We start from the raw sequence: 288,358 nt of genomic DNA, 5'->3' as shown, positions 1-288,358 counted from the left end.
CTTGCTATAAGACCCCTATTCTATTATACTTGCTTAACCCTTCCTCACATTCCATTCTTACTCCACCCTTATTCAACCCATCATAATTCATTCCTATTTAGCCCTTCCCTTGCTTGACTTCCCATATTCCATTATCCCTTCACCCCATCCTAATTCATTCCTATTTAGCACTTGCTTGACTTCCCATATTCCATTATCTCTCACACTTCCAAATCGATTCTTCTCCCTTGCCCCTTGCTGCTGCTATCACTAGCACTGGTTTTGCTGTGTTTGGGAGCCATGATAGATAGAAAGAACAGTTACCTACATACACAGGCCTTTGCTTCATCCATTACCCTGAATATTTGCTCCCTCCACAGCTGGCTTACAGTGACAATGATCTATACCATGCACAAAAGGCATAGCAGTAACCTGGCCTCTCCAAAGCTCTTGGCCTCTGCTATAGGAACGACAATGGCAGCAGACACAAGGTGCCCCTCCATCTCCCGTCACGTGCCATCCTCTCTTCAGTTAAACAAGAAAGTTTGCAGATACTGGGGCTGAGAAATTCAGCAGGTCATGTAGCATCCATGGGAAGGAAAGATCAACCAATGTTTCGGGCCTGGACCCTTCACCTCCTCACTATATTACCTCTAAATCCTGAAACTCCCTTCCCAGGAACACTATTGCAGCACACTCAACAGGTGAACTGCAGTGCTCTCCACCCTCTATTGAAGGGCACCCAGGAAATGGCAAATATATTTGGCAAATTGCCTGACCTGGTTTAAGTTTTTGTTCCCTGGACAAATTAACCTCACATTAAGCTGTGCTTTCAGTGCAAACTCTCTTTTTTGGCTATACTTTGGAGTGTTTACTGTGCGTTCAGTAATACGACCCACCCTGACTCCAGGCTGACGTAATGCTCTCAGGAAATATTCTGCTTCTGAGAGAACCACGTTGTTCACAATATTGACCTAAGTTCCATCTTTGGAAATGTACATCCACCAAGCTTAATCCCTGTAGAGATTCAAAAAGACATCCAGAGATTCACCGAGAGCATCCCTGAAGAGTTTTAACATTGACACGCACCTACTGGGAACAGCAAGCATCAAGCGCTGCATCGGGTGCCACCGCACAGAGAATGGTGCTCATTCATGTGAGCAGCTCGAATGGAGGATGCCCAGAGGAATAGAGTCTCAAAAATCAAGTACGATGATGCTACCCCTCTGGGTGAAAGGAACCTTCAGGCCCAGGTGGCCCCTAAACTAATGTCATGGTCTTATTCGAGAGCAACAACAGTCCCCTGTGGACAGTATGAGCTGCCAGTAAGTGTTTGAACAACCTCCTATTTCTGTGGCACTAACTTCATCCTATTTGAGGCACCCAAAGTGTTAAAGTTGGACCTTTTTGTTCTTTTGAAAACAAATTTGAGTTCAGCTGCACATATTTTTCAACACTTTGCAAAACATGAAAACTCCTTTACAGCAAGAAACACTGCCACGAGCAGCTAGTCTTGCTCCCCCCCAACACAGAATGCCTCATGGATTATAAATTATATATTATACATTCCAACCACTAGGTCTCTAGAATTTTCGAACAGACCACTCCGTAAAAGTACATATCCCTTAGAATTCTCATGGGATTCATTAATTAGGGTCATGACCCTTACCCAATGGTTAATAGTCTTTTACTATCTTACCAAATAATAAGAAAGAACCGAATGCAACCATCTCCTCTCCCAGTCAACATTTTAAAGCTTACATTCTCACAAGGAGTGTATGGGAAATATAGGAAAACCAGAAAGCCATTAACTCCTGCAACATTGACTGTATAATCCAATTTTTTAAGCTTGTGAGTTCACTATTTCTCAGGATACTCCACTTAGAAATGGGATCTTTGGCTTTCATCAGAAAATGGTGTGCCTTGGTTTCAACACTTATCTGCTAGCTGGCAGCTGCACCTCCTCATCAGACCACAGCAGTGCCAGTGGAGATCCATGCTCTCAGCTCTCTGGAACTGAGCTTGAAGCTTTCGGCTTACAGACAACAGAGCTGCCCATGGAGCCACGGCAATACTCGTCAGGGAAGGAGATTACCAATCAGCTCTGTTTTTTTTCATTTGGGTTAACTACACAAATGAAAAATATAAATGAATTTCTGATCACACCTCTCGCCAAGCATGGCCCAACGTTGCCTGGGTTCATCCGCCACTGAAGTCCAGACAATTCCAACAGTCACATCCCCACCATCTGCCCATCCTGCATAAACTTAAATTCATCAAACACTATTTTTAACTGGCACCACATCCTCTTCACCCATCACCCAGTTCAGCAATGCCACAATGTTAAAATTCTTATCTTACTTTCAAATCAAAGTGCACCTGATCCGATGTGTCTCCAATACCGTCTCCCATCTCTTTAGCCTCTTTCAGTCCTGTCATTCGCAATATGTTCCCACACTAACCTCCAACACTGGCATTTCCTCCCTCTCTGTCCTCCTTGAACTCAATCCTTAAATCCTGCCTTACTTGACAGAGATCATTAATGAAAAACTTCCGAATATGATAGTATGTCAACGTTTTTTTAGTTAACTCTTTGACCATATCACGTTTTAATTTAAATGCAACATGGTCTGCCACTTCTGATTATCTAACTATTCTTCCCCTCTCAGAGTTGTGCCTGGATAAGGCAACATTTGAGAATCTGTGTAGAAAACCAATTTCAAATAAAATGCTAAGTGTGTCCGCACATGACACCCAATTGGGTTAATGTCGCTTGGCCAATTGGCCCTAGTTTCCTAGTAGCTGATCTAGGCTGCTGTGGCACTGGTCAGTCACAGCCACATGGTCAGGGTTGGAAATCAATAAATCCCATAAAAACCATAAGATGCGGGACAAAATGAGGCAGTTCGACTCATCGAGTCTGCTCCACCAGACTCGTGTTTTACTCACAGCCTCTTGCCTTCTCCTTGTAACTTTTGACACCCTTACTAATCAAGAACCTATCAACCTCTGCTTTAAATATACCCAAAGACAGCCATCCATGGCAATTAATTCCATAGATTTACCACCTTCTGGCTGAAGAAACCTCATCTCTGTTCTCAAGTGACATCCTTTTATCCCTGAGGTTGTCCTCAACTCTTCCACCTCTGGAAACACCTTCTCCACGTCCACCCCTGTGTAACACACTCACCCCTGAGGGTTACCCAGTGCCTCCTGCTGAATTTTCATAGGTAGAGCATCAGGGAAACCTTGGCAAGCATCATTCACAGCAGTGAAGGCCCCAAGACAGGTTTCATGGGATCAGTTAAAGCAGGAGGGAGAGGTTTAGAGTGCAGGCAGCTGCTACTGATGGAGTGATGACCTGGATGTGTGCAGGGCAGCAGCGAGATAACCTTCTAGAGCTTCCTTGTGAACTACCTGACACCTCTGCTGAGAAATGGATTACGGCAGCTGCTCTGAGAATTGAGCCCCAGCTTCATTAGGAAAGCAGAGAAAAAAGTAAGAAATAAGAAAATGGATCAGTCAGGCTAACTTCAGAATCAGAATTTATTGTCATGAACATGTCACAAAATTTGTTGTTTTGTGGCAGCGTCACAGTGCAAACATTTCTATAAACCACATTTAAAAATAAATAAAACAGGGCAAGAAAAAATAGACAAAGTGAGGCAGTGTCTTTGGTTCATTGTCCGTTCAGGAACCTGATGGCAGCAGGGAAGAAGCTGTCCTTGTGTGGCTGAGTGCTCGACTTTAGGCTCCTGAACCTTTTTACCGATGGTAGCAGAGTGAAGAGGGCATGGCCTGGGTGGTGGGGGTCTGTGAGGATAGAGGCTGCTTTTTTAAGATACCGCCTCAAGTCGATGTCCTCGATGGAGTGAAGTCTGGTCCCCATGATGTCGCAGGCCGAGTTAACAACCCTCTAGATTTGTTTCCTGCCCTGATGCAACCAACCAGTATGCTCTCCACAATACACCTATAGACATTTTCAAGAGTGTTTAGTGACATACTGAATCTCCTCCAACTCCTCACAAAGTATAGCCGCTGGCAAGCCTCCTTCGTGATTGCATCGACATGAAGGCTTAAGTTTAAAGTGTATATTCCCAATCCTCCCCCCAAGCAATGAAACCTGCTAATGTAACTTCATCCCAGGAGAAGTATAACCCCATGAGAATCTGTCATTAAGCTCAAGCACTTTGAAAGAAGCCAGAGCCATCTGATGTAAACACATGCACACTGTCTTTGGGGGAGGAGTCAGCATTGCCTGCTACATAATTCCCAGATGAAAGATGCTAAAAATACCTCAGCATCAAAACTCTTTGCAGCAAAACAGTTATTTAGCAATTAAAAAACAACTCCAATAATAAATGTTAAATGACCCTGGATAATAAATGTAAGAGAAAGTTAATAAATATTCACAGTGACAGTTCAAGAAAAAGGTGATGCTTCAATGGTGTAGGCAGGTCTATATTGGAGTCATTTATGATTTGTGTTACAAGGGGAGTCATCCCTATGCCACAGGTGCTCTGGGATTAGTAAGGGATTGCTTAAGGTGAAGATGTGGGTGGAAAGAAAACCACTGTTTTAATCATCCCTCATGGACTCGTTATGTGCACAGTTTCAGAACTCCAAAGGAAATGGGCCAACAATAATTTTTCTCAAGCAAAATATTTCTGTAACAATTGGGTCTAGAGCAGTGATTCTCAACCTTCCCTTCCCACTCACATCCCACCTTAAGCAATCACTTATAAATCACAGAGCACTTATGGCGTAGGGATTACTTAAAGCGGTTTGTGAGTGGAAAGAAAAAGTTGGAACACCACTGTGTTAGATGTCTTACACAGATGTGGTGAGGAGGTCAGAGGCCGTGATGGACTTGGCTAACATTTGCTGCTTTCTTCTGTGTTCCTGGCCACTTGAATGACCAAACCAGGCTGTGATGCAGCCATTCAGTAAACTTTCCACCTGTCAAAGTTTGATGGCGTATTCAACGAAGTGTCAAGTCTTTCAGACTTCTTAGAAAGTAGAGATGTTGGTGTGTCCCCTTCATAGTTGCTCCAATAGATTCTGACAAATCCCTATGATTTGTAGCTACAGGACAGAGCAATAGATATGTGTGAGAATGTGACCAGACACTAGGGGAATCTGTTCAAACAGGCTGTATATGTACCATATCCTAAATGCAAAAAGTAGTACTGAAGATTTCGGTAAATGTTAGTTTGACCTGTACAGTAAAAGTCCTAAAATCAGGACTGCTTGGGGATTGGGTCAGTTTGGATTTTCCAGATTTTCGAGCAGTACTTCTATAATTCAAATTTAAGCAGGAATAAATAAAGAAGAGATGAAGAGTAAATTTTGATAATTTATCCATGAGCAAATACAGCATTGCCTAGTTTATCAAAACGAGTAGTTTAAAGAAAAATAAAGTCAACTCTTGACAAAAATGTAATCATGTTTTCACTACAAAAAGGGCATGTAATGGTTTATGTTTAAAAATGAACATTGTAAAATAAAAATACAGTTTAAAAATTTATTTCTTTGTGATAAGATTACCTGTATTAAGTGTAGTCACCTTTTGCACTGTGAGTCTGTGGCACTTATGCACACATACACACACACACCCACACACACACACACACTCACACACCAACAAACACACAACTACACACACACACACCCACACACCCACACACTCACACACCAACAAACACACAACTACACACACACACCCACACACACACACACTCACACACCAACAAACACACAACTACACACACACACCCACACACACATACACTCACACACCAACAAACACACAACTACACACACACCCACACACACACACACCAACAAACAACCCCCTCACCACACACACACACACACACACACACACACACACACACACACACACACACACACACATCTGCTAAATTTAAAAAGGTTGAGAGTTGGGATCCTCGGGGGAATGGGATTTCTGTCCATCTATTGTAATGCAGGCAGCCTGTAAGGAAGAGTGTCAGAGTTGTACCCCAACGCTGGTGTTAGATTAAGATTGCATTCTTTATGGGCCCTTTCATAAAGCAAAAAAATCCGAATGTAAAGGTGGAGATTCTCTGCCCTGACGTGGTAAAACTTAATTTAATGAATGCTCCCCGTCTGGCTCCAAGGTGCCGACTCCAATCACTCTCCGAGGTAGTGTCAGTGGTGGAGCGCAGCGCTCCGCCATGCACCATGAATGTACTGCTGCAAGCGGCTGGCTAGGGCGGGGATGATGATGTGGCAATGGCACCGTCAGCCCACAACCTATCTCACCTCTCTCTCCCACACCCCTTTCCCCCCAAGACCCCCCTCCTGGCAGGGGTGGCCAACGGAGGTTGTTAGGTCAGGGGAGCGGCCAGAGGGTGGCCAGGGTGGGCTGTGACAACCCCACCCACTGCTCCTGCATCTCATTGGGCTGCTTCGGCCTTTGGGGCTGCTCGTTGGTGGCAGAGCAATGGCCATCTTCTCTACCCATAATCTTTAATGCAGCTGGAATTGTTCTGGGAAACGCGGTGTGGTTCCAGCTCCATGGGGGATTATGGGTAGGGAAGATGACCATTGCTTTGCTCGTTTTTATGATGGGCGGTGCCATGGTAACAGTCGCCCCGCTTCCATTGGACGACGCACCGAGGCACCGCTCTGCATAAAAGCAGCCCTGGAGCTGCCTTTTAGCACTGTTCCATGAGCAGATAAGTTTAAAATTTTTATTCACCTCTGCAGTCGGCCCTGAAGCAAAGGCCCAGCATGAAAACACCTTAGGTGTCTTCCCAGGGAAGGAGGCTGAAACTACAAGCATGGCTCCAGGTGCAGTTTCATCAAGGCCCTGTATAATGGTAGCAAGATTGGAGTCACTATTGGAAATGTTAGCAGTCAATTCTCATAACGCTTCAGGGAGAAGAATTGGCCAGGCACCAGAAATAACTCCCCTGCTCTTATTTAAAATAGTGTCATGAAATTCTAGTGAGAACTGAACATCCTTCTCAATATAACATCTTACTAACAGAGTGGTACAAACAAGGGGGCTTACAGCTACCAAACTTTAAGAATTATTATGGAGCAGCACAATTAAGATACCTATCAGATTTTTATCAAACAAGGGAAAAACCAGATTGGACCAGATTAGATCTAGATAAAATAGGGGAGAACACCAGAACATACACTATATAAATGGGATGAAAAGCAGGTGCAATATAGAAGTTCACCAGTACTGCACCATCTGCTCAACATTTGGAAGGAGATTCACGAAGAAAGGAAAAAAAAAAATTACCAACTACCAAAATTATTATTGACACAAAATCAACTAATCCCTTTCACAATAGATAACCTTTCCTTTAGAGAATGGGAGAGAAAAGGGATCAAAAGAATAGAAAATTCTTTTTCGGGAAATAAATTATCATCTTTTGAACAAATGAAGTACAAATATGGTATAACTCCCTGTACAATGTTTGCATACCACCAACTGAAAACCTACTTGAAGGACAAATTGGGAAACAGGCTGAGGTAACCAGAAGGAAGCAGCTTTGAATATGTGATTACAGACACAATGATAATTAAAAGATTTATAACAAATGTGTACATCAAACTGCAAGAGAAAGAAAATGATGAAATAAGCTGTAAACCTAAACAAACGTGGGAACAAGATCTAAACATAAAGATAAAAATTGAAATATGGGAAAAGCTATGCTCTGAAACTATGTGAAATACAATAAAAGAGGTTACGCATGATACAATATAATTGGTTACACAGGCTATACACCATGCCCCAAAAGTTAAATAAATGGGACCCAACAGTATCAGATAGATGTTTTCGCTGGAAGAAGGAAACGGAAATAACAGTACATGCAATTTGGGCATGTGAGAAAGTGGAAAAGTTTTGGGAAGATCTAAATCAGGTATTAAATAAAATCACAAAAAGCAACATACCAAAAAATCCAGAGATCTTTCTTCTAAGTAATATAAGAAGTATTGAATTAGGCCTCAAACTGGATGAAGCGCAAAAAAGATTTATTATGATAGCCTTAGCTGTAGCAAAAAAATGTATAATATCCACTTGGAAATCAGAAGAGAGTCTGAGAATACAGCAATGGTACATAGAAATGAATAAATGTATTCCACTTGAAAAAATAACATACAAGTTAAAAAAATAAAGTCATATTATTTTAACAAATTTGGGAACTGTACATGGAACATAACAGAGAGGACCTACCGCGGACCTCCACCCCCTAAAATGACAGAATGAGAAGAAGATGAAGTGAACTGACCCAGTGTGTAAAAGTAGATGACACAATTTTCTTGTTTATTTTTATTGTGTATGACATTGTTTAATGGTTTTATTGTATTGTATATGTTGAATGTTTAATGTGTTTGGAGGGTTGGAGGGGGGTGGGAAGGAGGGAGGGAAGAAAATGCCACTGTGTATATTCAAGGGGGAAATGTTTGTGTGTATTTTGGTTAATATGGTTCATCGTGTGAAAAATAAAAAATTTAAAAAATATATATAACATCTTACTGAAAGATAGATTTAAGGTAAAAGGGGAAAGATTTAAAAGGGACCTGAGGGGTTCTTTTTTCACACAGAGAGTGGTGGGTACACGGAATGAGCAGCCACAGAAAGTGCTAGAGGCAGATACAACTGTAACATTTAAAAGACAGTTAGACATGGATAGGAAAGGTTTAGAAGGATATGATCAAACACAGGCAAATGAGACTAGCTCGGGTAGTCGACTGTGCAGAAGGGCCTGTTTCCATGCTGTAAACCTATGACTTTCTAACACCACCAGCAGTGCATCATTCTCAGAAATCTCAGGGTTGTATGTGATGTCATGTGTGCACTCTGACAATAAGTCTGAATTCCCTCAGTATTACACCAGAGGTTGGTTTGGAATTTTTGCCCCACTGCCTTCTATGCCAGGGGCGCCTGGGCCACAGTTGACACACGTTCTGCAATATCACATCGTTGGGAGTAATAATCCTTCTACATTGGGAATGATATTTCTCCTGAGTGCAACGGGAAAAGCAAAAGGAGTTGCTTCAGTCTGTTGAAGAGGGTGAGCAGCCGATGCTAATTAGATTGAAGAGCCAGTATTAACTCACATGAGAAGGCAGAGAATGAACCAACTCCAAATAATCTGGCCAAACTAGTGACACAAGAGATGCAGATGCTGGATATATCAGAAGCAAAAAACGATCCGCAGGAGGAACTCGGTGGCTCCGAACAGCAGCAGTTGAGGGGGTGGGGGGATTGTGATGCCTAGTCAAACTGGTCAGAGGAGCCTGCAGTGACCAGGTGAAGTAGTCAACACTGAGGACACCAAACAGACTGAATAGCTAATATGAAGCAGGGGAATCATCATTAATTGGATGGAGGAATCACATGGACAGGTGGAGGAACCAGCACTCATTTTCTGCCGTGATTAATTCTGCACCATTCCTGTCTCTTCTCTCCTATAGAACTCGTCTGCAGCACTGATGCATTAAGTGAAACACAAAGGTAGTAAAAACACCAAAATGCTGGAGGAACTCAGCTGGTCTCTTCATTGTTTATAAAAAGCAAGGACATTTCACTGACGTTTCATGCCTGAGCCCTTCTTCAAGGAATAAGCAAGAATATTCCAGCATTTTGGTGTGTTTTTACTCATGATTCAAGTAACTTGCTCACCAGACTTTCTTCTCTGGTTAATCAGCTCAGCAATGCTTCAAGTGGATTCCATTATCACATAAAAGGTCTTGTGAAAGAATAAGTTTTATGAAAAAGCTTAATAAAGAGTTAATGAATTAGGTCAGGCTTTCAGTTACTGCAGACGTGGGATTAGAATTGCTTCTTAACATCTGTGCCAAAGTGAGATAGTATTATCCACAAGAATGTCAATATGTCTCAGGATAAGGAACTCTGATCTTCTCAGACAATTCTAGACATTACAGGGTAACATGTAATGGTAAACACAAAATGCAGCTGGTGTGAAATGTGTGAGGGTCTCATACAGACCCCTGCCCAGCTTATCTACAAATGTACGGTGAACACTTTCTACTTTGAGTGTGGGGTCAGAGTCGAGAAGAGTCATTGAACTCTTTCTTGAATCTCTCCCTCTCCCTCTCGCACAACAAAGGGTTAATAAAGAAGCTGTTGTTTGTTTACTTAGTGCTGTAGCATTTGCTTGCAGGGCGGGCTGACTTTAACAGACTGGAACCCCTCATCTTGTCTCCTCATTAGGAGTGGCTGTTGACACTGCCAATGAGGTGGAGGCAGAGCAGGATTCATCTGGAATCACAGCATCCGGTCTACTCTACCACCACCAAAGTCCATCCACTAAGAACACAGAATCTATTTTACAAAGCAATTTGTTTGGAGAAAAAGAATACTGGGAGGCAGAGTTACACAGCTGGTTGAGCTGTGTTGTTTGTGCAGTGTTTGCACGTTCTCTCTGTGACATGGGCTTCCCCTGGGTGCTCCAGTGTCTTCTCATAGCCCAAAGACATGCGGGGTTGGCAATTTAATTGACCGGAGAAAAATTTCTCCTGGTGTGTAGGTGGGTGGTAGAATGTCAGAGAAATTGATGAGAATGTGAGGAGAATAAAATCGTTCAGGGTTTAAGAATGGGAGTTTGCGCATCATGAAGTTGATGGCCTGAATCTGTTGGCCAGGAAAGAGTTAAACCTGCAAGACAGTTAACTGGATCATATCAAAAGCATTGTGTGTGCTAAACTCTGCAAGACAGATAGATGAGTTAGTCACGACCATAGGAAAGAACAAGGTGTGGTGATGACACAGTAATATTATTTGTTCCATCTGTATTGTCTCTGTGTGTAGAGCTGGCCCACTTCCCTGCTGACTAACCCTGTGACTCCTCCCCCTTGAAATTCCCTAATAAAGACAGTTATGTCCATGTCCCTCCGCCAGTTTGAACCCTGGAATCAGGCCAACCACACGAGTGTATGTGCAGTCTCGTGGGAATAAAAGTCTGTCCGTTTGGTAACTTCCAGTCTTTTGGAGTTATTGATAATGTATCAATTTTATTCCCATAAATGTTTTTATCGCAATAAACAAGTTGCTGAGGCCAGACAAGCTAGACATCAGAGGGAGATGGACCAAATAGTGGACCAACATGGGCTCAAGGCCATGTTTCCCTATTTGGAACATCTGTGGCCATGACACAAACCAAGGCATTCAACCTCACCTATAATAAAAACAAATAAAAACATCACATCTGGCCATCTTTGGCGGCATCATGGAGCATGGAGTCATTGGCCCTGACCCTGACTACGTGTGTCCCCTATTGGAACTCCCATTTCCCCACAGCCCTGAAAAGGTGCCTGGGGTTCTTTTCATTTTCCTGAACCTGGTGGTGTGAGTCTTATGGCACCTACACCTCTTTCCTGATGGCAGCAGCGAGAATAGAGTGTGTGCTGGGTGGTGTGGATCCTTGATGCTTGCTGCTGCTCTCCTACTGCAGTGTTCTCTGTAGATACACTCAGTAGAGGGGAGGGCTTTGCCTGTGATGTCCTGGGCTGTATCAACTACGTTTTGGAGGGCTTTATGCTCAGAGGTATTGATGTTTTCATATCAGACTATGATGTAGCCAGTCAGCACACTCTCCACCACACATCTGTAGAAATTTGCCAGGATTTCTGATGTCATACTAAACCTCCGCAAACTCTTGAGGAAATTGAGGAGCTGACGTGCTTTTTTCATGACATCATTGGTGTGTTCGGTTCAGGAAAATCCTCTGAAATAGTGACTCCAAAGAATCTAAATGTGCTCACCCTCTCCACCTCTGATTCCCAATGATCACTGGATTGTAATTGGTTTTCCTTTCCTGAAGTCAACAATCAGCTCTTTAGTTTTGGTGACATCGAGTGCAAGGTTGTTGGTGACCATTCAGCTAAGTTTTCAACCTCCATGCTATATGGTGACTCATCCCCTTTGTGAGAGATGAGAAAAATTGACATTGCAATATGAACATGAAGAAATGAAGAAAATAAAATTGATACACAAGTAAATGAATGAAGCCAGTGCAAACAACATGAGACATGGATATTAGAAGGCAGGAAGCTGACACTGTCTGAGTAAGATAAGAATCTCCTACAGCAGCAAGTTCACTGAATGAAGGAGAGAAGGACAGACAATTGAGAATAGAAGTAGAGTTAGTCTGAACGAGATAAGGGTCGCCAAGCCCCAGATAGAATTAGCAAGGCTTATATAAATAATTAGAAGACTTTAGACAGTATTAGCAAGTTATACATATATAATTAGTAAGCCATACACAGATTTTTCAAGTATGCATATTTAACTAGTAAACCCTAGACAAGATTAACGAACCCTGCAGATGAAGGGACTGTAGCCCTGAGAGTCGGGAAAGTGTGAATGGGGACAAGGGCTAGGATGTGAATAAGGACAATGGGAATAATGGCATAAGAAGACACCGACAGGATACCCCCTGGTCCTCCAAGTCCACTGAAACTGCACGTAGGCAGGAAGGATTGCCTCTGCCAAACCCATCCAGGGGGCAGAAGAATGTAAGGGGGAGGGTATTCCGATACTGAAATTCACTGTATAAAAGTTGGGTGAGCCCCAGTGTATGTGTGTATTCCCAGGGTAAGGGGAAGCACCCAACTTTGCATTGTTGTATAATAAATGTTCTTTGTTCTCAATATTTGTCTCGAGCAATTTCTTTAGAGGTAAATTCTATTTCTAACCCCTTCCTTTGAACAACCCTCTACCGTAGCATCATCAACAAATTTGTAGATGGTGTTAATGTTGTACCGAGACACACAGTCGTAGGTGTAAAGTGAGTAGAGCAGGGGGCTAAGATCACAGCCCTGTGGAGGAGACATTCTTGCCAATCCTCATTGATTGTGGTCTGGAGGTGAGGAAAGCCATGATCCAATTACACAGCGGGGTGTTAACTCCCAGGTCTTGGAGTTTGTGGATCAGTTTTGAGGGGATGATGGTGTTGAATGCTGAACTTCAGTCGATAAAGACCATCCTGATGTAGACATCTTTGCTGTCCAGCTGAAGAATCCCCACCCTTTGGAGACAACTGTGAAGGAAAAGAGTTACAACTCTGGAGAAGGACAGCCTGAAGCCTGGGTCTGAGAGAAGCAGAATCAATCATCTGGCCAACAGGAGATCCCCTCTGATAAACAGACCTTTTTAAACCAAAAAATAGACTATTTACAATAAATTAGTTATAAAGGGAAAAGTCTCTCCCCACTTTAGTTTCGTATCCATGCATTTCCATCATTGCACATTGTTACAGTGATTTCTATTTTCACCATTTCCACTCCTGTGGCACCTCGTTATTACTTCCCCTCCTTGATCTCAGCCCGTCAATGCCTGTCAATGTAAGGAAAGAGAGAGAGAAATGAGAGGGAAAGAGAGAGAGAGAGAGAGAGAGAGAGAGAGAGAGAGAGAGAGAGAGAGAGAGAGAGAGTTTATCCATCTGGGTCAACAAAAGGCCTGTTTCCCAGCAGTATCTCTTCATGACAGGCCATGCCAGATGCATGATTTTGATTGGATGCCTGATCATCTAATTTCTAACAGTGAGGGGAGACTGTACATTGTATTTGTGCATGTTTTAAGAATGGAATTGATAAGTAGCCATACTTCAACTACTGTAGGTTTTGAAATAAATTGATAAAGGGTTCAGACCTGTGAGGGTGATTTACCATTTCTACCCATGAATGATGTCTGACCTATAGAGTTCTTCCAGCAGATCCTTGTCTGCTAGAAGTTCCAGCACCTACAGCTTTTGTGTTTCTCTTCAAGATAAATTGCACTGCCAAGCAAATTCTGTGTTCTGAGTATATTTTTCTTTCTCATCAACATTCACCCCAATTTCCTTGGTTGAGTAACATTCTATAGGATAGCTGGCCATTCTATGTCAGTGCGTAAGAGTCAGGGAGCCAGTCAGTTGCAGGGTTTTTATCTTCCACAACACCTTCACAGCCCCAGTGATCGGGACCAGGGTTCGAATCCCACACTTTCTGTAAGGAGTTTGTACATTCTCCCTGTGTCTGCGTGGGTTTCCCCCAAGGGCTCCAGTTTCCTCCCACCCTTCAAAACCTTCCAGGGGTGTAGGTTAATGGGGTGTAAATTGGGTGGCATGGACTCGTGGGTCAAAATGGCCTGTTATCGTGCGGATTGCCTAAAAAAAAATTTTAAATTAACTTAGTGCACTCAACTGAGTCAACACACTTCCAATCATTCATTCACACACAATCACTTGCAAATATTGTACAGATGAGGTTTTAGACATGTATCAATATCTTCTTTTCTTTGGCTTGGCTTCGCGGACGAAGATTTATGGAGGGGTATGTCCACGTCAGCTGCAGGCTCCTTTGTGGCTGACAAGTCCGATGCGGGACAGGCAGACACGGTTGCAGCGGCTGCAGGGGAAAATTGGTTGGTTGGGGTTGGGTGTTGGGTTTTTCCTCCTTTGCCTTTTGTCAGTGAGGTGGGCTCTGCGGTCTTCTTCAAAGGAGGTTGCCGCCCGCCGAACTGTGAGGCGCCAAGATGCACGGTTTGAGGCGAGATCAGCCCACTGGCGGTGGTCAATGTGGCAGGCACCAAGAGATTTCTTTAGGCAGTCCTTGTACCTTTTCTTTGGTGCACTTCTGTCACGGTGGCCAGTGGAGAGCTCGCCATATAACACGATCTTGGGAAGGCGATGGTCCTCCATTCTGGAGACGTGACCTACCCAGCGCAGCTGGATCTTCAGCAGCGTGGACTCGATGCTGTCGACCTCTGCCATCTATACCTACAAGGCTAAAACTCAGTGCTTTTTGAACCTTCAGTCAGAACTGGCATTATTACCCAGTTTACAATCGAATCACGTGGTTTCATCTGCACGTGCCTCAAGGCCACATTGTTATTTTTGATGCTGCTGTGCGTATGATATTGTAATTTAAAGGTGCAAGTTTAGTTTTGCTAGTTGTTTATCTCACCACTATTGTCGTTACATTCAGTGATGTACAGAAATTAATTTATGAGTGACATTAGGTACAAAAAACATTACTAAGGATTCTGTATGGTCTGGTACAGGAGGAGGAAGGAGGTCCATGAAGTGTCACAGAAGTGACACTGTGAGTTATTGTACTGGGTAACACCAGCCCTAGTGACACCACTGAGTGTAACCACGGTGTAGTGTTTGGGAACACTACGATCTATTAGTTCAGTACATATTGGTACTGCAGACTCACCCCAGGCTGCCCTGCTAATGAACAGCATCATATTGTACCTCCTCACTAGAATAGCATCACCAAATATTTGGAGAGCTGCAGCCATTCAAGGAAAAATGACACAGCGGACAGAGGATGCCAGAAACCCCACAACACAGCACAAAGTGAGAAGAAGGAGAGGAGACGACCCACAGGACAGTGACCATGGTAGCGGACCAGTGAGGGGTTCTGAGACTGAAGAACACACAGGTGGTGAGCTGCTGGTGACTTGAGGCAAGCTGTGGGCTGCTGGCAACTGCAGTCAAGGGACTCACAGCAGGGTGCTGACTGCTGGAGACTGGTTGAAGGGATCGGAACTGGGATGTGAGAGGGCGCTGAGGGTTTCCTGATCATGTTGGATCTGGAGCTCAGGCTGCTGATGCTTTAGACTGAGGCCGAGTGGATGCAGGAGCACTGGAGGCGAAGCCATCCATTCAGTGACTCGGGGGGGTGGGGGGAATTCTCCATTATTTCTCTTCCTCTGGCTGTAAGGGGCGCTGGGCAATTTTTGCTGATGGTGAACATTTGTTGCCTTACGGTCGACTAAAGGAAATTTCGTGTAATATCACTTTTTCTATTTTATTATATGACCATAAAATAACCTTGAATCTTGAGATTGTGCCAGGGTTTTCTCAAAACAGCACAGGTAGTCAAGCCCCTCACAAGGAGTGTGGAGGATGTGACTCACAGACAACATCATTGGAGTCAGCATGAACACTCGGGCGACTGAACAGCTTCCTACAGGGACCAGAGGAGAAGTGACCACTTGGAAAGCCCCACACACTTTCATGTTGGCCCGTGACTGTGATAAGAGGTTCAACACCTTCTGGTCTACTGCTGACAGTTCAAGGACAGTCTATGTAAGGTATGGGGTTTCTTTGAAGCCTACCCACTAATGGAATGACATAACACTGGTGGAAGTACGAGAAGATTTTGTTTGCGATTATTTACAAGTTCTGTCCATGAGGATTTGATGATCCCTGGACAAACAATTTTGGAATAAAGGTAATTTACTTGGAACATTAGGCACTTGTACACAGCTGCTGAATTTCAAGACATTTTCTGCTCCAGTGGCAGTGTAAAAATATCGAGAAAGAATTTAATATGTAAATTCCATCCCGTAATTTTTCCACTCGTACCCCTAGACATTTTAACGCAGCAGCTGCAGTCTAAGTTGACCATAGCCACTCTGTAAGAAACAGGCCTAATGTATACAACGTCCCCCCTCCGACAAACTCCACAACACAGGAAGGCTGTGTGAAACTGTCCTAAAAGTGTCCTGTGTAAACGACCACCGGGACACACCAGAGGTAAGTGTGCTGATTTGTTGGGGAATAATTCCGAAGTTTCTGTGTAAAAATGCCAATTGCCCCTCACTGGTCGATTACCATGGTCACCACCCTGTGGGTCATCTCCTCTCCTTCTTCTCATTTTGTGCTGTGGCATGAATACTTGGGGGTTTCTCTGTCCACAGATAATGTTTAGCCTACAGAGTATTTCCAACATTTTCTGTGTCTTCTGGGCTATTATTTCATTATTTATCTCAGACCCAAACTTTTAGCTTCAGGATAAACTCCTATTCATTACGAGTACCATGTTCGTTATGTGAATGGCCAGGTTTACTGAATGCAAAATGCAAGCAGAATCAGCAGGTTGGAAGATTGCAAAACATTCTGCTGAGCTCTGCCAGAAGACTAACCAATTCATCAATTCTTTTAGATTTAATTAATTTCATAGTTCCTGAGAAATTCTGTTTGAGCCAATGAGAATATCTTGGAGCACCTTCTCGAGGGGTAATGTTGGATGGTTTCCCATTCAGAGGCAGGGTTTCGCAAATTAACCCATGCTGTTGCCATAGTTCCCACACAGAATGAGGAGTGGGGAATGGGGTGGACGTCCATTTTGAGATAGGGCATGTACTGATAGAGTGCTTGTGCTAATCCTGACCACTGGGTGGATTCAAAGTGGATGCCTCCACGAGGTTTTGTCTGTGTATGCTCTAGCTAATAAATATAGTTATTTTAAAAGAAACATCACAGGGCGGAGGTGGCTGTTAAACATTGAAACTTTGATTTACAGGTCAGCAATCCAAAGTTTGTAGTATGTTGCAGGCTTTAATCAGCAGGGTGGAAATCTTTAACCTTCTAAGGTCAGGTTTGGAACTCTGAAAAAGACAGAAAATCAGCTGCAGTAGGTCACTCAGGATTGGGCAGGACGATGCACTTCACTGTGGGTTCCAAGAGGTATGAGGCTGATCTGGACTCCCATTGTGAGAGGATACATTCCCTTCCCCCCCCCCACCCTTACACTGGGATTCTGGTGAAACACCAGAAAGAACCGCAAAAGTTGAAATCTTGAACAAACAGAATCAGAATCAGAATTTATCATCACGAGCAAGTCACGAAATTCAGTGTTTTGTGGCAGCATCAAAGAGCAAACATTCATATTATAACCATCTTATAACAATAATATATAAAAATAAAAATAATAGTAGGGCAGGAAAAGTCAGGCAGTGTTTTTGGTTCATTGATCCTTCAGGAATCTGATGGCAGCGGGGAAGAAGCTGTCCTTGTCCCTGCTGAGATTCTCTCGGTCACCGGCGCTTCCACCGCCCTGACCGGGCGGGATTTCTTTTTTGCAGTGGATGCTGTTTGTACTTTCTTCCAGCGGAGCGATGATACTGGCGTCGTTTGCTGTCATGAACGCGTCAGTGTTTTGCAGCGGCATCATGGGGCAAACATTCATATGACCACTTTTACAACAATAAAAGAAAATAATGCATGAAAAGTAAGGCAGAGTCTTCATCATTCATCCAGGAATAGCGGGGAAGAAGCTGTCCTTGTGCCACTGAATGCTGGTGTTTAGGCTTCTGTACCTCCTTCCCAATGGTAGCAGAGTGAAGAGGGCATGGCCTGGGGGTTGGGGGTCTTTGAGGACAGAGGCTGCTTTTATAAGACACCACCTCATGTAGATGTCCTCGATGGGGTGACGTCTGGTGCCTGTGATGTCGCAGGCCGAGTTAACAATCCTCTGGAGTTAATTCTTGTCCTGCGAGTTGGTGCCTCCATATCAGCCAGTAGTACAACCAGTCAGAATGCTCTCCATGGTATATCTGTAGAAATTGTCTTTGATGACATACCGAATCTTCTCAGACACCTCTGAGAACCCGCTGGTGAACCTTCTTTGTGATTGCATCAACATGGAGGCTCCAGGAGAGATCCTCGGAGATGTTAACACCCAGGAATTTGAAGCTCTTGACCCTCTCCACTACTGAGCCCTCGATGAGGACTGGGTTGTGTTCCCCTGACTTCCTTCTGAAGTCCACAATCCTCTCCTTGGTTTTGCTAATATTGAGTGCAAGGTTCTTGGCGTCACACCATTCAACGAGCTGATCTCTCTCCTTCCTGTCTGCTTCCTCTTTGCTGTTTATGATTCTGCCAATAACTGTGGTGTCATCGGCAAATTTGTAGGTAGCATTGGAATTGTGCCTGGACACACAGTGTATAGTGAGTAGAGCAGTGGGCTAAGCCTGGATCCTTGAGGTGCGCCTGTTTGATAGTAAGAAGGAGATACTTTTACTGATTCATACTGACTATGGACCTGATGAGTAAGTCAAGGATCCTGTTGCAGAGGTGGGGAGGTGGGGGGTAAGGAGGCCCAGGGTTTGGAGCTTCGACCAGCACTGAGGGAATAATGAATTAGAACGGCGAGCTGTAGTCAATGAAGAGCAACAGCCGTATGTATGAGTTGCTGTTTTCGAGGTGATCCAGACCTGAGCGGAGAACCAGCGATATTGCATCTGCTGTGGAGCAATTGTGACGATAGACAAATTGCAGTGAGTCCAGATCTTTGCTTAGGTACATGTTAATTCTGACCATGACCAATCTAAAATGGGTTTTTGTTAATACTAATCTTTAAAGTTAAGTTAAAATATTGTAGGAAGATTGGTTGTGGGCTGGTACAGGGTCACACACAGGTCACACACATTTACAGAGAGATGCACACAGTTGCACCCAGAGAGAACGAGAGGTCATTTCGGAGTCACAGAGTCTGGAAGAACAATACCATTATGGAACTGAAGTGGTCTTAATTGAAACTCAAGTACTATGTGTGGTCCTTAAAAACATTTTTGTGTGCATTCAGCATTATGCTGGCAGCTGTTTCAAAACTCAAGTACCATTGGAATGACCTGTGTAGACTTTATGGAGTCACATAACCACTTAAACAGAGATGAGGTCAGATGTTTGTGGATGTTTACCTCTTGAGAAGATTACATATAATTTGAGGAACGTGATGCTTTTTTTGAAAATTTGGTGCCCGTATCTACGTATTGTAGATATAAATTTATAAATGGTTTTCCCTAAACCTCGTGAAACCTTGGAATAAGTAAAACTGAAAAGGCTAGAATTGAGTGGATGGTGGTGATACCTTGGCAGCCAGGTTTGCTCCTTTCATTTTATTTTCTTTCCTTCTTTTTTTTCCTGTTTTTCAGAAGGTTATAATTTTGGGGGGAGGGGGTTGGTGGAGTTTTGGGGGGGGAATATATAAACCCATCATGTATAATGGATTAGATATGGTCATACGATTATTCCACTTTGTATTTGGACATAAATACATGTATGGAAAACTTAAATAAAATATTTTAAAAAAGGAAGTTTATGGATATGAAGTAACAAGTGTGTTTTGGACAGAAATGAAATTAAAACAGTCGTAATGTGTGTCACATGATGTCAGAGGAACATAAATGAAGAGAAAAAGACATTTTAAAATCAGAATGAAGAAATTGACCCACCTGTGAAAGTCACAGGGGTAAAACATTTGTCTCTGGAGCAAGAAGGAAATACCGTCCTGTATTTTATTATCCTTATCATAGGAGAGACTGGAAATCGGTGGCCATAAAGAAGAGTCACTTCACTGTCTCTTTGAATAAGGAAGACAGTTTTGGGATTGAAGATACAAAGATACAGTAACCAGAAAAGGAATTGTGTGTTACTCCTGGAAAAGGGGGAGTGCAAAGCAAGTGGCTCTAAAGTAATCAGTGGAAAACAGGCTCCATAACTCTTAGGCAAAATAAGAGGGAGTTTGTGAAAACATTTGTATGAACAATAGCTCTCTGAAAGACAGCTCATCAAAAGCCTTGCGAGTTTAAAGAGATCAGAAGACCTGATGTTTGAAAGAGCTTCATAATTTCTTCTGAACTGCGATTTAAAAAGCTTCAGGCAACACAAGATGTTTGATGTTGGTTTAAAATGGACTTTTCAGACTCAAGCTCAAACTATAATGATTTGAATTTCAGCACACACTCACACATGCACACACACACAGACACACTCACACACAGACACACTCACACACAGACACACTCACACACAGACACACACACACAGACACACACACACAGACACACACACACACACTCACACACACACACACTCACACACACACATCCACACCCACCCACACACCCACACTCACACATACACATACACTCACACACACACACTCACACACACACATCCACACCCACACCCACCCACACACACACCCACACTCAAACACATCCACACCCACACCCACTCACACACAGACACACACACACACTCACACACACAAACACACTCACACACACTCACACACACACAGACACACACACAGACACACTCACACACACACTCACACACACACACACTCACACACACACATCCACACCCACCCACACACCCACACTCACACATACACATACACTCACACACACACACTCACGCACACACATCCACACCCACACCCACCCACACACACACCCACACTCAAACACATCCACACCCACACCCACACACACCCACACAGACTCACACACAGACACACTCACACGCACACACCCACACACATCCACACACACCCACACACACACACCAAAACCCCACACACACACACCAAACCCCTGCACACACACACCAAACCCCACACACACATACATCCATACACCAAACCCCTCCCCCCCCCACACACACACACACACACATGCACACACACACACCCATACACACACAAATATACATACACATACACCAGACATATTCTCTTCCTTTGGCTTGGCTTCGCGGATGAAGATTTATGGAGGGGGTAAAAAGTCCACGTCAGCTGCAGGCTCGTTTGTGGCTGACAAGTCCGATGCGGGACAGGCAGACACGGTTGCAGCGGTTGCAGGGGAAAATTGGTTGGTTGGGGTTGGGTGTTGGGTTTTTCCTCCTTTGCCTTTTGTCAGTGAGGTGGGCTCTGCGGTATTCTTCAAAGGAGCCAGCTGCGCTGGATGGGTCACGTCTCCAGAATGGAGGACCATCGCCTTCCCAAGATCGTGTTATATAGTGAGCTCTCCACTGGCCACCGTGACAGAGGTGCACCAAAGAAAAGGTACAAGGACTGCCTAAAGAAATCTCTTGGTGCCTGCCACATTGACCACCGCCAGTGGGCTGATAACGCCTCAAACCGTGCATCTTGGCGCCTCACAGTTAGACATATTCACACACACACCAAAACCCCCAACCAATCTCTTGGTGCCTGCCACATTGACCACCGCCAGTGGGCTGATATCGCCTCAAACCGTGCATCTTGGCGCCTCACAGTTTGGCGGGCAGCAACCTCCTTTGAAGAAGACCGCAGAGCCCACCTCACTGACGAAAGGCAAAGGAGGAAAAACCCAACACCCAACCCCAACCAACCAATTTTCCCCTGCAACCGCTGCAACCGTGTCTGCCTGTCCCACATCGGACTTGTCAGCCACCAACGAGCCTGCAGCTGACCTGGACATTTACCCCCTCCATAAATCTTCTTCCGCGAAGCCAAGCCAAAGACAAAGAAAGGACATTGTTTGATCTGCTGAGTTTCTCCTGAATTTTGTTTTTATTCCCATCACTTCCTCCCAGATTCTATCACTCACCTGTGTATGAGACGTCATTTACAGTTGCCCACTAACCTTCCAACCTGGATTTCTGTGGGAAACCTGAACACAGGGAAGAAAGCCACACAGTCACAGGGAGAACATGCAAACTCACTGCTGAAGTTTGGACTGAACACAGGCTGCTGTGGTGGTGTGACAAATGTTCCAACCCATAACACTTTCCAATAAGAGGGAATCTACCCACTTATCCTTGACATTTATGGACAAACATTGCTTTAAAAGTCAAATTCATCGTCATCTGATTTGTACAAGTACAATCTGACAAAACAGCGTTCTCCGGTCCTCAGTGCAAAACACAGTCACACAACCAGACATAACACACATACAGACATTTGATACATATGCTGCATTCATATATACAGAAAAATAGATCAATATTGTTTCGTGAATATGAGAGTCTCAGACGGTTAATGTGGGCAGTTCCTTTGGTTGTTCACCATTCGCACCGCCGGTGGGAAGAAGCTGTTCCTCAGCCTGGTGGTGCTGGCTCTGATCCTCCTGGATCTCTTCCCTGATGAGAGCAGCTGAAAGATGTTGTGTGTGAGATTGAAGGGGTCCTCAATGATTTTGTGCACCCTCTTCATCAACATCCCACCTTTGTCTACTCTGCCATCACAGTATTAAATCATGTCAATGAGATAACATTCAATAGACACAAGGCACTGGTTCCAAACTAGTCATAAATCACATTAACCCTGTAATTGTGACTTCAGTAGCTTCTCATTATTGCTTCCTAATCTTTCATAACATCAATCTCTATGGAACAGTTACTATATTTCTACTCATGGACATTCAACCCTGGGCCGCTAAGTGTCAAGTAAGTGAACTCAGATGGTGATAGTTGCATGTAAAAACCTGAGGACCCCTTGTGAGAAAACAGATTCGATGGGTCTCAAAAGTAAGAACTCTGAACACAGTCTGGCAGTAAGTGATTTTATTACATGGGAAGATCGCAACGGGGGATAAAACACACATGTGCACAATTTATAGAAGACGAGAGTGGGAAAATTGTAATGGGAATAAAACATACATACGCATGCACGCGCGCGCACACACACACACACACACACACACACACACACACACACACACACACACACACACACACACACACACACACACAAAAACATAACCACACACACACACACAAAAACATAACCACACACACACACACACACACACACACACACACACACACCACATACTAGTTACATACTATCAAGGATAAGCAATACAGTAGCTGCCCACCCCTTGACTCAGTCCAGGAATGCCTCTACACTATGAGGGACACTAACTAAGACGCTTCCAACCCTTTAACAGAGCATAACAGAGCACACCTCACCAAACGATTTCGCCAGCGCCGTTCCACGATACTCAGCCTGGAGTGAAGCAGGATGGTCCCTCAAAGATGGCAAGGAAGAGCTGAGCACATGTGGCACCTTTTATAGTACTGGAGGGCTGGGGAGGGGATCCTACTAAGGTAATTTACAGGGATCCAATGGCTCGGTGCCAGCATGGTCTAATTGATTACAATGGCCAATGCCCCACGGATAAGTACAGAAGGGCTGGGGAGGGGATCCTACTAAGGTAATTTACAGGTCCCAATGACTCGGTGCAAGAAAGGTTAAGCTGATTACAAAGGCCAGTAGCCCAAGGCCAAGTACAAAGGTCAAGTGTCAACTGATTGGTGGCATAGGGCCAAACCTTGATTGACGCCATTGCCGTCACATGACAGCCACAACCCTTCACAATACAGGACAATCAATGCACACCATGGTTTGAGTACATTTTTCTTTTGAGTGCATGGTCCTCAGATTGTAGACTTTGCTAATTAGAGGAGGCGAGTTAATTTTCTCACGAAACAACAAACTGCAGATGCTGGAATCTTGAACAAAAAAGAGATAATGGAAAAAGAAAATTTACATGAAGCCGCTGGAGAAACTCAGCAGGCCACGCTACATCCATAGGAAGGAAAAGACAACTGGCATTTCGGACCCAAGTCCTTCACAGGGAATCGGGAAAAGAAGATCAGTGCCTGATTGGCCATCTGCATCCACATTGCAGGGGACAGCACTGAGCAAAGAGGAAAACCAAGGTTGAGCCACCTCCACCTTCCCCATTAATGATGCCTCAACAAAACTTTCCACATTGACTGGAAATATAAGAACCTCCTCTCAACGTGGTGGCACTGGGTCCAATCTAACGGTAGCACTGCTGCTGGTGCGGACCCAGGAGGAGCAGGGAGGCAGCTTTCATAAAACATAGAACATACAAGCTCTTTGGCTCAGAGTGTTTTGCCGACCTAATAACCTACTCTAACAACTGGCCAGAATAAACCTATTGCATTACACTCCATTTTTCTCAGTCTCTTAAAAGATCCTGATGTACCTATCTCCACCACCATGCCAGCAGCACATTCCCTGACCCACCACTCTCAGGGTAGAGAACCTCAGGTCTGTAGCTGGTTCACATGGAAACTCACTGCCTCTCAAACTACCCACCATTCTGCCCATCTGGAACCTCCTGCCCCATCTGTGGAAGATTCTGTGGTTCCTAACGTGGCCTCATCATGTGGAAGAGTAGGTTTTATGAATATTCTTAATGAAGGGTTGATGGATTAGGTCAGGCTTTCAGTTACTGCTAGTTATGTAGACATGGGAACATAATTGCTTCTTAACATCTGTGCCAATGTGAGATAGTATTATCCACAAGAATGTCAATATGTTTTGGGATAGGAACACTCTGACCTTCCTAGATAATTCTAGACATTACAGAGTAGCATGTAAGGGTAAACACAAAATGCAGGTGTGTAAGGCTTGTGTGAAATCTGTGAGGGGCCCATGAAGACCCCTGCTCAAAAGGTGTATAAATGTAGGACGAATATTCCGATTCTTTGAATGTTGGGCTCAGAGTAGAGAGCGAATCATTGAACTCTTTTTTGAATCCCCTGAACTTCCGCTCGTGTAACAAAGGATTAATAAAGAAGTTGTTGTATGTTTACTTGGTTCTGTGGTGTTTTCTGCTGTCTGTTTACTTGTAGCGAGGGCTGACCTTAACATTGGCTTAGTCGGGAGGATATCGCCAGGACAGAAGTCACTTCAGACTGATAAGTGGCTATCAACATTTGGGATGCCTCCCACCCCAGTTTCTGGGAACACTGTGGTTCTGTGTTTCCCTGACAAGATACAGAAAAGAACCAAGCATACAGATCTGTGGAATATATGGTATAAGGTTTATGGTTACACACGACTGCAGTGATTATATGAATAAACGGATACAGCATTGCTTGAGGTTAAATATTAATTTGACCAGTTGGCCAGAGAGGCCTGGTTAAAAGATTAATTTGTAAGAAAGGCAGGAGATTATGGATAAGACTGATGGAAGAATTGAATTTTTACTTGTTGTCACATAGATTTATTAGTCAAGATAAATTTGAATTGTGAGAATAATTTCAGAAATCAGGCTAGGGAAACGGGACAGACTATGGGAAAAAGTGATGGGGGTGCCCCGGGACTATAAATGTGTTACAGTATTTGTATCTGAAGTATGATAGAGAATTTTGACAGCGTTAACAAATAGACTATGGGATAAACATGGCCCATATGGAATATAGAAAAAGCATAGCAACTATTTTGGGGGAAAAGTATAGGAAAGAAATGGAGAAAGTGTACACCGGGACACAAAGAATGGCAAACATTTAAGGGACGAAGCTGGAGGAAAAAAATGCAAGCCATAGAGGGATAGTGTTATGTACCAAGGAGGGTGCATCCAAAGACTGGGAGATCCTACAGGCTGAGTGAAAGGGATGACAATCAGGAGAAAAATTGGAGAAATACTGACAGCAAAGCCAGGCACAAGATGGTTAACAAACAGGTGATAAAAGAAGACCCCGGGAACCTGATGTCAGGCATGGCGATCTTATTCTTGCAGAATGATGAGGATGAGGGATCAAAAGATTCCTTGTGGGCAAGACCACCCGCACATGTGTCCCAGCAGCCACAGCCCCCGTTGTTTCCCTAGTTACAGTGAAGGAGTGAGGAAGCTATTATTACAATGAAGTTGCAGGGTGTCTCTTTTCCATTTTTGATTGATACAAGAGCAACTTTATAAGGTTTCTCGCAGGGCGCATTGACATATACTAGAGGTCCAGGCATCTTAAAACACCATCGTCCACAAAATACTGGAAAAGTATTAGAGGAGGGATGGTCAGCATCACCTTGAGGTAGGATAAACCTACTCAACTACCTTCCATACCACCTTACATCAGTCAGTACAAGTTTACATCCAGCTCTCCTGGCGTCCAATCAAACAGGCCACATGACTCAAGCATGTTTGAACCACTAGGAACTCTCTCTATCTCTCTTTTAGCGAACTGTATCTGACCTTCCACAACTGCACTACTGTTAATCTGGCAGCCTTTTTAATGCCTCCTGCAGAGGATTATGATTGTTTGCAGCGTAATCATCTTTTGACTTCTGGCACAACAAGATTTCATAGACAGTCTTATTGGTGAAGCTACAACTCGTTTCATTGATGGGTCAACCTTTGTTGATGATACAGGTCAACACCGATCAGGTTATGCCATTGTCCAAAATACAGATGCAGTAATAAAGGCGGCTGCCTTCCACATCCATTCTTTTGCAGCAATCGGAATTGTTCACCTTTAGTAGAGTCTACATATTAGGGAAGGGAATGTCATTTAATGTTTGTGCCCATACCAGGACCCTGTATCCCTTGGGAATGCTTACACAGAGGCCACTGCAAAAGCTGCTGCTAGAAACAGTCCCTTCACCATTTATTCAGAAAGCGATAAATCTTGCCTGATATGGGGGATGTAGTGTAACTTCAGGGGGACGTCCCAGCTAATTTGATGAAGCTCTAGAAACAGCAGGGGTGAGCCAGAGATCCAGAAACTGAATTATGAACTGCCCCTGCTGGACAATTTATGTACCTAATGCAATGTTTTACCTGAACTGCTTAAATGTAGACATGCAATGCTACATTTGAGTAAGGAGGGAATGATGGGAGTGGCACATTCATTTGAGAAAAGAGGCACAAATAAAGGCACAGGAATGTATTAACTGTCGGCAAAATAATCCTGGTAAAGCAGTAAGTGCCCTCCGGGTAGGACATGAATACCTTCTGTTTGGGTGCATATAGATAGATTTTATAGAATTGCTTGGAGTACAGAGCTATATATATTGTTTTGGGCTTATTGATCTACCTCATGTCTCGGGAAAAAGTTGAGGCAAATTTATATTCTTATTTATAACCACTTTATGAATGTACAAACTTGGATAAAGTGTTTTTATTTCCTTACATCAGTAGTACTATGTGTTCTTCCAGAGAACTTACAAGAATAATGCAATTTAGAACATTTTATCCTCAGAACAGTTTAAGTAAACATGGCAGATGCTTTGGCAATGAAGAATATGCTCACTATACTCCCAAATCCAAAACTAGCTCTAACTCACAAATTAACATAAACAAATCATTTATAAAGGAGGCAAGGCTGCGGAGTCCAGCAAACAGGCTTCTATTTTACAAGCTTGCTGCTCTTTGGTCACATCGCGAGTCTAAATACAACAATTACATTTACAGTCATTTACTTCCTCTGTGCTTAAACATTATAATTTTTAAACTGAATTTAACATCTGCTGATTATCTTAACAACGGCTAAAGAAGGAGGCCGGGCTCATCGGCAGTGATCCCCCCGCTGGTGCTGATGCAGCCTTGAAAAAATTGGCAGAAAAATTGTTTTGTTTTTCAAATTCAAGTTAAGAAATCAATATTGAAACGTCATTTTTTTAATGGCATTCAGTCGATCATTATTCTGCAATGTTGATTGACGGAGTATCTTCATTAAATTTTAAATTCATCTTCTGGCTTTATTTTTAACATCCCACCCTGCTCCAGATAGGTTTTGAGTTCCTCTTACATTTTTCATACAAATATTCTTAATGAAGCGTTGATGGATTAGGTCAGGCTTTCAGTTACTGCTGGTTGTACAGATGTGGGAATAGAATTGCTTCTTAACATCTGTGTCAATGTGAGATAGTATTATCCACAAGAATGTCAATATGTCTTGGGATAGGAACACTTTGACCTTCTCAGATAATTCTAAACATTACAGAGAAACATGTAAGGGTAAACACAAAATGCTGGTGTGTGAGACTTGTGTGAAATCTGTGAGGGTCCTATGAAGACCCCTGCCCAAAAGGTGTATAAATGTAGGATGAACACTCCGATTCTTTGTGTGTGGGGCTCAGAGTAAAGAGCGAGTCACTGAACTCTTTCTTGAGTCCCCCGCACTCCCGCTCATGTAACAAAGGATTAATATAGAAGCTGTTGTATGTTTACTTGGTGCTGTGGTGTTTTCTGCTGTCTGTTTTCTTGCAGTGAGGGCTGACTTTAACAATCAATAACCCAAGGACCTGCAAATTCTCGGGGGAATCGGATCATCCTCAATACTGAAAATGATGAGGAATGTCTGCATAAAACATGCTGCAGTTGCTCACAGAGGAAACTCCAATGGCAGCTCCAAACCCATGCTTCTACCACCACAAAGTACACCACGAGCTGACGTGTGGAACACCAATTGCAAAATGTTCACCATAAATTATCCTTCTTTCATTCTCATTGGATTGTTGGGTCTAAATTCAGGAACTTCGTCTCCAACAGCTTTAAGGAAATATCTTCAACAGAAGGACTGCAGTGATTCCAGAAAGCTGCTCATTGCCTTCTCAAGGACAATTAAGGACAAGAGATAATTTCTACTTTCAGATTCAGATTTCAAATTTACTGTCAGAGTGCAGACATGACATCATATACAACCCCTAAGATTCCTTTCTCCTGCGGGCACAGCAGAATTACCCCTAATTGGTAGTTTAGAAATAAACTGAACACAGTATAAACATATAAACAAATAAAAGAGCTGTAATCAGATAAGAATGTAAACAAACTGATTGTGCAATACAGAGAGAACAAAAAAATCAATCAATAAAGTGCACAAGTAAGAGACCTTAAATAAGTCCCTGATTGAGTTTGTCATTGAGGAGTCTGATGGTGGAGGCATAGCAGCTGTTCCTGAATCTGGTGGCGTGAGTCTTGTAGCACCTATACCTTTTTCCTGATGGGAGCAATGAGAACAGAGAGTGTGCTGGGAGGTGAGGGTCTTTGACGAATGCTGCTGCCCACTGATGGCAGTGTTCCTTGTAGATGTACTTCATTACTTCATAGTGGGAAGGGTTTTGCCTGTAATATCCTGGGCTGTGTCCACTACCCTTTGGAGGGCTTTATGCTCAGGGGTATTGGTGTCCCCATACCAGACCGTGATGCAGCCGGTCAGCACACTTTCCACCACACCTCAATAGAAATTTGCTCGGATTTCTGATGTCATACCAAACCTCCACAAACTCCTGAGGAATTAGAGGCGCTGTCGTGCTTTCTTCACAATGCCATTAGTGTGTTGGGTCCAGGAAAGATCCTCTGAGATAGTGACTCCCAAGAACATAAATGTGCTCACCCTTTCCACCTCTGATCACCCAATGATCACTGGATTGTAAACCTCTGGCTTTCCTTTCCAGAAGTCAACAATCAGCTCCTTGGTTTTGGTGACATTAAGTGCAGGTTGTTGTTGGTTTCCTCCTTATAAGCTAACTCATCCCCTTCTTTTATACAACCCACTACCGAGGTATCGTCAGCAAATTTGTAGATGGTGTTATTGTCGTACTGTCATAATCAATTCTCACCTCTCCCCTTATCATATCCAATTAACACCTTTTGTTGATCTCAACCCCAGTCTGTTTTCCGAGATTTCCTGTTTTTGCTTATTCTTCAGTTATACTTTGAAGAAGGGCTCAAGCCCGAAACATCAGCAATATATCTTTATCTCCTATAGACGCTGCCAGACTGGCTGAGTTCCTCCAGCATTTTGGTGTGCTTTAACTACAATCACAGTGTCTTATGACAGATTATGTTATATTTTATAATGTATACTGCTAAGTTTTAAGGAGATAAATTGTGGCAGGTTTTTAGTATAGGTCACATACAACCATTTCAAAACAGATCTCATTTAAAATTCCAGAGCTCTGCTTAAGCCAGACAGTCCAGGCACCGGGTGCCTTTGCACAAGCTTTGAAGAATGCCCATAAGGACTTCACAAATAGGTGTTAATTGGACATGCTGTGGAGTAATGGATTGTTGGTTTGGAAAGCAACAGATGAATGGACTCAGAAGATTGGGTCCAGAGCCTCAGTCTTTCTGAGTACAGCTGGCTGTTCTAAGAGGGTCATGTGATTTTTCTCTGAATGAGAGAGAATTCAATTCTACAGTTCAGCAGCAGCAGCTGGGACTGGAACAGGACAATCTGACAAGTTTGTGGAAAACCCATTTTGAAGATGGGTTGTGAGTTCTTAGTTCAGCCCTTGTGGTCCATACAAGAGGAGATGGCTGGCTGTATAATGTTTCACTTGAAAGAAGGGAAACAAAAAGGAACTCTGTGGTGACCTGAAAGAAAGATTTATCATCTGGAAAACCCTGATGGAGCAAGTTTCTTCAGCAGGACACTGACGTGGTCGATCAGAAGGAATCAGTTGTGGGTGTCCAACGAGCAACAAATCTCTCTCTGAAACCCGATAAGAACATTCCTGAGCAGTAATCATTTACCATTTACTTTTCAAGCACCAAAGCCTGGTGAACTTCATAAATTTTTAATTATGTGCACAGTATAAGAATTGCCTGCAACTAGTGAACTTGGAGGAATGAGAAGTGAGATTGGAGTGTGAATCAAAGAACTTTTCTGAACTCACACACACACATTACATACACATGCACTAAGAATTAGAAGGAGGTTAAGTTAGGTTAAGTTAAATTAATAGTAATAAGTTTGATCCTGTTTTCATTTTAAAGATAATTAAAAGCAACTTTTGTTTAAGTAACCATTTGTCTTAGTGAATTTCCATTGCTGCTGAGTTTTGGGGTCCTCTGGGCACATAACAGTCTGCAAACTTCTATGTTTCACACAATAAGGACTAAGTTCAGGCAATAGCAAATGCTGGAAGTATTCATCATTGTAGAGTGCGTTGAAAGAACCAAAGACGTTGATCCAAACCAAGGTTTTTATTAACTAAAAGACTGGAGCATATCACATGTAGGTCGACCAGTCCAGAATGACCTGGTCTGGCTAGGAGCAATCCTTTAAAATCTGCCAGTAGGTGTGGCTAAACTCTCAGCCAATCACAGTCATCCTACACTACCATATGTACATATACACATTGGTAATAGAATCTGTACTATCACATTCACCCCTTCTTTGAGAACTGACCCCAGGGTGGATGGAGGTTAGTAGCTATACCAGTCAGGGAGTCTGACCATCCAGCGTGACCGCCATGGTGCCGGGATTGGGGTCGCCGGAGTTGTGTCACTGGCAGGCTCATAGGGGGTGGCCACTGCTTCGCTCAATTCCCCAATGGCATTGCTGACAGTCCGGCCTGAGCTGGTGGGGTGGTGCTGGTCCCTCTGTTCAAGAACATGACCTGGGGGAGAAGGAATTGGGGGAGGTTGGGTTAAAGGCAATGCTGTGCCTGATCCGGCTTGGGCTAGGTCCCTTACCGAGACTGTGTCCTCCCACCCGTCCAGGTACTCAACATTAGCATAATGCGGGTTTGCATGGGACAGAGTCACTCGGTCAACCAAGGGGTCATTCTTTGAATACCAGATGTGGCGTCCTAGGAGGACCGGCCTGAGAACCGTGAGCCATGCCGGTATGGTTGTTCCCAATTCGGATTTCCTTGGGAAAGAGAACATCCTTTCATGGGGGGTAGCATTGGTCATGGTGCATAGGAGGGAACGGATGGAGTGTAGAGCACGTCTTGCCAGCGAGAGGTGGGGAGACCTTTGGACTGGAGGGCAAGCGTAACCACTTTCCAGACGGTGGCATTCTCTCTTTCGACTTGCCCATTACCACGTGGGTTATAGCTGGTGGCCCTGCTTGAAGCAATACCACGCTCCAGAAGGTACTGCCGCAGCACTGCGCTCATAAATGAGGACTTGCTGTCACTGCGGATGTAATTGGGGTATCTGAAGATGGCGAAGATGCTGTGCAGGGCCTCTATGGCTGAGGAGGCAGTCATGTCCAAGCAGGGCACAGCGAACGGGAAGTGGGAGTACTTGTCGATGGCCGTAATGATGTAGATATTACGCTGAGTCCACGCTGAGATGCTCAAAGGGGCGGGTGGCTTTGATGACGTGGGTGTTCTCCAGACAGAAGAAGTGGGGCTTGCACTCAGCGCACACCGGGCAAGCTCGGGTCATGGAGCGAATCTCCTCAACCGTGTAGGGCAGGTTGCGAGCTTTGACAAAGTGTGTGAACCTAGTGACCCCTGGATGACAGAGCTCCTTGTGGCATCACTGCAGCCTGTCCAGTTGTACGTTGGTGCAAGTCCCCCTGGAGAGCGCATCTGGCAGGTCGTTGAGTTTACCAGCCCAACACAGTATGTCATAATTAAAGGTGGAGAGTTCGATTCTCCACCTGGCGATTTTGTCATTCTTGATCTTACCTTGCTGGGTATTGCTAAACTTGAAGGAAACCGCGCATTGGTCGGTCAGCAGTATAAAACACCTGCCAGTGAGGTAGTGTCTCCAACGACATACTGATACGACTATGGCCTGGGCCTCCTTCTCGACAGAGGAGTGTTGACAGAAGGCTACCGGCCGGCCAGCCTGGTTCAAAGTGGCTGCCAGTGCAATGTCGGACGCATTGCTCTCGACTTGGAATGGGATGGACTCATCGATGGAGTGTAGTGTTGCAGCAGTGATGTCCAATTTGATGCAGTCGAAGGCCGCTCTGGCTTCGGTTGACGGGGGAAGGAGGTGGTCTTGATGAGTGGCCGTGCCTTGTCAGCATAGTGTGGAACCCATTGGGCATAGTAGGAGAAAAGCCCAGGCAGCGTCTGAGTGCCTTCTGGGTGTGGGGGAGGGGGGGCATCTATGAGGCGACACATGCGGTCAGGGTCCGGCATGACCACCCCGTTCTCCACCACACAACCCAGAATTGCAAGCTGAGTGGTCCGGAAGACACACTTGTCAAAATTGTTGGTCAAGTGCAGCCGAATTGCAGTCTGAAAAAATTTCTCAAGGTTGGCATCATGATCCTCCGTGTCATGGCTGCAGATGGTGACATTATCCAGATACGGGAAAGTAGCAGTCAGCCCATTCTGGTCCACCATCCGGTCCATTTCCTGCTGGAAGACCGCAACACCATTTATGACCCCAAAGGCTACCCTGAGGAACTGATACAGCCGCCCATTCGCTTCGAAGGCCGTGAAAGGTCGGTCTTCTCGGCGGATCGGGAGCTGAAGATAGGCTGAACGTACGTAAATGGTGAAAAATACGTGGTATTGGGTGATCTGATTCACCACATCCGTGATCCGTGGAAGTGGGTACGCATCCAGAAATGTGAGGCGGTTGATTGTCCGGCTGTAGTCAACCACCATCCGCGGCTTCTCCCCGTTTTTAAGAACCATCACCTGGGCCCTCCAGGGACTCGAGCTAGGTTTGATAATGCCCTTGCGGGCAATCTGTGCACCTTGCTTGTGATAAATTTCCTGTGTTCAGAACTATAGAATGAGGTTTGTGAAGAGCGCTGGCGGAGCAACTCAGATAGTGGAGAGGCTACAGGTGAGGCCCCAGGGCATGGGGGCGGGTGGCTCGGGCTGCCGCTGGCAGGAGGCTTCCAGTTAAAGCAATTACAGACAGAGAGTGGAGCCTGAGGCCCCCAAAAGTGCAGGAAAATGGTTTGAAACTGGCACTGAAAATCCAGTCCCAGCAGTGCAGGAGTGCACAATTGGGGAAGGACTAGTAGTTTGAACTCTGTGAATGTGATGCCTTGGACTTTCATGGTCGCCATGCAGTACCCCTTTACCCCAGTCGAGTGCAATCTGGTCGCCAATGAAATCCTCTGGGCAGTGGGGAGAATAGCCAGTCCACAACGGTGGGCCAGGTCTGGGTGGATAAAACTGTCAGTTGACCCTGAGTCAAATAAGCAATTGGTATAGTGTCCATGCACTTTAATCAGTTCCATTGCTTTTGTGAGGGGTTGGGGGAAGTCGTGGTCTAGGGTTACTGATGCAGAGACTTGTAATTGGAACAGTGGAGTCCTCCGTGGTGATGTCACGCAATGTGTGCGTGATGATGTCACACAAATAGTTGGGCCTGAAGAGAGAGCGTTGAGGAGTTGGTCTTGCGGCCTGCAGCCTGCTGGGGGTGACGGCCAGCCATCGGTAAGTGTTGGGGGTCGCTGCTTGCTGTCGGCGGTGGGGCGGTCAGTTGGGCGGTCGTCGGCGGTGGGTACCAGGTCGGTAGCATCGGGTCCCCGGTCGGCAGCATCAGTGGGTACCGGGTTGGTAGCGTCGGTCGCGGCAGCCTATCCCCGGTCAGCTGTGGTGGGTTCCGGGTCAGTAGCGTTGGTCACAGCTGTGGGTACCTGGTCAGCTGCCTCGGTGGTGGTGGGTCCCCAGTTGATAGCGGCAGCAGGTGTGGCATGTCCCTGGTCGGCAGCAGCGGCGGGACCCTGGTCAGCAGTGGGAGTGGTGGCAGTCATTGAGGTCGGAGCTGGGGTCTGGTCGGACGTTGCTTTGTGAGGGAGGGTGAACGTCATTGTGGCGAGGGTGGGTTGTACCTTCTACGCTCGGCGTCTGCCCTGTGATGTCAGGCGCTGCCACGCGGTGGAGCCCTTGCTCTCATTGGACGAAAGCTCTGAGGAAGAAGTGTTTGAATGGGAGGGTGGCAATTGGGCTTCACGTGAGGCACTGTGCTTGATGGTGGCCATTTTGGAGTGACAGACTACAGCAAAGTGGCTGTTTTCAAGGTACCTGGCTTTTCTTGCCGGGCACTGGAACCTGCTGTACTTGTTCTTCCCACAGAAATAACACTTAGGGGTTGCATCGGGCAGCATAGCGGCAGCCGACAGGCTGTCGGTGAGTTGGGGGGTAGTGGGGTAGAGGGAGGGCATCCTACTCACATCATAGTGTGGGGTCCAGCCCCAAGAGTACACGTCCATATTTAAGACCACAGCCTCCATTGTCTCTGCGATCTGGATGACATCCTCTAGGCTTTCTCCCCCATGCTCTAGCAGGCACTGCCTTACCTCATTCGATCAAACCCCAGCCACATAGGCATCCCGAATGAGATCGTCTGTGGTCTCCACAGCATTTCTGTCTATGCAGGCACAGTCCCTGCCCATTGCCCTTAGTGCCTGAATATAAGCTCTACAGGACTCACCAGGCTGTTGCCTCCTTGTTGCAAGTTTGTACTGAGCATAGACCCTGTTCACCAGTCACTCGAAGAGCCCTTTCAGCCCCTTTATGGCTGTGTCATGGATGCTCTGGTAGACTCTCGGGGACACCATAGTCATCAATATTAGTAGTCAATGGCTGTCCTCTATCACGGCAGGGTCAGAGAGCTGTAAGTATGTTTCGAAGCATTTCACCCAGTGCTTAAAGTCATTCAAGGCTGTAGCTGACTGTGGGTCAATGTTGAGGTGTTCCAGCCGTAGCATACGCTCCATTCCTTCAAAACCTTTTAGTTAATAAAATTGTAGAGCGCGTCAAAAGAACCAAAGACTTGTTGATCCAAACTAAGGGTTTTATTAACTAAAAGACTGGAGCATATCACGAGTAGGTCGACCAGTCCAGAATGACCTGGTCTGGCTAAGAGCAATCCTTTAAGACCTGCCAGTAGGCGTAGCTACGCTCTCAGCCAATCACAGTCATCCTACACTACCATCTGTACATAGACACATTGGTGATAGAATCTGTACTATCACAATCTTAAAAACTACTTGAAGCAAAGTAAATGTGGCATAAAGGTGTTTAGCTGGCCCTCAGGATTGATTGGGACAGGCTGATGCCAGTATAGGACAAGGTGGCCATGGGTATTGAACACAAAATGTCTAGTCGTTGCTTTGAATGGTTCAATACTCGACTCACTCATATTTTGCTGTCTCTTTTCAACCCCTTTGCACAGGTTATGTACTAGAATGAAGATCAGTAGATAATGGAAAAGGGAACAAGACCCATTTCATTATAGCATGGAATTAAATGCAAGACGACCAACTAACATTGAATACTGGTGGCCCTGGCAATTTCATTGGCTGCAAGCAGGAAATCGTGACAGTCATGTTCCCCCGACTGGGAACATCAAACAATCAAGTATCATCCATCCTATCTGCTGAGGGAATTCACCACCATCATCCTGGTCATTCTGCCCCAGGCAGCACCTGCCATCAGGCTGGTACTGGAGGAATTCAGTATTGTGATTAGCAGACATGAGAGAGCACCCACTAATCCATTCCCGATTATTGTAGCAGACTTCAACCAGGCCAACCTGGGGGAGTCACGGGATGGAGTAGTGGTTGATAGGAGAATACCAGCCCTCTCCAGAAAAGAAGAAATAAAGTGAAGAAAACACAAAGCCCAACAGATAACTAGCCCAGAAGAAGAGGACCAACAGCAAGAAGCCATGCAAAAAAACACCCAGCAAACTGAGCAAGCAGCTCAACAAGAAAGTCAAAAGAGACATAGATACAAGGAAGAGAAGAAGAAGATACAAACCCAAGAGCAGACACAGAAGAAGACCAAGCTCTGCACAGAGGAATAGAAGGTAAAATAGATTGACAGAATATAGATAAAAATAATTTTCAAGAACAAATTAAAGTATTAAAAGAATGGTTGACATTAGAATTTAGTGAAATGAAAAGAAAAATGAAAAGTACAGAAGAAAAAGTGAGTAGAATAGAGCTGGTCATGACAGAAATAGGGAGAAGATTAGAAAATGTGGAAGAACGAGAAATGGCTGTAGAAATGGAAGTGAATGACTTAAGAATAAAATTGGAAAACAGTGACAAAAGAGTTAAAGCGTCACAAGAGTTGTTGGCTCAGAAGATGGATATAATGGAAAACTATAGTAGGCGAAACAAAATCAAAATAGTGGGCCTAAAGGAAGATGAAGAAGACACAAAGATGAAAGAATTTATATAAGAATGGATCCCAAATGTCTTGGGAATGCCAGAAATACAGGAAGGAATGGAAATAGAAAGGGCACACAGAACACTAGCCCCGAAACCACAGACACAACAAAAACCAAGATCCATTTTAGTAAAATTTCTGAGATAAACGACAAGAGAAAATATACTGGAGGGCAAGGAAGAAAATTAGAGAAGACAAAAAAACCATTGGAATATAAGGGTCAAAAAATATTTTTTACCCAGACATAACTTTTGAACTCCTAAAGAAGAGGAAGGAGTTTAATACAGCAAAATCGATTCTATGGAAAAAAGGCTATAAATTTATGTAAAGATATCCAGCTGTGCTTAAAATATTTATCCCTGGGGAGCAAAACAGACTGTTCTCAGATCCAGAGAAAGCACGAGAATTTGCAGAATGCCTGCAGGACAGAAAGAGAGATGAAGAGTTGCAACAAGAACAAAGAATATTGACAAACTACATATAAAGATGTAAAAATAATGTATAAGTAAGAACTAAAGAAGGGAAAGAAAAGGGAAGAAAGAAAGTAAGGGGGAAAAAAGAGGGTGAGCTTTGTTAAATGTGAAGATAAAAGTCTTTTCTGTGGGGGGTTGGGTGGGAGAGAATAACAGTCACTACGAAATCAGTTGACGCTTCTGAGTGGGTTCGCAATCCAAATGGAGAGGGGTGTTGTGGTTGCCCGGCAAGGGACAAGAGGCAACTCAGAGAGGGAGGGGGGGACATTTGGGGTTAAGGGAATTTTAGATGTGGGAGTTGTTGAAATATTTTATGTTTTAGAAGTGTTGTCATACATTGAGTTCAAAAAGGGAAAACTGAGAGATGATGAAAATGAGGAAAAGGGGGATGGTGGTGGTGAGGAAGCAGAAATGAGGTGTAAACAGAATATGGGATGGCCATGTTGAACTATATGAATATAAATATTAATGGAATACATAACCAAATTTAACGAAAAAGGCTATTACATTTCCTGAACAAAGAAAAAATAGATATAGCATTTGTGCAGGAAATGCATCTAACTGAAGTGGAACATAATAAATTAAGGAGAGACTGGGTAGGGCACGTAATGGCAGCATCATATAATTCAAAAGCTAGAGGTGAAGCTATATTAATCAATAAAAATGTTCCAATCAAAGTAGAGGAGGAAATAATAGATCCAGCAGGGAGGTATGTATGATAAAGTGTCAAATATATTCAGAATTCTGGAATTTCATCAATATATATGCACCTAATGAAGAGGATTAAATGCTTACGCAAGATTTTTTTGAAGATTGTAAATACGCAGGGGAATATATTGATAGGAGGAAATTTTAACCTTAATTTGGATCTAAAGTTGGATAAAAGTGGACAAAAGACAAGTAAAAAGAATAAAGTGGCCATATTTATGGTTAAATCAATGCACAAAATGAAACTTATGGATATATGGAGAAGGCAGCACCCGAGAGAAGGAACACTCATATTATTCGAGTAGGCATAAAACATACTGTAGTGCACGTCGAAAGAACCAAAGACGTTGATCCAAACCAAGGTTTTTATTAACTAAAAGACTGGAGCATATCACAAGTAGGTCGACCAGTCCAGAATGACCTGGTCTGACTAGGAGCAATCCTTTAAGACCTGCCAGTAGGTGTGGCTACGCTCTCAGACAATCACAGTCATCCTACACTACCATATGTACATATACACATTGGTGATAGAATTTGTACTATTTCACATACTCAAGGATTGATATGTTTTTGTTTTCAGCTCATATTCAAGGGAGAGTTAGGGAAACTGAATATAAAGCTAGATTGCTATCTGATCATTCACCCCTGTTATTAGCAATAGAACTGGAGGACATCCCACCAAGAACATATAGATGGAGGTTAAACTCCATGCTACTTAAAAGACAGGAATTTAGAGAATTTATTGAATGCCAAATTAAAATGTACTTTGAAATAAATACGGAATCAGTGAAAGACAAATTTATATTATAGGATGCAATGAAAGCTTTCATTAGATGGCAGATAATAAGTTATGTAACTAAGATGAAAAAGAACTACAATCAGGAAATAGAACAGTTGGAAAGGGAGATAGTAAGTACAGAAAAAGAACTATAAACAAGGGAAGATATAACAAAATGAAGAGAATTGGCAGACTAAAAAATAAAATATGAAACATTACAAACGTATAAGGTGGAGAAGAACATAATGAAAATAAAGCAAAAGTATTACGAGCTGGGTGAAAAAACGCACAAAATATTAGCCTGGCAACTTAAAACAGAACAAGCTAAAAGAACTGTATTGGCATCAAGGAAAATGGACAAACAAATTACATATAATCCAATAGAGATTAATGAGAACTTTCAGGAATTTTACGAACAATTATACCAAACTGAGAACGAGGGGAAAGAAAGCAAAATAGAAGAGTTTTTAGCTATGAACTGCCGAAATTGCAAGAAGAGGAACAAAACAAGTTGATAAAACCATTTGAAATACAGCATATATTAAAAAAGCTGCCGAAAAATAAAATGCCTGGAGAGGATGGATTCCCAATAGAATTCTATAAAGCATTTAAAGAGTTATTAATTCCTGCTCTCCTGGAAGTAATGAACCAGATAGAAGAAACACAAAAGTTGCCAGATTCATGTAAGACAGCAATAATTACTGTAATACCAAAGACAGGGAAGGATCCACTAACACCAGCATCATATAGACCAATATCTCTACTTAATTCAGATTATAAGATAATAGCAAAACTATTAGCAAACAGATTGGCCGACTGTGTACCAAAAATAGTAAAACAAGATCAAACTGGATTTATTAAGAAAAGACGAACAGCAGATAATGTCTCTAAGTTCATTAATTTAATTCATGCAGTTCAAGGAAATAAGATGCCAACAGTGGCTCTTGCTTTAGACACAGAAAAACCCATTGAGAGGGTAGAATGGAACTATTTATTCAAAGTATTACAGAGGTTCAACCTACCAGAAAAATACATTAATTGGATTAAAGCATTATATAAGGTACCATTGGCGAAGGTGACAGTAAATGGATATGTATCAAACCAATTTAAATTAAGTAGGTCAGCTAGGCAGGGATGTCCACTATCTTCCTCACTGTTCACTTTAGCGATAGAACCATTGGCAGAACTAATAAGAACAGAAAACAAAATAAAAGGGATAAAAATAAAGGAGAAGGAGTATAAAATCAGTTTATTTGCAGATGACATCATAGTATACTTAACAGAACCAGAAATATCAATAAAAGAACTACATAAGAAATTGAAGGAATATGGAGAAATATCGGGGTACAAGATCAACGCAAATAAAATTGAAGCGATGCAAATGGGTAATGCAAATTACACAGAATTTAAAAAAGAATCACCATTTAAATGGCATACACAAGCAATCTGATACCTAGGTATTAGATTAGATAATAATTTAAGCCACCTACTACAGGATAATTTAATTACAAATTAAATTATCAGTCATTAATGAAGAAATTACAGGAAGACTTAGAACATTGGAAAATAATGCCACTAACATTGATAGGGAGGGTAAATTGCATTAAAATGAATGTCTTCCCAAGGATACAATACTTATTTCAATCATTACCTATTCCCTTACAAAGAAATTCTTCAATGAACTAAAGAGAATAATAAGAAAATTCTTATGGAAAGGGGTGAAACCGAGGATAGCTTTACATAAATTAACAAGGTGGTTTGCAGTTAGCAAACTTTAAAAATTATTATAGAGCAGCACAATTAAGGTATTTATCAGATTTTTATCAGATAAGGGAAAAACAGAATAAGATAGAGCTAGATAAAATAGGGGAGAAGGTACCAGAACATATACTTTATAAGTGTGATGAAAAGCTGGTACAGTATAAATTCACCAGAATTGCATCATTTACTCAATATATGGAAGAAGATTCACTTAGAAAGGAAAAAATACAAATTACCAAATACCAAAATCATTATTGACGCAAAATCAGTTAATCCCTTTTACAATAAATAACCTTTCCTTTAGAAAATGGGAGAGAAAAGGAATTAAAATAATAGAAAATTGGTTTTAGGGAAATAATTTAATAACATTTGAACCAATGAAGTACAAATATGGAATAACTCATGGTACAATGTTTGCATACCATCAACTGAAAACCTACTTAAAGGACAAATTGGGAAGCAGACTGAGATTACCAGAAGGAAGCAGCTTTGAATTTATTTTTACAGAAACAACGATTATAAAAAGATTTATAACAAACATGTACATCAAGCTGCAAGAGAAAGAAAATGATGAAATAAGCTATAAACCCAAACAAAAGTTGGAAAAAGATTTAAACATAAAGATAAAAAATGAAACATGGGAAAAGTTATGTTCTGGAACTATGAAGAATATAATAAACACAAGGTTACACATGATACAGTATAATTGGTTACACAGGTTATATATCATGCCCCAATAGTTAAAAAAATGGTATCCAACATTATCGGATAGATAATGTTTTCGCTGTAAGAAGGAAATGGGAACAACAGTACATGCAATTTGGGCATGTGAGAAATTGAAAAAGTTTTGGGAAGATCTAAATCAGATATTAAATAAAATCACATAAAGCAACATACCAAAAAATCCAAAGATCTTTCTTCTAAGTAATATAAGAGGTAAAGAATTAGGCTTCAAACTGGATGAAGCGCAAAAAAGATTTATTAGGATAGCCTTAGCTGTAGCAAAAAAATGTATAATGTCAACTTGGAAATCAGAAGATAGCCTGAGAATACAGCAATGGTACATGGAAATTAATAAATGTATTCCATTGGAAAAAATAACATATAATTTAAAAAATAAAGTCACATTATTTGAACAAATTTTGGAACCGTACATGGAACACAACAGAGAAGGGTTGCCTCGGACCTCCACCCCCTAAAATGATAAAATGATCAGAAGACAAAATTATGACACAAGTTTCTTGTTTATTTTTCATTGTGTGATGACATTCTTTAATGGTTTTATTGTATTGTAGATGTTGAACTTTAAATGAGTTTGGAGGGGGGTGGGAAGGGGTAAGGGAAGGTTGGGGGGAAAAAACGGGAGAAAATGCCACTGTGTATATTGAAGAGGGAAAGGTTTGTATGTATTTTGATTGATATGGTTCACAGTGTGAAAATTTTTTTTAAAAATTTTTAAAAACCAGGCCAACCTGAAGAATTCTCGAACAAACTATCACCAGCACATTAAATGTGAAACCAGGAGAACTAACACACTTAACCACTGCTAGACCACCATGAAGCACAACTCCACTTCAGAAAGTCTGATCACCTGGCTGTACTTCTACTCCCAGCGTCTAAGCAGAGACTGAGGACCACAGCACCAGTGGTGAAGACGGTGAAAGCATGGACAAGGTGAGGACTGGTTTGAATCGGTGGATTGGAGCATATTCAAGTTCTGAATGAATATGCCATGACTGTCACTGACTTCATCAGGACCATGCACATATACAATGAGTACCCCAACCAAAAACCGCGGATGAATCAAAAGGTTCACAACCTGCTGATATGATTTAAGGAAGGCCATCTCAGCAGCAAAGAAGCAATTCCAAGGGAAGCTAGAGACAGAGCCAGGTACTCGCCAACTTTGGCAGGGCTTACCGCCCATTGCATCGGACAAGGTGAAACCCAACACCATAAATGGCCATGATGCATCGTTACCCAATGAGCTGGACACCTTTCATGCTCGCTTTGAAAAGGAGAATTCAATGGGATCAACGAGAATCCCTGCGGAAGCTGATGATCCTGTGATATCTGTCTCTGAGGTTCAAGAGGGTGAACCCTCGCATGGCATCAGGTCTTAACGGTATAGCGGGCAAGGTACTGAAAACCTCTGCCAACAACTAGCATGGATATTTTCAATCTCTCATTGCTGCAGCCAAAGATTTCCTCCTGCTTCAAAAGGCTTTCAAGCATATCAGTGCCCAGGACGAGCAGAGTGAGCCTGCCTCAATGATTATCTCTGATAAGCTTTGAGAGGTTTGTCATGGCCAGAATGAACTTGTCCCTCAGTAAAGATCTGGACCCATTGCAATAATCACAGCAGATGAATTTCAGTGGCTCTCCGCTCAGCTCGGGGTCACCTAGACCCCACAGCAGCATGAACATCAGGCTGCTCTTCATTGACAACAGCTCAGCTTTCAACACCATCATCCCCTCAGTGCTGGTCAACAAGCTCCAAAGCCTGGGCTTCTGCACCTCCCTCTGAAACTGGCTCCTTGACTTCTGCATTGGGAGTCCACAGTCAGTACGAATTGGATGCAACACCTCCTCCTCACTGACAACCAAAACAGGTTCTCCTCCAGGATATGTGCTTAGCCCACTGCTCTACTCACTCTAGACACATGACTGTGTGGCCAGGCACAATTCCAATGCTGTCTGCTAATACGCTGATGACCCCACAGAATCATAGACAGCATGAGGAAGCGCACAAGAGGGAGAGAGATCAGCTCGTTAAGTGGTGTCACAACAATAACCTTGCGCTCAACATTAGCAAAACTAAGGAACTGACTGTGGGCTTCAAGGGGGGGAAATCAGGACACAAACAAATCCTCATCAAGAGGTCAGCAGTGGAACTTCCTGGGTGTCAACATCCCTGAAGATCTATCCTGGGCCCTCCTTGTCAATGCAATCACAAAGAAGGCTTGCCAGCAGCTGTACTTTTTGAGGAGAACTGCAATGTCGCCAGACTGGCAAATTTCTACAGGTTATTGTGGAGAACCTTCTGAGTGGCTGCATCACAATACACAGGGACAGGTAAAGACTGCAGAGGGTTGAGAACTCAGCCAGCGTCATCACGGGCACCACCCCATCAAGGCCATCTACCAGAGGCGTTGTCTCAAGAAAGCAGCCTTTATCCTTAAGGACCCTCACCACCCAGACCACACCCTCTTCAAACTGCTACCAAGGGTTTGCCTGAAGACAAACATCCAATGGCAAAAAAAATCACCGTCTTCCCCTCTGCCATCAGGTTTCTGAATGAACAATGAACCACAGACATGACTTCGCTTTCTCTTCTTTTGCACTAATTGATTTATTTCAAAATGTAATTTATAACAATATTTGACCTTGTGATGCTGCCACTAAACAACAAATTTCATGACACACTCATGTCAATAAATTTTGATTCTGATTCTGATCCTCTAAACTCACAGGGTCCTGTTTCCTGCACCTCCCATTTCTGGAAAATTGATTGTCCTGCTGTATAAAAATGGAATTAAAACTGTTGAGGTGTCAATAGGAAAAATATCCAATATTTGGAAAAACAGCCAGTCCAGTACACCAGAGTTCCAAGTTCAGGATTACTCAGTTTTACGGTGTTAATGACAAGTGTCAAAGGATCAAATGTAGAAAGCAAAATGGGTTAACAAGGTGTGAAGGGACAACAATGAGTCTTCAAAGGTAACTGGGCCAGTTAAGAGAGTAGACAACTAGCTGGCGGGTGAGGGGTATAGATGGGCTGTTTCCACTGAGGTTAGGTGAGGCAGGAACTGGAGGACATGGGTTAAGGGTGAAAGGTGAGCTTTAGGGGGAATGTCTTCATTCAGAGAGTGGTGGGGTGTAGAGCTCGTCGAAAAAACCAAAGACTTGTTGATCCAAACCAAGGCTTTTATTAGCAAAACACAGGAGCTCTTCACAGGTGGCCGACCAGTCCGGAATGATCCGACCTGGCTAGGGACACAACCCTTTAAGGCCCAGACAATAGGTGTGGCTTAGCTCTCAGCCAATCGCTGTAAGCACAGTCTAGATACAGTAACTATATACACTATGTACATTGGTGATAGATCTGTACTATCACATGGGGTTGTGGAAGAACTGCCAGCTGAAGCAGGTTCAATTTTGACATTTAAGAAAAATTTGGATAGGCACATGGATGGGAGGGATATGGAGGGCTGGGGTCCAGGTGCAGGTCAATGGGACTAGGCAGAATAATAGGTCACCATAGATTAGATGGGCCAAATGGCCTGTTTCTGTGCTGCAGTGTTCTATGGTTCCATGATTAGTGTGGGACAATGTAGGTGGGCCACCTTGGAAGGAAAAATGAAAGGGCAAATTATTTTTTTGGTTGGAGCGAGACCACAAAATGTACTACAGGGAACCTAGGGATGGTAGAGCAAGAAATATTGCAAATCAATATGCAGGTACAGCCAGTAACTCGGAGGGCAACTGCAACGTTGGTCTTCATTGCAAAATGCATGATGGATGAAAGCAGGTGAAGTTTAGATGTGCTGGTGAGACCACACCTCAAAGAATACACACATTCATTCTTTGCTCTTTTGGACATATAAACTTGCATTGGAGGGCTCAAGCCTGAAACATTGATTATGTATCGTTATCTTTGCTTTATACAGGACGCTGTTTGACCTCCTGAGTTTCCTCAGCTTTGAGTTTTTATTTCAGTCACAGTGTCTGCAGACTTTTGTGTTTTCCTCCCCCTACATTTTTCTTCACAAGTCCAGCTTTCCAGGGCATAATAAGTTATTCAAATTACTTCAGGAATCACTATTTTATTCTTAATTTCCTTTAAAACTCTGTGATGACATTTTCATGGAGCCATGCATTCTATTCAATGCAATGATTCTCCCCATACAACATTGCCACTGGTTTTTGTTGTAAAGTCGCAGGACACTTTGTCTGCCCCAGGTCCTGGCATTTTCCCTCTGCACAAATTATCTTCTTAGACACAGGTTGGACAGAAGGGATAACTTCAGCAATGTTTTCTAGCTCAGAAATAAAATTTACACATTGTTTACTGACCAATTTGGCAAGTGGGTGTAATGACAGGGCACACGACTCAACTTCAACACAGCCTTTTAAAGCACAGCATAAGCATGAAATGAAACTGAAAATGCAGGAAAACATTCAGCAAGTCAGGCAGGATCTGTGGGAACAGAAACAGAGTTAATGTTCCATTCAAGATCCATGATCCTTTTATGGTCACATAATAAAGCAGATGTAATATTACACGAAACTGCATTTAGTTTATTGTAGGGCAGACAAAGATTCGTCATCAGCAGAAATTGCCTGGTGCTCCTTGCGGTCAGAGAAAGAGAAGCAAAAGATTGACCCTTCAGATTCACTCCAGCCACACAGACTGGCCAGGCCACTATTCAGAAATCTCAACCTTTCTCATTTGCTGATCTGCCTTTCCCTTATTGCTAACCCACGAGGTGACTTCAAAAGTGATTCTCATACATTAAAGAATCAGATTAAGGAAAATAGAGTTTGGAAAAGTTGAAATAATGTCTCTTTAACTGCAATGGCAATTATTAGTTATGATCTCATTAAAAATAATGGTGCGCATTGGTCCTTCATTCATAATGGAATTTTTCTAATTCATTGTTTCTGGGCTCTTCACTTACATCTCAACTAAGTTAATAGATAATCCAATTGTTCAATATTATGTGAGAATTTGGACACAATTTAGAAAACATTTTGTATTTCATAATTTTTCTCTTTTAAGTCCTATCGTATCCAATCACTTTTTTCTTTATGTGACAATATTTCTCAGAGATGGTTATAGAGAGACTATTCGAAGCTTTAAGGATCTGCATTAATGGATATCTTGCATCATTTGAACAGATCACTGCTAAATTTAACTTCTCCAAATCTCAATTCTTTAGATATTTGCAAGTCTGGCATTTTCTTGAATCACAAGTTTCTAATTTCCAAGAGAGTCTGAATCAAATTTTATAGGAGGTTTTTTTTAGCTTCTTTAATATCTATTATTTATGAGAAATTGCGAGGTTTAAATCAGACTTTGTTAGTTAAAATAAAAAATGCTTGGGAACAGGATTTAAATTTAACTACTGTATTTTGGATGTGGATTGGGACACAATTCTTAAGTTAGTTGATAGCTCTTCATTATGTGCTCAACATTGTCTATTACAATTCAAAGTGGTACATAGAGCACATTTGTCTAAGGCTAAGTTGCCTTGCTTTTATTCCAATATGACTCCCTAGTGGGACAGGTGTAAGAGCAGAGAAGCATCATTAATTCATATGTTCTGTACATCCTAGCCTAGAAAAATACTTTATCAAAAAATTTCAATCTAGATTTAACACCACGTCCTTTGGTGGCCCACATCGGCACAATGGGAGGGAGTGATTCTTTTTTATCTCTGGTTTTCTTTTGCCTCCTTTCTGGTGAGGTACGTGATGTCACTTAAACGAAAGGATGCTGCCCCACCTACTCACGATCAGTGTCTGCGGGATATCATATCCTGTTTGAACATGGAAAAGATTCATTATTCAATTAATAATTCAGATATAGGATTCCAGGAGTTATGGGGATCATTTATGACTCTCTATCTTACTTTATAATTTTACTCCAATTTAATTAAGTAGTCTGACTTGCGTCTTTTCCATGTTCCTTATATATTTTTTTAACTTTCTTTTTTCTTTTAATACCAGTAATCTTTAAAATCTGGCAATGCGGTTAGGTCAGGGGGTTGAGTTTTTCTCCTCTACTATTTTCTTTTTTCCACTTTTTTTAATATTATTAGAGGTCTTCTTCCCAAAAAAAAATATATACTATTTTGAATCTGAATTATGGATATGATTTAGTAGGTTAGTGATTTACAGAATATCTTATTTAGTTTATGTAACTATTGAATTGAACCTTTCTGCTTTTCTTTATTAAAATCAATAAAAATATTTTAAAAAGAAAGGAAAATAATGGTCTGACATTTAAAATGGTCCGTGGCAATTGTAACGAGCTGCTGAAGGCTGAATCTTATCATCTTTATTTTGAATAAACTCACAACTGCACTAGGAAACCAGTCAAAATAAATTCAAACCAGTGTTGTTAATTAAAACGATGCAGTCAACATTCATAGATAGTTTTGTAAACATTAACATATTTATCTTTGTAATTGATCATTAAATCAAAGGGCCAAATTTTACAGGTGGTACACAAAGTGCTGGAGAAACACAGCAGGTCACGCAGCAGCCTTGGAAAGCGATAGACAGTTGGCTTTTCAGGCCTGAGCCCTTTATCGGAACTGTGGAAAATTACACAGATGCCCAAATACGAAGGTGGGAGGGAGAGGGGAAATGAGAGAAGCACAGGCTAGCAACTGATACGTAGATACACAGTAGGTGGGAGAGGGAAGTAGAGAAAGGAGCTGAGTGGTGATGGGGAGGAGGCAGAAGGTGGAGAGGATAGAAGGGAGGAAGGGGACTAGGAGTTGAAAGAAGGAAGGCAGAGAGATGAGCAAAGCGAAAGAAATTGGGGGGGGGGATTACTGGAATTTGGAGTCTGATATTGACTGTCAAGAAGGAATCTAGGGTGTAGCCCCTGCAATTTCCATGGGAATCTCACATTGCCAGTGTGAGGCTATGGACTGGAAAATCAGTGCGGCATTGGACTTGAAGTTGAATTGAAGGTGGAAATAAAGTGTCATTTTACATAATCTTCTCAAGCTTTTACATGATCTTTTCATGTCAGGATCTCTTGGAACTTGCCCATATAGTCTAAAACAATTCAAAACCAGGAAGAATGATGCCAACTAATTAAAAAATAGTACATATCTGTACATACGTATATTAAAAATATGGTAGCATTGCTGATACAGCTACTGGTGTGGACCCAGGGAAACTGGGAAGCGGAGACGCAGCACTGCTCCACAGTGTCCTACTGCTTAGTCCGACTGCCGACCACTCTATTCAGGCCAGTTCAAGGAGATGACGGTGTTTAAATTAAAATTCTCTGACCGTGAGGTCTGGGTTCAAGATGGCAGCACCTGTGTACAGCAGCAACCTTGAGGAATTGCAAACATCAGGGTGGGGGGCAGCAGAGTGTTGCAGGGGTCCAGTAATGGGGAGAACACCCCCTGTTTGAGGAGATTACCTCAAGGGCGGTGATTACGGTGGTGGACCAGCGAGGGGGTCTGCGGCTGAAGGGCACACACACAGAGGCAGCGAGCTATTGGTGACTTGCGAGCGAGCAACCCAAGCAGGCTGCGGGATGTTGGGGACAAGGACAAGGGACTCACACCCACCTACATGCTACTGGAAACTGGCTCATGAATACTAGGTATCGGAACTGGGATTTAAGAAGGTGCGAAGGGCCCTGGGTGATGATCGTGTCAGAAGTTTGGATCTGTACTCAGTCCGACGATGGTTGGAACTGAACCATCTTGTGCATCTGCAGAGGTGAATCCATAGGCACGCAATGTCTCTGAATGTCTCTCTCTGACTGTATCGGGTGCCAGGCAATGCTAATGGTGAATCTTTACCTACCTTATTGCAGACTAAAGACAATTTTGTGTAATATTACATGTTCTGTTTTATTACATGACTATAAATGGTATCTGATTTGATAACTAGTTTAATTATGTTCAATAGCAAAAACAAGATTATAGCTGGGTCAAGTGCCTTGGCTGTTCTAAATATACATTGGCTCGGAAACTTCCACGCATTCAGACTATTCTTACCCAGGGAATCTGCAAAGAAACATAAAACTCCATACAAAGAACCATAGATTGGGATTGAAAATATGTTTGTTACAAGGCAAGGCAACGTTCTACTAGTTGTGGTCCATTGCGATCACAGGGTGGGAACAATTTACCCTCTAATTTTTGGTCATCAGTGGGCGCAAAAGTCTGTTGTGCAATTTTCTTTCCCTGTGACTAATGTTCTGTGCTTGTGCAAATGTAAATTTGAAATAGTTTCAAGATCATTTTGGCACAGCCTATTTCTCATGGTTAATAAAACTGTATTGGCATGTTTCAATATAATACAGGTATGATTACATACTACAAAGTAAAGTATTTAGTTAAGATTTTATTCTATATTTTTAACTAGGTAACTAACCTTTTGTGTGTGCACCAATTTCCTTTGTGAGCAGATTGCAAAACAGGTGTGCGCACGAACATGCGCACAGGTTAGAGGGAACAGGTGGTTAAGAAGGCGTATGGTGCGCTGGCTTTCAATAGTCAGGGTATTGAGTTCAAGAGCCGTGTCATAATGTTGCGGCTCTATAAAACTCTGGATTCAGTTCTGGTTGCCTCATTGCAGGAAGGATGAGAGAGGGTGCAAAGGAGATTTACCAGGACATTGCCTGGATTGGAGAACATGTCTTATGAACCAAAGTCTACAGAGCTGTGTTTTTCCTTTTGGAGTGACAGCAAATGAGAGGTGACAATAGAGATAAATGAAGTAATGAGGGGAATAGATAAAGTGAGCAGCCAGATGGAGCGACATGGCAGATACCATATGATATTTGTTTAAGATGAGTGGATGCAATTTTGGGGAAGATGTCAGAGTTAAGTTTATTTTTTAAACAGAGTGGTGGGTGCATTGCCAGGGGTGGTGGTGGAGGCTGGTACAGGAGCAACATTTAAAAGACTCTTAGATAGGTACATGGATTTAAGAAAAATAGAATATTGTGGGTGTGAGGTAAGGAAGGATTAGATTGTTGTGAGAAAATGACACTTTGTATATTCAAGAGGGAAATGTTTATGTGTATTTTGGTCAATATGGTTCATAGTGTGAAAAATAAAAAAAATGTTTTTAAAAAGTAGGTTGACATCGGTTGGCACAACATTGTGTGCCAAAGGACCTGTTCTGTGCAGTAATGTTCTATGTTCTCTGACGGAATGACAATATATTCCCATCCAGGTAGCTATGATCCTATTGGATGGCCAGAGCAAACATGAAGAATTATTCTTGCCTCTATTAATTATGTTCTTCAGTTAGTGTGCAACCCTCAGGGGAACTGTAACTCATAACATTTCAATATTCATGGTATCCTTGGGCTTCTGGGTTCACAGGTTTGGGGAGATCTGCTGAAGAAACTTCAGCAAAATGCTGCAGGCATGTTGTAGATGGCACAGCCTGTTCTCACTGTGTATGGATGGTGTAGAATCAAATGCAGCTGGTACCATAAACAACCCTGTTGGAGAGACTCCCTAGGTCCAATACACCCCCTCCACCTTCTCTGCAATTTAAAATGATCCTTGTTTTTTATTTTTCACACTGTGAACCATATCAATCAAAATGCATTCAAACATTTCCCTCTTAAATATACAATTTGCAATTTTGGCAGTTCAATTTTAGCTAAAAACTCTTCTATTTTATCATCTTTCCCCTATTCTCAGTTTGGTATAATTGTTCATAAAATTCCTTAAAGTTCTCATTAATCTCTATTGGATTATATGTAATTTGTTTGTCCATTTTCCTTGATGCCAAGTCCACTATTTCTTTTAGCTTGTTCTGTTTTAAGTTGCCAGTCTAATATTTTGTGTGTTTTTTCTCCTAGCTCACAAAAAGCAACATACCAAAAAATCCAGAGATCTTTCTTCTAAGTAATATAAGAAGTAAAGAATTAGGCCTCAAACTGGATGAAGCGCAAAAAAAGATTTATTATGATAGCCTTAGCTGTAGCAAAAAAATGTATAATGTCCACTTGGAAATCAGAAGAGAGCCTGAGAATACAGCAATGGTACATGGAAATTAATAAATGTATTCCATTGGAAAAAAATAACATATAACTTAAAAAATAAAGTCACATTATTTGAACAAATTTGGGAACCTTACATGGAACATAACAGAGAGGGCTTGACTCGGACCTCCACCCCCTAAAATGATAAAATGATAAGACAAAATTACTTGATCCAGTGTGTAAAAGTAGATGGCACAATTCTCTTGTTTATTTTCATTGTGTGATGACATTGTTTAATGTTTTTATTGTATTGTATATGTTGAACATTTAATGGGTTTGGAAGGGGGTGGGAAGGTTGGAGGGAAGGTAATGGGGAAAAAAGGGGAGAAAATGCCACTGTGTATATTTAAGAAGGAAAGGTTTGCATTTTGATTGTTATGTTTCACAGTGTGAAAAAAAAGAACTGCCCATTAATGCTGTAAGGTTTACACCTGCAGCATTCACACACAGCCTGAATTGGTGGGTATTTCCAACATTCCCCATTTGGTTTCAGGTTCAGCAACAGCTCAGACCCACATTACACAGCTTCGACATATCTCTTTGTTTTCTCTCTTCCTCATTGTCCTCATTAATCTATTCAGCAGATACTTCCATAAACTGTGGGATCTTTCCTTCATTCATCCTATTCCCTATTCCCTCCCTCCCAACCCTCTCAGTATCATAAAATTAATTTAGATTTGCACTATTCCTGAATGTCAACTGTTTCTCGTTCCATAGATGATGAGTGTTTCTAACAACAAAAACTATATTGTAATGGATAAATATTGGGGGGGGATTTTGATAACATTAGTGGGTTACATACATACACAGATTTTAAAGCAGACCTTAATTGAAAGACTGAAGAATTCATATTCAATAATATTGCAGGATCTCTGGAGAATGTGATGCATATTTCACAAGTAAGTGCTAATTGAAATGACATCATGAAATGAAAGACCATTGTAGTAGACAAACTGGCTGTTAAAAAGTACTTAGTGTGCTCACAGAAAGGTCACTCCTGGTTTTGTTTATCTAAGACAACATCTTGACCAAGGAGAAGAACTCCTGTTGTTTGCTGAAGAAGGTGGGGGATTTTGCAAGTGAGAGAGTCACATGGGCTTTCTGGCAGTTGGCAGAGAAAGGAAGAGAAAACAAGCCCTCTCAGCTAGTGTGCAGCTGAACAGTGCAAGCCAGGAAGAGCTGGTTGAAACTGATGAAAAGCTCCAGAGCAGTGGACGGCTGGAAGTGCTATCTGTCTGATGTTCCTTTTGGAATAAGTGGAACAGAAAGGAACTCTGTGATAGTCTGAAAGAAAGATTTACCAGGACATTGCCTGGATTGGAGAACATGTTTACCTGAGCGGTAAACATTTACCTTTTGAGCACCAAAGCCTGGTGAACTTTATACATGTCAAATTCTGTGCACAGTATAAGAATTGCCAGCATCCAGAGAAATTGGAAGAAGGAGAAGTGAGATTGAACTGTGAACCAAAGAACTTTTCTTAATTTTACACACACATTTCATACACGTGTGCTTAGAATTAGAAGGGGATTAATTTAGGTTAGTTAAGTAAAGAGATAAGTTAAGGTTTGATTCTGTTTTCATGTTTAAAGTTGATTAAAAATAACTTTTGTTTAAAAAAAAACCACTTGTCTTGGTGAATGTCTATTGCTGCTGGGTTTTGATATCATTTGGGCTCGTAACAATATCATCTGACCATCTGAACTTGTCTTATCCCACTGTTCAGTGCAGAAGCTTCCAGAAGTATCTGGTGTGTGGTGCTACCTCTGTATGTAGGTGCTGTATGGTCTGGCCCACCCCCTGAACCTGTGACTCCTCCCTCCCAGATATCCCTATAAAGGCTGTTACGCCCAAACCCCTCCCTCAATACCTGCCTTGGAACCAGGCCAGCAATGTGCAAGCTGTGCTGACATTTAAAGGTGATTAAAGCCTATTAATCACGATTCTCTGTCTGATTGTGGTTGATTGGTGGTACAATTTAATCACCTTAATTTCAGATGATGGACAAAGTAATACGGGTGGATAGATTAGACACCAACCCCAAGGATCCAGAGGCCTTGACTAAATTTGACCAGTGGGTGCAGTACCTCAATGCATTCATGAGGCGCAATGACGTGTGAAGGAAAGAAGACAAGAGGGAGGAGCTCTTTGTTCAAGTTGGTCACTGGGTTTTCCAAGCGATAAGTGACTTTGCTACTTGCTCTGAAATGATGGAGTTCCTGCAGAAACAGGACTGGACCCCAACGAACATCATATATGCACGATTCCTGCTGGGCAGCTGGAAACAAGTGGCAGGTGAGTCAACTGATGAGTATGTGTGGGCACTGTCGCAGCCGGGGCGAGCCTGCGACTGCCGAGAAGTCTCTGCAGCTGCCCATCCTGAAGGCTTAATACTGGACGCATGCGTAGCTGGGATCAGCTCTGGCTACATCAGACAGAGGCTCCTGGAAAGGGCGATCAGAGCCTGCAAGAAGTAGTGGACTTGGCTAAATCACTGGAGACAGTGCAACAAAGCGCCGAAGCATTCTCTTTAGGCAACACTGCCATTGCGTGGGGGACACAGGCACTGCCATCTTGGGATGAGGGGGTCCCACGTCACTGCCGCCGCCATCGAGTGCCAGAAGTGCTACTTCTGTGGGCATGGGAAGCATCCCCGGAAGAGCTGCCCAGCCAAAGTGCCACATGCTCTGCTTGCGGGAAGAAAGGGCACTACGTGAAAGTGTGTCAGCCCTAACCTTCCCCCAGCAGCACCGTGTCCGGCTGACCGCTGTCACCATCTTGGACTAGCCCACGGTTCCACCACAGACGTCATATCCGGTGGCCAGGGACAGATCAATGAGGTCCTAAGGACAACAGGCCGGGGCAGCACCACTTCCAGCTCCACTTCCAGCGGCATGAGACAGCACCACATGCAGGACATAGGTTAGCCATCTTAGCGAGCACCCCTGAACCAACACAGTAGCAACTTGTACAGCTACCACATACTCACTTCCATCATCCTTGACCAAGACAGTCCACACCAACTGGCCAAACCTATGATGAGCGTCAAGGTAAACGGCCACCCTACGAACAGTTTATCTGATACTGGAAGCACCGAGAGCTTCATCCACCCGGGGACTGTACAGCAATACTCCCTCGTGGTGATGCTGATGCAATGTAAAGTCTCCCTGGCTTCCCAATCCCACTTGACCGAGATCAGTGGCTGCTGCCCCGTGACGCTGACTGTACAGGGCACGGACAGGAACTTTAAACTCCTGATCAGGCCACAGCTCTGCGCACTGGTCATACTGGGACTGGACTTCTAGTGCCAGCTATAGAGTAACTGGGAGTGTTTGTCAGCGGCCCCCACCCACCCCTCACGGTCAGCACACCAACCAGCCAACCCCCCTGCAGATGACCTGCTACCTCTCTACTATCCGGGTCCCACCACCACTCCTGTTCAAGAACCTCACCCCCAACAGTAAGCCGGTAGCCACTAGGAGTAGACAGTATAGCCCCAGAGACGGAGACTTAATTAAAGCAGAGGTCAAATGGATCCTAGCGTAAGGGGTCATAGAGCCCAGCACCAGCCCACGGAGAGCCCAAATAGTGGTGGTAAAAAGCAGTATTTACTAAAAAAAAGGGTACAGAGTCGTGGGAAGTAAATAAAACAAGCAGTGAAGTCATGGAATCTGTACAGATTAGGAGGAATGCTTGCTGTCTTAAAGCAAATAAAGGTGGATTAATCCGCAAGGCCTGACAAGATATTCCCTTGGACTGAAGGAGGCGAGTGTAGAAATTGCAGGGGCCCTGGCAGAAATATTTAAAACATCCTTACCCGTGGGTGAGGTGCCGGACACCCGTGGGTGTTGTTCCGTTATTTAAAAAAGGCTCCAAAAGTAACCCTGGAAATTATAGGCCGATGAGCTTGAGGTCAATAGTAGGTAAATTATTAGAAAGTGTTCTAAGAGATCAGATATACAATTATTTAGATAGTCAGAAACTGATTCGGGATAGTCAACATAGCTTTGTGCGTGGTAAGCCGTGTTTAACCAATCCTGTTTTTCGAGGAGGTTACCAGGAAAGTTGATGAAGGAAAAACTGTGAATGTTGTCTACATGGACTTTAGTAAGACCTTTGACAAGGTCCCACATGGGAGGTTAGTCAGGAAGTTTCAGACACTAGGTATTCATGGTGAAGTAGTGAACTGGATTCAACAACGGCTGGACGGGAAAAGTTACAGGGTAGATTCTCAGACTGGAGGCCTGTGATTAGCGGTGTGCCTCAGGGATCGATGCTGGGACCATTGTTGTTTATTGTCTACATCAATGATCTGTATGATAATGTGGTAAATTGGATCAGCAGTTTTTCAGATGACTCTAAGATTGGAGGCATTGTGGACAGTGAAGAAGGTTTTCAAAGCTTGCAGAGGGATCTGGACCAGCTGGAATAAAGGCGGATGGAATTGATGCAAGTGTGCAGAGGACATGGGTTAAGGGTGAAAGGAGAAAAGTTTAGGTGGAACATAAGGGGGAACTGGGGGTAGTGTGGAATGAGCTGCCAGCTGAAGTCGTGAATGCAGGCTCAATTTTAACATTTAAGAAGAATTTGGATGTACATGGATGGGAGGGGTATGGGGGGGACAATGGACTGGGTGCAGGTCAGTGGGTTAGACAAAAAAATGGTTCAGCACAGACTAGGAGGGTTGAAGGGGGTTGTTTCTGTGCTGTAATCCTCTATGGTTCAAAGCTAGGCTTAAAATGTTAAAAGGCCAAAGGAAGGAAGTGCATATGGTGAAACATTAGATAGAAGGCAGAACAAAAATAGTATAGCCTTGGCTTAACTGTCACCAACATCATGGACAGCAAACAAACGGGCATGCCTTTTGGAAAAGAGTGTCCACAAAATGGATTGGAAAATCATTTCTAAACATAATGCACAAAGAGGCATCAACAACTCGAGAGGATAAGATGAATTGTGCAGGGACAGAGACGAGGTCAGATTCTGAGTCTCTGGTGCTAAAAATATTGATTTATAGAGGGAAAGAATGCTTTGATAAATCATTGCCAAGATATTGGTGCTAGGCAACCAGTGATATTTCAACTGGACACAGAGGAGTCCTTTCTTCCTGAAACAATCTGTCAACCTCGAGACGATGTAATTGAAACCAACAAGTTGTGTGCTATTGATCAACATGAAGACAACCATCTTGGCGGAAGATGAAGAAAATTATGGAGGGCGATCTGGTCAAAACGTTTTCCAAAACACACTAAAAATCACTCTGCACTTTTGTATAAATCTTGTTATTATCATACCAATCTTTGTGAAGAACTTTGCTGTTCCCCATGTCACATTTCTACAATTTCCATGTACATTTCCTCCTTTATATCCTTCCCATTATCTCAAGGTTTCTTTTATTGCCATGTAATAATACAAAAAATGTAATATACACAGTATATGCCAACTTTCACCTGTGTAAAGGCAAACAAATGCATCTGACATCTTGTAGAATCTGTGGAATGACTATTTTCAGATTTATTGTCAGAGTACACGCATGACATCACCTACAACCCTGAGATTCCTTTTTTTCTGTAGGCACAGAAGAATTACCATTTATTGGTAGTGCAAAAAAAACTGTACAAAGTGTGAACATGTAAGGAAATAAATAACTAAACAGATAACAAATGTAATTAAAATGACGATGTTATACAGATAGAATTTGAAAAAAGCAATAAAGTGCACGAGTGAGTCCTAATTGAGTTTGTTGCAGCTCCTTTGTTTTGGGGACATTGAGTGCGAGGTTGTTGTTGGTGCACCATTCAGGCAACTTTTCAGTCACCCTCCTGTATACAATGACATGAGATTTCATTGTCATATACACACCAAAATTCTCATTTACCGCAGCCACACTGAATTGTGAGATACACCGATAACAATAGTAAAAATTAAATCATCGTGAAGCATCAGGAGAGAGAAAAAGAGCTAATATATATAAAGGATAGATAAATATTTCTAAATGCAGGTCATGCAGAAAAATGTGACTTTCCAATAACACAGACAGATCTTTTGGAAGGTTCCAGAGTAGTTTAAGGTGAGGGTAGTTCAAGGAGCCTCAAGACTGTGATAGTTACTGAGAAAAAAGACTGACATGAAATACAAAGACGCGATTTTAATGTCCTTCCGAGGCTGATCATCCTTCTTTCACTTACTCCGCCTCTTGTAGCCTTGATCATCCACTCGCTGTATCCTAAAGCACTCATCACCCATCACCCAATGCATATTATTTCCTGATTGAATAATTTAAATTTGTGAAAAATATCTTATTTAATTTTCATAGTCTTGTAAAATTCAAACCATATAATCATTTTAACATTCATGTAATATACAGAGTCTGTATTTACCCCCCTCCACCCCCACCCTAGTACAACCGAAAGTAAAATCAATTAAATGACATTGATGCAATTAAATTAAAAACTCAAAACAAAACTGTAAGAAAATGGGAGCTCAGAAAGGCCTTTGTGGGTAAACTGTACGTAGATGCTCAACAAAACAGTCCCTACCTCTGTGTTTGGTCTCACCCATGTAGAGGAGGTTACACCTGGAGCACTAAATGCACCACTGGTGGTTAGACGAGGTGCCCATGGATCTTTGCCTCGTATGGAAGGCCTAGTTTAGGCCTCCGAGCAAGTGTTACACTTCCTGCACTTGCAGGGGAAAGTACCAGGGGTCAGGGAGAGATGGGTGGGGAGGAATGAGCAGACAAAGAAATCACGGAGAAACTGTAGGAGGTGGAAATGGGTGGCGAGGGGTTGACGTGCCTGTAGGAGGTGGAAATGGGTGGCGAGGGGTTGACGTGCCTGGTGGTGGCATCTCGTTTGAAGCTGCAGCAAATGATGGGAGGATGACGCACTGAATGGCATCTGCAGGTGGCATCTGCAGTCTCCTGTGTGTCATCTATCACTTGGCAAACTGGAGCAGTTTTCACTGAAGAAAGGATCAGTTAATAACATTCAAAATCATTCACTACCACTGAAATTTCACACATTCACACGGTTTCCAAGACTGAAAAGAATTTCCAAAAACCTCTGTTGTTTCAAAAATATAAAAGCTGAAGCTTAATCTAGTTTACTTTGTCATAGCAAAGTCACCATTTACCATGAATATTTTGGGCAACGTGTCCAGTCCAGTTTTATTTATAGGATTCTTTTGCAAGGGTTGCCTGCTGTGAAAGGCTTGCTATTAACCATTGTCTTCCCATCCCAAACATTTATTTAAATCCTCACAGGCAAGTATGACTTCTGACAACCTCTGACCTGTAGGATTGTTACCAGGCACCAGACAAACTCCTTTGCCAATGAGAATGTTCTGTAACAGTAACAGGTCCTCTCGGCTGATGAGCCCATGCTGCCCAATTACATCCCCGATACGCTTTGAAGGGTGGGAGGAAATGGAGCCCTCAGGGAAAACACACGCAGGCACAGGGAGAACGAACAAACTCCTTACAGAAGTTTGAACACTGGTCCCGGTTGCTGGCGCTGTAACAGCGTTGCGCTAACCATACCACACAGCATGGTAACTTTCCCTTTTGGCCCATGATCCCATCCAAATCAATTGCACCCAAATGACCTACAACTTGGGTACGCTTTTGAAGGGTGGGAGAAAATCGATGCACCCGGAGGAAACCCATGCAAGCACGGGGAGAACGTTCAAACTCATAACGGTCAGGATTCGAACTCAGGCCGCTACCTCTGTAACAGCGTGGCGTCAACCACTACACTAACTGTGCTGCCGGACATTGATGAAGGTGCTCCAGCGCAACGAGTGATGCTTTCTCCATTGAAGAATTGCTCTCTGCCAAACTGTATGTACAGTGTGTTCCTTCATCAAATATCTAGTCAACTCTTTTCATTAAAGGCGGCTGTCTTCTTTGGCTTGGCTTCGCGGATGAAGATTTATGGAGGGGTATGTCCACGTCTGCTGCAGGCTCGTTGGTGACTGACAAGTCCGATGCGGGACAGGCAGGCACGGTTGAAGCGGTTGCAGGGGAAAATTGGTTGGTTGGGGTTGGGTGTTGGGTTTTTCCTCCTTTGTCTTTTGTCAGTGAGGTGGGCTCTGCGGTCCTCTTCAAAGGAGGTTGCTGCCCGCCAAACTGTGAGGCGCCAAGATGCACGGTTGGAGGCGATATCAGCCCACCGGAGGTGGTCAATGTGGCAGGCATCAAGAGATTTCTTTAAGCAGTCCTTGTACCTCTTCTTTAGTGCACCTCTGTCTCGGTGGCCAGTGGAGACCTCGCCATAGAACACAATCTTTGGAAGGCAATGGTCCTCCATTCTGGAGACGTGACCCATCCAGCGCACTTGGGTCTTCAGCAGCGTGGATTCGATTCTCGCGAACTCTGCCAGCTCGAGTACTTCGACGTTGGTGATGAAGTCACTCCAATGAATGTTGAGGATGGAGCGGAGACAGCGCTGATGGAAGCGTTCTAGGAGCCATAGGTGATGCTGGTAGAGGACCCATGATTCGGAGCCGAACAGGAGCGTGGGTAATGACAACGGCTCTGTACACGCTGATCTTTGTGTGTTTCTTCAGGTGGTTGTTTTTCCAGACTCTTTTGTGTAGTCTTCCAAAGGCGCTATTTACCTTGGCGAGTCTGTTGTCTATCTCTTTGTCGATCCTTGCATCAAATGAAATGGTGCAGCCGAGGTAGGTAAACTGGTTGACCATTTTGAGTTCTGTGTGCCCGATGGAGATGTGGGGGGGGGGGGGGGGGCTGGTAGTCATGGTGGGGAGCTGGCTCAGTTTTCTTCAGGCTGACTTCCAGGCCAAACATTTTGGCAGTTTCCACAAAACAGGACGTCATGCACTGGAGAGCTGGCTCTGAGTGGGCAACTAAAGCGGCATCGTCTTCAAAGAGTAACTCTTTTCATTAAAGGCGGCTGTAGTGCTGCTGTAACTAGCAAGGGCCTAGGATGAGCAGAAGCACCATGACCCCTCCCTAGGGTCCAAGCTCCCCGCTGACCTGCTAAAAACCCTGCATGCAGATTTAATCACCTGTACGGAAAAGGGCCTTATCCAGCTTACACTTCCTCGACCTCTGGGCATGATTCGCTGAAGATTAGGAAGCTATTGGCACCGTGAGCCTCTCGGGAGCCCTACACCTGCCTGAATCCTGATTATCAGAAACGGACATAATTATGAGGCACAGATAGGGTGGACGGTCAGAATCTTTTTCCCATGAGGGGGCATCGAGATAAGAAAGAGTTTTAAAAGAGATTTGAGGAGAAAGGTTGAAATTTGGATCAGGCTGCAGAGGAGGTGTTGGAATCTTGCCTTGGACAGACAAAGCAGAGAAAGAACTTGTCTTGATATGAGCAAAAGGGAAATAGGTGGCTGAAGGGCCCATTTTGTTGCTGTACAATTTTATGACTATTATCCTCCTTTTCAACCCTGGTTCAGGGCAAAGTGCAAAATGACAGCAGACACACCTAAAATAGACAAGGTGTGAGCCTAATGCTCAACAGCTCTGAAGAAACTCAGCAGGTCATGCATTATCCAGATTCCTGACAAAGGGTTCAGGCCCGAAATGTTGGTTCTCTCTTACTTCCTAAGATACTGCGTGACCAGCACTTTCATGTATAGCTCTTGACCCCAGCAGCGGCAGATTTTCTTGTTTAACCCGAGGTGTGAGCCAAGTGAAGATGTAGTACTTGTGTCCAAAATAGCAAATCCAGCAGGCAACTGTATATATAGATGGCTGCAATCTTTCATTGCCTGATGAGCTGAACACCTTCTTTGCCCGCTTTGAGAAGAAGAACCAAGCGGTGCCGACTAGAATCCCTGAAAAGACTGAGGACCCTGTGACATCCGTTTCTGAGGTTGATGTCAGAACATCATTCAAGGGGGTGAACCCTTGCAAGGCATTAGACCATAACTGTGTACCTGGCAAGGGACTGAAAATCTGCACCAACCAACTAGCTGGAGTGTTCACAGACATTCAATCTCTCATTGCTGCAGACAGATGTTTCCACCTGGTTCAATCATCCACCGGTACCCAAGGAGAGTAGTGTGAGCTGCCTCAACGACTACTGCCCAGTAGCACTAATTGCTACTGTGATTAAATGCTTTGAGAGGCTGGTCATGGCCAGAATTAACACGTACCTAAGGAAAGATCTGGACCCGCCTATCTTCACAATCGCTCCATAGCAGATGGAATATCAGCTCTGGATCACCTAGAAAACAGCAATTCATACTTAGAGCTGCTCTTCACCAACTACAGCTTAGCCTCAACACCATTAATCCCTCAGTGCTGGCCAAGAAGCTACAAACTCTCGGCCTCTGTACCCACCTCTGCAACTGGATCCTTGACTTTCTCATTGGAAGACCACAGTCAGTATGGATTGGAAATAACCTCTCTTCTTCACTAATTATCAACACAAGCACACCCCAAGGATGTGTGCCCACTGCTTACCCAATATACACCCATGACTGGGTGGCCAGGCACAATTCCAATGTTATCTACAAGTTTGCCGATGACACCACGGTTGTCGGCAAAATAACAAACAGCAAAGCGGAAGTGAACAGGAGGGAGATAGATCAGCTCGTTGGATGGTGCAACTGTTGTGACTGTGCCCAAAATGTTTAGGCTACATGTGTCGCTGAGGAATCTAATTCCCACTTTGAGTTTACTCAGAGAATTAACGACAGGCACAGAGAATGTGGACTTCAGAAGATTTGGAATGTGGACTTGAGAAGATTTGGAATGTCACCAAAGACTCTCGAAAACTTCTACAGGTGTACCGTGGAGAGTATTCTGGGTGGTTGCACTACTGGCTGGTATGGAGGCACCAACTCTCAGGACAAGAATAAACTCCAGAGGGTTGTTAACTCGGCCTGCGACATCACAGGCACCAGACTTCACTCCATCGAGGACATCTACTTGAGGTGGTGTCCTAAAAAAAGCAGCCTCTATCCTCAAAGACCCCCCCACCACCCAGTCCATGCCCTCTTCACTCTGCTACCATCGAGAAAAAGGTAAAGATAAGATAAGCACTCAGTGGCACAAGGACAGCTTCTTCCCCGCTCCCATCAGATTCCTGAATAATTAATAAACCAAAGATGCTGCCATACTTTTCGTGCTCTATTATTTTTTATTAATACTAATTTCGTAAGATGGTTATAATATGAATGCTTACACTATGATGTTGAAGCAAAACACCGAATTTCATAACTTGTTCATGACAATAAATAACTACAGAATCTGATTTCTAGAGCAAATAACGAGCCACCAGAGGAACTCAGCCAGTTAGGCAGCATCTCTGGGTAGAATTGGTTTCTTAACCATTACAAATTAGACTTTATTAATAATAAAAATTATACAGTGCAAGGTCTCTTCACGTTCATAGTCTCATATTCATATATACACAATGTGAAGGTTTTATCATTCTTAGTGTCATATTTTAAAATTAATTTTACAATTATAAACAATAAATTATTCACAAAAGAGAAAATCTCTTTTCACATCAATAGTCAATCATATTTATGCATTCCTGTTAAAATCAGACTGCACTCTAAGAAAGTACAGCAGAACCAATTAAACATCCAACAGCTTCTTTATTTAACCCTTTGTAACGCTAGTGGGAGTGAGAGGATTCAAGACAGAGTACAGTGAGTCATTCTCTAAACTGAACCCCACACTCAAAGCATCGGTCGGTGTTCATCGTGCTTTTATACACATTTTTGGGCAGGGGTCTCCATGAGACTCTTACAAGTTTCACACGCCCGTATTTTGCATTTATCATGTTACCCTGTAATGTCTACAAATGTCTGAAAAAGTCAGTGTCTTGAACCCAAGGTTTATTGATATTCTTGTGAAGTTAGCTACTATCTCACTATGGTGCAGATGTTAAGAAGGCAATTATATTCCCACTATTGCACAAGCAGCTACTGTATTTTTTACCTAATCCATTAACCCTTTATTAAGCATATTCATAAACCTTAATTCTTTCACATTCCCATCAATGTTCATTGTGACATTTGTTCTCTAAATACATCATCACCACCTCTGTGGTACATTGTCACTTCTCCACCCCTCTGTTGTTTGAAGGACTTCCCCTTGGATTTATCCCCTCAGTGGCCGGTAATGGGAGAACTCTAGACTGCGATCCTTCCCACAGCACCCTCATGTTGGCTGCACCAAGCCTCAGTGCGTCCCTCATCACGTACTCATGCAGCCTGGAATGCCAGTTGAAGGCATTCCCTCACCACCATCTCCGTGTGCTGAAAAGCCAAAGGGCATCTTTCACCAAGTCGATGGTCTTCCAGCAGTTCTGAGTGTCAGACTCTGTGTGCGTCCCCAAGAACAGCCCGTAGATCGGAGAGCAGATCGAATGACTGTGACAAGGACCCTTGTATTTTTCTCCACACACTACATTTCATTAAAGGTATGAAATGTTAGCCTACATGAACTAACTGTTAACTGTTTATGGTTAACTGTGGTTAATAGATTGCATGGTTAGTGTAGAGATTAGCGCAACACTATTACAGCATAAGTGACCTGTGTCCAATCGGAACTGTCAGTAAGGAGTTTGCTGTTCTCTCAGTGTTCTCATGGGCTTCATCTGTGTGCTCTGCTTTCCTCCCACTCTTAAAAATCATACAGTGTTTGTAGGTTAATTCGGTGGGGTTAGGCTCGTGGGTCGGGAGGGGTTTTTAACCATGCTGTGAGACTGTACGTCATAACACCATTGCCACTAATATGGAATGAGCAGTCAACTTCCGGTTGGGACCTATCACCAAGGCTAAAGTGGGAAGGGGATATATCAAGGGGTGGAAGCATCTGGGAAGGGATGAGGAGGTGATAGGGCATTAGACAGAAGGTGAAAGTGGAGGGAGAGACCATTGGAAGGGTGAGAAAGTCCAGGTGGAAAGTAAGCAAAGTGAGTACCCAATCAACAAAGTGTCATTAACAAGAAAATTTACAGATCTGGGGTCAAGTGTGTGGTGATATGTAATTACATCACTAGGTCACCAGGGTTCATCCTGGTGACCTTATCTATAAAGCAGTCCAGAGCTACAGTCTAGCCTTCCAGGTTTGTCTTGAAGAGAGACAAGACCTCTTAGTGTACATATTAGTTTATTAGAGTTGTCTTGTACTCACACTGCTGGTTTGATTATTGTCAGTACAAAGTACAGCACACAGAGGTGCTGGAGAAACTCAGCAGTCAGTCCAAGCAGAGAACAATTAACCAGTTAATGGTACAGGGAGACTCCAAGAACATCCATATCTTCAATAATGTTGTAGTGAACTGGAATTGGCTGTGTGTTGTTCAGATGGTTGTCTCCTCCCCTGGCTCCACCGTCACCTACCCCAATATAAACCCTGGTTTTCCCACCTCACCTTAGATTCACCTGAGGACCATTGATTGTAAGCTATTAAAAGCATGTTTGAACTCCTCACTTGTCGCTGAGCATATTCAGTCGCGTTACAAACGTCAAGGCCCTTGATATGAATGCTGAAGTAAAGCCTGAAGCAGGCACAGCCTTGTTCAGTCAGAACCTTGACTCAGGGGAAGGGCAGGGGAGGGGCTACGAGGTGGTAAGATACAGAGCAGAAGGTGAAAGATGGGAGGGGAGATCACTGGGGGCAGGGGTGTTGATAAAATTCTAATGGAAGCAAGTAAAGGACAAATGGAAGCAGAGGAACTGGATCAGGATTTAGGGCAGGGGTGAGGGGAAGAAGGGTGGTGGGAAGTTGACTAAAATTGGAAATTTAATGCTGATGTTCTTCTTTCCCACCCCTCCCAAATTTAATGCTCGCTATCTCCCCCTCCCACTTTAGTCTAAAAAAAAAGTACCCGGTCTAAAACATTGCGTGTCCTTTTGTTTCTACAGATGCTGCCTAGTCTGTTAAGGAACACCCCCCACCCCACCCCCCCCCCCCAGCTTCTCGGTTTGCTCAAAGTTCCAGACTCCGCAGATCTCATGCTTCCGTACACTGGAAACCTCTTTGTACTGACAATAACCACACCAGCAGTGCGAGTATAGGACAGCTTTAATAAATTAATATGTACACTAAGAGGTTTTGTCTCCTTGCAAGATGAACATGGAAGGCTAGACTGTAGCTCTGGACTACTTTATAGACAAGGTCACTGGGATGACCCCTGGTGACCTAGTGATGTAATTACATATCACCACACACTTGAGTGTTACAGGCAGACAAAAACCACATCCACTGTGCTGAAAGCATGCAGCCTTGCAAGGTGCAGTCATTTAAATAGTATACTTAAGCTCCATCCCGTGGCGACAGCAAAGATTGTTTACTTAAAAATCAGTCTGAAGGTTCAGCTGCAGCTTTGTACCAGTGGGCTACTCTGTAAAAAAAATCAAACAAGTTGCAAATCTGAAATAAATACAGAAAATACTGGAAACTGGGCCATCCAGGAAGCAGGGGTGAACAGAGGAAGGAGAGATCACCCTTTCTGCTATTACAGGAGGGCACATTGTGAATCCCAATGCGGTATACCGGATCAGAGGTTCCGTGGCATTTGATGAAGGGCTCAAACCCAAAAAGTCGGTTATGTATTTTTATATATATAGGACAGTTTGTCCTGCTGAGTTTCTCCAGCATTGTGTTTTTAACTTTAACCACAGTGTCTGCAGACTTTTGTGTTTACTTCAGAGCTTTCTTTTCTAGCCCTTCTTCCAAGCTGGCAGTGCATCGGAGAAACCAAGTGCACATTGTGTGATTGCTCGGGGAGCACTTTGGTTCAGTCCTGCTATTCCTCTACAGCAGACGGAGAATTTCTGGGGGAACTCGGCAGGTCAGATAGGGTAGAAATGGTCAGTCAACGCTTTGGGTCTGAATCCTCTATGAAGTCTAAACTTCTTTCCCCCTTTAACTTAGACAAACAGCATGGTAACAAGGCCTACCAGCCATGAGACTGTGCTGCCCAATTATACCCAATTGATCTGATAATCCTAGTATGGGTGTACACAACAGCACCCGGAGGAAACCTTTTGCAGACACTGGGAGAATTCACAAACTCCTTACAGACAGCGCTGTAATAGAGTTGCACTAACCGCTAAGTGGGCCACCTCTTTATATCTGCATATTACCTATTTTATCTTAATCTTGATAAAGTACCAGTTGCAGCAAGGAAGAATTCAGTGCATGTGTACATTGCACAATGTATATAACAATAAATTCATTATTTTGACCATCTTCTCCAGCTCTCCCAGGAGAAGGCAATGGGTAAGCCATCTGTAATGTTAACTCAGTCTTTCTCTCTCCACAGACACTGCTGATCTAATGGGGCATTTCCGACATACTCTTTGTAGCGTAGATAAAAGCTCACACTCGACTGGAGGGAGAAAAGCTTTTATAGCTTAGAGAACTGATAGGGGTTCATGAACAGGCTTCACAGGGTTTAGGCGGGAAACCAGGGTTCTATACGGGCCCCAGGGCGAGGAGCCAGGAGGCAGGACCAGTCGTCAGTATAGCACCCCTACTGAATCCCAGTTCACTACACTCCTTTCGACTTCAGTTCTCTATAATAGGGTGGTGCTGTCCTAGCAGCTTTAACGTGTACCTTGATTTCCCCCTCTCCCTCTCTCTCTCCCTCCCTCTCATTTAATCTTCAACCAGGACAGCTTTGCCAACAGGCCATCTCCATGGCAACCATGGCCTCACCCTATCAGAGGGAGTTCCTTTGTTCTATCCGACCCTCCCCCACACTCTCTGCAACTTAAAACAGAAAACTTGTTTTCCTGCTTTTCCAGTTCTGATGAAGGGCCTTTGACCTGAACAATTGTTTCTCTTTCCACAGATGCTTTCTGCTGGAGGAACTCAGCAGGTCGAGCAACATCAGCAGGACAGGGACCACGAGTTTACTGTCGTATTTTAAAATTTACACACGCAGCTCAGTAACAGGTCCATTTGTGCTGTCCAATTTATGTAATGTTAAACTTACATAAAAAAGACTCCCTGGTACGTCTTTTTGAAGAGTGGGAGGAAACCAGAGCCCCAGGGGAAACCCACGCAGAGAACGTACAAACTCCTTACACCACACATGTCAAACTCAGGCCCGCGGGCCAAATTTGGCCCGTGATATAATTATATTTGGCCTGCAAGATCATATCAAATATGTATTAGAGCTGGCCCGCTGGCCGCCGCACCAGTATAGCGCATGCATAGCTAATACTACAAATCCCAGAATGCTTTGCAAATGAGTTGGCGCCGAATCGTCAGCCCGCTAATCGCCCACACCTCCTCTCTTTACTTTCATTAGCATCTGTGACCTGTCGCCCAACTCACATGTAATAAACCCCTTATGAAAAATGGCCAAACGAAAGACAGAAAACAGGACCTTTCAACACAGGTGGGAGGCAAACTCTGACTCCAGAGTTTGATGAACTTGCATCTAAGAAGAGATGCCAAGTATCTGGTTTAGACCCAGGTGCATCAGAGTAAATCACAGTGTAGCAAGCTAAGCTTGGATTAATATTTTCTTTGGTTAACTTTGGACTGCTCATAGTTGAAAGATTAGATTTTCATTGAAGCAAGTTGTTATTTTTTTTTACTTGTTGGCGTGAAAAAAAATACATTTAAAAGGAGCTTAAAGGCGATAGAGAAATATTATTTATTGAATATTTTATTTCTCATTTGTTAATGCTTCTTCTGGAAAGAGTTTAACCAAAACTATTATTAAACATTTATTTTAATAAGAAAAAGTTTAACATTACATATGTTGAAAGAAGAGAAAACATGCAGATGTTGTTGAAAATTTTCAATAAATTTTTAGTTTGGCCCACGACTTAGTCCAAGTTTTTAATTTTGGCCCTCTGTGAATTTGAGTTTGACATCCCTGCCTTACAGTGTTGGATTCGAACCCCGGTCCCGATCGTTGGCTCTGTAAACACGTTGCACCAAACATGTATTATATTCTTACTTGCTGCAGCCAAACACATACTTCTGGAAAAAAAACACAACAATAAAGTAAAATGAGACAATAAATACAGAAAATAGGTAATAGTGGTATTGGAGCAGTCCCATGATTAATGTAACAAGAAGAGGTTCAAGACCCTGAGAACCATTGGAAAAGGAGTGCTCTTGAGCTGAGAGGTGCTGATTTTCAGGCATCTATACTTCGAACTCAGAGGTGGGCAACCTTTTACCCTGCGTGGTTGAATGGCAGGCCGCACTGATACGACCATGAATGAAATAAATAAATAGACATAATGAATGAATAAATGGAATGAATACGATGATGCATTTCAGGTCAGGGAAAGCATCTTCAAATCTGGATATGCACCAAAAATCACAAGTTAGTCACTAAAATGACAAAATAAAAGTCAAAAAGGAGAAAAATTAATCACAAAGGAAAAAAAAATAACTAACCCCCAAAACAGAAAGTAGTGAGAGGGGGAGAATGTCACAGTGGAGAGGGAGAATGCAACACAAAGAGAGGGGGCTCTCACGCAGAGCGAGGGGCGCGTCACAGAGAGAGGGATTTGCATACAGACAGGGGGAGTCCACACAAAGGAGAGGGATTCACATACAGAGAGAGGTAGTCCACACACAAGGAGAGGGATTTACCTACAGAGAGAGGGAGTCCAACCCAGCGACATGATGTCACATATTTTCTTTTCTTTTCTTTGGCTTGGCTTTGCAGAAAAAGATTCATGGAGGGGTAATGTCCACGTCAGCTGCAGGCTCGTTTGTGGCTGACAAGTCCGATGCGGGACAGGCAGACATGGTTGCAGCAGTTGCAAGGGAAAATTGGTTGGTTGGGGTTGGGTGTTGGGTTTTTCCTCCTTTGTCTTTTGTCAGTGAAGTGGGCTCTGCGGTCTTCTTCAAAAGAGGTTGCTGCCCGCCAAACTGTGAGGCGCCAAGATGCACGGTTTGAGGCGATATCAGCCCACTGGCAGTGGTCAATGTGGCAGGCACCAAGAGATTTCTTTAGGCAGTCCTTGTACCTCTTCTTTGGTGCACCTCTGTCACGGTGGCCAGTGGAGAGCTCGCCATATAACACGATCTTGGGAAGGCGATGGTCCTCCATTCTGGAGACGTGACCTACCCAGTGCAGTTGAATCTTCAGCAGTGTGGATTCGATGCTGTCGGCCTCTGCCATCTCGAGTACTTCGATGTTGGAGATGAAGTCGCTCCAATGAATGCTGAGGATGGAGCGGAGACAACGCTGGTGGAAGCGTTCTAGGAGCTGTAGGTGATGCCGGTAGAGGACCCATGATTTGGAGCCGAACAGGAGTGTGGGTATGACAATGGCTCTGTATTCGCTAATCTTTGTGAGGTTTTTCAGTTGGTTGTTTTTCCAGACTCTTTTGTGTAGTCTTCCAAAGGCGCTGTTTGACTTGGTGAGTCTGTTGTCTATCTCGTTGTGATCCTTGCATCCGATGAAATGGTGCAGCCGAGATAGGTAAACTGGTTGACCGTTTTGAGTTTTGTATGCCCGATGGAGATGTGGGGGGCTGGTAGTCATGATGGGGAGCTGGCTGATGGAGGACCTCAGTTTTCTTCAGGCTGACTTCCAGGCCAAACATTTTGGCAGTTTCCGCAAAACAGGACGTCAAGCACCGAAGAGCTGGCTCTGAATGGGCAACTAAAGTGGCATCGTCTGCAAAGAGTAGTTCACGGACAAGTTGCTCTTGTGTCTTGGTGTGAGCTTGCAGGCGCCTCAGATTGAAGAGACTGCCATCCATGCCGGACCGGGCCTCCCCCTGCCTCGCTCTACCGAGGCCGGGACCACCGCCTCCCCCTCGCTTTTGCCCGGATCGGGGCCGCCGCCGCCTACCCTCTGCCCGGACCGGGGCCGGGGCCATTGCTGCTTTCCCTGTGCCCAGACCGGGGCCGCCGCCTCCTTCTTTCTGCCTGAACCGGGGCCTCCGCCTGCTTCGCTCTACCGAGGCCGGGGCCGCCGCCTCCCCCTCACTTTTGCTTGGATCGGGGCCACTGCCGCCTACCCTCTGCCTCAGCCTGACTCACTCTACCGAGGCCCGGCCTCGGTAGCAAAGTTAAAGATACATAACCAAAGTATCAGGCTTGAACCCATCAAGATATTGAAAAGTAGGCGGGCGGCTAGGAGCCTTTAAAAGACTATTAGATAGGCACATGTCACATATACACAAAGAAAAAGTCTCATACAGAAACAGGAAGTGAGAGAAGTGAGAGTGAGAGGAGTACCACTCGCAGATAAGTTGAAAGAGCGTTACAGAGAGAGAGAGGGGTGGATTCTCTCAGACACAAGTCTCTCACAGAAGCAATAGGTTTCACGCAGAGAAGTCTCTCGGACAGAGGGATAATGTCACTGTGAGAGAAGGAGAATGACGGGGGGTGGCAGGAGGGGGCCTCATGTGGGGGACAGGGGACCTCGCCTGGTAAGCAGGGGGGTCTTGCCTGCAGGGTGGGCTTTGTCTGTGGGGCACAGGAGGGGGCCATGCCCGGGGGGTCCATGCCCAGGGGGCCACGTCTGGGGTGGTGGGGGGCCACACTCGCGGGGTGAGGGGTCCACGCGTGGGAGGCAGGAGGGGGAGGACTCTAGCACAGAGGGTGAGGGGGAATATCCACAACAGTGGGTGACAGTGGTGAGAGGGTGGTCACTGCACAGAGAGTAGGAACCTCCAATGCAGAGAGCAGGAGAGTCACACACAGAGAGTGGGAGCGTGCACTGAGGAGGAGCTTGCACTGAGATGGAGGCGGAGGTGTGGGCAATTGCACACTGATGGGAGCAGTCGTTCACCTGGCCGAATGCAGCCCAAGGGCCGTAGGTTTCCCACCCCTGTTCTAACTGAATGTAGCAGTGAGAAGAGGTTGTGCCAAGGTTTTAGAAAGAAGGGTCAATGTTTCGAGCCAAGACCCTTTAATGAGACAAGAACATTGTCCATTCTGTCTTTCCTACTAATGCTGTGAAACACAAAATTCTGCAGACACTGTGATTGTAGTAAATCGTTAGTTATGTATAATTAGTTGCTATGGGATGCTGCGCAACCTGCTGAGTTCCTCCAGTGTTTCAGTGATTTTACTTCCCCTGATCGTCTTCCATCCATAGAGTTCTCAAGCAGATTGTAAGGTTTTAAAAATAATAGTCAATTTTTTGAGCCAAAACGCTTTGGTGAACACAAAATATTGGCCATTCTGTTTATCCAACTGATGCTGTTCGACCCACAGAGATCCTCAAGCAGATTGTGTTTAGCTTCAGATTCCAATATTTGCTCCTGTGGGTCTCCCGCTTTCAGAGCCTGCTGAGTGTTTCCTGTTTTCACCCTCCCTTATGAAAAACCCTGGGTCATAGCTTGAATTTAACAGATGTGTTCGAGGTAGATAGCTCTCTACAGCAACAAATATGAATTCAGCTATGAATGGTCAGAGCAGATTCAAAATATTTGCCAAGGTGTCCTGTGGACAAGAAAGAGCAGGCATAGGAGTGAATAGAATTGTAAAGTGGAGACAGGTAATGATGGCACATCAAGATGCAGGAATTATGGTTTTGCTAGATATAGGTGCAAGATTTAAAAGCTGCAGATGGTTGACTCTTCAGCAAATAAAGATTTGCTGAAGGAAATCAGCAGGTCACAAATGGGTAGAAATGATCAATCAAAAATTTTGCATTGGGACCTTTCATTAAGGACAAGATTAAAAAAAAAGGTGAAATTACATATTTAAGGGGGTGGGGTGATGTAACCTCTGGTGTAAGAGGAACAGATCAATAAGAACAGGAGAAGTTGAAACAGTGGATCCAGATGGGGTGGGGGCTGTTTAAAATTAGAACAATCATTGTTCATGCAGTGGAATTTAAGGCTGTCCAGGAGGAATACAAAGTGTTGTTCCTCAAGTTTAGATTTGACCTTATCTGACAATGGATGAGGCTGAGAACAGATATATCTGTGAAGGAATGGTTGGGAGAGTTGAAAGGGTTGGCTACAGGAAGCTCAAGACTCGACCCACAAACGGAGCATAGGTTTTTGAGGAAGCAGTCACCCAGTCTGCATTTTGACACCAATGTAGAGGGGTCACATCACATACACCAAATGTAGCCTTCAGGAGAGCAGTCCTGTTTGACATTCCTCCCCTGAGATTCCCAATGCATTACATCAGAAAATTTGATGGTCTGACTAAATAGTTAGCATGACCCTTCCCTGTCTTCAGCAAAACCCCTGAGGAAAGTCTGTTCTGTGGAGGTGATAACCTTTTCTTACAGGAAATCAGAAAGGAGAAAATGTTTCCATTGGTGGGAATGTCAGTAATGAAAAAAAACACAAATATTTCAGATTATTGGGGAAAAAAAACAAGGCAAATGAGGGGATTGTTACGGTGAGCTGTGACCTCGAATGTCTGCTGGAAGTCGTTTCAGTTAGAACAGAGGAATGGGACTAACTTTTAAAGAAGCCCAATCAAATTCATGGATCAAACAGCCTCTTTCTTTCAACGTTCCCCCAACCCAACTTTGAAGCCTGTTGTGGTTGCTGGTAAACATCATTCTTCACTGGATGGTGTTTGGTGTCTGCCAGTTGTGGTGCTATGTAATTACACCACTAGGGCACCAGGGGTCATCCCGGTGACCTTGTATATAAAGCAGTCCAGAGCTACAGTCTAGCCTTCCAGGTTTGTCTTGAGGAGAGACATGATCTCTTAGTGTACATATTAGTTTATTATACTCGCACTGCTGGTGTGGTTATTGTCAGTACATCAATTAGTTGGCCCAGAACCTTTACAGTCAGCAGAAGCAGAAATATATGCACAGAAATTTCATTGTTACATTTAACAATTTCATTCCTTTTCATGCTATTGTTTCTCCATATGTTTTGTTGATTCTTTTTTCCCCCTGAAGGTATTAATTTCATTTTGGCAGCAACTTCAGAGACAAGAATCACTATCTGAAGGTTCAAGATAATTATCACATAATAATACATTAAAAATGTAACATAGATTATATACAAAGTTGCCATTAGTGTTGCCTGGTGCCCTTTATAGTATTTGAGAAAGAGAAGCAAAAGAGAGACCCTTCAGAGTCACCGAGTGTCCGCGGATTTGCCTCCAGTGCCCCCCCCCCCCCAACCCGGCTTCTGCAGCCATACAGACTCTTGTTCAATCCATCAGTAAACTGAGCTCCAGATCCAAACCTCCGATACAATCAGGAAGCCTCCAGCACCTGACGCCCTTCAGCTTTTCTTGCCCTCAGCACCCTCTCTGATACCTGGCTCCTATCAGCCTGTTTCCAGCAGCCCATGTGTGATTCCTTCAGCTGCTGAACCCCTCGATGGTCTGCTGCCACCCTGTAGAATTGTCTCTCATTCTTCTCCATTTCAACAGAGGTGGCTGGGGATGTTCTCCCCATTTCTGGTGTCCGGTGGCTCCCTGGAAAGTCTGCAACCCCTTATGGCCACTGACGAGCACAGGTGCCGGCATCTTGGGCACAGACCCTTGCGGTTGCACGATTTTACTTACTGGCTCCTTTCACAGGCGGGGGGGGGGGGGGGGGCACTAGGAGCTGCTAACATGGATGAAATCTTTGAAGTAGAGCACTATGTCTCTTCTCTTCACTCTCCTGGGTCCACTGCCATCACAGCAGCTACAGTTTTTTTTAACCCTCCCTATAATCTCATGTATTAGCCAATGCACATTTTCACCATTGACATTTATAGACTAACACAGCATCCAATTACATCAGTGGTTTTCAAACTGCCCCCCTCAACTCACATTCCACTTTGAGTCATCCCGACACCATCGGTGCCTTGTGATGAGTAAGGGATTGCTTAAGCTGGGATGTAAGTGGGAAGGGAAGGTTGAGAATCTCTGCTCTAGACCCAATGGTTAAATAATTGTCATTGGCCCATTTCCTTTGGAGTTATGAAACCATGCATACAACAAGTCAATTAGGTATAATTAAAACAGTGGTTTTCAAACCTTTTCTTCCCACTCACATCCCAGTTTAAGCAATCCCTGACTAATCACAGAGCACTGATGGCATAAGGATTGCTTAGCTGGAATGTGAATTGAGAGAGGCAGTTTGAGTGAGATCCTTCAGCCACTGAATCCACTTGCACTAATCTGACACTAATCCCTTTCTATTCTCTACACATTGGGAGGAAACCAAAATATACTGGGTTACAGGGAGAAAGTCCCGATTCTACACAGGCAGTACCTGACGTTATGATTGAACCCTGTGCATTAAATCATGCAAAACACAATCTGCTGGGACAATTGGGAGAAAAAAGAATTGTCAGTGCCTCAGGCCACAAGCAGTCCAAATCCAATTCCTTATCTCACGCTGATGCAGCTTAACTTATCGAATTCATCCAACAGATTGTGCTTTGCTCCAGATTCTAGCGCGTTTCCCTACCTTAAATCTTGACCTACCTAGGTCCTAAAGGGACCATGACTTATTGATCACATCTGCAGAGGACATTGGTTCTTAGTGGCTGTGGTGGTATACCGCCGGCCTACTGCAGGGGGCAACCTCTGTACCTGCAGGAGCGTACCGCCGGCCTACTGCAGAGGGCAACCTCTGTACCTGCAGGAGCGTACCGCCGGCCTACTGCAGGGGGCGACCTCTGTACCTGCAGGAGCGTACCGCCGGCCTACTGCAGGGGGCAACCTCTGTACCTGCAGGAGCGTACCGCCGGCCTACTGCAGGGGGTGACCTCTGTACCTGCAGGAGCGTACCGCCGGCCTACTGCAGGGGGCAACCTCTGTACCTGCAGGAGCGTACCGCCGGCCTACTGCAGAGGGCAACCTCTGTACCTGCAGGAGCGTACCGCCGGCCTACTGCAGGGGGCGACCTCTGTACCTGCAGGAGCGTACCGCCGGCCTACTGCAGGGGGCAACCTCTGTACCTGCAGGAGTGTACCGCCGGCCTACTGCAGGGGGCAACCTCTGTACCTGCAGGAGTGTAAGGGGACAGGACAACACCTGACCGGCTGTCAATCAGTCGGCCTAAAGGGATCAAGCCCCACCCGGTTGGGTGTCAATCACCCACCTGTCTCTTTCAGAGTTGCTGCAGCCACAGTCAGCCTGGCTCTGTAGAAGCCTTTGTGGATTAAAGCCCGCTGTACAGTCTTTATCTTTGTGTGTATCTGATTCTGGCTAACAGTGCACCATAGAGGTGTCTGGTCAGCTGCCACTCACTCAGGCCAGTGAAGGTGTGGATTGAGCAGCAAGGAACTCTGAGAGTGATATTGGACTGTGATGCACGAAGAGTGGAGTTGTCAAAACTGAAGACTTTTATTTGCAAGAGAGGTCAGCGTCCCAGGGTCATTCGCTCACCCTGACCGGGATTCGAACTGGGGGACAGGCTTGTGGCATGACAGCCTTTATGGGGGGGGGGGGGGTGGAGCCGCGAGTCGGCCAGTGGGAGCAGGGTCAACCAGGAAAGGTCGTGTAATTTATATATAACGAATATGTACTATGGTGGTTCCACCACAGGCTGCTGGAGAATGAAGATAATGGTTCATGGGAGAACCCAATGGAAAACTCTCATGACATCACATGTTCAGTCACCTTGACAACACTATCTACAGTGGCGTATCTGGGGAAAGTGCCCCCCTAGTTAGAAAAGCCACAACCTATCAACCCGACCCGGCTCGAACCCTTCTCAAAAACCAAGGATGAAACTTTCTCCGCTTGGCAAATACTTCTTAATTAAAAATCAAAACCTGAAAAGTTGTTGCCATGTGAGTCTTTATCTCTGTGCACAGAAAATACAGCCCGGGGAGCGACTTCGGAGACCCCTGTCCCCCGCCGCCGAAGTTGGTCGGCAAAGTTTGAATGGATGGTGGGAACGAAGCTGCCGGGGAGGGAGTCGGGTGACTGCACAGGACGTGGCATCATCAGCCGGCCGGCTCCGACCAGTGATACGACAGCCTGTTCTCCTATTCCATGCCGCTGCTGCAGTAAGTGATGAGGAAGGGATTGCTTTAGCTGGAATGTGAGTGGGCAGAAAAGGTGTCTGTCTGAGCTAATGTCCCCCACCTCGAGTGTGTACCTCCACACACATTTGGTGTTGGCAGAGGCGCCTGAGCTTTGTGAATAGGAATTAAATAAGTGCTCAGCACTGACGCCGCCGCGTCCTCATTATGGGGGCGGGGGGTGGCTGGTCCAGAGCCGGGGGTTTGTGCCTCCTCTCTGCCTTTAACTGGAGGGCAGCGCTCTGCTCAGCCTGGGGTCCAAACCGACAAAGGGGAGAAGAGCGGCGGCGGCCCCTGTCACTCTGCAGCCGGCGAGTTACTGGCAGAGCTTGTTTGGGGAGACCGGCCTTCACAACCACGCTGCTTGCCCAGAACCGATTCCCTTTGGTGTACCCATTTATTCTCTCTCTCTTCCTCCCTGTCCTCGTCCTCCTCCCCCCCATCCTCATCCTCCCCTTCTCCCCTCCCCGTCCTCCCCCCCTCCCCTCCCCTCCCCTCCCTCCCCTCCCTCCCCTCCACCCCTCCCCTCCCCCCTCCCTTCCCCTCCCCTCCCCTCCCCCTCCCCTCCCTCTCCCTCCCCCTCCCTCCCCCTCCCCTCCTCCCCCCCTCCTCCCCCCTCCCTCCCTCGTCCGCTGACCCACACAGTGGGTGTCGTCTACAGTAAAAGTCTTAAAATCCGGACTGTCGGGGATTGGGTCAGTCCGGATTTTACGGATTCTCGGGCAGTAGATCTGTGGTGCTTATGCAATGCACGTAAGCACCAATGCATTGGCATGCACGCCTATTTGCAAGCACAAAAGCCCAAAGTTGTCAAGCTCGGGATTCTCGGGTAGTCTCATTTTCTGCCAAAAGTTTTCGAGAGGTCCGGCTAATCAGGTGGTCCAGATTTCTGGCATCTGGATTTTTGGACTTTTAAGATTTTCAGAAGACACGATAAGTTTATTTCAGAAAGTGAAACGTGTGGCACAGTTTGTAACATGTTAACATGGCGTGTCACAAGGATCACTGCTCACAATTTCTCACAATTTCTATAAATGAAGGCAGCCACTGAGGTATGTTTGCCAAATTTGTTAAAAAGTATATTGGGAAGAGGCTATTGACAGTCTACACAGGGAGGCTGATAGATTGATTGAGTGAGTGCCTATCTGCCAAATGGGAAAAATATGGGAAAATGTCACATTGCTCATTCTGGCTGGAAAAATGAAGCCATAGAATTTCATCTAAGAGTTGAAAAGCTCTGAGAAGAAGAGGATTCTAGATGTTCTATTGCCTCAGTTAAACAAAGAGATTGCACAGATGAAGCAAGTAATTTGGAAAGCTAACTGAATGTTATTGTTTATTGCTGTGGGATTTGCATTCGAAGATTATACTTTATTTATATTGGACATTGGTGAGAGGACATCTGGACGACTGATCGGGAGTTTGCTGTACTTATTTCAGAAAAGATGTTCGGGCATTGTAGTTCCAAAGTTTACTCGATTAAAATCTGGAAGAGATGAGTTATCTTACAAGAAAAGATTGAATAGGTTGCTGGAGATTTGAAGGATGAGAGGATTTGATTGAAATATAAAAGCTTGAGGGTTAGTGCTGCAGGGGCTTGATTCCTCTTGAAGGGGCATCAAAAAGATCAGTGTTTAAGAACAGGTCATTCAATATATATGGGCATTTATTTTCTCTTTAAGGAATGAGAGTCTTTGGATCTCTCTATGGGAAAATGGAAGCAAAATCTTTTCACTACTTTTAAGGCAGAATTGATGAGCAAGAGGACGAAGGGTTACTTGGGGTAGAAAGGAATGTGGTTGCAGATATAATCTGATTGGCCACAATAATTTTCAATGGCAGAACAGATCATTATTCCTCAGCGATATGAAGGAGGGGGGGGTCTTCTCATGAGTTGATAGTGCATTTGAGGCACCGAGCAAATTAGTTCCTCAGTTCAATTTTCCAACAAGCAGTCTGAAAACTTTGTGAGGCATCTGCGCCATCTCCTGTGAGTTTTGGGATTGCATTGTGAAGTGTCCAGATATCAGCTGGTAGGCCCTTAAATGATGCCTATTCAACTTGCTTAAAAGGACTCAATCCCGAAATGTTGATGATGTATCTTCACCGTTGTTATATAAAGGCCCTGTTTGACCCGAGTTTCTCCAGCATTTGTGTGTTTTTTTCAACTCAAAGGGTATATTCCAACAGGTTCTTCACCATAATTACTCACAGTCATGTCAACCAAACATCTATATTACCAACTCCAATCTGTTTGCAGGTAATAAATGAATGATTTTAAATAAAAGAATGAAAAATGAAACCCATACGATTCCCCACATTGTCACAGACCACTAGCACCTTTTGCTCATTGTGAATAACCAGAAGGTCATGTGTAATGGATTTGTGTTGATCTTTAGTTATAAAATGTCAAGATGGCAGCGCTGCTGAGCCACTGTAGTGGGAGCGCTGCCACTGGTGAGGACCCATAGGGAGCGAGGGAGCGGAGATGCTGCGCTCCCACGGGGTTCAGCCACCTAGTCGACTGCCGTCAACTCCCATGGGCTTTGAACAGCCATTGAGGGAGCCAACAGTGGTTTTAGTTGAAATCGTCTGTGCCTAAGATGGAGGTGCCTATTTAATCGGTAGCAGTCACAAGGGGCTGCAGATTCTGGGGAAGTGGACAACTGGAGCAGGGCACTAGAGGACGGGAAGATCACCCTCTGTCAGAGAGGGAGAAGTGGAGGAGATGACCCACAGGGATGGTGGTGAACAGGTGAGGGGGGCTCTGTGGCTGAGGGACCAGTGAATACAGCGGGCTGATGGCGACTCAGGCGAGGAACCCGTGGAATCTGTGGGCTGCTGGAGACTGAGTCAAACTGGCAGGAGGGGTACCAGGTATTGGAACTGAGATGGGAAGGGGTGCTGGAGGGCCTTTGACCGTGTTGGATGTTCGGATCTGGAGCTCGAATTGCCAGTGGTTTGGACTGGACTCTGTGTGGCTATGGGTGTTGTGGAAGTGCTGGAGGCCAATCTACGGACACTCGGTGACCCTGGTGGGGGGGTGGGGGGGAGCGGGAGACTCTTCTTTGCTTCTCCCTCTCTCAGACTGTAAGTCTGATTGTAAGACTCAAAGAGGCATTTAGGGAATTCCTGCCTTACAGCATACAAAAATAAATTTCATGTAATATTACAGTGTTTTATTACTATGACAATAAATTGAATCTTGAATCTTAAAATATATTTCTTAGTAATATTTTATAATATATATTTTAGTAATAAAGTTTGTGGGCTGGTTACAGGGTCACACACAGGTCACTTCACATTTACAGAGACTCAGAGAGAGAGAGAGTTTATTTCAGAATTGCCGAATCTAGAAAGCCAGATCCTAACAAACTGAAATGGGTCTTAATTGATTCAAGAACTGCTGGTTGCTCAAACGGGCCATCTGGCATGATTTATGCTTTTAGAGATAATGAAACTGAAACAGTAGTGATGTCATGTCACATGATTTCAGAGAACCATAACTGAAGATAGAGAGACTTTTTTTGTAACCAGAATGAAGAAGTTGACCCTCCTGTGAAAGGAAGTGGTAAAACAGTAGTCTTTGGAGAGAGGAGATGTCTACATTTGCGCATAGTGGGAATTAAGTTTAGAGATGAGCAATGTTATGTTATTATTAGTTTAATAAAATTTTGATTTTCCATAGCTGTTCATTTGTTAGTACTAGTAAGATTTTATTAGTTCATAACACTGAAACACAGTTATCATAGCTCAGAGTCCCCAGGCTAAATTCAAAGTTCAGTTTTATTGTCAGAGTAATCTAGAAAAGGTATGTATACAAAAGAGAGAAATGAAAACAAAGAAGAAATATAAACAAGCTAACTGCAATACAGAAGAAAGTTCAGTAATAAATAATGTGCAAAGTAAGTCCCTGATTGAGTTTGTTGTTGAGGTGTCTAATGGTGGAGGGGGAGCAGCTATACTTCTTTCCTGATGGCAACAGTGAGAACAGAGCATGCCCTGGATGGTGTGAATCCTTGATGATTGTTGCTGTTCTCCAATGGCAGCATTCTCTTTAGATGTTCTTGATAGTGGAGAGAGTTTTAGCTGATGTCCTGAGCTGTATCCACTACCTTTTGCAGGGCTTTCCACTCTGAGGTTTTGGTGCCCCAATATCAGGCCGTGATGCAGTCATCAGCACACTTTCCACTATACATTTGTAGAAGTTTGCCAAGCTTTCTGATGTCATACCAAACCTCCACAAAGTCCTGAAAAAGTAGGGGCGCTGATGAGCTTTCTTCACGATGTCATTCGTAAGTTGAATTCAGGAAAGCTCCTCTGAGATAATGACTCTCAGGAATTTACTCACCCTTTCCACCTCTGATCTCCCAATGAACACCCTAACATCTACAACAGCTTCTTGGTTTTGGTGACATTGCGCGTGAGGTTGTTGTTCGTACACCATTCAGCCAAGTTTTCAATCTCCCTCCTGTATGCTGACTCATCATCTCCTTTTATGCAACCCACTAGCAAATTTGTAGATGGTGTTATTGTCATAGTTAAAGGTGTAAAGTGAGTCGAACAGGGGGCTAAGAATGCAGGCCTGTGATACTCTGGTACTGATGGAGATTGTGGAGGAAATGTTCTCATCAATCCTCACTGATTGTGGTCTTGTTGTGAGGAAATCTAGGATCGAATGACACAGTGGGGTGTTGAGGCCCAGGTCTTGGAGTTTACTAATCAGTTTAGAGATTATGAGTGTGTTGAATGCCAAACTGTAGTCGATAAAGAGTATCCTGATGTATTAGTCTTTGCTGCACAGGTGTTCCAGGGCTTTGAGTAGAGCCAGTGAGATGACATCTGCTGTAAACCTGTTGCTGTGGTAGGCAAATTGGAATGAATCTATGTCGCTGCTTAGACAGGAGCTGATATGCTTCAACTCCAGCCTCTCAGAGCATTTAATCACTGTGGATGTGAGTACCACGGGTTACTGGTCATTTAGGCAGGTTATCACACTGCTACCCATCCATCATTAGACTCCTCCACAACAAACTCAATCAGAGACTAATTTATGAACACTTATTTTTGCACTTTTGTTAATTTATTTTTCTCTCTGTATTGGAGTCAGTTTGCTAACGCTTCATTATTTGTTTACATTTATATGTATCTTCTTAGTATAGTTTTTTGCACTACCAATAAATGGTTATTTTGCCTTGCCCACAGGAAAAAGGATCTCAGGATTATATGTGATGCCATGTATGTACTCTGAAAATAAATCTAAACTTTGGACTTGAACTCTTGGGCACCAGTACGATTGAGGCCTGTTTGAAACAGGTGAGTACCATGCCCTACCAGAGGGTAAAATGCTGAAGATATCTGTGAATACAATGGTAAGTTGGTCAGCACAGGTTTTCATTTCTCAGCTGGGTACTCCATTTGGACCCAATGCCTTCCTTGGACTCGCTCTCCTGAAGGCAGCCCAGACATCATCCTCGGATACTGAGAGAAGAACACCATCAAGGGACATGGTGGTGCACTAATGAACTGCTATTTGCATGGTCACTACTCTTACTAACACACTCTAATCATCCGAATATAGTTCTAAATATCAATCTTCTCCAGTATGAGCATTGATTAAAACAAAAATATGAAGGATAAGCATCTGAAGTCCAGTGGGGAGTGATTTGCCCCATCACTTCTCCTGGGATTGAGGGTAGCCCTTTTCCACTCTAGCATAGTGAGTTTTGAGGCCAATGTGAGCCTTTCAGACTCTAACTCAGGAAGAATAATAGATGCTCGATGGAAAAGCTGAATAGATTGTTTGGGAGGTGGATCACCCCTCCTCTTATTCTTGCTAGACTTCCATGTGCTCCTGATAAATTTATTTAAGTGACACAAAAAATGCAGATGCCAAATTCATGAGCAAAAAAAAACCGAGAAGCTCAAGGACCTCAGCAGATCAGACATGGGTAGAAATAGTCAGTCAACATTCCAGGTGTGGACCCTTTATCGACACTAAAATGGGAAAGGGAGATTTCACATCTAAGAGGTGAAAAGGATGGAATGTGGGAGAGGTAGAGAGGCAAGTAGAAGGAGAGACCACTGTTAGGGGGGTAGATTAGAGAGCAAAGTAAGAATGGGAACAAGTAAAGATTTTTTTTAATGGAGTAAGATAGAAGTGGGGGTTATCTAAAATTGGAAAAATTGATGTTCATGCTGGTGGGTTTAAACCTGTCCAGAAGGAATACTGTGTGTTGTTCCACAAGTTCATGCTTGGCCTCAGTCTGGCAATGAATGAAGTAATGGACAGACATGTATGTGTAGGAGTGGCAAGGGGAATTTGTGAGCACCCATAAACAGAATTTGGCGAAGCAGTCACCTAATCTATGTTTCTTCTCAATTATGCGGAGGAGGCCATTCCAAACGCTTCTTCTCCATGGTCATGAGCCAGGGAGTTTTGGGAATTAGCGGAAAGTGTGGTTTCAGATCACATTTCAGACTTTGTTTTCTTAGGCTCACACTTTGAGAGAATTGGAAAGCTCAAAACTGTTGTCATGTTATTTCTGTTCAATGTTTCTTTTGTTGATTTAAAGCTGTAAATGTGGACAAAATCATTTTTACACGGAATTGCCTGTGAGTTGATCACGCATCCTATCTAATTCAAATCTTATTTATCAATGGTATTGCAACCCTTTGTTTGGGTGTTCTCATTTGAGGTAAAAGATACATTGCTGATGTAAATTTCTTTATATTCCCTTTCGATCCAGAGTCTCCACATCATTACAGTTTGGATAAAAATATTGCTGGTCCCAGTTTATCTCTTAGATACGCTCTCATTTGAAAATAGCAGAAGATTGTGTTGTTAAGAATTCTGTACTTATTTTAAAATTATTCAAATGATATCAATTGTTCCCGCTCATAACCATTTTCGATGCATCTTTTTTTTTAACGAGACCAGATTTTAAAAATTTGGTTACCCGTTGTACAAGGCTATGAGTCCGAGGAATTTTGAGAGATGAGCCTTCCCTTGTTCTAGTATCACTATTTATTTTATATCAAATATTAATTAAGTGTTTGAACAAAGGGGTTTCTCTCTCACCAGTTATTAATTTCACATCCCATTTATATATAAAATCCTCTGCTATTCTCTCTCCTATTGTATTCAATTCTATTTTCACCCATGCAGGGTTCCTTCCTCAAAAAAGAAGGTAGGAAATCTAATCTGAGCCACTCCATAATAATTTTTAAAATTAGCGAGTTGTAAATCTCCAGGTTTGTTTTTCTATGAAGACCCTTGACATATAACAATAAAGCACGGAAGCAGGCCAATTTGGCCCTTCTAGTCCACACTGATCCAAGTACCCTCCTCTAATCCCACTTACCAGCACTCTGTCCATATCCCTCCATCCCCCATCCATCTATCCATATACTTATCCAATTCTTTCTTAAATGACAAAATTGACCCTGCCTCCACCACCTTTCCCGGAAGCCCATTCCACACAGTGACCACTCTCTGAGTAAAGAACTTCCCCCCTCATGTTACTCCTAAACCTTTGCCCATCAACTCTCAACCCATGATCTCTTGTATCCTACTCCTACTCTCAATGAGAAAAGCCTTTCCACATCAACTCTATCTATCCCTTTCATTATCTTAAACACCTCTATCCAAATCTCCTCTCAGCCTTCTATGTTCCAAGCAATAAAGACCTAATTTGCTCAATCTTTCCTTGTATTTCAGATGCTGAAACCCAGGCAACATTTTTGAAATTTTCTAATGTATTTATTTAACTTCTGAAAAAAAAACTGAGATAATGGTATCAGCAGTGATTGAAAGAAATATTGTACTCTTGGAAATGTATTCCTTTTAATACAATTAATTCTTCCCAATAGTGTTATAGGTAAAAGATTGTCCATCTGCTTAGATCCTTTTCAATCTTTTTGAGTCATGATAAATAATTCAATTTGTATACATCAAATCTGCAAGCTAGATCTTCTGAATTTGACTGTTCCTGCAGTGTCTCTTGCATTTTCAGCAGGCTCTTTTGATTCTTCCTCAGTATTTGACCCTCCTCTGTTCTGACAGTGTAGGATCTTGGATTTATTTCCTCCAGAACAGTGGCCTTTTTGTCCCAAGTCCTGGAATCTCAGTCTCACTGTGTCATGTTGTGCCAGTGGCCCTAAGCTTCTTGCTGACTTGTAATAGTTTGCTTTTTGTCTCCATTGCAGATGCTTTTGTTGCCATTTAACATCTTCAAAATATTTTCTTTTTTTGGGTCTGCAGAGTAGGGAAGTGTGGTGCATAGTCTACGTCCCATCAGAAGCTCATGCCATGTTCAAGTTCTATAACTCAATAGAGCTAGATACAGATCTCAGCCACTGTCTTGTGCTTTCTTGAGCAACTGTTTAACTATGTGAACTCCTTTTCTGCTTTACTGTTTGACTCTGGATGCAGAGGACTTAAAGTCACATGTTGTAAAATTATACTCTTCTGCAAAGTTCTGAAATTCTCTACAAATGTAGCCATGGACAATTTGAGGAATCCCATGTCTTGCAAAAATCAATTTCATGTATTTGATCACACAAACAGCAGACATATTAGGAAGGAGTGTAATCTCTGGATAGTTCGATAATCAATAACCAGTAAGTAATTATTTCCATCCTTGTGAAACAAATCTGTCTCAACTTTCTGCCATGGTTCCACGGATAAGTCAGTTATGATCATGGGTTCCTTTGCTTTGCATGATGTTTCAACCAGGTCTTGTTTGGTTGTATTCTTCTTCTTTGTAAATTAATAGGGTATTGTTTTTGATTGGAATATGATTTAGTAAGTCTGTGTTTGCTTTATTTTTTTTCTATTTTAGTTTGTTTTTTTGGCATGAAAGATTTAAATGGAATATATTCATTTTACCTTATTAATGTTGAATTTAATTTCCTACTTTTGTTACTCATTTAATGTTTTGCGCTTAGTTTAATATATGACCATGGGAAAGTAGGGTTAACATTGTAGCATTTGCGCTATGGAGTGAATAATGAGACCAGAAGTTGACAGGCTCATTCCAAAACTCGCTGCTTGCTTTATTCTTTGTTCACTGAGCATTTTTAAAGGTGCTCCCTGTTCCCACTGCTGGGAACCAGAAGTTGCATTGCTGATTGGGAACTATTCATACTTCACTTATGCGGGCCCTTTCTTTGAAGAGAAGGGGAAGATGTCCGGTGCCATCTTGGGTACGCTGCTCTGACCGCATGCCCGTTACAATTGGAGCTGGTTCGCCTCAACACCAAATGCATTGGTCGTCACAACATTAAAATAATGTATATGCACATATTCTATTATACATGTGGGAAATCTTAATCTAACCACGAATAGGTTCTAGATACCTGCTTTACTGAGCCTGCAAAGTTCTGGTGGTCTCTATTTTTTTTAACTATTAATTGTCTGGTATTATTTGAATGCTTGTTTAGAAGTATTTGTGAATTTAATGCGGTGGCGTATTTTTTTTATTGCTGACCGTGGGAAATGGAGACATGAATTTAATATGCATGCACATGCATTGTGCATTTTTACCGTTGTATGGTTTTGTGCAGTTTGCATTATCTGAAAAAAAATTATTAATAATCTATATTTAAAATCTTCAGCAGAAGCATCAGGGTTTAAAATGTGTTTTTTGAGCCTGTTGCTGTTTTGTTTTGGCAACTTTCGGAGCTGGAGTGTTTGGGAGGGAGGGTGGTTATTTGATTAATGAGCTGGGTTTGCAAGGTTGTTATGACTTTTATGTAAGTTTTATAATTTTTATGTAAGCCGTGCTATCACACAAATTCAAGATGGCAGCTTGGAGATTGGTGATGGACTATGCCTGATATTGTTCATAACATTAATTAAAAGTTACGGTTAATCTTATCAGAGTTATCTCTTGGAATATTAAAGGTTTAAACAGACAAATTAAATATAAGAGAATGTTTGCCTATGTCAATCTTCTAAAAGCTGAGATAGTGTTTTTACAATTTGTATCTAAAACTGTGATAACTCACGACTTATGTCAAAGTGGAAAGGGCAAAGTTTCCATTCTTCTTCTAATGCTAAAGTTAAGGGTGTCTCTATTTTAATAAATCATGATGTACAACCTTTTGGACATCATAATATATCAGATAAATATGGTCGATACATTATTGTTACAGGGAAACTACATAATAAAATGGTAGCTTTTGCTATGTATACATCCCTAACATTGATGGAGTACTTTCTCAGACCTACCAGATTTAAGTCTTTACTCACTGGTGTTGGATGGAGACTTTAATTGTTGGTTAATAAATGAAATGTGAACTTGTAATAGTGGCAACATTTTGTTGAGATTTTTCTTGATTATCGCTATTTATGGTGTGCGGTCTATCTCTGCCATGAATGTTAGTAGCAATTTTTCGAATTCCATTCCTCAGACAGGAGTATCAGCCAAACAGTGCATCTTTTGTGTTATCTTCGTGCAGCTTTACTTGCCAGAGGTCCTCGGATGCATCCAATTACGTGAAAAAATGTGCACTGCCCAACTCGCTTGTAATTTCATCCCTGGTTGTAATCTAATAATGTTCTCTCTCTAATATTGGCATTCAGGTCTTTGCTGAAGATCCAACTGCGTTGGGTAGGTCACATCTCCAGAATGGAGGACCATTGCCTTCCCAAGATCGTGTTATATGGTGGCCACCGAGACAGAGGTGCACCAAAGAAGAGGTACAAGTACTGCCTAAAGAAATCTCTTGGTGCCTGCCACATTGACCACCGCCAGTGGGCTGATATCGCCTCAAACCGTGCATCTTGGCGCCTCACAGTTCGGCGGGCAGCAACCTCCTTTGAAGAAGACCGTAGAGCCCACCTCACTGACAAAAGGCAAAGGAGGAAAAACCCAACACCCAACCCCAACCAACCAATTTTCCCTTGCAACCGCTGCAACCGTGTCTGCCTGTCCCGCATTGGACTTGTCAGCCACAAACGAGCCTGCAGCTGACGTGGACATTACCCCTCCTTTAATCTTTGTCTGCGAAGCCAAGCCAAAGATACATAGGTTACCATTCTTCTTTTTGACACACACCATTGACCTAGTCCTCATTGAGAGCTCAGTGGTGGAGAGGGTCAAGAACTTCAAATTCCTAGGAGTCAACATCTTTGAGGATCTGTCCTGGAGCCTCCACATTAATACAATCACAAAGAAGGCTCGCCAGCAGCTATACTTTGTGAATTGTCCAAGGAGGTTCGACATGTCACTGAAGATTCTCATGAACTTCTATAAGTTGCATCACTACCTGGTATAGAGGCACCAAGTCTCATGGCAAGAATAAACTCCAGAGGGTTGTTAACTTGGCCTGTGACATCCTAGGCATCACACTTCACTCCATCAAGGACATTACATGAGGCGGAGTCTTAAAAATAGCAACTTCTATCCTCAAAGACCCCCACCACCCAGACCACGCCCTCTTTACTCTGCTACATTCGAGAATAAGTTACAGGAGCCTAAAGATAAGCATTCAATGGCACAAGGACGGCTTCTTCCCTGCTGCCATCAGATTCCTGAATAATCAATGAACCAAAGACACTGCCTTACTTTTTGTGGACTATTATATATGTTTGTACTAAGCTGCTGCCACAAAACACCAAATTTCATGACTTGTTCATGACAATAAATTCTGATTCTGAATTCACCCATTCTGTGGGCTCCTCCACTTATGAGCCCAGTGCCATCATTCAGTCATGATCCTGATTGTGCTTTTCTTTTAGTGGCGCTGGAACCTGCTTCGCGGCAAGCGCTACTGGCTGTGTGTCTTTTAACTGTACCTTATTGGTGAATGGTGCACCTCTGTCACGGTGGCCAGTGGAGAGCTCGCCATATAACACAATCTTGGGAAGGCGATGGTCCTCCATTCTGGAGACGTGACCCACCCAGCGCAGCTGGATCTTCAGCAGCGTGGACTCGATGCTGTCGACCTCTGCCATCTCGAGTACTTCGACGTTAGGGATGAAAGCGCTCCAATGGACAACCGTGTCTGCCTGTCCCGCATCGGACTTGTCAGCCACAAACGAGCCTGCAGCTGACGTGGACTTTTACCCCCTCCATAAATCTTCGTCCGCGAAGCCAAGCCAAAGAAGAAGGATGGGTGAATGGTAGAACTCCAATCCCTTTGAAGATGTCTGGAAATTCACCCGGTATTTCCTCTATGCTGTTCTGTGTATTGTCGCTGTTAATGTGGTACACCCTCTTGACTACGTTTAAATTTTCACATGCTTTGACACCAAGTAATGATTCATGTCCATCTGGGACCACTGCAAACTTGAGGTGGTGCTCTAAATCTTTATCTTTCACCTTGAGTTTGCATGTACCTTTTGTGTCCATGCTTTGTCTATTGTTGGCTTTGAACTGTACAGGTTTTGCATGGACATCGCACTCACTGATCAAATTGACCTTTGCCCCTGTGTCCAGCTTGAAAGGAATATTTGTTCCATTTGTATGCAATGACACAATCCACTTCCTTTGCTCAACTCTGCTCACACTTGGGTATTCAGTGTCTTTTGTTTTTAGACTTTCTGCAATACCATGCCAACGAAGAATGCATCACTGAGAGCATTTCCTTCTACAGTGTGTAATGTGCACGCTTTCACTTCTGTTTTACTTCCCTCTGGAAAAACATTGTTTTGCATATAATGATTCTGCCCTTTGCACTTATTCCAGACTTTTCCATAGGCTGGTATTGTCTAGTGCATGTTGAGTGCCTTATTGTTTACAATTGAATGCCTCTCCACTTTTTTTGTTGTTTCTTATATCTTGTTTATGTGTGTCGAGACACTGTGGCTATGACTCTAACTTAATTTTCACTGTCTTTTGCACTATCACCAAACTTTATTGTGTGCTGCAGAGTTATTTCACTGGCGTGGCATATCATCATAGCTCCAGCTAAGGTAAGCTCTGTCTCTCGTAGCACTTTCTTATCGATAATCCCAAACATAATTTGATCACAGATCATTGAATCTTACAGCGGTCCAAAATTGCACTTATTTGCTTTTAATTTCAAGTCCATTAAAAAAGTATCAAAGCTCTCTCCCTGCAGCTGTGTGCATGAGGAAAACATGTACCTTACAAATGTTTCATTTTTCTCTGGTGAACAGTGTTCATCATACATCTCGGTTAACATGCCGAACTTGCCCTAGTCAGCTACCTCGGCAAAAACAAATGTGTTGTAAACGTCTAGTACTTGAGGTCCCACCATGGTAAGTAGCCATACAATCTTCTGTGCATCAAGTATGCTATTGAATCCACAGCATAAATTGTTGTTTGAACAACCTCCATTCATGGTCAAAATTTCCAACATAATTTGAGTCTCACTCCTACTATGTGATGTTTCTTTTATTGTAATAAAGAAACTTGGGTTCTTTTATAACAACTATGACCTTGTGGAGGCATCCATTTTGAATCTAATCCTAGCTGCAACAACTAGTCTCCCACTCCCTCTAGTGGTCAGGATTATCACTAGCATTCTATCATTACAGTATAAAGACTGGTTCTCCTCATTTGTATTAATTACAATGTTGTGGCCACTGGAATCAACGTGGACACAATGAAATAACCACACAAGACATTTCTTCAGTGAATCAAATGGATTTACTTTCCGAACATGTGCAACCTTTTAAAAGCCTGAATCACGAGCCCGACATATGTTGACGTCATCATGCACAGATGTCACATAGCCAGTTTGATGCCTTCTGGGAGTTGTAGTGCTGCCATAGAGCTGCTACAATGTCTTGCATAATTCCATAACTCCAGTATAATCTCCAACATGGAATGAATGAAGAACTCTTTCATATTATATGAATGGTAAGAATTCAGCTGGGACAGATTATTAAGAAAATATTATGGTGCAAATGAACCAGTCCCTGCAAGTTGGACATGAAGAATGTAACCCCAAACTTTAGGGTACATTTCTAGAGATATAGGTTTAAAACATGGGGAACATATACTAAACCTTTATGAAATCTCTCATGTACAGTTCTTGTTGCTGTTTGATATGAAGGATAAAGAGGAACGGCAGTAAAATCCCCGTTATCTGGAATTTGATCAATCGGAAACCAACAACTGGCAGAAAAATTGAGGAAATAAATGAATAATTTGAATTAATAAGACTGGGTGGATGGACCCTGTGGGGAGCACTGAGACTTTGTTGGACACGTGCAGGTTTACTCCGCTGAATGGCAATCCCCCTCAATGCTCATGCATTCTATTTGCTGTCACCAGTTGCGTGGAGATGAGTCAGGTTCTCAGTGCAAGGAAGGTGCCCTGGGTCCTGACTGGGACACTTGGGTGGAGGTGAGTCATTGCCTTGGAAACATTCAGCTATCAGAGCACCCTGAAAATGCCCTGCCCACAGCAGCTGTTTGAATAAGGTTGAGTTTCAATAAAATGGCGGTACCCTGGATGAAGAACCACCTGATGCCAGTCACCACTGGGCAACTCTCCCAATCTGTCTCCCTATCCCCGGCCCAGTAAGATTCTTTATCATTGTTAGTATTCAGTATATTAGTAAGGTTTTATCTGTAAACTTGGGGTAGGGGGTTAACTATGATAGCGGCATGTTTAGCTGAGATGCCAGCGCAACACTGTTAAGCGCCAGTGACTGGGGTTTGAATTTAAGTTTTAAATACCTGATTAAAGTAAACTTTACAATTAAGGACTGCAAAAATACTGATTTTTTTTCAAATTACTTTACATTTTGAATTGTCTTTTGTCTTTTAAATGGTGTATTCTTAATGCAGGTGTATTACAACAGACTCTCCAAGGCAAATAGCGCCTTTGGAAGACTACACAAAAGAGTCTGGAAAAACGACCAACTGAAAAATCTCACAAAGATTAGCGTATACAGAGCCGTTGTCATACCCACACTCCTGTTCGGCACCGAATCATGAGTCCTCTACCGGCATCACCTACGGCTCCTAGAACGCTTCCACCAGTGTTGTCTCCGCTCCATCCTCAAAATTCATTGGAGCGACTTCATCCCTAACATCGAAGTACTCGAGATGGCAGAGGCCGACAGCATCGAGTCCACACTGCTGAAGATCCAGCTGCGCTGGGTGGGTCACGTCTCCAGAATGGAGGACCATCACCTTCCCAAGATCATGTTATATGGCGAGCTCTCCACTGGCCACCGTGACAGAGGAGCACCAAAGAAGAGGTACAAGGACTGCCTAAAGAAATCTCTTGGTGCCTGCCACATTGACCACCGCCAGTGGGCTGATATCGCCTCAAACCGTGCATCTTGGCGCCTCACAGTTTGGCGGGCAGCAACCTCCTTTGAAGAAGACCGCAGAGCCCACCTCACTGACAAAAGACAAAGGAGGAAAAACCCAACATCCAACCCCAACCAACCAATTTTCCCCTGCAACTGCTGCAACCGTGTCTGCCTGTCCCGCATCGGACTTGTCAGCCACAATCGAGCTTGCAGCTGACGTGGACTTTTACCCCCTCCATAAATCTTCGTCCGCGAAGCCAAGCCAAAGAAAAGAAGAGTGTATCTCAGTCAATTGGAAAATTTCCCCATAGTTAAAGGATAATGGGCATTTTACTGTAGAAGGAATCCAGAGATTACTTTCAAGGATGACAGCAGAAATGCAAGAGTACACTTATTAGCAAAGGATGAACGAACTGGATCTCTGTTCTCCCAAGGATTGATTTAATAGAAATCTATAAAATAACATAGGGTTCTGATGGAATAGTTGTCTCTACTTGTGGGAAAGACTATTACTGGAGGTCATGAATATGCCAAATGGCCCAATTCCCATGCCATGAATAAGTATTAGCATAGAGAAATTGACCACCGGCGGAAACTCACACAAATATAGAGAAAACATGCACACAATTATCTCTGGAGGTCAGGATTAAACAGATCTGTGACATTGTAAGACAGCATTACTAATGGCACCATTATGCCCTGAGCTTAACTACCTTTAGTTCTATAGTCCAGTTCCATGGTACCTATAATGCCTTTGGAAGACTACACAAAAGAGTCTGGAAAAACAACCAACTGAAAAACCTCACAAAGATAAGCGTATACAGAGCCGTTGTCATACCCACACTCCTGTTCGGCTCCGAATCATGGGTCCTCTACCGGCACCACCTACGGCTCCTAGAACGCTTCCACCAGCGTTGTCTCCGCTCCATCCTCAACATCCATTGGAGCGCTTACATCCCTAACGTTGAAGTACTCGAGATGGCAGAGGTCGACAGCATCGAGTCCACGCTGCTGAAGATCCAACTGCGCTGGATGGGTCACGTCTCCAGAATGGAGGACCATCGCCTTCCCAAGATCGTGTTATATGGCGAGCTCTCCACTGGCCACCGTGACAGAGGTGCACCAAAGAAAAGAGTCAAGACTGCCTAAAGAAATCTCTTGGTGCCTGCCACATTGACCACCACCAGTGGGCTGATAACGCCTCAAACCGTGCATCTTGGCGCCTCACAGTTTGGCGGGCAGCAACCTCCTTTGAAGAAGACCGCAGAGCCCACCTCACTGACAAAAGGCAAAGGAGGAAAAACCCAACACCCAACCCCAACCAACCAATTATCCCCTGCAACCGCTGCAATCGTGTCTGCCTGTCCTGCATCGGACTTGTCAGCCACAAACGAGCCTGCAGCTGACGTGGACTTTTTACCCCCTCCATAAATCTTCGTCCGCGAAGCCAAGCCAAAGAAGATAATGAATCCAATGATGAGGGAGAAAACTGCAGAAAGACTAAATGAGTCTATAACTTTACAGATAGAAACAGAATGTATTTGTCAAAATTAAACTAAGACTTAAATATACAAGAATACAAGCTGAAGGGAGAAATCGAGTGAATAGGATCCATTAGAAAACTCAGGAAACATGGGAAAGTTTCTTCGAGAGAAATTTATTGGAGAGTTTCAGCAAGTTTTTTTCAGGCTAACAACACTGGGCAGACTACAAATGACAATGTTAAAAAGCCTACTGATCCACAAGTGGAAAAAAGATGGGCTCTGACACATACAGAACAATTGCCAACCATCTGGCATAACTGAATGCAATAGGCATTCCCTTTGATAAGATTTTCAGGAAGTAAAACAACACATTTCAACCCAACACTCTCCAAGTATTTTGCAGACAATTGTGGATTGCATTGTTAGTCTAAAACATTCTGAGTCAGGTCATTATTTTCTGTCACTGTCATTCTGCCAGCTCTGTTACTGAGACAGAAACACCTCATATGTTGTTGCTTATTGAGTTTCTGGTTTGAGAATTGCCTCCTGATCATCCTGGGTCTCCTGCAAGATCCAATTTCCCCTTCTAACAGAAATGCATTCCCATCTGGAAGCCATGGAACAATTTGTGCAGATGCCTTGAAGTCCACACAAATCCTTTTACCACCTGTCACAATACTCACTGAAAAAACTTTGCAACTTAAACCATATATAGAAAGCATCAAACACTTGAAGAATAATAGCCAGCGCTAGAAGAAATCGAGCCAAAATGACAAGATGATCCCTTTAGAAAGTGTTGAAGGATCCTGCTTGTTTTTCACGTGCATTGTATCCACTCGCATTTTGGCTAGAGCTCCACCACAGACTTCAATGCTGAATTTTCACCTTTATAATTTATTTATCCCTGCCAAACCCTCCTCTTGTCGTGGGCATCTTCAAATATGCTGCCTTTTCAAATCCTTACCTCTTTATTCCATGCCTTTTCCATTTTCTTCTCATTATTATCTCTAATTTGACTTCCTCAGACATAGGAACATAGGAAGTAGGAACAGGAGTAGGCCAAAAATGGCCCATCGAGCCTGCTCCGCCATTCAATACGATCATGGCTGGTATCATTTATGACCTAACTCCACCTACCTGCCTTCTCCCCATATCCCCTAATTCCTCTATCATGTAAAAATTTATCTAACCGAATTTTAAATATGTTTAATGAAGCAGCCTCAACCACTTCCCTGGTTAGAGAATTCCAAACATTCACTACTCTCTGGGAAAAACTATTTTTCCTCATCTCTGTCCTAAATCTACTCCCCCGAATCTTGAGACTCGTTTTAGTTTCCCCAGCCAGCTCAAAAAACCTTCCTACATCTATCCTATCCATACCCTTCATAATCCTATATGTTTCTATAAGATCTCCTCTCATTCTTCTGAACTCGAGCGAATACAATCCTAGATGATTTAATCTTTCATCATAAGTCAACCCCTTCATCCCAGGGATCAACCTAGTAAACCTCCTCTGGACCGTCTCCAAAGCCAGTATATCCTTCCTCAAATATGGAGACCAGAACTGGACACACTACTCCAGGTGCGGTCTCACCAGTACCTTATACAGTTGCAACATTACCTCCCTACTCCTGAATTCAATTACTCTAACGATGAAGGCCAACATTCCATTTGCCTTCTTAATAACCTGCTGCACCTGCAACCTAACTTTTTGCGATTCATGCACAAGCACTCCCAAGTCCCTCTGCACAACAGCATGCTGTAGTTTTTCACCCTTTATTCAGCTCTTTTATTTTTCTTGCCAAAGTGGATAACCTCACACTTACTAACATTGTACTCCATCTGCCAGACCTTTGCCCACTCATCCAGCTTAACTATATCCCTCTGCAGTCTCTCCACATCCTCATTACAATTTGCTCTTCCACGCAATTTGGTGTCATCCGCAAACTTGGCTACACCACATTTTGTCCCCTCCTCCAAGTCATCAATGTACATGATGAACAGTTGTGGGCCTATCACTGACCCCTGCGGCACCCCACTTACCACTCTCTGCCAACCTGAAGAACTCCCATTTATCCTGACTCTCTGCCTCCTGTCAGACAACCAATTTTCAATCCAGGCCAATATTCTTCCCCAGACTCCACTTTCCTGTAACTTACTGATAAGTCTCTTGTGCGGCACCTTATCAAATGCTTTCTGGAAATCCAAATATACAACATCAACCTGTTCCCCTCTATCCACCGCACCCATTATATCCTCAAAGAATCCTAACAAGTTGTCAAACAAGATCTTCCCTTTCTAAAACCATGCTGCGTCTGCCTGATTGAACCTTTATGTTCCAAAAGTTTCACTATTTCATCTTTAATGACGGCTTCAAGCATTTTTCCAACTACAGACATCAAGCTAATTGGCTGATAATTTCCAGTCTTCTGCCTACATCCCTTCTTAAAAAGTGGCGTGACATTTACTGTCTTCCATTCTGCCGGGACCTGCCCAGAATCCAAGGAATTTTGGTATATGACCACCAATGCATCAACTATAACTTCTGCCATTTCCTTCAGAACCCTTGGATGCATATCATCAGGACCAGGTGATTTGTCTGGCTTTAGTCCCATTAGTTTCTCCATCACTACTTCTTTTGTAACAACTATTTTATCAAGGCCCTCCCCAACATTCGCATCCTTAACTCCACATGTCTTCCACCGTGAAGACTGACACAAAATATTTGTTTTAATGCCTCGGCCATTTCCTCATTATTTGCTACCAGTTTTCCTTTCTCATCCTCCAAGGATCCTGTGTTAACTCTGGCCACCCTCTTCCGTTTTATATATTTATAAAATTTTTTGCTTTCTGTTTTTATATTTTGTGCCAATTTACTTTCATAATCCTTTTTCCCATTTCTTATTACCCGCTTTGTAGCCCCTTGTTGTCTCTTAAAGTTTTCCCAATCTTCCAGTTTCCCACTGCTCTTTACAGCTTTGTACACCTGCGCCTTCAACTTCACAAGTCCACACTTCTGACAGTACCTTACTGTACACCCACACAGGTGCTTGTAAAATGTTTCCTCATGAACAGCAACCTTAAATGTCCCATCATTCCTCTCCAACCTTATGACTTAACACACCAGTCAAACCAATCTTACAATGACCAATTCCAGCCTTTTGACAGTGGTTAATTTAACATTGGGCCACTTCTACCTTTTCCTCCCAAGTGTCTATGTGCTGAAGACAAGTTTCTTGATATCTTAGATCTTGCTGAAGATTATCCCTTGAATATTATAGCAATTTTTATTATCAGATATAATAATGAATCCTTTCTAAGTGGTCATATATCTAACTGGTACAGGAACACAAAAGGCTGCAGAAGGCTCTAATATCCTATCCATTGAAGTCATTTATATGAGGTGCTGACTTAAGAAGGCAGCCAACATAACAAAGGACCCTGGTCATGATCTCTTCTTACTGTTACCTTCAGGCAGGTACAGAGGCCCGAAGACCAGAACCTTTAGGTTCAAGAAGTTTCTTTCCAATAGCTGTCAGGCTTTTGTATCTCCCCTTGTTGCACTAATCATGGACTGCACTGACATCACTAAAGGATTGTCTGCACTATTGCAAAGTCATTTTACTTTCTAGCACTAGGATAACTGAATATTATATATAATACGTGCACGTGTGTGTAAATATTTATGTCTGTTTTTAATTTAAATTCTGTATACTATTGCAGTCTTTTTTTAAATTCGACTGCAGCAAGTAATAATTTTGGAGCATTTGTACATTGTACAATGTATACAACAATAAACATCGTATCAATATTACTTCCCTTGCAAGCATTGCTGAGGTGATGGTGTACTACTATATCACACTTTGGCCCATATAGAACAATTGAACACTACAGCACAGAAATGGGCCCCTTAGGCCCTTCTAGTCTGTGCCAAACCATGTACTGGAAGTGTAAAATTCTCACCTAAGTTTTAAATATGATTGGAGCTGAGAATATGAAAAAAAAATCATTACTATTTGGTATACTATATTTCTTTCATTTGCTCAAAGGTCAGAAAAAAACCTTAAAAAATTAATTTTTGCTCCTCTTTATCCCATGAGTATGCTAGATATCACAAAAAGATTTTTAATGTAAAAGGAATAAGTGGGTTCTGCTTTAATATTATTTTGGCTATTTGATAATTCTTTATTCCTCTTTCCATATGATTCCATTCCATATCTTATTCAAAGGCTTTAAAATTAGTACTTCTATTTTCCCTTTCAAAAGTTCTTCATGCCATTTGTATGAAATATGCTCTGGATCTATTTCTCCTATTTTACTCATTTCAATCTATACCCATGGTCTCTTTTCCCTAGTTTGATAACAGGAGGACAAAACTCTTAATTGAGCTGCTTTATAATAATTTTTAAAATTCAGCAATCTTAGTCCTCCCTGATCAAATGTCCAAGTTAGTTTTCCAAAACTATCCTTGGCATTTTATCTCACCAAATACATTTTCTTACATTTTTATTTAATTCTTGAAAAAAATTCTTTATCTTGCTCTTGTTCGGTTTCTTGTGTTACTCTAGCAGTTTGGTCTTTCTCTGGTGGCATGTTGATCTGTTCAATATATCTCTAAACACTTCTTTCTATTTTCCATAACTTTTATAACCTTTTAACTACTTCTTTTTTCAACTTTATTGAGAGTAGAGATTTGCAGTCTAACCCCCATGTCATCACATGGCACACCCCCCAAATCTCCCCTCATTCGTCTATGCTCCATGGAATGAAGTCCGAACCTGTTTTACCTTTCCCTGGAACTCAGTTCCTGAAGTTTGGGCAACATCTTAGTAAATCTTCTCTGCACTCTTTCTATCTTATTGATATCTTTCCTGCAGTTAGGTGACCAAAAATAAACACAATGCTCCAAATTTGGCCTTACCAATGTCTTATACAACATTAACATAACATCCCATCTCCTGTACTCAATAATTTGATTTATGAAGGCCTATAATGCAAAAGCTCTCTTTACAATCCTATCCACTTACGATGCCACTTTCAGGAATTGTGTATCTGTTTTCCTAGATCCCTCTCTTCTACCACACTCCTCAGTGTCCTACTGTTTACCGTGTATGTCCTTTCTTGGTTTGTCCTTCACCTAACACTTAAATTCCATCTGCCATTTTTCAGCCCATTTTTCCAGCTGGTTCAGATCCCTATGCAATCTTTGAAAACTTTATTTGCTTTGCTGTCCACGTCTCCAATCTTAGTGTCATCTGTTAACTTGCTGATCCAATTTACCACATTATCATCCAGATCATTGATATAGATGACAAACAACAATGGTCCCAGCATAGATCCCCCTGAGGCAACCAGGCGTCCAGTCTGAAAAGCAATCATCCACCACTACTCTCTGGCTTCTCCCATCCAGCCATTGTCGAATCCAGTTCACTACTTCACTATCAACCTTCCTGGTTAACCTTATCAAAGGCCTCACTAAAATCCATGTTTCAGTCTATAGTTAGGAGTTGTGAAACTATCAGGATTTTAATATCTTTTGTGATTATTAATGGTGCGTCAAATGAAGTTGAAACTCTGCTGCAAAAACTGGGACCTCCCAGTAGCCAACCATTTCACTTCCACACCCCATTCCCACATTAACATGCCTGTCTATGGCCTCGTGCACTTCCAAATCGAGGCCACCCGCAAATTGAAAGAATACCACCAAATATACTGTCTGGGCACTCTCCAACTGGCATTAACTTTGACTTCTCCAGTTTCGATTTGGCCCCTTCCCTGTCCCTCTCCTTTCCTTCAGTTCCCCACCCCTTTCCTCTCTAGAGAGCTAACCCCTCCCCCATCACCTCAGTATTTTTCTCTTCTGCCCTCCACCGAAATCCACCTCAACCTCTTGGCTGTTGGCCTGAGCTCCTTCCCCGTCCCTTCTTCCTTTTTCCGCATACCTTTTTATTCTGCCCATATCACAACGAAGGCTCTGGCTTGAAACATTGTTTATATGCTTCCTATGGACACTGCATGTCCTGTTGAATTTTCCACATTTTTGTGTATTGGACTGCAAGGAATCTTGATTTTTCTCTGGCAACAGCTTTGATTGTTCTCCTTAGAACAGGCTGAATATGCTATTTCCTCCAGTTTCCCTCTCCAGTCACGTCCATGATTATCCCTCTCCAGTCATGGCCACGATTATCCCTCTCCAGTCACAGACATGATTATCCCTCTCCAGTCACAGCCACGATTATCCCTCTCCAGTCATGGCCACGATTATCCTTCTCCAGTCACGGCCACAATGATCTCTCTCCATTCACGGCCACGATTAAACTCTCTCCAGTCACGGCCACGATTATCCCTCTCCAGTCACGGCCACGATTATCCCTCTCCAGTCACGGCCACGATTATCCCTCTCCAGTCACGGCCACGATTATCCCTCTCCAGTCATGGCCACGATTAAACCCTCTCCAGTCACGGCCACGATTATCCCTCTCCAGTCATGGCCACGATTATCCCTCTCCAGTCACGGCCACGATTATCCCTCTCCAGTCACGGCCACGATTATCCTTCTCCAGTCACGGCCACAACGATCTCTCTCCAGTCACGGCCACGATTATCCCTCTCCAGTAATGGTGGATTATCAGTGGGCCGTTTCTTCGTAGTGGACACGTTTTTCAGGAACTTAAGGCCAAAGAAAATACTCCTGACAATTTCAGCGCTTTGTGATGAATTTGAGAGGTGGTTGAGTTATCTGCATGCAATTCTAGTTCTCTCTCTTGAAGCCAACAGTGCATCCTTTCAAATAGAGAGACAATGATGAGCTTCTGCACTAAGATTATTCTGAAATGGTGGAAAGTTACAGCTTTAAACTTCAATTCATACATGGAAGAATGGGAATGGGTGTTTAGCTCATGGTGATATAATTAAGGGTATGGTTGATGTCTTCAAACTCTTGGCTGGCTAATACATCAAACTCTATGGCCCCGATTTCACAATGGTGCTAATGAATGTTTGTGTAAAGTACTCTCATTAAAAGTTACTGTACTTGTTTGCAGAATTGGTGCATAGAAAAATGAATTTTTTGATCCAATTTCAAATTTTGTTGAAGATACTCATTATCTTGCACTGTTGTGGCACAAATGTCACTTGCCACTTAGTTCGTGTCAGAATGTCATCCCAGACTCTCATATTTATGAAACAATATTTATATATTTGTTTACATGAATACTTGTCCTGCACTGTTTGTCCTGTACTGTTTGTCTTTGTGTGTGTTATGTCTGGTTGTGTGTCTGCATGTTTGGCACTGAGGACTGAAGTATGTTGTTTTATTGGGTTGCACTTGTGCAATCAGATGACGATAAACTTGATTTGATTTGAACATTAATAACTTGTTGCTTGGGTTCGTGTGGGTCCCACAGGTTAAGAACTAGATCAAAGTTGAGGTAAAAAGCACACATTTGATTGGTATGGACACGGCTCTTGTTACCTAACCTCGGGACTCACCCCAACCCAGTGTGAAAGGTGCTACTTACGGGCCACGAGGAGTCCAAAGAGGCAAAACAAAGGGGCACAGGATCCTTTATAGTTCTGCAGGCAGTACTGGAGGGCCAATCACTCGGAGCAGGCTGAGCCCCGTTGGCTGCTGTGGCCAATGGCTTGAAGCCAAGTGCAGGGGCTCAGCAGGGGTCAGCCAAGGTGATTCACCTGGGCCAATTGGGTGAAGGTCAGGGCTGAGTCTGGGCAGGCTGCCTGGACTGCAGCACCTGGTGATTTAGGTGGGCCAATCGCAAGGGTCACCTTGATGGCTTGGGGTGAGTCTTTGACCTTGAATTACAAGCAGTGTGTCCTCCGAACAGGAGTACAGCAATGCCACCAGGTGGTGGACGCTGGCTGCGCCTTACATGACTTGATGTGTTGTCGCTACTGTGGACCAGTGAGGAGAGGAGACACAGTGCTCCTCTGTTGGGTTTACCACCTAGTCCACCACCAACAAGCTCTGTACAGGCTTTCAACAGCCTGTTAAAGGAACCGACAGTGGTTTATTTTAAAATTACGTGAATATGGGATCTGGGCCCAAGTTGGCAGCGCCTGAGTTCAGCAGCAGCCTCGAGGGGTTGCAGACTCCGGGGAAGCAGAGAATTGGCCCAAGGCATCACAAATTGGGAAGACCACCCCTCGTTTGAAAAGCAGAAGCAGAGGAGGTGATCCTTAAGAACGGTGACTACTGCGGCGGACTAGTGAGAGGTATGCGGTTGAAGAACACCAATGGCAGACTATTGGTGACTGAAGACGAGAAACCCATGTAGGCTGTGGGAGACTGTGGTCAAAGGATTCAGAACAGGCTGTGGACTGCTGGAGTCTGGCTGAAGGGGTACCAGGTATTGGAAATGGGATGCAAGAAGGCGTCGAGGACACTTAAGTTATGTTGGAGTTGTGTTGGAGGTTTAGATCTGGGGCTCAGGTTGCCAATGGTTGGACTGGTTTATGGAGTTGCAGAGGCTGCTGGAGCACTGGAGGAAAATCCATGAACAAAGACACTCTGGAGGACGCTGTTTTGCTTCTTTTTCTCTGACTGTAAGGGACGGTGGACAATTCTACTGATGATGAATCTATGTCTGCCTTATGGCAGACTAAATTTAATTTTGTGTAATATTACACCTGTTTTATTGCGTGACAATAAAGGAATCTTGTATTAACTTCAGCTTTACTGGGCTCATTTAAACAAAAATGACAGCAATATCAATTTACACATCAACGCTTCGAATGTTAATCAACATCTTTTTTGAAACCTGTCTGATTGCTATTATTATTCACATAGGGCAGATACTGTATCACATCAGATCCTCATTGTCTTCATGAATTTCCAAATAATTAATTCCACCTGCAAACAATAAGAAGCTGGAAGAACTCTGTGGGTTAGGGAAAATCCATGGAAAGAAATTTATGGTCGAGACTTTATTGAGACTAAAACTTTTTCATCTCAAGAAAAGATCTTGATCCAAAAATTGACCGACCATTTCTCTTCATGACCTGCTGAGTTCCTCCAGCTTCTCATTGTTTGCTTAAGATTCCAGCATCTGCAGTCCTCCTTTCTGTTGTCATTTCCATTTGCCACTGAAACTGGTTTTGATGCTCGAAATGTTACCTTTCTTTTGGCAATTGAAACTCTTGGTTCTTCTAAACCAGTGGCTTTCAAACTTTTTCTTTCCACTCGCATTCTACTTTAAGTCATTCTGATGCCATAGGTGCTCCGTGATTCAACCACAGTGTTTTGCAGATTTATGTTTCAGCATCAAACAGTTCTCTGACTGGGCGGAGCTATTTTTGTCACTTGTTCTCCAATGTAATTTGATTGACACAGCAAATTTACATACAAATAGAATGTTATGTTATATGTGCTTAATAACTTTGATTGAATTCATGAGTCTAAATCAGTGGTTCTCAATCTTTTTTTTCCCCCACTCACATACCACCTTGAGTAATCCCTTACGAACCACAAATTATCTCTGGCATGTGACTGGAAAGCAAAAGGTTGAAAACTACTGGTCTAAATCTATCCCAAAAGGTAGGATTTGAAATTGCAGCACAAAGCTAAGTTCTTAAATAAAATAATACTCTCAATAATTGATTCCCTTTGCATCTGGCTCTTTCTTTCAAAAGTGTAACTTTGAATTGAAAATAATATTCCAGTTTCTGCACACTCTTTGAATATCATTTATCTTGCATGGAAGATTGGGCCAGAAGCATAAGGTCTTTACATCAGTCTCCACTGGTATTCTTTTTCTTAATTGTTCCAATCCTCTTCAATGGTGACACACCAAAATTTGGTGCATGATGCAAATGAGAGCCCACGTGAGTGGCTACTGGAATAGTCTGCAAACTTATCTGGATCTGATCAAGGTACAGAATTATAATTGTCCTCGACCAATCTTGGAAGAAAAAATATGTAGTAAATTTTTGTGCATCAGAGATAGTAGTTTTCTTAATTGCAAAAGACCACGTAAAATGAGCTATTTACATATGTACTCTTCAAGTTCCTATTACAGACTGTTCACAACAATCAGTATCAGTGTTGCATTATTATAAAACAGGCATAGTTCTCCTTTCCAGCAGGATTGGGGTAGCAGATTTTCCAGTATGTTAATACCCAAAGACACATTGACTGACCATTTTGATATGTTAGGCAGTTATTCCAGTAAGTTTAAAGGGAGAGGGAAATGCACAAGCATTACAGACCTCAGCTTCCAACAAACCTCTCCACTTTGCTGACCCCGGACCTTGGCTCTACCTTGAACTCTAGCCAACCCAGTTCACCACAGTCCTTGGGAGTCCAGATCCTTATCCCATATTCTGCACTATTGAGTGAGCCAGATGCCAATTGATCAGAAATTCCAAGCAAAAGAGGTCAGATTACTGACCTACCTGCAATTAAATATTATAAAAATGATTGAAAGTGATGCAAGAGAAAGTGAAATCATTATATTAAGAACTTTCAGTCTGCCTTAAAAAGGATAATTATAGCATCATTAGTTATGATCGAAATAAGTTGGTACATGATCCTTTCCCCCTGCATTTTGCAGCAAGAGCTGCCGTTTTTAATCCAGGGCACCAAGCGGCTGCACAAACTAAACAGAAACCTTTCTTATCTTTTTTCCCCAATCAACTACAAGGTATTAACAGCCTAAAATGTTAACCGCATGGCATTCTGGGGATTGGAGTTCGCGGCCCTCGTTTTGGAAGAAGGCCGGGAGGCCACGAAGGCCGCGCAGGACTCCATGACCCGGCATGCACAGGACGCAGCACGCATGCGTTCTACCTTCGCACAGGCTGAAGGGAACAATAGGGACAAGGTTCCGTCAGCTGAGCTGGAGTTCGCCTGGGGTGCGCGATTTTGGCTTTTATTTGGGGTTTATTGCAAAGCCCGAATTTTGTCTGGAGTTGAGGTAACCGATGGCCGTGCAATAACATTGTGACAGATGATTCGATCGCTGTTCCCCCCGACTCGAATTCCTTTCCTTTCTAGAATTTTCCACCGGCGGCTGCTGGGAAATTTTCCGAGTGTGTGCGCGTCGCCACTTTCGCGGGGACTGGTCTTGTGCGCCTTTCTTCACCAACCTGCCAGCTCGGGGGTGGGGGAGGGGGCGAATACCAGCGGCAACCTCGCCGTCCTCTCCCTCCGTTGCAATGGGCGAACCGGGCAGCGTCGACGAGGTGAAGCGACGCGGGTCGAGCGGCCGCTTGCCCTCGTTTCGCTGCCGGCGGGCGCGCGGGCCGGCTGTGGGGCGGAGGGATACACGGCTCCCTTCACTCGCGGTCCCCGCGGAGATTCACTCGGTCACAGGCGCTTCCGCCGCCCCAACCGGGCGGGATTTCTTTTTTGCAGTGGATGCTGTTTGTATTTTCTTCCAGAACACGTCAGGAATTTGCATCAGCATCACAGGGCAAATATTCATATGAACACATTTACAACAATAAAAGAAAATAGTGCACGAAAAGTAAGGCAAAGTCTTTAGCCACTTTCAGGTGTACAGAATACCCCAACGTAAAGCCACCTAAAATACCCCAATGCGGCTGTGGAGAGGTCACCTGAAAGTGGAGAACCCTGACCCGAGGAGCATTTACCCAACCCTCCTCGGGTAGGTGTATTCTCCGTTTCCGAGTGCTTCCCCAAGGCACCTGAAAGCAGGTGGGTCCATGGCCACAGTCGACAGGAGCCTACATTCGCTCTGCGGTGCCTCGCCCTGCTGTGGACCTTTCAGGTGCCAGAAAAGCACCTTCAGCAGCTTCCATCTGAATGTCGCTTTCTGCAAATCCGCATCCAGCTCCAGAACCACATTCTCCTAGCTATTCCATCTGAAAGCGGCTTTTATCATTCATCCAGGAATAGCGGGAAGGATCTGTCCTTGTGCTGCTGAGTGTTGGCCTTTAGGCTCGTGTACCTTTTCCCCGATGGTAGTAGAGTGGCCTGGATAGTGTGGTCTTTGAGGACAGAGGTTGCTTTTTTTTTTAAAGACACTGCCTCATAGATGTCCTCAGTGGAGTGAAATCTGGTGTCTGTGATGTCGTGGCTGAATGAACAACCCTCTGGAGTTTATCCTTGATAGTTGGTGCCTCCAAACCAGGCAGTGATGCAACCAGCCAAAATGCTCTCCACGGTCCACCTGTGGATGTTCTTGAGTCTTCAATGACATATCAAATCTCCTCTACACACCTCACAAAGTATAGCCACTGGCAAGCCACCTTTGTGATTGCATTGATATGGAGGCTCCAGGACAGACCTCAGGGAATTTGAATGTCTTGACCCTCTCCATTATTGAGTCCTTGAAGAAGACTTAGTAGTGTACCCCTGACTTCCTCCTGAAGTCCACAATAATCTACTTGGTTTTGCTGATGTTGAGCTCAAGATTGTTGTTAAGGCACCACTCAATGAGCTGATCTATCTCCCTCCTGAATGCATCCTCATTGAAGTTTATGATTCTCCAAGTCTGGCTTGGAGTTCATCAAGTTTGTTCTCCAAGGATTGTATATTGGCCAGGAGCATGGTCAGGAGTGGAAGCTTCAGGGCTTTGTGTCATGAACCAACTGGGCTTTTTTTTTGGGGGGGGGGGTGTAATAATTATTGATAGCATAATTTCAATGACAAATTTTCTTAGCATTTTTTTTACCATATAACCGTTTACAGTGCGGAAATAGGCAATGCCGGCCCTTCGAGTCCGCGCCGGTTCACTTGAACAACTCCACTAGCTCCCTCCCTCCTGCTCTCTGCCCATAACCCTCCAACCCCCTCACATCCATGTACACATCCAACCTTCTCTTAAATGACAGAAGGGACCCTGCTGCAACTCTCTTCTGGAAGATCATTCCATTCTGCCACCACTCTGAGTGAAAAACCATCCTCTATAATATTTCTCCTAAAGTTTTGCCCCCTTACTCTTAACTTATGCTCTCTTTTTCCAACCTCCCCTGTCTTCAGGGAAAGAGTCCATTTACATCTAATTATCTATTCCCATCATAATTTTAAACACCTCTATCAAATACAGGTGAATTGTTTGTAGCCTTCAAGGTTTGGTGAGGGGGGGGGGGTGTGTTTGGTTTAAAACCTGCATGGCAGTGAACCCAGGGTGGCGATTTTCGCATAAATTGTTTCTGTTCTTGATGATCAGTTGGTTTGCCAAACAGAGTGTTTGATGGCTCTGACAGAAACCCTGACATAGCCAATCAGGTGGGGCATTAATTAGCAAAGTTGGGCTGAAGGGAAAATTCTTGCAAAAGGGCACGTAAAGTCTCTGGTTAATTACAAAAATAGAAGAATTAATCATTGTAATGTGAACAAATTTTTACCCCCTTGTTTTTCCACATCAGGTTTTAGTACTTGGTTTTTTTAAAATCATATTTTAAGCTCCTGGCACATTGTTTAAATACTGCATTAATTCTGTATTGTATTAACAATTTCATTTTGGTAACATCTCAGAAGTAAATAATATAGTATTTTAAGAATTTGATTGTAGTATAGAAAGAATGCCAACCTTGGTTATTCATAAATTATAATGGTTGTGTATGTAACAACGAAGATGTGAGTCACCAGGTGTTGTAATCTGGAGTGAAAGTGAACTGCTGGAGGAACTCAGTGAATTGAGCAGCATCTGAGCAGATGTTGTTTCTGGGCTAAAATGTTGAATGTCCCTTTGATAAAAATTTAAATTGTTTAAACATTAAACCCTGCCATTCCTGTTTGGACATTAATTTTTGGAAAGTGGAGTGAAAATACAATTAAATTGAACTACAAACTTAGCAATGAAAATATTCTTGGATATTTGTTGCCAGGCTCCAATGTTCCATAATCATGTTTCATCCACTTTCTGTGTTCATTGTATGTACAAGAGTGACAGTACATTTGTATCACTTTTGTAAATTTGTCTTCTGCTGCAGAGATCAATTAAAATAGTCAGTGAAGAGCACAAGATTGCATTTTTTTTCCAGAGAAATATTTATTGGACGAACTATAGAAATTTTGGGAATGAGAAAGATAATGAAATATTTACCAACAGGCAAAGTAAAAAAAATAGCTTCTTCTTTCTTTGGCTTGGCTTCGCGGACGAAGATTTATGAAGGGGTAATGTCCACGTCAGCTGCAGGCTCGTTTGTGGCTGACAAGTCCGATGTGGGACAGGTTGCAAGGGAAAATTGGTTGGTTGTGTTAAATATTAGACAGCTTTTAGTATTTGTTTTTGAACAACTTCCATGCATCATTTGAAGAAGTAACAGGGTAGACAAGGGTTTGCTTGCTTGCCTAAAATTTTATTATAAGGCGAAAGTGGCTTATAATAAATTATTTTGTAGAAATGTTGATCTAGCAATCTAGACAAACTCATAATTTGGAGATGAGTTTGTTTTGTAGTAGTTTCTATTGCTACTGATCCGGAAATACTGAATATTCTTGGATGCGACTTCAGACTGGATCTGTCTTTGAACTTTTAAAATGGCCTACCTGGTCCTTAATTCGAGGGTGGTTGACAAAGCCTGATCTTGTCAGGACCACTCACGTCTTGACATAAAACAGTATAACATGGTATAGGCATTTCACCCCATGATGTTATGTTGACCCATATAAACTATTGCGTGATCAATCTACCTCTTCCCAACCTGACAGCCCACAAACCTCTATTTTTGTTGAATCCATGTGGCTATCTAAAGGCTTTTTCAGGTGTATTCTCTGCCAAGAATGTACCTGCCGAAGCAGAAGTGGCCACCTGAAGGGACAGCTGCACCAGATGCGCCTCTGAGCACACACCGGCTCCTGGCCCTTCGGGCTGTCAGGTTTGGGATGACTGGCTGTCAGAGCTGGGACAGCCAGCATGGGCTATCAGCGCAGGGACGTCCTCACACTGATACCACTGCCCCACTCTCCCAACAGCCCGACATGAGTCCCCAGACTGTGGGGCGGCCGGCACGGGCTATCAGTGTAGGGACGTCCCAATACTGCTGCCCAGTTCTCCCAACAGCCTGACATGTGGGAACTCATGTCGGAATGTTGAAAGAGCAGGTGTGGGGACTCACGTCGGGCTGTTAGGAGAGCTGGGCAGTGGTTTCAGTGTTGGGATGTTCCACGCAGGACATCCCTGCGCTGACGGCCCACGCCGGCTGCCCCGACATCCTGTGCCAGGGGGCAGGGGGAGCTGGGATGGGAGCTGTCATGTGCTCGCTAGCTGACTGTCATCCCCTTAGCAGCCACTTTCATGCGGTTGCATTCATGTGCAGGGGTGGACCTCAGTGCTCCAGCGGTTACAAAGTCGCCTTGCACGCGCCTCCTGCGCTTTCAAGTGGCCTCCCGACAGCCACATATTTACATAATATGCGGCTTTACAATCAGGGATTTTGACCACCTGAAAGTGCCTTAAGCCTTGTGACTGAATTAAATTACAATTTAAAATGAGACATGCAAAAGAAGGCCAGGTTGTGCAACATCGATAGAAAGTGATACTGAAAATCAGGCAGATGCCTGTGCTAGACCTCAGTATCAACAGATTTTTTGTTTACTTTCAGTGGTGTTAGTTGCATTTTTGATTTGCGTATTTGTGGTAAATCTTTTGGAGGCAAGTCAACGTATTGTAATTATTTATTAGATTTTTTTTCATTATTTTAAGCTTGTAGGCTATGACCTGTTTGATTTTGTTCGCAGATCTGAAAAGGAGCGAGACTCTAATTAACAAGGATCCAAAGCATTAGGAAGAAAAAGAGTAAGTTTTTGGAGAAAATGTTGCTTATCCAAGTTTTGTTTTCATTGTTGTTTGAATATGTAAAACAAGAAATAAACGTGTACAACATATTGGTTACTCTCAGGTGGAGATGGGGGTGGGAAAATGTTTATCTTTAGTTCTGCCGGTGCCTGTGCCTACACATGTATGTTCTTTGACCTTCGTGAATATTTACAGCAGATGGTATACTGATATTTTCTAACTGCATTCCATCTAAAGATACGTTGTAGTAAATTGTCTCTTGATCCAAATTGTCCTTTTTCTTGATAATTAGTTTGAATATTGGACAGCTATAAAATACCTTTCATATACAGGTGAGTACCCCTTATCCGAAAATCCAAAATCTGAAACATTTTGAGCACCAACAAATGGAAAATTCCACACCTGATCTCACTTGCCCATGTGGGGCTCCGACATTCTGTTGGTGCCTATTTGTTACCAACCACGGTTGACATAGTGCAACATCTTTACAGCACCAGCGATCGAATCCTGTGCTGTCTGTAAGGAGTTGGTACGTTCTCCCCATGTCTGCGTGGGTGTTCCCTGGGGGTTCCTCAGACCTCCCACCGTTCGAAACGTAGCAGGGGTGTAGATTAGTTGGGTGTAAATTAGGCAGCATGGACTCGTGGGATGAAATGGCCTGTTACAGTGCTGTATGTCTAAATTTAAAATGTAAACCATCATCACTGCAGACCTATGTGCATTACTCACTGTTTTTTGCCTATTTTCTTCTCTGTGGTACAGATATTGTAGAAAATGTCAAAAAGGCCCTCAGATACCTCTATGGGTAACAGTGATATGAAAAAGAGGAAACGTTTAAGTTTATCGATAGCACAAAAAGTCAAGCTGTTGGAGAAACTGGACAGCGGTGTAAGTGTGAAACGTCTTACAGAAGAGTATGGTGTTGGAACGACCACCATTTATGACTTGAAGAAACAGAAGGATAAACTGTTGAAGTTCTATTCTGAAAGTGACGAACAGAAGTTAATGAAAAATAGAAAAACACTGCATAAAGGAAAAAATGAAGAACTTGAACGTGTATTGATGAAGTGGATCAGACAACGTCGCAGTGAACGTATACCACTTAATGGTATGGTGATCATGAAACAAGCAAAGATCTATCACGATGAACTGAAAATTGAAGGGAACTGTGAATATTCAGCAGGCTGGTTGACTAAGTTTAAGAAAAGACATGGCATTAAATCTTTTGGTAAGTACAAAGCAATATTTTCATGTGAAATCTGAAATTCAACTCCACCTAAAATGCCATATCTGAGTGTAACATGACGAGTAACATGACTGCATTGAAAAAAATAAATTGCAGTGTACTGTAACCTTTTGATCTTTTTTAACAAGTATTTTTGCACTTTATTAATTATTTTTCTATCTCTGTTACAGCCAGTTTGTTTATATTTTTTTTGTTTACATGTGTACATTTTTGAATATTTTTAAAAATTTCCATACATAAATTAACATCTAGATACAGAAAATATTCCTCATGCATCTCAAAGTATTTTATACCCCCAACCCCTTCCATCCAAATAATGTAGCCCCAAAGAATGTAAACAAAAAGGAAAAAAAAAAGAGAGAAAAAGATATGAGAAAAATAAAAGAATGAAAGAAACATATCTGGTTACTAAAGTTTCAATATATTCAATCAAATTTTGCCTTTACGATATTAAACATATATTAATTCCAAGGACGCTACTTCAATATAAATTGCTCCTCATTATCTTCAGCACATTTCCTGAGAGCAAAATTTGCACAACTTGGTGATGAAGTTGCTCCAAATAAATGAATTGTCATTCTCTATTCAATCATATCTTTTCTGTAATTGCTATTAGGCCACCATAGCAATCGAAGAAAAACATGATCTTCTGATGGCACTTTCACTTGATGAAACATCGCTTCAATATCTGCAGCAATTACGATAGGCTCTACAAAATTTTTATCAGAATGCTTATTAAAGTACTAGTTAAGTCTGGACCTTATAAAAGTTGAGAATTCAATGAAACATCTTGAAGTGATGCTCCACAATCAAATACTACTCGTACGTAGATTCTCCTTTTGTGGATGTATAACTCCATGATGAAGTAAATACCATTTTCTACCATCTTTACATTCCAAGATATCTTCTGATACCTTTTCTACATAACCCTCGGTTATCATATCTGACATGATGCTGGTATATTCCAAATGAAAAGAAAAATTTTCTTTGAATTTTCTCTTCAAATTCAGCATACATTGTTCTGCAATTATTACCTGGCCTACAGTTTACTTCGAAGATGATGCTGTACAGTAATGACCATCAGCATGATTAACTGAATTTGAAACTAAATCCAGAAACTGCTTATCCTCCTTCGAAGGTTCTTGAATATCTGTGAGACATTCAGGAAAATCAATTTTAAGCTGTTGTTTCCACAGATCATTAAGTTTGACAACTAAAATTCTGTTGACATTTGCATTCGATGACTCCTGATCATTATTCATTTTTTCCTCCTTTTCTCTTTCTTTCTTTGGCTTGGCTTCGCGGATGTAGATTTATGGAGGGGGTAAATGTCCACGTCAGCTGCAGGCTCGTTTGTGGCTGACAAGTCCGATGCGGGACAGGCAGACACGGTTGCAGCGGTTGCAGGGGAAAATTGGTTGGTTGGGGTTGGGTGTTGGGTTTTTCCTCCTTTGCCTTTTGTCAGTGAGGTGTGCTCTGCGGTCTTCTTCAAAGGAGGTTGCTGCCCGCTGAACTGTGAGGCGCCAAGATGCACAATTTGAGGCGATATCAGCCCACTGGCGGTGGTCAGTGTGGCAGGCACCAAGAGATTTCTTTAGGCAGTCCTTGTACCTTTTCTTTGGTGCACCTCTGTCACGGTGGCCAGTAAAGAGCTCGCCATATAACACGATCTTGGGAAGGCTATGGTCCTCAATTCTGGAGACGTGACCCACCCAGCGCAGCTGGATCTTCAGCAGCGTGGACTCGATGCTGTCGACCTCTGCCATCTCGAGTACTTCGACGTTAGGGATGAAAGCGCTCCAATGAATGTTGAGGATGGAGCGGAGACAACGCTGGTGGAAGCGTTCTAGGAGCCGTAGGTGATGCCGATAGAGGACCTATGATTCGGAGCCGAACAGGAGTGTGGGTATGACAACGGCTCTGTATACGCTTATCTTTATGAGGTTTTTCAGTTGGTTGTTTTTCCAGACTCTTTTGTGTAGTCTTCCAAATGCGCTATTTGCCTTGGCGAGTCTGTTGTCTATCTCGTTGTCGATCCTTGCATCTGATGAAATGGTGCAGCCGAGATAGGTAAACTGGTTGACCGTTTTGAGTTTTGTGTGCCCGATGGAGATGTGGGGGGGCTGGTAGTCATGGTGGGAAGCTGGCTGATGGAGGACCTCAGTTTTCTTCAGGCTGACTTCCAGGCCAAACATTTTGGCAGTTTCTGCAAAACAGGACGTCAAGCGCTGAAGAGCTGGCTCTGAATGGGCAACTAAAGCGGCATCGTCTGCAAAGAGTAGTTCACGGACAAGTTTCTCTTGTGTCTTGGTGTGAGCTTGCAGGCGCCTCAGATTGAAGAGACTGCCATCCTCCTAACGGTCCGTTAATTGTCCATCCAAACAACGTTCTCACAGCATAAAGCCTGTTATTTTGACTTCTTATTACTTCAAGGTTCGAGAGCTTTTGCTACATCTAATCTAATTAACATCTTGATTTTGGCATCAATCTTGCAAACGTTTGATATCATCCTGATGTGGAATATTCTCCTTATTCACAGGCATAGTCTTCTGAGTGTATACATTTGGAAGATCACAAAATTCATTGTTATTCAATCCAGCAATCTGTAAATCTCAAACTATATTAGTTTCAATGTTCCTTTCATCACTCATTGTCTTCAACAAGATTGTGATTTTTCTTTTTACCATGAAGATTAAATTTATTCATTAATTCAACAGTACAAAATGTGCTACTTCCTGAATCAAGAAATGCATAAGTTTTCAATATAAAGCTTCCTTTTTTAGCTTTAACCTGTACAGGAACTATTGAGAGAGCTTTGTCATGTGGCCCAGTAAGACTGTCTAACCTGAAACTAAAATATTCTTGACTCTGTCTTTAGTCTTGGATTCAGATTGTTTGACAACTCAACTTTACTTTGTTGAGTATGCAGTAACTTGGGATGTTTTAAACTGCATGTATCACAACTGAGACACTGGTTACAAGTTTTGCTAATGTGTCCTTTACACAAGCAACCGAAACATATTCCATTCTTTTAAAAAGGTTAATTTCTAGTCATGTGACTTTTTCTCCAATTGTGAACATTTTTCTAAAGCATGTTTATCTTTGCAATACAAATAGCTTTCTTGTGCTTCCCTTTGTTTTTTGTTGAGACGATGATTTAGACTTCTTTACATCCTTAGGAATTATTGAAGTATCCTTAATGTTTCCAAATACTAGTATGGTGTTAACATGCACATGCCATTCCAAAAATTGTATAACATTCTCAAAGTAGCGTACCTTCCAGGAATCATTTTAAGCTCTCCAACTTTGTTTCTCAATAAGTCCTTCAGCTTGTAAGGTCATTTGTTTATAATAATTGGCAAATTAGCAAACAAATTCAGCTCTTGCAAATGTACACTACTTCCCATTGCATTGCAACATCCTCTCAGGAAGAGTGCATATGCTTGTAAAGCCTTTACGTCCTCTGATTTTATTGCTGGTCAATGAAGAATCTTGTCTGTGGGCCCTTGCGATTTGATGTTAATCGTCTTAATGATGATGCAGTCATCCTTTTGCCCTTTTAAAACCTTGATCTAGATCCATATATTGTAAACTTCTGACTAGTCCCTTCACATGTCTTCCAGTATATTGCTCCAGCTAATACAGACGATCTTTGGCGTTTTTAGTATTATTCAATGTGATGTTCAAAGGAATTTATGAACTTGAGATATTGTCATGGATCACCATTAAAAATTGGAATTTTTTTCTTAGGTAAACCATATGAACCTTGTTGCTGCGCTAACATAGACATTTCATTTTGTTTTGCTATGAGTGATAATAAATTGTCTTGTCCACCATGGCTTGAGACTTGTTTTGTTGTCAGTGGAGCATACGGAACTTGAACTGGTGCCATAGGTGTTGGAGCATGATATGTAAGTGATGGCATTAGTGAAGTTCTTCAGCAACAAGAAGAGACATCAGTTGTTGAGTATGATCAACTCGCATTGTTGCACCTGGTTGAAATGCTCTCCTTTTGGGAAGATTCATAAATTGTGCTGTCAGAAAAGATTGACTATCGCTAGCCATTTCCACAAGATTAATCATTAACATTCGAGCGCCACCCACGACTCCTTGCTCAAGTATGCTTGTTTCTTGTGGCTGTGGTACCCCTTGACCTACTGGTGGCTCCTCGGGTATTTCACTTTGAGTGATCTTGCGTAAGCCTGAGTTAATGTTTTTACTCTGGTCATCTTCATACAATGTTGTTCCTCAAGATCTAGTTCTTCCTTCTCTCTATTCAATAATCTTTTTTGTTCTTCTTGCTGGAATTGTTGTTTCTTCATTTCTTCTTCTTGCCTTAATTGCTGATTCCTCATTTCAGCTTATTAATTTTCTAAAGCATAGATAGCAGCCAAATCTGCTTGTGTGTTAGCATGCATAACTGATATGCTTGAAGCACACGAAGCTGTACTTGCCCTAGATGCCTTTGAATATCTTCCTACACTCATAACTATCATCAGGATTCATGTCGGAGCGCTTAGATATTGCTGATTGAGCCTCTATCTTCAGCATTTCATTCAGTACAGCACCAGTGGGGCCTTGCAATAGATGTTTGTCTGTTCCAGTTCTTCTAATCTTTAAGTCAGCGAATGAGGCCCTCTTCTTGCTTGGTAGTTGAACCCACTTCTTCTGCTTCCTAGTTCAACCTGGGAACTATAAGCAAATTTGTATCTTGTGTGGTCCCTTTAAGAGAATTTCTCTAGTTGTTAGCTCTGTCCCTGTGTTCCACACAAACTGGCTTTCTTATCTCTGGTTGTTTTTAAAACATTTATTTCTTTTGTAAAAATTTTTTGAATTTTATTTTTTAATTTTCCATTAATACATTCATATAATATTTAAACTTTTATACATGTCAAATATATTAAATATCTACAAAATTCCACCTTTCCCTCCCTCCCGCCCCTTCCCCCCACAAATACAAAAATATAACTTCACATACTGTCAGAGCTCTCATTTTTCAGTTCTTTTTCTGGGATATCACATCTTTACATACATCGAAGGGTCAAATTTATAATTGGACCCCTACATAATCTAAGTACTGATGCCATAACTTAATAAATGTTCATATTTATTCTTCAAATTGCAAATAATTTTCTCCATGGGTATATAACTATGAAATTCCAAGGCCCATCGAGCAATAAGAAGGGGAGAGTGAGATTTCCAGGTGATTGCTATATACTTAGCCACAGCCAGAGCTACTTTAATAAAGCAAATTTGAAATTTTAGTCAGCTTGTAGCTCACATGCATAAGATTGCCCAGAAGGTTTTGCTCTGGATTGCATGGGAAAGGCACTCCTGTTACTCTTTTGTTAGTATTTCAGCGATATCATACCTTTTGCACACGACCAGGTAGAATGTGAATGGATTCCAGTTTCAATAGATGTTTATATCTTCATTTTTATAGATCACCTATCTTTCCAAACATAGGGAGATAATTAAGTCAGTATAAATTTTGTAAATTATTATCTACCATTATTCATAAATATTTAATTCCTTCCAATTTTCATTTAAATCAACTTCCTTTTTTTGTATTGTATCTTTTATAATCAAAATTTGCTAATGGTATAGTGTGCGCGCTAAGTGAAGTGTGGAGTAAGAACAACACACACAGTCGAGTCATGGTCGAAGACTGATTTATTGCTCTGCCAGCTCTGTTTATATTCGCTCCCTACCTCTGATGATAGGAGTGACATCATCGTAGCACTGGCCTCCTATTGGCAGGCGTTCCCGCAGTTCCTCACTGTTTCCTGCCATGTGGGAGGTCATGAGGGATGATTGCCATTGGTCCTTGCGGGGCCTTCGGGATCGATGGGCCACGACTCTTGTGAGCTGGGCCACGACTTGGTGTGCGGGCTGCTACACGATCCACTTTGAATCCCTTTATGTCTGATCCTTCCTTATAGCCTCTGCAAATGGTTCAGTTGCCAAAACAAAGAGACCTGGTGATGGTGGGCACCTTGCCTGTTGGATCTACTCAAAGGAAGGATGATCAACATCTGACCATTAGTTATAATTTTGGCCCTTGGCTTATGATAAAGGGATTTTATCCAATTAATAAATATTTGGCCCATTCCAAACTTTTCTAATACTTCGAATAGAAACGGCCATTCTAACCATTCAAATGCCTTTTCTGCATCTAAAGATACAGTTATACTCGGATTCACTTTAGACTTAGCCAGATGAATTATACTGAATAATACGCCCAAATTGTCTGCGGAGTGACATTTTTTAACAAAGCCTACCTGATCAGGATTTATTAATTTTGGTCAATATGGCCCTATTTATTAGCTAGGGCTTTAGCCAGGATCTTATAATCTGCATTTAATAGAGATGGTTTTAGTGGATCTCTTTCTTTGGTACCATCATGATAATAACTGTTGAGAAGGATTCCGGGAGAGTCTGAATCTCTGCTGTCTGGTTTACCCTGTCCATAATAAGAGGCATCAAAAAATCTTTGAATTGTCTATAAAACTTGAGCAGAAAACTATCCTTTCCTGGTAATTTATTTACCTGTAATGTAAGGCTTTTTCAGTCTCTTCTCTGGTAAAGGGGGCATCTAATTCCATCTGACCTTTGTTTTCCAATATTGGCAATTCAATCAATGAGAGAAATTAATCTATCTCCCTAGAGTCACCTAGCAATTCTGACTTGTACAGTTTTGTATAATATTGTTCAAAAGTATCATTGATTTCTTTCAGATTATATGTTAATTTATCAGGCTCTGTTTGGATTGCATTAATCATCTTTGATGTCTCTTCTGCCTTTAATTGCCATGACAGAACTTTATGTCCTCCATCTTCCAATTCATAATAATAAAATCATTCTATTTTATATGTTTGTAATGTATTTCAATTTTTTATTTTCCTAGATCTTTTCCAAGTACCAGAGAACCCGATCTCTGGTACTCTTTTTCTGGCGCTGTTATTTCTTTCTCCAGACCATTAACCTCTGCCATGTGTTCCATTTTTTTTAGTATATGAAATTATCTGTCCCCTTAAATAAGCCTTGAGTGTAACCCATATTTAAAAAAAAAAAAATCATTAGTAGAGGGGTAATCGATTTCACAAAACAATGCTATTTTTCCCCTAATAAAATTACAGAAATCCATCGTTATCAACAGCGTAGAATTAAGATGCCATTTATAAATACTCTTGTTTTTCTGGCATCACTATTGTTAAGGTCAGTGGTGCATGATCAGATACCAATCTAGTCAGATACTCTGTTTCAACCACTATTTTCCAAGTGTGTAGAAATTTAAAATAAATCAATTTTCGCACAAGAGTCATGAACTTTTGAGTAGAATGAATAATCTCTTGCCCTGGGGTGTGAATGTCTCCATATTTCTATCAAATTTAAATCCTTCATAGAAGATAAAGTAACTTTCACAGTTTTTGCTTTTGTCACCATCTTTGCTGATTTATCAAGAATGAGGTTCAAGCAAAAATTAAAATCTCCCCCAACCATTATATTTTTTCTTCATTCCATTGCTTTTAAGAGGACATTCTGAATAAAGGATTCATCATCAAAATTCAGAGCAGAAATATTCAGAAACATCCAGGATTCTGACAATGTGCAATTATAAATCTTCCCGCTGAATCAATGGATGTCCTCAACCAACACTGGTATACTTTTGTTAATTTGTCACACCCCTTGTTTTGGAGTTGAAAGATGATGACCCACCCAGTACCTTTTTAATTTATTATGTTCCAATTTTGTAAGGTGCATTTCTGGTAGGAAAAGTATGTCTGCCTTTAATTCTCTTTATGTTTCCTTTTAACATTATAACTAATAAATTTTAATGTTTTACTCGTATTTATATTTACAGATATCCACCTCTGTTTATTCATACAGTACAATGATTTTTTTTTCCTTTTAAAATATACGTGCAATGCTACACTGACAGTGACATAATCAAGAAACCCCAGAGCTTGCAAGGAAAGCCTACGGTACAATCTAAATTCTAAAAGAAACCCCTCCCCTTAACTTCTGCACCATTTTGTAAAATCTCCTTCTCTGACACTATTAACTCTCTTAAATCGGGGTATCTGCTTTGCTATTATTTTACTAAGTATTCACCCTCTCTTGAGTTCTCCTTATACATTTCAATACTACTTTAATTAATCAATAAAAGAGGGAGGGTTCAGAATATTTTTATATGTAATGTATCGGTTGGCACAATTCTATTCTTTGTTCTATCCCATGGTTGTACAAAGTGCAATGATGACATTTAAAAATGCTTTAAGAATTTAAATGAACTTTATTTCATATTTTTAATTTAAATGATAAACATTGTTTTGTATTTGTTAGATTCAACTCAGCAAGTACATTCTGAAACTAGTGAAGACTCAGAAGTAGAAGTTACTATTGAAGGTGAGCGTTATTTCTAACTTGTTTGGTAGACTCCACAGAAATAACAATATCTATTGTAGTTGACTGTTTCTCTTGTAATAATCGAAAACAATTGTGTGTCTCTGTGGGTGAGTATAGCCTGGTGGGTGATGAACTCAAGTTTGGAGCCTTTGATACATTTGGCAGATCTTTTCCTTATTTTTCGTTTGTTCCTACATTCCTGATTTGATTCTTTTTAACTAAAAAATTAGGAAAATTGTATTGAGAATGTAAAATGATTTTAATTCATAATCTAAAATCTTGAAATTAACAAATTAAAAAAATTTCTTCTTATGGGAGATGGCATGAAGTAGTACAGGTGAACGCTTTTAAGCTGTATTACGGTTTGCTTTGTGACAAGGATGCTTTGTAGGGAAAAAAATGTTGAATATTTAGATCTGTCCATCTTGTGTCAAAAAGAAGACAGAATGGAGAATTAATTAATATGCATACCTGGTCTTGTTAAATTTTCTTATCCAGTCAAAATAATTTGCAGGTCCAGTAATTGATCCGTCTTAGTTGCTCTTAACGGAGAAACAGAAAAACTGCTGAAGCTAAAATCTTGAACAAACAATGAGATGGTGGAGCATAGATAGTATCCATAGGTAGATATCATAGATTAGAAAAAGGTAATATCAAGATTATCAAAGGAGGAAAGAAGCTGGAGGAAGGCTGAGGATATTGGATAGAAGGTGGAAGAGGGTGAGACCACATGGTTGAAGGAGGGGAAATTACAGAGAAGAGCAAGGACAGGAATAGGTAAAGAGTTGGAAACAGTGAATCCAGAGGTGGGGGTTACCTAAAATTGATTTTAAAAAAACCAAAATGATGCTGTTGGGTTTCCAGGAGGAATATGATATTCCTCGTTTACCTCACTTTGGCAATGGATGAGGCAGAAGACAGACCTATCTATGTGGAAATGGTGAAAGCAACTGAAATGGTTGGGCTCCTGAGGATTAACAGAATACAGGAATTCAGCAAAGTGATAACTAATATGTGTTTGGCTTCACTACTATAAATGTGATCACACAGAGAACAGAATGCAATAGATCAGGTTGGACAATGTTCACGTAAAGCTCTGCCTCACCTCTGAGGTCTGTTTGTTGCCTTGGATGGAGGTGAGGGGAGAGATTATAGGGACAACTTTTACTTTTTCATAATTATGACAGGAACTGCCTAAGGGGTAGAAGAATGGATGGGAACAGAAAACTGAAGCTGTTTCTTGGGAAGACTAAGTTAATGAAGTTTTGATTCTTAATGGAATGTTGGTTTAGAAAGTGGAGTACATCAGAAGTCAGGGAGAAACAGAATACAAGGATGACTAGAATTGTAGAGAATGAAATATAATGGAAAAGGGGAGGAAATGCTGAGTTTATTATCAGAAATAATAAAATAATTTTGTGGAACTTGTGTGATCTGGGAACTCGAGTCTTTAACAGTTCATTAAGCATTTTGTAATTTGTCACATACTGAGTATAGTGAGAAGAGTTCTTCTGCAAGCGGACCAACGGGTTATCCCCATCGTTATTTATGTGTAGAGAGCACAATTTACAGATAATATAATTACAATGAAATCGAGGCTCAATTACCACCAAGCAAGGATGGATAGCATGAGAGGACTGTTATAGATTCATTCAGGAACTGGATGGCTGCAGGGAAGAAACAGTCTTTAAGCCTATTGGGCCATGCTTTCATATTTTTAAGTCTTCACATTGGTTTAAAGCTTATTAAATGAAAATCACTATTTAGCAAGTCCCTATTAATAATTATGTGATAATGACCAGATAATATCTGTAATAGAAGGCGAGGTTGTGTAAGTGAAGGAAAATAACTTCAAAAACTATCAGTTTTAGCAAAATGCTGTTAAATATAATTTGGATGGAAATCATAGTTGAAAATTGCCTGAAGAAAATCTTAGAAATTTCAACTGAGTAATAACTATTGTTAAAAGCCATTCCAGATGGTTGAACTCTTTCCATAAACAGTATCTATCTCTGAACTGTGAAAAAGAAAAGGTTAGTTTCAAGTTGCAGAGATTTGGGGAGGGAAGAATGCTGTAGTGTTCTATGAAATAGAATTTCAGGTTATATGTGATACATACAGTATGTATTCTGACAATAAATTTGAACTTGTATCAGATCTCTACAATTTGGTCATAAATGGTAGTGAACAATGAAACAACTTAATTAACAAGTTGTGAATGGTTTGAAAATTGCAATCTTTGTTAAAGTCTCCACTTTTGATCTTTTATGACGGAAGAAGGTCAAGAGGACCAGGGGCTGAGATGATGGACTTCCAACAATTGCTATTTTTACAATGATTTGCTGATCTCACATTTGGTCCTGGTAAGAGCAATAACCCTTGGCATCATGCCTCAGGAATCTGTAGTTAGATGTAGAGCATGTGGATTTGGGGATAGTAGGCTGGTGTCCATTGAGAGTTGATGAGCAAATAGAAAACTGTAGAAATAATGGTTCTTGGATTTGCAAGCAGTGTCTTGGAGAGTAAGTGCCAGGATTGGTGCTCTGGCCCCACCTATTCATCAATTTGAATGATACACCAAATGTAACATTTCCAAATTTGCCATGACAGAACCTCCTAAGTGGCAGTGTGTAGTGAGGAAGTTTGCAAACAGACTTGGAGAAAAGATTAGTGCGGATATGATAAGGGAATAGGTTTCATTCCTAGGAAATGGTCCATACTGCATTTTTTTTTTGTAAGGCCAAGTCTCATAATCTGTTCATGTGAATTGGAGAAAAGGGCAAGATCAAGTGAGTTTAAGGCCTGTGATCCAGGTCTCTGCAAGAAGTCCAGGTATGACCTGCAGAAAGCTATCTCACCAACAATGTCAGTTTCTGAGGAAGATAGAGACAGGCAGATACTCACCAACTATGGCAGGAATTGAAGGCCATTACATCTAACAAAGGGAGGTCAGACACCATTAATGGCTATGATGTTTCACTACCTGATGATCTGAACTCCTTTAATGCTCGCTTTGAGAAGGAGAGCTCAACAGTGCCTACGACAATCCCTGCAAAGGTTGAGGGTCCTGTGATATCTGTCTGAGATTGACATCAGGACATCATTCAAAAGGGTGAACCCTCACAAGGTGTCAAGCCCTGGTGATGCACCTGGCAAGGTATTGAAATCTATGCCAACCAACTAGCTGGGATGTACACAGACATTTTCAATCTCTCATTGCTTCAGTTGGAGATGCCCACCTGTTTCAAAAGGGCACCCAAGAAGAGCAGAGTGAGTGGCCTTATTGACTATGACCCAGTAACTCTCACATCTACTGTGATGAAGTGCTTTGAGAGGTTGATCATGGTCAGAATTAACATGTACCCAATTCAAGGACTGTATCCACTGCAATTCGCCACCTGTCACAATTGCTTCACAGCAGACACAATATCACTGGCTGTGATAGAAAATATACTTTTAAGGATTTGGTGGATTTCATTGAAAGGCAAGTGGACATTGTCACAGATCCAGTGTATGGAAATATCAAAAACTCAGACAGTGAGCAAAGATGTTGAGAGGTCCAAATCACACCCTCATCCAAAATTGAAAATAAGTATATTTGCTATCACTGTTACAGTTGCAGATAAGAAAATTGATAAGGAAACAAAGGAAAAGGAGAGTTTGTCTGCTGTGAAAAATGTTTGGTCTGTAAAGATACTCATTCAGGTGCCTTGCCATTTGGCATGGGCGATCATGTCTCTCTGTCCGTCATGATCTTTGCCCCTCCGAATTGTAGTTGTTGCCTCTCTTGTTCTCCTTTCTGAAGGCTCCATCTTTGAGCTGAGATTGTAGTCGATGTTGAGTTAATGATTATACAAGGGAAAAATTCTAAAGTGGTTTCCTGTTCCATTCTTCAGTTGCAGTGTCTAATGGACAGGTAACTCCGGCCATTGATCAGCAGATTCATCTGCCCAGCGTTTTTAGATTTACAACCATAAATTCCAATTTGTAGAATCTGTTTGAAAAAACCATCCACCATCTGCAATGCATGGCTTCACATGACCCTGATTGGGAGGCTAAACAGGTACTACACGTCACCCTTGGGCAGGCTATTGGATGGAAGGAGTGCCTAACATCTCCTTTTGCTGAGCATATAAACATATTCTTGCTGTGGAAAAGTGTGCACAGTTGGGAAAGAAGACGCTTAGTGAGAAAATTGCTTTTCTGAATGAAAATGGAGTATGTTTTGGCTGATTGCGGAAAGGACACATCAGCAAAAACTGCAGAAAGTGACTCCGCTATGACATTTACATTCTAAAGATCCCCTTTTTTCAACCTTTTATTGAAGAAAAGGGAACGAAACTGAAGAGTACAATATCATGTGTGTGTATGTGCAGGTACACGATACTTTATCCGGACATCTAAAATCCAGAAAGCTCCAAAATTCGGCAAGTGGGGAGAGAGGCAACAGTGCGAGTCGGGCAGCCTGGAGACCGGCAGCTTTAGTCAGGCGGGCGAGAGACTGGCAGCACGAGTCGGGCGAGGGGGAAACCGGCAGCACGAGTCGGGCGAGGGGGGAGACCGGCAGCGCGAGTCGGGCGAGGGGGGAGACCGGCAGCGCGAGTCGGGCGAGGGGGAGACCGGCAGCGCGAGTCGGGCGAGGGGGGAGACCGGCAGCGCGAGTCGGGCGAGGGGGGAGACCGGCAGCGCGAGTCGGGCGAGGGGGGAGACCGGCAGCGCGAGTCGGGCGAGGGGGGGAGACCGGCAGCGCGAGTCGGGCGAGGGGGGGAGACCGGCAGCGCGAGTCGGGCGAGGGGGGGAGACCGGCAGCGCGAGTCGGGCGAGGGGGGGAGACCGGCAGCGCGAGTCGGGCGAGGGGGGGAGACCGGCAGCGCGAGTCGGGCGAGGGGGGGAGACCGGCAGCGCGAGTCGGGCGAGGGGGGGAGACCGGCAGCGCGAGTCGGGCGAGGGGGGAGACCGGCAGCGCGAGTCGGGCGAGGGGGGGAGACCGGCAGCGCGAGTCGGGCGAGGGGGGAGACCGGCAGCGCGAGTCGGGCGTGGGGGGAGACCGGCAGCGCGAGTCGGGCAGCGAGGGGGGTGGGGGGGAGACGGCAGAGCGACTGGAAGGGGGTGGGGGTGGAGACGGCAGCACAATTCGGGTGGGCTTAAATCTGGCTTTCCGAAATCCGGAAAAATCTGAAATTCGGAACACACTGCCCCCCAAGGGTTCCAGATAAAGTATCGTGTATCTGTGTATTTGTATAAAATTTTTAAAAATCTGTGTGTATTGTGGAGGCTTGCCCAGGCAACAGGCGAGCTTTCCACTCTGCATGGTTCTTTCGCTCACTGCGTGCCTAGTGTGACGACTATACATATCATGATAAAACTTCAAACAGTATAAACTCAATCCCCCCTCCACTGCACTGGGTGAAGACAGAAAAGACATCAAAAATATTGTATATATACACCACCTAACCTACTCTATTTAAAAAAAAATCTAACCAAATAAAACCATCTGAGCAGCTTATCCTGAGGGTTACATATATTTTGTTGCTTTTGATTCACAATGTGAATCAAAAAACAAAGGTAAGACTGTCTCTCATCTGGAAGAGTGAGTACATTAAAAACTTTTACATCAAATTAAAATAAGACATAAAAGGTTTCCAAGTATCTTCAAATTTCACTGATGAATCAAAGGGTGTTAAGTGTACAATGGTGTGTTCAGTGTTACGTTTTTAAGTTGAAAATCGTTTTGAAGGACCGACCTCTCACGAGATGGGGGATTCTTTCAATGGTTTGATATATGATCCCCTAAGAATATTGGCACCAGCAGTTCTGATTGCCAAGAAGATCCTGTAAGATTTGTGTAGGAAAAAGGATTGATTGGGATGAGATGGTAACAGTATCCATGGCAGGAATGAACGTGTTGGATTCTGGATTTTTGTAAGCTGGAAGACTTCAAGATTGATAGATGCTTCAAACCCACAAATTTTAGAACTGTGACATTGCTCAAATGCAGCATTAATTTTCTGATGCATGTGAAGATGGTTACAGATTTGTAGTTACTTGTTACTGCATGATAACCAGGATCAAGTACATTGTGGATTTGCAATGGGAAAGGCCAGAGTGGTTCCATTAAAGCTACCCTCTATCCCTCAAATGGAGTTGATCGCTGCTACCATAGCAAGCAAAATGGACACAATGTTGAGAGAATTGCAGCCTCATCCTGATAACATCCATCAAAGAGATTTATCACAAAAGGAGACAGAAAATCTTGAGACTCAAGAAAACAGTGGTTGCATAGTTGAAGAACCTGTTAATTCTGAGAAGGCGATTATCTGTTTTTGCCAGAGAAAGAGAATTGCAGATGAAATTTCAAGTCTGAGAAAGGAAATGAATATTAAAAGGACAACCCACATTCGTAAACTCAACCCCATTCTGGAGAATGGCGAATTAAGAGTTGGTTGTGGACTTAGCAGAGCAGCAAAGCCAGAGAGATTAAACATTCTGTCATACTGGCCAAGGATTTTTACATCTGATTTGATTATTCGGTATATTCATGAAGAGGTAGGCTATGGTGACTATGCCAAAAATACTCGATTCCTGATGCCTCTGGGTCACTCAGAAAAATTATTTTGAAATATGTTGTTTGTTGGTGTGTAAGTACTCCTCCTGGACAACAGCAGATGGCAGATTTGCCCCTGGACAGAGTTTCCCAATGAACCTTCCTTCACATATGTTGGAGTTGATTACTTTGGACCCTTTGAATTGAACCGTACAAGGAATGTTGTGAAGTGATATGGTGTTATTTTCATGTTTAGCTGCAAAAGCAATTCATCACTTGACACAGACTCTTTCATCAATGCCCTTCAGCATTTTATAGCCAGGTGTGGTCAAGTGAAGGAACTATGATCTGACAATGGCACCAATTTTGTGGGAACTCCGTGCAAGTTGAGAGAGGCAATTGAAAGCTGGAATCAGGTTCAAATACACTGATCCAGAATCAATTGGATATTCCACCCCTTGATGGCTCACACCATGGAGGTGTATGGGAAAGATTAATTAGATCAGTACGAAAGGTTCTTAACTCCACCATAAAGGTGCAAAGTCTCAAAGAGGAGGGTCTTCAAACAGTATTATGCGAAGTTGAAGCTATCCTCAACAGTCATCCAATCACTAAGGCTTCTACAGATCCAAATAATCTTGAGGCATTTACCCTGAATTGCCTTTTGCTTCTTAAGACTAAGCCTTCAATGGCACCAGGGCAGTTTCAGAAGAAAGACCTATATGCTCGTTGCAGGTGGAAATGAGCAATTTATATCAGATTTGTTCTTGAAAAGATGGGATGCAACTCCCCCCTGTTGCAGGAGTGACAGAAATGGTCTAAGATCATGTGCATTTTCTCATCTGGGGAATGTTGTGGACAATTCAGCACCTCGAAATTCTGGTTAAGGGAAGATTGTTGATACCATTCAGGACAAAATGGGAGTTGTATGTCAAGTTCAGATCAAGACTAAAAATGGCTTTCTGAACAGACTGATTACCAAAATCTGTCTTTTACAAGAGACAGAAAGTTTTGATAGTTGATTTTTATTTTTCGTTTGGATTTTACCCGATATATACTACTATGTACAGTGTTTAATTTTTTTTCTTTATGATGGTAATTATTTTTAAACATAATAATTAGGCACCAGTATTGTAGGGGTTAAAATGTGTTTTATGCTCACCACATGTCTGTGGTTTTTGTTTAACATTTTCATGCTGTCTCTGAGGAATATCTTAACTAGTTTGCTTGCTTGGGAGATGAGATTTTGGGTTTTTTTTTGTTCTGCAGAATGGAGAGTAAAAGGTTCTTCCGACATTTTCCATTGACCATTTAACAACTTGTAATAACGTTTAACAACTTATAATAAAGTTCACAATGTTTAATATCATTTTATAAACTTTGGAAAATTCATCTTAACTCTAATACGAATCTGTTTGAGTGAGTCCTAAACAAGATTCTTTTAGCATCCAAGCAACTGTAATGGAAAATAGTCGCTACACTGGCTCTCCACTCAGCTCTGGGTTACCTAGACAATAGCAACACATACATACAGCTGTTCTTCATCGACTAGAGCTCAGGTTCAGCACCATTATTCCCTCAGTGCTGGTCAACAAACTCCAAACCCTGGGCCTCTGCACCCCACCCTCCCCCCCCGCCCACCCCCCAACTACTGAATCCTTGACTTCCACATTAGAAAAAACATTTCCTCCTTATTGACTGTCCACACAGGTGCACCTCAAGGATATGCACTTAGCCCACTGCTCTCACTACACCCATGGGCTGTGTGGCTAGGGTCATTTCAAACGCTGTCTACAAATTTGCTGATGACACCATAGTTGTCGACAGAATCATGGACAGCAACAAGGAAGCGTACAGGAGGGAGATAGATCAGCGAGTTGAGTGATGTCACAACAACAACAACCTTACACTCAATGTTAGGAAAACCAAGGAGATGATTCTGGACTTCAGGGAAAATCAGGAGAATACAAAACAGTCCTCATTGAGGGGTCAGCAGTGGAGAGGGTCAAGAACTTCAAATTCTTGGGTGTCAGCATCTGTGAAGATCAATCCTGGAGCATCCACGTCGATGCAATCATGAAGAAGGCTTGCCAGTGGTTATACTTTGTGCTTAGATTCGGAATGTCACTGAAGACACTCAAACTTCAACAGGTACACCATGGAGATCATTCTGGCTAGTTGCATCTCTGCCTGGTATGGAGGTGCCTGTGCAAAGGACAAGAAAAATCTCGAGAGGGTTGTTAACTTGGCCTGTGACATCACGGACACCAGTCTTCACTCCTTCAAGGGCATTTACATGAGGAATTGTCTTAAGAAAGCAACATCTATCCCAGGCCATGCCCTCTTCACTCTTATACCATGGGGGAAAAAGCTACAGGAGCCTAAAGACGAGCACTCAGTGGCACAAGGACATCTTCATCTCCGCTGCCATCAGATTTCTGAATGAACAATGAAGCATAGACACTACATTACTTTATCTTTTCCGTGCACCATTTTAATTTATGTTGTCATGTGGTTTATATTAATGTTTGCAGTGTGATGCCACCACACAATAATGCATTTCATGACATTTTCATTAGAATAAATTCTGATTCAGATTCTGTTTGTTTATTTGTTTACTTTATTCCACATGAAATACTGAGAGCAAATTTTATACAAAGTGAAAGATTGCAGAAATCTGCAGCCCAAAGTGATTTGAGGGTAGTTCTGCATGAAACAAAGCTTGTGCTTCAGGTAATAAGGATGGCTCTTGGAATTTATTGTTATTATCTTTTGATTTGTACATTACAATATTATATAACTACTGTTTAACTTTGCATAATATAAACATCAATAAAAATATTTTTTGAAAAAAGGAATGTTATTTCAAGCAGGTTAGGGAAGTCTGCATAAGGCATTAATGAGTTCATCTAGAGTAATGTGAACAATTTTGGTTCCTCTCTCCGTAAAGAAAGTTATTTCATTTAATATGATCCTGGAAATGGGTTGTCACATGAGGAAGGGTTACATTTTACTGATGTAGGGAAAAAAATGAGTTTCTTACAGAGTAAATTCCCAGCACAGAAAGGATTCTTATTCTCGCTGGAGAGTCCTGAACCAGCAGACGTGGCCTTAGAATAAGGAAATTCTCATTTAAATGTGGAAGAATTTCTCTTGGCACAGTAGAGGCAAAGCACTTGAGTATGTTTATGGATGAGCTAGATTTCTAATCATTAAGGAAATCAAGGGTTGGGGGGAAGGCAGAAAAGTGAACATGAGGAATGTGAGTTTAGCTGTGATTGCATGGCAGAGCTGACTTGAGCTTTACAAACTACCATGTCTGTTTCTTCTGGTATAATGAATGATGCATCTCAGAAACCACATTAGTGTCAAGAATAAAGTCCATCAGGGCCTAGATTTCTGGACTTGTCAGATTGCTCAAACAATTTGCTCAGTGCCAATCGCCTGGTGAAATGTAATTTTTCTGGGTTCAGTTTCAGAAACAAACTTTATATTAGTGATGTCAAATAGCAGCTTAATTCACCTGCCAAGTTCCTCATAATTAAATTCCCAGACTCTATAATCAACCCTTGTTTTAATATTTTTTCAGCATCCAAATTTGTTTGTACTTGTAACTCGCTTTATTTAGTGTTCATTCGTTATTAATAATTTCCTCTGTTAAATCTTTTAGTCATTTTTATTCATGTTCTCCAATGATCTCATGTGTCACCTGTCTGTGCGGTTAATTTTTTTTATTGGATGAATATTTAACTTTGGGGATGCAGTGCCAAACATTTGTTAACTCATCCCTTAAACTAATTTTTAAGGGTTTTTTAATATTATTTGGCTAAAACAAAAAAGAAAAGGAAAACAGAATTCTTACGAGAATGATAAATTACCTCATTAATTAACATTTTTACCTTTGTAACAAATCAAAGATTATAAAAGTAATTCAAAAAGAGTCCCCACGGTGTTTGAAAATTTACATTCAAATCAGAAATTGAGATCTAATCTTTTATTTTAAACATGTAGCCATTGAGCATGAATAGGTGAGGTAACGTCCCTCCATCTGAGCAACACCGCCTGTCTGGCCATAAGAGAAATAAAAGCTAATACATGCAGATCAGATGCCATTAACGTTATGTCACTTCAACGATACCAAATAAAGCAGTTTTCAGATAATTATACGATAATATTTATTGTTATTGCATAAGTACATTGAAATTGAGTGCACGTTCTGACGATGCATATATAGATCAAACAAATAAAATATAAAAATAACAACACAATAAATCAATACAATATTCAATGTTTGGCGATATTCAGTTCATGTACAGCTCTGGGGTAAAAACTGTTTTAAGATCTGTTTGTCCGTGATTTAATGCTACCGGAGGGCAGCAGGTCAAACAGATGATGAGCAGGGTGGTTAGGGTCCTTCAGGATTTTGGCTGCCCCACTGAGGCAGTGTGATCTGTACAACTCCTCCAAAGTGGGCAGTGCACAGCTGATAATGTTCTGGGCTGTACTAATGACCCTCTGAAGATACCTCTTGACTGTGGCCGAGCAGCTGGCCAGCACACTCTTGATGGAGCAGCAATAAAAGTGATTTGCTTTCATGCCCTAATAATTGCTATTTAAGTTTAAGATGTTGGTCTTAGACCCTGAATGTGAAATGATCGCTGCTACCTAATCTTGTCTTGCTGTACAATAACTTGCCCATGTTGACAGGTATAATTTAGAAATATGTACATTTCACGATTTTAACTAAAACATGATGTAAAGGCAATTGGTTCTGATTGAACTTTGATCAAAGTTAAAATTGCATCAAATTGTATTTAATGCACAAGAGAGCAAAACTAAGAGTTAACATTGATCGTTAATGTAGATTGGAGAGTAACCTGTTATTTCATGCATTGTGTTCTATTGTGGGTATGCCACTAAAATTTCGTTATGAGACTGTAATCTTATACTGTGGAGATATTTGATTCTTTGCATCACAAATAACTATCATGGAGTATTGGGCAATTTATAGAATGCTTCTTGTTCAAATTTGGGTTGCAGAAATTATCAAAAGCATTCAGAATGTGGTTGTCAGTGAGCTGGTTCATTTCCAAGCCTCAAAACTCAGACTTTTGGATAACTTGCTATTGCACAAGGGTCTCTGGTTTAAATGTTTATGAAGTTTGTTTTGTGCACGTAAATGATGAAGCATATTTGGTTTTGTTGACCATCTACCTAATTGTGCAACTTGAATATTTTAGTTCCTGAGGAATATGTCGAGCCATGTTGAACCCTGGAGTTGAGCAACACGAGGAATTTGATGCTTTGAAAGGTCATTACTGTTAATTGACACCAATTGCGAAAGGATTTGAAGCTGCTCAGAAGGTATCTGTAGAATGTTGTCGAGTTTGAGTTGGACATAATTAGAATGGTATTTATATGAATTGTCACCTTGGGACAAATCGCAGCACAATGGAAGAAATGGAAAAAAAAATTTGGGGAATTGAATCTTGAACTGATGAAATGGAGAATGTTCCTGATTCTAGTAATAGCATTCCATTTGTCTTTATGGTCTTCACCTGGCATTTGTGTGCATTGTGGGATTGATTGTTTATGTTGTTGTGGGGTAACTGGCTAGATTTTTTCTGATTATATGCGAGGTATGAATCTTCTTCTTTGATAAGTGCCAGTGGTAGTCTATGTGACCACCTTCGCTAGAGATTATGCCATTAGGACATTTGAGGTGGACTCATGACCCTGGGACTTTTTTCTCTCTGTATCATTTTAGTATTGCACTTTGTCTTCATGTATACTGCTGGAGTTTCCTGACTTCCTAAAGGACTGTTAGGAATAAAAGTATGAAGAAGGATTTGTGAAGGGTCATCAACCTGAATGTTAACTCTGCATCTTTCTTCACTGAAGTTTCCTGGTGTGAGCATTTCCAAAACTTTAGGCTTTGATTTCAGATTTTCAATGTGCAATTTTTTTTTTGCTTTACATGACCTCACAGAAAACTTTTCAATATAATGCCTACACTCAATGTCATACTGGCATGAGTATTAGAATTGCAAATTGTGTAGGTGCACATTTCAGTGGCTGACCACTGAAGCAAAGGCAATGATGGACCTTGCACTCTGTTTGCAAAGCAATGGTCCTCTATCAACCTGACCCCACTCCTGAACAACTCTGCTTGGACAAAAACGCAAAAGAATACTCCAGTACATATCTGCTTATTCAAAAACGCAAAAGAGCATTTCACTTAAACCTGCTCTGTTAAGTCTCTAATTGAGGTGTTACAGAATGTGCAAGTCCAACGTCTGTAAACTTGGAACCCACTGGACTGGAAGTTAATCATCCTTGATTTGTATGGACACCAAAAGATGACAATCACATTCACAGAACACTTAACATGTGAGGTTGCTGATGCAGCCCCCTAGCGATGCTGATACTAGATTTCATGTGGTGGCAAGGAATATTTTATATTCAAGTTACTGAAGTAACTTAAATTCACTTTTTTTTAATCAGTGTACAGCTATGATATGCTCAGCCTCCATAGAAGGCAGTTAAAATTTGACTGCTCTTAATTTCATAATGGGGAAAAGTGGGCTTTTACATTTGATAAAATCTAATGAAAATATAAGAACAGTAGCAGAATTTATCTTATAAGAACAATACATTGAGATACTGAGCCAATTACATTTTCTCATCCCAATTTCAGGAACAAAACAATGTTTACTTCTAAAATTGGGTAATGTTTCTTGTTTATTTGAAATTAGAAAATACTTGAAATTTTCAGAATTCAGGTAACATTTAAGCTACACAATCAAAATTCTCTGGAAGGTCTTCAGAATAAAACATTAGTTGTACTTCACTTTCCAAACGTGTTACTTAGTTCCGACATTTGATCTACAGTATTTTTCAGATTTTCATTATCTCCAGGCTTTTGCTTTTTGATTACTTATTTCATTAGTGATTCTCTTAACAACAATCCAAATAGTTCAGAATAATAAAATTTTACACTGTCTTAATTTTGCAAATAACAAGCCATCTTAAAATGTGCACATAAGTTACAGAACAATAATGTGGGAGATGCCAACTTAATCCATTGAGTTCGCACCTGTTCGATGTTCCCCAAAATCCTGATATATCCAGCTAGCTTTTTGTTTAATCAGACACTGCAATTGAATTTACTCCCACTCCTACTCTGATGGAGAATTTTGGGTCCTAACCACTTGTGTAAATAAAATAAAAATTTCATATGATATTTTTCCATTCAACTTTATTATGTTCCCAGGTCCTAGTGCCATAAATTAAATTTAAAAAGCTGGAATATTCTAGAAATTGGAAATAAAAACAAAGATGTTGGAAAAACTCAATTGATGAAGCAGCAAGTGTGGAAAGAAAAACAGTTAATATTTCACGTCTGATCCTTTAGAGCTGGAGAAGAAAAAATGTAAGTTTTGGGGAGGGAAGGGCAGAACAAGGCGAATATCTAATTATGATGTTGCCCTAACATACTGAATGTTTACAGCATTTTCTTGACCCTTTAAGGGGAAAATATTTTTTGCTATCTGCTCTGACTATATAATTTTTAATATTCCATATATAATTTTGTGTCTATATTTGTTGTAAAAACAGCCCCAGTTCTTTAGTTAGTCCACATAACTGTCCATTGTTTTCTGCACCTTTTAAAACTTAACGTCTTTCCTCGGCCCCTCTGTTCTGATGATCAATCTTTGACCTGAAATGTTTGTTGTTTCTCTTTCCACTGATAACTGGCCTATTGAATTTTTCCAGCATTTTTTTTTGTTTTGATTTTTTTTATATATCAGTGTAGGAATGGGATTGGAAATGTATGGCTCTTTGGCTACGGATATACTAGTAATAAATCCAGGCAAGGTTGGTAGACAAAGGAGGCACCTTGGAGGAAATAGCCATTTGAAGTGAGGAAATCAAACTTCTTTGCTTTAGTGCTCTGGTCTCTGAACAATCTTGACAACTTGTTGATTGCTTATGCGTTTTTAATTCTTTGTACATTTTCAAAGATTATTTGTCATATTTCTGTTCTTGTCTTTCAAATTAAAATTATATTTTCCCATTTTATTTACTGGGGCTATTCAATGTTAAATTTAATTTGTCTATTTCATTAATGTTTTTGTCATTCTCTAGTTCATTACTTCCATGTCATGTACATGTCTAAGAATGTCTTCTGCAAACATTTAAATTGCACTTGGAAGTCTCTAATTTATGTCAATGGTCCCAATGTTGGAGATGCTGCTTGCATATTTCCAAGATATTCAAAATCTTCTGTTTCCCACTCTGTCCGGATTCCTTTATCTTGCAGCCATATTTGGATTGGCATTGATGACTACGGACTTTCCTGGCCCTTTTTAATACTTGTTCAGGTTTCCATAATTGAACACAAGCTATAAAGACGAAGTTGTGTAGCTGGGCACAGCATGATCACTAGGTATTGAATGAGGTAGGAAGCCAATCATATGGAAACACTGGAAATTCTTGGAAACACTGCCAGAAGCAGAACCAAAATATAAGATCAGTTTGCTTTTCAAATTTGAGGGACTTGCTTCACATAAGGTTTTAGTTACAGTTTTGAAGATGCCTTTAATATACAAATTTAACTCACTAATTTCTATTCATGCTTACCTTTTGCATTAATCTTATCCGGCACCTTGATTAAGTATATCTTCTGTTTTGGTTTTGTGCGTTCTAAGGTGGCTGATGTCTATGACAACAAGTGCTTCCCCACAGATGGGGCAAAAAGTATTTGACAGGGTGGATGAATTGTTTGAGGTAATATGCTCCATCCATTACTAACCATCCATCCATTCTATATGTCCCGTATACATGGACCTGAGCGTCTTGATATTGGCCTGAATACTGCAGGACTTTGGTCTTGGACCAGAGATATCAGTAGATATTTGGTGTTGCAATTTTTTACAAAGCTGCTTTGAGAACTTTTTTGAATCTTTTAATTTAATTTAGACATACAGCCCTTTCGACCCATGAGCTTGTGCTGCTCAGTTACACCCAATTGGCCTACAGCCTTGGTACATTTTGAACAGTGGGAGGAAACTGGAGCACCTGGAGGAAATCCATGCTGACACGAGGAGAACGTACAAACACCTTACAGATAGTGCTGGATTTGAACTTGGGTCGCTGGCGCTGTAACAGCGTCATACTAATGCCCTGCCCTATTCTAACTAGTAACATTTTCCACCACAGAATTCAGTGTTTGTTTTGAGACTTTGAGATTGAACAATGTGGTCTGTGCAATGTAGCCAGCTGTGTGCAAATAGGGACTTGATTAGAAGCATAGAACACTACACAGAAAACAGGCCTTTCAGCCCTTCTGGTCTGTGCTAAAAACTTCATACTTCTAGTCCCACTGACCTTCAACCATTCCATAACCCTCCAAACTTCTATCCATGTATCTTTCCTGTTTATTTTTAAAACTTATTAGAGTGATCCACATCAGATGGCAACTCTTTTCACATTCCCACCACTCTCTGAGTGAAAAAGTTACCCCTAATGGTCCCCCTAAACCTTTCCCCTTTCACCCTAAAACCATGTCCTCTTGTATTTATCTTTCCTAATTTAAGTGGAAAAAGACTGCTTGCATTTACTCTGTCTGTACCTCTCATAATATTGCTTTATCAAATCTCCCCTTATTCTTCTACGCTCCAAGGAATAAAGCCTTAACCTGTTTAATCTTTCCAAGTAGCACTCTTTCAACCTTACTGATATCCGTCTTGTAGTTTGGTGACCAGAACTGCACACAGTACTCCAAATTTGACCTCACCAGTGTCTTATTCAGTCTCACCATAATATCCCAACTCCTGTACTCAATACATTGATTTATGAAGACCAAGATGCCAAAATCTTCCTTCATAAACCTGTCCTCCTGTGATGCCACTTTCAGGGAATTATGTACCTGAATTCCCAGATTCCTTTGTTCCTTTGCACTCTTCAGTGCCCTACCATTTACTGTGTATGTCCTTCCTTGGTTTGTCCTTCCAAAATGCAACACCTCACACTTTTCTGCATTAAATTCCATCACTTCTTGGCCCATTTTCCAGTTGGTCCTGTTCCCTCTGTAAGCTTTGAAAACCTTCCTCACTGTCCACAACGCCTCCAATCTTAGTGTCATCAGCAAACTTGCAGATGCAATTTTCTACATTATCAACCAGATGATTGATAGAGGAAACAAACAAAAGTGGTCCCAACGCTGATCCCTGAGGCACACCATTAATCAAATCTGAAAAGCAATTTTCCACTACCACTCTCTGTCTTCTCCCAATTAGGTACTTTCAAATCCAGTTTACAATCTATCCATGGATACCTAGTGTGTAAATCTTCTGTACTAGTCTCCCATGTGGGACCTTGTCAAAGTCCATGTAGACAACATCCACAGCCTTTCCTTCATCTACTTTCTTGGTAATCTCCTCAAAAAACTAAGATTTGTTAAGCACAGTCTACCATGCACAAAGCCATGCTGACTATCCTTAATCAGCTCTTGGCTGTCCAAATTCTGTATACCCAATCCCTCAGAATACCCTCTCAATAATTTACCTATCAGGCTCACTGGCGTAATTTCCTGGTTTACTTTTGGAGCCTTTTTTAAACAATGGAACAATATGAGCTATCCTCCAATCGTCTGGTACCTCACCCGTGGATAAGGATTTTTAAAATATTTCTGCCAGGGCCCCTGCAATTTCTACACTTCTCCTTCAAGGACTGAGGGAATATCATGTCAGGCCTTGGGGATTTATCTACCTTTATTTGCTGTAAGACAGCAAGAACCTCCTCCTCTTCCATTTCTATATGTTCCATGCCACTACTTCTTGTTTCTCTTATGCACTATGCCAGTTTCCTGATAAATGCTGATGCTAAAAAACTATCCCATCTTCCCCATCTTGTGAGGCTCCTCACATAGACGACCACTCTGATATTCTAAGGGGAATTACTATCCTTACTGTCCTTTTACTCTTAACATACTTGCAGAAACCTTCGGGTTTCCCTTCACATTATCTGGCAAAGCAATCTCGTGTCTTTTTGCTCTCCTAATTTCCTTGTATTTTCTTACATTTTTCTATACTCTTCTAGTACTTCATTTGCTCCTGTTGCCTATACCTGCTATACATCTTCTTAACCAGATCGCTAATATCTCTTGAAAGCCATGTTTCCCAGTGCCTGTTAACTTTGCCTTTAATCCTGACAGGAACATGCAAACTCTGCACTTTCACAATTTTGCCTATGAAGGCTTTCCACTTATTGAACACATTCTTGCCAGAAAACAATTTATCCTAATCCTCCACTCCTAGATTATTTCTCATTTCCACAAAATTGGCCTTTCTCCAGTTTAGAATCTCAACTCGAGTATCAGACCTATCCTTATCCGTAATTAACTTGAAACTAATGGTCACTGGACCCAAAATGTTTGCCTACACATACAGGTTTCCTAATAGGAGATCAAGTACTGCATCATCCCTCATTGGTACCTCTATGTATTGATTTAGAAAACTTTCCTGAATACAATTGACAAATTTCAAGCCATCCAGCCCTTTTAGTGTGGGAGTCCAGACAATATGTGGAAAATTAAAATCCTTTATTTTATCACAACTTTTTTCTAACATTGATCTGCTATCTTTTTACAGATATGCTCCTCCAATTCTGTCTGACTATTGGGTGTTCTATAATAAAACCCTATCAGTGAGGTCACACCCTTCCCGTTCCTCAACTTCACCCATATGGCCTCTGTAGCCCAGCCCTCTGGCCTGTCCTGTTTAAGTAGAGCTGTGATATCTTCCCTGACTAGCAATGCTACTCCTCCCCCTTTCATTCCTCCCCCTCTATCACGCCTGAAACACCCGAACTCCAGAGCATTGAGCTGCCAATCCAGATAATGACCAAAGAGAGAGCAAGCGTTGTTATTGATTTTGTGAGTTTTTGGGGGTTTAATGGAGAAAATAAATTGTGATATCTTTGAAGTTCCTTTTGATATCTCCTGTTATGGGTAGTCCAGTTCTGAAGCATACAAGAAGACAGTGATCACTGTTACCCAATGGATTGAGGTTTGTGCCTTAATCTTAAAATGTAATTTTCCACAGTTGACCAAAGGCTGTGTGATGACATTCAAGGCAATGACTAATTTCAGCCATGTTTTCCTTCAAGGAGTGACTCTTGAGATTGATAAGGTTTTCCAGGGTCTCACCATGAACTTTATTGTTGGAAGGTTGTATTGAACTGTGAGGCAGTTTGATGGGAGTTTGTAATGTTGAATATGAAGCTCTTTCTATTGTTTGTTTCATTGTCTGTTTTGACAATGATTGTCCATGTCGTATGGGATACCACTGACGTCATTGGTTCTGGGAAAATTTATGGAAACAGTGCATTGATTAGTACCTGCCAAACATTTTTGAATGTTTGTTAAAGGGAAAGCAAATATTCAGTTTCATTGATAGATTTGACAATTATAAGCCAAAGGCAGTAGTTCACTTGCTTGCAAAAGCCATTGTGTAGTCAACAAGTTTTACAGGGAGATCCTATACGCGACCTACCCTCCTTGCAGAAGGTTGGAGTCAGAACCATGTGGGAATAAATAATTGTAGTATATGAATGACCTATTCTTCTGTTTCATGGACTACACAAAAGCCTTTGACACTGAAATACCAGGTCATCATGAAAATGCTTAAAAATATTAATATCGATGGAAAATATCTAAGAATATTAAGGAATCTCTACTGGCAACAAAGTGCAGCCATACAGATAGACAACGAGATTGATGAACATCAGCCAATAAAGTAAGGAGTCAGACAGGGTAATGTTCTCTCTGTATAGTGAAAACATGAGAACCATACAAGACCTACCTGAAAGTATAGGAGGACACAATATCAACAACCTCTGCTATGCAGATGATACAGTACTGATAGCAAACAGTGAAGTAAATTTACAGAAATTAATATCTGCCATCAACACAGAGAGCGAAAGACTTGGCCTAACTTTAAACAAAAAGAAAGCTGAAGTAATGGTAATATCAAAGAAACCTGATATTCCAAATTGTAGGATTGTATTGGGAAATGAAATCCTGAAACAAGTTCACAACTTGGATCATGGGTAACATCTGATGGCAAATGTGAAATAGACATAAAAGCAAGAATAGTTATGGGCAGCATTTAAAGAAATGAGAAACATCCTAATGAACAAGAAAATAGCAATCGACATCCACCTTTGAACTCTCAGCTGCTACATTCTTCCTATATTGATGTATGGCTGCGAATCATAGACCATCAGAAATGCAATGGAAAAAAAATCAATGCAGCACAGATGTGGTTTTCAGAAGAATGCTATGCATATCACATATGGACAGGATAACAATGAAGTTCTACAGAGAACAAAAACAAAATGTACATTACTTAAAAGAATCAGAAAACAATCAAAGTTCTTTGGACACATCATGTGAAGAGATGCATTAGAACATTTAGTTACAACTAGAAAGCTGGAAGGAAAAAGAAGCAGAGGTGGATGGAAAATGAAAATGAGAGATGGATTAACATCATGGTTAGGAACAGGGGAGGAAACAACTACAATTTGGAGGGTCAGAGACTGTGATGGATGGAGAGACATGATCACCATGGGAAAAAAGTGAATTAAATTTGCATAAAGCAAATTTGTCTCACTAGCTCTTTGTGCACTGATTGCAGCATAGAATTTATCCACAATGGGTTTCAAGGATAATGTCCCTGAACCCATTCACGTTAGCAAGAAAACCACCAGGATAATTAACCCATTGGTTGAGTTAATTAAGAATGTAGAATTAATTGGGTTTGTCAATGTAAATATTAGCACAAAAATCATCAACATTTCATCAACACAAGATAGGTTACTTAATCTCACTTCCTCACCTCCACATTTTGGGAGACTGCAGCTTTAACAAAACAAAATACATATTGGCTATATTTCTGTATGGATGCTGTTTGATTTTTCTGAGCATTTCCAATATTTATTTTTAATTTTGGATTGAAATTAATAAAATATTGACATTTTTCATGGGTTCATAGAACTAACTGGTTGGGAACCGTTTGAAAGTTGTTAAACTTGGGGCAAACTACTTGGGATTTCAAAGGCTCAAAGAAAAACAAGTAGAGAAAGTTGACTAATTTTATCATTGAATAATTGGAATTATTTTGGAATTTTTTTATGGCACAGTGAGTGAAGTGGTTAGCGTGACCTATTTCAGTGACCTGGGTTTGAATCCGGGGCTATCTGTAAGGAGTTTGTGTGTTCTCCCCACAACTGCGTAGTTTTCCTCCCATATTCAAAAGATGTACAGGGTTAGAAGGTTAATTAGTCATATGAGTGTATTTGGGCAGCATGGGGTCGTGGGCCGTGCTTCCATCATATACTACATGACCATGCTGTATCTCTAAATTGAAAAAAAATTGTGCAAAGTCTTTCTGTAGCCTTATTTTTTTCTGTTTACTATCTGATCTCTCTACCTTGTCCTCAGGAAATGTGGCACAAGTTAGAACTACACCAGTCATACAAGAAGAACCCTCTAGAGCTGAAAACCTTTTGGCTGTAAAATTCCTCATGTCAGCACTGGAGTCCATGGTAAGGTATTAATTTGTTAAGCTACCACTTGAGCTGCTAGATAATGTAATAAACAATTTTTTAAATGTTTAAGGCTGTGAAGTCAATGAATCAGTAATGACTATAGTTGTTAAAAAGCCACCTGCATTGTTGTTTCTTTGAAAAAAAAGATGTTTGGAGGCTTGGCAAAATGGAGGTTATAATTTTTGGAGTGTTTTAGATGGTTGAGGAAATGCTACTGGTTTTGGAAATAGAAGTGAATGCTTTTTATGTGAAGTACTTTACTAATTAATATAGATGTAGTTGCTGATAAGCATCATTTTGGATGGAATAAAGCTAAGACTGAAATGGTTTGCAAATATTGAGATACTGGTTCCTGTTGTACTGCTATAATGCTATATTCATCTTTATTTTAAAGTGTCTGTTAAATTTACTAGAAATTTAGTAATGGGGGTTCTTTTTGAGGTTCATTAAAAATGGCACGAATTTTAATTAGATTACTGTTTTGAGGTGATTGAAATAGTACAAAAGGAAATGTTCTTCCACTTGAAAGTTTAGCATGAGAGTGAAAGAATAAGGAGGTTGAAGAAGGTAAAATATAATTAGTTTAAAATGTGTTTTGATTATATTAATGATCTCAAGAAAAGACAATTTTTTAAAACAAAAGTTATGCAGTTTACCAATGAGGTTTTGTATGTTCAAGAAATTTTGCTAAAATGCTTCGGGAATATACGCAAGTGTAGATGTATTTGGGCAGACAAAGAATTGCTTGGGGAACTCAGCAGATTAGCCAGCTTTCATGGCTAGAAATGATCAGTCAACATTTCTGGTTTGAACCGTTTATTAAGACTGATTTTAAAAAAAAATGTATACAAATCGCCCAGAGGCCCCTCCGTCAGCTTCCCTTTTTCCCCCCTCCTTTGTATATATAATTTGCAATTCTTTGCTCACAACTCCAGTATCTGCAGTTTTTGTTTCTCTGGGTGTATTAGGGTTAGATTCTGATAGTGAGTAGTATGTATGCACTCACACAGTTAAGACTCAGAGACGTGATGCTTTCTCATCCTTTATTTCTATTCAACTACATGGCTACTGACACACAGGGTTAATATATATGGAAGGGTGACATCATGATGTGGGTATCATGATGTCCAGCAGAAGGTGGGCTTATACCCAACAGTCCTCCCCCCCCCCCCCCCCCCCCCGGTGCAGTAAATACTGACTGGGCCCCTTCTAACTAACAAGATTACATTGGGCCCAGGACTACGTGAGAATTAGAATGCATCTCATGAGTATTTATAATTATAAAGGGAAAGTATTTAATAATAATCAGGGAACATCGTCCTTAAAGTGTTTGGATGGTCTTCTTTCTCTTTTGGACTGCCTCGGCGAGGTTTTCTGGGCAGTCATTGCTCAGGACCCATAGATAGTTGGGTGGGCAGTCGAGTCGGTGGCAACTGCCCGGCTTGGCTGACCTTCGGCAGCAACTGCCCATGTTCGCTGCCTCCTGGCTACACGTCTCAGCTACTGGACCCCTCATTGGACTCCTCAGCTACGTGAATGCCCGACCCCCCCCCCACCTCACTCAGCCTGAGGAGTGGGATGGTCAGGGCAGGCCACATCAGGACTGGTTCCACCTCCTCTAGTTCATGAGGCAGTTCATGGACTTTAGTGTCTGTCAGTGCTCGTAATTGGTCAATGTGTTGCTTCCACAATTTGTGTCCCACTAGAACAGAATATGAGCAGGGGCTCAAGTTTTGTCAAATTACTGCTACCGCCCATTATATTGTCTATAATCTTGTACCAGAACTCTCTTGTCCACTTTTAATGTTCTAGGAGATGTTTGTCCGCAGGTTGCAGCTTCTGTTCCTGCTGGATTCATTCATACCCCCTCGACTATTGTAAATCCAAGATAAGTTACTGAGGGGTGCATGAAGACACATTTGTCCTTTCGTAATTGTATATTAGCCTGTTGTAGTCTGGTTGAAACCTTTTCAAGGTTTTGTAAGTGTTCACTGTCATTTCAGCCCATCCGGAATTGGTTTTGGGCTTCTATCTGTGGAGTGGGGTTGACGTCAGTATCATGCACTGTTCGAGTCATTCATGACCTCTTTCAAATTCTCAAATTACTGTTAACCTAATACCATCATTGAATTGTCCTTCTACAATGTATTTTCAATCAAATATAACTCAAGTCACTTTTATTTATTGTTCATGCCATGCTCGCACTGTAAAGACGAGATGACATTTCTCCAGGACCACAGAGCATATTTACATAAATACAAGTTAGAATAGTTAAACATATTAAAATATATATACAGTAAAAGTCCATGGTACACTATCCACATATGTTCTGGGAATTCAGGAGTCTGATGGCTTGGGGAAAAAAACTGTTGCCCAATCTGGACAAAAGGGCCCAAGTGCTACTGTACCTCCTACCAGATAGGAGAAGAGAGAACAGTTTACATGAGGGGTGTGTGGAGTCCTTTACAATGTTTATTGCCTTTCGCCTGCATCAAGTGTTGAAGATATCCTTCATGGTAGGAAGAGAGCTCCCAATGATCTTTTCCACTGACTTCAATATCCTCTTCAGGGTCTTTTGGTCCAAGGTGGTACAGCTTCCAAACCAGGCGGCGATGCAGTTGCACAGGTCTTGATACATCCTCTGTAGAATGTAGTGAGGATGGATGGTGGGAGATGAACTTTGCTCAGCCTTCGTAGGAAGTAGAGATGCTGCTGGACTTTTTTGGCTATGGAGCTTGTGTTAAGGAACCAGGTGAGATTCTTCACCAATGCACCTGACGACCTCAATGGGGGAGCCATCAATGGTCAGTGGAGTGTGGTGCCCCGGGCCCTTCTGTAGACAATGACCATTTATTTTGTTTTATTAATGTCAGATGCAGGTTGTTGGCTCTGCACCAGTCTGTTAGCGACTGCATCCCATCTCTGTATGCAGACTCCTCATTCTTACAAACAAGGCCCACCACAGTTGTGTCGTCAGCAAACTTGATGATATGATATGAGCTGCTGAACAAGTAAAACTATTTACAGGAAAACCCTTTGTATTCGGTATCTATGGGGATTGGTAGATGCCAGATCAAGTGTATTTTCATGTTGCTTGAGACAATTCCTAACTAATACACCTGCATGAAGAATAAACAGTTTCAAAGACAAAATGTTAAACTGTACCTCCACTGAACAAATTTCACTTGCATGAATATAAATCTTAAAGCATTTTACTTTCAGTCACATTCTTTGCAAACATTTAACCATCTGCAGGTTCCTCCCCTTCCACGGAAACATTATGGATAATTACTCCCTCCCCCCGGCATTTACAGATAAAACTGCTGACTGGGGCAATTCTTATTAAGCAGGAATAATGAGACACTTTAAGAGAGTCACCCCAGTGGCAAGTGGCATCAACATCCTGCTTTACACAACTTTATTCAAACAGCTGCTACAGAATTCCAGTCAGTAACAGTATGGTGTAGAAGCAATGAGCAGGAGCTCCTGCCTACTTTATTTTTTTTGACTCCTTCACCTCTTTATTTCACAGCCAAAGTGTTATAGATTTTGCATCTTGCTCCTTTATTTGAGTCTGCCTCAAAATCGCAACAAGAAGCTGTAAATCTGGGGTAAAAAAAGAAGCGACAAGTAGCCTAACAATGGAGGCTACTTCTGAGCTATTGAACCAATTCAGACAGGCTCTAGCAGCTGACTTCAAAACCTCTTTTAGTTTGCTAGAAACAAATTTTGATCAAGTCCAGTTATTAGTGTCATCTCTTGAGCTCGCCACGGATGACCTGAGCCATCGTGTTAGTGATTTAGAAAATGTTTGATAAAGCCTACATGAAAGTAATTCGAAGCTAACAGCTAAAGTCATTGATCTGGAACCAGATGGCGGGACCAGATGGCAAAATCTGCGTATCCTGAGCTTGGCGGAATCAATTGAAGGAGGACACCCTACAAAATTCTTCTACAATTTAATATGTGAGGTTTTTGGGAAGGAGACTCTTTCCCCCCCACCCCAACCATCTCCGCTGGAAGTTGTTGGAGCTCACTGTTCATTAGTAGTTAAACTGGCTCAGGGACAGAGACCTCACTCGGTTATTCTCCATCTATGTCGCTATCAGATAAAGGACATTCTGATCCATGAGGTCCAGTGGAGAGGGAAAGTGGAATACTGTGCCCAACAGATTCATTTTGTGAAAGATTACAGTGCCAAAGTCCTGAATCAGTGATCCATGTACAGGGAGGTAACATTGAATCTTTATAATCGAGGATTCAAGCTCTCCGTTCAGTATCCTGCATGACTCTGCATCACACTGTCCAGTGGGCATAGGAAGTGACTGTGCTCCATCGAGGAGACACAAAGTTATATAGATGATCTTCCCTCTATATTGTGCCCATTGTAAATATCAGTTTGGTGTCGGTGGCTGATTGATTATTGTTTATTACTTTTAATTTTTCTATCCTCTGTCAAACAGTATTTGAATGGTTATGAAGGGAGCTGGTCCTCCCTTCCTTAGTAACATTTTGTGAAATAGCATATCCATTTGGGCTGTAGTCATGTGGGTACTCTCCTCTGCCTTAAGTTCAGTGATCTATTCAGTTTCTGTAAGAAGAACATCGGGAAAATTAATAGTATTTTTAGTAGTAAATTATATTTTTATTTTATAGTATACTTTTTGAGAACAACACAAGAAACCGTAGGAATTTATTTTCTTACATGGTTGTGCTTCCAACAAAGTTAAATGTTTCTTTGGAAGTGTTAAATGTAATTTAAATAACAATAATGGAGATGGTAATAAGTAGGACAGGAAGTTTTTTTTAATGGAAAATGGGGATTAAGAGCTTGCTGGTGTGGGTTTTGGCAGCTGCCTTGTTTTGGAGTGGGTGGAAGGGAGGGGGTTGGATGTTTCATTGTCGTTTTATTCAGGGTTTATCTATTCTGTTTGTTTTATGTTCTTGTCTTAAGGCTGATACCTGGAGTTTTGGTATCATTTGTGCTTACCTATCTATATTTTTAATCTGGGATAATGGATAGCCTTTTAAAGTTTGTAGCTGGAATGTCAAGGATATAAAAGAAGGAAAGTGTCTCACACATCAAGCAACTTAAAACAGCAATTGGTTTTTTTTACAAGAGACACATATTCATAGCTCTGATAATTCTCTCCTCATGGCACGGCAGAGGATGGCATTTTCACTCCACTTTCTAAGCCAAATCACTGGGGGGGGGGGGGGGTCCTCTTCTTATTAATCAAAATATTAATTTTGTGCATCACAATGTAATATTGTGATACAGTATTACAATACCCAGAAACAAACGGCCAATATATAATTGTCAGGGAAATTGTATAATAAAATGATTTTGCTAATGTCTGTGCCCCTAATGTGGATGAAGTGGGGTTTTTGGAACCTTTTTTCTTCTTTTCCGGATCTGAGCTCATACTTTCTTGTGCTTGATAGGGATTTCAATTGCTGGTAGATCCTGTGCTCAATCCCAACCCTGGCATAATGAGTAAGTCTGCCTTATTTAAACAATCCTTCCAATCAAATTGTGGTATTTCTGATGTGTGGTGTTTTTTCTTTCCAAATAGGAGAGAGTATTCTTCTCACATGTTCCCCATACCTTTTCTAAGATTGATTATTTTTGTATTGACCATCAACTGATCCCATTGACCCACTCTTGTGAATATCAGAGTATAGTAATATCGGACCATGCCCCTGTTGTACTATCATAATTCTTCCTGACCTTTCCCGAATAAAAAATCACTGGCATTTCAACTCGACCCTTCTGTCAGACAATGATTTTGTGAAATTTATGGAAGAGCAGATTACCTTTTTTTAATACAAATACCATAGAAACCTCCAGCTTGATTGTTTGGGATGCTTTGAAAACCTACCTTAGGGGGAAAATTATTTCTTATACTATGAATATGAAAAGGAAAGCCAATAAAGAACAATTAAATCAAATTAAAGAAATAGAATATGGTCAAGTTAAAAATCCAGCACTATATTAAAAAGCAAGTGGATTTCCAAACTAAATTCCACCTCTTCTCGACACATCCAAATGAATGCCAACTTTTGAAGAGTAAGAGTTTGTAATCTGTTAGCTAATCAGATGAGAGGACTTGAAACAAAATGGAAAATCACAAAATTTCAATTGGATGAAGGCAATGGTACTTCAGATTGCCTTCAGATTAATTACACATTCAGGAATTTCTATTCTCGACTTTATACTTCTGAATTTCTAAATGATAACAGGTTGAGAATTTCTTAAATTGTTTAAATATCCCTACACTTTCCCTTGATAACAAAACAAGATTAGTTGAACCTTTATTACAAGAGGAATTAGCTGCAGCAATCTCTTCATTGCAATATTGAAAATCCCCAGGTCTTGATGGGTTTCCATTGGAATTTTTAAAATAATTTTCTTCTGCGCTATCTGAATCATTTAAGCAAGGTAAATTTCCAGCATCATTCAAAGAGACATGTATATCATTTAAAAAAAAACTTTTTAAAAACAACGTAAAACCATTACAGAAAGAAAATTTATACAATACAAATAATAACAAACACCTCTCCCTCGCACCCCCCCCCCCTCCCTCAGCCAGCCCCCTCAAGGGGAGCCAAAAAAACCATAAAACATGTACAGTATTTTAAGATATTTCTAAACTCATATATTCCAAATAAGGTGACCACATTTTAACAAAAAAAGAATAGTTATCATGTAAGTTATGTTATTTTTTCCATATAAATTCAAGATCTCAATTCATTATGCCAATGAGCTATGTTAATCTCTACATTATCTTTCCAAGTAATTGCTACACATTTTCGTGCCACTGATAACACTAAATGTACAAAAGCTATCTGAAACTTATCCAACCCCAAACCAGTCAAAGAAACCATATAACCCAACAAAAAAAATCTCAGGGTCTAATGGTAGTTTAATTTTAAATAATTTCTCCAAAATTACCCTAATTTTTACCCAAAATGGTTGTACCCTATCACAAGACCAAACTGCATGGAAAAAAAGTACATGTATCATTCTTGTTGTAAAGAAAGGTAAAGATCAAAGATCCAAAAATCCAATTTCTTTATTAAATGTTGATGTCAAAATTTTGGCTAAAGTTTTGGCCCTTAGATTGGGGAACATTTTACCAGCAATTATATCTGAAGATCAAAATGGCTTTATTAAAAACTGCTACTCTTAATGTGCATCGTCATTTGATATTTTGTACTCACCCTTGGATGTGGTTCCTGATGTCTTTCTCTAGATGCGGAGAAAGCATTTGACCATGTGGAATGGATGTATTTATTTGTGGTTATAGAAAAATTCAATTTTGGACCAAATTTTATTTAATGGATAAAATTACTGTATTTATTCCCTACTGCTTCAATCCTCATTAACTTTTAACAGTCACAACCTTTCAGTCTCCAACATGGAATCCATCAAGGGTGCCCATAAGCCCATTGAGTTCCAAAGTTGTGAGGATATCTCAAGGATTTGGAGGAAAGGAGGAAAGTTCCCCTTTATGTGGATGATCTCTTGCTTTTCATATCAAGCCCTGATACCTCTCTTCCCCCAACCCTGCCCCCCACATGCTGTCATTGCTCACTCAATTCAGTCAGTCCTCAGGATATAAATTAAATTTACACAAAAGTGCCTTTTCCCTGTGAATTAACTTGTATCAATGTATACTAACTTTCCTTTTAAAATACTGCAAAATCATTTTACTTATCTTGGTATGACAGTCACAAGAAAACAAAAGTGTCTTTTTAAAGAAATTTTCTCACTTGTTAAAACATGTGAAACAGTGCTTAATGCATCCCTGGTTGGCAAAATTAACTATGATAATGAATATTTTCACTAAATTTTATTTTCAGTCTATACCAGCTTTCATCCTGAAATCTTTTTTTATTCATTAGATTCTGTTATATTGTCCTATATAGGGAAGGGTAAGCACCCTCGACTAAATTAAGTTCATCTTCAAAAATCTAAAAGGGATGGAGGCATGATGTTGCCTAATTTCCGATTTTACTACTCAATGGCCAATATATGCAATCTTGCATTTTGGTTATACTTTCATAACTATGGGTAGCAATGGAGTTGAATTCTATTTTAAAAATTTCCATTTCAGCAAATCTCGGATCCTCACTTCCCTTTTCCTTAAATAAATCAATTGATAATCTGGTTATGTGGCATATATACCGTGAGACTTCAGAAAACATTTTGGTTTTCATGGTTTTTCTATTTCAAGCCCTGTTCTATCCATTCACCTCTTACCATCTTTACATGATTCTGCATGCCATAGGGGTGCTTCATATCATCTGGTCCCTCTGCATTGGCTCTGCTGCCGGGGGGTCTTCCCATCACTGCTCCTCCCTCGGCGTTGGCTCGCTTCCCTCTTCCTCCCAAGCCATGGAGCTCAGCACCCGGGTCCTTTTGCCCTCTGCCCCAGCAGCTCAGCAGGCTCTGACACACCTTCCGCATGCTGGGCCTCCACGCTCTTCGGCCTGTTCTCTCCTCACTCTTTCCCTGCTTGTCCGCCCGAGTCGCGCTGCTGCTCGCTCCCTGCTTGCTCGCCTGAGTCTCACTGCTGATCTCACTGCTCTCTCCCTGCTTGCCACCCAAGCCACATTCTCTCCTCGCCTTCTCTAGAAAACCTGAAAATATACTGTACCTGCAGTAAAAAAATGTTTGGTTTTCAGAGGTTTTTAGAATTACGGATAAAGGGATAAGGACCTCTGCAAATCAGGCACTTTCAACACTCTCAGTTACCAAACATCCATGGAATACTTCGTACAAATACTGTTGATTTGTTTCTCAGTTTGCAACCCTCACACAAAGGTTTAATATTTGTTATCTTTGCTAAGTTGGCAGGTTTGTGCCCCTATTGATAAAATCAAAACTTTCTCAGAACAGGACTTAACCTTTCACTCTTGGATAAGGTTTGGGATTCAATTTTTGATAATTCTTCGTACCCCTGTGCCTGTCACTGTCTGTTGCAATTTAAAGTTGTGCATAGGGCTTATATGTCCAAAGTAGCTCGTATTTACATGTTCTAGATGTGTCCTAGCCTCAAAAAATACTGGAGGGATTTTTTTTCCAAACCTTGCCTCTAATCCTCAATTTAAATCTAGAACCCAACCCTTTGGTTTCCGTTTTTGCTTCCACTGGAGAAGGCAACCTTCATTTAAATCCAATCAAATGTCACACTCTGTCCTTTGCCTCTCTTTCGGCTAGACGTGCAGTATTAAAAAGATGGAGGGATGCTGCCCCGCCTACCCATGTTCAGTGGCTGAGGGATATTATGTCTTGTTTAGAGGTAAAAGATTTGCTATTCAGTTAGTTAAAAAGTTTCAAATGATGAAACTATTTTTAGAATCTTCGTTAAACTAAAGACTTTTATTCACTTTTTTTTGTCTTTTCCTTTTTTCCTCTCTCCTTTAAATATAAAACCTGACTTCTGTTGTGAGGTTTGGATCTGGAGCTCGGTTGCCAATAGTTTGGACTGGACTCCGTGTGGCTGTGGGGCTGCGGAAATGCTGGAGTCAAATCTACAGACACTCGGTGACTGGTGGGACTCTCTTTTGCTTCTTTCCCTCTGACTTTAAGTCAGACTGTAAAAGGTGCTTAGGCAATTCCAGCCAGTGGCGAATCTGCGTTGCAGCAGATAAAAATAAATTTCATGTAATATGACACAAATTATTACTGTGACAATAAATTGAATCTTGAATATACACGCATGCGTATGATGTTGTCACGCATATATATTGTGTGCTACGGGGAACCATTTTAGATTAGTAATGAAGAATGAATGAGACATCGTTTATGTGTGCAAGTCTGTTTCTAAACCTAGAATACACAACATTGGCGACAAGGATCGTAACAAACTTCTATGCTCTAAACATTGGAGAGAAGATTACAAAGTGAAATACAGTGACCAAAAATGACAGTGAGTCACAGGCTCATGCATAAAGAACAAAGAAAAGAAAACTCAAGATGGCGGAGGGACAGTTTGGAAAATGTGAGGACTCAGAAGAAGACTGGTATGACTATGTCGAAAGATTAGATCAACACTGTTTTTCCCATAATATTACTGGCACATCGGCAAGGAAGACATTTAAACTGATAAAATCTCTGTTAGCGCCAAGACCAAGTACAAAAACTTGGTCCTGAAAGACCAAGTACAAAAGCTTATGCAGAGTCGTGAGCTGTAATAGGAGAACTTCTATATCCTAAGCCACTGGTTATCGGAGGTACACAAATTTTAATACAGAAAACAGGCAAATCTGTAATGAATTACGTAGACTGAGTTTGGTGCATTTTCAAAGCATTAAGAGACAAATTAGTCAAGGGTTTAACTTGATCGCAGTGCCCAACAGTGATTGCTAAATACAAAAGATATAACCATTAGTCTGCGAATGACACAGCCTTGGTTTTGAAATGGCTGATTTAATAAGTTGGGAATTCTACAAGGTAAACCACAAGTAGTGGGAAAATTTCCACTGCGGAAAAAGCAACCACAGTCCAGATAATTGTTATTTCAGAAAAGCTAGATGTCATCTATGTGAGAAGGAGGGACACATCAGAGCCAAATGTCCAAGAAAAAAAAAGTCAACAAGGGGGAAAAAGGACAAAAAGCAAAGATATGAAAAACAGCCTGGCAGTGAACCTAAGGACTCCGAGGAAGACAGTGCACTGGAAGTAATGTAGATTAATGGATAAGAAATCGGAAATCTACGTCCATGTGAAAATCAACAACGAACCTCTTCAAATGGAGTTGGACACAGGAGCAGAAGTGTCGTTAATGCCAATAAAGTTAAAAAACATGACTGTTACCTCATTCCATAAGAGTCCAACGTGGTGTTGAAAACAGTAAAAGGTGAGAGAGTCAAGGTGTTTGGGAAATGCAGAGTAAATGTTGAATATAAAGGACAGACACTGAAAAGATAATCCCTCTACATTGTTTTTTTTTTGAAAATTTTAATTATTGTATCAATACAAAAAATATTCATTACTATAACATTGATTGTTTAGTCATGCATAGTGATACAATAAAAAGAACTAAAATTCTTTTAGAAAGAAAAGAACACCTATTGCTACATATATAATATTGTTAGCATGTACATATTCATTTATTATTATTATAGTCTCTAATTGAGAGGAGTGGGTAAGGTAGAAGAGGTGGATGGAAATTTATTCATTAAAAAAAATTATAAAACTTTTCAACCCAATTCCTTAAACTGTTATTGTTTTCTAAAAGTATACAATTTTGCATTTTACTATGCCATCTAGTTAATGATACTAGATTTTCAGTTTTCCACGTTATTGCTATACTTAAAAAAATTCTCTTGACATTTATCCAGTTTCAACTTTGCATCTTTTTCATATATATTCCCAAGTAAAAATATTCTTGGATCCTTTTGTATCTTTGTCTTCATAATTTGTCTGAGTGAAATACTCAAATCGTTCCAAAACCTTTCCACTTTTTCACAAGACCATACCAAATGTAAAAAAAGTCCCTATTTCTTTTGTACATCGAAAACACTTGAATTAGAATTAAGTCCATTTAATTTTTGTGGAGTATAATATAATTGATCGAGAAAATTATATCCATCTACGTTGTTGACTCCAAAGTTATTTGGAAGAAACTGGTGTCACACATCCAACTAGATTGGTTGGAAATTGGATCTGAAATGAACAGAATCTGTAATGAGGCCAAGACAAATCTGGAGCAAGTGCTTAGGTATTGGACAATTTTTGAAAAAGGCCTAGGGAAAATCCAAGGTGTCCAGGTGAAGTTATGGAACTCAAGTTCAGTTTGCAATAAAAGGAGAGAGTTAACAGTTTGGAAAATGAAGGAATCTTGGAACGAACTGTACCAGATGGAAAAGCCAACTCAGAAATCTGAATTTGGTGATTACAAAGTCACCGTTATTCAGGCTCTGCAGATACCTGAACATCCCCTGCACAAAGCAGAAAAAATATTTCAGGCCCTGAATGAGGGAAAAATATTCACAAAACTGGACTTAACCCTAGCAAATCAGTAAATCGAATTGGATGAGGCCTCAAAGAAATATGTGGCAATCAATACTCCCTTGGGGTTATATGGATTCAGCATATGGAATATTAGCAGCCCCGGCAATATTTCAAGCAGTCATGGACAAATTGTTGATGGTATAAATGTGGCATGCTACCTCAATGACATCATAATTACAGGTTGAGGTGAGTCAGAGTATCTATCAAACCTGGAAAGGGTCCTAACCTGATTACAACAAGCAAACGTCCATCTGCACCAGGAAAAATGTGTATTTATGGTACCTTCCGTTACATTTTTAGGAGTTACATTTAATAGTGAAGGAGTCCGATTGGATACCACTGGTACTGAGGCCATCTGCAGAGCACCCTACCCATCGAATAAAGCTGAATTGCAGTCATGCCTGGGTTTGGTTAACCATTATTGGAAGCACATTCCAAATACTTCAACATTGTTCAGCCCGTTGAACCAATTGTTAAGAAAAATAACAGAAATGGTGCTGGAATGAAGAGACAAGTAACACAGTCGATCATTTAAAAGAACTGCTAGCATCAAGAGATAATGTTCTTGTCCACCACAACCCAGAAAAGATGGATGCTTCCCCAGTGGGCTTAGGCGAGGTTTTATCACAGGTGACGAAAAAGGGAGAACATCCGCTGTCTTATGCCTCTTAATCTTTGACGGCTTGTGAATATAATTATGCACGACTGGAAAAAGAAGGACTCCCCATAATATTTGGTGTCAAACAATTTCACCAATACTTATATGGTAGGAAGTTTGTCTTGCTAACAGACAACAAGCCACTGAGTTTGATTCTATGCCCTAAAAAGGGGATTCCAGTGCCAGCTGCCACAAGAATTCAAAGGTGGCCCATGCAGCTTGCCGCATATGATTACAATTTGACATTAAAAAATGGCCATGCTGATGCTCTATCTTGCTTACCTCTACCTGAAACTGAACATTAAATGGACAGCGGAAGCTACAGCTGTTAATCAAGAACAACTTAATTACTTACCAATTACAGCAAAGACATTCAGCAAAGTACCGAAAGAAGCTACAGTGTCAAAGGTCCTCTATATCACATTAAAATGAATGGCCTGAGGCCAAAACCATCTCTCCCAAACTGAAACCTTATTTTACACGACGCAATGAAATATCAATTGAAGCATGTTTATTACGGGGGACCAGGATATGGCAGGCTGCCATGCTATCAGAGCTCCACAATAATCACCCAGGGATGAATCGAATGAAAGTTGTGGCATGTATGCATGTCTGGTGACCATCAATGGACATTGATATTGGACAGATGGTGAGAAAATGTTGCATTTGTAAGGAGGTGCAACCCAAAGCACCTCAAGCCAAGGCTAACCCATCGAAATGCCCATCGTGACCATGGCACATATTTAATGTAGATTTCTCTGATCCCTTTATGGGAGAAAACTTCTTTATTATTGTCGATGCACACTCTAAATAGCCAGTAGTCTCACACATGAGAACAACAACAAATCAGACAATTGAGAGACTATGAAATATGTTCACATCATATGGATTACCCATCTCCGATAATGGGCCACAGTTTGTATCTGATGCTTTTAAGGTGTATATGTAATAACAATATACAACACATCTTATCAGCACCCTACCACTCAAGCTCGAATGAGATATTGGATTTTCTAATAACATATAGAAATGCTGCACTCTACTACCAAACGAACAGCAGCAGAATTGATGTTTGGGCGTGACTTAAGGGCAAGACTTTCCATGGTGCACCCAAACATCGGCCTTCACATTGGAACAATCCACATTCCGAAGTAAACCTACAAAGTCTCTGGAAGTGAGTACTGGTACGGGAGTTCTGCAGCAATAGGGAGCCGTGATAAGAGGCATGATTCTTTAAAAAAATGGGATCCCTGTTCTTATTCTATACCGATGGGAAATAAATGTGGAACCGGCAATCAACCATTTAGGAGCGGTGGATGATCCAGTGGCCACACCCACTGCTCACAGTCCCAATGAGTTTCCATTGTGGGTTCATCTCAACGATGACATTCCAAAAATATCTTCAGAAGATGATGCCCCCTCGATGTTGGCTGCTCAGCAGAGCAGTCCTAATCAACCCCCAAATGGGGCTCGCCAAAGACTTACCACCAACCGAGGAGGAGGTACTACCCAGAAAGGCGAAGAGTGCAGAGAAATCACAAAAACTCCCGGCAGATTCTACCTTGCCAAGAAGAGCAAAAAGAGAAAGATATCCTCCAGAACTCCTGAAGGACTATGTACAGTGACGTGGTTGCTTAACATGTCATACTGATATTGTCGTCTAATTGTAATTCACACCGTTAGTCCATGTGCACCTTATAGTTTAGTGTAAATTCTGCCTATATGCTATTTTCACAAACCATTTATCTTGTTGGGGGTGGGGGGAGAATGTTGTGAATATACACCTGCAGGCATATGACATCATCGCACATATATATTGTGTGCTGCGGGAACCATTTTAGATTAGTAATAAAGAATGAATGAGACACCACGTTTGTGTGTTGCAACTGTATTTCACCACAACTTACTGTATTACTCCAGGAAGGAAATAGAATTCTGGTTTATAGATGGAGCTAAAGAGGTGAGGGCTTTTTTGGATAAAATTACAAGATGCGTTTTTATAACATGAATGTGCTCTATAAATTTTACAAATTTCTTATTGTTGCAAGCTCCTATTTCATTTAGTGTGACTGTCACTTTAAGGGTAAAAACAGGCTGCGAACATTCACAGCTGTGGTAAGACTGGATCGCACCATCAAGTACAAACTATCAACAAAGTTGATGCTCTGAAGGAAGAGAAAGAACAATGGTGGTTTATCCAGGAAAACAGGAGGTGAGTGGGTCATGTGAGTGGGACACTTTCAGGGAGTCATGTGAATGGGATACTTAAATAAACACATTTCATTCTATTGACCAGCCACCAGATGAACATAGAGGTACAGTGACATCGTGTGAAATAGTCATTTCGGCTTATTCTCCCTGTCAGGGGAATTATTTAACCACCATGACCATTGTAATGGTCATTTTGATTGGCCCATCTGGGTAAAGGAAGCAGGAGAATTCCTACATCGGATCGTGACCATTGTAATGGTCATTTTGATTGGCCCATATCTGGGTAAAGGAAGCAGAAGAATTCCTACATCGGATCGTGACCATTGTAATGGTCATTTTGATTGGCCCATATCTGGGTAAAGGAAGCAGGGGAATTCCTACATCGGATCGTGACCATTGTAATGGTCATTTTGATTGGCCCATATCTGGGTAAAGGAAGGAGGAGAATTCCTGCATTGGATCGTGACCATTGTAATGGTCATTTTGATTGGCCCATATCTGGGTAAAGGAAGCAGGAGAATTCCTACATCGGATCATGACCATTGTAATGGTCATTTTGATTGGCCCATATCTGGGTAAAGGAAGCAGAAGAATTCCTACATCGGATCGTGACCATTGTAATGGTCATTTTGATTGGCCCATATCTGGGTAAAGGAAGGAGGAGAATTCCTGCATTGGATCGTGACCATTGTAATGGTCATTTTGATTGGCCCATATCTGGGTAAAGGAAGCAGGAGAATTCCTACATCGGATCGTGACCATTGTAATGGTCATTTTGATTGGCCCATTATCTGGGTAAAGGAAGGAGGAGAATTCCTACATCGGATCGTGACCATTGTAATGGTCATTTTGATTGGCCCATATCTGGGTAAAGGAAGGAGGAGAATTCCTACATCGGATCGTGACCATTGTAATGGTCATTTTGATTGGCCCATATCTGGGTAAAGGAAGCAGGAGAATTCCTACATCGGATCGTGACCATTGTAATGGTCATTTTGATTGGCCCATATCTGGGTAAAGGAAGGAGGAGAATTCCTGCATTGGATCGTGACCATTGTAATGGTCATTTTGATTGGCCCATATCTGGGTAAAGGAAGCAGGAGAATTCCTACATTGGATCGTGACCATTGTAATGGTCATTTTGACTGATCCTTGCCTGGGTTTTGGAAGCATCGTGGAAGTCACTCATTTTGTTTCCCCTATGCAAGGAAAAGGGGAGTATTGACAACCATTCATTGGAAAGAATATTTCAGCCAAAAAAATGACGAAGATTTGTGAGTTTACAGCAGTCCAGTCACTCAGTCTCTCCCACCTCCTTACTAATAACTTCTGAGTATCAGTTTAAAAGTGTGTTTCAACAGAGGATTTGAAAAACAGAACTTTGGAAATTAGTTCCCAGAATTGAGCCTATGCTGTAATGGTTTGGACCGCGCACGCACGCACGTTGTATAGATGAGAAGGGTCCTCATCCATTTTTGCATCACATCACAATCATTCAGGATGGTTGGTAGGGAAAGGTGCTATTATAATGGAGAAAAATTGAATAGGCCTCTGAGTTGAGGTTGCAAGATGGTGATTTGTATTAAAATACATTTATTAGAACTTTGAAGGAAATCCATATTGAATTGAACTCCGAACCAAATAGAATGCTGAACTGGCAAACTTCTTCAGAGAAAAAACCTAACTAATCTGTACTTGTTTTAGTCACTGTGTTCAATTGCAGAGGATTTTAAATTTGTTGTTGAAAGTGTAGATTTTAATTTGTTCCTAAATTGCAATTGTATAAGAACGTGACTTCAGAATAACACATTAAAATTGGGGGTACAAAATATGTACGGTCGTACTGAGTATAGGAATTGTATTTATTCAAGGACCATTTGTGTGAAGGATGAACAACAGTAGTTAATCTGAGTGGCTTGTTTCTGCAACTTGGCCTTGCTTTAATTTTGTAACAATTTTTCCATCTTGACTCTCATTAGAGGATATAGCTTAGCTAATTTAGAAATGTAACATCTAATTTCATAGATTCTCCAGGAGTTGGTGTTGATTGACCATACTTCCAAGGCCAGTACATATTTTCTTGTTTATTGGTCAGACTTGGATACTGCTGCTGATGGGTTCTGACCCAAATTCTAAACTTTTCAAACTTCATTAGTATTCCAGATATTTTGAGAAATTTATTATCTCACTTGTACTTTTTAAAGAATGCTATGCCTTTCTCTTAGTTTCTCAGTCTCTGCTGCACCGTTTCTTGATGAAGCCTTCCACTCCAGGACATCTGAAATGACTTCCTTTTTGAGGAAACCTGTTTCCTTTTACTGTAGTTGATGGAGCCCTCATCTGCATCTCTGCCATTTCCTGCACTTCAGTTCTCCCTGCCTCCATCCAGACTGAATAAGTCCTGGTCCTGCCTTTCGCCCATCAGGTTTTCGCACCCAACTTCATTTCAGTCAGCTAAACATGAACAGTCATCTCTTTCCCTCCCCAGCCCTTTCGGCTTTCTTCAGGAAGTGCAACATCTGACCCTGTACCACTTGCTACTACTGACAGCCCTTCCAAGTGAGACAGATTCACATGCATTTCCAACATTGTCTATTGCCTTCACTACGTTGAAAAGACCAAACACAGACTAGATGAATGCTTTGCTGAGCACCTGCACCTTGTCATGAATGGCCATCTTTAGATCATGCCATTTTAACTCCTCTCCAACTTCTTGCAGATTGATCTCTCTGTCCTCTAAATCCTTCATTGTCAAGGTAAGGCCAAAGGTAAACTAGAGAGACAGCAACTCATTCTGTTTGGGTAGTTTTTTGGCTTCTGAATTGATTATACTATATTCAGAGTTGACAAAACTATTTTCCACAATTGTTCAAGCATTGTACTTGCTCACATTGTACAAATTAGCAGTGTATTGTACAGTTCTAGAGTCTTTAATGCTATATGGTGAAAAGACAACACCGTCGACAAATTTGCTGACGATATCACAGTAGTGGGCTGTATTAAAAAAAGTGGTGATGAGTCCGCATACAAGAGGGAGATTGAAAACCTGGCTGAATAGTGTACTCACAATAATCTCTCACTGTTACCTAAACCAAGGAGCTGATTTTGGACTTTAGGAAGGAAAAACCAGAGGTGTATGATCATTGGACGATCAGAGATGGAGAGTGTGAGCAAATTCAAATTCTTGGGAGTTACTCTATCGAGGATCATTCTTGCACCCTACATTGTAATGTCATCATGAAGAAACCAAGTCAGCTCCTCTACTGCCTCAGTAGTTTGTGAAGATCTACAAATGTGTGGTAGAAACTGTTCTGTCTGGTGCATCATGGCCTGGTATGGGGGCACCAAACCCTGCAAAAGGTAAGAGGACACAGCCCAGTACATCACTGCCCACCATCGAGAACATCTATGTGGAGCCCAGCTGTCGGAGAGCAGCAGCAATCATCAAGGACCTACACCACCCAGAACATTCTGTTCTTGCTGCTGCCATCAGGAAAGAGGTCTCCGTGCCACAAGACTCGCACCACCAGGAACAGCTGCTCCCCCTCCACCATCCGGCTCCTCAACAACAAACTCAAGCACTCTTAGTTATGCACAATTGATTTAAATAGAATTTTGCCTGGCCCACAGGAAAAAAGAATCTCAGGGTTGTATGTGGTGTCATCTATATATTCTGGCAGTAAATCTGAACTTTGAAAAAAGATCACAAACATGGTACTAGATCTAATCTTAAAATTAGAAAATGTTTGAAATGTTCAACAAATTGGGTAGAAATGTATTTAATAGATATTTTGTTGGAACTGGAAGAGGGCATCATGGCTTAATCCATACAGCGGGCAAGGGGAAGATTTGTAAAGGGGAGAAAGAGCAGATGAGGCTCAAGGCAAAGGGAAATGGGGATGGGATAAAATATGGCTCTGTAAATGAGAACAGCAGAATCATCTGAAATTCAATTTGGTGCTGAAGACGGAAGTACATATCTGAAATAGCTGGTTGATCCTTGAACATTTTGGAAGATTGTCTTACCCCCACTCTCTCAATGATTGTATTTTAATATTTATAATTTTTTTTGCTACAATTAAACTTTTGCTTACATTGGATTTATTTTTCTGATCCATATTTTTGGTGTTTTGTGGTGTAAGGCGGTGTAATGAAAATGTTTTGTGATACAGCTCAGCAGCAACTGATGACTATGTCAGTTTCTCATGTCTATAATTCTAATTTGGAACCTCTAGAGTCTAGACTTTGTCCATAATATTTTAAAATCTCTAAATTGGAATACATATGGATATGAAGCTGCAATTTGTTTTCATAGTGATGTCTGATGAGCAGAAGTGTATGTTCAACAAATTTAATATCTTTAATGTGCATTTTAGCAAAAAAAAATTGGTTTGACTTGTGTTTGCTCTTCAGTGCCAGGAAATTGCAAAGTCAAAAGCTGAAGTGGCTTGTATTGCTGTATATGAGAAAGATATATTTGTGGTGGGGACTGAAGGAGGAAAATCTTTCATTGGAAACAGAAAGGATTTTCAAACTGACTTTGTGAAATACTGTAAGTTGAAATTATATAATCAAGAGATATTAAATTGCAGGAAATCCCCATTTCTCCATGGTGATGTCTTGAATTTGAGGGTTTTTTTCTCCCAAGTTTGTTCTCATGCACTATTATAAAGTGTTTATGATATAAAATGCTTTAATATCACTCTATAACATGATCTCTACATTTGTAACATCTGGTTTTAACTTGATTGTAAAATATGGCATGAATTCACATATATTTTCATCTTATTCTACAGATACCAAACTCTCCACAATTTACTGCAAATTATTCTTTAACTTTAAATTTTACTTGCACTTTAATTCTTTACAGTGATCAGATCTGCAAAATTGGCTTGCAAGTTACCAAAGTTTGTTCTGAACCTTCTTTTAATCTAAAAATCGCATCATGACTATTTGATGGAGCCTTCTCTTGTTCTCATGTTCATCCTGTTTACCTGATTCAAGATCCTACACTGGCCATGTATATAGAATATTTGATGTCCAATCATCAGCAGTTAAAGATATGTTGGAAAAAGTTTGAGCTTATCGTGCCAAGAGGTTGTTATTAGGTTTTAAATGATGCTTACCACTTTGGAAAAAAATAATTTGTGACAGGACCAGATTTACTGCAGCCATGCTGTTATTTATAGTTTGTTTATTTGTTGCAAAATACAAAGTATACTGAGAAAGATCCTTATGAGAACTGACCAGCAGGTTATTTCTATATTACATCTATAGAGCACAATTTGCAGAGAAAAGGATAACAATAAAATTAGCACAAAGCAAGGGCAGTATGAGAATGCTGTTTTAAGGTTGTTTCAGATGCCTTATGGCTTCAGGGAAGAAATTGTCTTTAAGTCTGTTGGTGTCTGTGTTCACATTTATAAGCCTTCTCATTGGTTTAAAGTTTAAAAATTACAGTCGGCCTTCTAATGAAATGATTGGTCCATAATCTTGCATAAACAACTGATCTATCAGAGACGAGAAGAACGTATAATGGCAACAGTTTTGAGTTGGGCACTAGCCCCGTCAGATTTTTTATTGTCTGAATGACTGCAAAGATAATAGATATGAGTGATGAAATTTACTACAATGCTGAAATACAATCCAGTGCTGCCTCAACTATTCAAGTTTAAAAAAAGAAACATTTTTGACTTTGATTGTCAACCCACCAGTAAGCTCATACTTCCTGCTACGTTGCCTTTGAAAATTTTGTCTTTCTTTTGTTATAATACCATGTTGATTGCTGAAAGGATTGGACAGAGTAGATGTGAACAAGATGTTTCTCTTGTTAGGCGAATCCAGGACAAGAGGGCACAATCTTATAATTAGAAGGTATCCATTTAGAACAGAGATAAGGAGAAATTTCTTTAGCCAGAGGGTCATGGATTTGTGGAATTTGTTGCCGTATACAGCTGTGGAGGCCCAATCATTGGGGGAGTTTAAGGGGGGGAGATTGATAGGTATCTAATTAGTCATGGTATTAAGGGTTATGGGGGGAAATGCCAGAATTTCAAACAACTGAGAACAGATTAGCTCAGGGTGGATTTATGGAACAGATTTAATGGGCCGAATACCCCACTTCTGTTTTTTTTTATCTTGTCATGATCTTTATTGAATACAGAAATTATCATGAGCAATCTATGTATAATGTAGTCATAAAACAGAAAGTTATACACAGGGAACTCGTCCATGTTGCCTATTCGAGCTAGTTCTATTTGCATACGTTTGGTCCATATTCCTCTAAACCTTACCTATCCATGTGCTCCTCTAAATGTCTTTTAAATGTTGTAGATGTATCCACCCACTTCTACCAATTTTTCAGGCAGCTTATTCCATATAACCACTACCCTTTGTGTGGGTATGTACTTTTCAGTTTGATCAAACCCAGTTGCATATTATGTGGAGTGGTGCCCTAACAAGTCTCCTAACAGTTGGTTTGATTTCAGGTGTGACTGAAGAGAAAAAGGCAGCACAAAAACGAGGAAATAAAAGTTTGCCCTCTGTGACTCCAACTGCTATGGACAACCAGGATGACACTGAAAAAATCAGAAAATCAGTTGAGGATTTGTTCTGCACACTTTATGGTACTGTTGTATTTTTAAAAAATTTTTCACACTGTGAACCATATCAACCAAAATACTTACAAATATTTCCATCTTAAATATACACAGTGGCATTTTCTCCCCTTTTTACCCCCTACCTTCCCTCCCCTTTTCCCACCCCCCTCCAAAACCAAGAAACATTCAACATGTACAATACAATATACCCATTAAACAATCTCATCACACAATGAAAAATAAACAAGAAAAACATGTCATCTACTTTTACACACTGGATCAAGTTATTTTGTCTTCTTATCATTTTAGGAGTGGAGGTCCGAGGCAAGCCCTCTCTATTATGTTCCATGTATGGTTCCCAAATTTGTTCAAATAATGTGACTTTATTTTTTAAATTATATCTTATATTTTCCAATGGAGTACATTTATTCATTTCCATGTACTATTGCTGTACTCTCAGGCTCTCTTCCATTTTCCAAGTTAACATTATACATTTTTTTGCTACAGCATCTTATTTCCTTGAATTGCATGAATTAAATTAATGAACTTAGAGACATTATCTGCTGTTCGTCTTTTCTTAATAAATCCAGTTTGATCTTGTTTTACTATTTTTGGTACACAGTCGGCCAATCTGTTAGCTAATAGTTTTGCTATTATCTTATAATCTGAATTAAGTAGAGATATTGATCTATATGATGGTGGTGTTAGTGGATCCTTCCCTGTCTTTGGTATTACAGTAATTATTGCTGTTTTACATGAATCTGGCAAGTTTTCTTCTATCTGGTTCATTAATTCCAGGAGAGGAGGAATTAATAACTCTTAATGTTTTATAGAATTCTATTGGGAATCCATCCTCTCCAGGCGTTTTATTGTTCGGCAGCTTTTTTAATATATACTGTACTTCTCTAAGGTTTTATCAGTTTATTTTGTTCCTCTTCTTGCAATTTTGGCAGTTCAATTTTAGCTAAAAACTCTTCTATTTTATCATCTTTCCCCTCGTTCTCAGTTTGGTATAATTGTTCATATAATTCCTTAAAGTTCTCATTAATCTCTATTGGATTATATGTATTTTGTGTGTCCATTTTCCTTGATGCCAATATAGTTCTTTTAGCTTGTTCTGTTTTAAGTTGCCAGGTTAATATTTTGTGTGTTTTTTCTTCTTGTTCATAATACTTTTGCTTTATTTTTATTATGTTCTTCTCCATCTTATACGGTTGTAATGTTGCATATTTTATTTTTTTGTCTGCCAATTCTCTTTTTGTTATATCATCCCTTGTTACTGTTGTATTTTTGAGGAAGCAGAAATTAATAATATTACTATGAAGTTATTATTTGCAAATATTTTATTAATTTGTTAATCATTCTTTAAAAGAAGAAAAGCATCGCACTAAGTTTGCAATTTAAAAGAACCTCTGGTTAATAGAGAAAGAATATAACATTAGAAAAACTTTTGAGTTTTGAGGAATCATTAGTCATAAACTGCTTAAGACTGTGATAATTAGGAACAGGATGTAGTTGGGGAACATCTGGATTGAAAATATTGGGGCAAACCTGCAAGTAAATTCTAAGTGGATCCAGTGGAGTAATATAATATTTTCTAACTTCTTCTGTGAAGTTAGTTTACTATATTTCCATTGAGACATTCTTAATCCGGTACTCTTGAAAATCATGGATCTCTATCTTTGGTGGATGAGAAAATTAAAGTTTCCCTTTAAATAGAATGGTGGGCTTTTTATATATTATATGTAAATATCCACATTACATCCACGACAGAGTGAAAATGGGTTTTTGGTTGCAGTTAAATTGGGCAAAAGAAACATCTTTGATGGGGTGAGATTAGATTTGCCGTGGGATGAGTTAATAGGTGATTGGTTGCAAGTAGGAAGTCAGAGTAGAGAAAGGAAAAAAAAATGAACCAATAATAAAGATTACTTGTAGTTGGAGAATTCAGTGTAGAATCTGGGAGGCTCTAATATGTCCAGAATGAAGGTGAGTTGTGTTGCTATTCTTCAAGTTTGCATTTGTCTTTATTATAAGAGTGCCAGAGGCCATGGACAAAAAGGTCTGAGTGGATAAGAAATGAAAAATTAAAATGACTGTTAACATTGATGCCAATTTAATGTAACAATTCTGTGTTCATGTCGGAAATTAGCTGATTGGTGTGAAGAGGATTGGCATTCAGTACTCTGGGATAACCCTGAGCATCCAATTAGTGCCGCTTTAATACTTAGACTCTTACTTTTCTCTTCTGTGGGATTATAATATCCCATGCAAGCTTGAGCGACAATAATTTGTCTTCCAGCTGGACATGTTGCAGGTTTAGGACTTGATTGAATTTTCCAACTTCTGATAGCTTGCTGGCTATCAGAATTAATTATTTGTGATTCATCTGTGATATTGGCTATCTTTTTCCCCACCATTAGCACATACTACCCTGCTATTTATGACATTTCATACTCTGTCACCCTTTAGCTACCTATTTCATTGCAGTGTAAACTTCTGAAATTTTGTTGCTGTAATAGTTATTTTTGGAAGCTTTCCTCTTGCAAAAGGAAGCTCTGCAATATTTCAATCGGGCACCTTGTCCAATCAATACTTGAAGACAATGCAATAGGCCCCAACTTAAACTCATACATGGGTTAACCACTTAATAGGCCACATTTCAAAAGTTCTGTAAAACCGGAGAACATTTTAGTTGGGTAATTGTATTCAAGAAGTAAAACATAAAAGTCTGCAGACACCATGGTTGAAATAAAAACACAAAGCTGGAGAAACTCAGCAGGTCGAAGTGTCCTTTATATAATAAAGATAAAAATACATAACTAATGTTTCAGGCTTGAGCCCTTCATCAAGTTATGGAAAAATATCAACAGGCATCGAATAAAAAGATTAGGGAGAGGAGTATGGTAGCAAAGGCTGGAGGTAATAGATGGAGAAGGGAGGGAGGGCACAGCAGAAAGCGAGGGGATTTTTCCATACCTTGATGAAGGGCTCAAGCCTGAAAAGTCACTTTTGTATTTTTATCTTTGCTATATAAAAGACATTTTGACCTGTTCAGTTTCTCCAGCATTGTGTTTTACTTTAATTGTATTCAAGTTGTTTTTTCCCCCCTTTTGCATAGTTTATCTTGGAGCCCAAAATACCTTTCAATCTATGATCAGAGCATCACAATATTGTGCTAATCTGGCTGTGTAGCTTTTTTTCTTGCTTTACCCCTCCCCCCTTTGTTAGCATGAATCAATTTGTTTCTCTGAATTTCAGGTAAAGCTGTTGGGAAACCTGCTCCAATCCCTGTGCCTTATGAAAAGATCTTTGAGGACCCTGCTGCTGTAGCAATACATGGATTACCTGATGGTGTGTGTTTTAACCATCCATCAAAATATGACACGACAGCATTAAAAAAGATTTTGGAGCAGAAGTCAAAAATGATCTTTACAATAAAGAGGTAACCTTTCGCCTGAAGTTTTTAATTTTTAAGCAAAAGTGTAATTTTGTTTTTGCATGAGGTACTAAACTAAATTGGATACACACTTGTACATCCTCAGCATCATAGACATTTCTGCAAGGTGGTACCTGCCATCCTAGAAAGACTATTGTGTAATGGAGATTGACTTCTACACTCTTAAGTTTATTTCAAATCTCAACCGTTAGTTAAGGTTCATTACCTAATTAATGTTTTTAGCTATTTATGAATTGTTATTATTTGTTCTTGTCCAGCCTCCGATGCTATTTAAATTTTTAAATTTAAATTTAGACATACAGCACAATAACAGGTCATTTTGTCCTACGAGTCCATGCTGCCCAATTTACACCCCGTTAACCTACACCACTGGTAAGTTTTGAATGGTGGGAGGAAACCGGACCCCCTGGAGAAAACCCACACAGACACGGGGAGAACATATAAACTCCTTACAGACAGCGTGGGACTCGGAACTGCAGTATTTGTGTACTGCAGTTATTTAATTGTCTCTGCAATCTATTGATTACATTTTGACACTAAAAATTATGAATAAATTGGAGTAAATGTGGAATAAAAATGCTTCACAGTCATTTTGAAAAACAATATTACCTGTGATTGTTAGTACTATTGTCGTTAGAATAATTTACAATCTCATTTGTCTATTTGAGCTTTGTGGTGTAATTAAGGGGTGTTTATTTGCAAAACTAAAAAAAAAAAATCCTCCAGGTTTTCTTCTGGAATTGCTGTTTGTGCATGTTACCAATTCTTTCCCTTTTCATGAACCATTGTTTCGGTTGAAGAGTAAGTCATTCTTCACAGCTGAGAGAATAATAATGATCATGTGGGCATTTTGCCGAGGACACTCCTGAAGTTCCAAAAAATACTGGTGCGGTCATTGGACTAATATGTATATTTCTTAATCAAACTCCATATTTGAAGACTGGAACATTGAAACTACATTTGCTACATCAAAATTTAAGGTTTAATTATGAAGTTTTCAATTCTTTTCATTTTTGAGGGAAAATATTTTTGGCAGAAAAGATTTCAAATTCTACTACTTTGCCTGGCAGTTGAAACTAGTATTCTAAGAAGCATGATAATTATGTTACTTTTGTATTTTCTAAAACTTGAGAGGAAGATGTTGAAATGTTTGTATATATTTATCATTATCATGCAATCACGTTTTCTTTTCATCTAGGCCTTTTCTAAACACCACCATTCAACATGGTAAGTTGCACACAGGGCATCATTTTGCGTGCTTAATTTTCCAAGGCAACATTTTGGTGCAATCTCAATGAATGTGTAGTTACTTAATCATCCATTTAGCAACCATATAACCATTTACGGAGCGGAAACAGGCCATGTTGGCCTTTCGAGTCCGCACCGGTTCACTGATTTTGTGCGCCCTCTTCAGGCATTGATCCCGGTAGATCTTCATTCAATAACAATGGATGAATTCAATGCAGGTGGAATCAGTCGTAGAAATGTTTGTGAAACGTGCAGTTTAATACTTCATAGCTACTCTTCGAAAATTGAATATTCTGGTCCTTCCCCCATTTCACCCGCCACCTGGCCCCTCCAACCCTGACGTACCTCTAGGAACCACGCACTTATCTGCATTGATGGACAGAGCTGCAGGGGGCCAAATGTGTATGTAAGTTTAGAAAACTTCTTTGGCTCACAGTCCAATCTCCAAGTTCACTGGTTGCAGGCAATTCTTATGTTGTGCACAGAATTTAACATTTATGAAGTTCATCAGGCTTTGGTGTTTGAAAGGTGAATGGTTATCATCCTCTGTAGTCCAAAAATGTTGGATATATTGAATGGTTCCCCAGCCTTTTAAGGTAGAGAACTCTAAAGATTCACATACCTTGAAGGAAAGATGTCTCTCTTTACCTCAGATGTAAGTGGCTGACCTTTTATCCTGGGACCAGACTCCCCCATAAAAGCATTGTTGCAGCGTTTAATTAAGCTGAAGCTCCCTTGGAATCATATATTTGAATAAGATAATTTCTTATTTTCTTCAGAGCTTCTCGGCTTAAATTCTCCTTATTAGACAACAAATGAAGAATGCATGCACTCATGTACACATGCAGAACCCCCTGCACACGGATGTACGACGCACACAAATGTGAGGATATAATAGCCATAAAGCCATACACCTGTGATCACATGTACACGGAGACATAAACCCAACAGATGTACAAATGTGTGGTGCTACTGCACACACGTGCACACGCACACATATGCATGCATGCACAAGCAAGCACGCATACACACACACAGACACACATACACACACACACACTCCGCAGTTCAGTTCGTTTTGTTGCTTACCTCATGATGAAATCATGTGAGTTGATGTCCTCGCCATAACGAGATTGAAGCAAGTTTCCAGAATTACCCACCACTGCACAGCGTTGACAATAGGATTGGTTCCATGAGCCATAAGGGTTCTCTCCAGGCACAATGTGGAAGAGTTTGGTCAGAACATCCTTTAGGCTTTGTGGCTCGTGATGCACAAAAACTTGAAAATTTTACATTGATTAGCTTCACAGTATTTTGAAGTCGATTGAAATTGAAAATTGATGCAATACCACATGAACCGATTGAAATTAGTGTGTTATTTTACACATTGTCATTGTGTAAGAGCTTGTAATAAAGTGCTGGACAAGTAATGAAATTCTCTTTAAAATATTTTTATTAATTTGATAGAGAGAAATATTAAATGTATATATAAAACAGGTAGTAAGTATTTATATACCTTTTATATAATGCAGTGCAGAATTTTTTATAAAATTCTCAAAAAAAAGTGAAATATCCTTATGAGAATTTCACTTCATATTCTAATATTGAGAAGTAAATCACAAAATTCTGTCAACGTCGAGGTTGAAGTAAAAACATAAAATGCTGGAGAAGCTCAGCAGGTCAAACAATGACCTTCATGTAGCAATGGCAAAGATACAGAACTGACATTTCAGGCTTGTGCCCTTCATCAAAGTAAGAGATGCCAGCAAGCTTCTGAACAAATGGGGGGGGGGGTGGTGGGGGTGGGTGGCAAGGCAGGAGATGATAGGTGGACAAAAGGATGGAAGGAACAGCAGCAATGAGGGGGGAGTGATAGGATTATGTGTGTGAAAGAACTGGAAGGTCAGGAAAGGCGGAGGGTGAAGAAAAGGCAAGCATATTTAATGGAAAGCAGTGAAGTCGATGTTAATGCCATCTGGCTGGAGGATGCCCAGCTGGAAAATAAAGTGCTGTTCCTCAATCTGCGGGTGGTCAGGTTGGAACAGTACATAAGGCCATGACAGACATATGAGTGTGGGAGAGTGACCCAGAATTGAAAAGGTTGGCCACTGGGAGGTCACTGTGCTTGGAAACAAACTGGAGATGCTGAATGAAGCGATCTCCCAGTCTGTGACCAGTCTCTGATGTTGAGAATGCCACAAAGGGTAAACTAGATGTAGTAGATAAGTCCTCTAGATGTTCAAATAAAGCGTTGCTTCCCATGAAAGGCCTTTTTGGAGCCACGGACTGTGGTGAGGGAGGAGGCTTGGCCATGTTTTGCACCTACTGCAGGGGAAGGTACCAGGGGTGTGAAGGGTGGGGAAGGATGAATACATGAGGAAATCACTAAGGGAGAGATCCCTGAGGAAGGCTGAGAGGGGAGGAGAGGGAAAAATGTGTTTTGTAGAAAGTGCCTGAAAATCCGGCGGATGATGTACTGGATGTGGAGGCTGGTGGGATGGTAGGTGACGATGGGGAGATTGAAACTTTGTGGCATCTAGGGGCAGAGGGGTCCAGGGCAGATGAGAGGGAAATGGAGGAGATGTGGGTGAGGCAGATTTTTAGAAGCTCTAGATTGGATCAGATGTGGTGGAGACAGAGAAATTTAGGGCAGGGTGTGAGGAAGTGTAGTCCAGGTAGTTGTGGGAGTTGGAGGTGGAAAGCTGGTCTCCCAAGATGGAGACAGAGAACCAGGAAGGGGAAAGTATTATCTGAGATGGACCAAGTGAGTTTGGGATCGGGGTGTAAGTTGCGCATGAAGTGAATGAAGCTGACAGGCTCATCATGGGCGCAATAGGCAGCCCCAATGTAGCCTCTATACTGGAAGAGGAGTTGAAAAAACTTTGTGATTTTCTAAATAGTCCAATCTCTAGTTGTAGGAAAAAACAAAAATAAGAACCAAAAAAGGAAGATAAATACTAATCAAACACCTCCCACGAGACATGGTCACCAGCAAATAAATTATAAAGAATCGAGTATCGGCTCTCGGACGTCAGATAGAAACCCGCAGAGCAAGACATAACTTCCTGTAACCATTGCATATGAGTTGGTGCTCTGCTATCTTTCCCTCTTATCAAAATTGCTCATCACTGAAGTAAAAGCTACTACCGTATTTTTTGGCATATAAGTCGAGTCGTGAAGCCCAAAAAAAATCTCTCAAAAAATGGGGGTCGACTTTTAATGAAGGCCGGACATACTTTTGAGACCTTAAGTTCAGCTCAAAATCCAATCCGCTCTGATCCAGGGTATAAGTTGACCCTTGAAAAACCAAAAAAAACATGACTGCGACAGATTTTTCATTGAGATGTTTATTGAAAACAACAGCACAATTAGCACTCTTCAAAATCACTATCATTATCTGTAAACAACTCATTTAGAACCCTTCAAAATCAATCTCGCTATCATCGTCTGAAGAAAAGATGGCGGCAAGCACATCCATACTCTCACTGTTTAAACAGTCATCATGTGCGTCCCAGTCTGTAACTGATGAGGTGGTTTCAGCTTCGTCGTCAGTGCCCCACAATAAATAGTCTTCCATGGCATCAATTACACAAGAGATACCGCACTTTTTAAACAATTTTATCACAGTCTCTACTTTAACTTTATCCCATGCCTTGAGCACAAACTTACACAGCACATCCAGTGATGCAGCACGTATTGCCCCGCCTTTTGTAAACTACTTTTCTGTACTCAAAATCCATGTATTCCATTCCTCATGCACATGGTCTTTGAATGGGTTGTTCAAGCAAAAATCGAGAGGTTGAAATATGGACATCAAACCACCATCTAAGTATTATGTAGTGCTAATTTAGTTTTAGTTTTCTCAGTTAAGTGGCTACAAACATATCCTAGACCAGCAAACTCCATTCTTTGTGTAAACCTTCTGGCTGCCATTTTCATCCATCCATCCATCTTTTTTCATGAAAATGTACAAAAATGCCTGCAGGGAGTTACAGGAAAAGGTTGTGCAGACTGGGGCTTTTTTCTCTGGAGCGTAGAAGATTGAGAGGAGACTTGATAGAGGTGTTTAAGATTTTAAAAGGGACAGACAGAGTAAATGTGGATAGGCTTTTTCAATTAAGAAAGGGGGAGATTCAAACTAGAGGACATGGTTTTTGATTGAAGGGGGAAAATTATAAGGGGAACATGAGGGGAAATTTCTTTACGCAGAGGGTGGTGGGGATGTGGAATGAGCTTCCGGCAGACGTGGTCGAGGCGGGATCATTGGTTACATTTAAGGAAAGACTGGATCGTTACATGGATAGGAGGGGACTAGAGGGGTATGGACCGGGTGCTGGTCAGTGGGACTAGGAGGGTGGGGATTTGCTACGGCATGGACTAGTAGGGCCAAACTGGCCTGTTCTGTGCTGTAAGTGGTTATATGGTTAATTTCATTTTTGGTTTAAATTTGCATTTGAAGATTAACATGGCTCTTTATCCTGTCGACCATGAACAATAATGCTACAGTAAACCTGATCCTTTTGTGGCCTGTACTTCTACTTTGCACAGTTCTAACACCTTTCCATTCCACTGTTCTATTGCCTATCATGTTGAAATTCATTGGGATTTTGTCCAAGTTTCTGATATTTGCCAGTGCAAACAGGTGTTTCTGCTTATTCCGTATAATAAACTGATGAAAATTTACAACTTTCTGATCAAGATCTTTTGGTCGTTTCTGTGCAATTTTTGTTTTTTTTTGGCAATACCAATTTTTTCCTGGAAAGCTTCAAAATAATCACTGAGATCTGGGTGCGACTTGGCCTACTGCAGTGCAAATGTTCTTATTTTATTTCGGGTGACTATGTAGCATTGTTGCTTCTGTTCACGAACCCATTCTGCAACGTGATTTTCCAACTCTGGCCAACAAGTGATTCCTTTTCTCATGCCTTTTTGGTATGCTTCTTAGTCTGTTGCCAAAGAGAGAATGGACTAACCAGAATGGGTTAACCAGAATTGTACATGATATTCAAAGTGTGCTTTTGTAGAGTGCCGTGACCAATGAAGATAAGCATGCCATACGCTGCATTTACCACTCAATTTACTTACCTGGTGTCTTTCAAGGAGTTCTGGACCTTTACTCCAAATTCCTGGACATCTCTCCTAACATTTGACCTCAAAAGTTCAAAACCTCACATTTTTTTGGATTAAACTCCAACTGCCATTTTGCCCAAAGCTGTAACTAATCTTTATCTTGTTATATTCTTTGATAACTCTCTATATTTTCCATAACTCCATCTATCATTGTATTATATGCAAATTTATTAACCCACTTACCTACTTTTTCATCAGTACTGGATTCAGACTTATCAATTCAACATTAATCCCATGCATTTGTACCTTCTGGATCAGTTTAACATGAGGGTTCTTATCAAACTTAATAAAGTTCACATAGACAGCATCCACTGCCTTACCCTCATGAGTCACCTTTGACATCTACTCATCCAAACAATCAAATTTGTAAGACATGAAACCTGACCATGCTTGATTAGGTATACATAAATGCTATCCACAAGTATCCTCTGAGTTTTTCTTAGCCCTCCCCCTACCCCATAGATCTTACTTAAAGCACCCAGTTCTACTCACCAAATTCAAATAAATTCTAACTGAGTAAATTGAACTTCTGTAACTCTTATTTTTTAGCTTAATAATTCTCTGGTCTCAATAATCTTGTTTATTCTGCAATTATTCCAGTTGTCAGAATGAATTGGATTCCTAATCCAAATAGTCAGAAAAACAAACTGCTATTTTCACATTTTCAATATGCTATGATGAATCTTTAGTTAATTTAATTTTTTTTCCCTTTGAGGTATTATGATTAGCTTTGAGATGTGGATCGGTTGTGAAATAAAAGTAGAAAGTTCTTGGGTGTTGTAGCCATGAATGTACTTTTACGTGTCTTGTGATCAAGGATTGTGTTGACGAAGTAGGCCACTTATTGGAGATTACCACTTTTTTTCCACAGTGGAGACAAAACAGCCAACTGGCAAAGAGAATGTGCACATGCCACCTGATAGGTAGGTCTCTTCTCGGTCCTTTAACCATTCATGGTTTATTTCGAAGATTGATATAATTTGCATAAATTGGATTTGTCTTGATGTACAAAAGCTGTTTTGTTGGTTTATATTCATGCGGAGGTTGACTTTAAATTTTTTTTTGGCTTGATATTTTCTTAATGCGCTATTGCAAATCTCTAGAAAGGTATTAAAACCAGGTATAATTTTCTTTGTATTAATTTTGTTGAAGTCCCCATGCCACATGATCTTGATTTATTACCATGAACGTCATCTTTGTCTTACCTGTCTATTCCACATGGTATTTACTTTTACCAATTTTGGTGTCTCTTTTGATTGTGTACTTTTATTTCCATTCAATTACTTTGCTTGCTAGTTATAATACAGATAATGAACAGGAGGTCATTTAGTGTAACATGTGCATGATGGCTTCCTAATACTGCAAACCTACTCTTCTCACTTCACTTTGTTTCTCTTTGGCATATTATAAGCACCCAGCAACTTCCCTTCATTTCTTTTGCTGATTTTCAGTAGTCAATGTTTGGAATATAGGACACCAGAGTTCTCCGGAGGAATGCCCTTTTTAAAATATTTTTATTGATTTAATGCATTAAAAAATCCCAAACCAATTCATAGTTCACATGGAATGCAAAACACAAGTAAGAAATTACACAGATCAACAAAATTAAATGTACAAAGACAAAAAAGAACAAAAAATAAAAAAAACAAAAATCAAAAGTTAATCAAAATCCCATGTTTTATTGAGAAACTGTCAGGGTCGGTGGGTTCAAAGAGAGATGAGTCTGGACACGAGGGTTTGCAATCAAACGTAACTTTATTGACACAACAATGAGAGACAGTTTATATGGGAACATGTGCGGACAATTTATAAGGGAGCAAGAAAAGAGATCGTAATGGGAAACAAACAGGAGAATGTTAAACAGTACACAATTATTAACACACACAGGTGATGCAGCCATTCACACACTATAAGGAGGGGTTATACACACCCTCCTGGACCCCCGAATAAGAGGAAGTGGATCTGGTACCACTGTATCCGCAGGGATATACACACACCCTCAGACCTCTAATTAGTTGAGAGCGGTGGCTCTGCCAGTATTGATCTATAGCAATACGATGGCTCAGCTTCAGTGCAGTGTGCATTTTGCCTGCACCTCTTGCAGGTGACAAGTAGTAGTGACCTGGCCTGAAGTGGTGTCCAGGGTTTTCATCACAAGGCAGAGAGCAAGTGTCCTCTGTACTGGTGGTAAATACAGGGCCCTAACCAAAAAAAGACGCTAGGTGATTTGGACCAGCCAGTGGCAAGGTGTGCACTGACCAGTGGTCTGAGCCCAATCTTAACTGACACTCCACCTGCAAACCATAACTTTGTCTATAACTTTGATTGAAACAAATACACCACATATATACAAGTGATGTGACTTCTGAATAAGTATCAGAGGGGGAGCTCACTTGACCACCAACAGTAGGCAGGGAGGTCGCGCCTCATTCACACACAACACTCCATCCCCTAACAACATTGCAAGACAGAAAGAAACAACAAAAAACTTCACTCCTAAAAGTGAAATGAAAAAAGCCAACAAAACTCAGATTATAAATTATATCTAAGTGTTGTGATAATAATTAAAAAATGGTTCCTACAACGGTTGGAATTTTATGCTAGGACGATTAATTGAATATCAAATCTTTTCCAAACTTAAATAAAACATAATTGCTTTCAACCACTGAGCATGAATAGGTGGGGCAGCATCTTTCCATCTGAGTAGTACAGTACGTCTGGCCAAATGAGAATAAAAGACAAGATGCGTTTTTTATTTGGAGGCAGCAAAACATCATCTTTTCCCATTGCACTGAAAAAAGCTACCAAAGGATTCTGTTCTAACTTTATATCAAAGATTAAAGATAAAGTTTGGAAAACCTCTTTCCAGTACTTTTCAAGATTAGGACCAAAACATGTGAATTAAAGAGGTCTCATCCCTGTGGCACTTTCACAACATGAATTTACCTCTGTAAACAAGATAGTTTGGTGCAACTTACAATGGCGGACACATAACGACGTAGTATTGACTAACGTAAAAATTGAATCCCAGATCTCTTCCGATATGGTCAAATTTAGATCCTGTTCCCAAGCATTTTTAATTTTAAGTATCAGGGCATACTTTAAGACAGCCATTTCATTATAAATAAAGGATATTAAACCTTTGTGCAAAGATTGTAAACAACATTCACATCTGGTATCCTAGGAAAACCAAGTATTTGAGATTGAAGAAAATGCTTATTTGCAAGCATCTAAAAAAAATGAGTTCAGTAAATTGTACTTCTCAGATAGCTGTTGAAATGATGCAAAACTATTATCAAAAAAAAATCTGAGTTGTTCAATACCCTTTCTAAGAAAATGAGATTGAAGAAAATGCTTATTTGCAAACATCTAAAAAAAATGAGTTCAGTAAATTGTACTTCTCAGATAGCTGTTGAAATGATGCAAAACTATTATCAAAAAAAATCTGAGTTGTTCAATACCCTTTCTAAGAATCTGAGTTGTTCAGTACCCTTTCTAAGAATCTTGCAACGGTGGTTGGAAAAGGTGATTGAATAAAATCAGACTTGAAGGAAAAAAATTCTTGAAATCCAAAATGCTTCCTGAACTGAACCCATACTGTAATACTTGGTTTCTGTTTGAATTTTGTCATATGTATTATATTAAATAACCTTCCTAGATTATTTGAGGAATGTCTTTTAACATCCTATGTGGTCTGTATGTATCAGTTTTGATAGATATTGTACTAATCTTGTAGCCAATACTTCTAGTAAGCATTTAACAGCAAAATTGGTCTTTATGATAAAGTTTTTAATGGATCCTTTTTTTTGGTAGTTCTGTAATATCAGCATTTGAGAATGGCTCTGGGAGTTTCTATCTCTACTGCTTGGTCCACAACATCCATTTATCAGGCATTAGTAATTCTTTGAATTGTCTATATAACTAGGGAGGGAATTTATCCTCCTCCGGTGATTTATTAGCTTGTAGGGTTCCCAGGGCTTTTTCAATGTCTTCTCGTGTAAAGGGGGTGGCTAGTTCTATCTTTTCTCTTTCTCCTAGTTTAAGAAGTTCAACATTCACCAGAAATTCTTCCATTTCATTCTCTTCTAGTAATTCTGATTTGTATAATTTTGTTTAATATTATCTAAAGATATCATTAATTTCCTTTTGTTTTTTTTTATATATGTTAGAGTATCTGCCTCTGTTTTTATAATGTTTTTTTTAAATATTTTATTTAAAATTTTTACCTTGCATGTAACTCCGATTATCTGAAATTGGACTCTCCAAAATCTGAAACAAATCAGAAATCCTCATTTATTCAGGACTTTTTCGAAGCCGAACCGACTTGGGCTCCCGGCAGCAGTGGCAGCAGACTTCAAGCTGTCAGCGGTGGTGGCGGCAGCAGCAATGGACCCCGGGCCCTCGGTGGCAGCGGCAGCAGTGGACCTTAAGCTTCTGGGCAGGAGCGGGACTCTTGGGCTACCAGCATAAGCGGGGCCTTTGTTGGGATGTGTTGGTGATCAATGGTGGCCAATATTTTTTGACGAGAATTAATTTTATTTTAATGCTTAAAAAGCCTTCCCTAGCTATTGTTTAAACACTGTTACAATTGATTTGCTGTTGCTACTGGGCTGTTTTTAAAATTTTTTATCCAAAATAGGCCTGGTTCTGACTATTTCAGATAATCAGAATTGTACTGGAATAACATTTATATATTGATTTCTTGGAACCAAAATACAGTTACATGCATAATGGCTTTCACCCCATCCCACCCCATCCAACTGCCCTCTCATAAAAAATATAATACAATATAGATAATATAAAACTATAAGTATAAAAGAGAAAAAGAAATAAAAAGAATTTTTGGATTGCACAGAGAAGCCTGGAACACGTCTCAAAATTTTTTGTAACTACTCGGAGGAGAATCTTGCAGGTCTAGATGCATAGGAAGGATATCATTACAAATTTAATCGAATTATTTGGGCGAACGGGTAGTATAATTATTTCTCAAATTATATGTAATATTTTTCCAAAGGAATACAACTTTGAACTCCTGCATGCCACCTTAACATACCCAAAGATGTATTGGACTTTCTATTGACTGCAATACATTTCCTCACTACTGCTAAAGCTAATGTAACGAATTCCAATTGATAAATTAATGATTTTAATTTAGGTCTTGTACCCTCAATATTCCCTAATAATAATTGCGGAAAATCGATGTTTGTGACTTGTTCCGAAAAAAATTTGTAAATCTGTCCAAAAAGGCCTTGCATTGGGACAAGACCAAGTTGAATGAAAAAAAGATCCTATACCACATCTAAAACATTGATCAGATAAATTTGATTTCAATCTATTCATTTTCTGTAGTGGCATTTATTATTCTTGATGACTCCTCTGTTTTAACTTGCCAAGATAAGACTTTATGTGACGGTTTGCGTAACTCATAATATTTTTGTTTCGTGTTTAAATAAAGCTTTTTTGTTCTATATGTTTATAATGTTTTGTACCTTAGCTTTTTATTCTTCAATAGTTTGTATTCTTGTAGTCCTGTTCTTTTGATTTTTTTTCTAATTCTGTAATATCTTTCTCCTGTTTACTTCTGCCATACATTCTCTCAAGATTTTTGATATAGGATATAATTAGTCTCCTCAAGTATGGAGTATAAAAAGCTATAATTTCACAAAATATTTCTGTCTCTAAATAAACTCACAAAAGTCTGTTCTTTTGGGTAATGTGGCATTGAGACACCATCTCAATACATTTTCTTGCTTTTCCATGATTGCAGTAGTTAATGTTAGTGGTGAGTGGTCTGATAAAAGCTTCGCTAGGTATTCTGTTTTTATCACTCTACTTTTTAGTTGGGAAGACATTAAGAAATAAATCAATCTTTGTATATGAATCATGTACCTTTGAATAAAAGGAATAGTCTTTCTCTCTGGGATTGAATTGCCTCCATATATTGATAAGATTTAGATCCTTCATATATGAAATTATGGTGTTTGCCGCTTTCGCCTTCGCTACTGGTCTTGCGGATTTATCTAATATTGGGTCAAAGCAAAAATTAAAACCTCCAACCAATATATTTTGTCTTCACTCTGCAGTTTTTAAGAATGTGCCTTCATAATGGCTTCACCATCATTATTTGGGACATAAATATTCATGTGTAGACACTTCTCCATAAATTTTACCATGTGCCATTACATAACTTCCGGCCGGTCAACCGATATGACTTCTATTAATATTGGTGTATTTTTATTAATTAGAATCACCATTCCTCTTGCCTTTGAACCAAAAGAAGATGATATTATTTGTCTTATCCATCCGCTTTTCAATTTATCATGTCCCATTTTATTAAGATGCATTTCCTGCTGAAAGATTATATCTACTTTTAGTTTCTTTAAGTATGCCAAGATCATTTTAATTTTCACTGTTTTGTTTAACCCGTTAATATTAAGACTAATAAACTTTAGTATTTTATCCATACCACTTTTCAAACAAATATTATATAACAAAATCTTTCCTACTTTAAAATAAAATAAAACATTTACCTTTTAAGAAACATACACATTTTCCTGTAAAAACGCGCGTGCACACACACACACACACACACACACACACACACACACACACACGCACGCCCCCCCCCCTCCCCAGCTCTGACGGTGACGTAATCATAAAACCCGGAAGCCTGCGAAAAAAGCACGCGGAATGTTCTGAAGAACCCCTTCCTTAGGCGCCATTTTTAAAAACTGCTCCTTTCCCGAAAGATTGGAGTCCACACCCTGCTACTTTCCTTTCTCTCCATGCTCTTAAAAATAAGTTGGTTCAATACTACAAGATTGAAAGAAGATACATTTTTCAGTTAGTCTTATTTTAAAATGGTCTCTTCCTTATCTGGCAGCTTTAATCTTTTCACAGCTTTCATAAAAATTCTTTCACTTATTCTTGAAATTTTTTTGATTATCTTCTGAGACATCAACCCTCAGCGTTGCTGGGTAAGTCATTGAGTATTTTAAGTTTTTGGATGACATTTGCCTCTTTACCTCGTCAAATTCTTTTCTTTGTTTGACCAAGGAAGGGCTAAAGTCCTGACAAAGCATTACTTTTTCGATGTCCACCATTAATGGGCTATTGTTATTTTTAAAATATTTGTATGGTGCTCCCAAGATCGCATCCCACTCCCAGTAACTTATAAGTCTCACCAGAACTGGTTGTGGTCATTGATTGCTTGTTCTGGGTCTGAGGATCTGGTGTGCACTTTCAATTTGGAGCTTTGCATTTAGCTTGTTTTGCCCCAACATTTGTGGGATTCATATTTCAGAAAAGCTCACCAGATCTTTCCCTTCGATTCCTTTCCCCAGTCTTAGATTATTACATCTTCTGAAATTTTACATGTGGTTGACCTTTTCCATCATTCCTTTTCTGTCTGTGCCCCATGTTTTTTGCTCTTTCTTCTAGAGTGTTTAGCCTTTTGTCCAGCTCAGCCTCCACTTGCGTCATTCATTCCGTTAAATCTTCCACTTTTTTTGATTTGTGATATGTTTCTTATCGCTGATTCAAAACGCTTATAGACCGAGTGCACAGAGTTTCCATCTTGTTCAAGATATGACTATATCTTGGGCTGACATCCCAGGTCTGCTGGTTCCAGCCAGTCTCAAGGACTCCTTATCAGCTTTTCACTCAATGTTCCTGGCTGAGCTGCTGTTTCTTCAGTTTTCATTTTTGGTTGCCTTGGTCATTTAGTACTAATTTTATTAATTGTTGAGCATATTGTTGATCTAACTGTTTAATTTGAATAATTCAAATTTTTCTTCATTGGACTTCTCTTTTTTATACACTCTACAAGAAATAATTCGCTTCCCAAGATGATCTTTCGAGGTGTCTATTCAATCAAACTATAAGTTTCTAATGTTATTTTCAAAGAAGAGTTCTGTTCCTCCATAAATTTCAAAAAAATCATTATCTGAGAGCAATGTTGAGTTAAAATGCCAATGCCTACTAACTTGAGGGAAGTCTGAAAAGAACAAAGATAAAACAACAGGAACGTGATCTGATATTACAATACTTTGATACTCACAAGGACAGGTCTGTGAAATCAGTTGTTTACCAATAAGAAATTAGTCGATCCTTGAAAAAATATGGTGAACATGTGAAAAAATGAAATACTCTCTCCTCTAAGGATGGAAAAAAATGCCAGACGTGAGAAATACCATAATTTGATTTTTTTTAAAAATCATGAATGGCAAGGGAACAATCCAAGACAGGATCTAACCAACAATTAAAATTCCCACCAAGTACCAGAGATTATAAACTCAGGACTGGTAGGGACAAAAAAAAGTTCAAAAAATCATGTGTCATCTACATTAGGAGCGTAGGTATTAGCCAATACTACCAACTTGTATAATTTCCCAGGGACAAAAACATAACAACCATTTATATCTGATACATCATTATGCTGAACATAGGGAATATTTTGATTGATAAATATTCAAACCACTCCCCTCCCTCTGGTTTTACCTTGAAAAATAGGATGAAAATGTTGTCTCCTCCACTGGGAAATAAGATGAGAGTTATCATATCCACAAATGTGTGCTTCTTGTATAAAACAAAGCAACTGCAGTTTTAAGCTGCTTGACATGTGAGAACATTTTCTTTCTCTTGATCGGATGGTTCAATTAGTTCACGTTCCAACTAACAAAATTTAATCGAATAGCCATTATTAAAAACTAATAGTGTGAATTGAATAAGATGCATGTTATTCAAATCCCAGACGTCAGCCTTGCAGCAGGAACATGAAACTGAAACAACATTGAAGCTGTAGAAATCCATTGTTCATATAAGAGATCATATACCTTACAAAGTCCAGGGGGTGGGGGGTGGAGGGGGAAATATATTAGCAAGACCTTTTTAAAAACTCAATGGTATAACCATCTGGACCTGGCACTTTAGCAGACTGAGGGGAAGAAATTACGTTAAAGATTTCCATCTCTAAAATTGGAGTTTCCAATAAAAGTTGATCATTAGGAGAAATTTTAGGGATATTCAACCATTGCAGGAATCTATCCATAGAAACAGAATTGTCAGGAAGCTCAAGTTTATATAAATCAGAATAAAATTTCTGAAATGTCTTATTAATTTCAACATGATCACACACAATGCTACCATCTTTTCTATGAATCTTAGTAATCTGTCTTTTTGCCATAGCTTATTTTAATTGACCAGCTAACAATTTACCTGATATTCACCTTGAAGTTTAAGAAGCTGGCTTTTAATAAGGTATGTTAAAAGTAAATCATGTTGCATATGAGGTCCTACCCTTTCGTTATAAAGATCAGCATTAGCCATCCTCTCATGCTCAGTCTTTTTTGCATTTTTGTTTGGTATATTTCCTTTTTTTTGCCTGTGTGCTGTTTCTGGTTTCTTGATTTCCAGATAATGAGGTTTTACTATATTTGCAAAAGTATTACAGAGTTGAAGGAAAGAGGAGGGTAATTAGCTGTTTTAAAGCTGAATGGCCAACTGTACTACACTATTCCTTACATATATTCTAAATATCATTTTAGAATTGTGTGGTATAATATCAAAACTTAAACCCAAGTTGATCTCTCTCCAGCAAAGGAAAATAGAGATTAGTGGAAAATAACATCCATTTTCTTCACTTACAGGTAAGGGAATAACAAACCACGGCAAAAGTGAAAATATTTGAATGTTTTTATTTTATAGCTTTGTTGCAGTGCAGGTGAAAACAGAGCCATATGATGATAACCAACCTAGTAAGTGTCACTTTTAAAAAAATTAATGTTTTTAATAAAAGGAAAAATAAGACATTTGTTCTATATATAAATTTGTACTACTGCATTAAACTTGCAAGGAATTTTGTGAAGTAGCGATAGTTTTAAAATTCAGGAGTTAACTATATTGGGGACTGTATTGAGAATGGATTTAAATACTCAAGATTGTATTTTGGATTCAGACCACACGTAACCATAATTTAGTTGATTGACTACATAAGTTCTCCATTTCTCGGAACATCATTATTCTTCTCGGAAGTCTGGATTTGGGAAATATTATTAGCTTGGGCAGCGTGCGCATTGAAAAATGGTTGATGTTTTGCCTATAATCAGGGAAGGTCACCAAAATAAAACAGGGATAATGCTTCTTTGTTCAGATGTTGGATGATCTGCTGAGCATTTTTCTTTGTCAGTAAGAACCTTCATTGCACCTCCTTCAGAGGAAGGTGACCAAATCAGTACATGGTATTCCAGATGTGCTTTAGGCAAAAGGATATGAATTTGTAGTAAAATGAGTTTACTTTCTCATTTTTTGTTTTTAACTCGCTTGCCATGACCAATAGTTTATTGATTAACATAGTCAAAGAGAGAATATGAAAGAATGTTGTTGGGCAGGAGAAGTTGCAGGGCAGGGAAATGATTCAGAGTAAACAACCTCACTTTATACATGATCTTACTCCAAGTCATTAATATAAATTGTAATGAGCAGAGCATTGTTCCTTGTGGTACCCCTAATTATGGCCTGCCAGCATGGAAATGGCTAATATTTGCTGTTGTCTTCAACCCTAATTTTATGCAGTAACCCGATTGTACCTTGAGAAAATCTTGGGTTTCATTTTCTTTGGCAAAAGAGAGGCTGTTTAATCCACTGTGTCTGAGTGTAATCCCATTCATTCTTTATCTTCCACATAACTTATTTTCTCACTTGTCCATCAAGTCTACTGCAATTCTATACTCCCACCACTCTGAAGAAATTCCCTCAATGTTCCCCCTAAACTTTTCCATTTTCACCTTTAACCCATGCCCTCTGGTTCTTATTTTGACTGACCCCAATGAAAAAGTCTTGCATTCAAAAAGCCTACCTGTATCCATCATAATTTTGTATTCCTCTATCAAATCTCCCCTTTTTTTTTTACGCTTATGGAAAAAGCTTGCTTGGCCACGGCACACGAACCATGGGTGTAAAGGGTGGGGCCAGTACTGCGCGCACTGCACTTCATCTAAAAGCTCCTTTGCGCAGGCCCGAGGACAGGTCCACGTCCTCCCCCTCCACGTCCTCCCCCTCCACGTCCTCCCCCTCCACGTCCTCCCCCTCCACGTCCTCCCCCTCCACGTCCTCCCCCTCCACGTCCTCCCCTTCCACGTCCTCCCCCTCAAAAGATGCACACAAACTCAAGCTAGCATGCTGGAACATCAGAACCATGCTAGACAAGGCTGACAGCCACCGACCTGAACGTCGATCTGCCCTCATTGCACATGAACTCCTCAGACTTGACATCGACATAGCCGCTCTCAGTGAAGTCCGCCTGGCAGATGTAGGCAGCCTCCAAGAACGCGGGGCAGGCTACACACTCTACTGGTCTGGCAAGCCTTTGGATGAATGACGCCTATCTGGTGTAGGCTTCATGGTCAAGAACCCCATTGCCTCCAAACTCGAAAACCTCCCGACAGGCCACTCGGACCGGATCATGTCCATGCGACTCCCCCTTCAAAACAAACGTCGCATCACCCTCATCAGTGTCTATGCACCAACCCTCCAGGTGGAACCAACAGAAAAGGACAAGTTCTACTCTGACTTGCACAACCTCATTCAACGCACCCCTACAGTGACTTCAACACTCACGTCGGCAAAGACTCAGAAACCTGGCCAGGAATCCTGGGCAAGCATGGTGTCGGCAAGTGCAATGACAATGGGCGCCTCCTGTTGGAGCTCTGCGCAGAACAGCGGCTTGTCATTACAAACACCCTTTTTCAGCAGCGGGACAGCCTGAAGACTACCTGGATGCATCCCCGATCCAAACACTGGCACCTCCTGGACTACGTCCTGGAGCGAGAAAGAGACAAACGAGATGTGCTCCACACCAGGGTCATGCCCAGCGCGGAATGACACACTGACCACCGGCTGGTTCGCTGCAAGCTCAGCCTTCACTTCAAGCCAAAGCCCAGGAACAATAAAGCCCCCAGAAAGAGGTTCAATGTTGGAAACCTGCAGTCAGACGAAGTGAGAGGAAACTTCCAGGCAAACCTCAAAGCAAAGCTCGAGGATGCAATCCGCCTCACGGACTCGTCCCCTGAAACCCTCTGGGATCAGCTGAAGACTACCATACTGCAATCCACTGAAGAGGTACTGGGCTTCTCCTCCAGGAAAAACAAGGACTGGTTCGACGATTACAGCCAGGAAATCCAGGAGCTGCTGGCAAAGAAGTGAGCTGCCCACCAGGCTCACCTTACAAAGCCGTCCTGACCAGAGAAGAAAGAAGCTTTCCGTCGCGCATGCAGCCATCTTCAGCGCAAACTCCGGGAGATCCAAAATGAGTGGTGGACTAGCCTCGCCAAGCGAACCCAGCTCAGCGCGGACATTGGCGACTTCAGGGGTTTTTACAAGGCTCTAAAGGCTGTGTACGGCCCCTCACCCCAAGTCCAAAGCCCGCTGCGCAGCTCAGACGGCAGTCCTCCTCAGCGACAAGATCGCCATCCTCAACCGATGGTCAGAACACTTCCAATCTCTTTTCAGTGCCAACCGCTCAGTCCAAGATTCTGCCCTGCTCCAGCTCCCTCAACAGCCCCTAAGGCTAGAGCTGGATGAGGTCCTCACCCGGGATGAGACATATAAGGCAATTGAACAACTGAAAAGTGGCAAAGCAGCAGGTATGGATGGAATCCCCCCAGAGGTCTGGAAGGCTGGCGACAAAACTCTGCATGTCAAACTGCATGAGTTTTTCAAGCTTTGTTGGGACCAAGGAAAACTGCCTCAGGACCTTCGTAATGCCATCATCATCACCCTGTACAAAAACAAAGGCGAGAAATCAGACTGCTCAAACTAGAGGGGATTCATGCTGCTCTCCATTGCAGGCAAAATCTTCGCTAGGATTCTCCTAAATAGATTAATACCTAGTGTCGCCGAGAATATTCTCCCAGAATCACAGTGCGGCTTTCACCAAAGCCTTCGACACCGTGAGCAGGAAAGGGCTTTGGCAAATACTAGAGCGCATCGGATGCCCCCCAAAGTTCCTCAACATGGTTATCCAACTGCACGAAAACCAACAAGGTCAGGTCAGATACAGCAATGAGCTCTCTGAACCCTTCTCCATTAACAATGGCGTGAAGCAAGGCTGTTTTCTCGCACCAACCCTCTTTTCAATCTTCTTCAGCATGATGCTTTACCAAGCCATGAAATACCTCAACAATGAAGACGCTGTTTACATCCGGTACCGCACGGATGGCAGTCTCTTCAATCTGAGGCGCCTGCAAGCTCACAATAAGACACAAGAGAAACTTGTCCGTGAACTACTCTTTGCAGACGATGCCGCTTTAGTTGCCCATTCAGAGCCAACTCTTCAGCACTTGACGTCCTGTTTTGCGGAAACTGCCAAAATGTTTGGCCTGGAAGTTAGCCTGAAGAAAACTGAGGTCCTCCATCAGCCAGCTCCCCTCCATGACTACCAGCCCCCCCACATCTCCATCGGGCACACAAAACTCAAAACGGTCAACCAGTTTACCTATCTCGGCTGCACCATTTCATCAGATGCAAGGATCAACAACGAGATAGACAACAGACTCGCCAAGGCAAATAACGCCTTTGGAAGACTACACAAAAGAGTCTGGAAAAACAACCAACTGAAAAACCTCACAAAGATAAGCGTATACAGAGCCGTTGTCATACCCACACTCCTGTTCGGTTCAGAATCATGGGTCCTCTACCGGCATCACCTACGGCTCCTAGAACGCTTCCACCAGCGTTGTCTCCGCTCCATCCTCAACATTCATTGGAGCAACTTCATCCCTAACATCGAAGTACTCGAGATGGCAGACGTCGACAGCATCGAGTCCACGCTGCTGAAGATCCAGCTGCGCTGGGTGGGTCACGTCTCCAGAATGGAGGACCCTCACCTTCCCAAGATCGTGTTATATGGCGAGCTCTCCACTGGCCACCGTGACAGAGGTGCACCAAAGAAGAGTTACAAGGACTGCCTAAAGAAATCTCTTGGTGCCTGCCACATTGACCACCGCCAGTGGGCTGATATTGCCTCAAACCGTACATCTTGGCGCCTCACAGTTCGGCGGGCAGCAACCTCCTTTGAAGAAGACTGCAGAGCCCACTTCACTGACTAAAGACAAAGGAGGAAAAACCCAACACCCAACCCCAACCAACCAATTTTCCCCTGCAACCGCTGCAACCGTGTCTGCCTGTCCCGCATCGGACTTGTCAGCCACAAACGAGCCTGCAGCTGACGTGGACATTTACCCCCTCCATAAATCTTCATCCGCGAAACCAAGCCAAAGAAGGTTCCTCAAGTCCTGGCCACATCCTAGTAAATCTCTGCACTCATTCAATTTTAATATCTTTCTTGTAGTTGGGTGACTAAAACTGCACACAGTACTCACTAATTTGGCCTCACTAATGTCTCATACAACTTTCCCATAACATCTCAAATCCAGTGCTCAAGACTTTGATTAATGAAGGCCATTGTGCCAAAAACTCTTTACGATCCCATCTACCTGTGATATCACTTTCAGGGAGTTGTGTATCTTTCTTCTCAGATCCCTTTTTTCTACCCCACTCTTCAGTTTACCATGTATCTGCTTTCTTGGTTTGTTCTTCCAAAATGCAACATATCAAACATGTCTGCATTAAATTCCATCTGTCATTTTTCAGCCCACTTTTTCAGCTGGTCCCAATCCCTTTGGAAGTTTTAAAAGCCCCTTCATCGCTGTCAATTACACCTCCAATCATTGCATGATCTGCAAACTTACTGATCCAATTTGGGACAAAGGATCCAGCACTGATTCTTTTTTTAATTTTTTTTATTTTTCATACTACGAACCATACTGACCAAAATACACACAGACATTTCCCTCTTGAATATACGCAGTGTCATTTTCTCCCCTTTTCCCTCCTCCCTTCCCTCCCTCCTTCACCCCCCTCCCCACTCACTCAACGCTTAACCTACATGATACATTAAACCCATTAAAAAATGTCACACAATGAAAATAAACACGAAATTAGTGTCTTCTACTTTTGCATACTGGGTCAGTTCATTTTGTCTTCTCCTTCTGTCATTTTAGGCGGTGGAGGTCCGCGTTAGGACTTCTCTGTTGTGTTCCATGTACGGTTCCCAAATTTGTTCGAATACTGTGATATTATTTCTTAAATTATATGTTATTTTTTCAAGTGGAATACATTTATTCATTTCTGTGTACCATTGCTGTATTCTCTGGCTATCTTCTAATTTCCAGGTTGATATAATACATTTTTTTGCTGCAGCTAAGGCTATCATAATAAATCTTTTTTGTGCTCCATCCAAATCGAGTCCAAGTTCTTTACTTATATTACTTAGAAGAAAAATCTCTGGATTTTTTGGTATGTTGCTTTTTGTGATTTTATTTAATACCTGGTTTAGATCTTCCCAAACCTTTTCCACTTTCTCACATGCCCAAATAACATGTACTGTTGTTCCTGTTTCCTTCTTACAGCGAAAACATCTGACTGATACTGTTGAGTCCCATTTATTTAACTTTTGGGGCGTGGTGTCTCGCCTGTGTAACCAATTATATTATATCATGCGTAACCTCGTGTTTATTGTATTTTTCATAGTTCTGGAGCATAGCTTTTCCCATGTTTCATTCTTTATCTTTATGTTTAGATCTTGTTCCCATTTTGGTTTAGGTTTACAGCTTGTTTCCTCATTCTCTTTCTCTTGCAGTTTGATGTGCATGTTTGTTATAAATCTTTTAATTATCATTGTGTCTGTAATCACATATTCAAAATTGCTTCCTTCTGGTAACCTCAGCCTGCTTCCCAATTTGTCCTTCAAGTATGTTTTCAGTTGGTGATATGCAAACATTGTACCGAGAGTTATACCATATTTGCACTTAATTTGTTCAAAAGATAATAATTTATTTCCCAAAAAACAATTTTCTATTCTTTTGATCCCTTTTCTCGCCTATTCTCTAAAGGAAAGGTTATCTATTGTGAAAGGGATTAGTGGATTTTGCGTTAATATTAATTTTTGTAGTTGATAATTTGTTTTATTCCTTTCTACATGAATCTTCTTCCAAATGTTGAGCAGATGGTGCAGTACTGGTGAATTCCTATGTTGCACCAGCTTTTCATCCCACTTATATAGTATATGTTCAGGTACCTTCTCCCCTATTTTATCTAGCTCTAATCTGGTCCAATCTGTTTTTTCCCTTGTTTGATAAAAATCTGATAGGTATCTTAATTGTGCTGCTCTATAATAATTCTTAAAGTTTGGTAGCTGTAAGACCCCTTGTTTGTACCATTCTGTTAATTTATCTAGCGCTATCCTCGGTTACCCCCTTTCCATAAGAATTTCCTTATTATTTTTGAAGAATTTCTCTGTTAGGTAAATTAGTAATGATTGAAATAGGTATTGTATCCTTGGGAAGATATTCATTTTAATACAATTTACCCTTCGTATCAGTGTTAGTGGTAAGTCTTTCCAATGCTCTAAGTCGTCTTGTAATTTCTTCATTAATGGCTGATAATTTAGTTTGTTTAGATGGCCTAAATTATTATCTCGTTGTATAACTAGGTATCACATTGCTTGTGTTTGCCATCTAAATGGTGATTCTTTCTTAAACTTTGTGAAATCCACATTATTCATTGGCATTGCTTCACTTTTATTTGCATTGATCTTGTACCCCGATACTTCTCCATATTCCTTCAATTTCTTATGTAATTCTTTTATTGATATTTTTGGTTCTGTTAAGTATACTATGAAATCATCTGCAAATAGACTGATTTTATATTCCTTCTCTTTTATTTTATTTTTATCCCTCTTATTTTATTTTCTGTTCTTATCAGTTCTGCCAGTGGTTCTATAGCTAACATGAACAGTGAGGGAGATAGTGGACATACCTGCCTAGTTGATCTGCTTAATTTAAATTCGTTTGATATATATCCATTTCCATATATCCAATGGTCCCTTATATAATGCTTTAATCCAATTAATATATTTCTCTGGTAGGTTGAACCTTTGTAGTACATTGAATAAATAATTCCATTCTACTCTGTCAAAGGCTTTCTCTGCGTCTAAAGCAACCGCCACTGTTAGCGTCTTGTTTCCTTGTACTGCATGCATTAAGTTAATGAACTTACAGATATTGTCCGTTGTTCGTCTTTTCTTAATAAATCCAGTTTGATCTAGTTTTACTATTTTTGGTACACAGTCGGCCAATCTGTTTGCTAATAGTTTAGCTATTATCTTATAATCTGTGTTAAGTAGACGATGCTGGTGTTAATGGATCTTTCCCCGTCTTTGGTATTACTGTAATTATTGCTGTTTTGTATGAATCTGGCATATTTTGTGTTTCTTCAGTCTGGTTCATTACTTCCAGGAGAGGAGGAATTAATAAGTCTTTAAATGTTTTATAGAATTCTATTGGGAGTCCATCCTCTCCTGGCTTAATTGTTTGGTAGTTTTTTTTAATATATCCTGTATTTCCTCTATTTCAAATGGTTTCATTAATTTATTTTCCTCCTCTTCTTGCAATTTCAGTAGTTCAGTTTTAGCCAAAAATTCATCTATTTTGTCTTCTTTCCCTTCGTTCTCAGTTCGATATAGTTGCTCTTAGAATTCCTTGAAGTTTTCATTGATCTCCATTGAGTTATATGTAATTTGTCCCTTTTCCTTGATGCCAATACTGTTCTTTTAGTTTGTTCTGTTTTAAGCTGCCAAGCTAGTATTTTGTGGGTTTTTTCTCATAATACTTCTGTTTTGTCTTCATTATGTTCTTCTCCACCTTATATGTTGGTAGTGTTTCATGTTTTTTTTTTGTCTGCCAATTCTCTTCTTTTTGTTGCATCTTTCTTTATTGCTAGTTCTTTTTTCTGTACTTGCTATTTCCCTTTCCAACTATTCTATTTCCTGATTGTAGTCCTTCTTCATCTTAGTTACATAACTTATTATCTGACCTCTGATGAACGCTTTCATTGCATTCCATAGTATAAACTTATCTTTCACTGATTCTGTATTTATTTCAAAGTACATTTTAATTTGTCACTCAATGAATTCTCTAAAATCCTGTCTTTTAAGTAGCATGGAGTTTAATCTCCATCTATACGTTCTCGGTGGGATGTCCTCCAGCTCTATTGCCAGTAACAGGGGTGAGTGATCCGATAACAATCTAGCTTTATATTCCGTTTTCCTAACTCTCTCTTGGATGTGGGCTGACAACAGGAACAGGTCTATTCTTGAGTATGTTTTGTGTCTACCCGAATAATATGAGTATTCCTTCTCCTTTGGATGTTGTCTGCTCCATATATCCAAAAGTTGCATTTCCTGCATCAATTTAACCATAAATTTGGTTACTTTATTCTTTCTGCTAGTCTTTTTTCCAGTTTTATCCATCTTTGAGTCCAAATTAAGGTTGAAGTCCCCTCCTATCAGTATATTCCCCTGTGTATCTGCAATCTTAAAAAAGATATCTTGCATAAATTTTTGATCTTCTTCATTAGGTGCATATACATTGAGCAAATTCCAAAATTCTGAATATATCTGACACCCTATCATTACATACCTCCCTGCTGGATCTATTATTTCCTCCTCTATTTTGATTGGTACATTTTTATTGATTAATATAGCTACTCCTCTGGCTTTTGAATTATATGATGCTGCCGTTACGTGCCCTACCCAATCTCTCCTTAATTCCTCGTGTTCCACTTCAGTTAGATGTGTTTCTTGCACAAATGCTATATCAATTTTTTTCTTTCTTCAGTAAATTTAACAGCCTCTTCCTTTTGATTTGGTTATGTATTCCGTTAATATTTAAAGTCATATAGTTCAACGTGGCCATTTCATTCTTACCTTTCCGCTTCCTCATCACCACCTTTCCTCCTTATCCATTTCTGTTTTCTTTTTTTGAAAACACTGTTAAGACAATATTTCTAAAACATAAAATATTTCCACTATTCCCACATCTAAAATTCCCTTCACCCCAAATGTCCCCCCCCCCACCCTCTCTGAGTTGCCCCTTGTCGGGCAACCACATCTCCCCTCTCCATTTTGATTGTGAACCCGCTCGCAAGCGTCAACTGATTTTGCAGTGACTATTATTCTCTCCCACCCAGCCTCCTCCAGAAAAGACTTTTATCTTCACATATAACAAAGCACACTCTCTTAATTCCCCCCTTACTTCCTTTCTTCCCTTTCTTCCCCTTCTTAGTTCTTACTTATACTTTATTCTTCTTCTTGATATGAAGTTTGTTGTCATTCTTGTTCTTGTTACATCTCTTCATCTCTCTGTCTGTTTTGCAAATGTTCTGCAAATTCTCGTGCTTTCTCCGGATCCAAGAACAGTCTGCTTTGCTGCCCCGGGATAACTATTTTAAGCACTGCTGGATATCTTAACATACATTTATAGCCTTTCTTCCATTGGATCGATTTTGCTGCATTAAACTCCTTCCTCTTCTTCAGGAACTCAAAACTTATGTCTGGGTAGAAAAATTTTTTTTGACCTTTGTATTCCAGTGGCTTTTTGTCTTCTCTTACTTTTTTCATTGCCTTCTCCAATATATTTTCTCTTGTCGTATATCTCAGGAATTTTACTAGAATGGATCTTGGTTTTTGTTGTGGCTGTGGTTTAGGGGCTAATGTTCTGTGTGCCCTTTCTATTTCCATTCCTTCCTGTAATTCTGGCATTCATAAGACCCTGGGGATCCATTCTTTTATAAATTCTTTCATATCTTTGCCTTCTTCATCTTCCTTCAGGCCCACTATCTTTATATTGTTTCTCCTATTATAGTTTTCCATTATATCCATCTTCTGAGCTAACAACTCCTGTGTTTCTTTAACTTTTTTTATCAGATTCTTCTAATTTCCTTTTTAAGTCATCCACTTCCATTTCTATGGCTGTTTCTCATTCTTCCATCTTGTTTACTCTTTTCCCTATTTCTGTCATTACCATCTGTAATCTACTCACTTTTTCTTCTGTACCTTTTTATTTCATTAAATTCTCGTGTCTCCCATTCTTTTGATGCTTCCATATATTCTTGAAAAAATTTCCTATCTATGTACAGTCCATTCCCTTTATCTTCTATTTCTCTGTGCAGTGCTTGATGTTCTCCCTCCTCTTCCCCTGAGTCCACTCCAGGACCTGTGTCCTCTACCTCTCTTCCTTGTATCTGTGTCTCTTCTAACTTCTTGTTGGGCTGTTTGTCTCAGTTTGCTGGGTATTTTTTTAATTAATGGTGTCTTAATGTTGGTCCTCTTCCTCTGGGCTGGTCATCTGTTGAGTCTCTGATTTCCTTTTTTCATTCTCCTCCTTCTCGTTCCGTTGTTTTCTGTATCTTCCCGCTGGGAGCCCTGCTGTTGGGTCTTACTCAGCTGGTCCCCCCTCCCGTTGGTGTGTTTGTCGTGCGCGGTTGCGCACCTCTATTTGGCTCCATGAGCTATCCTTGTAGTCCTGCGCTCAGTGGGTCGCGACCCTTCGGAGTTTCCACTGACCTCAGGGAGTGGGCTCCTCTCTCCACGGCGGGTCCCTGCTTCTTCGTACAGGTAAGGCCTTCACCTTTCTCTTCCGATGTCTTTCCTTCCTCTTCCTGTTGTTTTTGGCTTTTCTTTCATTGGTGCCATTTTCTACACACCTTTATTTTTTATTTGTTGTGGTTTGTGTGTCTGGGGCTTTGCTTTTTCTTTACTTTTTTCCTTCTTTTCTGGAGAGGGCTGGTGTTCTACCAGCCACTACTCCATCACGTGATTCCTCGATCCAGCACTGATTCTTGAGGAATGCCTTGTTACTGGCTTCCAGTCAATGAGGCAGTCATCCACTACCACTCTCTGGATTCTCCCATAAAGTGAATGTCAGATCTTTTTTACTACCTCACAATAAATGCGGGGCGACTGAACTTTCTTGATTAATCTCCCATGTGGTTAGTCTTACTAAAGTCCACATAGACAGCATCCATAGCCTTTACTTCATCAACTTTCCTGGTAATCTCCTTGGAAAAACTATCAGTTTGTTTAAACACAAACTACCATGCATAAAGCTATGTTGACTATTCAAATATTTGTGTAGCCAATCTCAGAATTTACCTACTACTGACTCCCATGCTTATAATTTCCTGAGCAACTTCTAGAGCCTTTTTTTAAGCAACCGAGCATTCTTCTGGCACTTCACCTGTGGCTTGGAGGTCAGGGAATACCGTGCCAGGTCCTGAGGGTTTGTCCACCTTGATTTGGTTTTTAAGACACCAAGCACATCCTCCTCTTTAATTTGTATCAGTTCCATGTCCTGACTGCTTGTTTGCCTCACTTCCCTAGATCCTATGGATGTAAAAAACGCATTTAAGATTCTTCTCCATCTCTTCTGACTCCATGCATAGCTGACCACTAATCTTCAAGAGGACCAAATTTGTCCATTACTAACCTTTTGCTCTTAATATACCTGTAGGAGGACTTAGGATTTTCCTTCACCTTGACCTGGTCTTCTTTGACCCCTAATATCCCTAGTTTTTTCCTGCATTTTTTATACTCCTCAAGTTAATCATTTGCTCCTTTGTTTCTATATCTGCTATTACCTCTCCTCTTAACCTGATCCCCAATATCCCTCAAACCAAGGTCCTTATGTCTGCTAACTTTACCTCTAATCATTATAGAAACATACAAACACTGTACCCTCAAAATTTCACCTTTGAAGGCCTTCCACATACTTAGCACATCTTTGCCAGAAAACAACCTAGCCTCATCCATGTCTTTTAGATCTCTTCTCATTTCCTCATAATTGGCGTTAATCCAATTTAGAATCTCAACCTGTAGAACAGACGTATCCTTATCTATGATTATCTCGAAACTAATAACATTATGATCACTCAACCCAAAGTGTTAGTCCACATACAGCTGTCACCTGTCCTGTCTCATTTCCTAATAGGAGATCTAGTAGTATACTCTCTCGAGTTGGTACCTCGATATATTGATTTAGAAAACGTTCCTGAACATGGTTGACAAACTATGCCATCCAACCCGTATGCGAGACCCAGTCAATATGTGGAAAGGTAAAATCAAGTACTATAACAACTTTGTTTCCTGCAGCTATCTGCTTTCTTCCTGCAGATTTGTTTGTCCAACTCTCCCTGACTGTTGGATGCTCACAGCTATCTTGTTCCTCAGTATAATATCTTCTCTGATGAGCAATGCCACTCCTTCCCTTTTCATCCCTCCCACTCTTTTGCATCTGAAACATCTGAACCCTGGAACACTGAGCTGTTAGTCCTGCCTCTCCTTCATCCAAGTTGCACAAATTGCCACAGTGTCATAATTCCACATGCCAATCCACGCTGTTACCTTGTCTGCCTTTCCTGCAATACTCCTTGCATTGAAATAGATGCACCTGGGAACATTTCCACCATACTTAACCCTTTGATTTCTGTCTTTGATGGAGTTGTAGCATCTTTTTCCTTTACCACCACTATATTTTCTGGCACTCTGGTTCCCATCCCCTGCAAATCTAGTTTAAACCCTCTGGAGCAGTACTATCCTGCAAGGATATTAGTCTCCCACCAGTTAATATGCAAACTCTCCTTCTGGTGCAGGTCCCACCTTCGCTGGAAGAGAGCCCATTGATCCAGAAACCTGAAACTTTCTCTCCTGCATCATATTTTTAGCCACATAATTCAGGTGCCTTATCCTCATTTCTAACCTTACCAGCACATTACACAGGTAGCAATCCTGAGATCTCGAACCTGGAGGCCCTGAACTTCTAACTTGTTATCTAACTCCCTGACCTAATCACCCTTTTTATCCATGTCATTTGTCCCTACATTGGCCACAATATCTGGCTGCTCATCCTCCCTCTTGAGCATGCAGTGAATCTCATCTGAGATATCTCTTGACACATAGCATCCGGTATTCTCTATCTCTTCCATAGAACCTCTTATCTGTTTCCTTACTATTTGCTTCATTATCCTTTGAATTGCTTGGCTGTCCCTTTCCCTCTACTGATTGTCATCCAACCACTTAGTTTCTCGATGTGATTTCTTTCCTGTAACTCGTGTCTATCACCCTCCTCAACCTTCCAAATGATCCAGTTCATCGAACTCCAGCTCCAATTCCCTAACATGGTTCTTGAGGAGCTGAAGATGCTGTTAGCTTCCCTGTCCAAACATTCTAGAAGAGAAGCATGTCCCTTCCCTGGTTGTCATTCCATTGTTTTATAAAATAGAAAATGGTAATTTAAAAACTGTTCTTAGCTGTGCCTCCTTACTGAATCATTTTGTTCCTCAACTGGATTGTCCTTGTATTTCCTGTACCACCTCAACCTCTGCTCGCTGGAACCTCAAGCCAAAGGCTCAAATTCCCACTCTTGTAGTGGTCGCTCCACTTTAAATCCCCTTCCCTTTATTGGCTGCAGCTTTTCTTAGCCAAGGGAGACATTTAATCAAGTGCCTGCATTTCCTGGTGGTTTTTAAACATTCTTCTTCATTTTCCAACTCCCGCTCTTGCAGTTCCTGATGAGAAGCATTAATTTTTCCCTTTAATATATCAATTATTCTTCATTCTTATGGCCCTTGTTTCCTCATTTTGTATGTCTTCACAAAGATTAAGTTTTTGGACAAAGTTCACTGCCATTTCCTTTATATCCGTAATAATTTCTAATTTATTAGCTTCTCAGGGGTTGATTTATTTTTGATAATTAGTTTTCCAAAATCTACATCAGACCCGCGAATTCAAATTTGAGCTCTGATACACCCTTTTTAAAGTGGAAATTAAGAAGAGGTCTGATGAGAATTGAAGTTATGGGGGAGTGAATGAATTGGTAATGAGAAGGAAGAAATTAAAGATCCTCACCAGTGGAATAAAGGAAAAGCTTGTCTTTTACAAATTGTAAATACAAAATATTTATGTGTAGAATATAAAAGCCCTCCCAGAATATAAAATCCCCTTCCAAGATCAATAGTTGTGTAGCGGTTGCTACACACAGAAAACACCACTGGATTAGGTGGGGTTTCCAACAGAACTGTTTATTTGAATTTCGCGTGCGCCCCTTTAAGGGCAACGGGAGTTCTGCCCCACGCAGCGGTGATGTTATCACGTGGCCTGGGGCAAGAGCTGTGGCCTAAGCCATGAGGCAATGAGCAAGCCCTGACGGCGCCATCTTCTGCAGCTGCCCCGCCAGTGCAGCGGTACAAACGGGGCCGGTTCACTCACAGAGATGTGCGCTGCCACACAACCCCCCCCCCCCCCAAAAGAACTGTCTTATGCGTTCCTCCGCTTGGGCGGCCAGCCCCTCCATTTAGGTTGTGCCATCTGCACATGCTGGTTTAAGTCCACGTGTGCCGGCTTTAGCCAGTCGACTGAAAAGTTCCTCCCTGCCCCCAATGTCCAGAGTAAAGGCTTTTCCCGATCGCTGGAGGACTTTGTACAGGCCGTCATACGGGCGCTGCAGGGGGGGCTGAGTGTGGGCTGCACGGACGAACACGAACTCTGCTGAGTCCAGCTTTTTGGAGACATTTGCCAGGTGCTTGCTGTGGTGGGTAGGCGGTGCTAGGGGTGTTAACAAAGCGTGCTTGCTGCAGAGGTTCGTGAGTAGTGTCAGGGTCTCACCTCCAGGCTCGGCTTCTTCTCCGAGAAACTTCACTGGTAGCGACAACGGTGCCCTGTAGACGAGTTCCACGGATGAAACTTGGAAGTCTTCCTTTGGAGCCATTCAAATGCCAAGCAGGATCGGGCTTCCTGTTCTCATGCAGGTCTCAAGGGCGGTCAGGGGTAGCACGCTCAACTCTGCTCCGGTGTCTACCAGGAAATGCTGACAGTTGGTCTTGTCCACGACATGTAAGAAGCTGTATGTGTGGCCAGCCATCGCAGCCACCAGCGGCGGCTAGCCCGGTCATTTCCCTGGTACGTGCAGGGTTGGCGGCGTTTGCGGGCCTGTGCTCTCCAGCGTTGGTGATATATGCACCAGGTTGACTGGTGCTCTTCCGTCTTCTGTCTGGGGGTGGGCTGTGGTCGGCTGGGTGACCTGGTTCATGGTGACCTCGTTCTCTTCGTCCGCCACAGCACGTCAGTATGGCTGCGACCTTCCTGGGGTCTGAGAAGTCGTCTTCCGCTAGAGGAGCTGGATGTCCTCTGGCATTTGTTCGAGGAGTGTGAGCATCTCATCCATCAAGGCGGACGGGGCTCTTTCCCCCAGGCCATTGAGGTGCATCAGCCTGGCCGCACGCTGCCGACGGGAGAGTCCAAAGGTGCCGAGGAGGAGGGTTTTGAGGGTGATGCACTTGCCCTCCTCAGGAGGATTCTGGATCAGGTCGTCCACTCTGGCTGCCGTTTCTTCATTGAGGACACTCACCACATGGTAGATCGTGGTGGAGTCCGAGGTGATCTGCTGGAGTCGAAACTGCACTTCTGCCTGCCCGAACCACGTGTGGGGCCGGTCGGTCCAGAAGTGGGGGGGGAGCTTCACAGAGACAGCGTTGATCACTGAGGAATCCATATTTTGAGACCAGATATCATCTGAGGTCACCAATGTAGTGGCTACTACACACAGAAAACACCACTGGACTCGGTGGGGTTTCCAGTAGAATTGTTTATTCGAATTTCGCGTGCGCCCCTTTAATGGGAGTTCTGCCCCTCACAGCGGTGACATCATCACATGCCCGGGTTGCGAGCTGTGGCCTAAGCCATGAGACAACGAGCAAGCCCTGATGGCTCCATCTTCTTCAGCTGCCCCGCCAGCGTGGTGGTACAAACGGGGCCAGTTCGCTCACAGAGTTGTGCGCCGCCATAGTTACAGCTTATTCCATAATTTTTAAAAAGGAAAGTGGAGGAAAATATGAAGAGATGAAAAAATTAGTATGTGGGTGCTTGCTGTTGTGGCAAACAATCAGTGTGATAGACTAATGGCCTTTGATTGCTCGGGTCCACATCCATTTGCATCAAGTTACAAGAGTATTGACCCAGAACAAATTAATACCCATGACTCTGGATAATAAGATCCTGGATACCTGGTGTCAGAAGGGGATCAGGTGTATCGAGGATTGTTATGACCAAGGACAGTTCATGTCATTCAAACAGCTGAGGAATAAATATGATTTGCCTAATAAAACTAACTTCTTCCATCTTCAACTGAGATCTTTGGGATAATTTGGGACCATATTTGTCCCTGCATGTGTGTAGTGACATGGAGATTCTAATTCAAAAGTGGAATACGCATAAGTTGATTTCCATGACGTACCTCCCATTCCAAAGTGAGGGCCCAAAGCCGAGCTTACACAGATCAAAGGGAAGGTAGGAGTCAGACTTGGGCACAACAATCCATGAGCAGCATTGGTCAAACCTGTGTCTAGACAGTATGACAGCAGTTATTAATGTCAGGTACAGGTTGGTGCAATACAATTTCCTGCATCAACTGTACCTCACCCTACAAAAGTTACATAAATCTAAATCAGAAATTTCAAAAATGTGCTTTAGGTGTGGTGTGGAAACTAGAACCTTTATGCATTTCTTATGCATTCCTTTATGCATTCCTTCTGGGAAGACCTGGGGGACATTCTGAAAAAAAATCCAAAGGTAGATTTTGTTTTTTTTTAAACTTTATTTATTCATTCAAAAAACAAATAATATATGGTGTATACAGCAATTAAACATGAACATTTATATAGAGAAAAAAAAGAAAAGAACCCCCCCACCCCCTTCAGCCAACTCTCCTCAGGAGAGCCATAAAAAAAAGAAATAAAGAATATTAAAAAGAAATTAAATATACATATTAAAATCTAATCAATATAAATTGAAATTTAAATATTCTAAGTATAACAGCCACTTATTAATAAAAAATTATAATTATCATGCAAAACGAATGTAATTTTTTCCATTATTAAAGAATGTTTCATCTCATTATGCCATCTATTAATATCAATCATGTTTTTATCTTTCCACGTACTAGCAATAAATTTATCTAATCCCAAACCTTTCAAAGGTTGCAAACTACCCAATAAAAATACTGTTGGATCTAAAACTATTTTAATCTTATACAGATATTCTAAAAACAATTGAATTTTCTTCCAAAAAAATTGTATATGTATACATGACCAAACAGCATGGAAAAAAGTTCCAACCGTATCACCACATCTAAAATACAAATCTGATTCATTAAAACCATATTTTTTAAATTTTTCAGGTGTCAAATATAATTGATGTAAAAAATTAATTAATCATTGTATAACGTGCATTTATCAATCTGCATTTATCAATCTAGTTACAGTATCATAACAAATATCTAACCAATCCTCTTCAGAAAAAATAAAACCAATATCCGCTTCCCATTTAATTTTAGATTTATCCCAACCCTTTTTATCCATACCATCCTGTAATATTTGATACATAAATGAAATGTACCCCTTCTCTGGTACCTTCATAAGAAAAGTCTCAAATTTAGTCATTTTAGGTAAAATCATATCTCTACCAAACATACATTTTACCAAAGATCTTGAACATTAAAAGTAGCAAACCTCAACTTTGACATATCTACTATTATTACTAAATATCAATAATATCTTTATATAGAGGCTCAAATCAACGTATATCAGCCCTCCGATTTTAAAAAAAATCACAAATTAAAAAATTTAAAAAATAATAATAAAGAAACCCCCCCCCCCCCCAAAAAAAAACCACCAAAAGGTAGTAATCCCCTAAACAAAAATTGGGTGTGGATCACCCACCAGTGGCTGATGACTAGTGTTAGGTCTGCTTTGTTCATGAATGAGTGAGACAAACACCAGACTGAGTCGAAATCAGGGTTCTTTGTTCTTTATTACCGGATTGTAACACTTGCGACTAACAATGTTAGTCGGAGAATGCATTCTGCCGTTATCAGCAAAATGGTGATTTTTTTATACCCTTGGATACGTGCTTAGAACATCATCATATCATTACTTGTCCAATGACTAAAACTGTTGCTATCCTTTCCCTGCTAGCTTCCTGCCTCTCAATCCATCAATGTCTCTCTTATCTTGTAAGTACAAGGATGCATTCACATCTTGTTACAGCCCTGCACAGGGTAACTCCTTACACATTCCCATCTCATGATGTTTTACCTAACAGGAGTACAAGGACACCTCCCCTTCTTGTTACAGCCCTGCACAGGGTAACTCCTTACACATTCCCATCTCATGATGTTTTACCTTACAATCCCTCCTTTGTCCTCTTTAGAGGACAATCTCGCCCTGACTATGCTACCACCGCGTTACATTAGTTCGCCTATTATTGCCAAGCTCTATACGGGTTCTGTTCACAGGGTAGTTCGGCTGGTGGGCGAGGGCTCCCCCAACCCTCCTTTGCGTACACCCCCCATCCGTCACCCCGATCCCATTGCCCGTTTACAAGTTTCATCCCATTTGCCCCCAAGCAAAAAACTAGCTAACCCCCTGTACATTAGTAAATTCCCAAGTTAACATATGGTCTACAATCTAATTCATAATACTTGTTCTACAATCTGATTAATAATGTTTGTGTTACAATCAATGTTATAATATTAGTTCTACAATCAAGGTTATAATATTTAGGTTACAAGCAAGGTTAAAATTATATGTGTAACAATCTAATTCACAATCCCTCCTTCCCATCACATTCCCCTTCAGACTCCAGATCGATCTCAGCAACTTTCTCCGCCTCCTATAATGTGAGATAGTCTTGCTCCACAGCCTGCACAGCTTGATATTTCGGAGGCAGTTCATCACGGTCAGCAAAGGCTCTCTCTATGGTCCTCGTGACCAGCGTTCGAATGCATGGAATACAACAACAGCCACAAGTGATAAAAATTGATACAGAAATGAACAAACCCAGCAAAAGTTGTCCTAACAATGTGCTCCATCTCCCAAACACTCCCTGTAACCAGGATAAAACAGGATTGGAGACTCCAGACTGGGCTTTTAATTCTTTCGCCAATGCCCTAAGTTTCGTTAACCCCTTAGTGAGTGATCCATCTGGCCCTGTGTTATTAGAGATAGAAGTGCAGCATAGATCTCCAAACATAGCACACACTCCACCTTTCTCTGCCAGGACCATATCAATCGCTATCCTATTCTGAAGTGTCATAAGGGAAGTTTCTGACAGTTGTTGATGTATTGCCTCAACAACGTCCCTGGTCAAATTTGCAAGGCGCTGGACATTATAGTGAATAAGGTTGATCCTATTAACATTCTTATTTACAGTGATGGGAAAAATTGCACTAAAAACAGGAAAGCTTTCAAACCCAGCTGCAATCTCATCGGCTAATTTAAATTCGTCCGGAATATTCCGGGCTTGGCCAATGGCATCAATCCATACCCCATCAGGGTTCCTTCCTCCCGGCCCCAAGAGTCCAACACTCCTCCTTTTTCTCCACAGCCAACTCTCTGTGTGGCGCAATTCTAGGGAATCCTCGTCTCCCTCCTGCCTTTTGACAATCAGCACTGGCGCATTAAGGGTTACTAGAGCACACCGACCATCCCAGTTAGCGGGGAGCCAGTTGTACAGCACTCTTCCTCCACAAAACCACCAAATATCCGCCCTAGCCTGGGTCAAGCGGGTTGCACTACTGCTATGTGAGAGATCATCATGAGTCCTGCACGAGTCGCTGGGCAGCCAACCCACATGGAAAACGTGCGCTGCTGTGTTGTTGTTGGCAAAACAAGTAACATTAGTTATGCCTGTGGATCTAAAGACAGGGGGAGCTACATTAGCCGGAGCTATGGGAAACGTCTGTTCCCATATCAGACACCTATTCAGTGGGTTGGATTCTGACATTAGGTTCAAGGCGCAGTCCATAGCATCTGTCTCCTCAAAAATTGATCTGCTCATCCGTAATAATGGCCTTCCTCGGGCACAGACCCAGCAGTTCCCATACCCTGCTTGGTCCGCATATTTACCCATCTGATCTATCCAGGAGTTTGACTCATCAATACCTGTCTCAATTGCTATCTTCTCTCCCCTGGACATCTTCGTACCGTCGAATTTTCTCACTTCCCCCTCTTTCGAAGTGGGTTTAATTATGTCCTTTGTGTATGTTTGTAAGTCGAACCTCATCACTCCCCAAGGATCTTTTCCATTAATAGACACTCCAATCATTAGATAGAAGAGGTCTCCGACACCATGTTCTCTCCCTGTGCCTCCCTCGCATGTCTTGTACTGTAGTAGGTTTTCGATACCCTAGTATCATTTCTCTATGTGCCTCAGACATGGCCGTACCGTTTTTACCCACGAGTCTTCCTAGGAAAGTTACCACCCTCCTTCCGACCTGACATTTCGACCTTTTTACTTTAAATCCAGCCTCGCCTAACCCCTTGAGTAAAACTGCTGTCCCTGTCAGGCACTCATGTGGCGTTTTCCCTGCTAATATTAGGTCGTCTACATACTGAATCAGTGTAACATCTTCCGGGAGCTTTAATTTCATTAGGATTTCGCTAAGGGCCTGATTGAACAGTCCTGGACTGTCCTTATAACGCTGAGGTAATCTAGTGTATGTGTACCGATGTGCTTGGTAAGTGAAAGTGAACCAGTCTTGGCATTCCTCAGCTAATTTCAAGCAGAAGAATGCGTTTGCCAGATCAATGACAGTATAGTATTCGTGCTCCGGACTCAGAGCCCTAAGTGCTACATATGGGTCTGGGACTGGTCTCCCGATGGTCTTGGTAGCCAAGTTAATCTCCCGGAGGTCGTGTACCATCCTCCAGTCTTTTCTACCCGGTTTGGGAACAGGCATGATGGGCGTGTTCCACATACTGTCAGGTGCCGCCCTTAAAACCCCTGACTCCATTAACCCTTCTATCGTTCCTTTAATACCCTCCTCCTGACTGGGCGACAAGCGGTATTGTTTTCTCCATATTGGTTTCTGCTCGGGGTTGGCCAATTCTAGAAATACCTCTCCTTTTATTACTCCCACATCATAGGGCCCCGTTGTCCATATATGTGGACTCAGATTAGAAAGATATTTGTCTGAGTCTCTGTGATCAATATTTTCTCCCTCTATGGCTCGGTCTCTTTCTACTTTCTCATTCACTACCTGGTCCCATGCTTCAATATTCAGTCTGACAAATTTTCCTCCCTCCGAGGTGGAATATCCCGGGATTTCTGTCTGCCTGTATTCACACCCTATCGCTTCCTTTACCATCGGACCCAGCTGTCGAGCGTGATGATCTTTGGCAATACCCAAGGTCACATGAGGCACACTTTCTACTCCTAAGCAGAACCACTCCATTTGTTCTTCTGTCATGACAACCATAGCAGCTATTCCCTTCTTACCTACAAAGATAAATGGACAATGTATCGTTTCTGTCTTCCCTTCTTTAGAGAGTCCCACCTCTCCTCATATTCCTGGTCCGGGTGGATGGTGTAGTTTAATGTAACATGCATAGGATCTAGTGGATAATGGTAATCCCCATACTGGGGAATACTGGCCCTCCACTCAAAAAACTGTTTAATCAGCCCTGGGCCTGGTTCATCATACAGTAGCCGACTCCAGAAAATACTAACCTCCACAGAGTCTTCTGAAGCGTTAGATGGGGTCATTACTATAAACTGTCCTCCCCTTCTTATTGTATCCCCTGGGTATGTTAACCGAAGGCCCTTCTCAGAACATTGTATGGTTATTCCTAGTTTGGTAAGAATGTCCCTTGCTAATAAATTAATGGGGCAACTTGGCACAACCAGGACAGGCGTTTTAACCCTTTGTCGTCCAAATGTCATGTCGATGTTATCTGTATAGGGCTGTGTTTCCTTTATCCCGGAGAATCCTATTGTAGATAATGTTTTGCCCGAAAATGTGCTCCCTGGGGGTTTTTTAATCACTGTCGTAACTGCTGCCCCTGTGTCAACCATAAATTCAATTTTTTCTCCATTTACCGTCCCCCAAATTTTTGGTGGCTCCCAGGGAGGCGTGATTTTTGATTCTCCAGGGCACCTTCAATAATCAAATTCAGCACCTTCCTCAATATAGTCATTACACTGAGGTGCCTGGACTTGTTGATCACTCTGCCACCCCCCGATTCTCTGGGGCCCATCAATGTGTCCACCCCTACCCCTTGCTTGTCCTCTTAAGTTTCCTCCTCTTTCCCGATAGCCTCTAATAGAGGGTAATCTTTTTCCCCTTGCTCTCCCAGCCTCCGGACAGTTCCGCTGGTAGTGTCCAGGATTTTGGCAGTACCAGCATACTGCATGTTCCCCTCTATACATTGTACCTAGCTGTCTTTCCCAACCATTTCTTACTTGGGGTCCCGGATTTATCACTGGCCCCATGACCTGTGGGACTATCTGTTGGGCCGCTAATTTAACCCCTATATGTTCTATGGCTCTCACCAATTTATCGGTTGTCTTGTCCACCTCCTTCTGGGACGCACTTTCTGACTTAGCATGCTCTGATTGACGATGTCGTTTGATTGCATGTGTCAGGTGTCTTTTCCACAAATCCTCTGACATTGTCTCTACTCCCACAATGTCCCTTAATTTTGCTTGAACCGTAGCAGGTAGTCCGTTTATTATCCCATTACGAAAGTGAGCCCTTCCTAAGGGGCTGTGGTCGGGTCTTTCTCCAGTCCCTGTTTCCCATAAGTCCCATGCTCGAGAGAAATACTCGTGTGCAGTCTCTCCTTCCTTTAGTTGAAGGGTTACCAAGGCATCCAAACTATAGGGTGTAGGAAATGTTTCTCTAAGTGCTTCCCAAAATTTATTCCGAAGTGGGTTAAATTCTATTTCATCCCCCAATTTACTGCTTCTTACAATTCTCTCTATTTGCTTCAGGGCCCCTTCTGCCTTTAATTTTATCATGATAGTTCTGACATCTGCGAGTGCTAATTGTTCTTGGCAGGTTTCTCGCTCAAAACAAGAAATCCATGGACTAGCCCCATTACTCAACGGAGGTAGTTTTTTCATTAAACTCTCTAAGTCCATTCGTGACCAGGGTACATATTTTTGAGTTCCCCGTCCCGTGATCAGTAATGGGCATTGATATCTCAATTTTGGGGATTTCTGCTCCTTCTTTACTCTTGGCATGCATTTATTTATCCCACCTTGTTCTGACTCTTCTTCGTCACTGTCACTGTCCCTATCAGCTTCCAATGTCTCAGGGTCAAAGGTATATTGGTCACGTTCATCTCTAAGATAATCTTTTCGGCCATAGTTTAGTTGTTTCACATCTTTCTCTTTTGTTCTAACTATGTCCAGGTAGGCATGTCTATTTTTCTCCCTCCCGAGTCTTTTCCTTTTACTTTCCTCCCATGGTGGATCGTATCTCGTTTCCTCATCTGTACTACACTTTTCGTCCTTTACTCCTATTACCATTCCTTCAGCTTTAATTTCTCCTGACAGTGTTGTAGTTATCTTTTCCACTTCCTTCAATACACCTACCATTAATTCTTTTTGATCCTCACTGATCTGCCCCAGCACATTAATATCTCTGTTTAAGTTTTTAATGTTATCCTGAACCTTTTTCATGTTCCATTTCTGTATCTCTAACTCCTTTTCTATTTTCTTGGACTCCAGAGGGGTCTCTACATCTATTACTCCCCCTTCTATTTTTATTAAAGGGGCCTGTACCTCGTCTGATGTGTCCCTATTCCCGAGGTTCTTGTCACACCCCAGTGTCTCAATATCTGGATATAAGGGACGTGACTCCAGGATCCCATCTGGGGTGTCAGTGGTACCTTGTGACTCCACATATGTATAGGGCGGGGGTCTACAAGCTATTTCTACAGGGGCAGTAACAGGTGGGTTACCAGGGAGACCAAATTCTTCAAATAGAGCTAGGACATCGCGGTACTGCATCTCCTTGTCTCTCACCCTCTTTTTTGCTGATTCGCGATTAAAGATTTTGTTTTCTGTGTCCCGTTTGTATAATTGTATAAGACTCAATTATAAATGATTTATTGTCAGAGTACATACATGACATCACATACATCCAGAGACTATGAGAGAGAGAGAGAGAGAGAGAGAGCATAGCGAGAGAAAGAGATAGAGAGGCAGATACACAGAGCACAAGAGATAGAGAGAGAAAATGCCTTGCACTGGCCCCACTGGGAGAAAAGTCTTCAGATTAACACTTTCGTTTCAAAGGTTTTAAAAGGTTCTCATCCTGTGATCACTGGTCTGGATCAGATTGGGTCTCCCACCACTGGGAACTATCACTCCTTCCTTCCCTCCCACCTCGAGTGAGCTACACGTCAGCCCACAATGTCTGCCCTGATCCCGCAATGGTGGGGGTGCGGGAAAGAGGGAGGGAGAGAGGATAAAACAGGATCCCATTTGATGCGGAGCTGGAATTGTGGGCACAAAATTAAAACCAAATTGTATTTCTCTGCCCTGCCCAACCTGGGGATTTCAGGGCAGCACCGCCACAGATTGGGATTGGGAGGGGGAGTGGGTGAGAGAGGAGGGGGGGGAGAAGAGAGAGAGGGGGAGGGTGAAAGGAGGGAGGGAGAGAGCAAACCCGGACACTTCGTGGCTGGAAACTGGAAACAGGCACTTTTCCTTTCCCTTCTGTGTTTTGTTTCTTCCAGCTTATCTAAGACACTACGATTTAGAATTTTGTTTCCCTCACCTGTCAGGAACATCTCAGCGCTCCCGGGTAACCACCCCATCTTCCTCCAGCGATCTACACATTTTCAGAGAATTTTTTGTTTCTCCAATGCCACATTACTGGTATTTCGCTCCTCTAATTCCTGATTAATTTCCTTAATAACTTGGTCAAAAGTCTTAGCAGGCAACTGTACAGCCATAGCTGCGGGACCGCTTTCTAATGCCTGTTTTAATTTAGGTTCTTGTCCGTTTAGGGGATCTATGTCAACGAAAATTGCTTTTAAAAATGTCTCCTTGCAAGCTGGATGACTAATATCTTTTAAAGGAACAGTCTCTAAGTCTTGTCCTCCAATTGACTTCAGACTCTCCTGTATACTCTGATTGCTCGTTTTCCACTCTCTGTTTTCCCAAAGGGGTCTGAAAGTTAAATTACAACTAGAAAACCAAATATTTGGGCTATACTTTTGTCCTGTTTCCCTGTACCAATCTATGAATTTACGTAACTTTATCTCCTTGGTGATGTTGGGAATACCCTCATTTAACTTATCAAAAGTATTTCGAATAAACCGGGTGTCTCTTAGGAGTTTGTCAACTTTTTCATTAATATCTCCTACCTGATCCGGACACAGCTGTCGCAGCCTTCTGTCGTCGTTCTTGTTCACCAGGCAGGCGTCCCTGAGTACTTTTTTTGTTGTCTCAAGGTCTCTAGTGTCTGCTGTGGTATTCCACCACGGCGAATTGGGGAAATAAATTCTTAACTTCTTAAGTGTACAGACATTATCATACCTACCGGACATTTATAAGTCAGTCTCTCAGATACAATTGAGGCCAATAAGCCTGAACCTTTGTTTTCTTTCAAAGCCCAACCTTCACGTGGGAGATTTCTCCTCTTAATAACCAGTTTAGGGCAGAAAACTCAGGTCCTCAATTGTTTATAGACCACCTTCTCACTCTATTGGACTTTGCAACGACACAATAAAGACTTTTAAACTCTAGTAGTTTCTTGCGAAGCACTTAATAAATGTCATTCAAACACCTTAAGGACTTTTATCTTGTCTGTAATCACTTACGTGTTACAATCCTGGCATGCGACCTTCTATTGTGGTCGTCTAATTTGTCCGATCTCCAGTTCTTACTGACAATCATAAAGATTTTTTTAAAAAAAAAGAGAATTTTGTTAAAACAGGCTTCTCTGGACCTTTTTATCAGCCGGCTGAGATGATTGTCAGAAAAAACAGAAACCGTCGTCCAGTGTTCACTCACCCATCACGTCGGGGTCACCAAATTGTTAGGTCTGCTTTGTTCATGAATGAGTGAGACAAACACCAGACTGAGTCGAAATCAGGGTTCTTTGTTCTTTATTACCGGATTGTAACACTTGCGACTAACAATGTTAGTCGGAGAATGCATTCTGCCGTTATCAGCAAAATGGTGATTTTTTATACCCTTGGATACGTGCTTAGAACATCATCATATCATTACTTGTCCAATGACTAAAACTGTTGCTATCCTTTCCCTGCTAGCTTCCTGCCTCTCAATCCATCAATGTCTCTCTTATCTTGTAAGTACAAGGATGCATTCACATCTTGTTACAGCCCTGCACAGGGTAACTCCTTACACATTCCCATCTCATGATGTTTTACCTAACAGGAGTACAAGGACACCTCCCCTTCTTGTTACAGCCCTGCACAGGGTAACTCCTTACACATTCCCATCTCATGATGTTTTACCTTACACTAGTAAAGAACTTAGTGCATATCTCTCCCTCCCCAGCCAAACAATCAATAACATCAAAATCTCATAATAACAAAGGAAAAAATAGAATTTAAAAATTCTTCTTTTCATCCAGAAGATTCCAATCTCGTAGATCCCATTTCAGAAGGAACTAGACTCTTTCCATTCCATTCCAGGTTTTATAACAGCTTAAATAGCTGCCTTCACTTGTGATTCAGTAAAGCTCAGCTCTGCTCTCTCTGACATAGTTGCAGAACAAGGTAACTGCAGTTCCTGCTTCAATTCAACAAAAGGCATTTTAAAAGATTTACTGCGGGTCTGGACTCCCAGTGACGGCATCCTGACTTCTTCAGGGAGTCGTCGCTGGTCTCCCCCCGCATCTTGTTGTCTTCTCATCCATTCGCGAAGAAAAACGACTTCTTCAGATTGTAATGCTGCCTGATGCATTTCCTTTCAGCCTCCACAGGCGATCCTTGGGATTTAGGCAATGAAGAAATTAAGCCTGGGGCTGCTTCAAGTCGTCTAGGCCCCAAATCTCCAGCACTTCGAAAATGTATTTTCATTTGACCTTGAGATTGTCTTTTTACCATTAGTGGCTATAATAATTCCTTAATACTTTAAACTAAAATTTTAAAAAATTAAACTTGGAAACAGGGTTAAAAAATGGGTATTTAAAAGTCTGGCCAGAGAGGTCGAGATTGCACATCTAGACTCTACGCCATCTTGCTACGCCCCGACTAAAGGTGGATTTTGTATAGGATCCAGAATTGTACCTTCTGGGAAATATTATGGACATGAGTTTTAAACCGTCTAGATACTGTTGCGGAATAAGTAAATAAATTTATGATAAAATATATCTTAAAAGGGTAAGATTGTGAGGTTTAGTTATGAGGTCACATTTCACAAACACCTCATTTACCATGAAATATCTGTGCAAGAGTAGAAGTGCTTGTGAGAGTTTCACAAGTAGGTGTTAATGGACCAGCATGTTTGAACAGTGTCCAGGCTCAAGAACTGAGAATCTTTTGGCTGCTAGACTGGTGCAAAAGTTTTAAATTTCTGATTGAAGATTTTTATCCTAAGAGGGCCCATGTGGTTTTGCAGAGAGAAAATATCCATTGTTTGGGAAAGAGAGTGACTGAGAATATTCTAAAGCAGATTGTGATGAAGGCTGCGAGTTGGCAGACCTGCTGCACGGCCCATTTTAAGATGGGTTTTGAGTTCTGAGTGAATTGCAGAGGTTGTGGCTGGTTATTGTGTATCTCGAACTTCTTGTGGTAACCTGGAAGAAGTTATCTTTTGGAACAACCCAAGAGAGGGGGCAAGTTTGTTCGGTAAGACACTTAATTGCTGATTGAAGGAGATCAGTTTGTGTGTCCAACGATCAATGAATATCTCTCTGAAACCAACAAAGACTTTCCTGAGTGTAACAACTTAATTTAAAGCACCAGAGCCTGGTGAATATAATATCTGTTCAATTCTGTGGACAGTATGGAAGATTGCCTGATACCAGTGAACTTGGAGAAGTGCAAAGTGAATGATTGGACAGTGAAAAAGAACTTTCTTGACCACATAAAATACATATATGTGCGCTTAGAATTAAAAGGGGCTTATGTTAAGTTAATAGTAATAAGTTATGTATTGATATTATGTATTAAGAAAATAAAAACAGTTTTGTTTAAGTAGCCATTGTCTTGGTGAATTTCTTTTGCTGCTGGTTTTTGAGTCCTTTGGGCTCATAACAATATCAAATTCAGTTTGTGAAGGTCGCCTTGTCAGTAGTCAGAGAGTGTATAGCTGTCACGTGGAAGACCGACTCCCAATTAAGTATTACACGATGGAATACAGAAATACAAAGTTCTAATCCCCTGGAGAAAATCATGTACAACTTGAAGAAGAAATATGGCGCATTCGTTAGAGTGTGGCAACCTTATCTACAGCACATTGCTGTGCAGATGTAATTCTACCCCCTTTTAGATATAGTGAATACAATAACCATACCAGTAGTGGAATGTTTGAGATCACTGAAGTGGATCATGGAGCAAGCAATGGGCTCTTGCATTTTTTTTCTTATTTTTTTAATTTTATTGTTTCTTTTGGGTTCTTCTTATTTGGCTTTAACAATTATTTGTTCTGAGTATTTGATTAGTTTATATAACCTTTTTTTCAATATATTAGGGTACAGGAGAGAGGGGTGGGGGATAAAATAGACGTATGATATGCACTGTTGTTGAAAAAGTGTGTTTTGGTTTTTTGGATTTATGAGTCTTTGAAAATCAATAATAAAATTAGATGGGTATTGATGTGTGCTTAAATATGCATCAATTAATTTTAATTTCTCTTCATCACAAATCTGAACTCCTTGAAATTAAACTCGACGATTTGCGTTTTCTTCTCAATGACTAATTTACAGATAAATGAGCCAATGTTCAAAACAAAAGTTGTACTTGCTTAATGGGTTTGTTTGCTTCTCAAAATTGACATTATTTTAAAAAATATATACTTTAAAAATTTTAGACAAACACAATCACAGGTCTTTATGGCCCACAAGCCTGTGCCGCCCAATTACACCCTATTAATCTACAACCCCTGGTAAATTTTTGAACAGTGGGAGGAAACTGGAGCCCCCATGGAGACATGGGGAGAACATACAAACTTCTTACGAATCGTGTAGGATTCTAACCCAGGCCCTGATCACTAACACTGTTACAGTGTTGCATTAACTGCTAAACTAATCAAGCTGTGTGCCAAAATGAAAATGAACACAAGATACTGAGAGAGCTACTTCTAAATGGCCTTGGTGTAGTTTGTACTCTCACTGTTTTTCTTCTGTATGTGTTGTCATATGACTGTTGATGGTCTTAGCTATAGTTAAATAGCCTACCTCACTTTTTTGATAAAAAAGCATATTAGAATAATTAATAGTTGGGACTCACCTCTCCTTTTGTTATATCTAAAATAGTTTACTAGTTATTAAATTTTTTGAGAAGGTAATAAATAAAAGAAAATATCTCTGGTCTCTGCTTTTACTGTGAAATTTGAATAATTCTGAATGAATTTCATTTTTGAAAACACTTTTCAGGTACTTCAGTTGAACCAATTCTGATCAAAGCTGAAGCGGAAGATCCAGATTATTATAGATACAGTGTTCAAGGTAATGTGGAAATATACCTTTAAAAGTTTTGGTATTCTCTTTGGAAATGAAAAAAAATTCAGCATGTTTTAATTAAATCAGTTTTATTAAAACCTGCTGAATATTATGTAATTTTATTTAAAAACTGAACTCTTAACTTTGTTTTCTCCTGATTGGATCTTTATACATTGCATTGTAGTGTTCAAAACACTACACTACTACTATTGGTAGGTATCTCTGTTACATATATTTCAGGTATTCCAAATTTGCAACACAATTTTTCACAAATAGAAAATGTGCTTCACTAGAGGTGCGAGCATGTAAAGAAAATTACAAAAGTAGCAAAGGAGTGTTGCATCGTAATGGTGCAGATTATTGGAGGAATTATGGGAAAGAGATGTGAGCTGGTTCTGAGTAGGTGGACAAGATTTGGTCTTATAGGTGACAACCTTATACTGTTTGCTGAGAGCATTCAGATTGTCACTGAGTGGAAGATGATACATAAATAGAATATACAACATGACTGGATCTTCAGTCCTATTGGGCTGTGAATTGTGAAGAATTGTAACCCCCAGGGTGAAGAAATGTCTTATTATCTTTGATCTGAACAGCTAAAATTCTCGTTTTGAGATTGTGATCCTTGGTTCTCGGCAACTTACACAAGGAAAGAATCATCCTTCCATTCACCCCATCAAACTCCATTTAAAGTAAAATTAGATTTATCGAGACCACCCCTCTCTCTTTTTGGCCCAGTCTGCTTAAGTCTCACCTTTTAAGAATCAGAATCCTGCAAATATAGTAAAAGCCACAGAATATGGGTGGTGATGGTGTACCAAATTTCACAGATTATTGAAAGTGCTCTTATTAATAATAATTACCAAAAAATCTGAAAGATAGATGTGCTCTGGCTCCAAATAGAACACTGAACATTAGCACAGGGACAATACAGTACAACTCCGATTATCTGAAATGGTTAGGACTGGGCCCATTTCGGATAAACAGATTTTTAAGAGAACCGGTCATTTTTAAAAAACAGCCCCAGTAGCAACAGAAAATCAGTAACAGTGTTTATACAACAACAAACAACAAAGTACACCTTATTAAGCATTAACATGAAGTTTAATTCTCACCAACAAACTTCTGGCTACTGCCAATCACTGACAGTTCCCCACTGAGGCCCTGTTCGTGCAGGGAGCCCAAGTGTCCCACTCCTGCTTGGGGGCTCTGTGTGTTGCTGCCGGCGCTGGGACCCAGAGGTCCTCAGTCAGTTTGGCTCCAAAAAAATTTTGGATCACTAAGGATTTCGGATAATTGGTGTTGCACTATATATATTTGCTACATGATGTTCCCTTTCACTATTCTCCATGTTCTCCTTGGTCTACACTGATACAAAAAAAATTAATACCTTGCCCACTTCCCCTGACTCCCAAATTCTCCCTTTTGTCCTTGAGTGGTCCTATTCTTTCCCTTGTCATTGTCCTCAGTTTAGTTCTCCTCAACTGCCGAGTGAATTCTAACATATTGTAATCAACTGTCTCTACAAGAAGCTCCCTAATTAAATCTGGTTTATTGCATAGCAGCAAATGCAGAATTGCCTTTTCCTTAGTGGTCTTGACCACTCTTGCTCCAAAAAGCCATCTTGTAGACAGTGACAAGGTGGGATACTTCTGGTGTCCCTGTACTGCAGTCTGGCTTCTGTTCTGATATCTGGTTTTTGCTCCAGCTTAATAAGTGAGCTGGATATGGAATTATGGAGCATTCTGAACAGTTATATACGGTATTATTAGTTTCAATATCTTTGTCAAAGATAAGCGTGTACAGAGCCGTTGTCATACCCACACTCCTGTTCGGCTCCGAATCATGGGTCCTCTACCGGCACCACCTACGGCTCCTAGAACGCTTCCACCAGCGTTGTCTCCGCTCCATCCTCAACATCCATTGGAGCGCTTACATCCCTAACGTCGAAGTACTCGAGATGGCAGAGGTCGACAGCATCGAGTCCACGCTGCTGAAGATCCAGCTGCGCTGGATGGGTCACGTCTCCAGAATGGAGGACCATCGCCTTCCCAAGATCGTGTTATATGGCGAGCTCTCCACTGGCCACCGTGACAGAGGTGCACCAAAGAAAAGGTACAAGGACTGCCTAAAGAAATCTCTTGGTGCCTGCCACATTGACCACCGCCAGTGGGCTGATATCGCCTCAAACCGTGCATCTTGGCGCCTCACAGTTTGGCGGGCAGCAACCTCCTTTGAAGAAGACCGCAGAGCCTACCTCACTGACAAAAGGCAAAGGAGGAAAAACCCAACACCCAACCCCAACCAACCAATTTTCCCCTGCAACCGCTGCAATCGTGTCTGCCTGTCCCGCATCGGACTTGTCAGCCACAAACGAGCCTGCAGCTGACGTGGACTTTTTACCCCCTCCATAAATCTTCGTCCGCGAAGCCAAGCCAAAGAAGAAAGAGTTTCAATATATACTGTTCACTTCTTAGGTTGACCAAATCTGTAGAAAACTTTAATGTTTTGATCTCACCAGAGCCTCTTGTTTTTGAATTATAACTATAAATGCTCTTGTAATAGAAACTAATGCAATGTTTGCTTCCTGTTTACTTTCTGTACCAATATGTTAATCTTTAAATTGTTTGTATACACGCATAAACAGATGTTCCTCTTTTCTGGTATTTTTTTTTACCAAATTAGATGATTTCACTTTTATTTTCCTCCATTAATATTTCATTTATCACATCCTTGCCATTTCACTGTCAGTACTATTTGAAGCTGTCTGCATCTTTGAAATATGGATGGGATTGGCACTTGGCTTTGTATTCTCAGAAAATTTGGTCTGGTTACTTTTGGCCCCATCTTTAAAATCATTAATATCTATAACCACCAGCAATTAGAAACCATCCATCCCCACCAATTTTTTTTTTTGTTACTTAGCTAGTTTTCATTTCATTATCCTTTATGTCCATTTTTGTTCACCAACCTACTGTTTGGCTCTTTGGAGAGTTGAAATACACTTTCCCCATCTGTTTTGGTGTTTGCAACGTTCAAAAGATTTCCAACGTGTTTGTTAGAAGTGATTTTCTTTTGTGTAGAATCTGCCCAATTCTATTAACTTTTAATTGTCCTGTTAATGTTTCCTCAAAAAAAGTTTTTCATTTTCCCAACCATGATCAGCAGTATTGAAGGAGTATCAGAAAAAGCCTACCATTTTATGACCTATTTAGATTTGCCTTTCCAAAATGTAACACCTCACACTTATCTGTATTAAATTCCATCAGCCATTTCTCAGCCCACACCTCCAGCCTTCCTAAATCACCTTTTAATCTACGGTAATCTTCCTCACTGTCCACAATACCACCAATATTTGTATCATCTGCAAACTTACTTATCCAATTCTCTACCCCTACTTTCAGATCGTTAATATATATTTAACAAACAATAGTGGACCCAGGACCGATCCCTGAGGAACTCCACTAGTCACCGACCTCCAATTGAACAAACAATTTTCTACCACTACTCTCTGACACCTCCCTTCCAACCAATGCTGAATCCATTTCACTACCTCCTTATTTATACCTAATGCCTCCACCTTTTTTCCGAACCTCCTGTGGGGAACTTTGTCAAAAGCTTTACTAAAGTCTAAACAGACAACATCCACAGTTTTCCCTTTATTAACCTTTTTTGTAACCCCCTCGAAAAACTCAATCAGGTTTGTCAAGCATGATCTACCCCTGACAAAACCATGCTGATTATTCCCTATCAATCCCTGTACCTCCAAATATTTGTAAATACCATCCCTCAGAACACTTTGCATCAACTTACACACCACAGACGTCAGACTCACAGGCCTATAATTCCCAGGTTTACATTTGGACCCTTTCTTAAACAGCGGAACCACATGCGCCACCCTCCAATCCTTTGGCACTACCCCCGTGGCCAGTGACATCCTAAATATCTCTGTTAATGACCCCACTATCTGTCCACAAGCCTCCCTGAGTGTCCTCGGGAATATTTTGTCCGGTCCCAGAGATTTATCCACCTTTATCTTTTTCAACACAGCCATCACTACCTCCTCGGTTATCCTTATATGCTTCATGACCTCCCCACTATTTTTCTTTACTTCAACTGGTTCAATATTTTTTTCCCTAGTGAATACCGAGGCAAAGAAATCATTCAAAATTTCCCCCATTTCCTCTGACTTCTCACTCAGCCTACCTTCGCTATCTACAAGGGGTCAAATTTTATCCCTCACTAATCTTTTACTTTTAATGTACCTATAGAAACCCTTTGGATTTATTTTTACTCTGTCTGCCAAAGCCTCTTCGTGCCTTTTTTTGGCCTTTCTAATTTCTTTCTTAAGATTCCTTCTACACTCCTTGTAGTCCTCCTTCAAACTCTCAGCTCCCTGCTCTTTATACCTCTTGTACACCTCCCTTTTTCTCCTAACCAAATTTCCAATATTCCTCGAAAACCAAGCCTCCCTATGACTTCCAGCCTTTTCTTTGATCCTCACTGGGACATATCTACTCTGTAACCTCAAAATTTCTTTTTTGAATATCCTCCATTTTTTATTTACATCCTTACCTGAAAATATCCTGTCCTACTCAATACTCCCCAAATCCCTTCTTATTCCTTCAAAATTTGCTCTTCTCCAATCCAGAACCTCAACTTTAGGCCCCTCCTTGCTCTTCCCTAAAACTACCTGAAAACTAACAGAGTTATGATCACTAGACCCAATTTGTTCTCCAACATTAATGTCCAATACCTGACCTAGCTCATTCCCTAACAGGAGATCTAGTATTACACCATCCTGGGTCTACTAATTGATTTAGAAAACAGTCTTGAACACATTTAACAAACTCTAGCCCATCCAGCCCTCTACTGTATGGGTATCCCAATCAATTTGAGGGAAGTTAAAATCTCCCATGATCACTACCTTATGATTCTCACACATATACGTTATCTCCCTACAAATTTGTTCCTCTAATTTTCTTGGCCCATTTGGTGGTCTGTAATACACCCCTATTAGCACCCTCATGCCTCCTTCACCCCTCAATTCCACCCAAACAGCCTCACTGGACGATCCCTCCAGACCATCCTGCCACCTCACGGCAGTAATGTCCTCCTTAACAAGCAGAGCAACTCCTCCCCCTTTTTTACCCCCTGCTCTATCACATCTAAAACAAGTGTATCCTGGAATATTAAGTTGCCAGTCCTGACCCTCCTGTAGCCAGGTCTCACTAATTGCCACAATATCATGACCCCAAGTATCTGTCCATGCTATAAGCTCATCTACCTTGTTCATTATGCTTCTTGCATTAAAATATATGCATTTCAGAGAATGACCCTCACCTATATTCTCTTTTCTACCTTTTACCCTAATCTTCATCCTACCTTTGTTATCGTTATTATTCCTATCTAGGTGGCCATGCTCCCTTGACACTGCACTCACACTCTGTTCCCCACCCCCTTGCCAAACTGTTGAATAGCCAGAAGAAGGAGGCTTAATTACATCACGTACAACCCTGAGATTTCTTTAATGTAAACTGATAACAAACTAATGTAAACAAACTGACTGTGTAATACAGAGAGAACAAAAGAAAATCAATAAAATGCAGAAGTAAGAGTCCTTAAATGAATCTGATTGAGTTTGTTGTTAAGGATTCTGATGGTGGAGGGGTAGCAGTTGCCTGAACCTGGTGGTGGGAATCTTTTGGCACTGAGACCTCCTTCCTGCTGGCAGCAGCGAGAACAGAGTGTGTGCTGGGTTGTGTATCTTTGATGATTGCTGCTGCTGTCCTAAGGCTGCGTTCCCTGTAGATTTACTCAATATTAAGGTTTTGAGGTTAGTAATATGAGCATTAATTTTATAAAGACTAGAATTGTAATACTGAGGCTTCACAAGATGGTCAGACCACATTTGGAGTATTGCAAACAACATTGGGCCCTTTTATTTAAGTAAACCACTGATTTGGAGATTAACACTTCTATTTTTCCATAGTGGAGACAAAACAGTCAACTGGGAAAGAGAATGCGCACATGCCACCTGACAGGTCGGTCTTTTTTCTGTCCTTCAACCATTCATAATTTATTTCTAAGAGTAATATAATTTCCATAAATCCTCGGTTACTCTTTTGGATATATCTTTCTTGATGCGAAAAAGCTGTGTGTGGTGTATATTCATGAGGTCGTTGGCTTGTACTTTAATTTTTTTTGGCTTGGTATTTTCTTAATGCACTATTGCTAATCTCTAGAAAGGTATTAAAACCAGGTATAATTTTCTTTGCATTAATTTTGTTAAATCCCCATGCCACATGATCTTGATTTGTTACCATGAACGTCATCTGTGTCTTACCTGTCTATTCCAATTTTGATGTCTCTTTTGATTGTGTACTTTTCTTTCCATTCAATTACTTTGCTTGCTAGTTATAATACAGATTATGAGCAGGTCATTTAGGTGCATGTTGGCTTTTTAATACTGAAAACCTACTCTTCTCACTTCACCTCGTTTCCCTTTGTCATATTACAAGTGCCCAGCAACTTGCATTCAATTTTTTTGCTGATTTTCAGTAGTTAATTTTTGGAATATAGGAGGAAACTGGAGTGCTTGGTTTAAAAACCCACTTCGTTACAGAGGAATGTCAAACGGTACAGACAGCTAACCAGGGTGGGGCTGAATTTGTGAAACAGCAATATTAACTGTTGTACCATTCATATTCCCTTCTATATCTGTCTCAGTCTCATGAATTCACGTAGCCAGTGTAACATTTGTTTCCCACCCAAATGATTGACCTGACATTTTCACATTGCGGTCCAGTATCCTCCTTCCCCATAACCTATTATGTTTCTTTGCATACTCATTGCATCTTCTTCAAGGAGTACTTTATTACCTAGTTTTGGGTACAGTTAAATCATCATTGTTGATTTTTAAATAACTGATGCATCCACTATGGAGGTACATGCAGGCCTCGGGTTAAAAAAGTCCAATTTACAGACAACCCGCAGTGTCTCTGACACTAGAACTTGTGCTAACTGTGCTTTTAGTTTGAAGTTGTTATTTATATATTTTTTGTTTCTCTAGCATCACTCTTTAGATAAACATTTGGTCAATAGGAATTGGGAACAGAAGGCAATTAATTGTTTTTGTGCTGTGAAATGCTACAATTCTGGAGTCCTTTGCAAGTTTAGTTTAACATTCAGAGTAAATTACAGTAAAATCCCCATTATCCATCACCTTTGGGGATCACAGATACCGGAAATGCTAATTTTCCAGTTGACTGAGACCTTTTCTTCCGATGCCTAACTACCATATATTTCAGCGTACAAGTCGTGTCTTGAAATCCTCAAAAATCTCTCAATAAATGGGGGTCGACATGCCAGATATACTTTTGAGGCTGTAAATTCAAGTCCGATTATCTGAAATGGTTAGGACTGGGCCCATTTCGGATAAACAGATTTTTAAGAGAACCGGTCATTTTTAAAAAACAGCCCCAGAATCGCTGGAGGCTGAGTCAGTGAATAAGTTAACCCTTGAAAACCAATTCGGCATATATCGACTGTTGAAACACCAAAATAAAAACCCAACTACAACAAATTTTCATGCAATCAGTATATAAGAACTAAATTTTTATTGGAAAAAAATTTAGAATCCTCCAAAATCACTATCACCATTTGAGGCAAAGATTGTGGCAAACACATCCATACTCTCACTGTTTAAACAGTCATCGTATGGGTCAAAGTCAGTACCTGATGAGATGGCTTCAGCTTTGTTGTCAATGTCCCACAATAAATCATCTTCCGTGCCATCAATTGCACTAGAGATGCCGCATTTTTTAACAGATGCACATCCATGCATGTGTCCCGTTCAGGCCTTTGATACACCTTCCTCATGCTGACAACCAGGCTCACCTCCACATAAGTGGCGACAACAGAACGGATGCGCGGGCATTGAGGGGCATTGCTCGTCCAGCATGGTAAAACTGCGCGTCCAACAAAGTCTATCACGCCCATCTTTTAACTTTATTTATTTATTTGTTTCCTTTTTTTTCCCAGTTCTGTTTTTGGTTGATTATTTCCAGATAATGGGGATTTTACTGTATTTGAAAAAGTATTTCAGAGTTAGAGGAAAGTATCAATGTTGGTCTGAACTATATCTGTACCACACTATTCCTTGTTTATATTCCAAATATCTTCTTAGAACTGTGTGGTATAATATCTAAACTTAAACCCGAATTGATCTCCAGCAAAGGAAAATAGAGATTAGTGGAAAATAACATCCATTTTCTTCACTTACAGGTAAGGGAATAACAAACCACGGCAAAAGTGAAAATATTTGAATGTTTTTATTTTATAGCTTTGTTACAGCGCAGGTGAAAACAGAGCCACATGATGATAACCAACCTAGTAAGTGTCACTTTTTTAAAAATGCGTATGTTTTTAATAAAAGGGAAAAATAAGACATTTATTCTATATATAAATTTGTACTACTGCATTAAACTTGCAAAGAATTTTGTGAAGTAGCGATAGTTTTAAAATTCAGGTGTTAACTATATTGGGGACTGTATTGAGAATGGATTTAAATACATAAGATTGGATGTTGGGTTCAGACCACGTGTAACCATAATTTAGTTGATCGACTGCATAAGTTCCCCATTTCTGGAACATCATTATTTTTCTTCTCAGAAGTCTGGATGTGGGAAATATTATCAGCTTGGGCAGCGTGCGCAATAATGATATTTTGCCTATAATTAGGGAAGTTGACTAAAATAAAACCAGGGATAGTGCTTCTTTGTTCAGGTGTTGGATGATCTGCTGAGCATTTTTCTTTGTCAGTAATAACCTTCATTGCACCTCCTTCAGAGGAAGGTGACCAAATCAGTACATGGTATTCCAGATGTGCTTTAGACAAAAGGATATGAATTTATAGTAAAATGAGTTTTACTTTCTCATTTTTTGTTTTTAACTCGCTTGCCATGACCAATAGTTTATTGATTAACATAGTCCAAGAGAGAATATGAAAGAATGTTGTTGGGTAGGAGAAGTTGCAGGGCAGGGAAATGATTCAGAGTAAACAACCTCACTTTATACATGGTCTTACTCCAAGTCATTAATATAAATTGTAATGAGCAGAGCATTGTTCCTTGTGGTACCCCTAATTATGGCCTGCCAGCATGGAAATGGCTAATATTTGCTGTTGTCTTCAACCCTAATTTTATGCAGTAACCCGATTGTACCTTGAGAAAATCTTGGGTTTCATTTTCTTTTGGCAAAAGAGAGGCTGTTTAATCCACTGAATCTCAATGTAATCCCATTCCTTCCTTATCTTCCACATAACTTATTCTCTCACTTGCCCATCTTTTCCCTCCCCTACTCCTCTGTCTGCTATGGCACTCTGGTTTTCTCCCCTAGCAATCTAGTTTAAACTCACTGGAGCAAACATACAGCAATTCCATACCCCCACCACTCTGAAGAAATTCCCCCAATGTTCCTCCTAAACTTTTTCACTTTCACCCTTAACCCATGTTCTCTGGTTTTTACTTGCTTAACCCCAGTGGAAAAAGCCTACTCACATGTAATCTATCTGCACCTATAATTTTGTATTCCTCTATCAAATCTCGCCTTGTTCTTCTATGGTGCAGGGAATAAAGTTTTTAGCATTCTATGGTGCAGGGAATAAAGTTTTTAACATTCTACGCTGCAGGGAATAAAGTTGTTTTTAACTTGCCCTGTTTAACTTTTCCCTGTAACTTGGATCTTCAAACCCTGGTACATCCTAGTAAATCTCTGCACTCATTCAATTTTATTGATATCTTGTAGTTGGGTGACCAAAACTGCACACAATACTCCAAATATGGCTTCACTCATGTCTTATACAACTTTCCCATAACATCCCAATTTCAATGCTCAATATTTTGATTTAAGAAGGTCATTGTGCCAAAAGCTCTCTTTATGACATCACTTTCAGGGAGTTGTTTATCTGTATTCTCAGATCCCTTTTTTCTACCACATTCTTCAGTTTACCATGTATCTGCTTTCTTGGTTTGTTCTTCCAAAATGCAACATATCAGATTTGTCTGCATTAAATTCCATCTGCCACTTTTCAGACCACTTTTCCAGCTGGTCCCAAACCCTTTGGAAGCTTTAAAAACCCCTTCCTCGCTATCAATTATGGCATCATCTGCAAATTTGCTCATTCATTTTACCACATTATTCAGAACATTGATTATAAATTGCAAACAACAAAGGATCCAGCACCCATTCTTGAGGTATACCTCTAGTCACTGGTCTCCAGTCAGAGAGGCAGTCATCCACAACCATTTTTTAGATTCTCCCTTAAAGCCACCTCACAATGAATACTGAGTAACTGAATATTCCTGACTAATCTCTCATGTTTGCTACAGCTGCTGCAGTGAGTTTAAACTAGATTGGCTGGGGAGGAGAGTTGACACAGTGTCAAATTCCACATGCCAATCAACGCTGTTTCCTTGTCTACCTTTCCTGCATTACACCTTGTATTGAAATAGATGCACCTAGGAACATTTCCACCATACTCAACCCTTTGATTTCTGTCTTTATATCCAGTTGTTACATCTTTTTCCTTTGCCACTTTCCTTTTCTGGCACTCTGGTTCCCATCCCCTGCAAATCTAGTTTAAACCCTCTGGAGCAGTACTAGCAAACCTTCCTGCAAGGATATTAGTCTCCCACCAGTTAATATGCAAACTCTCCTTCTGGTGCAGGTCCCACCTTCCCTGAAAGAGAGCCCAATGATCCAGAAACCTCTGCTTGCCAAAAGATCAAATTTCCACTCTTGCAGTGGCCACTCCACTTAAAATCCCCTTCCCTTTATTGGCTGCAGCTAATTAACCAATGGAGAAATTTAAACAGGCACCTACATTTCCTGGTGTTTTTTAAATGCTCTTCTTCATTTTCCAACTCCCGCTCTTGCATTTCCTGATGAGAATTGATTAATTTTTCCTATTTCTTTAGTATATTAATTATTCTTAATTCTTGTGGTCTTTGTTTCCTCAGTTTGTCCAGAATGTTTACATTTGTAAAGACATACAAAGTTCAATGCCACTTCCTTTATCTCTATAATAATTTCTAATTTATCATCTTCTCAGGGGCTGATTTATTTTTGCTAATTAGTTTTCCAAAATCTACATCACTCCCATGAATTCATGTTTGTTCTCTTATACACCCACTTGGGGCTTACTATTAATATTAAGAGCTTCTTTCACTCTAATATTTTAATAATTTCTATTAGAGTTGGAATATCCTTTCTGAGTTTTTTAAATTATTCTTTTGAATAAAATTCATTACAAGTTGTGAAATATTATTTACACTTTTGACATTGCTCACCTACTGTTAAATGGCTAAAATCATCTAACTGGGAGCATTAGGGGCTTCCGGGCACAGTAATGAGTTCAACAGTTTCAGCAGTTGAACAGAGCGGCATGGTTAGCCTAATGGTTAGCACAACGCCTTTACAGCACCAGTGATCGGGACCGGACGAGGGTTCGAAATCCGTGCTGTCTATAAGGAGTTTTTATGTTCTCCCTGTGTCTGCGTGGGTTTTCTCCCAAGGGCTCCGTTTCCTCCTACCGTTCAAAATGTACTAGGTGTGTAGGTTAATTGGGTGGCACAGACTTGTGGGCTGAAATGGACTGTTATTGTGCTGTATGTCTAAATTAAATGAATTTTTTTAAAATTCAGATAATCAGTGTTTCCAGCCTTTTGGTTCACATTTGCAGCATTTCTTCCACATTCTTATAATAATTTAGGATAATTAATCAACATTAATGCTTCAGTTGACTTCTTTTACATTGAATAAAGGAATTAAATTTAGTGCTTCCCAAAGAGAAAGGAAGACTACACGTTAAATGTCATCAGGAAAATGTTAGAAGCTATTATTGAAGCTATTTCATGGCACTTAAAATATTGAGAGTTATCAGGCAGGTAACATGACCTTATGAAAGGAAAATCATTTTTGACAAATTTATTGCAGAATTCTTTTCAAGAAGCCACTTACTGAAGATGAAAGGGACTCCTAGGATTTCCAGAATTCATTTAATAAGGTGCTTCATTTAAGGTTATGGTGGAAAATTAATGCTGGTTGGATGTAGTGTTGACATCCTAGAGTTGAATTCGTAAACTTAATATGCAGGTGAAGCAAGTAATTTTAAAGATAAGTATAGAGTGACTGGGTGGAGGTCACGGTGAGATAATATTTAGATTGTTTTGGTCTCCTAATTCAAAAGGAATGCCAATGTGTTGGAAGCAGTTCAGAGGTTCACTGGGCTGATTTCTGGAACAGGTGGAGTATTTTATGAGGGAGGATGATAATATCATCTCGAGATTAGAGACAGATTTGAGTAAGATATCCAGGATCTTGAGGACTAGTACTATAGAAAGGATGGTTCTGTGAGGGGAAAATCTAGAACTCAATCTGTGTTTAAAAAAAAAAGAATTGCACATTTAAAACAGTTGAGGCAATTCCCCCCCCCCCCCCCCCCACCACCGGTCAGGATCAGGGGAATGTACCTTAAATTTGGCCGTTAAAAATGGGATGTTATAATACTTATAAGGTAAAGACAAATCATTTATTGAAATGCAAGTTGTTGAAAGCATTCTGCAGAAGGACAAGAGAATTGAGTTGAAGTTATTTTCATCTATCATGGTCTTTTTGACAAGTGAGAGACTTAAGGCTTGGCTGGTCAGAGCTCTGCTGCAAATATGCTTGTTTGGCGTCAGTAACTCTCCAAATGGCCAGGTTGTTTTTGTTCCCTTCATTAAGAAGTGATTTTTTAGCATTTTATCAACTTTTTAAAGTGGAAATTAAGAAGAGGACTGATGAGAATTGAAGTTATGGGGCCCTCATCAGTGGAATAAAGGAAAAATTTGTCTTACAAATTGTAAATACAAAATATTTATGTGTAGAATATAAAAGCCTTCCTATTAGCCCTCCCCTTCAATAGTTGCAGCTTATTCCATAATTTTTAAAAAGGAAAGTGGAGGAAAATATGAATATGAATATGTGGCTACGTGCTGTTGTGGCCTTTGATTGCACGAGTCTACATCTATTTGTATCAACTTAGAAGAGTATTGTCGTGTGCTTAAATATGCATCAAACTACATTGTAGATATAATTTTTAATTAAAATCACTTTTCTTTAACACCTCATATCTGAACTCCTTGAAATTAAAGTTGACAATGCTAGTGTCCATGAACAAATGTGTATTATTGAATGTGTTTTGTGTATGACTAATTTACAGGTAAAAAAGCTAATGTTCAAAACAAAAGTTATATTTGCTTAACAGGATTGTTTGCTTGTTAAAACTGACATTATTTTTAAAAATATATACTTTTAAAAAGTTTTAGACATACAGCACAGAAACAGGCTCTTTTGGTCCACTAGCCTGTGGTGCCCAATTACCCCAATTAACCTACACTTTCTGGTATGTTTTTGAACAGTGGGAAGAAACCGGAGCCCTGGGGAAAACCCACATGGACATGGGGAGAGCGTACAAACTCTCTACAGACAGCGCGGGATTCAAACTCAGACCCTGATCACTGGCACTGTAACAGCGTTGCATTAACCACTACACTAATCGAGTCGCCTCTAATGGAAAGTTAAAGTACCAAAATTAAAATGAACACAAGATATTGAGAGAGCTGCTTATAAATGGCCTCGGTGTAGTTTGTACTCTCACTATTTTTCTTCTGTGTTGCCATTTGACTGTTGATTGTCTTAGCTATAGTTAAATAGCATACCGCACTTTTCATTAAAAAGCATATTAGAATAATTAATAGTTGGGACTTCCCTCTCCCTTCATTGTTATATCTAAAATAGTTTTCCTAGTTATTTAATTTTTTGAGAAGGTAATAAATAAAAGAAAATATCTCTGGTCTACTCTGAAATTTGAATAATTCTGAATGAAGTTCATTTTTCAAAACACTTTTCAGGTACTTCAATTCCGATTAAAGCTGAAGTAGAAGATCCAGATTATTATAAATATAGTGTTCAAGGTAATGTAGAAATAATGTCTATAAAAAATTTGTTATTCTCTGGAAATGAAATAAACTTCAGCATGTTTTAATGAAATCAGTTTTATTAAAATCTGCTGAATATTATGTAGTAATTTTTATTTTAAAAACTGAACTCTTAACTTTGATTTCTCCTGATTCGATCTTTATACATTGCATTGTAGTGTTCAAAACACTACACTACTACTATTGGTAGGTATCTCTGTTAAATAAATTCCAGGTATTCCAAATTTGCAACACAATTTTTCACAAATAGAAAATGTTCTTCACTAGAGGTGCGAACATGTAAATAAAATTACAAAAGTAGCAAAGGAGTGTTGCATTGTAATGGTGCAGATGGACAAGATTTGAAGTCTTTTGGGTGACAAGCTTATTTCTGAGAGCATTTGAATTATCATTGAGTGGAAGATGTTACATAAGTAGAATTTACAACATGACTGGATCTTCAGTCCTGTTGGGCTGAGAGTTGTTACCCTCAGGGTGAAGAAATGTCTCATTACCTTTGATCTGAACAGCTAAAATTCTCATTTTGAGATTATGATCCTTTTTAAAAAAAAAGCAACTTTATAAGATTTGGATGAGAGATGATAAAATGATAACAGATCATTTTAAAATTAATGAGACTTTTAGAGAATTTTATTCTAATCTCTGTAGTTCTGAATTTAATAATAATTTCACTTCAGTGTCAGAGAATTTAGACCAAATTAACTTACCCACCCTATCTCAGGATAAGTGTACAAGTTTGGAGGTACCTATTTCAGAAAAGGAATTATCACTTGCTATCTCCTCTTTGCAGTTTGGTAAATTCTCCAGATCAGATGGTTTTCCTGCAGAATTTTATAAATCCTTTACCAAATGGTTTGAACCTCCCTGAAGCTCTGTGCTTGAAGATTCATTTAAAGATGGAAAGCTTCTCTTATCTTATCAGAGTATATCTCTTACTCTGGAAAAAATGGGAAGAATGTGCATCTTATAGACCAATTTCATTACTTAATGTTGATATGAAGATTTTAGCTAAAGCTTTAGAGCACAGACTAGAAAATATTCTACCAATAATTATTGATTCTAACCAAACAGGTTTTATTAAAAATCATTTTTCTTATTATTGCATACACTGATGATCAAATATTTTATATTTACCCTCCACCTCAACGGGGTAGATTGGAAATATTTATTTGCTATTTTAGGAAAGTTTAATTTTGGTCCAGCTTTCCTTAAATGGATTAAATTATTATATTCATCTCCCATGGCTTCAATCCATTCTAATTCTAACAATCAAAGATGTTTAGGCAGTATAGGGGAACACAACAAGGATGCTTTTTGCTTTTTGGGAAATAAAATAAATATTATCAAAAGAAAGAAAAAGAAAATGAGGAATACCCCAGAAGTTATTTTATTCCTTTGTATCTGTCCAAACTATAAATCTCCTCCAATAATTAAAATCTTTACATAATTTACTTTTATTATTACATTTTGATAAATTAGTAAATCACCCTTATTGGAATGGAATTGGTTTCCTAAAAAATCATCCATGTTGGCAATTTTAGGTTCCTTTTTACTCATTTCCTTTTCTAAATCGACACATAATTTGATAATGAGAAATAGGTTGAGAAAATGGGCTCAATTTTTGATTATAATAGTTTCTTGCAGGCTTTAGGGAATAGTACTGATTAAGTATCAAAAGTTATAAGGATCTTTTTATTTGAGATAACTGCCTCCTTTGAACAACTGTCAGCTAAATGTAATCTTACAAATAGATTTTTTTTTAGATATTTACAAGTTAAGCATTTTTGTTTTCGAATTGCAAATTCAAATATTCTTTATTTTTGAATATTTTATTTATTAAACCATGATGCATATAATTCAAATATATACAATTAATAGATAAAACAAAATAATACAAGCATGATATATTTTAAACTAACTCCCTACCGCACCCACCCAACCCCACTCATCACTAACCTATTCAAGAAAGGGAAAAAGAAAGAAAAGGAGATTGACCATAACACAAAATTCATAAATTAATTACCATGGCACCACTGTGCGGCTGGGGTTGGGGGGGTGGTGAGGTTCAAAAACTCAAACCCATATAATCCAAATAAAGGCTCCAAGTTTTACAATAGAAAAAATAATTATCATGAAGATTATATGTTAACTTCTCCAACAGAATACAAGACATCAATTCCATATGCCATCTCTGTATACTCAAATCAGTCTCATTTTTCCAAGTACTTGACAAACATTTTCTAGCTACAGCTAATGCTAATCTCAAAAATGCAACCTGAAATCTATTTAATCTTATTTCTAAACTCAACCTCTTAATGTTACCCAACAAAAATACTAAAGGATCTAATGAAAGTTTCACTTTCAAATGAACTTATGAGAGTTCCTTAAGTCTATTCCTAAAAGGTTTAACGGCTTCACATAACCAAGTAGAATCTAAAAAAGAACCTACTTATGACATCTAAAACATAAATCTGAAAGAATTAAATTATATCTCCTTAATTTTTCCAGGGTTAAATATAATTGGTGAATAAAATTATAATGAACTAACCGATAACTTACATTTATAATTTTAGTCATATTATCCCTATATAGACTCATCCAATCATCCTGAGAAATAGTATTCCTAAATCTTTTTCCCATTTCAACCTAGATTTATGCAAATTCAACTTAAGCATTTTATTCTGTAATAAAGAATATATCTCAGATGTAAATCCCTTTTGACCACCTGTTGTAAGTAAAATTTCAAACTTAGATCGTCTATGTAACTGTAAAAGTTACTGTCCAAAATTATCCAATAACAAAGCTTTAATTTGATAATAAGAAAAAAAAGTATTTGAAGATATATTTCTCTTTCATTCTTTGAAATGAAATAAAATATCAAATTTAATACCCTTTTGATCCCACAATTTCAAAAATTGATTATTAAGTGTAAAGGGAAAAATCTTATCTTGATACAAAGGAATTTTACCTAAAATCTTCCCTTGAATACCTATAACATAATTTTGTACACCATAATTTCATTAAATGTTTCAAAACTGGTGAATTATAATTACTCATTAACTTAGGATTCCATCTGTAAATAAACTGATCCATCCTCTTCTCCCCAATTTGAGATAATTCGATATTAGCTCTTATCAATGACTTTTCCAAATCAAACATTCTGTGAATAAAATTTCAACTGTGCCGCATCATAATAATTTTTAAAATTTTGAATTTGTAAACCTCCTAGTTAATATTTTCAGGTTAATTTTGGTAACGATACCCTTGCCATTTTATCCTTAGATAAAATTTTTCTCACCATAGTATTCAAATCCTTAAAAAAAAATTTGGGAATCTTACAAGGAATAGATTGAAATAAATACTGAATCCTCAGGAAGATATTCGTTTTAATGCAATGAACTCTTGCTATTAATGTAATTGGTAAATCTTTCCATCACTTTTAATTTCAGAAAGTAACGGTAAATAATTTAATTCATATAAATTACGAAATTTACTCTCTACCTTAATACATAAATACTTGATCTGATCCGACCATTTAAATTTCACAATATGCTTACAAACCGAATAATCCATTTCCGTTAATGGCATAATCTCACTTTTTTCCCCAATTAATTTTATAACCTGATATTTCACCATACTGTTCCAATCTATCTAAGCTTTGTTATTGGATAATTTTGGACAGTAACTTTACAGTTACATAGACGATCTAAGTTTGAAATTTTGTTTATAACGGGTGGTCAGAAGGGATTTATATCTGAGATATATTCTTTATTACAGAATAAAACTTCAGAGAATTCTGAGGTTCTGTTAAGTATATCAAAACATCATCTGCAAATAAATTAATTTTAAATTCATCAGATTTCACCTTAATACCTTTAATATTACCATCTTGCCTAATCATCTGAGCCAAAGGTTCAATAACTAATGCAAAAAGAGCTGGCGACAAAGGGCAGCCTTGTCTAGTTGATCTATTCAATGTAAAAGGTAAAGATAACATAACTGTCCATTTGTCACAACTCTAGCAATAGGATTTTTATATAAAGCCTTAATCCAACCAGTAAATACTGGGCCAAATTTAAATTTCTCCAAAACTTTAAATAGAGAACTTCACTCCACTCTATCAAAGGTCTTTTCTGCATCCAAAGAAATCAACTTCACAATGTTATCTGCCAAATAATGATTTTTAATAAACCCAGCCTGATCTAAATGAATTAAATCTAGTAAATATTTGGCCAATCTATTAGGCCAATGTATTGTTACAACCTTATAATCAACATTCAAGAATGAAATTGGTCTATAAGACCCCACTTTCAATGGATTCCGATCTTTTTTAAGAATAAAAAATAATTGCTTGAGAAAATGAATCTGGAAAAGAATGAACCTCCGTCACTTGTTTCAATACTTCCATCAATAATGGAATTAATAAATCTTGAAATATTTTAAATAAAATTCAGAAGTAAAGCTATCATCACCTGGAGACTTCTCATTTGGCATAGATTGAAGTGCGTTTATTATTTCTCTAGAAGTAAAAGGAGCATCCCGATTTTTAACATACATACTTCTCAAAAAGTAAATTAAGATCAGATTTAAAAAAATTCAGTTTTGGCCTCATCTTCCTCTACTTCTGATGTATGCAATTTTTCGTAAAGTTTCCTAAACACATCATTAATCTCTGAGGTTTATATGTAATCCTTGAATCTTTCCTAATAGCATTTATTGTTTTTGAAACTTGTTCTGTTTTTAATTGCCAAGCTAAAACCTTATGAGCTCTTTCCCCTAATTCATAATATCTTTGCTTAGTTCTCTGTAATAACTTCTCAAACTTATGGTTGTAATGAATTATGCCGCCATTTCTTATTAATCAAATGTATTTTCTTAACTTCCGTTGAATTCTGCTCTAAATCTTTTTATTTCATATTAATCAAATGTATTTTCTTAAATTCCGTTGAATTCTGCTCGAAATCTTTTTCTAAAATCTCTATCTCCTCTAATTTAGTTACTTCTGCTACATGTTAGTAGTAAAACTGCTACATGCTGTACAAACTAATAATTTGTCCCCTCAAATATGCTTTTAAAGCATCCCGAAACACAAATTTTACTGTTAACTGAATCCATATTTATTTTCAAAAAAACTATTTGATCTCATACAATTACAAAATTATACATTTTTCAACAACAAAGAATTAAATCTCCATCTATATGTAGTATCAATTCTCTCTGGACCTGTACATGTTATTGATAACAAGGAATGATAAGACAAAATTCTACTCTTATATTCAGCCGTTAATATACAACCTTTCAATTGTGCTGATACCAAAAATAAATTTATTCTAGAATAAAAATCGTAAAAATGAATAAAAAAATCTTTCTCTTTAGGATTTAATTTCCTCCTTATATCTACTAGATTAATATCTTTCATTAACATTATCAACTGTTCAGCTGTTTTAGTCCTAACTGCAGTTTTTGGAGATTGTCCAATAATTGATCCAAACAACAATTAAAATCACCTCCAATCATAATTATTTCCTTTGCTTGATTTAAATTAAGAAATAAATCCAGCATAAATTTCTCATATTCTCTATTAGGAGCATAAATATTCATCCAAGTCCCAAGATTCAGAAAAAAGTAACCTTGATTAGAGAGAAGGGTTAGATTAGATATAGTTTTTTTTTGTTCCTTTTTTTAGATTAACTGGTTATATATAGGTTAGGTTTAATTATGGTTGTCAATTCATATCAGGTTAGATAGAAATTACTCTGTGTCTTGACCAAGGCCCAGTATAATGTAACTCAATTGGTTTCTATCCAGAATTTTAAGAAATAATGTTAATTGAACAAATATGGATAGGTTTTTTGATTTATGTTTATATTAATTTGTGATATGTATATGATGTGACATTCTATTTGTTGTATTTAGCAGACTTTGTATGTAGGATTAACATGTTAAATTCAATAAAAATATTTTAAAAAGAAAGAGAAAGTAATAAATATAAAAAAAATATCTCTGGTCTCCGCTTTTACTCTGAAATTTGAATAATTCTGAATGAAGTTCATTTTTCAAAACATTTTTCAGGTACTTCAATTGAACCATTTCTGATCAAAACTGAAGTGGAAGATCCAGATTATTATAGATACATTATTCAAGGTAATGTGGAAATAATGTCTATAAAAGTTTGGTAATTCTCTTTGGAAATGAAAAAAATATTAAGCATGTTTTAATGAAATCAGTTTTATTAAAACCTGCTGAATATTATGTAGTCATTTCTGTTTTAAAAACTGAACTCTTAATTTTGTTTTCTCCTGATTAGATCTTTATACATTGCATTGTAGTGAACATTGAACACATTCTATTGGTAGGTATATCTGTTACATAAATTCTAGGTATTCCAAATTTTCAACACAATTTTTCACAAATAGAAAATGTGCTTCACTAGAGGTGCAAGTACATAAAGAAAATTATGGAAGTAGCAAAGGAGTGTTGCATCTTAATGGTGTAGATTATTGGAGGAATTACGGGAAAGAGATACGAGCTGGTTCTGAGCAGGTGGACAAGATTTGAAGACTTTTAGATGACATGCTTATACTGTTTGCTGAGAGCATTCAAATTGTCATTGAGTGGAAGATGATACATAAATAGAATATACAACATGACTGGATCTTCAGTCCTGTTGGCTAAGAGTTGTGAAGAATTGATTTTTCAATTAGGTGCGAACCCTAACCCTTATTACCTTTGATCTGACCAGCTAAAATTCTTGGCAACTCGCACAAGGAAAGAATCAACCCTGTATTCACCCCATCAAACAGCGATTAAAGTAAAATTAGATTCATTGAGACCACCTCTTTTTTTGGCCCAGTCTGCTTAAGTTTCACCTTTTAACAATAGAATCCTGCAAGTATAGTAGAAGGCTCAGAATATGGGTGGTGCTAGTCTACCAAATTTCACAGACTATTGAATGTGCCCTTAATAATAATACAGATAGTAAAAAAAAAAACTTTTGAATTTATGATGGTCAGAATCTGTACTTGCAATTTTGAGTTCAGATCTGTCCACATGCTTGCAATGTGCAGTACAGGTGCACTACTCTCTTGCGAATTTGGCAATGACACAACCACGTTGGCACAAACGAGTGCATGGTAAACAACCCATCATGTTTTAGTACCCTACAGGTACTAAACGTCCATGTGTGTCTCCTGCATCTGGTGAGAAGACACACCCCATCATGTACTAAATGCCCATGTGTGTCTCCTGCATCTGGTGAGAAGACACACCCCATCATGTTCTAAAACCCTATGTGTGTCTCCTGCATCTGGTGAGAAGATACACCCCATCATGTACTAAATGCCCATGTGTATCTCCTGCATCTGGTGAGAACACACACACCATCATGTACTAAACACCCATGTGTGTTTGCTGCTTCTGGTGAGAAGAAAAAGAGGAGACAAAGCTCAAGATATTGCTCAGCATGAAGGCGGTAAGGTAAGCCAGTAATAGCTATAACACGAGTTAGGACATTCGGAAAATCAATAATCTTGACCATCTTAAAGGATAAGAGGCGAATCAGTGATGCAGTGAAATCGTCCGCATCGGAGAATTCCACTATCATTACGAAGAAAAGAGCTGGGCCAATTGATGATATGGAGAGATTACTTGTCACGTGGATGGAAAATCAAATACAGAAGCGGATACTACTTAGTCTACTGGCAATACAGGCTAAGGCAAGAAGTCTTTTTGATATGCTTAAAGAGCGTGCTGATGATCCCATGTATACATAAACATTTATAGCAAGTCATGGGTGGTTCCATCGCTTCAAATGGCGTCATAATTTTAATAATGTAAAAGTTAGTGGTGAGGCAGCAAGTGCTGATACTGAAGCTGCCAAGGCTTTTAAGGAAGCTGCATGGGATAATTATTGATGAAAAATATTTGCCAGAACAAATATTTAATGTTGATGAAACAGACTTGTTCTGGAAGCGTATGCCAGAGTGTACCTACATTTATCAAGAGGCCAAGGCAATGCCAGGATTCAAGGCATTCAAAGACTAACGGTGCTTTTGGGTGGAAATGTTGCAGGGTTCAAATTGAAACCTTTCCTAATCTACCACTCTGAGAATCCTAGAGCATTCGAGAATGTGAGCAAGCATATGCTTCCTGTTTATTATCGCCATAACAAGAAAGCCTGGATGACTTTGGCATTATTTGAAGTCTGGTTTATGAACTTTTATTTCCCACGCAAAAGAATATTGTTGTCAATCCAGGGTCCTGCGGGAATTCTTTGCTTATAATCTTTCCTAGGTCTTGACCTAGCTCCACCCAAAAGGGCCTCACCTTGGTACATGTCCAGGTTGCGTGCACAAAGGTTCCTACCTCAATGAAATATCTGAAACTTTGATCTGATAATCTGTTTAATTTTTGCGGCGACAGGTACAACTGATGCAGAAAATTGTATTGCACCAGCCTGTATCATGTATTGATGGTTGAAGTCATGCTGGTTTGACATAGAACAGTCCAACATCACTCAATTGCTAGTTCGAAGTCCAACTCCCACCTCTACCTTGATTTGTGAAGGCCAAATTTGGGTCCTTTCACTTGGAGCAGGAGATACATTGTCAAGATGTCTGAGTTGTTCAAATGACATTAGTTGCCCCTGCTCATAGCAGTCCATTTTTCACCTGATGCCATTGCGACGCCAGATGTCCAGGATCTTGTTACCTACCGTATTAATCTATTCGGAGTCAGGGGTGTTTTTGCGGACATCCCCATTTTGATACCTAAATATTGGTTAATTTTGATCCAGATAGTGATGATTTGTTTTAGTATAGGGCTGCCTGCTTTTCCAGATAACAATTTGGCATTCCATTTATAAATAATGTCCTCTGCCATCTTCTCAGCCACCACATGCAGGCCAATTTGTGCCCAGGATGGTACATCTTCCCCCTTCAAAGAGTGAGGCAATGTATCTCAACTGAGCTGCACAATAGTATTTCTTGAAGTCTGGTATTTGTAGTCCGCGCAGACTCTAAACCCTGGTCAATTTTTCCATAGAGACCCTGGCTACCTTTCCATTCAATAGAAATGTTCTTACTCATGATAGCAAATTTTGGAAGAATCCCCAGGAAAACGCCACGGGCAAAATCTGGAAAAGATGCTAAAGCCTCGGGAACATATTCGTTTTAATACAGTTGACCCTGCCCACCAAGGTTATTGGCAGGGACATCCACCTATTTAAGTCCTCTTTGATTCTTTCAAGCAAGGGCATATAATTTAGTTTATATAAATTATTCAAGTTATCTATTCTGACTCCTATATATTTGATCCCATTTTATGGCCACTTTAAATAACTGTTCTCTTGACATTGACTGTAGTCCCCCTTAGTAAGTGGCATCATTTCACTTTTGTTCCAGTTAACCTTGTAACTGGCTTGGACAGTGAGTTTGCTGAGTCTGTCAGATATATCAGTACGTCATCTGAAAAGAAGTTGATTTTATGTTCTTCGTGGCTTAAATCTTTAATCTATGGATCCTGGAGAATGGCTTTGGCTAGCAGCACCATGGCTAGTATGAACAGGGCTGGAGACAGTGGATGCCGTTGTCTACATGATCTTGTCAGTGGAAAAGCTGGAGAAATTTGTCTGTTGGTCACAACTTTAGCCTTGGGCACATGAAACAGTGCCCTTATCCAATTTGTAAAAGTTGGCCCTAACCTCAACTTTTCCAGCACCTTAAATAAAAATCCCACTCCAAACTGTCAAATGCCTTTTCTGCAGCCAGACCTCTCTCGTTTCTGGTTTGTGCTAGATGCATTATACTCATCAGTCTGCCAATGCTATCCACTGCCTATCTCTTTTGCACAAAACCTGCTTGATCTTTGTTTATTTTGGTAAATATTTTGTCAATCTATTTGCCAGGGCTTTGGCAAGTATCATAATCTGTGTTTAACAGTGAAAAAGGTGCATAGAACGGCAATAGTGATTCTTTGTCTTTTTTCAATATCATTGTAATAATTGCTGTCGATCAATATTCTGGGAGGGTATAGGTCTCCATTGCCTGGTCTACCATCTCCTTATAGAGAGGCATCAGTAAATATTTAAATTCCTTATAGAACTTGTGGAAACCCATCCTCCCCTGGAGATTTGTTACTCTGCAGTAAGTTCAATGCTTTCGCTATCTCTTCCTCCATGAAGAGAAGATCTAGGTTCTTCTGAGTCTAAATTTGGAAGCTCTCATTTAGACAAGAACCTGTCGACTTTATCAGACCCCCACCCCGACCATTACCTCTGATTTGTATAGACCCTCATAAAATTCCCTGAATATCTCATTGATCTCTTTTGGTTTTATGTGATCCTGAAGTGTATTATATTTCATTTTTTTATTTGCTAGAGTCCTGTAGTGATCCTCTGATCCTGATTTTTGGAAATCCTTTTCGAAGTGAGTAATTTATTGTTCCTATTCGTCCACCTCCCTCATATATTCTTTCTTTACTGTCTTGGTGTATCCAATTTTCTGACCTTTCAAATATGCTTTGAGGGTATCCCATAGGAGGAATTTATCTGGAATAGAGGTACAGTTGATCTGACAGAATATGTCTATCTGCGCTCTTATAAAACTACAAAACTCCAGCTTCTTTAGCAGCAACATATTAAGATGCCATCTGTATGCCGTATCCTGCTTATCTGTCATTTCTATTGTTAATGTCAGAGGTGAATGATCTGAGAGAAGTCTCTCTGTGTAATCAGCCTCTATATGGGCTGAAGCCAAGAAAAAATCTATCCTAGAATAGGCGTCATTTTGTTTTGAGTAGAAGGAATAATCCTCCTCCCTCGGAAGCTTCCATTTCACACAAGTTCAGCTCCTTCATGTAGTTTATAGTAGCCCTTGCTGCCTTTGTTTTAGTTATTTTCTTTGTTGACTTATCTAAGACCAGATCTAGAGAAAAAGTAATATCCCCCAATCAGTATGTTCTTCTTTCCCTCTGCCAATCGTAGGAAAGTGCTCTGTATGAAATCGTCATCAAAGTTGGGGGTGTACATGCTTATTAAGGTCCAGGATTCGGAATATATCTGACAATGCACCATTACAAATCTTCCTGTTCTGTCTGTAGTCACATTCTGCACTCTCACCGGAACAGTCTTCCCTATCAGAATTGTCACCCCACCCCCCCCCCCCCCCACCCTCTCCGGCGTACAAGTGAATGAGGAGAATATTACCTGACCCACCCATCCCCTTTTTAGTTTTTGGCGTTCCCACTCTGTCAAATGTGCGCCAAGACTCTTTTCCACTTCACTGACCCATTGAAATGTTGATATTAAAGCTAATGTTTTTATACACTTACTCATTGCCCCGGGGACCCCCAGACCGGTGTTCTGCCATACTTCCACTGCCTCATCTCCATCGTCGCCCAACCTTATTCCTCCAGCCGTCTGCTCCAGTCCACTGGACCTGCGACAAACCCTGGAAAAATAAAACAGAGATCGGCTGTAAATCCCCAAAGGACAAGTAAAAGAAAGAAAATTCGACAAAAAAAGAAAAACTGATGAAGATGACATAAAGTACTACATCAAACTTTACCCTCTTGCCCATATGCATTCCCTTTCCACATCTAGTTCCTTTTAATCCTCCCTTCCCCCCACCTTTCTATTGTCACCATCTCCCTCATTTCCACAGGCTGTGCATTTTACACTTATCTACCTCCCACACCTCTCCACCCTCACTCCCCCCCCACCCCCGCCTCCAACCAGACCATTTCCCTTTTCACAAATTCTCCCAATAATATATTTCTATCACAGACAGTTAAATCTACTTTTACTATTTTCATATGTAACTATTATTTGCAATACATATACAACAAAAATGCTAGCGTTTTCAATTTTCAATTTGGTGCTACACATAAATATATTATTTCTTACAGATCAGTAGCTGTTTCACAAGCTTCCAGGCTTCTTTGGCCTCTAACATAAACTTTCTCTCCCCTCCTGGCATTATGACTTTAGGGTGGTTGGATACCTAAGGTCACTTTTGTATCCTTTCTGCTTGGCCATTCTTTTTATTGGCTCTAATTCCTTTCTTTGTTTTACTTACGTCTGGGTAGAATAGGATCTTTTTTTCCCTCCAGCTCCATGGCCCCTCCCCCCCTCACTTTGGCCCGACCACTGCTGCCCTTAAAATTTTCTCATGGTCCTGGTGACACAGGAGCTTCACCAGCACCAAGCGTGGCTTTTGACTGGGGCACGGGAAGGGGATCTGATGGGCTTTCTCTATTCCCATCAATTCCCACAATTTCTTCCTTCCCAAGACCTCTGGGAGCCAGTGTTGAAAAGATTTTCTAAAGTGTGGATCCTCTGCCAGAGGTGTCCCCTTTCCACCTCCCATGTGGCAACATCTCTCTAATTTGTTTATTCTGTCCTCATTATCTCCAATTCTTTCTTCTACTTCAGATACCCTTCCTGACAATCTAGTTAGGGCATTCTCCCATCAATCCATTTTGTTGTACAACTCTCCTGTTTTTCCCTTTAAGTCCTTGGCCAGACTCTCCTCCATTCTTTCCATGGCCTGAAGTGAGGGCTCCGTGCCTTCTCCCCCTTTTGCTGACACCAGCTTGCTGCCTCTATGGGTCCCAGGTCCTCCCTGCTATTCTCTCCTGACACTGCCTCCAGTCTTCTCTTCGCTGTCATCCTCTCAAGGGTTGCTGTTGGAGCCGTCTCCCAACGCGGGGCTGAGGTCTCTGACCCAGGTGAGTCGCTCCCACTGCCTGTTGTGCTGTGCTCCCGGGTGCTCTTTGCTTGTTGTCATTGGAGGGGGATGAAGCTCAAGCTTGTCTCCCGACGCTTGGCCATGGATCGCATTGGTTCTCTTCCCCGGGTCAGTCTCACCTTCCACTGTCCTCTTGGTGAGCCTCATTCTTCCTCAGCGGGTTGGACTACCGATGACGGGGCCTCCTGGGCTTTGGGCCTGGATTTGGTGTAGCCATCTTGGCCTCCACAAGGTGGGCCATATCAGTTGCCGACCGTTCCTCCTACCTCGATGGCTGCTTTTGCTTGGCTGATGCTCATCCTTCCCATGCAAGCTAAGAACTTCTATTTATTCATTTTTGTGATTCTTGATGCTATTTCTGTCTTTTAATAAACCATTTTTAATTCTCCTGGTCCGAGAGGTCTGGGGGTTGACATCCTGCCACTTGCTCCTCATCAAGTGACCTCTAATTTTTAAATGTCCTATTAATGTTTCCTCAAGATCATTTTGCATTTACCCTGCCACGATCAACAGTATTGAAGGAGTATCAGAGTCGGGAAGGATTCCAGAGGACAGGAAAATTGCAAATGGCACTCTACCCTTTAAGAAGGGTGGGAGGCAAAAGACTAGGAATTACAGGCCAGTTAAATTATGGTAACCTTAGAGTCCATTATTAAGGATGAAGTTTGAGGTTAATGATATGAGCATTCATTTTAAGAGGACCAGAATATAAAAGCAAAGATGTTATGCTGAGGCTTTACAGGATGGTCAAGACCACATTTGGAGTATTGCAAACAACTATGGCCCATAATGGACAGAAGAATGTACTAGGATTGGAAAGGGTCCAGAAGAAGTTTACAAGAATGATCTCGAGGGGGAGAGGGTTAATGTTTTAGGAGTGTTTGGTGGGTCTAGGCCTGAACTTATTTGAGTTCAGAAGGATGGGGGGTTCATTGAATTCTGCTGAATATTGAAAGGGCTTGATAGAGTGGACGTGGAGATGTTTTCCAGAAGTGGAAGAGTATAGGAACAGAGGTCATAGCCTCTGAATAAAAAGGACATCCCTTTAGAACAGAGATTAAAGAAATTTCTTCATCTAGAGAATGGCAAATCTGGAATTTGATGCAACAGTTGACTGCAGAGCTTGTCAGTATATTTAAAGCTGATGTTGATCAAAACATCTTGATTAGTAAAGATGTGAAAGGTTATTGGGAGAAGACTAGAGAATGGGGCTGAAGAAAAAGACATTAGCTGTAATTCAAATGGCAGAGAGACTCAATGGGCTGAATGACCTAATACTACTTTTATGTCTTATTAAATTAAATTTAAATTTGGAAATACAGAACTATCACAGTCCCAGTCCACTCAATTACTCCCAGGTAACTAATTAACCGACCAACCCTTACATCTTTGGAACATGGGAATGTACAAACTCCTTATAGACAGCAAAGGATTCAAACCGGGGTCACTGGTGCTATAATAGTGTTGCATTAATCATTACTCTTGCCACGCTGTCCTTATTGTCTTGTACATTTTCACTCTTCATTTGATTTTTTTTTAAACAAGATGCAGGAACTTATCTGGAAGGTGTGACATTAGGGAAAAGACTTCCATAGTTTCTACCTCTTTAGCCACAACTTTCAAAATTCATTAATGTGCTTCAGTCCCATTAATTTCTCCATTTTAATTTTTTTAGTTCCTTATTGATTCTAGACCCACTGTTCTCAATGTTTTTGGAAGGCCTATTACAGAGGCAGCTTGCACCCCGAGCAGCAGAGTGATGCCGCCAAGCTCATTCCCTGGGAACTACATTCAGCATCTTAGCATCAAATTGCCATAGCTTTGAACTGTGTCTATGTGCATCTATGCTTTATCTCAATTTATTTTGTGCATCCGTTAGATGGGCCTGGGAACACTCAAAAATATTTCCCATGTAAATTAATGGTAATTGCTTCTTGCCATTTCAGGTTACAAAAGGTTTCATAGGAATGCTCTACTTTTGGATAGTGGGTGAAACCTGTAGTTTTTGGAGGGTTTACAATAATAACTTGTTTTTTTAAATTAAAATTTGCTTGTTTTAAAGCCTTGTGTGGTTGACTTGCATTGAAATATGGTTATTGCTTCATTGCTACTAATATTTTTGGTGATTCTCAGGGAGTTTTAGTATTTTGGGACTTTCTAGGAATTTCCCTTCAAGGAAAAGATAAATAATAAATATAGTTGCAGTTTGGAAGCCTGTAAATGAATTTCCAGTATAAAATATTATATGACAAAGGATTTCAAAATAAATTAACATAAGTGAATATTCTACAAAGATTAAATTGTCATGTTTTATTTCCCTAGATTAAAAGCTCTTGTTCTAGGATTAGTCTTTTTAATCCTGAAAGTGTTGATATTGGGGCAGTTTTTGAGTGCTTTTAAATTAAAAATGAATCAGTGCCAATGGATAGCCTATTCATTGTTTTGATGCATTGGGGAAACTAGGGTCATGAATTTAAATTCAGCAAGGTGTGAAGTACTTGATAGGATGCACCATTTTTATCTGTCTTTGATCTTTGGAATGAATTGCTGTTTTGGGTGAGGACTTGTGGCAGACTGTCAAAGGAGGTGAGTGAGTTTCCAGTTACAGCTAACAATTATGGTGAAGGAAACCTGGGTGGAAAATTAGGCAGTATGTTATCGGGCACACAAAACTCAAAACGGTCAACCAGTTTACCTATCTCGGCTGCACCATTTTATCAGATGCAAGGATCGACAATGAGATAGACAACAGACTCGCCAAGGCAAATAGCGCCTTTGGAAGACTACACAAAAGAGTCTGGAAAAACAACCAACTGAAAAACCTCACAAAGATAAGCGTATACAGAGCCGTTGTCATACCCACACTCCTGTTCGGCTCCGAATCATGGGTCCTCTACCGGCACCACCTACGGCTCCTAGAACGCTTCCACCAGCGTTGTCTCCGCTCCATCCTCAACATCCATTGGAGCGCTCACACCCCTAACGTCGAGGTACTCGAGATGGCAGAGGTCGACAGCATCGAGTCCACGCTGCTGAAGATCCAGCTGCGCTGGATGGGTCACGTCTCCAGAATGGAGGACCATCGCCTTCCCAAGATCGTATTATATGGCGAGCTCTCCACTGGCCACCGTGACAGAGGTGCACCAAAGAAAAGGTACAAGGACTGCCTAAAGAAATCTCTTGGTGCCTGCCACATTGACCACCCCCAGTGGGCTGATAACGCCTCAAACCGTGCATCTTGGCGCCTCACAGTTTGGCGGGCAGCAGCCTCCTTTGAAGAAGACCGCAGAGCCCACCTCACTGACAAAAGGCAAAGGAGGAAAAACCCAACACCCAACCCCAACCAACCAATTTTCCCTTGCAACCGCTGCAATCGTGTCTGCCTGTCCCGCATCGGACTGGTCAGCCACAAACGAGCCTGCAGCTGACGTGGACTTTTTACCCCCTCCATAAATCTTCGTCCGCGAAGCCAAGCCAAAGAAAGAAAAAGATGTTATCTGATTATTTTGGGTATCAAGTGTTGAGAGTAATTCTCCATGATTGATCCCTAACTCGTGTTCCGAATTAGCTAAGCATATGTTGTCTCTGTTTTGACATTGCATGGTTTAGGGCAGTCTAACTTCACAATATCCAATTTCATCATGCCCTAATTACAGAAGATTATTAGGGCCAGCTGATTATCTTTGTCTTTGTGTGATATGGATGTAAATTTTGTACAGAAAATACGTAACCGTTCATTGGATGCTGTAATTTAGCATTGGAGGTCATAACAGGGCCAGGTGTGACTATTTCAGATGTTATTAAAACTGCAAGAGCTCACCAGTCAAAGTCTTTCCCTAAGGTATTTTCTCATTGTACATAGTTTTCTGATTTGATTGCTGTCTTCCGTCCAAAATAATTGCAGTAACTTGCTGTCAAATATATCTGATGCTGCATCTGTATGAATCAAATTCATAATCGTGGAACCCCAATTTAACGCAAATGCGGAAATAATGTGATGAGCCATCAGATCCTTTTTTTTTGCTCTTTGAATTTTTTTCAAAATGGAAAACAAAACTTTTTTCTGTGAAAGATAAGCTTCACACACTTGACGCGATCAAGAATAAAAGTCAAACCAAAGTTGTATGAGACCTGGGCATACCTGAATCAACACTCCGTGGCTGGAAATCTCAGGACATGTGTCGCTTTGGAAAATCGAGGAAGAAGATGGTCTAAAAGCCAAACGCATGAAGACAGCCAAAGATGTCAGCCTCGATGATGCCCTGTACGAGTGGCTTGTTCAAACATGCTCAGAAGGCCTTCCAATTTCCGGACCTATTCTCAAAGCTCAAGCCGAGATGTTTCACAATCTGATCATTGGAGAAATGTCACAGTTCTAATCTAGTAATAGATAGATAGACCAGTTTAAATGCTGTCACAGGATTTCTCAAGTATTAGTGTCTGGAGAAATTTGCTCAGCCGATACTGCCGCCGCCAACGAATACCCAGCAGAACTAAAAACTCTTAGAAGAAGGTGGCTGCGTCAAAGACCAAGTGTATAAGTGTGATGAAACAGGCCTTTACTACAAGATGATCCCAGACCACACGCTGTCGAGCAAAGTTGATGCCCATTGACATGAGGGGTTCAAACAATACAAAGACCACGTGATATTGTTGTTTTGTGTTAACGAGACTGGAACTTAAGTTAAAACCACTCATGATTGGCAAATTTTCCTCGCCCATGTCAACGTGAAGCTCTTTTGCTTAACAAATGTCCCTCCAGCTGCCAACCTAGTAGGCCTTGAAGGAAAGATTTGAGTTTCTTACCTCTCAAAGAACACTACATCTAAAATCCAGCCCCTAGATCAGGGGATCATCTCCGTGTTCAAGCAGAATTACAGGTGTGAATTAATTCATAGAATTGTAGACGAATCAACAATACTGGAAGGCTATCTGAAAATCATGAATATTAAGAAAGTTTGCTACTTAGGTGGGAAGGGCTGAGCAGCTCCTTGTGTGGAAAAACGCTGGGAGGAGGATCACGAAAATCCATCAAGAAGATGATGATGATTAGCAAGAATTCTACGGCTTCCCAGACGAAGAGGGGAGTGAGGCGCAGAAGCTGTTTGAAATTAGCAAAGAGGACTTACACCAGTGGTTCTCTGCTGATGACGAATGCCCAACTCAACCTATGAGCACCAGACGGACTCCGAGATCATCCATTACGTTACTATAGGAGAATGGTAATGAGGACCCTCCACCACCCCCACCCCCAAAAATGTCTGAAGCCATGAGTATTTTGAGACCCAGAATGTGGACAACATAAAAATCCTCCAAGCTTAGAAGCACATTGGATTTCTTTGGACCTACTGCATTCAAGCAAAAATCATTCATTTGGTTTTTTAAAGAAATAAAATGATGATTGTAAGAAATAAAAAGATGATTGCAAATGCAGGTATTTTTTGAAAACGCTGTTTTTTATGAACCCCGATTTAATGCGACCCCGCTTTTTTCATGATGCAATTTTTTTTTGACCCAAACTATCACATTATAATGGAGTTCCACTGTACTCTGCTTAAGGAAAACTTATTGATCTTTGGTATCTGGAAAGATGTGGGATTAATTGCTTTTCCCTTTAATGCACCAACAAAAAAATTATTCTTGCATCCGACATTTCAGCATTGCAAATCATTCTTTTCAATACTTTTGATGAAATATGACATCCTGTTGACGTGTTTATTCCCAATTCTTCTGTATCTTTAGCTCTGTAACTTCTGTAAACCATCTGCTAAATCATGTAGTTTATTGTTCTAATTATAATCTATCAACTATTCTGGCCAGATTACCTTGTGCGTTTATTTTGGTGTCAGAATGTGTTCAGAGCAGCTGACTAGTAGAAATTTTGATTTGTTATTTTTACAATTGGGCTATAGTGTACACCATAGCTACAATGGGATGGCAAAATATATAGTATAACAAAATAACTGAATTGTTCTTGCATATGCACCCAGAGACTCCATCTGGTAGTGCGGTTGAGGACACTGTCAGAAGTAGGACATAATACATCACAGGAATAGACACTTCAGCCCGTGATATCTGTACTGACCTTGTTATCAAATTACTCTGTCCAAGTGCATGTACAAGATCTAATCCTTCCATTCCTTGCCTGTTCACATGCCTGTTTAAATGCCTCAAATATTTCTATCATCTGTTTCCATCACCTACTTTGGTAGTGTATCCAGTCACCTATCCCTGTTTGTGGTGGTGGTGGGGGTTGCAGGGGTAGGATCTGCCTTGTGAATCTTCTTTAAAAATGTACCCCCCCCCCCCCCCTTACCTTAAAGCTATGCCATCTAATTTCTACCTTGACAATGAGAGTGACTACTCTGTCCACCCCTTTTGTAATTTTATATATTTCTCTCAGGTCACTGTCCAGAGAAAACACTTTGTCCAACCTCTTATAGCTAATGCACTGTAATCTATGTAGCATCCAGGCACCCACTCAAAAGCCTCCACATCCATCCTGTAATATGGTGACCAGAACTGTACACAATACTGCAAATGTGGACTAAAACAGATCAGCTTCACCATTTTGGTGCATGATTGTAACAGTCATAAAAATTAATTTGGTCTGAATATTACTGATTGTGTCAAATAGAACAATTAGAGCACAGAAACAGACCACTTTGCCCCCTCCAGTCTGCCAAACCATTTTTTTTCCTAGTTCCACTGACCTGCACCCAGTCCATAGCCCTCCATGCCTCTCCCATCTATCTACCTGCCAAAATTCTTCTTAAATATTAAAACTAGCTAGCATTTACCACTTCAGCTGGAAGCTCATTCCACATTCCCACCACTCTCTGTGTGAAGAAATTCCCCCTCGTGTTCCCCCTTAACTGTTCCCCTTAATCCATGTCCTCTGGTTTGTATCATTTACCCTCAGTGGAAAAAGTCTGTCTACACTTACTCTGTATAATTCCCTCATAACTTTAAATACCGCTATCAAATTTCCCCTCACTCTTGTACGCTCCGTGGAATAACCTTTTGCAATAGATTTTTAAATATTCAGCTGAATGGAGCAACGAATGGGCCATCAAAAATATTCCTTACAAAGAATATTATATAAAAGATCCCTGAAGATAAATTTGTCCTCCAATAGAAGAAGATTCCTATTAATTACCTGTTTAACTTTTTGCTGTAACTCAGTTCCTGAACTTCGGGCACCATTGTAGTAAATCTTCTTTGCACTCTTTTCACCTTATTGATATCTTTCCTGTAGTTAAGTGACCAAAACTGCACACAGTACTCCAAATCTGGCCTCACCAATGTCTTATCCAACTTTAATATAACATCCCAACTCCTGGCTCAATACTTGATTTCTGAAGGCCAATATGCTAAAAGCTCACTTTATAACCCTATCCACCTGGGATGCCACTTTCAGGGAATTATGCATCTGTATTCCCAGGTTTCTCTGTTCAGTTCCCTACCATTTACCGTGCATGTCCTTTCCTGGTTTCTCCTTCCAAATATATCCTCTAAGACCATATAGAGGGTATATTTGTATGCATTTGGTCTTTGACTACCTGTTAACCATACAAATTACATGCCTTCAGAACTACTTGGAAAAATAACTGAAATCTGAAGAAATAGAAGTGGATGTAGGCCAGTTGACCTCTCATGCTTTCTATGATATTCTGTAAGATGGCTGATGCAGTAATGATCTTTAGATCTTTACACTAACTCTACATTTCCAACTCTTACGATTATTTGGAATTGCTACTATTCAGAATGATGTGAATTCCAATAATGACAAACAATATTGAAACACTTTTGAAAGATGCCCATTTTCTGAAGGATGTAAATTTGGTTGGTATGTGCAAGACCAGTCTAAAAACTGTCCTATTGATCATTTATGCTCTATACACAGAACAAAATTAAATCATTAAAAATTAATAGGAATCTTCTTCTATTGGAGGACAAATTTATCTTCAGGGATCTTTTATATAATGTTCTTTGTAAGGAATATTTTTGATGGCCTATTCGGTGCTCCATTCAGCTGAATATTTTACTTGGCTTGCTGAACTGATGAAGTTCTGTCTGGGAAATTGTGCTTAGGCTGAGGAGCCTAGGCTACCCCATTAGTTTGAATGTTTTAGAGCTGTATTTTAAATCAGTTTGTTATTTATAATAATAAGACAGATGTAGGTAAGTTGATTGCTGTTGGATTGAACATTGTATCTCTCACCTCGTCTGGTGCTTGACTTGAGGTCAACGTTTTTAAGCAGCAGTTGTATTCTAATATCTTTCAACTGGTTGAAACTGTTTAATTATAGAATTGCTTTGTGGTACTGCATTTACTTATACCAGTTTTTCCATTTTACCTTCTCAACTAAAGTCTTATATTCTGGAATTCTTGATTGGTCAAACATATTTCTTTCAATCTACTCTTGGTTCACCAATTCTTGCAGAGGGAGATGTATGCTTTGATGTGCACTTACTTCAGGTTTTAATTTCTGATTTTTTGTTTTAATTTGTCATTTGAGCCCAATTACATTTGTAAAACTCTGCATTATCCAGTGGTCTACTTATTTTTTTAATCAATATTCAGCTCTACATTCTTGGCTTTCTTCTTTTTCCATTTAAGAAATAAGAGATAAATTTCTGGATATTAAAGAAATTGATTATTATGGGGACAAGTTAAGTAATACAGTACTTTTCCTATTATCTGAAAGCCACAAAATACCAGTTATCCACGAAAATTTTCAGTAGCGACATGATGTCACAAGTTGAAAGAAATTTTATTTTTTTACCTGCCGTGCTCAAGTGGGACTCTGACATGCTGTTGTGGCCATTTTGAATTCAACGGCGCTCTTGTGTACTCAAGGTAAGAATTACTTTCATGCTTGAAAAATCTTCCCTTGTTTTTTGTTGTTGTTTTAACTGCTAATACTATACAAGTATTATTCTGATGATACTGGGCTGGAACCTTGGGGTCCCTGAAAGCTCCAGCCCGAGGGTAGCCAGGGCTCAGATGAGAGTCAGTGGCATCAGCGCCGGATTCTCCTGCAGGTAGGTGGACTGCTACAACACTGGAGTCGGTGGTTGAACCCTTTGCGGCCAAGGCATCAGAAGCTCTATTGGGTTGGCATCTGGGGCCAGAGTTTGGTTTGGCTACTGTGGTGTCATGTGCTCCGTTGGGTCGGTGGCTGGGGCCAGTGTTCAGGTCAGCAGCCGTGATGTCGGGAGCTCCGGCGGCTCAGCGGCCAGGGCTATTGTTTGGGTTGTAGGCCATGACGTCAGGAGCTCCTTTGTGTTGGCAGTCAGGGTCATGGTTCAGGTTCAGGGCTGTGGTGTTGGAAGCTCTGTTGGGTCAGCAGCCAGGTCCAGGGTTCGGGTTGGCAACTGTGGCATCGGGAGCACTGTTAGTTGGCGGCCAGGGCTGGAGTTTACCAGGCAGGTTCTGCGAAGATGATGGGGTGATGTTGGAGAGCAGTTTCCGCAACGGAGGTGGGGAGGTGTCAGGGATCTGAGCGAGGACCTTGGGTGCTGGGCAGGATTGATGACAGCAGTGGGAAGGTGTCTGGGATCTCGGGCACCTGGGCAGGATCGGCCACGGTGATGGGAAAGTGTCGGGGATCCGAGCAGGGACCTCAGGCGCCTGGGCAGAATCGGCAATGGCGGTGAGGCGGTGAGGAGGTGTGTGAGATCCGAGAGGAGACCTCGGGCTCCCAGGCAGGTTCTGCGATGGCGGTGAGAAAGTGTCGGGGATCTGAGCGGAACCTCGAGCACTGGGCAGGATTGCCGACAGAATATCATAGAAAGCATGAGGTCACCTGGCCTACATCCACTTCTATTTCTTCAGATGATTCAAGAATTCTTCTGCTTAAACTTGGCAGCAGATATCCGGAAAATGCAGTTAACTGATACACGTCCAGTCCTGAGCATTTTGGATAAGTGGAAACAAGCTGAATAATCAAAAATAACAGTTTTGCTGCAAAAGTGGCAGCACTGGTGCTGCTACAGTAGTGGTAGAGGCATCGCTGATGCAGACCTAGGAGGAGAGGAAATGCAACTCTTCCTGTAGAACATGGTCGTCAATGTTTATTTTAACATCAGAGAACTCACAGAGATCCATGCGTAGGATGGTGCAGTTCAGACCACAAGTGCTGGAGGCTCTAGGCAAACAGCAGAGTGGTGGGGGCACCAGAATAAGATAACACCTTGCCAGAGTAGGAGACAACTGCAGTGGGCCAGCAAGAGGCTTAGAGGTTGACAAACTCACACCATGCTCTTCGTTGTCTTTGAGCTGCTGGAGATTAGCTTGTGACAACTTAATATTGGAATTGGGATTCGTGAGAATGCCAGTGGAGAGCAGGACTCCTGGAGGATCTTGTAATCATAACAGGGGATCCGAATCAAGAGCTGATGATGGTGAGTTGGATTCCTGGAGCACTTGTTCACCTCTGGATAGGGAGGCAAGAGAGATTGCTGGTCTTTGAAGAAACTCTCATTTGCTTCTTTCCTTTCTAGGTAGGTGTGCTGGGCAAGTGGTATGTCTCTGGTGGCTGTATGGGCATAAATACACACAATTTTGCTTGTAATTAAGTACAGTACATGATAATAAAGGAACCTTGAACATTGCATGGTGTTTTAGGTTCAAGATCAGCAAAAATATTGAGTGGCAGGAGAGTTGAGAGATGAACTGTTCTCTTCTACCTTATGTCTTGATTTATCCTGCTTGGTTGTTTTGAACTATTCATTTTGAAATTGAGCAACATTTTTCTGTATCTATTACTCACTCAGAAGAGCTAGTGCTATGGTTCCTAAGCTCATCAGCAAAATTTGCTTTATCTCAACTTTGTCTATAACCTAAAAGCAAAAATTATTTTGGAATGAAAATTAAGGAAAGAATAATGGTTGCCTAGTGACTTGAAGGTTCCAGGAGAATACTAAATGATGGATAATAGAGTCCATTAAAAAACTTCCCTAGCAGGATGCTATGTATTTTGAGATTTCGGTAACATGAATCACTACATTTTTCAGGAAAAGTGGTGCTTCATTGGTTCGTCTTGTCTTTGTTTCAATTACTGAAATTCTTAAGAGTTGATTTTAAAATAAGTAGTCCCATTGCAAGAGATTTGCCCAGAAAAATGTTGGTTCAGTGCGCAGAAGTCTGCAGATGCTCTGATTGAAGTAAAAACACACAAGGTGAAGGGCTCAGGCCTGATACCTCTGTAATTTATCTTTACCTTCTGTGGATGCTGCGAGACTGGCTGAGTTCCCCCAGCATTAACTGTGTGTTTTTATTTCAATGTTACTGTTCTGTCCCTTTTTGTATTGTGAACACACTTTTACCCATTTCCCTGTCTTTCATGCTCAATCTAATCAGGAGATGTTCATTTGCAGCATTTATTTATAAAGGCTCTGATGGGTGATATTTTGTGTTAACCAAGTGGTGGGTTGGTCGGCCATTTCCTGCTACAGCTACAAGATCAAGAGAAGTGGGGAATAAAGGGAAAGCAAATTGATGGCAGTGGAAATAGTTGCTACTCTTACAGATCTTTCTGGATTGGAGATCTAGTTTCTGTGGTTTAAATACATGACAATGATGAAATGGAGCAGAATGCCAAAATAAATGAGAGTGACTGCAAATGGAAATGTTTATTATGTACAACCTTTTACACCAGATTTCTATATCCTTGTGTTTTGATTGGATTTGCATAAAATAGGTCATTTAAGCCACATTTCTCAATATATACTTTAGATATGTTTTGCATTTCACCATTGAATGTTTTGGATTGAGGATACAGATTAATATTAAATTGTAATTTTCCAAATTGTTGATATACTCTTGCTATTCCAATCAATAATTCTCTTGACAAGTAGTGAAACACAGCACATTACCTTCCTTTACTTTCTAGTTATCCTCTTCATTTGTTCAAAATTTTAATTTCTCTGCAGAAACGTGGTAGGTTAATATTGAATTTTGCAGTACTAAAATTACAGCAGTTTACAGATTGAGGAGAAATTCCTATTTATTTGGGGCTTGGTGCACAACAACTTAGTGGACTTGCACATCCATTTTAAATAATGTTGTACAGTAAGGCAGACAAGAATACTCGAAAGCAATTCAAAGTATCATCTGCCAACAGGAGGAGAGCTGCGGAATGAAGCCCATGTAGCAAGTGATGAGACTGAAGGGGAGTTTACAGCAGATGGTAAGCAGAATGACATTCCATATCTTTTGTTTCAAGTCCCCTCAGAATGTTAAATTAGTTTGTCATGGTCTCACATCAGTGTCATAACATTTAATGTGGAGGTTTTGAAGAAGTGTTAATTTTTAAAGCATTAATTTTTAATATAGTGCAAAGAAATTGTATTGAAAATTTGCCAAATTGATAAACCTTTATTATTTGATTGTAATTGGATTTTTGGTGGAAAAAATACAAAATTAGTTTTGTTGCCTGCTTGGTGTGATTCATTGAACATGTATCTCAGGCAGTAGAATTAGCATTTTTATATTAATAATTCGGTAAAATTGGTGCCTCCTGAGCTGGAGTGAACCTGTTATGATGATTTAAAGATCAGAGTTCATGAAATCACAGAAGTGGCAGCAACTAAAACAGTTTCGTAACTACTTTCAGGATCTGTCTGCATTTATCTAAATTCAGTTTGGAAGATTGATTTTCTTAGAGTTCCATTCTTGATCGGACTTGATCAGTGACAATGTTAAATTAGTAAAAGTTATTAAAGCAGGGTTTTCTGTGAGACTGCAAATATATTTGGATTCTGATACTTAATATTATGACATTTACAGGAAACTTGTTCTTTGTTTTTAATGTCTCAACAATTCTATTAATGGTGACTGAGCAAAATGTTTTACTAATTGGTGAAATAATTTTTAACATAAGGTGCCAGGGTCAGGGACTTCTCTGCTTGAGTTCACAGCATTCTGGAGGGGGAGGGGGGAAAAGCCAGATGTCACGGTCCACGTGAGGACCAATGGCATAGATAGAAGTAGGGATGAGTTTCTGAAGAGGAAATAGAGGGAGTTAAGAAAGAAGTTTAAAAAGCAGGACCTCAAGGGTGGTAATCTCAGGATTGCTGCTTGTGCCATGTGCCAGAGTGGGTAGAAATAGGAAGTTGTGGCAGGTAAATGTATGGCTGAAGAGTTGGTACATGGGGTTTAGATTTGTGGATTAGTGGGATCTCTTCTGGGGAAGGTCTGACCTGTACAAAAAGGGCGTGCTACACCTGGTGGGCAGTTTTGCTGGAGCTGTGGAGGAGGGTTTAAATTAGTTTGGGGAGGGGGGAACCAGAATGTGAGTGCAGAGAAAAGGGCAGAAGGTCAGAAGCATGATGCTGTGTGTTCTGAGTTGGTAAGGAAGGACAGGCAGGGGACATGTATGTAGCCAGTTAGAGGGATGGAATGTGTCTATGTCATTGTGAGGAGTATAAGGAATAAAAGGATGGACGCAGAGCATGGATTAGTATGTGGAACTATGATGTTGAGTTCATTGCAGAGACTTGGCTGGAGGAAGGGCAGGATTTATTAATGCCTCTTTTAATGAATGTGTTGAAACAAGCAATGAAGGTTAATTCTTTACCAGATTCATTTTCTAATACAATTATAACAGTTATTCTTAAAGATAGAGACCTGTTAAAAAATGAATCTTATAGATCTAATTCTTTAAATGTTGATTATAAAATTGTAGTTAAGGTTTTAGCAAATAGATTGGCGATTTGCCAAGTTTAATTCATTTGGATCAGGCTGGATTTATTAAAAAATCATTATTCTACAGACAATATTGTGAAATTAATTAGTTTGATTCATATTTCTCAGAAGAAATCCAACTTACCAATGACATCTTTAGATGCCAATAAGGCATTTGATAGGGTAGAATGGAGTTTCTTATTTAAAGTATTGGAAAAGTTTAGGTTTGGACCAATCTTTATTAGTTGGATTAAATCTTTATATAAAAACCCTTCTGCCAGAGTGGGGACAAATGGCCAAATATCATTCTCATTTCTATTAAAAGATCTACTAGACAAGGGTGGCTTTTGTCCCCGGCATTGTTTGCATTAGCTATTGAAACTTTAGCACAATTGATAGGAGCTATTGAACCTTGAGCACAATTGATAGGACGGGATGGTAATATTAAGGGTATTAAAGTTAATTCTGAAGTATTTAAATTAAGATTAATTTATTTGCTGATGATGTTTTGATTTATTGAAAAGAGCCATAAAATTCATTAAGATTATATGAGAGATTAAAACAATATGGAGAAATATAAGGTTATGTAACGGGAACTGCAGCAAAGAAACTCACAGCCACCACCTTGGATGCTCTCAACGACTGTTTTATTCAAATCCTGCGTGCACTCCTTTAAGGGCAACGTGAGCTTGGCAGCCGCGTGAGTGGTGACATCATAATGGCTGCCTGAGGCGCGCGCTGGGCTAGAACCATGGGGTAAGGAGAACCCACGGCGCCCCCTTCTCATGGCTGCCTCGCAACTCGGCGATACAAATGGCACCGGTTCACCATGAGAGAGTGCGCCGCCACAAACCCCCCACCCCTGAACCTGCTTACGCATCCCACCACTTGGATGGACGGCTTCGGCGCTTGGGGTTAACCGTTTGAACCGGTCGCGGGAGGTCCAAGTGTGCCACCTTTAGGCGGTCTACTGTGAACAGTTCATTTTCTGCCCCCAGTGTCTAATGTAAAAGTCTTGGTGGACCGCTGGAGGACTTTGAACAGGCCCTTGTAAGGGCGCTGCAAAGTGCAGTGTGCGGTCCGTGCTGAACGAAAACGAATTCCGTCGAGTCCAGCTCTTTGGGAAGACAGGCTGGTCCGGTGCCGTGATGTATAGGAGGCGGGGGGGGGGGGGGCTAGTGAGGCAAGCTTGCTGCATAGGTCCGCCAATAGATTCGGGTGTTCGGTCGTAGAGTCAGATTCCAGGCCGAAGAACTCACCAGGCAACGAGAGTACACCAGCTCTGCAGATGATGCCTGAAGATCCTCCTTGGGTGCTGTTCTGATGCCAAGGAAGACCCAGGGTAGTTTGTCTGCCCAGTTGGGATCTGTGAGGTGAGCCATGAGGGCTAATTTCAGGTGGCGCTGAAATCTCTCCACTATGCCATTTGCTTGCACGTGATAAGCCTGGTGTGAAGAAGTTTAATCCCCAGTAGGTTCGCCAATTGTTCAGAGGCCGGAGGTGAACTGGGCGCCCCTGTCGCTGGTGAGGTGCGCCGGAATTCCGAACCTGGCACATGTCTTGGTGGAAACCTCCTTGATTGGAATGGCTTCCAGCCAACTCGTGGTCCGGTCAACCACCGTATCGCCTCCCTGGACACCGGCAGGGGGCCCACGATTTCAACATGTATGTGTTGGGACCTTTTGACTGCTGGGTCGAAGTGCTGAATCGGGGCCTTCGTATGCCCGTGGATCCTGGAGGCCTGGCACTGAGTGCAGCTCCTCACCATCTTAGCTACCTCCTTTTTGAGCCCGTGCCACATGAACCGCTCCACCACCATTCGCATCGATGCCTTCACTGAAGGGGGTGCTAGATTGTGGACCATGTTGAAGGCCCGCGATCTCCACTGCAGCAGGACTACCGGGTGCGGTGAACCGGTGGAGATGTTGCAGAGCAGCGTGTCTGGGCTGTTTGGCAACTGATTGTCCTGGAGACGGAGCCCCAAAATGGCAGTACGGAGAGCTTGCGTCTCCACATCTTCCCTCTACGCCTGCGCCAGCTGGGTGTAATTGAGGCCAGGGGTGAGGGTGTTGATTGCCGGTTGGGAAAGCGCGTCTGCCATGTCGTTGTCTCTACCTGGCCTATGCCGGATTTTGGTGGTGAACTCCAACACATAGGAGAGATGGCGTTGCTGGCGGGCCGACCACAGATCCTTGGCCATCGCGAGGACCTGCATGAGAGGCTTGTGGTCAGTGAATACAGTGAATGGCCTGCCCTCCAGGAAGTACCGGAAGTGCCAGATGGCTAGGTATAGCGCCAGGAGCTCCCGGTCGAAGGTACCTGCTAAAGAAGGCCAGCGGGCGCCACTGTCCGTCAAGCCACTGATTGAGTACACCCTCAACGGCCGTGGCTGAGGCATCTACTGAGAGCGTGGTGTGTGCCTCTGGGCGCGGGTGAACTAATAAGGTGGTGCTGGCCAGTGCATTGTTTGTGGCCACAAAAGCGCCCTCTCCCTCTTCAGACCAAACCAGGACTTTGTCTTTAGAGGCAGTCAATGAGAACAGCAGCTGCAAGATGCAGGTGGCGCCAGGGATGAGCCGATGATAAAAGTTCACATTCCTACGAATTCTTGCAGGCTCTTGAGGGTGGTGGGTTTGGGGAACTGGCGTATGGCCGCAACTTTTCCTGGTGCCGGAGCAGCTCCTGCTGTTGAGATGGTGTGTCCCAGGAACTGCAGCATTTGCTTGCTGAACTGGGACTTGGCCACCTTGATTGTGAGGCCAAATTCCACCAGGCGGGCAAACAATGCGGAGATGGGCCCTGTGCTCCTCGTGGTCGCGACTGGCGATCAGGATGTCATCAAGGTATATAAACACAAAGTCCAAGTCCCCACCCATTGCGTCCATGAGGCGCTGGAAAGTCTGGGCCGTATTTGTAAGTCCGAAGGCGTGCGCAAGAATTCGAACAGGTCAAACGGGATGATGATCGCCGTCTTACTGACATCCTTGGCGTGAACTGGGATTTGATGTTAACCCCGAACCAGGTCAACTTTCGAGTAGACCTGGGGGCCATGGAGGTTGGCTGTAAAGTCCAGGATGTGAGGGATTCTGTACCTGTCCGGCATAGTCGCGTCGTTCAGGAGCTGATAATCCCCTCAGGGTCACCAACCTCCAGAAGATTTGGGGACCATGTGAAGAGGGGATGCCCAGGAGTTGTCAGAGCGGCGGACGATGCCCAACTCCTTCAGGCGAGAGAACTCCTCCTTGGCTAACTGCAGCTTCTCAGGCGGAAGTCGTTGAACCTTGGCGTGTAGTGGGGGCCTTGCGTCGAGATATGGTGCTAGACCCTGTGCTGGGGCAAGGTGGCGGTGAACCGTGGCTGCAGGATGGAGGGGAATTCGTCGAGTATGCTGGAATACTCGTCCTTGGAGGCAGTGATTGCGGCTATTTTGGGCTTACAGGCATCTGGCATCGAGGTGGACCTAGTGGAACATGCGTTAACTAGTCTTTCCTTCACGTCTCCCAGCAGGCCACGTGCCCTGAGGAAGTCGGCACCCAAGAGGCCAGCACGAACTTCCAACAGAATTTATCTTTCCTGATCTGGATCTGTGCCCTGCAGGTGCCGAAAGTTTTGATGGCGGAACCATTGGCTGCCCGCAGGGTGGGACCACGAGGTCGGTGCAAGACGCTCAGTTCCACAAGGAAACGCCGGCCGGTGGACATTGATCACGTGCTGGAGGCTGTTCATGTGGCCAGCCGCTGCAGCCATCAATGGCGGCTGGCCGAGTCATTACCCTGGTAGGTACAGGGTTTCCTGCACTTACAAGCTTGTGTCCCCCAGCGTTGTTGATAGAAACACCAAGTGGGGTGGTGCTCCTCTGGCTTGTGCTTGGGTCCTGGACGGGTGACGTGGCTGAGGGTGGCTTCATTCTCTTTCTTGGTGCGCCAGAGGTTGTCCGCACAGGCTGCGACTTGCCATGGGTCACCATCAGGAGCTGAATGTCCTCGGGCGTCTGCTACAGGAAGATCTGGGGGAACAAAAAACAGGGCTTGTGATCTTCTGCCAGCGCTAACATCTCATCCATGAGGGCCAATGGTGTACAGTCTCCCAGCCCGTCTAGATGCAGGAGTCTGGAGGCATGCTGTTGTTGGGAGAGACCAAAGGTGCCCAGAAGGAGATTTTTGACGGCATCGTAATTACCCTCAGCTGGTGGGTTGTGGATGAGATTGTCCACCTCGGCTGCTATCTCCTTGTCTAGCAATCTCACGACGTGGTAAAACATCATGGTGTCTGCGGAGATGTTCCTGAGGTGAAACTGCGCCTCTGCCTGCCCGAACCACGTACGTGGGCGATGGGTCCAGAAGGGGGGCAGTTTCACAGCGACTGTGTTGATCTCAGCTGGGTCCATGCTGGGAGACCAGAAAAGTGTCTGGGCTCATCAGGGTCACCAATGTAGCGGGAGCTACAGCAAAGAAACTCACAGCCACCACCTTGGATGCTCTCAACGTCTGTTTTATTCAAATTTTACGCATGCCCCTTTAAGGGTAGCGTGAGCTTGGCCACCACGTGAGCAGTGACGTCATAAAGGCTGCCTGAAGCACACGCTGGGATAGAACCACGGGGTAAGGAGGACCCCGACGGCGCCTTCTCATGGCTGCCCCACCACGTGGCAGTACAAACAGGACCGGTTTGCCACGAGAGAGTATGTCGCCACAGTTATAAAATTAATTGGGATAAAAGTGAGATTTTGCCGTTGATTGATGGTGATTATACTCAATGTAAGAAAATTGTTCAATTTAAATGGTCAGATCAAATTAAAGATTTAAGTATTAGAATTGATAATGATTTAGATCATTTATATAAGAAATTATTTACCTTCATTTCATAAAATTAAAGATAACTTAAATAAATGGAAAGATTTACCTATAGCTTTAATAGGTAGAGTCAATTGTATTAAGATGAATATATTTCGGAGAATTCAGTGTCTTTTTTCAATCTATTCTTTGTAAAGTTCTTTTGGATTTTGTTTAAAGATTTGAATTCTATAATTAGGAGATTTTTGTGACTATTTATAAAAATTAACTTAGAAGTATGAATTGGGAGGTTTACAACTGAATTTTCAAAATTATTATAAAGCAGCACAATTGAGGTTTATTAATAGAATGTTTGATTTGGATAATAATATAGGCTAATATAGAGTTGATTAAAATTAGTGAGAAAAATATGGGACAATTTTACCTATAAATGGAATACCAAGTTATTAATTATTGTTACTTTCATGGCTTGGTTCAGCATCATGCTGAAGAAGATTGAAAAGAGGGTTGGTGCGAGAACACAGCCTTGCTTCACGCCATTGTTAATGGAGAAGGGTTCAGAGAGCTCATTGCTGTATCTGACCCGACCTTGGAAGACGCTGTTTACATCCGGTACCGCACGGATGGCAGTCTCTTCAATCTGAGGCGCCTGCAAGCTCACACCAAGACACAAGAGAAACTTGTCCGTGAACTACTCTTTGCAGACGATGCCGCTTTAGTTGCCCATTCAGAGCCAGCTCTTCAGCGCTTGACGTCCTGCTTTGCGGAAACTGCCAAAATGTTTGGCCTGGAAGTCAGCCTGAAGAAAACTGAGGTCCTCCATCAGCCAGCTCCCCACCATGACTACCAGCCCCCCCACATCTCCATCGGGCACACAAAACTCAAAACGGTCAACCAGTTTACCTATCTCGGCTGCACCATTTCATCAGATGCAAGGATCAACGATGAGATAGACAACAGACTCGCCAAGGCAAATAGCGCCTTTGGAAGACTACACAAAAGAGTCTGGAAAAACAACCAACTGAAAAACCTCACAAAGATAAGCGTATACAGAGCCGTTGTCATACTCACACTCCTGTTCGGCTCCGAATCATGGGTCCTCTACCGGCACCACCTACGGCTCCTAGAACGCTTCCACCAGCGTTGTCTCCGCTCCATCCTCAACATCCATTGGAGTGCTTTCATCCCTAACGTCGAAGTACTCGAGATGGCAGAGGTCGACAGCATCGAGTCCACGCTGCTGAAGATCCAGCTGCGCTGGATGGGTCACGTCTCCAGAATGGAGGACCATCGCCTTCCCAAGATCCTGTTATATGGCGAGCTCTCCACTGGCCACCGTGACAGAGGTGCACCAAAGAAAAGGTACAAGGACTGCCTAAAGAAATCTCTTGGTGCCTACCACATTGACCACCGCCAGTGGGCTGATATGCCTCAAACCGTGCATCTTGGCACCTCACAGTTTGGAGGGTAGCAACCTCCTTTGAAGAAGACCGCAGAGCCCACCTCACTGACAAAAGACAAAAGAGGAAAAACCCAACACCCAACCCCAACCCACCAATTTTCCCCTGCAACCGCTGCAACCGTGTCTGCCTGTCCCGCATCGGACTTGTCAGCCACAAACGAGCCTGCAGCTGACGTGGACTTTTTACCCCCTCCATAAATCTTCGTCCGCGAAGCCAAGCCAAAGAAGAAAGAATTATTGTTAGTAATTCACCTATTTTGAAACATTTAATTGAATTATGGAACAGGATAAATGAGAGATACACGGGACATTTTCAGGTAAAACACCTTTATATCAGAATTAACTTTTTCATTTTACTCTTGATCAGTTTTTGAAAACATGGAATCAGAAAGGAATTAAAACTACAAGATTGTTATGAAGCTGGTTATTTTATTTATTTTCAGAAAAAAAAAATAAGAAATTCCAAGTAATACTTTGTTGTTATTATCAAGTTAAGGCTTTATTATTGGATAATTTTGGATATACTTTAAGATTACCAAGACAATTAAAATGTATTTCCGAAATGTATAAATTATTACAAAATATGATGTGGGGGTGTGAGCAGAGGAAGAAACACGGCCACCACATTAACGACTGTTTTTATTCAAATTCAGTGCGCCCTTTTAAGGGCAGCATGAGCTCAGTCATCTGGTGCATTATGACATCATAATCACTGCCTAAGGTGCATGCTGCAAGGGATGCTGGAGTCAGAGAGAAACCTCTGATGACGCCATTTCCCCATGGCAATACAAGTGGGGCCGGTTCGCCATGAGGATGTACGCCGTCACACAACCACCCCCCAGAACTGGCTATGCGTCCTATTGCTTTGGTGGCCGGCACCTGGGTATGACTGTCTGCACCAGCTGTGATAAGTCCAGATGGGCCACCCTCAGGCGGTCCACTGTAAAAAGTTCCTCTCTCCACACCCCCCCCCCCACCCCCGCCAACATCCAGGGTGAAGGATATGCCGAACCAGTGCAAGACTTTGTATGGCCCCTCATACGGTCACTGTAACAGTGCACCTTGTGGTCCCCTCCACACGAAAATGAACTGGGCTGAGTCGAGCTTTTTGTGGAGATGAAATGGCCGGGTGCTTTGGCATGCCGGAGGTGGGAGAGCTAGGGAGGCCAGTCGTCTGTGTAGGTCCACCAGCAGGTTATTGTTGGTGACTGTGGTGTCAAGATCTGGGCCGAAAAACTCACCTGGCAGGGAAAGCGGTGCACCATAGACCATTTCCGCTGCTGAAGCCTGCAGATCCTCCTTGGGTGCCGTCCTAATCCCGAGGAGGACCCAAGGTAGTTCGTCCACCCAGTCTGGTCCAGAGAGCCTGGCCATAAGTGATGCCTTCAGGTGCCTGTGGAATCTCTCCACCAACCTGTTGGACTGCAGGTGGTATGCTATGGTGTGGTGGAGCTTGGCCCCCAGGAGCTTCGCCAGCTGAGTCCACAGGGCAGACGTGAACTGTGCCCATCTGTCGCTAGTGATGTGCACTGGGATTCCAAATCGGGCAATCCATTGGCTGACCAGAGTCCTGGAGCACGTCTCCGCGGTGGCCTCCTTAATCAGGATGGCCTCTGCCACCTTGTGGCCCGATCCACCACCGTGAGGAGGTAACGAGCCTCCTTGGACACCGGCAGGGGCCCGACGACATCAACGTGGATGTGTTGGAATCTGCGAACCGCCGGGTCGAAATTCTAGATGGGGGCTCGCGTGTGTCACTGGACCTTGGAGGCCTGGCACCTGGTACAGTTTCTGGCCAGTTCCACCACCTCCTTCTTCAGCCCGTGCCACACAAACTGCTCCATGATCATCTGCATAGTTGTATTTGCCGCTGGGTGAGCGAGGTCCTGGATCAGACTGAAGACCTTCGCCCTCCAGTGCGGCGGGACAACTGGGCGCGGTTGCCTGTTGAGACGTCGCAGAGCAATGTGTCCAGGCTGCTGGGCACCTGGACATCCTTGAGTTTGAGACCCGAGATGACAGTCCGCAAGGCCTGCGTCTTCGCATCGTTCCTCTGTGCCTGAGCCAGTTGCTCGTAATCCAGGCCGGGCGCGAGATTGTTGATGGCTGGACGGGAGAGCGCATCCGCCACTGCGTTGTCCTTGCCAGTCCTGTGTCGGATGTCGGTCGTAAACTCAGATATGTATGAGAGGTAGCGCTGCTGTCTGGCGGACCACGGATCCTTGGCCATCACCAGTGTTTGAGTGAGGGGCTTGTGATCTGTGAAGGCTGTGAATGACCTGCCCTTGAGGAAGTAGCGGAAATGGCAGATGGCCAAATACAGCGCCAGGAGATCCCGGTCGAAGGCGTTGTATTTGAGCTCCGGCGGGCGCAGCTGCTTGCTGAAAAAGGCCAGCAGGTATCATTGTCCATCAAGCCACTGTTCCAGACCCCCCCCCAAACTGCCGTAGCTGAGGCATCCATGGAGAGCGCCGCGTGCATCTCTGGCCGTGGGTGTACCAGCAGCGTGGTGCTGGCTAGAGCTTCCTTTGTCGCGATGAAAGCCCTGTCCGCTTCCTCTGACCATGAAGTCTTTTCTTTGGTGGCCATGAGCGCGAACAATGGGCGCTGGGTGCACACGGCTCCAGGGATGAAATGATAATAAAAGTTCACCATCCACGTGAACTCTTGGAGGCATTTCAGGGTGGAGGGTTTGGGGAATTCTCTGGCGCCGGCGCAGCCCCAGCCACCGAAATGGTGTGCCCCAAGAACTGGAGGGCGCAGGGGTCGGTTCTGGGCCTGCAGCTGTTCGACATTTACATTGATTTGGAAGAGGGGACGGAATGTACTAAATTGAGTGGAATAGCAAATTGTACAGGGGATATGGAGAGGCTGCAGAAGGATATCGTTACGTTAGGTGAGTGGGCAAAGGTCTGGCAGATAGAGTACAATGTTAGTAAATGAGAGGTCATCCACTTTGGCAGGAAAAATAGAAGAGGAGATAATTATTAAATTGGTGAAAACTGGAGCATGTTGTAGTGCAGAAGGACTTAAGAGTGCTTGTATATGAATCGCAAAATGTTAGGTTGCAGGTATAACAGGTTATAAGGCAAATTAAATGTTGGCCTTCATCGCTAGAGGAATTGAATTCAAGAGCATGGGTTTCATGCTGCAATTATACAAGAAACTGCAGTTCTGGCCATACTTGAGAAAGGATAGACTGGCCTTGGAGGCAGTCCAGAGGAGGTTCACCAGGTTGATCCCAGAGTTGAGGGAATTGACCTATGAGGAGAGACTAAATTACCTGGGATTATACTCACTCGAATTCAGAAGAATGAGGGGAGATCTTATGGAAACATAAAAAATTATGAAAGGGATAGATAAAATAGAGGCAGGAAAATTGTTTTCACTGGAAGGTGAGACCAGAAATAGGGGACACAGCCTCAAGATTCAGGGGAGTAGATTTAAGACGAAGATGAGGAAAAACTGTTTTTCCCAGGGAGTAGTGAATCTTTGGAATTCTCTGCCCAGGGAAGAAGTTGTGGCTACTTCATTAAACATTTAAGGTTAATTAGATAGATTTTTACATAAAAAAAGGAATTAAGGGATATGGGTAGAAGGCAGATAGGTAGAGTTGAGTCAATGATCAGATGAGCCATGGTCTTATTTGAATGGTGGAACAGGCTTGATGGGCCCGATGGCTCCTATTTCTTATGTTATAGGTAGGGAGGGTTCAATATATGAGTCGGCACAACATCGAGGGCTGAAGGATCTGAACCGTGCTGCAATGTTCTATGTTCTATCCCATGGTTGTATAAGGTGCAATGTGCGACATGATGACATTTAAAAATGCTTTATGAATTTAAATGAACTTAATTTCATTTTTTATATAAATGGTAAACATATTGTTTTGAATTCTTTAGATTCAACTCAGCAGGAACATTCTGAAACTAGTGAAGACTCAGAAGTAGAAGTTACTATTGAAGGTGAGCATTAATGCTGACTTGTGTGGTAGACTCCACAGAAATCACATTATCTATTGTAGTTGACCATTTAGTTAAATTGATATTCAATTCTGGTTTCTCTTGTAATAATCCAAAACAATTGTGTGTCTTTGTGGGTGGATATAGCCTACTGGGTGATTAACTTGAATTTGAAGCCTTTGATGCAGCTGGCAGTTCTTTTCTTTAACTTTTTTTTGATCCTACATTCCTGACCTGGTTCTTTTTACCCACAAATTTAGGCAAATTGTGTTGGGAACTTAAAATGATTTTATTTCATAATGCTTTAATTTAAAAGCTTTTTCTGGTTGATCAGCTTTGATTTCACCTGATAGGAGGAAAATCTTATGGGAGATGGCATGAAGTAGTACAGGTGAAACTTTCAAGCCATATTAAGGTTTGCCTTATGACAAGGATGCTTTGTAGGGGGGAAGAATGTTGAATATTTAGATCTATCCATCTTGTGTCAAACAGAAGACAGAATGGAGAATTAATTAATAAACATGGTCTTGTTAAATTTTCTTATCCAGTCAAAAAAAATTGTAGGTCCAGTAATTGATTTGTCTTAGTTGGACTTAATGGAGTAACAGAAAAACTGCAGAAGCTAAAATCTTGAGCAAACAATGAGATACTGGAGCATGAATACATCAGCAGAGAATGTCAGGGAGAAACACAGAATACAAGGATGGCCATAATTGTAGAGAATGAAATATGATGGAAAAGGGCTTTGGTCAATTACATCACAGTTTTCAGCAGAATCACATGGCAATGAGGAAATGTACAGGAGGGAAATAGATCAGCTCCTTGAATGGTGTCATAACCACAAGCTTGCGCTCAACGTTAGCAAAGCCAAGGAGATGATTGTGGATTTAAGGAGGGAGTGAGGGGAACATGATCCAGACCTCATCGAGGGCTCAGCAGTGGAGAGGGTCAAGAAATTCAAATTCCTGGGTGTCAACACCTCTAAGGATCTGTCCTGGAACCTCCATTTTGATGCAATCACGAAGAATGCTCACCAGCTGCAATACTTGGTGAGGTGTTTGAGGAGATTCAATATGTCACAGAAGACTTTCAAAAACTTCCACAGGTGTACTGTGAAGAACATTGTGGCTGGTTGTATCACTGTCTGGTATGGAAGTGCCAAAGCTCAGGACAAGAAAATATCCAGAGGGTTGTTAACGTGGCCTGCGACATCACAGGCATCAGACTTCACTCCATCGAGGACATCTACATGAGGCGGTGTCTTAAAAAAGCAGCCTCTATCCTCAAAGACCCCCACCACCCAGGCCACGCCCTCTTCACTCTGCTACCATTGGGGAAAAGGTACAGGAGCCTAAAGACGAGCCCTCAACAGCACAAGGACAGCTTCTTCCTCACTGCCATCAGATTCCTGAATGATCAATGAAGCAAAGACACTCCCTTACTTTTCATGCCCTACTATTTTTATTTTTTTAAATATTATTGTTGTCAGATAGTTCATAATGAGAATGTTTGCTCTCTGATGCTGCAGAAATACAGCGAATTTTGTGACTTGCACATAACCATAAATTCTGATTCTGAAGGAGAGGACAGTTAGGGAATGCTGAGTTTATTAAGATTATTGGAAATTTTAAAAAAAGTAATTTCTTGGAACTTGTGTGATCTGGGGGCCCAGAGTCTTTAACAGTTCATTAAGTACTTTGTACCACATTGACCACCGCCAGTGGGCTGATATCACCTCAAACCGTGCATCTTGGCGCCTCACAGTTTGGCGGGCAGCAACCTCCTTTGAAGAAGACCGCAGAGCCCACCTCACTGACAAAAGGCAAAGGAGGAAAAACTCAACACCCAACCCCAACCAACCAATTTTCCCTTACAACCGCTGCAACCGTGTCTGCCTGTCCCGCATCGGACTTGTCAGCCACAAACAAGCCTGCAGCTGACGTGGACATTTACCCCCTCCATAAATCTTCGTCCGCAAAGCCAAGCCAAGAAGTACTTTGTTTATTTGTCATATTATATCTAGTAGAGTGAGAAGGGTTCTTCTCCAAACAGACTGAGTTATCTCTAATGTTTATAGAGAGCACAATTTATAGATCATATCCAGTAATTACAGTGAAAATGAGGCTTAATTAGCACCAGGCAAGGATAACATGAGAGGACTGTTATAGGTTCATTCAGGAACTGGATGGCTGCAGGGAAGAAAGAAACAATCTATAAGCCTATTGGGTCATGTTTCATATTCTTAAGCCTTATCATTGGTTTAAAGCTTGTTAAATGAAAATGACTATTTAGCAAGTCTGCATTAATAATTATGTGATAATGACCAGAAAATATATGTAATAGAAGGTAAGGTTGTGTAAGTGAAGGAAAGTAACTTCGAAAACAAACAACTGTTAGATATAATTTGGGTGGAAATCATAGTTGAAAATTGCCTGAAGAAAAACTTAAGAAATTTTAACTGAGTAATAACTATTGTTAAAGCCTATTCAAGAATGGTTTAATTCCCTCCATAGACAGTACCAGTCTTTGAACTGTGATAAAGAAAAGGTTAGTTTCAAGTTGCAGAGTTGGGGAGGGATGAGTAGAACATAGAATATTTTAATGGGTTGAAGTAATGGTACAAGAAAGTAAACGGAAATCACTGAAAGGCATATTTTTTTACAGATGATTACTATTTCCCACCAAATAATCAACCAAAGAATACTGTACAGACGATGGATGCTGGGCAGAAAAGTAGGGAATTTAATTTTGGTGAGTTTTGGTGCCACTTCACTTTTCTTTAAAGGTCTGTTCCAATTGCTTGCTGAACTGAGCTAGTTATCAGAAACTTGCTTTTTCCCTCATGGTTATGCAGAAGTTACAGTACACTTTTATGTTTAACTGTAAACATTGTGAATTTTGATTCTCTATTTCCAAAAATACAACAAATATTGTTTCAGAAATATAGTTAGAATTTTTCTAACTAATCATGCATCATTCACAGGCAAGCTGTTCATATAGTCATATTATATGTTTTGCTTTATCTTAATAATTACATATTAAAATCTAGTTCGCTTCCAAGGAAAATTTGTTTGGTGATATGGCTCAGAACATTTCAATTTGGCTCTCTCAAGGAAAGAAATGACGTTTTAGATTCAGTGAAGAAATGGAAACCTTTTTATGTTCCATCTGGTCATGCTCTAAAGTGAAACCTTTTTGGGAAAATATAAGAATTTTACTAGACCAGATTATTGGGAAACAATTGCCACAAAGTCCAGAATTGTTTCTCCTAGGAAATATTGTGGTCATAAGACCCAAAATGAGGCTGTCCAACTACAAATTAGAATTTCTTAACATTGCATAGACCACACATGTCAAACTCTGGCCCGCGGGCCAAATTTGGCCCGCGATATAATTATATTTGGCCCGCAAGATCATTTCAAAAATGTATTAGAGGTGGCCCGCCCTGCAGCGAGAGCCGATGCTGTTTTTTGGTAATGTCACCCCCACCATCCTCCCCCTTCATTGCACATCCTTCCCCATTGTAACACAAGAAATTGTAACACGAGAAGTCTGTCGTTGTCATCAGCCGGCAAGCCAGTTGGAAGGCTCCCCGCACAACCAGTCACTTCTCCCACCTGTCGAGAGGTGCGGAGGATTGGCGAGCGCCTGTGATTTCCTGTCGGCGCGACGGGCATGGCAGGCTGCGCACGGCCCCCGGGCAGCGCGAGCCCCACGCGACTGGCACCGGATGGCTCTTCCACAGCGCGAGCGCTCTTCTCCCGGTCGCCACGGCCTTCAGCGCTTGCACCCGCGCGGACCCCAGGGACGGCTGGTTTGGCCCTGCACGTGAAGAGAGAGATGGTGGTTGTCCGCAAAGGCTGATCGGCAGCGCGCTGGGCCTGAGTGGGTGGGTAAGCAGGGGTAGGCAGAGGGTGTAGGTGAGGAGTAATGGGCAGGGGAAGTTATGGTGGTGCGAGGGGCAGTTAGAGGGAGGGATGAGTAGAAGGGAGGGGTGGATAGGGAAGAGGTAAAAGGGGAGGGGCAGGGCGAGTAGGGAAGGGGTGATTAGAGGGTGAGAGACGGGTAGAGGGAGGGGAGGTTGAAGGGAGAGGCAGTAGAGGGGTGTGTATAGGATGGGGTGGGTAGAGGCAGAGCGAGTGGAGTGAGGGGTGAGTAGAGGTTGGGTAAAGGACTGGTCAGGTAGAGGGATGGTGGGTCGAGGGTGAATAGAGGCCTAGAGCCTGAGGAGTGAGCAGGAAATGCTGAGTCCTGATGCAGGCCAAAATGGACACAGCCTGTGAATGCTGACTACATCTCCACAGGGACCAAATAGGTTTCCCTCAGGTCAAGCAAAGTGTGATCTTGAGCTACCTATTCCTGACCTGTAACATTATCCTCCTAAAGTTATATCCTAAAGTTTAACATTACATATGTTGAAAGAAGAGAAAACATGCAGATGTTGTTGAAAATTTTCAATAAATATTTAGTTCGGCCCTTGACTTAGTCCAAGTTTTTAATTTTGGCCCTCCGTGAATTTGAGTTTGACACCCCTGGCATAGACAGTGGCCAGGAAATTTATTGCGGTTATTTGGAAGTCTGATTCCCTTCTTAATATTGGCCGATGGAATGTGGAAATGCGTAGTTGAGTTCCCTGGAGGAAATGACTTTTAATTTAAGGAAGAAGTAAAACTGTTTTTGCAGGTATGGCAGCCATACGTACAGAATGCAGAGTTGAATATTATAGGGATACTTATTCTGTCCCTGAATTCTACTTCTATGTTCTTTCCCCTATTTCAGATCTAGGCAAGAAAAGCAATTAGATTTTTTGAAGTGGATCCTGATGGTTCCTTATCTTTTCCTGCTTTTCTCTTTCTTTCTCTTTTATCTATTTTCTCCTTCTTTCTTTTCTTTTTTTTTATTTTGGGGTTTTGTTTGGGGGAGGGGAGATGGGGCTATTTGGATATGTGGACAATTTGTACCATTGATTTTCTCATTTCAATTTATGTATTTAGGTAATGGTTATTTCTTGATAAATGTTTGACCGCAAAATTAAAATAAAATATTCAAAAAAAAAAGGAATGAAATGGGGTAGAGATGACCATTTCAGTTTAACATCTCAACACCAAATGCAATATAACTTAGAATTTTAATTATTAAACATTTTTGCAGAAACCAGATATTGATCTTTTCTATCAGTGTCATGAGTTGATTGTAGACACATTCAGTTTTAAGGGTTTTGGCATCCACTGTTGCATCTAGTTATCATTGATTGCTATAGATAGAATGATCAATAGAATTAACTGCATCTTGATGTTAGATACCATTATTTATGCCCAGTAATATAAAATATTGTATTGTTCCATTAATTTGAAAACCTTTTTCTTAGATGCAGGACAATGGAATGCTAGAATTACTGATTTAAGAAAGCAAGTGGAAGAACTCTTTGAAAGGAAATATGGTAACTATTTTAGTTAAATACTTTGTAAAGTGCTAATCAAATAAAAGTAATGATCTTTTAGAAATGAGGATTTATAAGGTAATGTGTGCCAGGATGAGTTGATGCAAATGATGGTTAATTTACAATATTATAAGTATGCTTGTATCATATACTTATTTACTTAAATCTGGGTCAAATATATTTTAGCAAGTGCTTTTATTTGTGTGGAATAAATCATCTATTTAAATATAATGATGGGAAAGAGCTCTCTTATCTACACTGGGGCTTCAATAATTTATTCTCTGCATCATCTTCACTGATAAGTAAATGATGGCATACTTGGGACATTACAACCTCATCACATATTTTCTGGGCTTTTAAATTATTGGAATTCCACTACATAAAGGTTTTTTTGGGAGGGTATTGTGCATGAGTATCACAGAGCAAAGACCATAAAAACTTTGTTTTAATCATGAAAAGAGTTTAATTCCATTCATCATTGTCAATTATACGTGACGTTCAAATGTACTTGGCCTTTGAATATCTGAGGGCACTTAAATGTGGGAGTTAGAAACGTGCATTTCTAATCTCGTGCAGGTAAATAATAATCTGGTTTAGAAAACAAAATAAATTTCAGTAAATTTCAAGCCCAAAATGGTTAAGATAAATTGAGCCCACTGATTTGTAAATTGTGGCTTCGTCTAGATGTGAAGACCAGCAAGTGGCTTAGTGATCTGAGTAGAGATGAGTTGGTGTGTTCATGCTGCTGTTGGTGGGGGGGGGGGGGGGGGGGGGGAAGTTAATGGAATATTTAAGTTAGCTTGGAGGCTATTGGAAACAAATTGGATGATTGCATGGGATGAGCAGAGGTATTACAATGGTAGGCAGTTTTGTTGTGATGAATTAAAACTGAATTTTAGTGAAGTGGAGATTGCAATTGAAAATCCTTGTATAGAAGACACTTTCCTTATTTTAATATATCTTAATTTCAGAGTATCATCTTCCAAGGCATGAGCTACGACATCTCAAATTTAGATTTCTTTAATCCAACAAATCAAACACTATGGCTGTTACGTTATGTAGTTTTAATTTATTCATAAAACTGATAAACATTTTGCAGAGCTTCGCATTAAGACTTTCAGGATGACAAATAACAGAGCATTTACTGTATAATAGACATACAAATTATATAAAAAGCTTTTAAAGAGATACACAATAGTATTTAAAGAGGTACCCAAACTTTAAAGAGATACAAAAAGGTATTTAAAGAGATGCAAAAACTCAAAGAAAAGTTTCTCGTGCTCGTGCTTCCTTCACATCTTGTAGAATGAGAGGCGGTTAGCCTGGGCGGACATTACGACATATTACATTATAGTCACTATGGTAACACTACAAACAATAGTTTTCTTAAAGAGACAGGCACAAAATTAACTAAGAATTAAAAAAACAACATTTTAACTGTTACACCTTGTGTTTAATTCTCAAACACAATCTTTGCATCTAATTGACTGATAACCACTTGTTCTGTTGCCACAAAGCAAAACATTTCCCAGAGAAGTTATGGCAAAAGCTCTGTAAACTGAAGTGTTGACTGTTTCCATTTGGATGAATGTTCCTCGACATGCTGAGTTTTTCTGGCATTTTCAATTTTCATGGCACATTAATTTTATATAGTTTATAGTTGTAACCATTTCTGTTTAGGTTTCCAGCATGCATCTTCGTTGTTGTTTTATCTTTCCAACCAACTTCACATTTATTTGTCTTTTCTTATTTAAATTCCTCCAGATCCATATATTCATTAAGTGTTAAACCCCATAATTTTATCATGTTAAAAAATGATCCCATCCCCTCCATTTTATTTTTGGACCCTCTTTCTCTCTCTCTCTTCCCCCCCCCCCCCCCCCCGCCCACCAACGCCCATCCTTTTACCACCCTCAGTTTTGTATAATATAATAATGTTGCTCTCCAGTTTTCAGTACATCACAAATATGAAATGATAACTTTATTTCACTCTCCACTGATGCGCCCTGACCCATTGATTACTTCCAACATTCTGTTTTAGATGTCAGCATCTGCAGTATTCTGTTGAGTAGGATCTAGTTACAATCTGAACAAGCATGAAAGCACAGCTGACTAGTTGTGGGAAGATCAGAGATTATCAATGATAAAGTTAGAATATTTCCATTGTTAGTAAGATCAATAACCATAAAATATTGATTTAAGATTATTGACAGAACTTAGAGATTAAAACATTTTGAAAGGGTATCAGAAACAATTTAGTTGTAACTTGGGGGTGGTGGGGGGGGGGGGGTGGAAATATAGACTAAATGGAAAAATCAGGAGAACAGGTGTATTTAGATAGTTCCAAGAATTGCTGTGGTCAGAGTGAGCCAAATGTCCTTCTATGTTGTAAGATTCTAATTTGTAAAAATACCTAGAACTCCCAACTTCTCTTACTCACTTTTGGGTCAAATGATGACTGCACTACGTATTCAGATGGACCCCTTGTTTTAAGCTCTTATTAGCATTTCATTGTAATCATTTAGTTTTGTAAAATATATCAAAGGAGATCTTTTCTCCCAAATTCTCCATTGCTCTAGATTAAGAAATAACCTTCTGCAATTTGGGCTTGATCGAGAGGAATACACACAATTTTGATATATATTATTGAGTATTATTGGAGAAGTTGTTATGAGCCCAGCGGACCCCAAAACCCAGCAGCAATAGATATTCACCAAGACAAGTGGTTACTTAAACAAAAGTTGCTTTTAATTATCTTTAAACATGAAAACAGAATCAAACTTTAATTTATCACTATTGACTTAACTAACCTTCTAATTCTAGACACATGTGTATGTAATGTGTGTGTAAGTTCAGAAAAGTTCTTTGATTCACAGTCCAATCTCACTTCTCATTCCTCCAAGTTCACTGGTTGCAGGCAATTCTTATACTGTGCACAGAATTTAACATTTATAAAGTTACCCAGGCTTTGGTGCTTGAAAGCTAAATGGAAGGTTCTTGTCTGTTTTCACAGGGAGATTTGTGTTCCAGGACACCCACAACTGATTCCTATGTAATCAGCCACTTCAGTGTCTTGCTGACGAAACCTGCCCCCTCAGGGTTCTCCAGATGATAACCTCTTTCTTTCAGGTCACCAGGGTGCCCTTTTGTTTCTCATATTTCAAGTGAAACATTAGAGAGCCAGTCCTCTCCTCTTGCATGAACCACAAAGGCTTTGACCAGGCCAAACTAAGCACTCATAACCCTTCTTCCAAATGGGGTTTTCCACAAGCTTGCCAGCTTGTGCTGTTTCAGTCCCGGCTGCTGCTGCTCACTGTAGAACTGCTCCCTCTGTGTGTGTGTGTGTGTGTGTGTGTGTGTGTGTGTGTGTGTGTGTGTGTGTGTGTGTGTCTCTCTCTCTCTCTCTCTCTCTCTCTCTCTCTCTCTCTCTCAGAAAGAAAGCCTGTTTGATTCTCTGCTTGCAAAACCACATGACCCACCTAGAACAGCAAGTTCCCCTCCAGACAGAATGCAGCTCTGACAAGTTATTTCATCTGTTGCCTTTTTGTAAACAACAATTCATTAGTGAAGTCTCTGCAAACGTTCTGGGGCCGATATGTCTAGCATTAGCAGAGCTCCAGTATTTTAAATAAGATCTGTTTTAAAGTGTTTGTATGTGACCTACTCTAACAAACCTGCCCCAATCTATCTCCCAAAAACCTACCTATATTCTGTCACAAAGTACAATTTGTCTTTTTATAATCTTTAAATCTATGTATTAGATTAATATGTGTTTTTTTTTAATTAAACTCAATAAAGATATTTTAAAAACCAAGAAATAACATTCTGCAATTTGGTAATTCTCCCATTCATCATTTATCACTTTGTATTTGAAAATGTTTATTGGAAAGTGGAGTAGAAGGAATTTGGAACAGGTATTGCAAGAAGATGTAATAGGATCTAAACTTTAACATTATGTAAACTTTTAGCTCAAGCCACTCTAGCTACCGGATCAGTTGTGATCCCGTATCCACTCTTCCAGTCCAATTCCGAAGATCTTTGTGTTGATGGTTTACCTGAAGGCATTCCATTCAGAAGGCCCTCCAACTATGGAATTCCAAGTTTAGAAAGGATTCTTCAAGCAAAAGACAGGATAAAATTTGTTATAAAAAGGTATGAATGTGTTAATAGCAAAACAAAGTGGTATGATGGATCTTGGGTGTTACTGTCAGTTATCTCTGAGCGACTTCACAAAGTAGTTTTTTGGGTGGAATAACTAAAGATTTTGTGCAGTGTTTTTTATAAGTGCACATCCTTCACATAAAACCTTGTCCATTGTGTGTCAAACATCAGTTCTCTGCTTTTAGCCATTATCCAAATTTATGGGGAGGACATATATGTCATAGTATTTTTTTTCTTGTGTTGAAGATAGGTTATTGAAATGTTGATATGGTTTCTAAAGTTTCTTTATAATACAGTAGATGCCCCTTAATCTGTAATCAACTGGAAACCTAAATAAACTGGGAAACAAAAGAGGAAATAAATAAATAGATAGAATAAAAATAAAAAATAAATAGATGGATAAATAACATTTAAAATGAATAAAAGTTTAAATAAAAGTTTAAAATTGTAAAAGTAAATGTTCTCCAAAGCCACACTTAACCGCTTGTTGAAAATGGGAGAAAACATTTGACAATTCAATACAATCATGGCTGATCTAATTTATGACCTAACTTCACCTACCTGCCTTCTCCCCATATTCCCTAATTCCTCTATCATGTAAAAATTTATCTAACCGAATTTTAAATATGTTTAATGAGGCAGCCTCAACCACTTCCCTGGTTAGAGAATTCCAAACAATCACTACTCTCTGGGAAAAACTATTTTTCCTCATCTCTGTCATAAATCTACTCCCCCGAATCTTGAGACTGTGTTCTCTCATTTTAGTTTCCCTGGCCAGCTCAAAAAACCTTCCTACATCTATCCTATCCATACCCTTCATAATCCTATATGTTTCTATAAGATCTCCTCTCATTCTTCTGAACTCGAGCGAATACAATCCTAGACGATTTAATCTTTCATCATAAGTCAACCCCTTCATCCCAGGGATCAACCTAGTAAACCTCCTTTGGACCATCTCCAAAGCCAGTATATCCTTCCTCAAATATGGAGACCAGAACTGGACACAGTACTCCAGGTGCGGTCTCACCAGTACCTTATACAGTTGTAACATTACTTCCCTACTCCTGAATTCAATTCCTCGAGCGATGAAGGCCAACATTCCATTTGCCTTCTTAATAACCTGCTGCACCTGCAACCTAACTTTTTGCGATTCATGCACAAGCACTCCCAAGGCCCTCTGCACAACAGCATGCTGTAGTTTTTCACCCTTTAAATAATATTCAGCTCTTTTATTTTTGGCAAAGTGGATAACCTCACACTTACTAACATTGTACTCCATCTGCCAGACCTTTGCCCACTCATCCAGCTTAACTATATCCCTCTGCAGACTCCACATCCTCATTACAATTTGCTCTTCCACTCAATTTGGTGTCATCCGCAAACTTGGCTACACCACATTTTGTCCCCTCCTCCAAGTCATCATTGTAAATGATGAAGAGTTGTGGGCCTAACCCTGACCCCTGCAGCACCCCACTTACCACTCTCTGCCAACCTGAAAAACTCCCATTTATCCCGACTCTCTGCCTCCTGTCAGACAACCAATTTTCAATCCAGGCCAATATACTTCCCCGGACTCCACTTTCATGTAACTTACTGATAAGTCTCTTGTGCGGCACCTTATCAAACACTTTCTGGAAATCCAAATATACAACATCAACCTGTTCACCTCTATCCACCGCACCCATTATATCCTCAAAGAATCCTAACAAGTTTGTCAAACAAGATCTTCCCTTTCTAAAACCATGCTGCGTCTGCCTGATTGAACCCTTACGTTCCAAAAGTTTCACTATTTCATCTTTAATGACGGCTTCAAGAATTTTTCCAACTACAGACGTCAAGCTAATTGGCCGATAATTTCCAGTCTTCTGCCTACATCCCTTCTTAAAAAGTGGCGTGACATTTGCTGTCTTCTAGTCTGCCGGGACCTGCCCAGAATCCAAGGAATTTTGGTATATGACCACCAATGCATCAACTATAACTTCTGCCATTTCCTTCAGAACCCTTGGATGCATATCATCAGGACCAGGTGATTTGTCTGGCTTTAGTCCCATTAGTTTCTCCATCACTACTTCCTTTGTAACAACTATTTTATCAAGGCCCTCCCCAACATTCACATCCTTAACTCCGCACTTGGGCATGCTGGACGTGTCTTCCACCGTGAAGACTGACACAAAATATTTGTTTAATGCCTCGACCATTTCCTCATTTTTTGCTACCAATTTTCCTTTCTCATCCTCCAAGGGTCCTGTGTTAACTCTGGCCACCCTCTTCCGTTTTATATATTTATAAAATTTTTTTGCTTTCTGTTTTTATATTTTGTGCCAATTTACTTTCATAATCCTTTTTCCCATTTCTTATTACCCGCTTTGTAACCCCTTGTTGTCTCTTAAAGTTTTCCCAATCTTCCAGTTTCCCACTGCTCTTTGCAGCTTTGTACACCTGCGCCTTCAATTTTATACTCTCCTTTATTTCCTTTGTTAACCACGGTTGATTTTTCCCTCTCTTGCTGCCCTTTTTCCTGACCGGAATATATTTTTGTTGAGCATTACAAAATATTTCTTTGAAAATCTTCCTCTGTTCCTCAACTGTTTCATCAATTAGCCTGTGCTCCCAGTCCACTCTGCCCAATTCGTCCCTCATCCTATGGTAGTCACCCCTGTTTAAGCATAATATATTAGTTTTAGATCTAACTATTTCCCCTTCCATCTGAATGAGAAATTCAATCATACTATGATCGCTATTTCCCAGATGGTCTCTGACTATTACATCATTTACTCTACCTATCTCATTGCACAACACTAGATCCAGGAGAGCTGCTCAAGAAAGCTATCGTGGATGCATTCTATGAAGTCCTGTTCTAGACTCCCACGACCAACTTGATTTTCCCAATCTATGTGGAAGTTAAAGTCCCCCATGACTACTGCCATATCATTATTACATGCCTCACTTATCTCTCTATTTATTTCCTGTGCCACTAAACTATTGTTATTTGGGGGGGGGGGAGTAATTTACAATAGCTGATTAATCTACCAGCACGTCTTTTGGATGTGGTAAGAACCTGGCAAAAACCTGCATGCTCACTCAAGAAGTCAATATTGAAGCCAGGGAAAGGGGTCTTTTGACCTTGAAATGTGGTCCTGCTGCTCTCCTCTGTACTGTGCAGTAAATGAATCAATCCTTTACTTAGAATTGTGTAGGATATATTCAAGTTTATTATCATCCAGTTTTACATATCTTCTTTGGCTTGGGTTCGCGGACGAAGATTTATGGAGGGGTAATGTCCAGGACAGCTTCAGGCTCGTTTGTGGCTGACAAGTCCGATGCGTGTCTGGTTGCAGCGGTTGCAAGGGAAAATTGGTTGGTTGTGGTTGGGTGTTGGGTTTTTCCTTTGTCTTTTGTCAGTGAGGTGGGCTCTGCGGTCTTCTTCAAAGGAGGTTGCTGCCCGCCGAACTGTGAGGCACCAAGATGCACGGTTTGAGGTGATATCAGCCCACTGGCGGTGGTCAATGTGGCATGAGGGGGAGGACGTGGACATGTCCTCGGGCCTGCCCAAAGGAGCTTTTAGGTGGAGTGCAGTGTGCACAGTACTGGCCCCACCCTTTACACCCATGGTTCATGTGCCGTGGCCAAGCAAGCTGGGACGTGGCAGCGAGGTCCTTGGTTTTATATCGGAGTGGCCTCCTATGCAGGTTTCTTACCCGGGCTGGAGGGGCCTGCCTCCCCTCCTAGGTCGGACCATACCTGGTCGCAAATCACTTGTGGACATGGCCTAGGTAAGTTTAATTGGGTTCTCTAACTACCTCTGAGGTAAGTCAGGGACCCGGTTGGATTCTGACGGGGTTGACCAAGTCACACCCTTTCTTACTGCTGTGTAACTGGGGTGTAAAATGTAAAAAGCAAGGGGGAGGCGGCGGCCCCGGCCTTGGCAGAGTGAAGCAGGCGGAGGCCCCTGTCCGGGCAGAAAGAAGGAGGCAGTGGCCCCAATCCGGGCAAAAGCGAGGGGGAGACGACGGCGGCGGCCTCGGCCCCAGTCCGAGCTGACAAAAGTGTCTCTCCAGACCATGGTGCACACACAAAAGCACACTGTACACCATGATCACATAAATAATCAAAATTATTGTACGGTAAACCCCCACCCACCCCAGTATCCAGCACCTATGGGGGATTGGTAGATGCCAAATAAATTAATTTGCCAATTGCTTGAGATTGTGTGATTGACAAACTAACTACCAGGGTAGTTTAAACTTGCATATTTTTAAATCTTTTTGCTGGTTTCTTTAATTCTGGATAACATGGATTTTTGCAGTATATAAATATTTGGAATGATTTGCACGGTGACAGAATATGGTTCATCAATCTCAGAACTGGCAGGAAGAAGCTATTCCCCTGGCTGGCAGTCCTGATTTTGATGCTTCTGTATCACCTTCTTGATGGTAGTAGGTTAAAGCTGCTGCATGCTTGTTGGAAAAGGTCTTCTATAATTTCATGAACTCCAAGCAGATTTTGTTTGGTGCGATAGTGACATATTGAGGTTATGCTCCTCCAATCTCAAGTTTATTTTGGGTAACCATCAACCTTTCATTTATTTTTCTAGATTACCCTTAAATGTAAAGTATTGGGCTGACCTCAGACCAGTTTAGTTTTATTCTTTAATATGTGTACTGTTGTGATCCCAGAGGATTCCAAAACCCAGCTGCAATAGAAATTCACCAAGGCAATGGTTACTTAAACAAAAGTTGCTTTTAATTTTCTTTAAAGATAATAACAGGATCAATCTTTAACTTATTACTATTAACTTAACCCCCTTCTAATTGTAAGCGCACGTGTATGTAATGTGTATATTGTTACGAGCCCAGAGGATCCCAAAACCCAGCAGCAGTAAGATATTCACCAAGACAAATAGTTACTTAAACAAAAGATGCTTTTGATTATCTTTAAACATGAAAACAGAATCACACTAACTTAACTAACCTAACTTATCCCCCTTCTAATTCTAAGTGTGTGTAATGTGTGTGTTAAGTTCAAAAAAGTTCTTTGGATCACAGTCCAATCTCACTTCTCATTCCTCCAAGTTCACTGGTTGCAGGCAATTCTGTGCACAGAATTTAACATTTATAAAGTTCACCAGGCTTTGGTGCTTGAAAGCTAAATGGTTCTTGTCAGTTTACAGAGAGAGATTTGTTGTTCCAAGACACCACAACTGATTCCTTTTTAATCAGCCACTCCAGTGTCTTGCTGATGAAACTTGCCCCTTCAGGGTTCTCCAGATGATGACCTCTTTCTTTCAGGTCACCACTGAATTCCTTTTTGTTTCTCTTTTTCCAATTGAAACATTAGACAGCCAGTCCTCTTTTTCATGAACCACAAAGACTTTTCCACTCCCAACTGCTATTGCTGGCTGTAGCACTATAGAAGTGTCTCTCTCTCTGAGAGAAAACCTGTTTGACTCTCTCTGCTTGCAAAACCACATGACCCTCTTAGAACAGCAAGTTCTCTTCCAGACAATCTGCAGCTGCAACAAGATCTTTCATCTGTTGCCTTTTGAAAACAACAATCCATTAGTGAAGTCTCTCAAAAGCTCTTGCAAAAGCTTTGGAGCCAATATGTCTAGCATGGGCAAAGCTCCAGTATTTCAAATAAGATCTGTTTTAAAGTGTTTGTATGTAATGTACTCGAAGAAACCTTTCCCAATTTATCTCCCAAAAACATATATATATATATATATATATATATACACTGTCACAATATATTCAGGAAAGTTCTCTGTTTCACTGTCCAATCATTCACTTTTCAATTCAACACATTCACCGATATGAGGCAATTCTCATACTGTTCAACATTTATAATTTCCATCAGGCTCTGGTGCTTAAAGTTAAATGGTTACTGCTTAGGAAAGTTCTTGTTGGCTTTAGAGAGAAATTTGTTGCTCAGTGGGCACACACAAACTGATTTTCTCCAATCAGTCACTTCAGTATCTTGCCAAAGAAGTTTTCCCCATCATGAGTTTTCCAAAAGATAACCTCTTCCAGGTCACCACAGTATTCCTCTTGTTTCCCTTATTTCAGTAGAAACACTCTAGCCAGCCATTTCCTCTTGTAAGGACCACAAGGGCTTTGAACAGGCTGAACTCAGAACTCACAATCCATCTTCAAAATGGGGTTTTCAACAAGCCTGCCAGCTTGCCATTTTGGAGCCTCAACTGCTGCTGTAGAATTGACTTCTCTCTCTCTCTCTCTTTCTCCAAAAGAACAATCACCCATTTGTTTGTTCCTTTCTCTGCTTGTAAAAACCAAATGACCTCTCCCCAGGCTCCAAACCCAATTTTCAAAAGAACATCAGTATTTGAGCATGGACGTAATCAACATTATGTTCCACTTGCACTTCCTTTTTAAGTCCTCTCCCAAGCAGCTCCATTGTCTCTGCAAAGTCACTGGTGACACAATGTCTCAGTTCAGCCAAGCTCTTGCATTTTAAACGAGATCTTTTGTGGTGTTATTCTGTTTGTGAAGTGTAACCTAAACTGAACCCCCACAATCTGTCTCTTTTAAACACATATTTTACCCATAACTATTCTAACATATCCTATAATAGTACCTTTCTGCTTTCTGTGCAAAATAATTTGTGTCATGTATGTGGGGAAGGGCAATAAATGTTATGGCTTGATGGAACAGGCCTTGAATCGAAAGCACCACACAAGAAATTAGAAACCTGATCATTTTTCATTATCACTGCAAATCAGGTTGTTCCTTCACCTATTATAGCAAGGGTGGGCAACCTATGGCCCACGATCCAAATTTATCTGAACCACAACCCAATGCAAAAGTACCATGTGTACCTAGCCCACCAATACAAGTAGTGCAAAAAAAAAGAAATTGCAAAATGGAAAAAAAAATTGTTAAATGTCAAAAAATTGATATGGAACTGAACAGAACCAACAATATCGTAACCTATATAAAAGAAAAATAAGTAAACAGCAAATACCCAAGTCATGGCTCCCCCCCCCCAACAGTTAACTTTGAGACTTGAATTGTTGCATAATACTTATTCTTCATCAGAATCTTTTTTCTCCTCATTTTTTTGGAAAGGTTCATGCCAGTCATATTGGATGTTGAGCCACGGTGAGTTTTCAGTTTTTTTAATTTCTGTTTCCTCAGTTTATATCAATTTTTTTATTCAGTTACCAGTTACACTCGATATGCCTGTGAAGAGACGTCATCTGTGTGAAACTAGTCACATCCTCTCATTTACATTGAGTTTTAAATGTTATTTTTATTTATATATTTTATTTATACATCATGAGGTTTTTGCAATGCAATTCAATGTTTTAAAGTTTCACTATGACAGATTATTCAGAATCAAGTTTATTTAGTTTTATTTGGTTTTCTGTCTTTGTTTAATTTTTAAAATCTTTAATCAAAAATTATGAAAGGCATCTTTCTTAGCCATTTCATTAATTATGATTAGATTGTTGATGATTTTTTTTTCCACCCCAGTATGGCAACAAAATGCAGGAAGATAGATGCTGAGTGCCGACGTTTCCAAGAAACTTGGACCGAAAATTACTTCTTTCTGCAGCATTTTGGAAAACCTGTTTGCCTCATTTGCAATGAAAGTGTTGCTGTGAACAAGGAGTTCAACATCAAGCGTCACTATGAAACAAAACATGCAAAATTCAAGGAATTGAGTGGACAAGCTAGGGTAGATGAAGTTTGGAGACTGAAAGAAAGCCTGGAAAAACAAAGTTCATTTTTCACAAAGAAGAATGTTGAAATGAAAAGAAATATACATGCAAGTTATGCAGTATCAAAGCTGATAGCAGAAAAGATGAAGCCTTTTACAGATGGAGATTTTGTGAAGGAATGCTTGATGGCAGTTGTGGACATTGTTTGCCCTGAGAATAAATCGTTATTCTCAGCTGTTAACCTCTCTCAAAGAACAGTCACACGGCGAATTGAAGAAATGTCAGCTGATATCAAAAGTAGCTTAAAGGTCAACTGCGAAAATTTCCAGTTTTTTTCCATTGCACTTGTTGAAAGCACAGATTTAAAAGACTCTGCTCAACTTGCAGTCTTTGTTCGAGGAATAAGGTCAAGTTTTGATATTGTTGAGGAATTTGTTAAGTTAATCCCTTTAAAGGACACCGTCACAGGAACAGACATTTTTGAAGTATTGAAGAAAATGATGGCAGACATGAAGCTAGATCTGTCAAAGCTAGTGGGTATAACAACTGACGGAGCACCAGCAATGGCTTTAAAGAGAGAAGGCACCATTGCTTTGCTCCAAAGACACATGAATGACCTTGGAATTTCACACAATGTAAACACAAATCATTGCATCATCCATCAAGAGGCTCTGTGCGCAAAGTCTCCCATATTGAAGAGTGCGATGGACATTGTAGTGAAGGCAGTTCATCTGATTCTGTCACATGGTTTGAATCATCACCAATTCCAGCAACTTTTATTAGAAGCGCATGCTGAATATGGTGACCTTGCTTACTTCTGCAATGTTTGCTGGCTTAGCCGTGGAACAATGCTGGAAAAAGTATTTGCCCTGCATGAAGAAGTAGCCACATTCCTTGAAAACAACCATGAGGATGCCTCCCATTTTCGTGATCCCGATTGGCTTTCAGGCTTGGCATTTCTGGTGGATGTTACATCTCATCTGAACAACCTGAACTTGCAACTTCAAGGAAAAAATCAGCTGGTCCACGAGATGTATGCGCATGTCGTTGCCTTTGAAGCGAAACTTCGATTGTGGGAAAGCCAGTTTAAAAAATCGAATTTTGCTCATTTTCCCAATCTCCAAAGATGCAAACCAACTGATCTAGATACTTTTGTGACTGTTCTCCATGACTTGAAAAATGAGTTTTCGTCTCGTTTTGCTGATTTTTGTTTGCATGGAAGTGACTTCAAACTGTTTGCAACACCATTCAGTGTGAATGTGGAAACTGTGCCAGAAATTTTTCAGATAGAACTTATTGAGATGCAGTGCAGCGATCAGTTGAAATCCAAATTTAATGCAGATGATGTGTCTTTGATTGACTTCTACAAAAAATATCTTCTTCCATATGGGAATTATAAAAACTTGGTGGAGCACGCAAAAAAGATGGCATCACTATTTGGCAGTACATATGTGTGCGAGCAACTGTTCTCAAAAATGAAGTACGTAAAGAACCACTTGAGAACAAATATGACTAATGGCCATTTAAATGATATCTTGCTATTGGCATCAACAACTATATCACCCAATATCGAAATGCTGTCAAAGAACAAAGTTTCCCACTGATTGAGCTGCTCTCTGTTTTGGGTTAGTTATTTTGTTTTCATTGTGACTCATTTTTCTCCTTTTTGACTTTTTTTTAAAAATTGTGTCATTTTAATGACTAACGTGATTTTTTTAGTGCTTTTCCAGATTTGAAGATACCTACCCTGACCTGAAATACACCATTGTAGTTTTTTGGAAGGAATATGGTTGATCTCGTTACTTGAATCTTTTCTGTGGATTGATTTTTGATAAATTATCATCAGTTATGTTCATACATTGTACACAATATACTTCAAGCAGAGACAATCGAAAACTTAAATTACATAATGTCTGTGTTTCAGTATTTCTTTCATTTATGGTAGAACCAGTGTGCCCTGCTGTTCCACCACGGACACACCAACCAGCCAACACATGGTAAAAGGTTGCCCTCCCCTTATCTACCCTGAACTCTTCATATTTCAACCAAAAATAAAATGATTCTGTTCCTGTTGATTGTACCATCTTTATCCTGTTATAAGACCATGCACTGTCCAGTGCTGGAACAAATGATATTTAACTGTTAATACCACACAAATGCTTCAAAGGGACAAAAGTCTGTTTATTTGCAGTCTAAAAGTTGTTTTTCATTCCTGATGTTTACACTTTCAAAAGCCTTTAGTGGATGATCTGTCACACTGGATACGTCTTATAATTTAAAAGTTAATTTATAACTTTAGTAATGGATCTGGTTGGGAAGCTCTCCCACAATTTTCTCCAGCTTTCAGTCTTTCTGACAAGTTTAGCATTGGACACTAAATTCCCAAAAATATCTTTAGAAGAGAAATTTCAATTACATTTTGGAACACCAATAGTTGTGCTTCCTGCTTAAAAAAAAACATCTGAATCGTTTGCAATACTGGGATGTTCCAAGGTGTAGGATCATGTGCTGAAGGATATATAGAAGGTTTATATGACAACCACAAAGGTTCCAGTGGGAGAAAGACATGGTTACAGCTTTTATGATGTGATGTAATGGAAATGTAGCATGTACTGTGAAAGACAAGTATTGCAATTTTTATGGACTAAAGTTCAAATTTACTGTCAGAGTACATACAAGACATCACATACAACACTGAGATTCATTTTTCTGTGGGCCAGGCAGAATTTCCACTTATCGCAGTGTAAATCACGTTACTCAAGAAACATATACAAAAGAGAGAAATGAAAACAAACTCTGCAGTTCAGAAAAAAATATTCAGCAATAAATATGTGCAAAGTAGGAGTCTTTAAATGAGACCCTGATTGAGTTTGTCGTTGAGGAATCTGGTGGTGCGAGTCTTGTGACACCTAGACCTCTTTCCTGATGGCAGCAGTGAGAACAGAAAATGTCGTGGGTGCTGTGGATCCTTGATGATTGCTGCTACTCTCTGGCGGCAGTGTTTCAAGTAGATTTTTTTGACGGTGGGGAAGTTTTGCTTGTGATGCACTGGGCTGTGTCCACTACCTTTTGCAGGGCTTTACACTCCATACCAATCCGTGATGCAGTCGATCAACACCTTTCCACTACATATCTGAAGAAGTTTGGCATAGTTTTCAATGTCATGAGCAAACCTCTGCAAATTCCTGAGGAATTTTTTTGGAAAAGTATTGTTAGTCTGATACTCCCAAGGTTAAGTGACCTCACAGAAGAAATTCAAGAAAGCGATACCATCCACCAAAGAATCTTCAGGAACCTGAAATTTGTCAATGCCAGTATGTAGTAATTATAATGGAGCTACCTTCTTTAATGCAGTTTTAATGGAGCCATTTGTTGGTGCCTGCTTACCAGGTACTTTCTGGTCCAGGGTATGCACTCAGAATAGATATTATAATTTGTTAGGTTTTGAAAATATACATCCTCATTCATTGTCATTCTGTAACCCAGTCAGTCTTGGATCATTATAAACATGACCATATCTTACATGATGAGATTTTCAGGATTTGGAGAAAATGGCATTTGTCCTTGAGAAGGTAATGCTGTTGGAGGGGAAGTTCCTGAATTTGACCTAATGATCCAGTAACATTGAAAGGGGTGATTAATGGTGAACATCTCACAATTGGTGTTCCGCTTGTCAGTATAGTTTATGGTGGTAGAGGCAAGGGTTGGAGCTGCTATCAGAGCTCCCTTCGTGAGCAACTCTAGCTTGTTTTATGCAAACATTCATCATCATTTTTGGTATCGAGGATGATCTGATTCACCAGAGGCTGATGAGGCCCCATTGGGAATCACAGAATCTTCCACAGATGGGGCAGGAAATACCAGATGGGCAGAAGGGTGGATAGTTTGAGAGGCAGTGTGTTTTCCTGTGAACCCATTACAGACCTGATCTTCTCTACCCTGAATGCTCCTTTTCCACTTTGAGTGGCCATGGGATGTAATTTAGAGTCATTGGAGATGATCCAATTGTCCAGAGGCTTCGATCACATCCTTGAAATGTTTTCTGTCTTCCTGCTAAACTCTTCTCCCAACAGAGATCATAGCAGAGTGTACATTTCGGAAGGCCTATGTCAGATGTGCAAAGTGACTTGTTTCAGGTAGCAGATTTCAGATTTATTGTCCGAGTGCATGACATCACGTACAATCCTGCGGGCACGGCAGAATTACCACTAATTGGTAGTGCAAAATGTAAACATGTAAACAAATAAAAGAACTGCAAACAGATAGCAAATGTAAACAAACTGCAATACCAAGAGAACAAAAGAAAATCAATGAAGTGCACAAGAAGGAGTGGTTCAATGAGTCCCTGATTGAGTTTCTCGTTGAGTCTGATGGACGGGTAGTAGCTGTTCCTGAACATGGTGGAATTAAAATTTTTAAATTATAATACATAGTTAAAAACAATAAATACAAGTTAGTAAATGTACATAGTATATAACCCACAAAAAAATCCAATATCCCACCCTTTATCAATATAACCTTGCCTCTTACCTAATTCCACTCCTAAACTACCAATTGTCTATCCCCCTAGAAAAAAAGATGTAAACTACAATAACAGACAATTAGTGGACAGAGGTGCTTCCACCACAAGGGTGAAGTATTCAACATTTTAAACTCATATAATTCAAATAAGGACTCCAAACTTGCTGATTTACAAAAAGATAATGATCTCAAATTGTTATTTTTTTCCAATGATATACAAGATCTCGATTCTGTATCTGCCATCTATGTAAATACAAATCTATATCATTTTTCCAAGTAATCGCAATACATTTTCTTGCTACTGCTAATGCTAGTGGGGCGAGTCTTGTGTCAGAACAGAGAAGGTGCTGAACCTTTAATGAACGCTGCTGCTCTTTGACAGCAGCGTTCCCTGTACATGTTTTCTTGCTGAATACGCTTGTTTTTATTTGCATGGTTCTTTGTATACAGCACTTTTTAAAAAATTTCTAATTAGATGTTAATTGTGTTTAATGGGTTCTGTGTTTTCCTTGGTACAATGACAATCAAGTTGTATCTATCTATTAGTGGGAACTTTGTGCAGAGAGCGGCGAGAGAGTGGTACGAGCAGCAGATTGGATGGGCCGAAAGGCCTGTTTCTGTTCTGTAGTATTCTATGGTTCCACATGCCAATCGGCCTGTGATGAAATAGTGTCAAGGATAACTGGATCTCAGCTCTGCTTTAAGGCAGTCCGTGCCCCTGCTTAAAGTCTGTCCCAAGAAAGTATGTATCTGATGGAAACACCGAGCTCTCAATGCAAGGAGACCAAGATTATCAGGACCCAGAATGTCAGATTCTGAAGGAGCTCTGCTTCAAATGGGCCAAGAATAGAGTGAAACATCTTCAGGAAGCCCACAATGGGAAATAATTTCCAGCCATGGATGGGAGGAGGCAGGGAAGACTTAAATCTAAAAGACAACCTGCCATATTCGTGGCCCTAGGTGATAGGATGTGACTTGAATCACATCTTGGAGAGTTGGTCCCTCTTTCGGGAAAATTAGATTTAATATTGGGTCAGGCTTCCCGAGGCGTAGGATCCCGACAACAGTTGGGGGCAACAGATTACAAGATGTATTTTTTTCACATTGCTCGCAACCGTGAAGAAGGCACAAGAACGTACAATAATTTCTAGGAAGTCTGAAGAGGTTCGGCAGGTCATTGAATTCTCTCTCCAACTTCAACAGGTGCACTGTGGAGTGCATACTGAGTGGTTGCATCACAGCCTGCTTTGGTCCTGAGAGTGCACAGGAAAGCAGACGGATGCAGAAACATCCATTTCTCTGCAGCAACTGTACCAACTTGGTTTTGCTCCGAGGACTGGAGAACACTTTTGTCCGGCTGTACTTGTGCAATCAGATGATGGTGAACTTGATAAGAGGGCAGTCTGCATTATTGCAGTTACTTTTTTCTTGAACTTTGGAAACATGAATATTATTTCTCTCTTTTGTATTTATTGTTACATTATTTCTTAATCAAATGTTTAATATTGTTGGTTTTGTCATACCAAGTCATAAGAAATTCAGGGCCTATGTACATTGTACCCAATGTGTACGACAACATATATGAGAAGAAACTGATTATCATTAACTCGCATGTGCAAGTCTGATCTGTCTTGTATGATGTTCTCAGTTCATTTTATTTGTGTGGGACTGTCCCTTTAAGAGAACAGATTTAACAAACCTTGCAGGTGTTGGGAAGTGATTGTGAAGCTGGCAGCAGGATTCAAATATAGTGTGTTCCTAAAGGTGATACATTTGCAGAATAAATGAAAGAGGCCCTGGAGAAGCCCTGAAGCAGAGATCATGTGACCTGCTTATTGACAAGACAGTGCATTGTTTGCCCAGGAGGCCATTTTAAGAAGCCAGTAAGAGTTAAGAGCTCTTTGTCCAACTTGTGGGAATGAAACCCACTTGGCTTCATTGTGTGGTTATAGTTTAAAACTGTCAGATTTCCTCCTGTTAGTGATAGAGGAATGAGAAGACCACTTCATGACCAAAGAGTGAAGATCACTTTTGTTCGACTGATCCACGAAAAATGAAGAAGAAATACTTCACTTGGGTGGTGACCAAAGTGGGAGTCTCTTTATTTCGGTTGACCCACGGAAAGGGTTCTGGAAGGTTCGTGAGCATCACTTGGTTCGTGTCCCCTATACCAAAGAAGAGGGAAATATTAGTTGGCATTTGTCTACAAAGAACACTTTGTGGAAGCCCCGCAACAAGGGTTTCATGAGTTCATCAACACTCCATCACCTCTGGTCTCTGCCACCCATTTCATGAATTACTCATTTTATCTAAGACCTGTGTGTCTCAACCAACTAAAGCCTGTGTCTCGCATCATTTTCAAGCCCACGTGTCCTCACTGAATTTCCAAAATGGAACTTTGAACTGCCTTCCAAGAATTGGGCCTTGAACTGTATTGGCATGGGGTATTCTGCACACACTGATGCATGTTTGGGGTTTGTTAGAAAAGTGTCAATAAATTTAGTTATCTAAATGTAAATAAATTGGATGAGGTATTATATCATTGGTAATTGATAATTAAAAGTATTATTTTAAATATAACATCGTCTAGGCTAATTTTTATCATTGCAGTCTGGTACATAGCACCTGCATTCACCCTGCTAACTACCTCAAACCCATGAATCTCAGCCTTTGGCCCATTTCCTCCTGAATCCTTGCTCTGGCCCACATTGCCACTTGATTCTGACTTCTGCCTTGTGTTCCTCACCTGGTGAATTTGACCAACCTGCCATCTATCTCAGCTGCTGGCGACCCTATCGGGTGGGGGGGGGGGGGTGTCACTGACTGCCATGTGGGAAACAGTCAAGCTTGATAATGAAGCTTGCAGTTAAATTCCTTTGGGATTCGTTATACCTGCGTTTCTCCTCATCTGTCTGCTTCCCCATACCTCTTCCCAACCATCTATTCAATACAGTCCTAGGATTGCTGGAGGAACTCAGCAGATCAGACAGCCTCCACAGGTAGAAGTGGCCAGTCCATGTTTTAGGTCATAACCCTTTATCAAGACTAGCAGGATGACGATGATAGACAGCCTTCTATTGTTTGCATTTAAGATTTAGCTAAAGATCTTTTTCTCTAACTGCAGCAGGTAAAGAAAATGTTTTCAACGTCTATTTCAATTAACATGGTTGATTTTAGTCCTGTTCATATTCTCCTCGTTTCTTCTTCAGCTCTAAAATTCCGCACATTTTCTAAATCACATCAACTTTTACATTTCATTAAATACAGGAGATTTTGAAAGGACTTCACCGAACGGATGCAGAGACCAGAACTAGGGGATATGGCTTCAAGATGGAGGTGGGGATGGTGAATGTTCAGAACTGGGATCAGCAGGAATTCTTTTCCTCATTGCATCACCACCCTTTGGATTCTCTACCTTGGAGGGCGGTGAAGGAGTTGAACATTATTTTGGAACCCAGGGATCAGTGGTTTGGACAGGATACAAGAACAGCTTGAAAAATGGTAGAAGGTTCTGGAGCTTGCTCCAGCTCCCCTATGTTATGTCTTCTTAATTAAACTCTTTCTTCCCCCACAGCACTAATTGGATTGGATATCCTGCAACACCATGACTGCTCTATTCTCATATGTGCTGAAAGCAGAGCCACCTCATTGTTAGGTGTTAAGATTGGGAATCTGTTTCATGTGGAAAATATCAACCCCGTAATCGATGTGGAGCTAAAACCTTGGAATTAAAACACTTGCAAAACCAGGTAGCAGTCAATGACCGCAGTTAGCAGTCATTGCTCGCTGACTGTCAACAACCATTATAGTCCAGTCATGTAAAATTGCTTTGGAAAATTTTCTATTCTCGTGCGTAAAGCTACAAGTTTATCCTTTCCTGAACAAGTGAATAGATTGAGTTATTTATGTTTTGTCCTGATGCCTTGCCAAAGTCTGTTTAGTCTCTGCTATATCGAGTTAATACGTGCAGTCTGGTCGCCAAATGACAGGAAGGATATCAGTAAGATTGAAAGAGTACAGAGAAGATTTACTAGGATGTTGCTGGATCTTCAGGAGTTGAGTTGCAGGGAAAGATTAAACAGGCTGGGACTTTATTCCTTGGACCATAGAAGGGATTTGAGAGAGGTTTACAAAATTATTAGGGGTAGAGATAGAGTAAAGATGTGGCTTTAGGGTGAAAGGGGAAAGGTTTAGGGGGCACATCTTCACTCAGAGACTGGTGGGAGTGTGGAATGAGCTGCCACCTGATGTGGTAAATGTGGGGTCACTCTTAAATTTTAAGAATAAATTAGATACATGGATGGGAGCGGTCTGGAGGATTATGGAATGGATACAGGTCAATGGGACTAGCAGAATGATATTTCGGCAGAACTGAAAGAGTTGAATGGCCTGTTTTCTGTCCTATGGTGTTCTATGGTTCTAATAATGACTAATGTGAAAGCCGGTTGTAGAGTAGGTGGGGCAATGACCTTCAAAACAAGGATTTTGTAAAGACAGAAAATGTTGGAAGCACTCAGCACGTCAGACAGCATCTGTGAAAAGAGAAATAAGAAATATTTCAGGTCTGGGGCTCTTCATCACAATTGGGAAAGAGCTTAGTTCAGGGCACAGAGAAGGTGGGAGGGTGAAGGGTGGAACAAAGGGAAATTTTTGATAGGTTTAAATATTTGGGCAGTCTGCGCTTCTTTGTCTGTGTCATGTGCTGCTAACGTTGTGAACTTGGTGTTATTAGCGGTAAACAAAATGTCTGCAGATATTGGGGTTTGTGCACAAACGTACTTCCTTTACCTGAAGGGCTGAGGCCCAAAACATTGACTGCCTCACCCTTTCCATGGATGCTGCTGAGTTCCCCCAGAACTACTGTACTCTGTGTAATGTTGTATGGCCTTGCCTATGGGGCCATACCCAGCGCCTCATTCTATTCATGGAGATGGTGGGAGGCAAGAATGGCCATTTCTCACACAGAGTGAAAGTGCAAATTATCTAAGGTTATGTATTGAATTGTATGTGTTCAAACGGAGGCTGAAGCATTCTCCCTCAAGCTTGTGTCGGCCCTCTTGTAACAGTAGAGTAGACCACAAACAGACAGGACAGAGTTGGAGTGGCAGCCAACTCAGTGCAAAGATCACTCCTGAGGACTGAGTGAAGATGCTCCACAGAGCCATCGGCCGACCTGTGTTTGGTTTCTCCAGTGCTGAGAGGTCCACACTGTGAAGCTTTAGGCAGTGCCCGAGGTTGGAAGTACAAGGCATCACTCTTCACATTGGAGAGACCGAGTCCCTGAACAGTGGGAAGGG

The 288,358-nt window shown here is 41.1% G+C and overlaps 1 protein-coding gene across 6 annotated transcripts; it reads left to right on the top strand.

Moving 5' to 3' along the window:
- The first annotated feature begins 104,129 nt into the window (after positions 1 to 104,129).
- Positions 104,130 to 286,345, top strand: LOC138749510 (general transcription factor II-I repeat domain-containing protein 2-like). 6 transcript variants are annotated; one of them, XM_069910937.1, is made up of 24 exons: positions 104,130 to 104,249; positions 108,986 to 109,043; positions 109,806 to 110,271; positions 118,636 to 118,698; positions 139,749 to 139,852; positions 159,163 to 159,301; positions 161,238 to 161,375; positions 164,610 to 164,793; positions 166,007 to 166,035; positions 172,058 to 172,109; positions 180,892 to 180,941; positions 210,495 to 210,566; positions 216,553 to 216,604; positions 218,905 to 218,954; positions 224,516 to 224,578; positions 230,675 to 230,746; positions 249,480 to 249,545; positions 261,199 to 261,261; positions 263,923 to 264,009; positions 266,627 to 266,698; positions 270,667 to 270,850; positions 277,945 to 277,977; positions 278,353 to 280,165; positions 286,329 to 286,345. In XM_069910937.1, exons 3-23 carry the CDS (start codon positions 109,818 to 109,820, stop codon positions 280,142 to 280,144), a joined length of 3,819 nt encoding a protein of 1,272 aa, XP_069767038.1. In that variant the 5' UTR covers positions 104,130 to 104,249; positions 108,986 to 109,043; positions 109,806 to 109,817; the 3' UTR covers positions 280,145 to 280,165; positions 286,329 to 286,345. The 6 variants fall into 6 exon arrangements, with proteins under 6 accessions (XP_069767038.1, XP_069767037.1, XP_069767036.1 ...); XM_069910936.1 differs by lacking the exon at positions 286,329 to 286,345 and adding an exon at positions 280,260 to 280,615; XM_069910935.1 differs by lacking the exon at positions 286,329 to 286,345 and having other exon boundaries at positions 104,131 to 104,249; positions 278,353 to 280,615.
- Positions 286,346 to 288,358: the final 2,013 nt, after the last annotated feature.

This window comes from Narcine bancroftii, chromosome 14, assembly GCF_036971445.1.
Source record: "Narcine bancroftii isolate sNarBan1 chromosome 14, sNarBan1.hap1, whole genome shotgun sequence".
Lineage (NCBI taxonomy): Eukaryota > Metazoa > Chordata > Chondrichthyes > Torpediniformes > Narcinidae > Narcine > Narcine bancroftii.
This window is presented reverse-complemented; position numbering and strand designations above follow the sequence as displayed.

Coding starts and splice junctions, on each gene's coding strand:
- LOC138749510 (XM_069910937.1), top strand. CDS start 109,818: ATGTCAAAAAGGCCCTCAGATACCTCTATGGGTAACAGTGATATGAAA. Junction 261,262..263,922: donor AGTAGAAGTTACTATTGAAG/GTGAGCATTAAT, acceptor ATTTTTTTACAG/ATGATTACTATTTCCCACCA. Junction 277,978..278,352: donor ATATTGGATGTTGAGCCACG/GTGAGTTTTCAG, acceptor TTTCCACCCCAG/TATGGCAACAAAATGCAGGA.